General features: G+C 43.7%; 1 protein-coding gene and 1 non-coding gene across 6 annotated transcripts; both read left to right on the top strand.

Moving 5' to 3' along the window:
• Positions 1 to 3112: 3112 nt before the first annotated feature.
• FXR1 (FMR1 autosomal homolog 1) lies at positions 3113 to 141392 on the top strand. Of its 5 annotated transcripts, none has more exons than XM_033959389.1 (17): positions 3113 to 3310; positions 15121 to 15173; positions 23057 to 23150; positions 30884 to 30955; positions 36689 to 36837; positions 40656 to 40749; positions 59003 to 59119; positions 60438 to 60608; positions 63713 to 63791; positions 65181 to 65290; positions 65816 to 65902; positions 90489 to 90696; positions 92198 to 92380; positions 100809 to 101009; positions 101681 to 101761; positions 129336 to 129427; positions 140904 to 141392. In XM_033959389.1, the coding sequence occupies exons 1-17, from the start codon at positions 3260 to 3262 to the stop codon at positions 141075 to 141077; spliced, it is 2016 nt and encodes a 671-aa protein (XP_033815280.1). In that variant the 5' UTR covers positions 3113 to 3259; the 3' UTR covers positions 141078 to 141392. The 5 variants fall into 5 exon arrangements, with proteins under 5 accessions (XP_033815280.1, XP_033815281.1, XP_033815282.1 ...); XM_033959390.1 differs by having other exon boundaries at positions 92198 to 92365; XM_033959391.1 differs by having other exon boundaries at positions 40656 to 40695; positions 92198 to 92401.
• Positions 141393 to 142192: 800 nt separating this feature from the next.
• On the top strand, positions 142193 to 142299 carry LOC117367339. The gene has a single exon (XR_004540750.1). It is a non-coding gene; the product is annotated as a U6 spliceosomal RNA (small nuclear RNA).
• Positions 142300 to 288358: the final 146059 nt, after the last annotated feature.

Genomic DNA, 288358 nt, shown 5'->3' on the forward strand with positions numbered 1-288358 from the left:
AGGTCAAAGGCAGAGCTCATGTCGAATTGCATGATCAGGGCACTGAGGCCTTTGCTTAAAAGTAGATGCAAGTAATCTAAGATGGCCGCAATTACCGTTTCTGTGCTGAAAAGCGGTCTAAAGCCGGATTGAGTCTCATGAAGGAGTGAGAACTGGTCTAGATATTCCATTAATTGGGAGTGTACCAGCCCCTCCATGATCTTTACAAAGAGTGGTATGGAAGCAATTGGTCTGTAGTTGGAAACTAGGGCTGACGATTCTTTGCTATTTTTTTAGGATAGGGGTTAAGTAGTGCAGTAGAGATAGTTTAAATTCAAGTGGTGCCACTTTCATGATTTCCGGGGGACATGAGTCCAGGAAGCAGTATGATTTGGAGTATTTGTTGTATAATTTGGTATAGTTAATCCAATCTATGTCTTGAAATGAATCCCAGAACATGTCTGCAGGGGTTTCATTTCCTTGTGTGTTAGCTATATGGTGTTCATTAGGTTCTTCTGTTGGGCAATTGTTTCTTAGTTTTTTAATTTTTGAGTCAAAGTGCAGAGCTAGGTCGTTCGCCGAGGGTAATTTAAAGTTGTGTGTGGGTAGAGTGTAACGGGTGGTGTCAAATAGGTTAGTAACCAGATTGAACAGCTCTTTTGAATTAACTCCTCGTGAGCTGTTGCAGGATGAATTGATTTTGTTTGAGTAAAATGCTTTGCGTTTATCTTTTATTACTTGTTTGTAGGTTTTTATATTGGCTCTCCAATTGTTACGGTCTGATAATTCTCCTGTTTTTTTCCATTTTCTTTTTCATAAGTGCTCAGAAGTTAAAAGAAGGCATTTTTATGGGGCCACAAATAAGAGAATTGTTGAGAGACAGGCACTTTGATAAAGTCTTGCAAGGACGTGAGAAAAGTGCATGGCTAGCACTGAAGAATGTAATCGAGAATTTTCTGGGGAATTAAGAAGGCACCAGACAATGTCCAAATGGTGGAGACGATGCTTAAAGCATTCTGTGATCTCAAATACAACAGGTCACTACAAATTCATTTCCTCCACTCGCACCTGGATTCCCCCCCCCCCCCCCGTTAATCTTGGTAGTGTTAGTGATGAGCATGGGGAAAGGTTTCACCAGGACATTGCTACAATGGAAAAATGATATCAGGACAGATGGAATTCATCAACGCTGGCTGACTATTGTTGGACATTAGAGATGCTCCTAATCTCGTTTATAAACGCACTTCAACAGCAAAACGATTCCAGAAAATAATATTGATAGGAACTCTTAAATCGGCACAATGCGTTACATTATGACGTCTCATGCCATATTTGCGATTTGCTCAAAAACTATACTCGAGAGGAGAAAAACTGAGGCTATTTTTGATACACAGGAGGTCAAATTCTGTAACGTAAACCTCATTAAAATTAAAGTTAAAATTTGTTGCGCATTTCTATAGCGCTGCCAGACCTATGCAGTACTGCGCATTAAACATGTAAGAGACAATCCATGTTTGATAAGGCTGTACAATCTAATACAGGGGTCTCAAAGTCCCTCCCTGAGAGCCGCAATCCAGTCGGGTTTTCAGGATTTCCCTAATGAATATGCATGAGATCTATTTGCATGCACTGCTTTCAATGCATATTCATTGGGGAAATCCTGAAAACCCGACTGGATTGCGGCCCTCAAGGAGGGACTTTCAGATCCCTTACAGACAAATAGGGGTTAGGTCATTTCTCGCAGAGGGAATGATACATACATTAGTAAGTGTGAGGAGTTAAAGACCGCTCCTAGGAGTTGCAGCAGCCTTATTCCTATTCTACAAGCTACCTAAATCCTTGGGTAGGGCTTGAGAATTTGTGGAGGCCACGACCAGCCCAAACCCTCTAATAGCTTCTGAAGCTTCATAATATGCCACACACCAGGGATGTCAAAGTTCCTCCTGGAGGGCCGCAATCCAGTCGGGTTTTCAGGATTTCCCCAATGAATATGCATGAGATCTATTTGCATGCACTGCTTTCATTGTATGTCAATATATCTCATGTATATTCATTGGAGAAATCCTGAAAACCTGACTGGATTGCGGCCCTCAAGGAGGGACTTTGACACCCCTGACCTAGAGGCTCTAGAGCAACTCCGGTTCTAGGGCTGGAATCCAGTCGGGTTTCAGGATTCCCTCAATGCATATGCACGAGATCTAATTGCATGCACTGCTTTCATTGTATGCTAATAGATCTCATGTATATTCATTGGAGAAATCCTGAAAACCTGACTGGTTGCAGCTTTCAAGGAGGGACTTTGACACCCCTGACCTAGAGCAACTCTGGTTCTAGGGCTGGAATCCAGTCGGGTTTCAGGATTTCCCCAATGAATATGCATGAGATCTATTTGCATGCACTGTTTTCATTGTATGTCAATAGATCTCATGTATATTCATTGGAGAAATCCTGAAAACCTGACTGGATTGCGGCCCTCAAGGAGGGACTTTGACACCCCTGACCTAGAGGCTCTAGAGCAACTCCGGTTCTAGGGCTGGAATCCAGTCGGGTTTCAGGATTCCCCCAATGCATATGCACGAGATCTAATTGCATGCACTGCTTTCATTGTATGTTAATAGATCTCATGCATATTCATTGGGGAAATCTTGAAAACCCGACTGGATTGCGGCCCTCAAGGAGGGACTTTGACACCCCTGACCTAGAGCAACTCTGGTTCTAGGGCTGGAATCCAGTCGGGTTTCAGGATTCCCCCAATGCATATGCACGAGATCTAATTGCATGCACTGCTTTCATTATATGTTAATAGATCTCATGCATATTCATTGGGGAAATCCTGAAAACCCGACTGGTCTGGTGGTGGGGTTTTTGTGTCCCCCCCCCCTTTTCAGTTTATGGAATGCGCCTCAGCGGAACGCTCCAACGGCCCTGCCCAGCGCCGCTCCGCCATGGGCGTCCTCGGGGCGTGACGCCTCGTGGCTCTTCCCCACCCACCCGTCCGCGTGGGCGCTGGGCTGCGTCTGCCCTCGTGCCCGGCCCCTCGTTGCGGCGCGCTGTGCGTCGCCCTCTGGTGCGTCGGTGCGAATTTGGCGGCGTGGGGGAGGGAGGGGGGGCCGGGTGACGGGAGGGGGGTGGGTGGGGGGAATTCCTGCGCTCGCGGTGCTGGCGGCGGCGGCGGCGACAGCAGCAGCAGCAGCAGGCGAGCGAGCAACAGCTTCCTCCCCCCCCTCCTCACGCTGAAACTTTCTAGAAAGCGTTCCCGTCGGCCTTTGCGCTCCCCAACATGGAGGAAATGACTGTGGAAGTGCGCGGCTCCAACGGAGCCTTCTACAAGGTAACCAAACAATGGCGGCGCGGCGGTGACGGGGCGCGGGGGTTGGGAGGGGAGGTGGCTACGGGAAGCCGGCGCGGCCCTGCCGAAGCTTGGAAACATCTGCGGGGAGGGAAGATTTCATCAGCCTCTGCCTCGTTCTATTGGGCTTTTTATTAAGGGGGGGGGGGTCACGGCCCCGATGGGAATAATAACTGGAATGTCAGGAGCCAACGGTTGCTCCTCTCCTCCCCCCCCCCACCCCCGGGGGCTGCCCTCTCTCTGTATGGACCGACGGCGGGCCGGAGGAGAGGGAGTCGCCCTTTCGGCTATTTGGCGCCGCGGCCTGGTGCATTTCCTTGACGCCTGCCCGCGCGGATAGACCGTGTCTGCTATAGGGCGTTCGTTTGAACGGGCGGCCGGAGCTGGAAGGCGCCGGGGGCTCGGTGTTACGTGACGGTTGCTATGCGGCTTGCAGGGAGAAGAAGGAGTAGGCCTTGGCGCCTAGGGAAGAAGGGAGGGAGGGGGGGGGGGGGCGCCGGATGGACGGAGTTTCTTTTAATTTTGCAAAACAAAACAAGTGCCGGGAGGGCCGGCCAAATGGTTCAGGAGCCGGGGCTTTCTTTTCCCGGGCCTTTGCTCTTTCAGTAGGGCAGGATGAGGTGCTTTTTAGAAAAGGTGACTTGCTGCAAAGCTAGCTTAAGCATGCTGCCAGGATCTTACAGTATCGGTGCACGGTAGGGGCCAGCTGTTCCCTGTCACTCTGCCCTGACTAGGAGTGTTGTCAGCTGTGTGACATAGTTTAGAGGCCTGGCTATTTTTAAACAGCCTCCCTCCCCCCCCCCCCCCCACACACACTTGTCAGTATACTTTAGGACAGCTTATTGATAGGAGACGTACAGTATATTTTGGTAATGTAAAAGGACATGTTCTACCCAGGCAAAACCTAAGCTTGCAAATCTTACCCAAGAAAGTAGAAGTATCTGTTTCGTTTCTTTCTATGCGCTGGACATGCGGATCACCTATCACTAGATAACTGAATGTAACAAAGTACATGACAAACTGATATTACAAGTTCTCTTTTAATAGAAAGCAAGTGAATGATAAACTAAAATGGAAACTTTGTAGCCAACACAAGTTCTATGTAGAAATAATTAATCTAATACTTGCCTATAGTAAGCTTAATATTTTACAGATAGTAGTGGTTCTCAAATAATTCCTATTTGTAATTTTGAAAAATAATATCAAAGGCTTCTCACAAAAATATTAACTTGATTTTTCATGTGTTTAGCTTTAATTCTAAATAATATTTAAATTTTACAGTAGACAGTAATAGAACTAGACATACCTAATTTTAACTGGCAGAAGCTAGAAGCACTGTTTGTTTTTATTTTCTTGGTCAAGTGTCAACGGCTTATTTTATAATGTAGTTTGAGAACTTTATACATGAATCTATGATATACATAGTTAACTGGAATTTTGTGACAATCATAAACCATAAATAAAGCATTAAAACCCTTGAACAGTATACACTCTGTAAGAAAAAATATTGTATGAGTTTCAGATTCTGAGTGTAGGATTGAGATGCAGGTGGGAGTCAACATAAGAATATAATATCCTTATTGGGTCAGACCAGTCCATCTAGCCCAGTAGTCCATCTTCACGGTGGCCAATCCAGGTCACTAGAACCTGATAACCCACCCCCCAAAGTAGCAACATTCCATGCTGATAAGGATTTAGATATAAAGCAACTCTTAAGAAATAAAAAGAATGATTACCCTATTACAAAAAGTCATTCTGAGTTTTTCTTGTGTAGAGAATTAATGTTTTGTTAAAAAATCTGTGGATTGAAACAGATTTGGATGTTTATCATCTGAGCCTCCAGTGCTCCTAGCATCATAAAAATGATTTTTCAAGATGTTGAAACTGGATACAACAGTGAGCATACAGACTGAGTCTGGTTTAGGAGTGAGCTTCATTAGTGTCATGGATGTGCAGAACTAACCTATTTAGCATGGACACACAGAGAGGTGATATATTTGGCTACAATAACATTTTTCCAATCCACATCTCAACTTCCACCCAACATGGCTATATAGATAAGTTTTTGTTTTTTTAATAGTAAGCTGTAACAATAATGTACTATTAAAATAAATCTGATTGGCTATCTTGTCAGTTTGCAACAGGCTTGTTTGTACAAGCATACTTGACACTAGTTTGGAATTGTCTTTGGTACCCATTCACCAAGGGGTCTTTTACTAAGATGTGGTAAAATGACCAAATTTATACTTTTTGTATTACTACTAATGTGCCTTTAACGCATGGCACCCATTTCGAAGGCAGTAAGGGCCCATATCCTATAAACGGCACCTAGTTAACTGTAAACACTGCTTAAAAGTTGTCTTAAAATATGGCACTGGAATCATGCCTATGGAGGTGCTTTACGAAGTCTAAATCCACTGGGTGTGGCTAAGACTGAAAGTGGCATTTGGTGTCGTAAAGCGCCTCCGTAGACACGATTCACGTAAAAGGTAGGCGCCGCAAATGTAGGCCTTGAAAACCCTGGCCTACTTTTCTGGCACATATCTTTTCTGAAACTACAATTTTATAAATGGCACCGTCGTGGGATTGACTTGCGATTGGCGGCCGTTTATAGAATCTGAGCCTAAGGGCTTATGTAGTATTCTGTACTAACTGGTTAGTACATGCTAAGGTAGATGCACTGTTTAGTGGGGTAACACCTGCTTTCCACCCCCTGACATGCTCCCTCAAAATACATTTGTAGTACATGTGTGTTTAGACATCTGAGCACATCCGGTGGTACACCTTTTTAAGTTGTGTTAGATGCATTAATGCAGCTTAGTAAAAAGTAGGGCTGCGGAGTTTGGAATCGGTAAAAATGTATCAACTCTAACTTCAAAATAATGTAATATGGTAAATTTATCATGTTATACATGTCTTTGTCCTGGATTGAAAGTTAAATTTACCAGTACTTTAGATCCAGAGCAAACAATGTAAAGCCTAATACAGTATTAGGAGTTGGAGTCGGAGTTGATGGTTTGATGTACCAATTCCTGCTAAAAAGACCCCTGAGCATTTTTCCCCTAAGGCAGTGTTTCTCAACTTGGTCCTGGAGAACCCCATTGCCAGTTAGGTTTTCAGGATATCAACAATGAATATGCATAAACTTGATTTGCATACACAGCTTCCATTATATGCAAATTTTTTTCATGCATTTTCATTGTGGATATCCTGAAAACTACTACTATTATTTCTATAGCGCTACCAGACGCATGCAGTGCTATACAGAGTCACAAAGAGTAAGAAAACAGTCCCTGCTCGAAAGAGCTTACAATCTAAACAGGCAAGACAGACAAACAAGATGTCATGGATACAGTTAAGGGGAACGGTTAATCAGCTGGCTGGGTTGTAGGGCAGAGGAGTAGGGTTAAAGATTGAAAGCTATATCAAAAAGGAGGATTTTCAGTCTGCTTTTTAACAAGGGATAGATAGGACTTGACGGACAAACTTGGGTAATTTATTCCAGGCATAGGGGGCAACTAGATGAAAGGAACGAAGTCTGGAATTGGCAGAGGAGAAGGGTAACGTTAAGAGTGACTTATCTGCATATACAGCTTCCATAATATGCAAATTTCTTTTTGATATCTTGACAACCTGACTGGCAAGGGGGTACTTACTCCAGGACCAAGTTTAGAAACACTGCCCTAAGGCATGCACAGAAGAGGAGAAAAGCATAATGAACCAAATCTAGTTTTTGTGAAAATTTGGAAGTATTCTTGGTTAAGGTTGTACCCCCAAATTCTATTTAAAAAAGGCTACAAATTGCATGCACCCATATTGTGCATGCAATTTAATTGAATAACAAGCTAATTAGTATCAGAAATTGGCTTAACAAGCAATTATTGATGCTAATTAAAGTTGTTACAAGTTGTGTATATAAATATAGGTGTATGAATCAAAGGGGGCGTGGAAATGGGCGGATTGGGGGTGTTACTTTCAGTTACACAAACAACTATAGAACGGGGGCATCCACACCTAAATTTAGGCACAGGCATTTGCACCTCGCTTTCCCTGGTCCAAATGGCTTCACCTAAATTTAGCAATAACCATTTAAAAATGAGTTTACTATTATTTTTAATTCAGCGACCTCACATAAAATCATATTCACTTATCAAAACAGGCCTCAAAACTCCATGTGGATCCACATACTCAGAATAGGATCTATCTCTTCTAGAAATTCCAGTTATTCTCATTGGCCCCTAACAAATCAGAAAAAAGGCTGGGAATGAAAATCTGTGGAGGGCAAAAATCCACTACAGAGAAAAAGTTTATAGACCAATAAACCGGTAAATAATGTGAAATAAACAGGTCACTAACCCTCCCCCCCCAAAAAAAAAAATACACAAAAATCCACAAGTGAGCAAAATACAAAACAGAAAAAAAGAACTTATCTGTATCTTCTGTCACATGTTCAACTCATATTTCTCTACATCGCGCACGTTTCAAATGATGGTTGTAATCCATAATGGTGTTCGAACTTCAGCATTTCAAATACACCATTCCTCACATAAACATGCAAAACATCTCTCCTCTTTTCTACTCACTAAGAATTCAAATTCTTCTCCTGAATAAACCCATTTCTACTTGAATTCTGCCATAAATAAATTGGCTAGAGAGGGAGCAAATGAAGCACAAATCGCACTACCCCTGAAATTTGACCATAGATGACATCAAACAAAAAATGGTTAACTGATCCAAACCAAGCAGAAATTCAGTAGGCACCTGTCAAGCAAGGTCTTGGTCTAGAATTAAGCACCTTCTCCAAAACTTCTGTTGGCTTCCTCCTGAGGGATAGATGTATATTAACATGTTGGAGCCTGGTAACAATGGATGTATGCAACTTCTATACATCTATCCCTTAGGAGGAAGCGATTGAAGTTTTGCAGAAACATAGAAACATGATGGCAGATAAAGGCCAAATGGCCCATCCAGTCTGCCCATCCACAGTAACCATTATGGTGTATCTGAAATAATGAAGTCCAAATGCCGTTATGGATTACAACCATCATTTGAAATGCGTCATATACAGAAATATGAGATGAGCATGTGATTGGAGTTCTCTTTTTCTGTTTTGTTTTGTTGCTCACTTTTGAATTTTTTATATATTTTGGGTTTAGTGACCTATGTCGATCCCCATGGAGTTTGAGGCCCGTTTTGATAACTGAATGTGTTTTTTATGTGGGGTTGCTGACTTCAAAATAATAGTAAACTCATTGTTAAATGGTTATTGCTGAAAAGTACGGAGTTTACTCCTCAGTTATTAGTTTATTTTACACCTAAATTTAGTCAGTTTCCTGGGTTTAAGCACTATTCTGTAAACCATGCCTAACTTTGGGGTCCTTTTACTAAGATGTGCTAGCCGATTTAGTGTGCGCTAAATCGGCTAGCACACCTTAGTAAAAGAGGGGGTTTGGTTTATAGAATAGTGCTTTTTGGGGCTCCATATATAGAATTTAGCTCATTGTGGTTGTGACATTGAATGCTAGGTAGGTAATTGTAAATGCTATTTATGAAATATCTTGAAAATAGTGACAAGATACTTAAATGGCTATTCATGCAGTAAAATGTTGTATCCTTTGTATAACAAATTAGATTGTGTTACTAGCATTCAAAATTCAATACAAATTACTATTACTACTACTATTAGTTATTTCTATAGTGCTACCAGACGTACGCAGCGCCATAGAGTCACAAAGAAGAAAAAAGTCCTTGCTCGAAAGAGCTTACAATGTAAACAGCCAAGACAGACACTATGTCATGAATACAGTTAAGGGAACAATTAATCTGCTGGCTGTGTTGGTGGGGAGTAGGGTTAAGGATTGAAGGCTACTATATATCAAAAAGGTGGGTTTTCAGTCTGCTTTTAAACTAGGTAAGGGAAGGGGCTTGGCGGTCAAACTCAGGTAATTTATTCCAGGCATGGGGGCAGCTAGATGAAAGGAACTAAGTCTGGAATTGGCAGTGGAGGAGAAGGGTACAGTTAAATTATTAGAGATTTCCAAATATGCTTGACATTGAATGCTTGTTGTGTGTTGTTTTTTTTCTGTTTGTCAGCAGTTTCCTTGGAAGTAATGTCTCCAAATGGGTTAGTTTGGCCATAGTGCATGGATATAGGTATTTTTTACTCCTTACATTTCAGGTGGATGAGGGAATCTGTCTGCCCAAACTTGTGAGAAGTATGCTTGGTTCTGAATTGGCGTTTCCACCAGTCTGTGCTATATATCAATGAGGAATCTCTTTAATAAGCTGTTAAATGGAGTCCATTCAGCATGCTACTCTTTTTTTTTTCTTCTTTTTTTCAGCTAAATGTCTGGTTCTTAGGTGGCCCCTGCTGGTCAGAGTAGTGTGTGTGTTTATTTTTTAAAAATCTTCCAATATGTGTAAAAGCGTTTAGGGCACTGGTTTAATCAGGCTATCAATCCAGAGGCATGACATTGTCCCACTAACACACACTGATCGGATCTAAGATTAAAGAGGGGAGGAGGGTCTACTATGTGCTTACATGATATACTTTTTGAAACAGCTGGACTCTGAGGTTCTAGTCCAAGGCTTCCAAAATCTGTCTTGGGACTTCCATACCCAGTCAAGATTTCAAGATACACACAATGAATATGAGGGAAATTAAATTTGCTTATTCTAAGTCTTCGGACCATGCAGTTATCTCATACATGTTTATTGTAGTTATCTCAAAAACCCAAATGATTTGAGGAGTTCCGAGGACAGGTTTGGGAAGCCCTGATCTAGCCATTTGTAAGAGAATCTGGGAAAACTCTAGATAATCCATGCAAGTGCACAGATTTCACTTTTTGTTAATGATAATGAGCTAAGTCACTAAGCTGGGTACATTTAGTGGTATGCTCAACATTGCAATTTGACTTGACTCTTAAGAATATATGTTATGCCAAGTCAAAGGTTTGTTGAGCCCAGTATTCTGTCTCCAATGAAGGCTGATCCACATCCCAGATAGATTACCTGGCAGATCCAAGAAACTAGGTTGTTCTTATAGCTCATTTCCAGGAATAAATTATGGCTTTTTAAAGTATCTGGTTAATTAGTTTTATGGGTTTTTGCTCCAGGAACTTATCTAGACATCTTATGAACCCTACTGTGTTAGTTGCCTTAATCGCAACTTCTAGTAATGGCTTCTGTAGCTTGGTTATGTGATTAAATATACAGTGTTTTTAAGTCTGCTAGTTGTTAAATGGATTGTTTTGTTTTAGGGTAGTTTAAAACGTTGAACAGCCATAACTAATTATTCCACCTTTACTTCTGTTAAGGTGACTACTTATCATATTTCTTACTTGTCATCTGTCTTCTAAACCGAACCCTTACCTGTTCATCTTTTATCGCAGGTGTTTGCCCCCTTCTCTGAACCTTTTGAAGTTCTACTATCTCCTTTTTTGAGCAACTAGAACTGCACATAATACTTGGGTGTGATTGCACCTTGGACCTATTCATGGGCATAATGATATTGTCAATTTTCTTCTCCTGTTTTCTCCTACTTTGCACTGGACTCTCAACCATGGCATGCTGTTTCTAGCCACTTACCTGGCAAAGAAAGACAACAGTCTGGCAAACAAGCTAGGCAGGGTGATGCATTTGCTTGAGTGGTCTCTCTCAGCATGAGCATTGCTCATGAGATCTTATGAAGGGCACCACCTTGGTGTATATCTCTTTGCCGCTTCTCAACAACATCCATGTAAGTCTGCCCCAGACTTACATGGCAGGCTAGTGTTGGATTCTTTTCTCCTGGATTGGGGGAAGGATTTTCTGTATGTGCATCCTCCCATCCCTCTCAGCAACACTTCACTGAAACTTCAGCAGAATTGAGGAACCTTGATTTTAATTGTGCCCATCTGGCCATGTCAGGTGTGATTCCCTTTTCTGTAGTTGTCTTCTCAAAGAACAATGGAGACTGGACTGCTTTCCAATTCTCATCATGCAGTACGAGGGGGCTCTTCTGCACCCTAACTTGCAGTCCATGGTCTGGATGTTAGAGGTATAACATTTGAATCCTTGCAATTGCCTGAGAATGTCTCCAGGATCCCGCAAGCTTCCAGAAAAAATTCCACTGAGAGGTGTTGTATTTTTAAGTGGAGGAGATTTGCCATTTTATTTATGAGGGCAAGCCCCTTGACTCCCTTTTCATGTCCTACAGAAAACCTGCTTTAATACATGTTTACCTCTTTAAATCTGGTTTGAAGACCAACTCTGTAAGGTGTCATCTCGGTGCAATCAGAGCTTATTATGTGGGAGATAAGCCCATCTTGTACAGCCTCAAGGTTTCATTATAAGTTTGTTGTTGACTAAGTTCCCCCCCCCCCTTTAATCAAATCTATTGTGTCATGGGGTCTCAGTGTCATCTTTACCCAGCTGATGAAAACTCCTTTTGAGCCACTCACTGTCTTCTTAAGTACCTGACCTGGAACGTCTTGGTTTTTGGTGGTCGTCACTTCAACTTACAGAGTCGGTGAGCTTCAGGCCCCAGTAGATGATCCATCTTTACAAGATTTCATCATAAGAGTAGTACTCTTGGTGTGCACCTGAAGTTCTTTCCTAAGGTTGTTTTGGAGTTTCATCTTAGCCAGTCAATCATCTTGCCAACATTGCTTTTGAGCCAGGTCTAATTTTTGCCACCATTATGACCTGGTGCTGTAATGTAATGTACAAGTAACAACATAAAACAGTTGATAAGCTTCTTCCCTGAAATAGGGTCCAATACGAGGTCTGACAATTAAGTTCATGAACTTGCCACCATGTGCTTACATTGGCAGCACTGTACAAAGGGCTCGGTAAGGTTTCATAACCTTGATATATCAGTGTCTCACAGCTGTGTTTGTGTCGAAGTGTGGTGGTGTCTTGCTATACGGCGTACATTATTGTTGAATATTTTTGTGTGCCATTGCGAAAATGTCAGAGCTTGAATTAGAGCAACAAACAAACATTAAATATCTTGTTAAATTTGGCAAGAGTGGAAGTGAAATCGGGGACATGTTAGTCCAAGTTTATAGGGATAATGCCATGAAGATAACGACAGTGTACAAATGGATTAAACGTTTTTCTGAGGGGAGAGAAAGTGTCGCTGATAGAGAGGTCAGGGTGACCAGAATTGTCGAAAACATTGCAAAATTTTATCGAATTGTGCATCAAAATCATCAGCTGATTGTGAGAAGCATAGCAGGCCAAGTAAACATTGATAGAGAAACAGGAAAATCTTAACTGAAAATCATGGCATGAGAAAGGTGTGTGCAAAAATGGTCCCTCATGGCTCTTCCATCATGACAATGTATCAGTCATATGGCACTGTCTGTGAGGGAGTTTTTAGCCAGTAAACAAATAACTGTATTGGAACACCCTCCCTACTCACCTGATCTGGTCCCTAATGACTTTTCTTTACCCAACGATAAACGAAATATTGAAAGGAAGACATTTTGATGTCATTCAGGACATTAAGGGTAATTACAACGACAGCTCTGATGGCCTTTCCAGAAAAAGAGTTCCAAAATTGCTTTGAAGGGTGGACTAGACAGTGGCGTTGGTGCTTAGCTTTCTAAGGTGAGTACTTTGAAGGTGAGCTTAGTGGTATTCAGCTGGTATGTAGCACTTTTTCTAGGATGAGTTCAAGAACTTAATTGTCAGACCTCGTAGATTGCAGTATTCTAAAGGAGCTTTGTATTGAGAAATGTTACCTGAATTGAATTAAAAGATAAATGAGTGCATGCACGACCAAGCTGCTGTAGATGTTTTTACCACAGCCCGGACTGCTAAATGCTGCGATGCTGCTCTAATGATCATAGACTACACTTCTCCCTCCGTATTCGCTGTTGATAGGGGATTAACAGAACCGCAAATACAGAAAAACCGCAAATAACTTTTTCATATGTTGTTTGCTGTTTTTTTTAATTAAAAACTTTTGTGAATATGGTGAAACCGCGAATAACATGGTGGGAGACCTGGCCTGTTTCTGAAGGAGAGGCAAAACATGGTGAAGAAAGTGCTGGGAATCAGCAATATTTCTCTGTAAACGCTTGGAATCAGCAATTTCTCTATGCAAGCTGATGTAATTTGTGGGGGAGGAGCCAGCAAGCTAGAAACCGTGAATGCTGAAACCACGAATACGGAGGGAGAAGTGTATGAGTGTCAGAGCATTTAGCACTCTGGGCCATGTTAGAAACCTCTACTGCAACTTAGTAAAAGAAAGCATTGGTGTTCATTTTCTTGAGGAAATAATATCCAAGTATAATTTATACCTGATATAGGTATTCATTATTTTAATGAACTAGTTGAAATCAGTAACAGTGTATCTGCAGTAAGGACCAGTTTGGGGCAAATTTTAAAAAATTTAGTTTTCAGTTTGACAAAATGCTTACAGTGAATTTTTTTTCCCTCTTGTGATAAAATTACTGTTGTCATATACAGTGGAACCTTGGTTTACGAGCATAATTCGTTCCAGAAGTATGCTCGTAAACCAAATTGCTCATATATCAAAGCGCGTTTCCCCATAGAAATGAATGGAAACGCGCTTTGATTCATTCCACCAACCCCCCCCCCCCACCTGAGGCTACCGACGCTGCTCCAATCCCCCCCTCCTTGAGGCCACGGCCGCTGCTCCATACCCCCCTCCGGGATCCGGCATTCCCCCCCCCCCCCGCTCGAGTCGTCACCCCCGCGATCTTACATGCTCCCCCGAGCACCAAAACAATATCCCTTACCCCGATTGGGCACAGGACATGCCGGTGCCCAAAGATCCTCCCTCTTCTGTGCTGGGCTGGGTGGTACATCGGCAATCCTTCCTCTTGTTTGTGCTTGGCTGGACTGGGCCTTGAGCATTTGCGCATGCTCAAGGCCTTCTGGTCTCACTCTCTCCGAGATTCTGAATCTGAGAATCTCAGAGAGAGCGAGACCAGAAGGCTTTGAGCATGCGCAAATGCTCAAAGCCCAGTCCAGCCCAGCAGAAGCAAGAGGAAGGATCGCCGATGCACCGCCTAGCCCAGCATGGAAGAGGGAGGATCTTCAGGCACCGGCACGTCCTGTGCGTTGGTGCTGGTGCCGGTGCCCAATCGGGGTAAGGGATATCGTTTTGGCAGTCTTTTACAAACTGGTTGGTGTCTTAGTAAGGTCTCTGTTGCTGGGGGCAGGGGGCAGATCAGAACAATCCTGCTCTCATACTGGAGGCTGGAAGAAGAATCACTTGAGTGGTTTGTCTCTGTCCACCACCTTTCTTGCTCTTTGAGGGGCTCCATTTTGAAGGAAGGCATACAGGTTCAAGAAATGCATCTCCTGTCTAGGCTGACCCTAGATCACACCTGTCACACTGAAAATGGCAGCAAATGTTGCTAAAGCATGGCGGGACACTGCTTTATTTAATGCTTTCTGGTCCTGAGCAGTGGAGGGTGGGATGCTAAGCCAAATATCTTAAAATGTCATCATTTGGCAGGCATGCTGGGGATTGCTGACAGAGCCCATTACTAGTCATTTAAGCTCCTGGGGCAGGCAAGCATATTTGTGCACTCTGCTTACAAACAGCCTTACTTGTCCTCCCCCTGTGACTCATAGGCCTCTTTCCTTTCTGCCTGAGTGGTAGTAGGAAAGAAGATTTTTGGCTTTTCATTTGTTGTTGACCCGTGCTTACATGTCTTTCATTCCTGGAAGCCCCTCCCCCAACTACTAGGTTTGGCCCTGATTGCTGATCCTTATCTTTTGCTCTTTCTGTTACGTATGAAAATTATTTTGGAAATTTTTTGTTGTTATAGGGATTTATCAAAGATGTCCATGAGGATTCACTTACAGTTGTATTTGAGAACAAGTAAGTATGCTTCATTTTTTTGGTATCTACATTATTTATTAAACTACTCATAGTACAGCTTCAAAAACTGACATAGTTTCCTATGTTTCCTTTATATATTGGTCAATTAGAAGTTCTATAAGAAGAAACCAAGAGGCAATTTTACAAGGCAGCTCTATTCTTTTCCCTCCTAATATCCCTCTCCTTATCTCCCACACACAGTCCAACTTAATATCCTCCATTTAATTCCCATGATATACAGGCCCACTTCTTTGAGATGCATAACCTTGATCTTTTAATCCACATGTAAATGGTTATATAGTTGTATTAATCAGGGCCAGATTCTTCTATATTATGTCACCTAAAAAAAATTGGCACTGATGAGTTTGTTGCTGAGTCCAATTCTATAAAAGTTATGCGCACTGTATACAATTGCGCTTAGCGCAGCAGACATCCTAACATAATAATAATAACTTTATTCTTCTATACCGCCAAGTCAGATGACTTCTAGGCGGTTCACACCAAAGAGGGCTGGACAATCAGCGAATTACAGAATGCAAATAGTGAAGGTACAACATTTTACACAAGAAATAGACAGAAGGAAAATATAAATTTAGTGTGGCTTCTGTTTAGGAGATGAATCTGTCAAACAGGACAGTTTTAATTACTCTCCGAAAGGCGCCATAGATCAGCCTTGCTCCATTGATGTAGTTTAGGTGTATACCTTATTTATGCTGGGTTTTTTTTGGTCTAAATGCCTGTGCTTAATTTGTGCACAAAATGGCTTCTTAAGTCAAAAACATGTGCCTAATTTAAAAAAAAAATGCCTATGATCTGCCCCCTAACCACACCCACTTTTAACTACATACTTTGCACAAGGCACATAACACTTTTAATTAACTCCAGTTACTGTGAATTAATAGGTATTAATGGCCAATTATTGGTTCTGATTAAGCCTATTATTTAAGTTATGTGCATACCTCAGTTAAGCACACTGATGTATATGCATAACTTTAAACACCATATTTAGAATTTGGGGTAAGTGAATGAGAGACCTTTTCAGGTATTTTCATTTTCTGGCCACCAAGCATAATGATTGCACCAATTCCTTTTCTTTCATCTATTCCCCTTCCTGAACTACAGTTCTCAGGAGACCATCTTTAAAGTTAATTCTCCAATCCATTTCACCTCCACCCAGAATTCTGAACCATCTGATATTCCCACCATATGTGCTTATAGGCTCCCCCCCACACACACTTGATACTGGAGTCCAGTATCGTCAAGCAACCGATGTATATTGTATTTTTTAAAAAATTTAAAGGAGGTCTTTATTCAGCTCAACCCATTCAATATTCAGCTCAACCCATTCAAATATGGCAACAGTAGCAATTGTTACACTAAGAAACACCTCTCGATACAGAAAAAGGAATCATAAAAAAGGGGGATAAATTGCTAACTTTATAAATGTGCTTCTTCTGTTACTCAAACTTTATTGCATTTTCCCGGTCCCCAAAAAGGAATATTACTAGCTGCTTACATGAACTTACCACAGTTGTTGAGCTAAGTTAAACAAAATGAATGTCCCGCAGGTACCCCTAGATGTTATCCCATTTTCTAGTGCAACGCTAGTGTTATGCAACTGAACCTGCAAGTTGCTTGTAGAATATCACTCATCTTGCAATTTCGCCTCCTTCCCAGTAGGCTTGCTCCTGACACCCCCACCCCCAGTTTTTTTTCTCCAAGTAAGTTGTTCAGATGTGTTTCTGATCTGCGGCTTTATTATTTTGAGGTATTTTTTCTCAGTGTTCTTTGGAGACTCGGTGCCCGGAGGTTCCCACTTGGTAGAACTTCTGCTTGGGAGAAGATGCAGACTTGCATAGTGGAAGTCTGCTGCTAGCAGGATCAGACCTCAGGGACACCTGTCTAGCCAGCCTGTTGTAATATTTTTGGAGTCCGGGGACCAACACCTGAGTAGCTACTTGGTATCCCTGATTTATCAGGAGCTTGAGCACAGGCTGTTTGGTTACTTCTCAGCTTGGCCGGGATTAATAGCGGGCCAGCGGCAAGGTCCTTCCCCATCGCAGCGAGAGTTTCCGGTGGTTGAAGCTCAGTCTGACATCGGTTTAGCTGGCAGCCTGAAGACCAAGCTTGTAGAGCAAGCCTGCGAGGCAGAGTTCTTCTCCATTTGTTCCAGCAACACTTCTGAGCTGAGGCAGGCAGGCACCATATGGCAGAGTGAGTAATGTTTTTATAGTCAATGGGGAAAATCTGGGAGGGGAAGTCTGGAAAACTAAAATTGGGGGGTTTCTGGACCAGAGCTAGGGTCCCCCCTCCTCCAAACACCTTTCCCTGTAGTTTTTAAAAACTTCAAAGGAGTTCTCGGCTGTTTTTGATACAAATTTGCTGGTGGTAGCCATCTTGGATTTTAAACAATCTTTTTTTCTAGAGCCACCATCTGCCTCAAACCCCTCAATTTTGCTTAAAATTGATAGGGATGGACCCCTCAGGCCTTTCTCCAAAATGACTTGTGCCAGAGAAATAGGCAGAGAAATGGCAGATGAAGTTTAATGTGGAAAAGTGCAAAGTAATGCATTTAGGTGGAAAAAACAAGGAACACAAATATAGAATGTCAGGTGTGACTCTGGGTAAAAGCAAACAGGAAAAGGACCTGGGTGTACTGATAGCACAATGTGCGGTGGCGGCAATGAAAGCGAATAGAATGTTAGGCATGATAAAGAAGGGAATCACGAGTAGAGCGGAGAAAGTTATAATGCCGCTATATAGAGCAATGGTCAGACCACACTTGGAATACTGTGTCCAACATTGGTCTCCCAACCTAAGGAAGGATCTAAAACTGCTGGAGAGGGTGCAGAGTCGAGCAACAAAGCTAGTAAAAGGTATGGAGAACTTGGAATGCGAGGAACGACTTAGGAGACTGGGATTGTTCTCCCTTGAGAAAAGGAGACTGCGAGGGGATATGATCGAGACCTTCAAAATAATAAGAGGAATCGACAAAATAGAGCAGGAAAAACAATTATTTACAATGTCCAATGTGACACGGACAAGAAGACATGGACTGAAGCTAAGGGGGGACAAGTCCAGGACAAATATCAGGAAGTTCTGCTTCACGCAGCGAGTGGTGGACACCTGGAATGCTCTCCCAGAAGAGGTTATTGCAGAATCCACCATTCTAGGATTTAAAAGCAAACTAGATGCACATCTCCTTATGAGAGGCCTAGAGGGGTATGGGTGACTTAATTTACGCCAGGTGTACACCTGGCAGGGCCTCTGCATGTGCGGATCGCCGGACTTGATGGACCAAGGTCTGATACGGTGATGGCAGTTCTTATGTTCTTAGGTATCATTCCAGATTTGTGCTGGATGGTCGGCCGAGGAGCGGGCATGTTGGGGAGGGGCAAGAGCCTTGGGCTTAGTCTCCTTTGAGTCCTCCAGGGCTGGGGAACTGCAAGAGGCTCGATTCCAGGGGGAGTGGTCCTTGCCAGAGCCCTCTGAAGGAGATTTGATGAAGCACAGATGTGCGAGTGCTGCAGAGCCCAGGAGGACCTTTAGGGAGTCCCTACCGGAGTCAAGACTTCACCCTGGATTTTGTGAGTCTGATGTGGCATGCTTATTTAAAACTTCCAGGGGCCCCAAGCATCTGTTGAATGCGTGACAGTAGTAGCAGCACCTGGAATTAGTCCTTGGCTCACAGCACATGAGGTTCCAAAACTGGTCCAGGAGGTCCAGTCTGACATGATTGGGAGGATGGAAGGTCCTATTTCTTACCCTTATTGTCTTAGGGACACGGTTTCCCTGGCAGAGTCCGGTTCTCTGCATGAGACCAGCGGATAAGAATCTGTGGTGACCCTGGACCAGGTGGAAGATCCCACAGTTTGGTGGCTGTTCAAGGCATAAGTGCTCCATGGCATAATAATTTATTTGTTGCATGAATTGCAGCTAGAATTTCCACCAGCCTCCACATCATAGTGCTCAGTTATGAGAGGCTCTGACTCCACCCATGTTCTTTCCGTCGCATCCTGACATCACAAAGCTGATCACTGAGAATCTTCAGAGGGGTCCCTGTGTGTGACCAAGACTATGGCCAAGCTTTACCCCATGGCTCTGGATTTTCAACAGCTGTTTGTTCAGACCAAGGTGGATTCACTAGTAGCACAGGTCACCAAGCAGACTTCCTTACCCAGTGGAGGAGGTGTGATGTTGAAGGATACTCAGCACCACAAGGTAGATGTGGTTCTCAAGTCAATTTGAAGCTTTAGCCTTAGGAATTAAAGCGGCAGCTGTGGCTTCCTTTGTGGCACGTGCTTGCCACACTTGGCTAACTCGGGTCCCGGCCTCGGAGGAAGACAAGGAACCTCATTTAATCCTTTCTGAGGTGAATTATGTAGCAGATGCTTTGAATTCATCGTTGCTTTTGTAGACTTTATTGGTATAAGAGTCGGTGAAAACATCCACAACTTGAAATTGTGAAGAGGACCCAACACAGTCCATGTTTCAACCTAATAGTCTTCCTCAGGGGTCCCAGTGTGGTCTTTTCAAAAGTATGTGGATATGAAAACCTACACCCAAGCGTACGCTTTGGCAATTCCCACTCCCCAAGCCACGTGGAGTCTGCTGTCTGGCAAGACCTTAGGGTAACGGTCTAAAACAGTCGTCATCGGGTCATTCAGATGCTTGAAGGAAAGCTGAGTCTCCTGCCCGTTGTCTGATCCAGAGCATCTGTCACGTGAAGATAGAATAGGCTAACACTTTGCTCATTACTCTTATGATGTCATACAGAGCATCTGCAGAATCAATCAGAGTTGACCCGTAAAATCCACAGAAGACATGAAAATCCAAAACAAAAGGCTATGGAAACCAAAGTTGCTGATGTAGACTTTATTGGTATAAAAGAGTCGGTGAAAATATCCACAACTTGAAATTGTGAAGAGGACCCAACACAGTCCGTGTTTTGACCTAATAGTCTTCCTCAAGGGTCCCAGTGTGGTCTCTTCAAAAGTATGTGGATATGAAAACCTACGCCCACATACTTTTGAAGAGCTGTGTTTGGTTGTCTTCACAATTCCAAGTTGTGTCTGTCGGCCTATGCCAAAGCCTGGTTAATATGGTGTTCTTGGTTGTGATTACATCGGCAAGACAAGTCTCTGAATTGCACGCTCTCTCTTGCAGGGAGCTGTTTCTTAAGCATAGCATAGTAAATGATGTCAGATAAAGACCTGAATGGTCTATCCAGTATGCCCAAACATACACTCTCTATAATTTAATGATTTAATTTAAATTGTTCTTTTTCTTAGATATTTCTGGGCCAGAAACTCAGAGCTCTGTCCGGTATTGTGATCTACTGGAGTCTCCGTCGAAGCTCACTCCAGCTCATCTAAACCATCCCAGAAGCAGGGCTGTCATTGCGCATGGTTCCGTCCTTTCTACTGAAAGTAGTGTCTGCCTTCCGTGTCTGTCAGGAAGTCTGTTTGCCTGCCTTTCAGCCTTTTGGGTCAAAGGAAAAGGACAAAATATTGCATTTGCTAGATGTCAGGAGCATTCTTCTTCGCTACCTTGAAGTTACCAGTGAGTTTCGAGTTTCTGATTACCTTTTTGTTCTATCATGCTAGGAAAGGCAGGTCTGTGTCCAAGGCCTCGATCTGTAGATGGATAAAAATGGCAATTTCCTCCGCGTATGTGGGCTGTGGTAAGGCACATTCTATCAGAGGGCTAATTATCTCGTGGGCAGAGGCTCGGGCGGTCTCTCTCCTGTGGAGATTTCTAGAGCAGCGACATGGTCTACTCTTCATACCTTTACCGGGTTCTATAGAGTAGATGTGGCAGCCATGAAGGATGCTGCTTTTGGGTCCTCAAAGGCAGACTCTGTAGTCCTGCCTTAGACTCTGGACTGCTTTTATACATCCTTAGCATTCAGGACTTCTAGACACATAGCACTAGAAAGAATAATTTTCTTTCTTGTAGATGTCTAGTAGTTTTGAAGCCCCGCTCTGTGAGTGTGCTTCACCGGCTTTCTTCTTCTTTGTCTGTCTGACTGTGAAGAATTTCTCTTTCAACTAAGGGATAGCATGTCTGAGTTTCTGCTTCTTAGGATATGTGAGTAGCTTACAAGCTCTATAAATGTTGGTGCTGGTTGCACACAGTTTTGTGCAATTTTGATAATGTTATACTTATTTCAGAGCAGAACAGAAATAGTGTTGGGGAGCTCTCCCTGTTGCCCTCCTTCCAGTGATCTTCTATTACGGTGGTTCTTTGTTGCTTTTGTACAAACTGAAGGGGCAGGAGCAAACCTACTGGAAAGGAGGTGGAGTTAAAAGTTGAGTGATATCATTCTGCAAGCAACTTCAGATGCATAACCCTAGCATTCAGGACTACTAACTTCAGATGCATAACCCTAGCATTCAGGACTACTAGACACATCTACAAGAAATATTATTAAGGTAAGAACCTAATCTTTCTTTCCCAATGCATGTCTGCGGATTGCTGTCAGTTTATCCATTTTGCAGATATAACCCAACTTAAGCAGTTATTTCTGCAATTATGTCACCCCCCAGTTCTTTCTAGCTGGCAGCCAATGTCAATTTTGCTTCATGTTTATATTGCATCTTCTGAAAGTTAGTAATAAATGAATAAGAATGGGAATAATTGTGAATTTACTTCATTCTTTGTCTTCTCACATCTTCTGAAAATTACTACTACACTGGAACCTTGGTTTACGAGCATAATTCGTTCCAGAAACATGCTCGTAAACCAAAGTGCTTGTATATCAAAGCGAGTTTCATCATAGGATGTAAGGGAAAGTCACTTGATTCGTTCCCCCCCCCCCCCCGAGGTCACCGGCGCTGCTCCACCTCACCCCCCCACTCCCGTGAACCGGGGTTTTCCTCTCAGCCATTCTTGTCTTCACAAAGTCATGCCGCGGGTTCCTACACGTGGCTCACTGCTGACCTGGAAGTCTTCTCTTTGATATCAGAGGGGAGGCGTCCAGGTCAGCTGCAGGCCGCATGTAGGAACCGCTGCATGTGGCTGAAAGGAGGGAGCTGGCCAGATGAGGTAAACACCCACAGGAGGGAGGGAGGCATGAATTTGGGACACAACACAGAGGGGAGAGAAGGATGATGAGGGGCGAATTGGGACACGGAAGGGAGGAAGAGGGGCATGTTGGCACAGGAAGGGAGAAGGAGACCCTGGTTTGTAAGTATGAGTGCGACGTAAGTCAGATGTACTTAACCCAGGGACTGCCTGTAGATGTATAAGAATGGGAATATATTTTCTTCCAGTCCTTGTCTTTCCTCTAGCCAGATTTTTAAATAGAATTCCTTTCAATAGATTCACAGCCTTGTGAAGGTTTTCTACTGTTTCTTTGTCCGTTAAAGTCCCTCAGTTGAAAATATTGGTAATAGGATACTGTCATACCCACCAGCACTTACACAATCTCTACCCAGTTCTCTCAACAGTATAAAATATGCCATGGAGGGGAATAATATGCCCAAAATATATTTATTTTTATTTTTTGTCTCCTGTCAACATTGTAAGAAGAACAAGATATATCTTGGAATAAATATAACTAAGGAGAGGGGTGGAGAGAGGAAATGAAGGGAAAGCATCTTGCAAAGAGCATTTTTTAAAAACACTATACCCCAAACAAATCACCTGTTCCCAAATCAAGTATTTTTTTGCTTGCTCCAATTGTACTCGTATTACATAGCCCACTTTTTTATTCCCTTGCACATCTTAGCAAAAACTCGTGGAATCGCATCCAGCTTTTATTTTCTCCAGCAGAGAATTAACCATGTCCAGCTGGTTGTTGAGTTTTAGGATTAATGGTACCATAGAAATAAATTTGTTTTTGGAATAAAAAATAATTATCAAAATGCTTTAATTTTTAGCTGGCAGCCAGAGCGCCAGGTTCCATTTGATGAAGTAAGGTTACCTCCCCCGCCCGATATCAAGAAAGATATTGTTGAGGGAGATGAAGTGGAGGTAAGTAACTTTAATTTTATGCAAGAATAATTTAAAATGTTTGACTGCTTGCTCATAATATTTAAATATGATTTGATGAAAAGAGAAAACCTTTTTATGACTTTGACACCCTTTCAAATGTGCAGACATTGTTGGGAGGCAATGATAACATTGCTTTTGGAGTTTTTAGAAGTTTTGTGCAGCTGGATGCTAACAACTGCAACGATAAAATATATGAAAATCAGGGTTTTAAAAGACTTTCTTAGCATCAGCTTCACTGACCTGAACCATTGGGTTCTCAATCTCACCCCTTCCTGCCAGCAGATGGAGGTAGCGAAAACCAAAGTCTACCTGTTCAAGCTGTGGTGCTCCCTAGCACAATATAGTATTTACCTTACAGCACGTGATAGGTTGTCTGTGGTGCTCAGTCCTTGGCTCAGTTCCCCTTTCTGCTGGCTGCAACCTCATGGTATAATTGAGCCTAATGACTGCTCCCAAGTTCATAATCGCTGAACATACCTAGTTGAGCGCAGTTTGGCTCCACAGCCCCTAGTCACTGCTTAGTGTCACTAGGTGAGGCTCCAGCTTATTCTAATGGGATCTCACCTGTGGGGAATGGGTTCCCATCCCCCTACCTCTCTTGCCCATTAACTGTTTATTTGGGTGTGTTCTCATGGACTCCCTCTGCATCTCCTAGGTGCTAAATTTGACCCAAATTGTCCTGGTCAGCCTTATTCCCTGCTTCTGCAACTTTAAGGCTGTGTTAATAAAAATAAAAAAGAGCAGCCCAGCGCAGGGAAAGCCCATATGCGCGGTTAATGGATTCCCTTGTCTGAGCCCCCACATTTTCCTCTACTAATGGCTTTTGTCTGCATGATGTTGAGAGAGTGGGAGAGACCTACTGGTCCCGTTTGTGATGCCAGAACTCTGGAGTGCTTTATACCTTTGCTTCATGGGATATCAATAGATACTGGTTGTAAGGTAGATGCCCCAGTTACAGCGGCCAACGTTGTGTCTGCTGTAGCGGTCAAAAGGGTGTCAGGCCTTTAAAAGAGCTCCATGACAAGGCGGCGGAGCAGCAACTCTGCCTGCCTTTTCCATGGGGGTGGCCTGAATGCCAGGAGTCCCCAGAGGTGGCTCACCTGGAATCTGGGACAGCCTTTTTGGCTGATGTAGTTCGCCTGACTTTCCCTTTCAGTGATTGCTTTGGTAGTTAGTTGCTGATAGTTTTGTCTCCGCCACTGGGTGACAGATGCAAGAAGCTGTTGTAAGCTGCTCTTTAGTGGGTGCCTGCTCTTTGGAGAGGACCTGGAAAAGCTGATGAAAGACATGAGAGAGGTTATTGGAGATGAGGTAGAAGGGTGCACAGGGCACTCTAGGGGAGGCAGTCTGTGTTTGGTCTTCTTGATGCTCAGTGGCTCAGGGGAATAGCTAAGACAGATATTTCAAGCAGGGTTTCTTTTGCAGCCCAAGCGAGCTGGTGCAGTGAATTCCTCAGGAGGAACATCGGCTGCCTAATGAGGATGTGCCAGGCCCCTCATCCATCCAGGTGGGAGGCAGGCTGTCTCTTCCTGGACGAGTGGACCCTTATCACCGCAGATCTGTGGGTCCTCAAGATGGTTGGGAAAGAAGTACAATCTAGAGTTCACTTGGCTGGTGCTTGACATTCTGGGCTGAGCCGCATGGAGAGGCCATGAAGATAGCAGGCTGTTGCTTCCACTCTGCAACACTTGTGTTTTTTTAGAGCCGTGGAACCCATAGTACTCAATATTTCATGGTCCCAAAGAAAGATGGCTCCTTTTGACCCTTCTAGGACCTCACCAGGATCAGTGCTTGCCTCAGAGTCCAGCACTTGATGGAGACTATGCTCAGTCATCGTTTTTGAATTCCCTAGACCTCACGTAGGCTTATCTGCAATTTCCAAGTGTGGTTCAATACAGGAGGTATACAGTCATGTGAAAAAATTAGGACACCCCATGAAATTTTCACATATTGATGTCAAATCTTTTTATTTATTAATCTCTGGAAAAGAAAGTGATGTAATTGCAGGTAAACAACACAAACTTTCCTTGATTTACTCATGAAACAAAAGATATCCATAAAAATGTGTATTCTAACTGAGGAATAAATTAGGACACCCCCACATATCCTCTCACTTAAAGTGGCTGAAATCACACACAGGTGTATCACAGGTGCACATGATTAGAACATTGTTACTCAGCATTTTGAAGGAGGTTTTGCTCTATTTAAACCTCAGACATGTAGTTTGGTGTTCTCATGACTGCTGCGGTGAGAGTGATCACCATAAGAACATAAGAATTGCCAGTGGTCCATCGTGCCCAGCAAGTCCGCTCCCGCAGCGGCCCTTGGGTCAAAGACCAGTGCCTTAACTGAGTCTAATCTTACCTGCGTACGTTCTGGTTCAGCAGGAACTTGTCCAACTTTGTCTTGAATCCCTGGAGGGTGTTTTCCCCTATAACCGCCTCCGGAAGAACATTTCATTTTTCCACCAATCTCTGGGTGAAGAAGAACTTCCTTACGTTTGTACGGAATCTATCCCCTTTTAACTTTAGAGAGTGCCCTCTCATTCTCTCTACCTGAACAACCTGTCTTTATCTACTAAGTCTATTCCCTTTATTATCTTGAACGTTTTGATCATGTCCCCTCTCAGTCTCCTCTTTTCAGGGGAGAAGAGGCCCAGTTTCTCTAATCTCTCACTGTATGGCATCTCCTCCAGCCCCTTAACCATTTTAGTCGCTCTTCTCTGGACCCTTTCGAGTAGTACTGTGTCCTTCTTCATGTACGACGACCAGTGCTGGACGCAGTATTCCAGGTGGGGGCGTACCATGGCCTGGTACAGCGACATGATGACCACCTCCGATCTGTTAGTGATCCCCTTCCTAATTATTCCTAGCTTTCTGTTTTCCCTTTTAGTTGGCGCCGTGCATTGTGCGGACGGCTTCATCGACTTGTCAACCAGTACTCCAAGTCTTTTTCCTGGAGGGGGGGTTTCTCCGAGTACTGCACCGGACATCCTGTATTCGTGTATAAGATTTTTGTTACCGACATGCATCACCTTACACTTATCCACATTAAACCTCATTTGCCATGTCGCGGCCCTTTTTCTCCAGCGTGTTTATGTCACACTGCAGATCTTCGCAATCCTCCTGCGTTTTCACTACTCTGAATAACTTCGTATCATCCGCAAATTTAATCACCTTGTTCGTCGTATCAATTTCCAGGTTGTTTATAAATATGTTTAGCACGGGCCCAAGCACCGAACCCTGCGGCACTCCACTCGTGATGCTTTTCCAGTCAGAGTATTGTCCATTTACCCCCACTCTCTGTTTCCTACCCACCAACAGTTTTTAATCCACGTGAATATTTCACCCTCGATGCCATGGCTCGCAATTTTTCGAAGTAGTCGTTCATGCGGGACCTTGTCGAACGCCTTCTGAAAATCTAGATATACAATTTCGACTGGGTCACCCTTGTCTGTCTGCCTGTTTACTCCCTCGAAGAAGTGCAGCAAGTTCGTCAGCAAGATCTTCCTTTACTGAAGCCTTGCTGGCTGGTCCTCATCAGATCGTGTCCGTCAAGGTGTTCAATGATGCGTTCCTTTATCAGCGCCTCTACCATCTTTCCCGGTACTGAGGTCAGACTCACCGGTCTGTAGTTTCCCGGATCTCCCCTCAAACCTTTTTTGAAGGTCGGCATAACATTCGCCACTTTCCAGTCTTCTGGAATCCTTCCTGATTTAATCGACAGATTGGCTATTAGTTGAAGCAGTTCAACTATAATCCCTTTCAGTTCCTTGATTACCCTCAGATGGATGCCATCCGGTCCCGGGGATTTATCGTTTTTAAGCCTATCAATCTGCATGCATACCTCTTCTAGACTGACCGTCATCTCTGTCAGTTTCCCGTCTTCGTTTCCTGCGTATAGCCTGTTGGTTTCCGGTATGTTGTGTGTATCCTCGGTAAATACAGACGCAAAAAATGTGCTCAGTTTGTTGGTGATGGCTTTGTCCTCCTTTAGCATTCCCTTTATTCCCTGGTCATCCAGCGGCCCCACCACTTCCTTCGCGTGTTGTTTCCCCTTAATATATCAAAAGAACGGCTTGAAGTTTTTTGCCTCCTTGGCTATTTTTTCCTCATAGTCTCTCTTGGCCCCTCTTACCGCCTTATGGCACCTGCTTTGATGTTGTTTGTGAGGCCTTCAGAAAGAAAATTGTAGCAGCTTTTAAGTCTAGTAATGGATTTAAAAAGATCTCGAAAGAATTTGCCATTAGCCAAATTAAGGGTAGATGGGGGGGGGGAGGAGGAGATGGTGGAGAGGGGTTGGAGGAGAGGGAGAGATGGAATCCATATTCTTAATATACTCCCTTGTTTTGAGCAAACTTGATTATTGCAATTCTGTTCTCATTGGACTCCGAAATACCAATTACATCGTCTACAATTACTCCAGAACACTGCAGTGAGATTAGTCCATCACTGCTGTAAGTTCGATCATATGTCACTGCTCCTAAAATCAGAACACATGTATCCGGTGTCATATCGCATCCCCTTTAAATATAATATCCTTTCTCACCAGATTCTATCGAGTGGTCTTCCCTTGTTTTTATATAGTCTTCTGGTCCCATACTCAACTCATATAACCTTACGCTCCTCACAACAGCAATTAGTCATTCCCTCATTTAGACAACTTTTCCTGGATTTCCATAAGATTTCTTCATTTGGTGTTATGGCTCCTACTCTCTGGAATTCTTTGTCTTTTTACTTTCATTCAGAGAAATCATTTGTAACCTTCAAGGTACAATTAAAGACATATACTTATCTTTGGCCTTTAGCTCTTTACTTCCTCCTGATGGCTGCTTTTCTTTTGTGTGGGCAGAATTAAATACTTTGTTTTCTCTCTTACCATATTGTTCATCTCTTTCCCCATGTTCTCAATTGTTTTTTCTTTACGTTTTTTCTTTCCTTTTGTTCTTATCCTATTTAATTTTTTTTATTTTAACCTTTTATTGTAAACTGCTTAATTTGCCTTCTGGTTTATATTTGCGGTATATTAAATAAATTGATAAATAAATTATTATATAACAAAAAAAAAAAATATTGAACTTGAACTTGGAGAGATGGATATGCTGGGTAGCGAGTGCCAATCTGTGGTGATTTGCTTGTTTGCCTATCCTTGCAACTGTAGTGGTTGATGAGGCGGGGTGTGTTATGTAAAGAGGCCTTTGGCTGCTTGGACAGATGCATACTGGATTGTTCCAGAGTGCACCATAGATTATACAGTGATGTCACTGGTAGAATTTAGTTTTCTCTACTTTTCATCTGCTGATGGGAAGGATAACCATTGGTTCAGAACAGTGTTGCTGACTAAAGTAAAGATAATTATCAGGTATGACATGATTTCTCCTTGTACACAGCTGCCAAAAGCTGCATGAGATGCTCTTGTCCATCACAACCCTGCAGGTTTTTTTGGCTTTAAGCATTACTCATCAGTTTCCTACTTCTTTTTGGCACGGTTAGGCACCAGGCTACAGAGTAATAACTTAAGAGCTTTTCAACAGCTGCATTTTTTGAATGGGGCACTTCAACACATTGTCCCTTTTTAGAGTCTATTATGCCTGCTATTTAAACTATATGCAATTCTCACTGTGGTATCCATAAAATCACAGTTGGTCCATTATGCTGTACATTATAGATTTATTTAAAAATGCAAGATTTATTTAAAAATGCAAGATGATAATACTTGCTAGACTTTTTTTTATTGTGGAGACAGATTATCTTCAAACTTTATATCTAGACCAATTGCATTTAGCTGTTAAAGTGCAAATCATTTGTCTTGTTAGACTGCTCCCATTAGATTTTTTCTTATATTGCAGTGAATTAATTTCCCATGATAAGGATTTGGAAAAGTTTTATTGAGGTGTTACATATTTTGTTTTTCTTCAGTGAAAATATTTGCCTTACCCCTGAATATTTAGCCATAGCGGCCCTTATCCACACACTCATCACCTCTCGATTAAATTACTGTAACTTGCTACTCTCGGGTCTTCCGCTCAACCATCTCTTTCCCCTTCAATCCATGTAAAATTCTGCTGCATGATGTATATTCTGTGAGAGCTGCCATGTTTACATTATTCCTCTCCTCAAGTCACGTCATTGGCTCCCCATTCATTTCCGAATACAATTCAAACTCATTCACTCTCCAGCCCCTCAATATCTCTTCTCACTTATCTCCCCTTTGCTTCCATCCCATGAACTCTGTTCATTGGGCAAGTCCCTCTTAAACGTACATTTCTCCTCCATTGCCAACTCCAGACTCCATTCCTTCTATCTTGCTGTGCCATGTTCATGGAAAAGACTGCCTGAGTCATTACATCAGGATCTGTCTCTAGCAGTATTCAAATCCAAGTTAAAAGCCCAGTTTTTTGAGGGCTGTTTTCAACTCCTAACTCCACCATAAAATTACCTATGTCCATCTTATCATTATCTCTGCAAGAAACTCCCCAATCCCTATATATCCTATTTGTCTGTCCAAATTAGATTGTAAACTCTTCAGAGCAGGAACCATCTATTACATATAAAATGTACAGCACTGCGCATGCCTGTCAGCACTATAGAAATGATAAAATAGTAATAACCTGGAGGCACTGAATATATGCAATATAGCTTGTAAAAAGTGTAGTAATTCCTTGCCAGCAGTTATAAATCTGAATTGTCATTCTCTGAAAGCAGCAATATTATGAAAAGCTAACAGCAAAAAATTTTGTTCTTATGATGACCCTATTGAGGCACAATAACTTGTTTTCATAAGGAGGACCATTAGTCTACAGATACTATTGGTATGATAACCACTGCACCAAAATAAGTGCAAGAGGCATTATCTAGTGCTCCAATTTCCTAATTACAAAAATATTTAACTTTATGTAAGTGCTCAGTGTTTCCAAAACCCAAATATGTGATCATAAAAAAATACACTTAGAATCCAATGGGAGGCCCTTAAGCTACATCATAGAAGCACAGTATTAAATCTGACAACAATCTTCATAAATCATTGATGTGCCAGAACTTTGATGCTTTACTAAAGTATAATAATCAGCATCCCGACAAGGTCCATATTTAGATTACAATTTACTTCAGGAGGAGTACTTAATGTTTCTAAGTGGTGTTCTGCATCCCCAACTATCTGAAGAGCCTTTCTGGAAAGGCTTAACACTTCTGCGTATGCAACTCCATTGAAATTTCTCTGCAAGAGACTTTGGACATTTTGTTTTCCCTTAGAGGTTCCACTGTGTCCATGGTTCTAAACCCCATCTATTTTAGCTTATTGATTCATAGTTAGGTTTTAGTTAATACAATTTAGTGTGCTTGTAACATCTGACTTAAGAAAGGAAGGGACCATTTTGAGGCAAACCAGTATTGAATAAATATAGCACTGTGACCAAATTGTTCTTATATTTTGCCATATTGTGTTGAGCTCTGGTTATGTTAGGACCTTTAGACTAAGTAATATGCCTCATATTACTTTCTTTTCCTGTTATCAGATTATATAGAGGATAATTTTTAGTGTTGCATGGAAGTTGCTGATTTGACCTAGGTCTTTTTGATTCCATAGCTTGTTTTTGTTTTGGTTTTCTGTGTACTGTAATTTTCATAAAAGCACATTTCACATATCTGAATACAATTTGTCAAATATAAGATTATTAACCAACTTCTAATTATATATATATATTCTTTTTACAGGTTTATTCCAGAGCAAATGAGCAAGAACCTTGTGGATGGTGGCTGGCTAAAGTTCGAATGATGAAGGGAGAGGTAGTTTATTTTATTTTAAAAACTTCTATCTCGCTTATTAGCTAAATGGGTAACAGTCGGTACATACACTAAAGTAACAAACATTACATATCCATTAATACATTATCAAATAAAACACTTATTAAAACCACCATCTTATCTTCAAATCTGTTAGCTACTAGTATCAAAACGATCAAATAAGGAAAAAATCTCACAAACAAGGAGGTCTTTAACAATTTATTGAAAGATTTAATATCTCTTAATGACCCTTTCATTGAGTTCCAAAGTCTTGGGTCCGCCACCAATACAGCAACTATACTGTTTTTTAAATAATGTACACTACTTCCTGATTCTTTTCCTCAATCTCATAGTTGAATCTGACTGTAAATTTTGATTTGGGATATATCTTCTCAAAATTTGAATCAGGTACCATTGTGCCACACCATAAAGCACATGGTGTATTATAGTTAAAAGTTTGTACTCAATTTGCACTTCAATTGGCAACCAATTTAAGTTTAGCACCGGAGTATGATTCATTTATTAGTAAACACTGCTTCAAACTGCTTGTTGAAGTCCTGGGCTCAGGAGAGAATATGTAATGTTTGGGGAGAAGTTTGTTTTCAGAGTTGACAAGAATTCATCTTGAATATTTAAAAATAGGCACTTTGGTTTGTCGCTAAAGGGAGGTGTACAGGCCCTTTTTCAAAGGAATGGTTTTGCTGTAATACTGACTAGCTATGTTAATTTTTCCCATGTGTATAAACACAGTACTTCTGCATGTAGGTCAGATACCTTGGAGGGGGGAACTAGTTTGTAGTAAATCTATAAAGTCAAGCTACAAACTATATATAGTTTAGAGGTGGGCTGTTGTCACTCTGTTGCTCTAAGTTGAGCTGTTAAAACTTTGTAAAATATAATTGAGACAGTTTTCTACTGCAGTGTGTCTAGTAACCCTGAATAGTAAGGTTATCTCCCTGAACCTATAAGTTGATTGCAGAAGGATGTCATACATCTTTCAACTCTGTCTACTTTCCAGTGGGCTGTCCTATGCCTCCTCAGTTTTCCCTTCTGTAAGCAAGTTGAGAAAGAGTCTTTCTGATCTGCTCTGACATTTTGTTATTTTTGGGTTTTGTTTGTGGATCTGAATTTCGAGGCTTGGTGCTCAGAGGTTCCCACTAGCCTGGGACCTCTGCTTAGGAGAAGATACAGACTCGCTGCGCTGAAGTCTGCAGCTAGGATGGATCAACCTTTGATGATATCAGTCTAGCTAGCCTACTTTTAATATTTTTGGAGCTCAGGGTCCATTCCCCTAGTTGCTTGCTTGCATCTCTAATTTATCAGGAGTTTGAGGGCAAACTGTTTGGCCCCGTATCCATCCATTTAGATTTCTCAGGAGCTGACTGCATTTCCTCCCCTCATTGTGGCACAAGGATTAGAAGGAGTAGAGGTTCATTCTGACTGGTCCGAATAGAAGCCCGAAGACCACAGATTGTGGATTTAATTGGTGGCAGCTCTCTTCTCCAGTATCCCAGCTGCAGTTCCGAACTGAAGCAGGCAGGCACCTCATTGAACAGTGAGTAAGGCTATGTAGCCTTTGGGGAAAATGGAGGAGGGTGGGGTCTGAATTTTGCAATTTGGGGAGTTTCTGGGGCTAGATATAAAGTCCCATCCCTCAGAATGCTTTAAAAAAATTTTTTTTGAGTTAGTTTGGCTTTCCCAGGCCGTTTTTTGTGCCAAAGTCATTGCCACAGTGGCCATCTTGGATTTCCCAATTTTTTAAATAAAGTTTTTTTACAAGACTACCTCAAAACCCCTCAATTTTGTTTACAATCAATAGGGATGGACTCCTTGGGTCTTTCTAATCCTATTTCATGCAAGGACTGTGCTGGATGGTTGGCTGAGGAGTGTCTGTTCTGCATGCTGCAGGGCATGCTAGAGGGGGATGGGAGCCATGTGCTCAGCTACCTCTGATCCCTCTAGGGCTGGGAATCTGCAGGTAGCTCGATTCCAGAGAAGAAATCCCTGCCAGAGCCCGCAGACATGTAATTGCTGTGGAGCCCAAGAAAAGACAGATTGAGTCCCTACAGTGGTCCTTTGGACTGTTAGGCCAGAGCTTTACTCTGGATTTTGGTGGCACATATAGCAGGAGTGGACAAAGTGCAAGCGGATTTCCTGAGTCGTCAGGCACCTGGATCCAGAGAGTGGTCTCTGTCTCAGGAGGCCTTTGACAATATTGTACAATGCTGGGGGCAACCGATGTTCAATCTCATGGCATCAGCCAGCAACAAGAAGGCCGCTTGGTTCTTCAGTGGAAGATACGAGCTTGAAAGCGACAGCCTGTACGCTGTGATCCAGCCCTGGTCTCCAGCAGAGCTTCTATATATGTTTTTGTCATGGCTGCTGATAGGAAGAGTTCTCTGAAGGATAAAGACCTACAAGAGGCGAATAATTCTGGTTGCTTTGGACTTGCTGAGGCAGCTGTTGTACGCAGAGAGAAGCAAGGAGAACAGGCTTTCATGTCATCTGACTCCTTTCGCAAGGTCCAATTGCTCTGGAGGATCCAGACTGCTTTGGCTCTTGAGCGTGAAGCCTTAGTGTGCAAAGACTATTTGGACTTGGTGATAACCACCTTGCTAAAATCTAAGAAGCAGTCCACATTGACAACCTATATGAAGGCTTGGAAGTGTTTCCACAGCTAGTGCAGTCAGAGATGCATAGATCTGAATAAGGCTCCAATTGCCATGGTCTTAGCCTTTCTTCAAGAGGGGCTCAATAAAGGCTTAGCAGTGGGTTCCCTCAAAGTACAGTTTGCGGGTCTTTACTGCTTTAGAGGGCAGACCAAGTAGCGAACTTTGGCTTCTTATTTAGATGTGTCCACATTTTTAAAGGGAGCATTACATGTTTGTGCCTCTTTGCACCAGCCCTTTCCATCCTGGAATCTTAGCTCATGCTCCGTATGAGCCCTTGGAGGAGGCCTCGCTTATGGACTTAACAGTCAAGACTGTTTTTAATGGCTGTAACTTTGGCCAGAAGGGTATCAGAATTGCAAGCGGTATCCTTCAGGGAGCCCTTCAAGAGTTTGGCGTCTTGCTTTGAATGGTACTTTAGTTTCCAGTTTTCACGTAAACCAAGAAGTATGTCTCCTGGCCTTTTTAACTTCCAGGGCAGAGAAGGAAGACAAGATCTTGTAATGCCTGGATGTCTGAATAGGAGTTTGTTATTTAGAGATGACTTAACTAGTATCACCTGTGAGATCACCTCTTTGTGCTCCTGAGTGCTGCACGACGGGCAGTTGGCATCAAAGGTGACCATTACAAGATCGATTTGACTGGCAATTTCTTTGGCCTATATCGGGAGTGGAAAACAATCTCCCATGGGAGTAAAGGCACACTCCACCAGAGGGGTGGTGTCGTCTTGGGCAGAGACTAGAAGAAATTTGTAGGGCAGCCACATGGTCTCGCCTCTACACTTTTGCCAGATATTACAGGTTGGATGTAGCAGCTATAAGGGATACAGAGTTTGTTTGGTTCTGCAATACTGGTAGCAGGCTCACCTGTCCCTCCCTAGGCACTAGGGACTGCTTTAATCCATCTCGTTGGTCAAAACTGATACTCCTGTTACACTAGAATGGAAGATTAGGTTCTTACCTTTGCTAAGCTTCATTCTTGTAAACAGGAATATCAGTCTTAATGGCCCTCCCTGTCAGTTCATCAGCCTGCCTTCTGCCTCAGACATGTCTGGAAGGTCATACGTCTTATTTACTTCCACTGTCTTTTATGGCGAGGGAGGAGAAGAATTTATTACAATAGTGTAAAATCTGCAAATTTAGTCTCTTTCAAATTGTTGATGCAGGTTGCACACAAGTTTCATTTCACTTTGTTGTGCATTGCAAAATGTTTTAATTAATGCTGTTTTTGTTGAGCAGAACAAACTTGTGTTTAGGAAATTAAATTATTTTGGAATTCAATTTGGACGCAGGTTAACCGTTTACTTGAAAATCATGTTGCTTTGTCAATGATACTATTCTGTTTGGCATGGCTATGAGGAAAAAAAAGTCAAATTTCATCTTATAATAACAAACTTCTATTAATAATGACAGGGGTGGCAATTCAGCACATTACGGCTAATTGGAAAAATTATACAAATCTTAATTATTCTTTTTGGTGGAATTCACTTTGTCACATTTTTAAAATGGAAAGAGCAATTGCTGTACAGAAAGGTAATTATAACAATTTTTTAAAGATCTGGGGGCCATTAGAGAATTATTGTAATAAATGAACATCGTTTTCCTTTTTGATGGATACATGTATTTTATTGGGGGAAGGGGGGGAAATTGGATGATTAATATTTTTATTTAATGATTGGATTTCTGTATGTATTATGAAAATTTTCATTGAAGAATTGTTGGGTGGGGGAAAGGGTTATAATTTCTACTTTAATGGATTATATGTATAAGAATGTCAACTGATGTATATTTTATTAGTAATGTAATGTTTTAATGTTAATCACTTGTTTGTCAGTTTTAAAATGAATAAAGAATTAAAAAAAAAAGAACAAACTTGTGTTATCTCAGGGAGAATCACCGCATCCTCTCTCTCTCTTTTCATACCCACTCACTGCTTTGATACATACTGAGAAAATCTAGCACAGCCCAGAGTAAGAGGAGGAGGAGTTGAAGAATATGTAAATTAGGCTTTGTACCGACTTCACAGTAAAGCTGGGTAAATATCCATTGGTCAAGACTGATATTCCTGTTTACAAGAAAGATTAGTAAAGATAAGAACCTAATCTTCCATTAGTTACCTGTGGTGGGTGTTCTGTGTGACGGCAAGAGTCAAATCCTCTTAACTCCTTTTGAAGTTCTCTTTAAGAATGGAGGATGCCTCATGTGACTCAGCTCTGGAAGCAAAGCATGTGCAGCAAGTTGCAAAATGTATCTATAGTTTTCTAAAATGTAGACTTTTTTGTTTTCGCTGGTGTCCATCAAATAATGGTATCTATTTTGTGAGAACTTGAATTTTGCTATCCAGGGAGAACACCTACTACAGGTTAACCCTTTCAGGACCAAGGGACATATTTGTCCCATAACTTTAAAATCCTATAAATTTTGATTGGGATAGTCTACAGTTCTAAATTTGATATGTACGGATTCCATATGATACTACCTTTATGTAAACAAACTGGTTCCGACATTCATTCATTAGCGTCGTTGCTAGATTGACGAGAAGATTCACTTGCCACACTGTCCATAAGCCAGAAGTGTGATTTTTTTAAATAAAAATAATGATATTTCACAAAAAAAATCAATTTTTTGGCATCTGCAAGCCCTTTTTACCATAAAAATGTCGTCAAAACCACAAAAATTGGCCTACGATCCTTATGGTCCTGAAAGGGTTAATTTGGTTTTATGTGCATCTGTAACTTGGTCTCAAAAATAACTAGCTAAGTTTTAAATGGCTTTTATCTTAGTGTGTTCAAGATTAAGCAACAAATTGAAACGTTTTCTTAATGGTATAAATGGTCAGGAGATAAGGGCTTTTTTTTGTGAGTAAGCATTGAAATAGCTGGTTGATATTTTTTGTTGACTTAATAACAGGTTGTTATCTGAAATCATCATGATAGTTTTTGTGTTACAATAACTTGCTAAGAAATAACACATTAAAAAAACCAAGTAAAGACAGAGTTCTGTTGGCTGACTTTAATCTATAAATAGAGATGAAAAGATTTTGTAGTAATTTGACTTTCTTTCTCTAGTTTTATGTCATCGAGTATGCAGCTTGTGATGCTACTTACAATGAAATCGTCACGTTTGAACGACTTCGACCTGTGAATCAAAATAAAACTGTAACAAAGAATTCCTTTTTTAAATGCACAGTGGATGTTCCAGAAGATTTGAGAGAAGCGTGAGTTATTTCAAGTATAATTTTTGCTAGAACAGTGTTAATGTTCCTTTATTGTACTATACATACTTTTCTCCTTGTTGTTTTTCTTTGGAAACTCATATTTGCTTAAAGAAAGAACTCTTATATATGTTAGGTGGGGTTATTTTATAATAGGATATCAAAGTCCCTAAAAAGTGCCTATTTTATGCATGTGTATTAAAAGCAATATAGGTACTTGCCTTTTTGAAGTAGGCGTTAGGACTGTCCTCAATAGCACACAAATTTACACCTGCTCAGAAGATATAAATATGTACATATTTTACAAAAATGGTCAGTCACCTTTGCTCCTTTTGTTCCTGTTCATCTCTACGGTATTTTCTTCTCCTTTTTTTGGTTTATATACGCAGGGCTTAATTTCTGGGGGAATGGCCTGCAATGGAGTTCCTCTACTTCTTTTCAGACTTCAGTGCCAGAGCAGTAGAGATGTTGTTTTTCTGGCAGTTTTCAGGGAAGGAAGAAGGTAGGATGGGAACCTGAAGCAGAACAGAGAACAGCCACACTTCCTACTTCATCCCCTCTTCTGCTGCTGTACTTGCCCCCGGCCCACCTCTGCCCCTGGCTTCAAAATTCTACTTCCTTTTTGTCTGCAAAGTAAACCCTGCTTTTTATGTATTTTACATCTTGTGAAAAATATACTCTCCTAAAGTAGTTAGAAAACTTAAAGCTTAACTGCTAGTTATCTTAATTTTCTAATCAATAATATGCTAAGAAACCAGGAGAGTGTACCCAAATTCCATATACAACCTCTCCATCCAATCATAGCATATTGAAAATAATTACGATCTTCCCGTTACATTAACGGGTGCTAGAATAGATCTGTCTGTATTTCTTTATCTCTCTCTCCTTGGCCGCAGTCTGTATCCTTCTGTCTCCCACCCCCTCCGAGCAAAGCTGTCTGCCCCCAGGACACACCTCCCCCCCAAAGCAGCCCCCTTTCCCTCTCCCTAACTGTCTCTCCATGGTCCTCTTCTGTCGTTCCCCCAGAGCAAAGCTGTCTGTCCCCAGCACACCTCCCCATAAAGCAGCCCCCTTTCCCTCTCCCTATCTCTCCATGGCCCCTTCTGTCTCCCCCCAGCACACCCCTCCTCCCAAAGCAGCCCCCTTTTCCTCTCCCTATCTCTCCATGGCCCCTTCTGTCTCCCCCCAGCACACCCCTCCCCCCCCAAAGCAGCCCCCTTTCCCTCTCCCTGTCTCTCCATGGCCCCTTCTGTCTTCCCCCCCAGAGCAAAGCTGTCTGTCCCCAGCACACCTCCCCACAAAGCAGCCCCCTTTCCCTCTCCTTGTCTCTCCATGGCCCCTTCTGTCTTCTCCCTGCCCCCCCGAGCACAGCTGTATGTCCCAAGTACACCCCTCTCCTCCAAAGCAGCACCATTTCCCTCTTCCTGTCTCTCCATGGCCCCTTCTGTCTTCCCCCTCCCCCCCTCCGAGCACACCTGTCCGTCCCAAGCACACCCCTCCCCCCAAAGCAGCCCCCTTTCCCTTTCCCCCTGGCCCCCCCTGTATTGGCCCCATTCTTACCCTCCCTCCATCCTGGCATCTTCTGGCCTGCTCCTCTTCAAACCAGCCTGTGATCGTGGTGGACAGCTTTAGCAAACCTAGCAGGCCGCTCTCCAACTCGGTAGCATGTTCCCTCTGATGCGATCCCATGCGTCAGAGGGAGCGTGCTACTGAGGTTGGAGAGCGGCCTGCGAGGTTCTTTAAAGCCGGCCCCGATCGCAGGCTGCTCTGAAGAAGAGGATCAGCGGCGGTGGAGAGTGAGGGCGGGAGGTGACACGCGAGGACACAGGCAGAGAGAGAGGGCAGGCGGCGAGTGAGAGGCTGCGGTGAGTGAGGGCGGACGGTGACGCGCCGAGGACAGGTTCTCCTGCTTCATGGCGGTGTGCGGGGCTGCAGGAAGACGTGTGAATGTGCGGCAGCGGCATCCCCGACTCCTTCTTCTGCACGGAGGTGGAGAGTGGCTTGCGAGGTTCGCTACAGCGGCTGGCGAACCTCAGCAGGCCGCTTTGAAGAGGAGCGGGAGGGAGGAGAGTCGCTGGTGTCTTCTGCACAGTCACACGCAGGTGCCGTGAGGACTGGCACAGAAGCACACCTCATGCCACCAGGAATCACGATTTTTGAAAAGCGCATGTGCGCTTAGCCTTTTATTATTATTGATGTACTGTATGTTTTCAGACTCCTGATACAGGTAACATGCTGAAACTTGTCCAAGTTGGGTCTGTTCTCAGTAAACATTGATGGTGACAGCTTTGGCAACTCTTATTTCCTTTGACCACCTTTGCTATTTTTGTTCTCATGTACTTTATGACAAAGACTACTAACCATACTTGTAGCCGTCACCTGCAATAACTCCATCCTGTTTGGAACTTTTTGAAGTTGCGGTCTGCAGAATGAAACATCGCAAATTTTAGATGGGATCATGATGCAGGTTTGGACTCGCTGGCAATTATGAAAAGGGTCTGTAAAACAAACTGCCATCCCCAGCATACAATAACATTGATAAGACATATGTCAAACCATCAGGAATGTCCCAAGAGGAATAAACCAAAACTAAATGAAAGAGGCAAAATGTCCAGTCTCCAAAGTCCATCCAAAGGAACACTCTTAAGGAGCTCCGTTGCATCAAAGAGCCATGCCCTTCTTCATGCATGATGCCTCCAGTGTTGTTTCCCTGCAGTAAATGCCTTTGTACCCCAATGATGTCTCAGGTGGGGAGCGAGCCTAGTAACAGAGAAACATAGGCCATTTGGTCTTTTATCTTCATTTTTCTGCCTAACCATGTCATCTACTGTCGCTTTGTCTGCCTTAGAGAAACAACATACTTGTCCCAAGCTTTCTGGATTTCATAGAAATATAGAAACAAGATGGCAGATAAAGGTCAAATGGCCTATTCAGTCTGCCCTTCCACAGCATGCATTATCTCCTGTCTCTACAAGATCCCACATCTGCCCCAAGCTTTCTTAAATTCAATCACAATTTTTGTTTCTACCATTTCTACAGGGAGACTATTCTACCATCCCTTCTGTAAAAAAAAAAAAAAAAAAGTATTTCCTTAGATTACTCCCGAGCCTATCACCTCTTAACTTCATCCTATGCCCTCTCATGCTGGAGTTTTCCTTCATTTCAAAAAGGCTCACCTTCTGCACATTAATGCCACAGAGATATTTAAATGTCTCTATCATATCCCTTCTCTCCCGCCTTTCTTCCAAAGTATACATATTGAGGTCTCTAAGTTTGTCCCTATACACTTCATGACAAAGACTACTAACCAATTCAGATACTTTTTGTCTCCTTTACGGGGAGGCAGTTTCTCGCATTCACCACCCTTTCCGGAAGCTGGAGTTGGAACAAGAAGAGCAGAGTCCAGATGTTAGCATCTAGGATGGCCCTGACAGGTAGAAATAGACTCACACAAGACTAAGGACACAATAGACAGGCTCACACAAGATTACTTTTGGTCCTAAAAAGTAAAGTAACTGCTGAAAACAACCACCTAGAATTATAGATATGAGAATTAATTTTACATGAAAAGTGGCATTTAGCAGATTGTAGTTGTCCCAAGTAACAATTTGCTGCTTGCTTCTAAAACTATTCATATTAATCTGTGATAGAAAAGGAGACCAGATGTGGAAATCCTTCAGAATTCACTGTAGATGCATCCATAAGAACAGCACATGCATATACCTTGTTTATAGAGTCTCCTTGGAAATGTTATTTACAGTTACTTAATAGAAAAAGATGTTTTGATGTAATACCTTGAAATACAAATTGCTTTCTTTCAGATGTTCGAGTGAAAGTGCACATAAAGAATTCAAGAAAGCGGTAGGAGCATGTCGTATTTTTTTCCATGCTGAATTGAACCAACTAGTTGTACTGGTGAGAAAAAATTGTTTTCAATGTCTTTTTTTTTGCATTTATTTTAAGCATTTTGTTACTTGGGAGCATTGGAAGAAAAGGTGATGCAAAAAATTATTGTAACTGATTTGGTGTATGTTTTGAATTTTTTGCATGTTTGTATTTATAAAATGTATATTACACTGTGGGCTATCCTAGTAGCTCAGACCCTGCAATTGAATTGATCAGTTTGGAAATCAGGATGGGAGAGGGGCTTTACTTAGGCAAGGCTTGTTCAAGAGCCAGTTGAGTGTGTGTGTTGCCTGAGAGCCATGAAGAGTCAGGTGTTCACTCATGGTTGACCAGGGATTATTTAGAGATGGTCTTCACAGCTCCAAGGAAGAGGAAATCCCAGTCATTGTACAATAGTAACAAGTGATTTGGGTATAGGACCTGGTTTGTAGAGTTGGTTTATTCATTAGGTTTAATATATTGCAATTTCTGCAACAATTGAAGCACACAGTGGTTTCCAGCAGTATAAGAGAACACCTTGCATCAGTTGTAGGAAACTGCTTGAACCAAATTTTTGAATCCCTCCATAACTTATTTTAAAGCATTGTACAAACAATCTGCTGGCATAATTGATTAAAAAAATCAACTAAATTCATTTTAGACTTAAATTTTAATCTTAAGTTCTCTTCCTGGAACTTCTGGACTAACACCTTAAAGCAAAGAGAATGAGAGGGAATCACTTGGAAGCTATTTCTCCTAATGTTTTTTTTCTCCATCTTAAATTTTGAGAGAAGTTCACTTATCCCAGGACAAGCAGGCAGCATATTCTTAACTGATGGGTGACGGCACCGAAGGAGCCCTGGTACGGACAATTTTAGAGTGATTGCACTCTAAAAACTTAGAAAGTTCTAGTCTGTCCGCAGAGCGCATGAGCAAGTGCCTTCTCGCCCAATGGAGGCCCGCAGTCCCCAGTTTCTTAGTTTCCGCGGAGCTAAGAAGACACATTCTTTTCAACGACCGTTGAAAATCTTTTTTCTCGCCTTCCCGCTCGCGCGTTTTTCATGGAAGTTTACTTCCTTTCTTATTTCTTTCTTCTTTAAAAACTTAAAAAAAATAAAAATAAAATAAAATAACAATTTTTCTTTCTTTTCTCGGTTGGCCCCGGCGGGGCCTGTTGACATCATCGAAGTCTTGGCCTTCGATTTTGCTACCGCCGTTTTTCCCTTCATGCCCCCTCAGTCGGGTTTTAAGAAGTGTCAGCAGTGTGCTCGCCCTATTTCCCTGACCGACCCTCACAATTGGTGCCTCCAGTGTTTGGGTCCGGACCATAGGGCTTCCTCGTGCACCCGTTGCGCTTCTCTCCAAAAACGCACCTTGAAGAATCGACAACTTCAACAGAAACTCCTCTTCGGTGCCGGGATGGAGGGTCCCTCGACATCAACCCCGACGTCAGTTCCTTCGACTAAATTGGTACCGACTCTTTCGACACCGCAAGAAGTTTCTTTGGTGTCGCATCCTCTAGGTAAGCCAGCTAAGAAGCCTTCCCCTACCCTGGTGTGCCCGCCTGTCGACTCCGCAGTGAGCCAAGTCCTGCAGACCGCGTGGCGTGTCTCATAAACGCTCCACTCCTATTGTGGTGAGTGCCTCGTCATCGGCCTCCTCATCTCCAGGGAGTCGAGTGGCACCACAGGTACCGAAGAAAAAGAAAGCGGTACTAGTGCCTTCCTTGGACGACCGCATCGCGGCTATCCTCCAAGTCCAACTTAAGGAGCAGTTACAACAACTCCTCCCTGCTCTTTTGCAACCAAACCTTCTAGTGCCTGTTCGGTCTGAGCCACCGGTGCCGATTGTTGCTCAGCCTATATTATCGGCGTCAACGTAATCGCCACCGGTACATTCCGCTTCCTCGGTGTCCATGCCAGTACTGTCGGCGGAACCGAAAGCTTGCACCGTACCGTTCAGTTGGTCTCCGAGCCGGTACCGCTTTCGGAGCACCCTTCACACCACGCTTCTCATACTTCCCCGGGCACCATATCGATGCAGTCAGGCAAGTTGGTGCGCAAATCCCTACATGGTGACACCTCCACTCCTGTTTCCCGAGGTCGACTACCACCGGTGCGCGACTCTGACCTGTGGAATGATTCGGAAGAACCTCTCGATACCAATGCTGAGGTTTCTTCTGATGAGGATGACCCCTCTGTTCAGGAATCTGGCAATAAGCCTGATCAGACTTCCTTTACAAAATTATTACGGGAGATGTCAGAGACACTATCTATTCCTTTGGAGTCAGACTCTAAAAAGTCCAAGGCATTCTTGATGCCCTGGATTTTGACCAGCTTCCAAAAGAATTTCGTAAATTGCCCCTCCATGACATACTGAGGGAGACTTTTTACAAAAACCTGGAGACTCCTTTAACCATTCCTGGAGCTCCCCGTAAGCTTGACACTCTTTATAAAGTTATTCCCATTCCAGGGCTTGACAAGCCTCAGCTCCTGCACGAGTACCTAAAGAATCTACCCTAAAGAAAGCTGCAGGTTCCAGTGTATACACCTCTGTCCCTCCTGGCAGAGAGGGTAAGACCATGGATCGATTTGGCAAGCGGTTGTATCAGAATGCTATGCTGGCCAATCATTCAGGTAACTATGCTTTTCACTTTTCTTTCTACCTGAAGCATTTACTCCAGCAGCTTTCTACTCTTCAACGATATTTACCTGAACGTAAAATCCCTTTATTTCAACAGTATACTTCCAATCTGTTACAACTTCGGAAGTTCCTGGTCCGTTCGATCTATGAAACTTTCGAGCTGACCTCCAGGGCTACTGCAATGGCTGTTGCCATGCGGCATTTAGCTTGGCTTAGGGTCTCAGAGCTAGATGCTAACCACCAAGACCGCCTCACTAGTGCTCCTTGCCTGGGTGATGAGTTGTTTGGAGAATCTCTCGATACCACCACTCAAAAATTATCCGCTCATGAGATCAGGTAGGATACTTTATTGAAAAACAAAAAGAAACCTCCACCTACTCGCCCTTTTCGACAGCAGTCTTCTTATCAGAGACGCTATTCTGCTCGTCCTCTCCAGCAGCCTCATTACCAACCTCGTAAGCCACATCAGCAGCAGCAGCAACAGGTTCGCCAACAGCAACAGCAGACAGTGAAACCTATTCTGCCTAAAACTGCTCAGCCCTTTTGATTACTTCTCCAGGACATAGCCAGTCTTCTCCCTTCATCCACTCTGCCTCAGCCTATCGAGGGACGTCTTCAGTTTTTTCTCAATCGTTGGCAACTCATCACTTCAGACCAGTGGGTTCTCTCCATCATTCGTCATGGTTACTCTCTCAATTTTCAGACTCTTCCACCCGACAGTCCTCCAAAAGAGTCTGCTTTGAACACATCTCAGTCCTCCCTACTGCTTCAGGAGGTACAATCCCTTCTTCTTCTGAACGCGATAGAGGGGGCAGGAATTTTACTCCCGGTATTTTTTGGTTTCCAAAAAAACCGGAGATCTCAGACCCATCTTAGATGTCAGGGACCTCAACAAGTGTTTAGTCAAGGAGAAATTCAGAATGCTCTCCCTTGCCACACTTTACCCTCTTCTCACTCAGGGCGACTGGCTATGCTCCCTAGATCTCAAAGAGGCCTACACTCATCCCTATCCATCTGACTTCCAGGCGGTATCTCAGATTTCAGATCCATCACCGTCATTATCAATACAAGGTGCTACCCTTTGGCCTAGCCTCGTCTCCCAGGGTATTCACAAAGTGTCTCATAGTGGTGGCTGCCTTTCTGAGATCTCACAGTCTCCAGGTTTTTCCTTACCTGGATGACTGGTTAATCAAGGCTCCTTCATCTCTGCAAGTGGTTCAAGCCATAAACCAGACCATCTCGTTCCTTCACATTCTGGGTTTCGAGATCAATTACCCGAAGTCGCATCTCATTCCCACTCAACGACTTCAATTCATTGGAGCAGTCCTGGACACCAGTCTCATGAGGGCATTTCCTCCCTCCGACCGTCTTCAGACCCTGCTCCACATCTGTCATCATGTGTTCCTTCAACACACCATTTCTGCCAGACAGCTGATGATTCTTTTGGGGCACATGGCCTCGACAGTTCATGTTACTCCCCTCGCCCGTCTCCATCTACATACCCCTCAGTGGACCCTGGCCACTCAATGGTCACAGGCGACGAATCCAATTTCATGACACATATCTGTGACATCGTCTCTTCGGCAGTTTCTGCATTGGTGGTTGAACTCCTCCAATCTTTCCAGAGGTCTTCTTTTCCATCTGCCTCCTCATCACATGATCATCACCACGGATGCTTCCCTGTACGCCTGGGGTGCACACATGGACCATCTCCGCACTCAGGGTCTTTGGACGGTCCAGGAGCATCAGCATCACATCAATTTCCTGGAACTCAGGGCGATGTTTATGCTCTCAAAGCGTTTCAGCATCTTCTCTGTCCCCAGGTTCTTCTTCTGTGCACAGACAATCAGGTGGCCATGTACTACATCAACAAGCAAGGAGGGACGGGCTCTCTTCTGTTGTGTCAGGAGGCTCAGAAGATTTGGTCTTGGGTGAAAGCTCGCAATCTGTTCCTAAAGGCTGTCTATATTCAAGGTGAGCAGAATTCATTAGCAGACAACCTCAGCAGAATTCTTCAGACTCACGAATGGACCCTCGATCCTGCCATTCTCCAGTCCATCTTTGCTCAGTGGGGCACTCCTCAGGTGGACCTCTTTGCGGCTCCTCACAACCATCAACTGCCCCAGTTTTGTTCCAGACTCTACTCCCCACATCGTCTGGCAGCAGATGCGTTTCTCCTCAATTGGATGGATTGGTTTCTTTATGCCTTTCCTCCTCTGCCTCTCATGTTACGACTCTATTCAAACTCCAGAGGGAGCAAGCCACCATGATTCTCATAGCTCCTCGGTGGCCCAGGCAACATTGGTTCTCCCTTCTTCTTCAACTCAGTTCCAGAGAGCCCATACTTCTACCAGTGTTTCCTACTCTGCTTACTCAGCATCAACAATCCCTTCTACATCCCACCCTGCAGTCTCTCCTCCTGACAGCTTGGTTTCTCTCGGGCTGAACTCGGCTCAAAACACTTCTTTCTCAGCTTGTTCGCCAGATTCTTGATGCCTCCAGGAAGCCCGCCACTTTCCAGTGTTATCAGCAGAAGTGGGCTCGGTTTTCTTCCTGGTGTCTGCTTCATCATCATAATCCAACTTCGTTAGCAGTAGAACTAGTTTTGGATTATCTACTCTTTGTCTGACTCTGGTCTCAAGTCTACCTCCATCAGAGTCCACCTCAGTGCAATTACTGCTTTTCATGAACCAGTTCACGGAAAACCTCTCACTGCTCATCCTTTGGTTTCCAGATTTATGCGAGGCCTTTTCAATGTGAAACCACCTCTTAAACCTCCTCCTGTTATCTGGGACCTTAATGTGGTCCTCTCTTCTCTTATGAAGCCTCCATTTGAACCATTGGCCAAAGCTCATCTCAAATTTCTCACTTGGAAAGTGGTCTTCCTTATAGCTCTCACCTCTGCCAGGAGGGTCGGTGAGTTACATGCACTAGTGGCTGACCCACCTTTTACTGTTTTTCACCATGACAAGGTGGTTCTTCATACTCATCCTAAGTTCCTACCTAAAGTGGTCTCTGACTTTCACCTTAATCAGTCCATTATTTTGCCTGTGTTCTTCCCTAAACCTCATTCTCATCCTGGCGCGTGCTTTGACTTACTATCTAGAGCGCACAAAACCTCACAGATCGTCTCCCCAGATTTTTCTCTCGTTAGATCCTAATAAGCTGGGTCGTCCTGTTTCTAAACAAACAATTTCCAACTGGCTTGCGGCCTGCATTTCGTTCTGTTACGCTCAGGCCAGACTTGCACTGGAAGGTTCTGTCACGGCCCATAAGGTTAGAGCTATGGCAGCATCTGTTGCTTTCCTCAGATCTACGCCTATTGAGGAAATCTGCAAGGCTGCTACTTGGTCCTCAGTCCATACCTTCACTTCTCATTACTGTCTGGATGCATTCTCCAGACGGGATGGACATTTCGGCCAATCTGTTTTACAAAATTTATTTTCCTAATGGCCAACCTTCCCTCCATCCCTTTTTTGTTAGCTTGGAGGTCACCCATCAGTTAAGAATATGCTGCCTGCTTGTCCTGGGATAAAGCACAGTTACTAACAGGTGTTATCCAGGGACAGCAGGCAGATATTCTTACGACCCTCCCACCTCCCCGGGTTGGCTTCTTAGCTGGCTTATCTTAACTGGGGACCGCGCGCCTCCGTCGGGCAGGAAGGCACTCGCGCATGCGCGGTGCGGACAGACTAGAACTTTCTAAGTTCTTAATAAAATTGTCCGTACGGGGGCTCTGTAGGTGCCGTCACCCATCAGTTAAGAATATCTGCCTGCTGTCCCTGGTAAGTAACTGTTACGGTAAGTAACTGTGCTTTATGGGAGGCTTATAAATGGCTAAAACTCCTCCTGAAACCAAGTACATAGGGCTTCAGACACATGTTTCTTATGGACTGTTAACATTTTGGAAGACTAATTTTGTATTTCAGAATTAGACTAGGTGACTAATACACAACATAATTTTTGCCCTGTCAAATGTACATCATCTTTACTGACCTTTGTTTTATGTAAAAATAATTTATTTATTTTGAGTGTAATATTTCTTTTTGTACAATACCTCTGTAGGCTGAATAGTAGGGTAATCAATCCCTTCCAGCCCTGAACTGTAGGGAACTCCATACCAAAGCCTGACCCCCCTCCTGTGGTCATCTCCTGTGACACTCCCCTGGAGCCTCAGTTTTGTTTCCTACAGCCTTGCTGTAAGGGCTCTTCTCTTCTGCTCATGTTTTATTTCTAAATTCTTAGTAAATTAATTTGATATTTGACGCGGGTCTTGCCCTGGTGCTGCGGATTCAATCTGCGGGGACATCCTTCGGCTAGAGATCACAGACTTTTTTATAACTAATTGTCTGCATCCGGGGGGGAGGGGGGTTACCTGCCGCTGCAGTAAGCCCCCTAGAAAGCCTGCAGGTCAGATCAGGGCTCCAGGATCATCAGGAGCTAACTCTCCCTGGGTTCGTCCACTTAGGGGTATGGCTGTATGATTCTGTGGAGGTATATCCAGGATTGGGACCGGACTGCGTACCTTCCCTGCTTGTACTGAGAGGCCTTAGTAGTCACTGACTGAGATGACTGGGAAGGTGAGGAGGTCAGAAGACCTGAAATCCAGTTTTCTCAGTTCCTGAGGTACTGATCTCCTTGCATGCTCTGTGTTAAGCTTGTCTGTCATTACTTTCTATGCAGCAAATGCCACTGTGAGTATCTGTGTGCTGGATTGGTGATTTTGGGGGTCATAAAAAGGGGATTTTCGGTGGTTTCCCTGCATGCCCTAGCTCCCCCCTCCCCAACCTGTAAAATTGCAATATCGCAGTTTTCCCAGGTTCCCTGTGTTTTTCCCGGGCCGTTTTAGAACAAAATTGGCACCCGCTGTGGCCATCTTGGATTTTCTTTAAAACTTTCAAAAGTATATTTTATCCCAGGACAAGCAGGCAGCATATTCTTGACTGATGGGTGACGGCACCGACGGAGCCCCGGTACGGACAATTTTAGAGTGATTGCACTCTAAGAACTTTAGAAAGTTCTAGCTAGGCCGCACCGCGCGTGCGCGAGTGCCTTCCCGCCCGACAGAGGCGCGCGGTCCCCAGTTTCTTAGTTTCCGCGGAGCTAAGAAGATGCGTGTTTCCAACGGCTGTTGGACTCTCTTTTTCGCCTTCCCGCTCGCGTAATTTTTTCTCGTGAATTTATTCACTTTTTCTTCTTTTGTTATTTTCTTAAAAAAAAAAAACCACAAAAACAAAAGTCTATTTTTTGACTTTTTTCAGTCGGCCCCAGCGGGGCCTGTTGGCACCTTTTGCTACTACCGTTTTTCCCTTCATGCCCCCTTCTCCGGGTTTTAATGTAATGTCAGCGGTGTGCACGCCCTATTTCTTTATCCGACCCGCACAAGTTTGGGTCCGGACCATAGGGCAGAAACGTGCACCCGCTGTGGTTCTCTTCAAAAGAGAACTTTGAAGAACCGCCAAATTCAACAGCAGATTCTTTTCGGTACCGCTATGGAAGTTCCGCTGGCGTCGACTCCAGCGACTTCCTCCAAATCGGCATCGGTGGTTTCGACACCGCAAGAGGTCTCTTCGGTGTCACACCCTTCAGGTAAGCCGGCTAAGAAGCCATCCCCTTCTGTTCTCGGCCTGCCAGTCGAACAAGCAGTGAGCCAAGTCCTGCAGACTGCGCGCCGGCCCCGCAAACGCTCCGCTCCCATAGAAGTCACTGCCTCTTCATCGGCATCGACTTCGCCTGAGCGTCGAGCGGCACCGCAGGTACCGAGCAAGAAAATAGCGGTACCGGTGCCATCGGGACCGTCTCTGGATGAGCGTATAGCATCCATCCTTCAGGTCCAGCTTAAGGAGCAATTACAACACCTGCTCCCGGCTCTGCTAACTCATCACCTGCCGGTGTCGGTATCCACTGAGCCTGCGGTACCGATAGTTGACCAGCCTATGTTATCGGCATCGACGTTATCGGCACCGCTTAAATCTGCCTCTTCTATTTCTATGCCTATCTTATCGGCGGAGCCAAAGTCTCTTCGACGTACGGCTCACTCGGCCTCTGATCCGGTACCGCTTACCGACGCCCGTCCCGTTTTACAGTCACCGGGTACGGTGTCGATGCGTTCAAGCAAATCGGTACGCAAAACCAGGCGTACCGAATCCTCTACCCCTTTGTCTGAGGGCCGTCTCCCATCGATACGGGACCCTGATTTATGGGATGACTCTGATGATCCCCTCGGTACCGAGGAGGATTTTTCATCGGATGAGGCTGACCCATCGGTGCAGGATCCTGCTAGTAAGCCAGAGCACTCTTCCTTCACCAAATTTCTTAGGGAAATGTCAGACACCCTTTCTCTTCCCTTGGAATCTGATTCTAAGAAGTCAAAATCATTCTTGGAGGCTTTGGACTTTGAACAACCTCCCAAAGAATTTTTAAAGTTACCCCTTCATGATATATTAAGGGAAACTTTTTATAAAAATTTGGAAACTCCTCTCACAATTCCAGGAGCTCCAAGGAAGTTAGAATCACTTTATAAAGTTATTCCTATCCCAGGGTTTGACAAACCTCAGCTTCCACATGAATCTTTGCTGGTGGAGTCAACCCTCAAAAAATCTGCAGGCTCTAGTGTATATGCCTCTGTCCCTCCTGGCAGAGAAGGCAAGGCCATGGATAAATTTGGTAAACGACTTTACCAAAATACTTTGTTGGCCAACCGTTCAGGTAACTATGCGTTTCACTTTTCCTTTTACCTGAAACATCTTACCCAGCAGATGGCCACTTTTCAGAAATATATTCCTGACCGCAAGCTTTCTGCTTTTCAACAATGCACTGCCAGTCTCTTGCAACTCAGGAAGTTTATGGTCCGTTCCATCTGTGACACTTTTGAACTGACCTCTCGAGCTACTGCTATGGCTGTAGCGATGAGACGATTGGCGTGGCTTCGCGTCTCAGACCTTGATGTGAACCACCAGGACCGCCTTGCCAATGCTCCCTGCCTGGGTGATGAGCTGTTTGGTGAATCTCTGGATACCACCACTCAGAAGCTTTCTGCTCATGAGACGAGGTGGGATACTTTATTGAAAAACAAAAAGAAACCTCCTCCTCCTCGTCCTTTCAGGCAGCAGATGTCCTATCAGAGGCGTTTTTCTGCTCGGCCGATTCAGCCTCATCCTCCTCAGCCTCGGAGGCAAAGGCAGCAACAACAACAGGCTCGTCAACAACAGCCGCCTGCCATGAAGCCTGTTGCTCAGCCTAAACCGACTCAGTCCTTTTGACTCGCTTCTCCAGGGCATTGCCAGTCTTCCTCCCTCATGTCCTCTTCCGCAACCTATAGGAGGTCGACTAAACATCTTTCTAACTCGATGGGAAGTGATCACCACCGACCAGTGGGTGCTCTCTATCATAGCCCACGGCTACTCCCTCAATTTTCAGACTCCTCCGCCGTTAGGCCTGCCAAAAGAGTCTGCTTCCAACAAGTCTCAGTCCCTCCTTCTAGCTCAAGAGGTTCAATCCCTCCTTCTTCTCAATGCCATCGAAGAAGTTCCTCAAGATCAGAGAGGTCAGGGATTTTACTCCCGGTACTTTCTAGTTCCCAAAAAGACCGGAGACCTCAGACCTATATTAGATCTCAGAGATCTCAACAAATGCTTGGTCAAGGAGAAGTTCAAAATGCTCTCTCTTGCCACCCTCTACCCTCTCATCTCTCAGGGCGACTGGCTATGCTCCCTCGATCTGAAAGAGGCTTACACACATATTCCTATCCATCTGGCGTCCAGGCAATATCTACGCTTTCTCATCAATCAAAACCATTATCAGTACAAGGTGCTACCCTTCGGTCTGGCCTCCTCTCCCAGGGTATTCACCAAGTGCCTGATTGTAGTAGCGGCCTATCTCCGCTCTCACAATTTTCAGGTTTTCCCTTACTTGGACGACTGGTTGATCAATGCTCATTCTCCTCAGGCGGTTCTGCTGGCCACCAACCAGACCATTCACTTCCTTCAACTGTTGGGTTTTGAAATCAATCTACCCAAGTCGCACCTCATTCCAACCCAGCGACTTCAATTCATTGGAGCCATTCTGGACACTGTTCTAATGTGGGCATTTCTTCCATCCAACCGCCTTCAGACCATCCTTCATCTCTGTCAACAGGTGTTTCAACAGATTACCATTTCTGCGAATCACATGATGGTGCTATTGGGGCACATGGCTTCGACAGTACATGTCACCCCCTTCGCACGTCTCCACCTGCGTACTCCTCAATGGACCTTAGCGAACCAATGGTCCCAGGCGATGGATCCTTGTTCACAACACATATCTGTGACCTCGTCTCTTCGACAGTCACTTCTTTGGTGGTTGACATCTTCAAATCTATCCAGAGGTCTGCTGTTCCATCTACCTCCGCATCAACTAGTCATCACCACAGATTCCTCCCCCTACGCCTGGGGAGCTCACTTGAACGAGTTCCGAACTCAGGGGTTTTGGACTGCCCAGGAAAAGAAACACCACATCAATTTCCTGGAACTCCGAGCGATGTTTTATGCCCTCAAGGCGTTTCAACATCTTCTCTTTCCTCAAGTACTACTCATTTGCACAGACAATCAAGTTGCAATGTACTACATCAACAAACAGGGAGGAACGGGCTCTCGCCTGTTGTGTCAGGAAGCCCAACGGATTTGGTCTTGGGTGACAGCTCGTCACTTATTCCTGAAGGCTGTCTACATTCAAGGGGAACAGAATTCCTTAGCTGACAATCTCAGCAGAATTCTCCAACCTCACGAATGGACTCTCGATCCCTCGACTCTTCAGTCCATTTTCGCTCAATGGGGCACTCCTCAAGTGGACCTTTTTGCAGCTCCCCACAACCATCAGCTGCCCCTGTTTTGCTCCAGACTCTACTCTCCTCACTGTCTGGCGCCCGATGCATTTCTCCTGGATTGGACCAGTCTCTTCCTATATGCATTTCCCCCTCTACCGCTCATGCTGCGGACATTGTTCAAGCTCAAGAGGGAACGAGCCACCATGATTCTCATCGCTCCACGGTGGCCCAGGCAACATTGGTTCTCCCTTCTACTTCAACTCAGTTCCAGGGAACCCATACCTCTTCCACTGTTTCCTTCTCTGCTTACTCAGCATCAACAGTCCCTTCTGCATCCCAACCTGCAGTCTCTGCACCTGACAGCTTGGTTTCTCTCGGGCTGACTTCGGCTCATTCTCTCCTTTCTCAGCCTGTCCGTTCTATCATTGATGCTTCCAGGAAACCGGCCACTCTTCAGTGTTATCAACAGAAGTGGTCTCGGTTTTCTTCCTGGTGCCTCTTACATCACCATAATCCCATGTCTCTAGCAGTGGGACTGGTGTTGGATTATCTTCTTTCCTTGTCTGACTCTGGCCTTAAATCTACTTCTATCAGAGTTCATCTTAGTGCCATTGCTGCTTTTCATGAGCCGGTTCATGGAAAACCCCTCTCGGCTCATCCTTTAGTTTCTAGATTTATGAGGGGCCTTTTCAATGTGAAACCACCTCTCAAGCCCCCTCCTGTGGTTTGGGATCTCAATGTGGTTCTTTCCGCTTTAATGAAGCCTCCTTTTGAACCTTTGGCCTAGCACATTTCAAATTTCTCACTTGGAAAGTGGTCTTCCTCATAGCTCTCACTTCTGCCAGGAGGGTCAGTGAGTTGCATGCACTAGTGGCTGATCCACCTTTCACTGTTTTTCACCATGATAAGGTGGTTCTACGTACACATCCAAAGTTTCTCCCTAAGGATGTGTCTGACTTTCATCTTAATCAGTCCATCGTCCTACCTGTTTTTTTTTTCCAAAGCCTCATTCTCATCCAGGTGAACAGGCTTTGCATACCTTGGACTGTAAACATGCTCTGGCTTACTATCTTGAACGCACCAAACCTCACAGATCATATCCTCAACTGTTTTTATCCTTTGACCCTAACAAGTTGGGTCATCCTGTATCTAAACGCACCCTATCCAATTGGCTTGCTGCTTGCATTTCATTTTGTTATGCTCAGTCGGGCCTGACACTGGAAGGTTCTGTCACGGGCCACAAGGTTAGAGCTATGGCAGCGTCTGTAGCTTTCCTCCGTTCAACTTCCATTGAGGAAATCTGCAAGGCTGCTACTTGGTCCTCAATTCATACTTTCACATCGCATTATTGTCTGGATGCATTCTCCAGACGGGATGGACACTTCGGCCAATCTGTTTTACAAAATTTGTTTTCTTAATGGCCAACCTTCCCTCCATCCCTCTTTTTGTTAGCTTGGAGGTCACCCATCAGTCAAGAATATGCTGCCTGCTTGTCCTGGGATAAAGCACAGTTACTTACCGTAACAGGTGTTATCCAGGGACAGCAGGCAGATATTCTTGCGTCCCACCCTCCTCCCCGGGTTGGCTTCTTAGCTGGCTTATCTTAACTGGGGACCGCGCGCCTCTGTCGGGCGGGAAGGCACTCGCGCACGTGCAGTGCGGCCTAGCTAGAACTTTCTAAAGTTCTTAGAGTGCAATCACTCTAAAATTGTCCGTACCGGGACTCCGTCGGTGCCGTCACCCATCAGTCAAGAATATCTGCCTGCTGTCCCTGGATAACACCTGTTACGGTAAGTAACTGTGCTTTTTGGACTTAGGAGCTTCGTTTTCGCTCCAAACTTCTCAGATGGCCTCCTCAGGACAGCATGGCATAGATTCATGCCTTAAATGCTTTGGATGGATGGCGGATTCGCAGCCATGAATCACTTGTGCTGTGAATCATGTGCGCTGCAGCCCGTGAAGGGGGCGAGCTCCTCCAGAGAGGGTCCCTCTTACATCTTCTACCGGAGATGCGAATGGCGCATCCGGTGTCCCTAAGAAGGGTGCGGATGGCACTTCGGCAAGCACAGCTCTGGGGAAAAGTCTCATAAATCATCTAAGCACTCTAAATTAGATGTGTGCAGAGCGGCCCTTGTCGCAGGTGACACTTCCCCCCCGAATTTGTGAACATGATGTATCAGGCTTTTCTGGTAAAACAGTCTATGCCTGTCTCTTCTACTCAGAATCCAGCTCAGCAGATGGGGGTCTCCCCATCCTTTGGATTCCAGCATGTCTTTATGTTCTCTCAGGGATCCTGGAGAACAGGTGGGCGGTGCCCACCATCACTTCTGCTTTGGTCTCTGTTCCTTTACTGTCGCAGGTCTCCTCGGCAGCATCAGCCAATGTGGCTGATCTCTCGGATCTTTCTGATCCTCATGAGAGAGGGTCCCAGGACCTTGGAGATAACCCAGCAGTTCGCAGGCTCTTTAAAATTAGTCACCTGGCGGATATTATTTCTGAGACCCTGAGAGAGTTAACCTGAATTCTGACCAACCAGAATGGGCGGAATACACCATAATGAGTGATCAACGTCCACTGTCCGCCTCCTTTCTGGACAATCCGGACTTGGCTAGGATCCTGTCGGAAGTCTGGGAGTCCCTGGAGGGCCCCCTCAAATGCGCAAGTGCCATGGCACGATTGTATCCCATGGCCTGAGTTCACCAAAAGAAGACCCCGCCAAAAGTGGATTGGGCTGTGGCACAAGTCACTAAGCATACTTCTTTACCCTCTGATAGAGGGGTAGTTATGAAAGATGTTCAGGACAGGCAAGTCCTATTTGATTCTGTGGCGGCTGGGGTCACAGCGGCCACCTCTTTTGACATTCTAAGTTCCGCCGTGATCCTGAAGATGTAGTACTCTGGGACCTAGATTTCCTGGTCTCCTGGGTCAACTATTTGGTTGACGTCCTTTATGACATGATGAAGGTCTTTGTAAAGCTAGGAGCTTATTCAGTGTCAGCCAGAAGAACGCTTTGGATTCATCAGTGGTCTGGTGATTCTTCTTCCAAGGCCACGCTGAGCAGGTTGCCTTTTAAAGGCATGCTCTTATTTGGCCAGGATCTGGATGACCTCATGACCAGTGTTCAGGACCGTAAGCTTAAGGTCCTGCTGGGCTCTAAGCCTGCCCGGGTTTTGGGACTGCCAAATTTTCATCCCTACAGGCGCCCTCATCAGTACACTGGGCCTCCAACTTCAGACCAAAGATTCGGAGCCTCCTCCAGACCTCGCTTTGGAGGTTCAGCACATCAGCAATCTGCCAACAAATGTCCTCTTGCCCCCTCTGAAAAGCAGTTCTGGCGCCACACCTCTGGCACCAGACCTCTGGCACTTCTCCCTCGGGTCAGGGGGCAGCTTTCAACCTTCCTGACAGTGGCAGCAGGTGACTTCGAACTGGTGGGTCCTAGAAGTTCTCTAAGATGGCCTCAGACTGGACTTTTACTAACTTCCGTTGGATTTCTTCCTGGCTTCGCCACAGGACAGCCAGAGAGAGCCCTGCGTGTGCGGGCCATGGTTTGTAGGCTGCTAGATCTGGCAGCAATCGAACCAGTTCCAGAAGAAGACTTGGGCTCACGGAGATACTCAATCTACTTCATCATTCCAAAGAAAGGCTCAGAAGATTGGAGACCTATTCTGGAATTCCACGTTTCCAGATGGAAACGGTGCGCTCAGTCGTCATGGCAGTAATTCCAGGGGAATTCTTGGCTTCCTTGGATTGTATGGAAGCGTACCTCCACATTCCTATTTTCCGGGATCACAGGAAGTTTCTGCAGTTCATATGCTGGGACGGCACTTCCAGTTTGCGGCTCTACCTTTCGGTTTGGCCTCTGTGCCCAGAACCTTCACCAAGGTCATGGTGGTAATGGCTGCGCATCTATGCTCACAGGGTGTCCTAGTCCATCCGTATCTGGACTCCTGGCTGATCAGAGCCCCCTCGCTGACAGAGGAGCACAGGGCAGTTCATCAGATGGTGCAACTACTGGAGTGTCTTGGCTGGGTGATCAACCTGAAGAGTCACCTGAAGCCGATGCAGGAATTGGAGCCTGGGAATCCGGTTTCACATGGCCCAGAATCAAGTGTTTCTCCCAGAACCCAGAAAAATCAAGCTCCATTCGGGCCCTCTTAGCGATTCAGGCTCCTACAGCCTGGCAGTATTTGCAGGTCCTGGGTCTCATGGCTGCATCCATAGATGTGATTCCATGGGCCTGAGTGAGACTTTGGCCTCTTCAGCAGTCCCTTTTGTCTCGGTGGAGGGCCAATGGGATTCTTTGAGTGTGCTGCTCATTTGGACAGCAGCAGCCCACAGCAGCATGCTATGGTGATTGAATCCGGTGAATCTGGACAGAAGCCTCCTTCTGCAGGTCTTGAATTGAGTGACCCTGACTACGGACGCAAGTCTTTCTGGCTGGGGGGCAGTGTGCAAATCTGTCCTGTTTCAGGGCCGGTGGTCTGCCCTGGAGAGCAGGTGGTCGATCAATTGCCTGGAGCTGTGGGAAGTTTGGCTGGCTTTGTGCTTCCAGAGGTGTCTCCATCGTCAAGCTGTCTGAGTGTTCTCAGACAATGCGACAGCAGTAGCCTTTGTCAACTGACAGGGGGGCACGAAGAATCCTCTACTGAGCCTGGAAACTCAGATGCTCTTTTCCTTGGCAGAAAAGCATCTGGTGGCATTGTACGCTGCCCACGTGGCGGGCATTGTCGACATTCAGGCAGACTTTCTAATTCGGCAGTTCCTGGACCGGGGAGAATGGTCTCTGTCACCGAGAGCATTTGGGTCCATCGTCTGGCAGTGGGGCTGCCCAATTTTCGATCTGATGGTGTCCGCCGGGAACCGGAAGGCGGACAGGTTCTTCAGTCACCACAGAGAGGTCAGCAGCAAAGGGTTGGACAGCCTTGGCCTCCGGAGGAGCTCATCTATCTTTCCTCCATGGTCCATGATAGGGCGTGTTCTGCATCGAGTGGCTTCTCACATGGGCCAGGTGATCCTGGTGGCCCCAGACAGGCCAAGAAGGCCGTGGTACGCAGACCTGGTGTGGTTGAGCACAGAACTGGGTCTTCGCCTTCCCTGCCATCCGCAACTACTCACACAGGGTCCCATAGTGCTCCAAGATCCGGACCTCTTTGGTCTTACGGCTTGGCTCTTGAGCGCGCGGCACTGACAGCCAGAGGCTATTCATCTGCTGTCATTGCTACGCTCCTCAAGAGTAAGTGAAAATCCACTGTGATGGCATATAAGAAAAGCCTGGAGTTGTTTTCAGGCTTGGTGTGAAAGGGTTCAGGTGGATCCCTCAGCCCCTTCTGTGGCACAGGTCCTGGATTTCTTGCAAGCAGGCCTTATCAAGGGGCTTGCGATTTCTTCACTACGTGTTCAGATTGTGGGACTCATGTGTTTAGGTCCCGCTACTCTCAGGGGTTCCCTGGCATCTCCGCCGGACGTTGCCCACTTCATGAGAGGGGCAGGAAGGTTGCTGCCTCCTTTTCGGCTACCTTGTCTGCTGTGGAATTTGAACCTGGTTTTCCACTATCTAGCTTGTCCGCCATATGAACCCCTGGATCAGATCTCTCTGAAAAATCTCACCATCAAGACTGTTTTCCTTGTAGCGGTCACTTCTGCACATAGGGTATCAGAGCTTCAAGCTCTTTTGTGCAGAGATCCCTTTCTATGCATCAAGGATTCTGCGGTCCTCTTGAGGACTGTACCTTCCTCTTTTCCGAAAGTGGTTTCAGCGTTCCATGTAAATCAGAAAGTCCATAAATTTTGTGGTCAGTGGACATGAGGTGTCTCCTTCTGAGATACCTGGAGGCCACAAATGACTTCCTGCTTTTGGACCATCTTTTTGTGCTGGCGGGGCCTGCCTGGAGGGGTAGGCCTGCTACAAAGGCTACCATCTCTAGATGGATCCATGTGGCAATTGCTGCTGCTTATGTGTCAGCGGGGGAGAAGCCTCCCCTTAGGGTGAAGGCTCATTCTACCAGAGGCATGGCTTCCTCTTGGTCCGAATCAACAGCTGTTTCTCCTGAGGAGATCTGCAGGGCAGTCACTTGCGCCTCTCTTCATACGTTCACAAAATTCTACCGGCTTGATGTGGTGGCCAAGAAAGATGTGGCTTCAGTCCTGGTGATGGGCTCATCGGGCCCCCCTGATGTTCTGGAACTGCTCTGATACGTCCCTACTGTTCAGCCTACAGAGTTATTGTAATCTTCTTTCTTGTAAATATCCTCTGAAGGCTGAACACCCGCCCAGAGTTTTTTTGTCCGATTCGCAGGTCGCCTGCCCAGTAACTGGTAAGCTGGATTTCTGTCTTTGACCAGCCTCAATGAGAATTACATTCTTGTCCCTTAACGTGGAGTCTGTGGGGTTCCCGGGTGGTTGCCCCCTTCTGAACCCTCAGGCTGGGTCTTTTTTATACAAATTTGTATGGTTTCAAATTGTTTATTGTTAAAGTTTGCTGTTTATGCTATGTTTTGCCTAAGGCATTAATGATTTTGAAATTGTTTCTCATGAGCAGAATTGAATTATGCAGCGGGGAGACCCCGCACGCCTCTTTCTCTTTCCATTTGTTTCCTGTTTTGCTGTAGTTCTTCCTGGTTTGGGCACTAACTGAGACTCCAGGGTAGTGTCACAGGAGATGACCACAGGAGGAGGGGTCAGACTTTGGTTTGGCGTTCCCTATAGTTCAGGGCTGGAAGGGATTGATTACCCTACTGTTCAGCCTACAGAGGATATTTACAAGAAAGATTAGCAGAGGTAAGAAACCTAATCTTTTGTTCTTCTGACTTCATAAATAGCTGTTTTATTTTGTAGTCCACCAGTGAAGCAACTGTGAAGAGAGTAAGCATATTAAGTGAGATGCACTTGCGCAGTATTCGAACAAAAATTATGCTTATGTCAAGAAATGAAGAAGCCACTAAACATTTAGAAGTAAGTATGAGTCCCTAAAACCATTTAATAAGGATAGTAATTTTCATAAGTTAAATATTAAAGGCCATAAATTACTGCAAGAATGTACAGTTACTTACCAATAATAATTAATTGGTGGTATATTGTTACTTGGCTATAAATGCAGCTTTGTGTACATCGAGCTGTATCACATGAAAATGTATGCAAAGCAGCTTGTTATTATGGAAGTTAAATAAAATCTCTGTATATTGTGAATCACACTGAAAATAAATGCAGCAAAGTAGTTTGCAATATATAAAAATCCCAAATAGGCATAATGATTGAGGAAGAGAAAGGGATGAGATAATAAGAAACTTGAATTCATTTTCTGTTATGTCCCTTCCGGATTCAGTATGCTAGGTGTTCAGTCCCTTCCCGCAATCCGGGAGTTGCAGAAATCCTAACACTTTTCTGAGCACATACTCCTCCCAGCTTTATTCCTGGCGGATCATATATTGGCATATGCACATGATAGAGAGGTAGTTGGTTGCCTGGTAGTCCGTTGATCGTGGCAGAGTGTATAAGGTTCTGCCTTTCCTGGGTCTGGAATGTGTGGTTTTGTTTCTCTGGTTGTGTATAGTTTGGATTGGTTTTGCAGTGGCTTCATGGCAGTCTATGATGGTTCTGAATGTTTGTGTTGGTCCAATATATATTAAGGACATTGAGAGTTAATTTGTTGTCTTTGAACCAAGAGGAAACTTGCTGGAGGCAACAATTAAGAGTTGACATATCAGTTCAATCAGAACTGAAACAACAAACAATTTGAATGTCATCAGAATAACAATAAGGGCCACAGCCACAACATTGAATTAAAGGGATTAATGGGGACATAACTATGACTCCTGCACAGACATTATTTAATGTTTTTAACTTTGCTCTGGGGGTGTCGATGCACTAAAACACATGCAATGCTTCTGTCAGAGTTGTATGAATAGCACTGTCCCTGACAATTTCCCCTCCATTCCACTTTGTCACAATCCATGGTGGACTAGTGGTCCTTCTTTGGCTCCACCTCTAGTAGAAAAAAAAGTCCTCTCAGACTCCTCACCTTCAATAGACTTACTGTGAAATCTATGGTGGGCCTACAAGGGGCAGGAGCAATCTCCCCACCAATACCATTTTGCAAAATAGCACCAGATGGACCCAGGTGCTGTATTGTGCGCCTCACCCTTTTTGTATTTTTAGTTTTTTCCATATCATCTCTCTTCATATTCTAGAAGTTAACTAGTTTTTTTTTTAATCAGTTATTGTTTTTGGATATTTTGTGGCTTCATTTGACAAATATTTTACTTTTAATTAGTGTACAAAACAGCTTGCGGCAGCATTTCATGAGGAATTCATTGTCAGAGAAGATTTGATGGGCTTAGCTATTGGAACACATGGTACTAACATACAACAAGCCAGAAAAGTTCCTGGTGTTACAGCAATTGAACTGGATGAAGTTACTGGCACTTTCCGAATCTATGGCGAGGTGAGAGTAACTATATGTGTAAATAAAATGCCAACTTTTTAATAAAAGCTGAATTATATTTTCTCTGTAGTGTGTTGTGCAGCTTCGGTTTGCATAATATACATTGTGATCCGAAAAAACCCACACCAGAATGTTTTTTTTGTCATATAGTCCACAGAACTCTGCCGATGGAAAACATTTTGGTGTTTGTTTTTTCTTTTGTTTCACAATGTGGTATTATACTACATTGCAAAGTAGTTGCATCCAGTGTCTGACACTCATTTTTCTTTCTGATCCTTTCTCTGAGAAAGGAAAGGATTGCAGAAACTGGTAGTCAGAATGGATAGGCAGACTAGATTAGGTCGTATGGTCTTTTATCTTCTGCCATTTCCTTCCTCTCTCTTAGCGATCTCCTGTACTTATTCTCCATGCTTTCTTGAATTCAGATACAGGCCTAGTCTCCACTAGAAGGCTATTCCACTCATCTACTACCCTCTGTGTAAAGAAGTATTTTCTTAGGTTATTCCTGAATAGTGTCCCCTTTCACCTTCATCCTGTACCCCTTTGTTCCAGAGGTTCCTTTCAATGCATTTCTGTGCATTTTTCCACCAATGTATTTAAATGATTTTATCATCTTATCTGTCCTACAGTATTGCTGGAATTCTGCAGTAGCATCTCTAGTCCTTACTTGGCTAGAACAGCAAAATCTGACTAGATTCAGACCCAAATCTCTTGCATGGTAGTATTAAACTCTATCACTGAGTATTCAAACCAACCTTCATTTGTTCAAAGTTCTAAAATATAAAGGAGTCCAAAAACGTTGCATTTTTAAATACAACTCTCAGAGTCAACTTTAAGATGTATCTGTTCAAAAAACGTGTTAAGCTTGGGTCATCCTATATTAAATGTAACAGCCACCTATATCCCAAGACAATAGTATAGTTCAATTCTTCTTATAGTATACAGCAGGGGTGTCCAACCTTTTGGCTTCCCTGGGCCTCATTGGCTGAAAATAATGGTTTCTGGGGCCACACAAATGCGCAAACACTGCAGCAAGACAGAGGAGGGAGCCGGCAAGACAGTAAACACCCGGGGGCAGCAGAGGAAAACACTGCATCACCCTTGACCGTGGCCACACAAAATACTTCACGGGGCCACATGCGGCTCTTGGGCCGCAGGTTGGACACCCCTGGTATACAGTATACTATTGTCTTGAGATAGTTGGCTGTTGCATTTTTAAATACAACATAATTGTGTGGCATGTCAACATGAGATGTTAGAAATTGGAATGTTAATGTGGCCAGTAACTGTTGAAGAGCTTAATGATAAGAGTTGGTTGAATAAGGCAACAGAAAAAATATATGATGTGGGTATGTTTTCATATTGCTAGTTAGGTAAAAATCTTTTCATAGCTGAAAAAAATCTATTATATTTGCAGGTATTCATAAAATGAAATTTGTAGCTGGCAACTATAGAAATAGTTTTGACATTAAGGGATTTTGGTTTGCAGTATATACTTTTTCTTTGAGACGCTTTACTGTTGTTGGCGATCTTCGGCGTACTTGACATACAGGCATTTCGTTGTTATCCTCCATTTTTTGTGGCATATTTTAGCCCCCCCTTTTTTACCCATGGACCCCTGACGAAGGTTTGTCCGAAACATGGACCGTGTCGGGTCCCTTGTTTGGTAAAAGGGTTTTATATATATTTTAAATCTTGTCACAATAAATTTTGCCTGCATCTTCTACACAGTCTGCAGTTTTGTTTGGTTTGTTCCTGTATACAGTTAATAGCACATTAAGGACTTGGTGCTATATATGGCACAAAAAAATTAGCACCAATCAAAATTAGCGCTAAGCACTATTCTATAAATGGCATTCACTAGTGCTACTTATCATTTCAGAGTTGGGCACCGTTTATAGAATCTGTGTCCAGTTTTGGGCATGAGGATTTCCAGAATTGAAACTAAACTCTCTTGCCTAAATTAGGCATGGATCTCCCTTGTTCAGTAAAACTGCGCGTAATTTCCAGGAACACCCTGATCCACCCTTACCCTCAGATCCATGTGTCAAATTTACGCAGAGAGCCTGGTGCCTAAAGGTGTATGCAAATTTAAATTCCAATTAGTACTGATAATTAATTAGTGCCCAATTATCAGTGCTAATTGGCTTGTTTATCAATTAAATTGCATGCCTAGATTGTGTGTGCCCATGTTTGTGTACACAATTGAGTGCCATATATAGAATTAGGGATAGTCATGTGTCAGTATGAGTACCAAACAACAAGAATATTGTTTTCTGTTAATATGGGTAGTTTTTATCATTAACAAAGAACACACTATTTGTCTAAATTTTTCATCTGAAGCGTGTAGGTCCTAAAAATTGATTTTTTTTAATGAGACATTCAGTGGTTTCACATCCAGAGATTAAATTTTTTTTAAAAATAATTAATCAGTGTTCCCAAATGAAGAAGGGTTTGTGCCTTCCCCAAGATTTTGGTTTATATCACTATATATGCTCCCTCTTTTAAAATGTAAATTACCCAGCATGTCTTTATTAATAAATTATCAGATTATGATCTTTTGTTAATTATTTCTAGTGGTGCTTTAAATGAAACATTAGATGTGTTTAGCAGATTGTCCCTTCTCCAAGAACTGAAGTTAGAATGTTGACCCACATTTATATAGTCTTTGTCTTTAGGTCTCCAGTGCAAATCTGATTTAGCTCAGTAGTAATCAAAAATCACTGCTCTCTGAAAGCCTTGGTGGCTTATGTGAATTAAGTTGGTGGTTTCCCCTGAGATTTCAGTAGACCAGGAATCACATTGATTACAAATTTTTATGCCCCAGTGTTTTTGATACTAGTTGTTAATCTCCAGAGACTCTCAAAAGGTTGTTAATTCACGGGGACTTAATTAACTTTCCAGCCTTTGAGTTGGCCTCACCAGAGCACGGTAGTCATACTTTAGGGGAGGACATTGTGAGAAAGCTTATATATCACTGTTGCCAAATTTTCCCTGTTATGTGGCTAAATGGAGGTCTTTGGTTCTAGTGCTGTAACAGTGCTAATTCCTAGAATAAATAAACAATGCATTTACAAAATGGTTTACTTTGCTAATATTTCCAGAGTGCGGAAGCGGTGAAAAAAGCTAGGAGTTACCTGGAATTTGTGGAAGATTTTATTCAGGTTCCAAGAAACCTTGTAGGTATGTATAGTTGATTAAAACAAAGATAATTCTTTTTCAAGAAAGCATGCATCATAGGAAATCTGTGATTTGTTATTCTCATGCCGTTATAAAACTACAGGATATAGAAATGAAAACTTCATTTTTGCTAATGAAGAAGAATTTTGAACACTAGAAAAGTTCTCAGTTAGTATTAATTTCATTGGTCAATGAAAGCTTTACTAATGCTTGTTTTTAAACAAATGAAAGTTAATCCAGTATGAAGGTAATTTTTCTGATAGATTGCATAAAATAATGTAAAGCAGATAGCATATATCTTATATCTATTTTATAAATATAGTATGTTCGCCATGTGCTTTTATATAGTTGTCTTCCTGAAAGTTTCTGCAGAAAGCTACATCTGCTCCAGGGTAGGTGTAACTTTTCCTCTTGAGTTTATGTGAATATGTTGGTATTTTATAATATAAACTCAAATATATATAGTATATAATCTATATATAATCACACCTCATTCAAATCTTCATTTTAAACATATTTTCCACCCGATCATCAGCAAGGCCACCAGCCCACTCAATGTTCACTCATAGTGGGTGGCTTTATGCCTCAAATCGTCACAGGATCATTCTAATCTTTTTTGGTTTTATACTTTTAAAAAAATTTTTCTTTCCGTTTTCAATTCAGCTTATCTGTTGTATTTCAACTTCTAAATATTAACTCAAAGCAATTTACTTAGCTTTAGTTAATCAGACTTCTGGTCTCAGTTCACAAAAAGAAGGGGGGAATGTGAACTGAGACCAGAAGCCTGATTAACTTAAGCTAAGTAAATTGCTTTGAGTTAATGTCTGCATGTATGCAGTGTAAACGTGTATGCTCCGCATTGGTAGTACATGCTTTCAGATGTGTATAGGCCCAGACAATTTTATTAATACTTACAGCCTCTTTTACAGAGTGTGCTAGCGGCTGCCGCACAGCAACAGCCCCAAAGCCCTTTAAATCTCTCTGGGCTTCGGGGCCATTAGCGCAGGGCAGCCACTAGCACGGCTTTGTAAAAGAGGCCCCTAGTTCTACATGTAAAATGCTGTTTCATAAGAAAAAATGCTTATAAATTTGGACAGTTAACCTTAGCACTTCATTTGGTGTTTCAATTTTATAAAAGGTTTAAAACAGCATAGGTCCATTGCTACCACTAAACTGTCTCGAGGTCAAACTGAGAGCATTTTGTAAACTGTTTGCTTTTCCACTGTATTACAAATTAGAAATATCTAACAAATGTTATTTGTGTAATATTGATTTAAACTAATAGATGCCAATTGTTTTCATTGAAACTTGATGCTTCGATAAAATACCTTATTGATAAACAAGTCCTTAGTTTTTACATGAAGAAATTACTTAGTTATTCTTTTGTTAAAGGAAAAGTAATTGGAAAGAATGGAAAAGTAATCCAAGAGATTGTTGATAAATCTGGAGTAGTTAGAGTGCGAATTGAAGGAGACAATGAAAACAAACTACCCAGAGAAGATGTAAGTTTTATTTTAAATGTTTGGCATTCTTTTTTTGAATTTGTCACTATAACAAGTGTGCTAAATAGGTAGCAGACATCCAAATTATTTTGCACAGATCATTAAAAAAATGCAAATATACTGTAGTTTATTTTGTTTCAAAAATAGTTGAAAGTGCATTCATATGTAAAGCAACTGACTTTATATGATGAGGTGCTGAAAAGGACTCAGCCCAACCAACCACCTTCCTAAATTCTGAGCGTTATTTTGTCACTGTAGCTGAAAAGAGTGATATCTTATTTCATTAAGTGCCAATTTGCAGAAACAAAATTCTATATTTTGACATTGTTTCAGATCATTGATTGAACCATATCCATGTCTTTCTCTTCTTGGTTAGGCTGAGAACTTTTCAGCACCCCTTCATACTTCTCTTGAGAATATCACATAATAAATATTGATCCAAAGTATGTGTGTCATATAATTTTATTGTGAAACTTCAACCTTTTAGTGACTTCACTCTGAATAAAGCTTTTCTTTTTCATGCAGGGAATGGTCCCATTTGTATTTGTTGGGACTAAAGAAAGCATTGGAAATGTGCAGGTCCTCTTAGACTATCATATCGCATACCTAAAGGTAAGATATCCAGCATATTTTTTAAATATTTAAAATGGACTAAGGTTGTTTTTTGTTGTTGTTGTTTGTTTGCTTTTTTGGGGGGAAGGTGATGATCTACATTACTCTTCAATCTGAGCATTTTCTGGTGCTCTCCACCTACTTTGGATCACAATCCGATTGGTTTATTTATTAGTGCTTAGCTTGAAATAATATTCATATACAATCCCACTCTATTCCTGGACAATATTCCATCTTGCAAAATCTCTTGTAGGAAGCCTTATTTACATACTTTTGATCTTCGGTGAAATGTAGCTGCAGTTCAGCGCCAAAAGCTCCAAGAGCTCTAAGCAGGGTTCAAAGGGGGCATAGAAACATAGAAGATGATGGCAGAAAAGGGCTACAGCCCATCAAGTCTGCCCACTCTTCTTACCCACCCCCTGTCTATGCCCTAATGACCCAATTTCCTTATCTTGACCCTCGTAGGGATCCCACATGGGTATCCCATTTATTCTTAAAGTCTGGCACGCTGTCTGCCTTGATCACCTGCACTGGAAGCTTGTTCTAATGATCAACCACTCTCTCTGTGAAGAAATACTTTCTAGTGTCGCCATGAAATTTTCCGCCCCTGAGTTTGAGCGGGTGCCCTCTTGTGGCTGAGGGTCTCTTGAGAAAGAAAATATCATCTTCCACTTTGACACGTCCTGTGAGATACTTAAATGTTTCGATCATGTCTCCCCTCTCCCTACGTTCCTCGAGAGTATAGAGCTGCAATTTGTTCAGTCTCTCTTCGTACGAGAGACCCTTGAGCCCCAAGATCATCCTGGTGGCCTCCAGAATTGCACACAGTACTCCAGATGAGGTCTCACCATGGCCCTGTACAACGGCATTATGACTTCAGGCTTTCGGCTGATACAACCCAATATCTGCCTTGCCTTAGATGAAGCCTTCTCCACTTGATTGGCAGTTTTCATGTCTGCACTAATGATTACTCCTAAATCTCGTTCTGCTGAAGTCCTAGTTAAAGTTTCTCCGTTCAAGAAGTACGTCTTGCATGGATTTCCACTTCCAAGGTGCATGACCTTACATTTCTTAGCATTGAAGCCTAGCTGCCAGGTTGAGGACCAACTTTCCAATGTAAGCAGGTCCTGCGCCATATAATTCTGCAAACTGCATTCACTTACTATATTACATACTTTGGTGTCATTGGCGAATAGTGTTATTTTACCTTGAAGCCCTTGAGTCAGATCCCCTATGAATATGTTGAAAAGGAGTGGACCCAGGACTGTGGCACTCCACTGGTCACCTCCGATGTTTTAGAGAGGGTACCATTAACCACCACCCTCTGAAGTCTGCCACTCAGCCAATCATTGACTCATGCAGTTAGTGCCTCTCCTAACCCCATCGATTCCCCCCCTCAGGGGCAAGGTTTCCCTCTGGATTTTCTTAATAGGCTGTTTCAAACACTAAAAAAAAAAATCTGCCTTCCATGGTGTTCCTGTTTGCATTGGGGGTCCCTTCCCCCAAGGACACTGGTCCCCAACAATAGAGCCATGTGCAGTCGTGGGACAGTGCCGGCAGGCGATTTGGATGATACCGATGATGATTCTTGTGCCTTTCTCAGAAAGGTACTTCCATAGTGGGAGATTTATCTGCTGTTGCAGAGATTACAGACCCGGATCTGGGAGATGCCCCAGACCTTGGAAAAGTCCCTGCTGTGTGGAGACTTTTCAAACTATCTGCGCTTATAGAGATAATTTTGCGTACCCTTTAGTAGTTAAAATTGGACATTAGTCAGTCCTCCTCGGCGCAGTTCTCTTTTTTATGAGTAGCATGTAACTGCAGTCTTCCTCTTTTTCCTGACCATCCAGACATTGCGAAAATGCTCACAGATTACTGGGGGATATGGAGGGTCCTCTGAGAGTGGCCCAAGCCATGTCCAAGCTTTCTCCGATAGAGGAGACTTTCAATCTGTGATATTTCTGCAAAGGTGGATTCCTTGGTGGCTTCAGTCACCATGCACACTTCTCTCCCCAGCAAAGGCAGTGTGGTGTTGGAAGATTTTGTGCTATGAAGATTGTTTGATTCTGCAGCTGTGGGATTGAAAAATGGCCACAGTGGTGTCTTTTGTTGCCAGGGCCTGTCAGGTATCTTCCTTTTCTGATGTCTGGAGTGGACTACTTGGCTGATGCTCTGTATGATTTATTCAGGGTGGTGGTGATTCCTTACTCTGTGCGCCGGTGTTGTGGATCAGACAGTGGTCTGGTGATTCTGCGTCCAAGGCGACCCTTAGTAAACTTCCCTTTATGGGGAAATTATTGTTTTGGATAGGTCTGGATGACCTTATGGCTAGTGTGCAGGACCGCAAACCTAAGTCCTTATCTTACAGCAGGCCTTGGTCCTCTAGGGGACCAGGGTGTTCTATTTTTCCATTCCTCCAGGAGATATTGTCAGTACTCTGGTGCACACTTAGGTTAGAGATCCTATCAAAGCTCCAAGCCAAGATTTGAGGGAATTGGGCACAATCTCGAGTACCCGCTCTGCCCCCAAGAAACAGTTATGCCAACCTTCTGCAGATCGGAAGGAAGCTCTCGGCGTCCCTGGAAGAGTGGCCGGACATCACCACATATCTCTAGGTGCTAGATATTCTGCGGTACGTGTACAAGCTCGAGTTTTATTGGCCCCTTTCAGAAGTTTTTCTGAACTCTCCAGCAAGGAGATCAGTCAGAAGAGGCCAAAATCAGAGCAACTGTCCAGAGATTGCTGGATATAGCGGTCACAGTGCTAGTTACAGAGCCCATCTTGGGCTCAGGCGGATATGCAATATACCTCTTAGTGCCAAAGAGAGGCTCTGATGATTGGAGACCAATTCTGGATCTCAAAGCAGTCAGTGCAGCCCTCAAAATTCCTCATTTCAGAATGGAAATGGTGAGGTTGGTGATAGGTCTCCATCAGATCCAGAGAAGCCAGAATTCCCCTGGTGCTACCAAGACAATCTTCATATTACCATTTTTTCGGAGCACAGAAAGTACTTGAGGTCCCACGTTTTGAAACAGCACTTCCGGTTTGCAGCCTTGCCCTTCTGGCTGGCAGGAGCACCTCAAACTTTTCCCAAGGTGATGGTGATTGTGGCAGCCCACTTAAGAAAACTCGGGATATGAGTCCACCCGTTTCTGGCCGATTGGCTAATCAGGGCTCAGTCAGAATCCAAAGGGTGCCAAGCAGTGCAACAGGGAGTCAAGCTACTGCAAAGACTAGGCTGGGTTGTCAACTTTCGGAAGAGTCATCTTGTTCCGACACAAGACCTGGAATACCTGGGGGTCCGTTTCATTACAGGAGTGAACAAGGTGTTTCTTTCCGAGTCGCACCAGGAGAAGCTTCGCCAGTTGATACCTGTATGTTTTGGAGTTGAAGGTCGTGACTATAGATGTAGTTCCTTGGGTGTGGGCTCACTTGTGCCCACCACAGGATGTGCTTATTTCCAGTTGGAGTCTGCAGAGGGACCCGCTGCATGTGTGGCTCCCTTGGACGACAAAGGCTCTGCACAGTCTAGCCTGGTGGTTGAATTCTCTCTCTCTATCCAGAGGTGTTCCCACTGAATTTCTACACCTGGATGATCTTAGTGACAGACATCAGTTTTTATGTCTGGGGATGGGGGGCTTTATGCAGACACTCCGGTCAGAGGACATTGGTTCCCCTTCTGAATGAATGCGGTTGCTCATTCGCCTGACAATCTGACTGGCTCTCCTACATTTCGAGACTGTGCTCCTGAACAAGACAGTTCGAGTCTTCTCGGACAGTGCCACAGTGGTAACCTATGGCAATCGTCATGGGGACACCAGAAGTGCACTCCTGTGGCAGGAGACCCGAGTCCTCTTTTGCTGGGCAGAATAGTCTTTTCTGGCATTTTCAGTGGCACACTTAGCAGGAGTATACAACATGCAAGCAGATTCAGCCCTCAAACTCTGGATCTAGGGGAATGGTCTCGATTCCAGAGAGCCTTTCAATGTTTAATAGAGTGATGGAGACCCCAGATGTTCAACCTGATGGTGTCAGCATCCATCACGAAGGTGGCTCGTTTCTCTCGCAGCCATCGTGAACCAGTAAGAAAAGGATTGAACCCATGCTGCAGCCATAGTCACAGGAGGGCGTTCTTTGTGTCTTTCCTCTGTGAACCATGATAGGCAGTCTTATGAGAATCAGGACACATCAGGGTCAGGTGATTCTCATGGCACCCGATTGGTTGAGGTGCCCTGTAGCATGCCGACTTGGTTCGTTTGTAGCTGAATCAGATTCTCAAACTTCCCTGTTATTCATGCTGTCTCACGCAGGATCCCATAGCACAGCAGGATCTAGACAGCTTTGATCTTTCGGCATAGCTCCTGAGCGCGCCCTGGAAGTTGCTGATTTGCTGTTTGTTTGCCTACATAAGTACTGATAAGTTGGACTCCTGTTTTCTAAGACCAGTTTTTCCAAGAGTGACATCTGCATGTTGCTTAACTTCACTGATGTGCCCCACACTGTTTGTGCAGGCTGTGTCTCCTTGTTTATGGTTTATAATGTTTGCTTAACCTGTTTTGATTGATCATGATTGCTTCTACATTTTCAGGATATGTGCAGATTAGACTTGTTTCTCGGGGAGTATCCCCGTACCCCTCCCTTTCCTGTGTCCTATACAGGTAAAAACATAAGAATGACCTTAGTGGGTCAGGCCAGTGGTCCATCTAGCCCAGTATCCCATCTTCATGGAGACCAATCTAAGTCACAAAGCAAAGACTCAAATAGTAGCGGCATTCTATGCCACCGATCCAGGGCAATCGGTGGCTTCACCCATGTCTGTCTCAAGTGATTTGTACGAATTATCTGATTGAATATTGTACACTTTTGTTGCAAGAGTTAAAACTGAATAAAGAATTAAAAAAAAAAAAAAAAAAAGCAGATTATGGACTTTTCCTCTAGGAACTTGTCCAAATCTTTTTTAAAAACCAGCTACATTAACTGCTCTCACCATATTCTCTGGCAGCGCATTCCGAGCTTACCTATTTTCGAGTGAAAAAATATTTCCTCCTATTGGTTTTAAAAGTATTATTACTCTGTAACTTCGAATTTCCCCTAGACTTTGTAAATCTTGACTGTCTGCTTTTGTACCAACTGGAAGTCAGAGGGCAGTCCAGAGGTAAGAGGGGAGGATCAAAAGTTTGTAAATGAGGCTTCTTACAAGAGAACTAGTGAGATGGGATACATAACCTATTTGTACAGGAATAGAGTGTGGATTTACAAGAAAGAAGATAGCAAAGGTAAGTACCCAATCTTTCGTTACCTGCTTCAAAGCTCATTAAATAAAATAAGCTGTGTGGCAGATAACACTGTTGTTTTATTCTAAACATTAGTAAGCAGAGTCTACTGCATTCTTTTTTTTAGGTAAATATATTTTACTAGTGTTTAAGCCCGTTACATTAATGGGCTAGAATAGATGTGTAAACTTTTAGCACAATGGGGAGCGGAAGCCTTTCTTTATATCTTTCATTCTTTCTCTCTCTTTCTTTGCTTCCTGCTCCCCCTGTCCAGCAGCACCCCTTCCCTGCTCCCCTCTGTCCAACAGTAGCCCTTCTCCCTTCCTTTTACCTCCCCCCGTCCTGCAGCACCCCTTCCCTGCTCTTATCCGATAAGTCTCCCTTGTTTTCTGAAGCAGCTCTGCCAGGACCCACTGCAGGCTCCTTGTAGTGATAGGGAAACCGCCGCAGGCTCCTTTTTCAGCTGGGGAAACCACCGCACACACCGCCGCCGCTGGGGAAACTGCTGCATGTGTCGCAAATCGCCATAGGCTCCTTCTACTGTGCATGCGGCGGCACGGAGCTACGAATCACGGATGCACAGAGTTTGAAGTGCGCATGCTGGCTAAGGGTTTTATTATAGCAGATTTATTTTGCAAAAATAAGCATAACAAAACTCAGAATAGCATAGTGTACAATGATAAGAAATGGTTCCAAAAATTCTTCCATACTTCACTATGATACTCATCCCCCCTTCCCCCGACCCACCCTCCCAAATACGCAGAAACAGTAACTAGCAAAATATGTACCCCATTCCAGTGTGTCAGTGACCAGAAAGAAATCATACATTCAACAAATGGCTGCGAGCTCTGGGTGTCGGAGTGAGCCAAAAGGGTTCTCAGGGAGAGCAAACTGCTCACCCTAGGAATGTGTCCAGAGAAGGAAATTGTAAGCGTTCCATGGAGGCCTGCTGCAACATCAGTGTATGCCAATGGGCAAGGGCAGGAGAATTAGAAGAAATCGAACAATGAAGTATCACTTTCCTTCCTAATAGGATAGTGCGATCCAAGAAGCTCCAGAAACCCCTCGGGGAAGATCTAGGAAGGGACTCCAGGTGAACAGCATTACCGGGCCAAACACATAGTTGTAGTGCCACATAGCCATGATATGTTGATGGACTTGTTGCCAAAACGTTTGCACATGCACACAAGACCAAAACTGATGTCCAAGAGTGGCTGGAGAGGACTGGCACTTAAATCATTGATCAGAGGCACACATTTTAGACCTATACACTTAGGATGGGGACCTATATAAGCATAACAGAAACTTATAGTTCATTTCAATCAGTATCACCCATGACGTCAAGCAGGCAGCTCGATGAAATCCTCTCTTAATAATTTGATCAGTGATCACACAGGGTAAATCCAAAGTCCATTTGTCCGCATAATATGCATATTGTAGTTCACCTAAGCACTCCTGAAGGTGACGATGATGAAATCTCAAAGGAATCTGCACTTGTGCTGACAAACATAATGCCTCAGAGAGATTCCAAGCGCCTGTCAGTTAGACAGTCCTGTGGCAATGAACGTATTTAGTAAGAGAGCTGAGTGTATGAGAGCCAGTTTTGAGCTGTCCAACAATGCTTCTGTATAAGTTCCTCCAAGAAGTGTAGGCATCCGTCAGCATCTCGGCCGTGAAGATTGGGCTGGCTGCACGAGGCGCGTCCACCACTTTTTCCTCTCCAGGTTTTCCCTTCTCTTGGTCTTTTTAGGTAGTCTTAGAGGGCATGGCTGGATGAGATTTTGCCAGGAATTTGTCCATGTAATGTTAAACTGCAACGATGAAAAAGGCGGTCAAAAAGCGCATGGATTCCCTCTTAAATATGCAAGATGAAGAGTAGGGCTCTGGAGCCAGCACTAAGTGCTGCTAACCAGCTCACAGCATCACGTGATCCTCCTATATTCTTTTTTTAGTGCAGTTTTCAGGAATATTAGTTTAAATCATTTTTTTTTTATTGTTGAACATAGTGAAAAAGGAACATCATATGTTTTAACCAGTTGAACAGATCAACAAATACTGCATTTTCCCTTTTCTCCCCCAACCCACCCTATACCTGCCATCTCCCCACCACTCCTTCCCCCTCCCAAAAAAGAGAAGAAAAAAGCATTCACGAACGTCAGAGAGCTGTATTCTTATACTCTCTAACAAACCCCTTCCAATATTCCCCTCCCCCCACAGCTAGAAAAACAAACTCCAATCAGAACAAAACAACTCCCCCCTCAAACTGCCCCCCCCACACACACTTGCCATTTCAGGAATATATATATATATATATATATATATATATATATATATATATATATATATATATATATATATATATATATTTCTAAAATCTTTATTCATTTTTCATCTTATAACAAGTGCACAATATTACATCATAATAAATTTTTACACATCACTTGAATTTCTTTCTATTATTATCTTAAATACATAAATTTATTCCCTCCCCACCTACCCTTCCCACAAATATTATAATCATAAATTTCATATAAATATTATTACATTCTTATCTAATGATTAAACCTTAAATAGAACTTTATACCACCCCCCTCCCCGATATTATAAATGTACTTTTAATGGAAAATGGCGTCTATTCATTGCAATAAGTTGTTAATGGCCCCCAGATCTTTTTAAAATTATTATAATTTCCTTTTTGTATGGCAATTATTCTTTCCATTTTGTAAATGTGGCACAATGAATTCCACCAAAAAGTATAGTTGTCTACTATAATTCCTGGTGATATGTTGTATGGCGACTCCTGTCATAATCAATAAAAGTTTATAATTATTTGATGAAATTTGACTTTTTATTCTCATTGATGTACCGAATAGAATTGTATCATATGATAATGCTACATGATTTTCTAATAAACAATTAATTTGAGACCAAATTGATTTCCAAAAGGCCATGATACAGGGACAATAGAATATTAAATGATCCAGAGTCCCTGCTTCCAGATTATAAGGCCAGCATCTATTAGACTTAGAGCTATCCAATTTTTGTAATCGAATTGGGGTCCAAAATGCTCTTTGTAACAAAAAGAACCAAGTTTATCTCATAGATGCAGACACTGTACATCTCATTATCCCAGGACAAGCAGGCAGCATATTCTTGACTGATGGGTGACGGCACCGACGGAGCCCCGGTACGGACACTTTTAGAGTGATTGCACTCTAAGAACTTGGAAAGTTCTAGAGACCGCACCGCGCATGCGCGAGTGCCTTCCCTCCAGACCCCGACGCGCGGTCCCTCAGTTTCTTAGTTTCCGCGGAGCTAAGAAGTCGCATTTTCAACGGCTGTTGAAATATTTTTTCATTCGCCTTCCCGCTCGCGTAAACTTTTTCGGGTTCTTTTTGCCCTTCCGTTTTTCTTTCTTTTAAAAAAAAAAAAAAAAAAATTTATCTTGTTTTTGTCAAGTTTCTTTATTTGACCCGGCGGGGCCTACTGCCATCATCGAGGCCTCGGCCTTCGATTTGGCAGAAGCCGTTTTTACGTTCATGCCCCCCCAGCCCGGGTTCAAGAAGTGCCAGCGGTGTGCACGGCCTATTTCCCTTACAGACCCGCACAACTGGTGCCTTCAGTGTCTGGGTCCGGAACATCAGGCCTCTACCTGCACCCGCTGTGCCACTTTGAAAAAGCGGACTCTCAAAAATCGAGAGATACAGCAGAGACTGCTTTTCGGCACCGACATGTCCGACCCCGCGTCTTCGGCGCCGGTCTCGGTACCTGTTTCGTCGGCACCCACCTCATCGACGCCACGCGATACCGCGTCGGCGTCGCAGCATGCAGGTAAGCCGGCTAAGAAGCCTTCCCCGCTGGAACGTCCTCCGGTCTCCATTGCAGAGAGTCCAATCCTGCCGACCGTGAGGCGCCAGCGGAAGCGCTCCGCCCCTATTGAGGTGAGTCCCTCGACATCGGGCTCCTCATCTCCGGGGCGTCGAGCGGCACCGCAGGTACCGCAGAAGAAAAAAGCGGTACCGGTGCCCTCCCTTGATGATCGCATTGCGGCCATCTTGCAGGTACAGCTGAAGGAACAGCTCAAACAACTCCTTCCAGCTCTCCTGACACCGAGCCCTCCGGTATCGGTCCCCACTGAGCATCCGGTACCGATCGTGGAACAGCCAGTATTGTCACCATCCACTCCTTCGGTACCGGTACACTTGACCTCATCGGCATCGATGCCTGTCCTCGCACCGGAGCCTAGGTCTCATCACCAATCGGTACAGACATCGGCTCCGGTGCGACCGATAACATCGCCCGGTACCGCGTCGGTGAGGTCGGGTAAGTCGGTACAGAAATCCCGACACCGAGAACCATCCACCCCTGAGTCTCGGGACCGTGGTCCCCATGTTCGAGACCCTGATCTGTGGGGCGACTCTGAAGAACCTCTTCAGTCAGAAGGGGAGTGTTCATCAGAGGAGGACGAGCCTGTTCTGCAGGATATTTCCTCCAAACCTGATTCCACCTCTTTCTCTTCTTTTTTAAGAGATATGTGTGAATCTCTTTCCATTCCATTGGAGGCTGAGTCTAAAAAGTCCAAAGCTTTCTTGGACGCTCTTGATTTTGACCAGCCTCCAAAGGAATTCTTGAAACTCCCTTTACATGACATCCTGAGGGAGACCTTTTACAAGAATCTGGAGACTCCTCTTACCATCCCGGGAGCCCCTCGCAAATTGGATTCCCTTTATAAAGTAATCCCTATTCCTGGTTTTGATAAACCACAGCTCTCTCATGAGTCTCTTCTTGTAGAATCCACCCTCAAGAAGTCCTTAGGAGCTAGTGTCTATGCTTCTGTCCCTCCTGGCAGAGAGGGTAAAGCCATGGACAAATTTGGTAAGCGACTTTACCAGAATGCGATGCTTGCTAATCGTTCTGGTAACTATGCTTTTCATTTTTCATTTTATTTAAAGCATCTCCTTACCACCATGGCTTCCTTTGAGCAGTACCTTCCTGTGGGGAATCGTGAGGCTTTCCATCAGTGCTCTTCAGCTCTTTTCCAGCTTCGGAAATTCATGGTAAGGTCTATATACGACACCTTTGAGCTTACCTCCAGAGCAACAGCCATTTCTGTGGCCATGCGCCGCTTGGCTTGGCTCAGAGTCTCTGAGCTTGATGTTAATCATCAAGACCGGTTGGCTAATGCCCCATGTTTAGGGGATGAGCTGTTCGGAGATTCTATGGACTCAACGACCCAGAAGCTCTCGGCTCATGAAACCCGCTGGGATACCCTTCTTAAGACCAAGAAGAAACCTCCACCTTCACGGCCATTCAGACAGCAAACGGCCTATCAGCGGCGTTTTGTGGCTCGCCCCTTGCAGCCTTCCACTCAGCAACCTAGGAGGCAGCGTCAACAGCAGCGGCAAACACCTAGACCTCAGCAGCAACAACCAGCTAAGCAGCCTCCTCCACAAAAATCGACTCAGCCCTTTTGACTTGATCCTAGAGGGCATAGCCAGCGTTCAACCATCTCCTCTCCTCCCTCAACCGATAGGAGGACGACTGTCTTTCTTTCTCAGCCGGTGGGAAGTTATCACTTCGGACCAGTGGGTCCTCAACATCATCCGCCACGGCTACTCTCTCAACTTTCACACCCTTCCGGGCCAAAGTCTACCAAAAGAGTCTGCTTTGCACACTCCTCAATCTGCCCTCCTTTGTCAGGAGGTTCAGTCCCTCCTACTTCTAAACGCTATAGAGGAAGTTCCTCTGGACCAAAGAGGGCAAGGATTCTACTCCCGGTATTTTCTAGTCCCCAAGAAAACAGGAGACCTCAGACCAATTCTAGATCTGCGAGATCTCAACAAATGTTTGGTCAAAGAAAAATTCAAAATGCTATCTCTAGCTACGCTTTATCCTCTCCTCGATCACAACGACTGGCTATGCTCTCTCGATCTCAAAGAGGCCTACACTCACATTCCAATTCATCCGGCCTCCAGACAGTACCTTCGCTTCATGATAAATCACTGTCATTACCAATACAGAGTGCTCCCCTTCGGTCTTGCCTCCTCTCCAAGAGTGTTCACAAAATGTCTAGTAGTGGTGGCAGCATTTCTACGCTCCCACCACCTTCAGGTTTTTCCCTACCTGGACGATTGGTTAATCAAGGCCATTTCATCTCAGACTGTTCTTCTGGCCACCAACCAGACCATCTTTTTTCTACAACTCCTGGGGTTCGAAATCAATCTACCCAAGTCTCACCTTCTTCCTACGCGGAGACTTCAATTCATTGGAGCGGTACTGGACACGGTCCAGATGAGAGCCTTCTTGCCGGACAACCGTCTTCACAACCTCCAATCGCTCTGTCAGCAGGTGCTGTCCCAGCACTCCATTTCTGCAAAGCAGATGATGATTCTCTTGGGTCACATGGCCTGCACAGTTCATGTCACACCCCTGGCACGGCTTCACCTGCGCACTCCTCAATGGACCCTGGCTCTCCAGTGGTCTCAAGCGACAGACTCTTGCTCACGACACATATCTGTGACATCGTCTCTTCGTCAGTCTCTGCAATGGTGGTTGATATCCTCAAATCTCTCCAGGGGCCTTCTGTTCCATCTGCCTCCTCATCATCTGGTCATCACCACCGACGCCTCCCCTTATGCATGGGGAGCCCATCTGAACGAGTTCCAAACTCAGGGCCTTTGGACTCCTCAGGAAAAGAAGCATCACATCAATTTCCTGGAACTCAGGGCAATGTTCTATGCCCTCAAGGCCTTCCAACACCTTCTATTTCCTCAAGTCCTTCTAATTTGCACAGACAACCAGGTGGCTATGTACTACATCAACAAGCAAGGGGGAACGGGCTCTCGCCTCTTATGCCAGGAAGCCCAGAGAATCTGGTCTTGGGCATCCTCGCGCCGCTTATTCCTGAAAGCAATTTATATTCAAGGGGAACAGAACTACTTAGCGGACAAGCTCAGCAGAGTTCTCCAACCCCACGAATGGACTCTCGACCCATCGACTCTACAGTCCATATTTGCACAATGGGGCACTCCTCAGGTGGACCTTTTTGCAGCTCCTCACAATCATCAGTTGCCCCAATTCTGCTCCAGACTTTACTCTCCTCACCGTCTGGCAGCGGATGCATTTCTTCTGGATTGGTCCAATCTGTTCCTTTATGCTTTCCCTCCTCTGCCTCTCATGCTTCGGACCTTGTTCAAACTGAAGAGGGAACGAGCCACCATGATCCTGATTGCACCACGGTGGCCCAGACAGCATTGGTTCTCCCTTCTACTTCAACTCAGTTCCAGGGATCCATTTCTACTTCCACTGTTTCCATCTCTGCTTACACAAGATCAGGAAACCCTCCTCCATCCCAACCTGCAATCTCTGCACCTGACAGCTTGGTATCTCTCGGGCTGACTTCAGCTGATTCTTTGTTATCTCAGCCTGTTCGCTCCATCCTGGACGCCTCCAGGAAACCAGCCACTCTACAATGTTACCATCAAAAGTGGACGAGGTTTTCTTCTTGGTGTCTCCTACATCATCATGACCCCAGGTCTCTTGCTGTGGAACCTCTATTGGATTATCTGCTTTCTCTGTCTACTTCTGGTCTCAAGTCTACTTCCATCAGAGTTCATCTCAGTGCCATTACGGCTTTTCATGAGCCAGTCCAGGGGAAACTCCTTTCAGCTCATCCCCTGGTCTCCAGATTCATGCGAGGTCTTTTCAATCTGAAACCACCTCTCAAAGCACCTCCGGTGATCTGGGATCTGAACGTGGTTCTCTCCGCCTTGATGAAGCCTCCATTTGAACCCTTGGCTACTGCCTCTTTCAAGTTTCTCACTTGGAAGGTACTTTTTCTTATTGCTCTCACCTCTGCCAGGAGGGTCAGTGAGCTACATGCACTAGTTTCTGATCCACCTTTCACTGTCTTTCATCACGACAAGGTGGTTCTACGTACACATCCAAAGTTTCTCCCTAAGGTTGTTTCTGAGTTCCATCTCAACCAATCTATTGTACTACCTGTTTTTTTCCCTAAACCTCACTCTCATTCCGGGGAACAGGCTCTTCATACTTTGGACTGTAAGCGGGCTTTAGCTTACTATTTAGACCGTACTAAGCCCCACAGATCATCTCCCCAACTTTTTCTGTCCTTTGACCCGAATAAATTGGGATGTCCTGTTTCTAAGCGCACACTATCTAATTGGCTTGCTGCGTGCATTTCATTCTGCTATGCTCAGTCCGGACTGACACTGGAAGGTTCTGTCACGGCACATAGAATTAGAGCTATGGCAGCATCTGTAGCTTTCCTCCGTTCCACGCCCATTGAGGAAATCTGCAAAGCTGCTACGTGGTCCTCAGTCCATACGTTTACATCTCATTATTGTCTGGATGCTTTCTCCAGACGGGATGGACATTTCGGCCAATCTGTTTTACAAAATTTGTTTTCCTAATGGCCAACCTTCCCTCCATCCCTCTTTTTGTTAGCTTGGAGGTCACCCATCAGTCAAGAATATGCTGCCTGCTTGTCCTGGGATAAAGCACAGTTACTTACCGTAACAGGTGTTATCCAGGGACAGCAGGCAGATATTCTTGCGTCCCACCCACCTCCCCGGGTTGGCTTCTTAGCTGGCTTATCTTAACTGAGGGACCGCGCGTCGGGGTCGGGCGGGAAGGCACTCGCGCATGCGCGGTGCGGTCTCTAGAACTTTCCAAGTTCTTAGAGTGCAATCACTCTAAAAGTGTCCGTACCGGGGCTCCGTCGGTGCCGTCACCCATCAGTCAAGAATATCTGCCTGCTGTCCCTGGATAACACCTGTTACGGTAAGTAACTGTGCTTTCTCTAAGACCAAATTCGTGGCCATTGAGATGCAGAAACTTGATGCTTAATCTCAATGCTCCAAATGTCTCTAAGACCAGTCTTTGTTTTTTTATTCATAAATCCAGATATTAATTTATACCATTGTGCGGCCTGGTGTCCCAAGAAATCCGCTTGAAAACATAAGAACTCCAGACTATATTGATTATTAAGATTTTTCCATTCAGGGAACCCTTCCTGAATAGCTTGCTTCAGTTGCAACCATTTAAAGCTTTGTGGTTTATTAAGACCATATTTATGTTGCAACTGTGAAAAATCAAGCAGTTTACCATTTGAAATACATCATTTAAAGCCCTTGTATCTGCAATAATCCAATGCTTCCATACGATTTTAAATCCGCCAATTTGAATCTTGGAGTTTAGCCATATAGATTGATTTGTTGATTTGTATATTGGATTAGGTGTTAAATTACTGACATAATGCAATGTTTTCCAAGTATCCATCAGTATTCTGTTTTCTTTATATATTCTAGGCATCTTTACACTGAGAACATGAGATAAATGTAAAGGAAACATGAGTCGCCATTCCAAATATAACCAATCTGGGGTATTCTCCATGAGCTCTGGGAGGACCCAATACATACCCTGGCGTAAAATATAGGCTTGATGATATCTATAAAAGTTTGGAAAATTTACCCCACTCTCCGCAATTGGTTTTTGTAGAGATACTAAAGCAATTCTAGGCATTTTACCCAGACAAACAAATTTTGTAAGAATACCATTTAACTTTTTATAAAAGGACCCTTGAAAAAAAATTGGTATCATACTCATTTGATAACAAACCATAGGCAATATCATCATTTTAATAGTTTGGATTCTCCCCCACCAAGAAAGATGTAGAGGATTCCATTGCTCACACATTTCTGTTACTTTTTTTAATAAAAAATTTTCATTCTCTTTCATTGTGTCTTCCAGTGTATTTTTTATCCTAATACCTAAATACTTTAATCCATCTTCCTTCCATACAAATGAGAATGAATCAAATAAGCCTTTAGTACAATGCACATTAAGTGGAAGAATTTCTGACTTGCTCCAATTTATCTTATACCCTGAAATTTTTCCAAATTTCTCTATCAACTCTGTCAAACATGAAATGGTAGTTTCTGGATTTCTCAAATAAAGCAGTATATCATCTGCATATGCAGAGACTTTATATTCCCAATCTGTACGAGGAATACCCTGTATCCCCTTTGCTTGCTGAATAGCTAATAACAAGGGTTCTAATACAATATCAAAAAGCAAAGGAGATAATGGGCAGCCTTTTCTAACCCCCCTCTGCAAATCAAAACGCTCTGATAAATTATTATTAATATACAATCTTGCAGCAGGGGAGCTATACAACGTCTGAATCTTTTTATAAATCCTGAACCTATACCAAACCAATCTAATGCTTGATACATGAAAGTCCACTCAACCCGATCAAAAGCTTTCTCCGCGTCTAAAGAGACAGAGAAAGCCGGATCATTTATGCCTTTTGTTAAATTTAACATGAAAAGCTAGTCAGGTATTATTAGAGGAGTATCTCTTAGCAACAAATCCTGTTTGGTGCATATCAGTAATAAAAGGAAGAGCCTTAGCTAAGCGTAAAGCCAATGTCTTAGCTAAAAGTTTTCCATCAACATTGATTAGCGAGATAGGCCTGTAGTTTGAAACCAAAGTGGGATTTTTGTTTGGCTTTGGCAGAATGATTGTTAATGATTCTGCCATAGTAACTGTGATGCAACCCTTAGTTAGTTGGGACTGATATAAATTTAATAAATGAGGTAATAGGGTAATTTGAAATGATTTATAAAACTCTACTGTGAAACCATCACCACCTGGAGCGGATCCAACTCTAAGAGATTTCAACGCTGTTTCTAATTCTTTTAATGATATAGGCTCTTCCAAACTTCTTCTTATATGTTCAGGAACCTTCGGTCCAATAATTAGATTCAAAAATTCTAAACCATCTTTTTTCATATCTTTATAAGGCTCAGAAGAATATAGGTTTTTATAAAAATTTAAAAATTGACTTAAAATATTTCCAATTTGAGTATGTGTAACTCATCCTTTATTGCAATAATTTTCATTCTTCTTTTTTTTGCTTTAAGATAATTTGCCAATAATCTTCCTGCCTTATTTGAGTTTCCATAATACAGAGTGTGTTGGGAAAACAAATCTTTCCTTACCAATTTTGAAGATATCTCATTATATTTACCCTTTGTTTTTAATAAAGCCTGTAGGGTACATTGTTCCCATTTATCAACCAATTTAGCTTCCAATTGTTTAATTTCCTTTTCCAAATCAAAAAAATTGCTTTTTAAGTTGTTTTCTAATATATGCCGAGTATGATATAATATTATCTCTCATGGTAGCCTTAAATGCATCCCATAATGTTTCCATGGAAATTTCTTCTGACGTGTTAATTTGAAAAAATTCAGTCATTTTTATTTTAAATTCATCAAGGAAGTTTGAATCCGCAATTAATGTATTATCGAATTTCCAAAACGATCTGCTATACTCTTGTTCCTCAAACTTAAACTCAATCCATACACCTCCATGATCAGACAAAATGATAGGGTCTATGGATGCTTTTGTCACTTGTTGTACTAAATGATTTGAGACAAAAATATAATCTATTCTTGAAAAAGATTTATGAACTTGTGAACAAAAAGAAAATTCCCGCTCATCAAAATGAAGTATCCGCCATATATCTTTCAAATCACAAGATTGTATCAAATTATCTAACCCTAAGGACTTCATAATTTTACTTGGTTTTTTATCCATTAATGGATCTATAACAGCATTGAAATCTCCAGCCACTACTAAATTAGAAGCAGCCAGTGAGAGTAATAATTGTTGTAAATTCTTAAAAAATTCACTTTGATTCGTATTTGGGGCATACACATTAAACAGTTCCAGGGTATTATTTCCCATGCTCATTCTTACATGTACCCACCTACCCAAGGGATTAGAATCAACCAATTGAAAATTAGCTGTACTCTTTATTTATTAATATGGCAACCCCAGCTTTTTTGCCAAGAACAGGGGCAATAAAACTCTGTTTTACCCAACCCCCTTCCAACTTTTTGACTCCGCCATTGATAGGTGTGTCTCCTGTAAAAAAATATAAATTCGCATTTTGTTGTTTCAGAAAGGCAAGCATTTTTTTCTTCTTTATTTGATGGTTAAGGCCATTAATGTTTAAAGAAAAAATTTTAATCTCCATTATAAATTATTTCCAAATATGTACTCCAGTGAAAATAATTAGACTTAATAAAAGTATTATGAACAGACACCATTCCCCATATTTTAAAACTTTGCACATTAAATTTTTCCCTCCCTAATCCTCCCTTCCTAACCCTTTTCCCCACCCTCCCTCCCCAATTCATTATTAAAAGTGAAAACTTGATGACACACATATTAGACCTGGCAACAAGAGTTCCCCAACAGACTAACTTTGAATCATCTTTTTTAAAAATAAGTCACTTAAAACATTTATAATAATTCATCAAATAACTTATTCTATTTCATAAAATATATTTCATTATCTATTTAATGAGTCAATATGTATCTCACTTAAAACATTTATAATAATTCATCACATAACTTATTCTATTTCATAAAATATATTTCATTATCTATTTAATGAGTCAATATGTATCATTGGAATAATTTTAACTAATATCATAAATTAAAATATTTGAGAAAAACAAATTATATTTTAATTCTTTAATCTATTAAATAATCTATTTTTAATATTATACTTATTATAACTTAATACCATCTTATACCATTACCATGAACCCATTTATAACCCCCAAAATAAAATAATCATATTAGTTCCAATTTCTCACTATTTTGAATATATATGATATTTATTGAAGGATTTCAAAATGGATTTATGTTTTATTTAAGGGACCTCATGAGATTCTGTATTACTAAAATAATAGTTAAGTGGAAATTATTTATTCAATTAACTAAATTATAAGAAGATGACAAAATATTGAATTAGTTATTACATTTCAGGAATATTAAAATCCATTTATGACTGAAAGAAGCAAAGCAGTACTGGAAAAGATCTTCTCATATTACTGGTATATTGAAAATATTTTTATGACAGGATTGAAAGAGAAGAGAGACTCAAACAATTTCACAACTGACTGTCCATTTTTTGTCTTTTTTGAGTTGTGATTAATTTAGTTCAACAAGGCAAGAGTCATTTATTATAGGTTACGAGGGGATGCTGAAAAGTTCTCAGCCCAACCAAGAGGGGAATGAGGTAAAGCCATGAAACTTACAAGTTATTCCACATATTCACCCCTAAGTTCAACACATTTAGCACATTGTGTTTGAAGGTTTTGTAACTCTTCCCGAAATTACTCTGGTTACTGAAATACATCTCCACTGCTGCAATTACCTCCGAATCACTCAAAAATTGTCACCCTTTCAAATGTTTTAAGGTTTGAAAACAAAATTGTCAGATGGAGCCAGATCTGGTGAGTAGGGTGGATGGATCTATGCACTGAAACCTCAACTATGTCAAAACATCCATTGTTTTGCCAGTCTTGTGAACAGGTGCATTGTTTTTCAAAAAGAAAACTCCTTTTTTCTTTCAGCACCTCCTTTAATCTACACAGCAAGTTACAGTAGTATTCTGTATAAACTGTTGGCCCCTTGTAAGATATAGCACTTTCGTGATCCCAAAACACTGCTCATGACCATTCCTGCTGACTTGGTTCTTGAATTTCCTTGGCCTTGGAGAACCTGAGTGCTGCCATTGCATGGACTACTGTTTTGTCTCAGGATCATAGTGGTGTAACCATGTTCCATCAACAGTAACTAGTCATTCCAAAAATTTGGCATCAGCTTGCTGAAAATGCTGTAAAATCAATTTGGAAGAGTCCACTTGCCATCATTTCTTGTCAGCATTCAAACATTAGGGCACCCACTTAGATAATAGCTTCTCTGCATACCCAGCTTCTCATGGATTATACATCCAACAAATTCCCTGGATGTCTGTAGTGTCAGCAATTGTTTTTAGCCGATATTCATTGATCTGCAATTTCAGGAGTTGACATTTTTTTGAGGCCTCCCAGACCTTGCTGCATCTTCAGTCTCAAAATCTCCACACTGAAAGTTTTCACACCACTTCTTCACTGTAGAGTATGATGGGCATTTGTCACTGTGTTTCCACGTACATTCATGGATTTCCTTTGGCGCTTTCTTACAGGAATAGGAACTTCATGGTGCCTCGGAGTTCCACACTTGAAAATTCCACACTTTTCGTTGACATGGCAATGTCCAAATAAAATAACACTCTTTTCAGCTACAGTGGCAAAATTATGCTCATAATTTAGGAAGTTGATTGGGCTGAGAACTTTTCAATAACCCTTCATATTCCTGTGTCAAAACTCAGTAAGTCCATGGTATTTTAATGACTTGTTGAATACCTATTTTTCTCAAAACTGCTGCTGATGGACTGAGTTTTGGAAAAGTGCTCTTCAATTAGATTGGGGGAAAAAAGATTGTGCTACAGAAAAAAATGTGGTTTATAGACATTGCAGTTTCTATAAACAGTGGCCATCTATAAACATCTTATGGAAAACTAACTTAAAGATGCAGCTGCCTTCACAGTTCCAGCTCCCATCCTTCACATACAGAAAAAGTCCTTTAAACATATCCAGGCTACATTCGACCATTGTATATGCTCTGACCCAAAAGGTGGGCATGAACCTTTCAAAGTTCTGATTGAATTCTTCAGACTGGCTACAAACCCAAAATTGTTTCAAAGAAGTTTGCTTCTTCACTTAACACAACTAGAGCAAACTCACTGTGATATAAAGAAAAGAAAACCATATAGAGAGTGCCAAATGTAATGACTTACAATCCTGAACTGGGAAAACTGATGAAAATCATAAGACCTACAGATACTACTCCTGGAGGATGAGTCACATAGATTTTTTGTTCAGTGCTGGTCTTCAAACAGTCCAGCTAATGTAAAACAAAGATTTGTAATATGTCATCTATATGGGAAAAGATACTCAAAGATATGCTCATGTAAGTGATCGTGAATAACAATCTCTCACACTTTAGGCCAAAAGACTATTGGAAACAAAAAATGTCTTCTTCCTTGACGGGAAATAAGGACTTTTTCGCTCTCAATAGTAAAGTAACCAATGTGAATTCAGTAAACTAAATATTTCTGTTCAGGTTTTTGCCAATGCCTTTTCTCAAAGTTCTTAACATTAAGGCATTTGAACTATTACTCTTTTGTATTCCTGAAACAAATTATCTCAGTGATGTTGAGGAATGGGGAAACCTTTCTTCCAGTCTCTTAACTAGATGTCTGTTTTCAAATAGCACATATTGTATATTAGGCCTTTGTTCTGTTTCTGTATTTATGGCTCTGCATGATGCCATAGTCAAAACTGTCAATGATCCTGTGAATAGATTAATTGAGGGTGTAATTCCACAACATTTAAGGGTAGCCTCTGTCACTTCTCTTTGAAGAGTGAGAAACTTGATCCTAGTTTACCAAATAATGGTCAGTCTCCAATTCTGTTTCTGGAAAAACTTCTCAAATCTGGTCTTTCAACAGTTTCAAGACTTTATAGACCAAAACAATTTATTTGGCTTTAGGCCTAAGCCTAATATGGAGAGACTACCTATTTCAGTTCTGGACATGATCAAATTAGGTTTTGATTGGGGATTACAATAGTTTACTGTCACTTAAGTAAATATATTTAATTTGTTATTCCTTGTAGTTTTACTTAAGTATTTAAAATACATTTATTTTTACTTAAGTACTTTGACCAACTCTGCCCATTTTCATGTCCTCGTTCATGTCTTGCAGCATAGAACTATTTTAGTCTCTTGGGTGCATAAGGAGAGGAATGACCAGTAGGAAAAGGGAGGTGATAATGCCATTGTATAAGTCTCTGGTGAGGCCCCAATTGGAAAACTGTGTGCAATTTTGGAGACCACACCTTCAAAAAGATATAAATAGGATGGAGTTGGTCCAGAGTTGCTACAAAACTGGTTAGTGGCCTTTGTCATAAATCGTATGGGGACAGACTTGGAGAACTTAATATGTATACTCTAGAAGAAAGACAGGAGAGAGGGGATACGATAGAGATGTTTAAATATCTCCGTAGCATTAATGTACAAGAGAAGAGTCTTTTTCAAATGAAAGAAAACTCCGGAAGGAGAGGGCAAAGGATGAAGTTAAGAGGTGATAGGCTCAGGAGTAGTGTAAAGAAAATACTTATTTACAGAAAGGGTGGTAGGTGCGTGGAATAGTCTCCCAGTTGAAGTGGAGGAGATGAAAGACTGCTTTCTGAATTTGATAGTGTGGTATAGGCATGTGGAATCTCTTAGGAAGGAGATAGTGGATGATGGTGAAGGGCAGACTGGATGGACCATCATGTTTCTTTCCTCTGGACTGCTTCAAGATTCTTTGGGGGTGATTTACTAATGGTTAGTAATCCTCCTATACTTTTACAAAACAGCAATAATGGAAAGTTAAGCACAGGAAAAGGCTATAACTCCCCAGCTTTATACAGTGCTGTAACTTTGCTTTTTTGGAATGTTAGCACAAATCAAGATACAAGAGAATTAATTCCATTGCTATTCCCATTATATACGAGGGTGGCTTGAAAGGTTTGGTAAATTCCAACGGGTTGAAAAAACTGGAAATTTGCCCTCAATGTAGGCTATGTTAAGAAACTTGTTAGAGAACCGACTAAAGGGAATGCCACTCTAGACCTAATCCTAAATGGATTAGGGGGACCTGCGAAAGAAGTGGAAGTAGTGGGACCGTTGGGAAACAGCGTTCACAATATGATCAAGTTCAAAGTTGAAGTAGGAATACCAAAGGGAAAAAAAACCATAGCGACAACTTTTAAGTTCAAGAAAGGAGACTACAGAGTGATGAGAGAAATGGTAAGGAAGAAACTTAGGAACAACTCAAAGAAATGGCAGACTGTAGAGCAAGCCTGGTCTTTATTCAAGGACATGGTGATCGAGGTGCAAAATCTGCATATCCCAAGATTCAGAAAAGGATGCAAAAAGAATCAAACAAAAGACCTGGCGTGGATAACCAAAGAAGTGAAGAAAGCGATAGGTGATAAGAAGAATTCATTCAGGAAATGGAAATTAAGCAAAACTGAGGAGAACTGGAAAGAGCACAGGAAGTATCAAAAAGAATGTCACCTTGTGGTCAGAAAAGCCAAAAAGGAATACGAAGAAAGGCTAGCCAAAGAAGCGCAAAATTTCAAACCGTTCTTCAGATATGTTAAAGGGAAGCAGCTGGCTAGGGAGGAGGTGGGACTGCTGGATGACGGAGACAGGAAGGGAGTGGTAAAGGAGGAGAGAGAAGTGGCGGAAAGACTAAATATGTTCTTTTCGTCTGTATTTACAAAAGAGGACACATCTAACATACTGGAACTTGAGCAAATCTTCAAAGGAGACCAAACAAATAAATTAACATCCATGGAAGTAAGCCTTGAAGACGTAGGTAGGCAGTTAGAAAAATTAAAAAATGACAAATCGCCATGCCCGGACGGAATCCACCCTAGGGTACTGAAAAAACTAAAGGAGGAAATAGCGGAACTACTACAGAAAGTTTGCAATCTATCCCTGAAAACAGGAGTGATCCCAGAGGATTGGAAGATAGCCAATGTTACGCCCATCTTTAAAAAGGGATCAAGAGGTGACCTGGGAAATTACAGACCGGTGATCTGACCTCTGTTCCGGGGAAAATGGCGGAAGCACTGATAAAAGACAGTATCGATGAGCATTTTGAAAGAAATAAACTTCTATTCACAAGCCAACATGGCTTCTGCAAGGGAAGATCGTGCCTAACGAACTTACTACATTTCTTCGAAGGAATTAACAATTGGATGGACATAGGGGACCCCGTAGACATCGTATATTTAGATTTCCAAAAAGCCTTTGACAAGGTACACCATGAACGCCTACTTCGGAAGCTGAAGAACCTTGGGGTGGAAGGAGACATACATAAATGGATCAGGAATTGGTTGGCAGGTAGGAAGCAGAGGGTAGGAGTGAAGGGCCATTACTCGGACTGGAGGAGGGTAACGAGAGGTGTCCCTCAGGGGTCGGTACTCAGACCGCTGCTTTTCAATATATTTATCAATGACATAGAAAGAGGGACGAAGTGCGAAATAATAAAATTTGCAGATGACACCAAACTATTTAGTGGTGCTCGGAATAAAGAGGACTGCAAAGAATTACAAAGGGACCTGAACAAGCTAGGGGAGTGGGCGACGAGATGGCAGATGAAGTTCAATGTAGAGAAATGTAAAGTATTGCATGTAGGAAGCAAAAACTTGAGGTACAGCTATACGATGGGAGGGATGTTATTGAGTGAAAGTACCCAGGAAAGGGACTTGGGGGTAATAGTGGCTAAGACGATGAAGCCGTCAGCACAGTGTGCAGTGGCCACTAAGAGAACGAATACAATGCTAGGTATAATCAAGAAGGGTATTACAACCAGATCGAAAGAAGTTATCCTGCCTTTGTATCGGGCGATGCTGCGTCCGCATCTGGAGTACTGCATCCAATATTGGTCGCCGTACCTTAAGAAGGATATGGCGATACTCGAGGGGGTTCAGAGGAGAGCGACATGTTTGATAAAGGGTATGGAAAACCTTTCATACACTGAGAGACTGGAGAAACTGGGGCTCTTTTCCCTGGAGAAGAGGAGAATTAGAGGGGATATGATAGAGACTTACAAGATCATGAAGGGCATAGAGAAAGTAGAGAGGGACAGATTCTTCAAACTTTTGAAAACCACAAGAACGAGAGGGCATTCGGAAAAGTTGGAAGTGGACAGATTCAAAACCAATGCTAGGAAGTTTTTCTTCACCCAACGGGTGGTGGACACCTGGAATGCACTTCCAGAGGGCGTAATAGGACAGAGTACGGTATTAGGGTTCAAGAAGGGATTGGACAATTTTCTGATGGAAAAGGGGATAGAGGGGTACAGATAGAGGACTACTACACAGGTCCTGGACCTTTTGGGCCGCCGCGCGAGCGGACTACTGGGCACGATGGACCTCTGGTCTGACCCAGCAGAGGCACTTCTTATGTAAATATAACTGTGTTTTGTTCGGGTTTTTAAAAAATATTTGTTTCATTTGTTTTTTTACCAAACTTTTCAAAACACCCTCATAAATCTTTATATAAATAACTGAAATTTGGATAAAATTTTTAAATGGCAAATGCAGTGTAGAAGTAAAATTTAGTTTGAATAGGTTTATAAATCCATAACATGTGGCTTTTCCACTTACAATAGACATATTCTATGTAACTATACAAATATGTAACCCAATATGCCCATAGTTGTGAAATGGGGAAAGCCTCCTTAGTATATTTGAGTCATAGTTATGCATAGTGTTTATTAGCATTAATACAGTTTAGCTTATTTCCCAGTTTTTCTCTTAATTACCCAGGAAGTGGAGCAACTAAGGTTGGAAAGGCTTCAAATTGATGAGCAGCTTCGTCAGATTGGCATGGGTTTCAGACCTTCGTCTACCAGAACAAATGAAAAAGAAAAAGGATACACTACTGATGAAAGTACTGTTTCCTCTGTTCGGGGTAGCAGATCATATACTGGAAGAGGCCGAGGTCGCAGGGGCCCTAATTATACTTCTGGTTATGGTAATTTTTGTGTTTATTTAAAATTATATATTAATAGAATTGTTATTTGTGTAAAAAGTACCTAAGAGGGAGTGCTGAAAAGTTCTCAGCCCAACCAACCAACTTCCTAAATTTTGAGCATTATTTGCCACTGTAGCTGGAAAGAGTGTTTTGACGTTGTTTCAGATCATTGATTGAACCATATCCACATCATTCTCTTTTTGGTTGGGCTGAGAACTTTTCAGCACCCCCTTGTACAAACTGCTTGGGCTTATGTAGCTGCTTATAAAATTACTTCATGTTTAGAAAGCACTTAAATCGTTATGGTTTCTCTTTCTATTCCTTCCCTCCCTCCATCCCATTGTCCACCATCTCTCTCCCTCTCCTCTGTTTTTAGACCCATTATTCCCTCCCTCTCCCACCCTCAGTCCGGTATATGCATGTCTCTTTGAACCCCTCTTCCCTCCCTCCGTGTACTTCTACACCTGGTCCCCCTTCCAAAGGCCTGGTCCCCCTTCCAAAGGCCTGCATGTTCCCCCGAAAGCCTGGTCTCCCCGGTCTCCCGCTCTTACCTCCCGCTGTTACCTGCTCAGATACTGGTAATTAAGTCAGTCTGCAGAGAGGATCGCCGGTGCTGTAGTGATCATTGCAGGCTGCCGCCGTCCTCAGGAGTACGTTCAATCTGCCGCGATCCTGCCTCTGACACCAGAGGAGGGACGGGACTGCGGCAGATTGAATGTGCTCCTGCGGATGATGGCAGCCTGCAAGGATCGCTACATCACCGGCGATTCTCTCTGCAGACATACAGGATCAGTTTAGGACTTCACCATCAAGTGTGACCTCATCTCCCCTGCTTGTCTCCAGAGAACATTCTCTACCCTTAATATAAAGGGCTTTAAATAGTTCTCTTCTGGTCTACAAGGATAAATTCATTGCCCAGTGATACAGGCAGGCCCATGTTCTATTACATCACATCATTTACAGGTTACATTATGGGAAAGGACTCATTTTAAAACCGGACAAACTGAGGTCCTGCTGCAGTTACCTTTTCATTATCTTTGGCTGGATAGTAGTAATGAATACTAGGTTAAATCTCTGCCTGTGTTGAAGTAATGACTTAATTGAAGGTGGCCCAGTTGGGAGAAGGTGGACCATGACACTAGGATCTGCTGTATTGAAAACTAAATTGCTCCAATTACAGCATGATCATTTTTAATAAGGACAATGTTGAAGTGTGTGTGTCCATATGTCTCTTTATTTATTTATTTTTAACTGAAGCTACCACAGTTAACCCTCCCTCTTTACAAAATTGTAGTGGTAACAACTCCAATGCTCATAGAATTCCTATGAGTGTCAGAGCTGTTATCACCATAGCCGGCGCTCAAAACCACACTACGGTTTTGTTAAAGAGGTGGGGGGGGGGGGTGTTAATGAGGCATAGGAAATTCTTGAACTCGTATCCTGGGACTTGACTTGTTCTATCTAACTTTCTGATTCCAGTTTTAATTTTCTTTTTCAAAAGGTACAAACTCTGAGCTATCTAATCCCTCTGAAACTGAATCTGAAAGAAAAGATGAACTGAGTGATTGGTCACTGGCAGGAGAGGATGACAGGGAAAGCAGACATCAGCGTGACAGCAGACGACGTCCAGGAGGAAGAGGACGAAGTGGTTCTGGGGGTCGAGGGCGTGGTGGGTCCCGTGGTGGCAAGTCTTCTATCAGCTCTGGTAGAATTTATTGATCTGTATTGGGATTCATTTTTGCTACAGAAACCAGTGTTTACATGTTAATAAATTAAAAGTATAAGAAGAAAGTAAATTGGAAACATTACCATAGGGCATTTACAGTGGGCTGGCAAAATGTTTACTTTTTTTCATATCAAAATATAAACTTTTTTTTTTTTAAATCTGGCAGTACCTTCTTTAGAAATTATAATGCCATAATTCATCCATAGAAGTTAGTAATTAATGAAAGGGTTTAAATTAGCTTTTCTGTTTTTCGATAACGGGCCAACTACATTTGAAAAAGACCAGCAGACTTTCCTGACTACATTACATTACATTTTATTTCATTAATATCATTTATCTACCATCAATCTACAACTAAGTTCTTAATAATTTATAAAAATATATACATTATATTACAAAAGAACAGAAAACTGATAAACACCAACATGTATAGTACATTAAAGAAGCAAATCTAGTTTAAGAAAAGGTCTTGGCACTTTTCAGTTGAAGCCTCAATGGCTTCATAAAACATAAGTTTTTCATAAGTAGCAAATTACTAGTAATTCTCAAGATGTAAGCTTTGTAGAGCATTCCATAATAATGGAACCACAACTTTGTCTAAAAGAGGAACCACTAAAATACAGATCTGCAAAATATAATGAACAAGTAGGAATACAAGTCTGCAAAATATGTATCAAAAGGATATAAATCACCTCACTTTACTATTCCTGAATACCAGATTCAAGATATTAAATCTGATCCTCCAGGCTATTGACAACCAGTTAAGATGAAGCAGAACAATGATACTGTCATATTGCTGTTGCATTTCTACAACATATGAGATAACTTCACCCACCTTATACACAATACAGTAATGAAGAGCGCAGAGTTCTAGAGCCTGTGAAATTGTTCTGAACTTTTTAGATGAAAGGAATAGCTTAAGCCAATATAGCAGTCTTTTTTTTTTAATCAAAAACCACACTCTTAAACCCCTTAACATGATTCAAGTTTATTTAAAATTTCTTATACCGCCTAATCAAACCTAAGTGGTGTACAATAATGTTAAAACCATCAATTAACTAAAATACAGTTTAAAAACACACAACACTAGGGCAAGTACTAACTTTAAAATTGGATAATCTATTAAATTAAATTTTCAGCTGGTATAGCAACAAAGGGGCATTGGCATGAGAAATTATCGTTGCCATACTTCTACCCCTCCTCAAAGTTCAGAGTTCAATACTAATCAATGTATAGTCATCCTGTTTTATATTACCAAAATATAATTTGCACAAAATTCCTTTGCTTTATCCTATGAATCTCTAATAGTAAAGAAAAACTGAATGTCAGCATAGATTCTGTAAACTACACAAAATAATTAACACACTGCATATTGGCTCAAATAGATATTAAATAGGGAAGTAGTCAATATGGAACCCAGAGGAAAAACATGTTGTGAAAGGAACTCATTCAGAGTTAGTATCCCCAATTATAACTTGTTGATAACATCCAGAAAAATATGATCAAAACCATAGTAGGCCAGGGGAGAGGGTTTCTTGGCAATTCCAAGAGATACTGGGCAAAATGATAAAATTTTGTGACTACTGGTATGAAATACTGCTGACTAAATTCATGCTGGAAAATATCCAGAAAATTATTTTCAGTTAAAAAAAAGAAGTCTGGTATCTAAAGTAAAGCAACTTTCTTTACTCTCTGCAAACATATGAGGAGATGCTGAAAAGTTCTCAGCCCAACCAAGAAGGGAATGACGTGGAGCTATAAAACTTAAGTTATTCACCCCCTAAGTTCAACACGCTTGACACACTGTGTCTGAAGTTTCTGTAACCCTTCCATAAAATACTCAGTATGGTCACTAAAATGCCACTCCACTGCTGCAATCATCTCCGATTCACTCATAAATTGTTGCTCCTTCAAACTCTTTTTAAGAGTTGGAAACGGAAAATAGTTAGATGGAGCAAGATCTAGTGAGTAGGGTGGATGGGCTATACCAGGGGTGTCCAATCCGCGGGCCGCATGCGGCCCCATGAAGAATTTTGTGTGGCCCCACTCGTGCTCGAGGACAATGCAGTGTTTTCCTTCTGCCGCTCCCAGCTGTTTAACGTCTTGCCGGCTCCCTCCTCCGTCTTGCAGCGTTCACTCAAAGCCGCTGGCCCAGAAGGGAGAAAGGGAGAAGGGCGTGTTGAGGGAACGCTTCCAGATCAGCCACGGGAGGCGCATGGGAGCCGCTGCCCGCGGCTTTGAGTGAACGCTGCAAGACTGAAGAGGGAGCAGGAAAAAGGTAAACACCCATGGCCCAAAAGGGAGAAGGGTGTGAGACTTGAGAGGGAGGGAGCATAAACTTAGGAAAAATGATGGAAGGAAGGAGGGAGAGGCATGAACTTAGGACACAGAATGAAGGGAAAGATAGAGGAGAGCATGAGCCATAAGATGGAAGAATGGAGGGAATGAGGGAAAGAGATGCAGAGGTGAGGGAGATAATAGAAAGGGAGAATTGGGTGTCAGAGAAGGAAAGAGATGGTGCAATTGGGGAGATAAAGAAAGAGAACTGTTGGGCAGAGAGAGGAGGGACGGAGACAGAGAATTATTGGACATGGTGGTGGGAGAGGAGTGAGGTAGAGATGCATATGCGCAAAGAGAAGGGGGGAGAACATGCTGGGCCGAGGAAGCCTGGATGTTGGGGGATTTTTTTTTTGGGGGGGAGGGTATTAAAAGAAATGCCAGATTGGGCCTGGGGGGGAGAGCTTATGGGGCTAGAAACAGAGGACAGAGAGAGATGGTGGGCAATGGTCTGAAGGGACAGAAGTTGGACCTGGGGTGGTGTGGAGGAAGAGGGAAAGAGATACTTGAAGGGAGAACTGTTGGCAAGAGAAAAGAAGAAATGGTGGACCTGGGAAAGAGATGGGATGGGGGCAGTTGGGAAGAGAAAGGGAGAGAAGTTGGATCTAGGGATGGGAGGGAGAAATAGAAGGCAGAGAGAAGCAGCATCTCTCTTTTTTTTCTCCATTTCATTGTTCAGCATCAAGGGGGGAGAGAAGAAGAAAAATAGAAAAGAGAGAGAGCAAAATTTTGGACCATGGAGATAGAGGAGGAGAGATGGAACCATGGAAGGGCAGGAGGGAAGAGAGCTAGGATAAGACGATGTTAGGGATAGAAAGAAAGGGACAGGGAATTATAGCCTGACCAGTGGAGAGAGGGACAGGGAGTTATAGCCTGACCAGTGGAGAGAGGGAGGGGGATTCTGAAAGTGGTAAACCATGTGGATGAGGTCAAAAGGGAGATGACGAGTGAGAGAGCAGTGAGTACAGTGGTAGAAATGTGGTAATGGGGAGTAGATAGAAGGGAATAGGAGGCTGGGAAAGGAGTGAGATGGGAAATGGGAGAGCTATGGACTGAGAGAAGATGGAGAATTGAGAGGTAGCTGAACATTTAAAAAGAAGAAGGGTGAGAAAGAAAGCAGGATTTGAGTGGACAGAGGCAGAAAATAAAAAGTTAAGAAAGCTGAAAGGGAAAAATCAATACATTGGAGATAGGCATTAGAAGGAAATGGAATGACAGAAGAGGAGAAAAAAATGGACAGCAGACACTGGAAAGAGAATTAGCTGAAGATAGAGAAAAAGCAGAAAGAGAAACTGGGAAAACAAAACATCCAGACAATAAGGTAGGAAAAAATTGTTTTAATTTGAATTTATTAATTGGAATATGTTAGCTTTGGGATATGTGCATCACAATTATTTTTGTATTCAGTGGTGTAGTCATATACAGCTGATTTGGGGGAGGGACTGGAGCCCAAAATTAGTGGATGAGCACCAAAGTTTCTACCCCGCCTGAGTGCAATTTATAAATACTTGACATCTTCCTCCAGTCTGGCAACTCAAACTCTCCAAGCTTTGCAGCCAGTGGCAGTATCCTCAAGCTGCCACTGCTTTCATGCATGCATGAAAGCCAAGGGGGGGGAAGGGAGGAGGGAAGGCAGCAGCTCTGCAATATTTCTGCCAGCTGCAGAACTTGGGAATTTGGAGGGGGAGGAGGTGGCTGTCAGTTGGTGAGGCTTGGGGATCCCTACTAGCTACAGCAGGGGAAATATTCATTTTGAGGGAGCCTAAGCTCAAAGTGGGAGGCCCAAAAAAGCAGTAATATTTACCCTGATTAAACTATCCTCCACGTGCGCTGCTGACAGCTGATTCAGCATCTCCGCTCTGATGAAGCTCACCTCTGAAGACGCTCACCGTAGCTGTAATAGAAGTGAATGGGAGAACCAGGAGCGCGCATCCCTGCTCATCAGAGTGGGGATGCGGAAGCCTGTGGCTGCTCCCACTGTCAACGGTGCACATGGAGGGATCACTCAGTCAGGGTAAGTATTACTGCTTTTTGGGGTTCCTCTCCACAGTGTCCCTTTAATGAAAGTTTATTATTAGATATATACATCTTCTATATTAGTGATTGCAGTTTTGGGACCTGCTCAACCTTTTTTTTGTTCATCGGCTAGTGTTAGTGTTTGTGCGGTCCCAGAAAACGTTTTTTCGGCCAATGCGGCCCAGGGAAGCCAAAAGGTTGGACACCCCTGGGCTATACGCTGAAACTCCTATTGCGTCAAGATATCCATCGTTTTGCCACCCGTGTGAGTAGGTGTGTTGTCTTGCAAAAACAGAACTCCTTTCCAGAGCTTCCCTCTTTTTTTTTTTTTTTTATTTCATTGCCTTCTTTAATTGGCACAGCAAGTTACAGTAGTATTCTGCATTAACTGTTTGAGTCCTTGGAAGATAGTCATTACAATACCTTCCTTATCCCAAAACACCTGTGGCCATGACCTTTCCTGCTGACTTTTGCTTCTTGAATTTCCTTGGCCTTGGAGAACCTGAGTGCCGCCATTGCACGGACTGTTGTTTTGTCTCAGGATCATAGAGTTGTAGCCATTTCATCAATAGTAACTAGTTGTTCCAAAGGTTTGGCACCAGTTCACTGAAAATGCTACAAAATCAACTTTGAAGTGTCCACTCGACATTTGGGCACCCACTTGGCTGACAGCTTCTGCATACCCAGCTGCTTCTCAATTATACACCCAACATGTTCCCTGGATATCTGGAGTCTCAGCAATTGTTTAGCCAATATTCGCTGATCTGCTAAAATCAGATCATGGACATGGTTAACAATTTCAGGAGATGACACCGTTTGAGGCCTCCCAGACCTTGCTGCATCTTCAGTCTCAAAATCTCCACTTGAAAGTTTGCACACCACTTCTTCACTGTGGAGTATGATGGGCTTTTGTCACTCAATGTTTCCATCATACATTCATGGATTTCCTTTAGCAGGAATAGAATTAGGAATTTGACACTTGAAAATTACACACTTTTATTGACGTGGTTCAATCATTGATCTGAAACCGTCAAAACATAACATTACGATTCTACAAATTGGCATGTTGCAAAATAAAATAATGCTCTTTTCAGCTACAGTGGCAAAATATAACTTAGAATTAGAAAATTGGTTGAGCTGAGAACTTTTCTGCAACTCCTTGTAGGTAAATTTGAGAGAGGTCAAAAAAATAATGCTCATTTGATCTATTTTCAATATGCAGATGATATAAATTGTGACATGATTGATCATCAAGATCAATCAGACATTACAGCATTAAATTCTAAACTCTTTGACAACATATGAATGAAACTTACCATAACCCTGAAAAAACTAAAGCTTTGATGATGGTTACAGATTCTTCTGTCATGATAGTAGTAATTTAGTAGTTTTATGTGGAAGAGGAACTGTCCTATATATCTTAAACAATGCTTTTATAAGCTACGATTGATCAAATCAATGAAACCCCTTTTTCTCACTGAGAGTATTAGTTCTTTCATTGGTCATAAGCAGTATTGACTGTTGCAACTCATTGCATTCTGATGTTCATCAAACTTACATACATCAACTTCTATTAATCCAAAACATGTCATTCAAGTTTATACATAGAGCTAAAATAAATGGGATAATTTATCTCTTTTGTTGAAAAGCAAACACTGGTTACCAGTTACAGATAAGGTTACGTTTAAGATACATCAAACAAGACTACCACACTTCTTCATTCCTCCTCGGGGCAGTTGGATCTATGCAATTTAACCTTTTGGTAGTTTCATCTTTTAGACAAATACTTTGATAACATCTGGAACTCCATTTTTAGTGTAATAGGTCCCACAAACTGGAGCAAGTTCCTCAGCTATCTTCACTTTGAATCCTATTGAACATTTAGAAGGAACCTGAAGACATCTTTTTAGGGATGTGCTTGGTTTATTCTTGTTCATGAAGAGAGCCAAGGTGGCTACACAGAGCGGAACGTGTGACAATTTGGCAGCTAAGTTTTTGTTTACTCTGATCTATTAATATTGTATTTCTTTTTGTGTCTCTTAAGTTTTGTTTATAAACCACTATGACCACATTCCTGTAATGGTATATGAAGTTTTAAGTAAACTTAAATTAATTACAAACATTAGACAGAAAAGTGGTAAATGAATAAGAGAATAGCAGTGAAGGAGCAAGGATAGGTAAGAGGGGGTTACAGACATTGTGCCATCCCAGCCGCTCATGGAAAGCTCTGGATCTTTGGGGATGACCTGAATTTTGCTTAGGTAGGTGCAGAAGTATAGATTTAAAGGGGGAAGCCAAAAGGGTTATGTAATCTATTCTTCTAATATCAGACAAGATCCACTACAGGTATGTTTATCATTGATGCTGAAACATTTAAAATAGCAGAGGATCCACCAATTCCCTATGTAGTTTTTTTTTCCAGTGTATCACTACCTGTACAGTTAGAAATTCTCATGATTTAAGCCACTCTTCATTAAGACTCCAGGCAATCTAAATTATACAAAAGCAGAAACACTTTAAAAATAATCATAATATGCAATAAATTAATGAATTTTCACTTAACAGCACAAAGAAAAAAATACTAAAAGTCAAATAGTACATTACTTAAACAAACATTATTTTGCTAGAACTTGCTTTATACAGTCATTTTAGAATCATTGTTCTGTATATGGACCTGCAGTGATGTTACTACAGGAACTGCTTACATGCTGTTTTTCCTGATATATACCGTAATGCAAATGTTTTCCCATTCACAATCCCTTATGGTAATGTTCATTTATAGCCATATATGATTGTTTTTTCCTAATTTAGTTTTTTAATCTTTCTTGCTCTCGGTTAATAGGAAAGCACTGCTATACAGAATCCAGAGGTCTCAATTGTTTTATACTGAGAATATATACTGTGGTTGCCTAATTTTAGAGCTGCTTCTATATGGAATATTTTCTTCTATGTACCAAGACTCAGTGGGATATTCTGCCCACAGGCATTAACTTAAAAAACAAACTGTCATATCAAGGAGTTCCTATTGATGGGTTTTTTGAATAATGATTGCTTGACCGTCAATAGTACTTCTAAAATTCTGGGTTTTATATTAGATTCAATGCTAACCTTTGAGCCCCAAATTATAAGAAGATTTCTTTTTCAAACTCAAGCAGTTGGGGTCTCTTCGTCCCTGTTTTTATGAAGACAATTCTCTGTGCGTTCAAGCCATAGTGCCATCCCAAATAGATTATTATAACTCCTTTTATTCTGGGATTCTAGATTATTTTATGAAAAACTTCAATTATTGCAAAATACTGCAGCAAGATTGATTTTTAGGAAGTAAAAATTTGATAATGTTTCACCTTTTGTTGATTGCTCTTCCCTGGCTCCCTGTTTCAAGCATGGGTTATCTTTTTTTAATAGCTTAATTAGTATTTTTAAAAAATTGATGGGGAGGGCACCATACCATTTTAAAAATTAATAAGTTAGTGGCATTTCCTCCTGTTAGAAATTCCTTTAGGTATAGAAACAATATTATTTGTCATTTAAATCTACCCTCTCTATAAGAAAAAATTGGAATTATAATTTTCTTATAAAGTGGTTCAGACTTGAAAGTTTTCCTATACTACTTTTCACAATGTTTAAAGATGTATTTGTTTCAAAAGTTTCTTCTTTCACACTAATCTTACTATTTGTAATAATTTTATTCTAAACCACCCTGGACCCTTGTAGTGGGATAAAGCATTTTGCAAATGTTGGATTACATACATTACATGATAAGAAATGTAATTTTTTAATTAGGCTACTATTCCTTTTATAGTACAGAAATTAAATATGAGAATTTTGTGAATGCTCTACCCAGTAGCCCTAACTACATTTTTCATTTTCTCTTTGTAGATTTTTGGCAGCAATCCAAATTAATTTTTCAAGGGTCTCATAATTTTAACTAGCACTTCTATTTAGACTAATGTTACTGGAAAAAAAATATATAGCTGATTTGTTTTTGTTTAAGAATATTTTGTCTAAAATAAACTTTTATTGTACCTTTTAGTGCTTAAGGACCCAGACAGTAACCCTTACAGTCTACTTGATAATACGGAATCAGACCAGACTGCAGACACTGATGCAAGTGAATCTCACCACAGCACTAATCGTCGTAGGCGCTCTCGCAGGCGAAGGACTGATGAAGATGTAGCCCTGATGGATGGCATGACAGAGTCTGATAATGCTTCAGTAAATGAGAATGGCTTAGGTATGTCAGTATTTCCAGGGTGACATGGTCTTTCTACAAACAGTATAGCAAAATTCTGTTTTTATCACTGGTAAATATATTATCATGTAATTATGCAATAATGTAAAAACATATATAAGGCATAAGCACTGTTCAGACGCTTGCATTTTTCATCTTTATACTAATAATAGCTGACTTTGAAATAGGAGGCCATGAAAATTAGAGCACAAGTGGTGAGGTGGTTGCTTCTAAAATCAAATGTATGATTTGGTCTTTATGGTACTGTTAGGATTGACCTTGAATACTACTGGACACACTTCTGAAATCATGGTTTCATGTTAACCCTGATATCTGTTACTTTGTAAATGCCAATTTTTACTCATGCATTTTTAACATTTGACCAATTTTATTAATCATTAATAAAATACAGGAGTCATTTGAAAATTAAGTACTGCTCTAAACAGTAGCTAGATTTAATGGTAAATCAGTTAAGTTTTTAAGAATTTGGCTGAGTTTTAAGTAATATTTTAATTGACATAGATAAATCAAAATTGTTAAATTTATTGTATTCCCTTTTACTTAGTATGTACAATTTTTTATCATCTCTACTGTTTAAACTGCAGTACTTAAAACATGAAAATTATTATGATATCAGAATATTAAAAAATGTGTGATAAACTTTGCAATTTCAGATGATAGTGACAAAAAACCCCAGCGACGCAATCGTAGCCGCAGGCGTCGCTTCAGGGGTCAGGCAGAAGATAGACAGCCAGGTAAATGTGGTGATGGGACTTTTGGCACCTAAGAATCACAAGCATGAAAAGTGCAGTGTGTGGTTGTTTTTTATTTTTTATTTTTAGATTTATCTGTACAGTGCACAAAGTTATATTTATCACAGCCCTTTGTAAAGAAGGAAGAGGTGTGTTACTTGTGACCCACCTAATGAACTAATATTTGAAATGCACCTTTTTGCTGTATTGAAATAGTTTGTGTCTTTCTAATAAGATCACTCATATTTTATCATCTACTTATGCATACTAACATTTCAGATCAAATAGCAGCATTATTAGCTGGTTCACTCAAAATAACTCACGTGGGTTTTGGCCCTATTGCTTGCCCTTTCTTTGGTTTGTTTACTGCTGCTGTTTGGTCTGGTTCTCTTAACTTCTGATTGATTGTTTTTGATTTTCACACTTTTTAGAATAAAAGTAAAGGCCATATTACATGTGTTAAAATATCCACCCTTAGCTATTGGCTACTAGCAGGATGCCTGTTTAATAGTGTTCTTTTAAGAGTCAATAGAACAGCATCCTTTTTCATTTAATTAGGAAAGATACAAGTGGCAAATCTGGAGAAGTTTCCTAAGCAATAATATTACTTCAGAAGTTATATAAAAATCAAAAGTGTACAAGCTATATATTGTCTTGGTGATTTAATTGCTAACTGAATTGTCTGAAAACAGTATTTTGCTGCTAGTATTGCTGTGTGATTGGTGATTACTCCTAAGTGAATCCTGTGCAAAAAAACTGAAAATTCTGCACATACTATGTTAAAACTCTGCATATTGTATTTGTAATTTTCTTGTTCAGAATTCCCCCATTATAAGGCTTCCCAGGCATGAAATCATTCCCCAGCAGCCGTTTACCTCATGTTCCATCTTCTCCAGCTCTTAGCTTATATCCCTTTCCCTCCTCGCCCGATGTTTAGCCCCCTTATTTCTCTGCCCCTCTTTCAAGGTGAGTTTCTCCTTTTTCCTCCTGTACCACTCCCTCAATTCAACTGCTTTGTACTCTTTAGCAACTTTAACAGTTCCCCCGTTTTCTTTCCCTAATGCCCTGCAAGGCCCCAGTTCTGTCTATCCCCAAGATTTCTCCCATCTTACTTTTCTCTAGTCCCCATGACATACACATCTCACCCACATTTCTTCATCCTCCCTCTCCTAATCAGTGCACACGAACTGCATCCATCTTTCTCTTATCAACAGCAGAAGAATTGTAGCTACACGTTTAGGTAATGTCATCTTGTTGACTCTCACCCTTGCCCAAGAAAGCAAGATGAAAATGGCTTCTACAGGGATCTCCTCAGGACCACTAAATCAGGTACTTGTTGTTCCCCTCCCCCCCCCCCAACAGCAGGACCTTAAACTGGGACAGACCCAGGTCCCAAGTAGTAAAACAGATTTTATACTGCTTATGCTAGGAATAAGTAGTGGATTTCCCCAAGCCATCTCAATATGGGCTTTTCTTTTAGGAAATTATCCAAACCTTTTTTAAACCCTGCTAAGCTAACTGATTTCACCATATTCTCTGGCAATGAATTCCAGAGTTTAATTACACACTGTGTGAAGAAATATTTTTTTCCAGTTTGTTTAAATCTACTAATTAGTAGCTTCATCGTAGCTCCCCCTAGTCCTAGTATTTTTGGAAACAGTAAACAAGCGATTCACATCTAACCTTTCCACTCTACAGGGTATTTTATAGACTTCTGTCTTATCTCTCCTGAGCCATCTCTTCTCCAAGCTGAAGAGCTCTAGCTGCTTTTCCTTATAGGGAATTTGTCCCATCCCTTTTATCATTTTTGTTGCCCTTCTCTGTACCTTTTCTAATTCCGCTATATCTTTTTTGAGATACAGCAACAAGAATTGCACACAGTATTTAAGTTGTATCATAGAGTAATACAAGGGCATTATTACATAATCATCTTTGATTTCCATTCCTTTCCTGATAATTCCTAAAATTCTATTTGCTTTCATAGCCGCCACCGCACATTGAGCTGAGGGTTTCAACATATCCTCAACAGTGACACCTAGATCCTTTTCCTGAGCACGAGTCCTAAAGTGGAACCCTGCATCATGTAGCTATAGTTCAGGTTCCTCTTTCCCACATGCATCATTTTGCACTTGCTCACATTAAACGTCTTCTGCCATTTTGATTCCCAATCTTCCAATCTCACAAGGTCCTCTTAAAACTTTTCACAATCCTCTTGTGATTTAACAGCTTTGAACAGCTTTACGTCATCAGCAAATTTAATTATCTCACTAGTTATTCCTATCTCTAGATCATTGACAAATATTTTAAAAAGCAGCGGTACCAGCACAGATCCCTGGGGAACCCCACTATTTACCCTTTTAAACCTACTTTCTGTTTTCTGTCTTTCAAGCAGTTCTTAATTCATAATAGGACATTACGTCCTATCCCATGGCTCTCTAATTTCCTCAGAAGTCTTTCATGATGTACTTTGTCAAATGCCTTTTGAAAATCCAAATACACAATATCAACTGGCTCTCCTTTATCTACCCTTCAAAGAAATGCAGTAGTTTGTTAAGGCAAGATTTCCCTCGACTAAATCCATGTTGGCTTTCTGTCATTAATCCATGCTTATGTATATGTTCTGTCATTTTGTTCTTTATAATAGTCTCTACCATTTTGCCTGGCACCAACATCAGACTTGCCGATCTATAATTTCCCGGATCATCTCTGGGACCCTTTTTAAAAATCAGCATCACATTGGCCACCCTCAGTCTTCGATACTAAACTGAATTTTAATGAAAAGTTACAAATTACTAACGATAGCTCTGCAAGTTCTTTTTTACAATTCTATCAGCACTCTGGAATGTATACCTTCTAGGCCATGTGATTTGCCACTGTTCAGTTTGTCAGATTGACCCATTACATCTTACAATGTTACAGAGAGTTGTTTGTTTCTCTGGTTTATCAGAATTGAATACCATTTCTGACACCGTTAACTCCCCTATATCTTCCACTAGCATCTGCAATAGTGTCTCCAGGGTAGCCTTAGTGTATGCCAACATATGTTGAATCCTGGTGCACATGAACAATGTGACAACATAGCTGTTGCTCCTCCACACTGTTACCGCCTCATCCTTCCAATCTCTATGCCAGGAGCACCAGAAACTGTGGTGTCCACATGCCAAGAGCAATCAGGAGACATCAACTGCAGCTTCTCCTGTTGCTACAGTGGCTAAGAAATTCAGAGTGGCACTCTTATGAAGGGGAAAAACAATGCCAAGTCTGACATTCTTAAAAGCACAGATTTCCCTTACTCTTAACAGGACACTTCAGTAGACAAAGGACTAACATAACATTTGTTTTCAAGATGTGATGTAGCTTGGCACAAGAACAAAACCCTAAAGAGACTAACCTGCTCTGTCGTTCCTTCTACCTCAGAGGCTAAAAGACATAAGGCACTTCAGGGATCCTTGGTTGCCCCTATTAACTGCACAAAGCCTTTTCTTTACCTGAAGACTTCTCTAGTTTCAATCTACTCCCACTATTAAGTTTAACTGTCTGAATATTAGCCTGATTCCATAAGACCTGCAGAATGTGTATGGGACCTGACTTCCTAAGGTAATCATGCCTACCAGTCATCAGGGGGGGTTCTGTCCGGAATCAGTTGAAATCCCTGCTATCTCAGAAGAGCCATTATCCTTGGAACTCACAGAGATTCCAGATTACTCCTTCCCTAAATTTCTTCAAAAACGTACCAAAGCGGCATTAGAAAAGGTTCAAAGAACGACCAAGACAATAAAGGGGATGAAACTCCTCTCGAATGAGGAAAGACTAAAGAGGTTAGGGATCTTCAGCTTGGAAAAGAGACAGCTGAGAGGATATATGTTTGAAGTCTACAAAAACCTTAATGGTGTAGAATAGGTACAAGTGGATATATATTTATATATTTTGACTGCATCAAGATTTACAAAGACTAGGGGACACTCTATGAAGTTACAGAGTAATACTTTTAAAACCAATAGGAGGAAATATTTTTTCACTCATAATAGTTAAACTCTGGAACACATTGCCAGAGGACGTGGTAAGAGCGGTTAATGTAGCTGGTTTTAAAAAAGGTTTGAACAAGTTCCTGGAGGAAAAGTCCATAAACTGCTGTTGAGACAGACGTGTGAGAAGCCACTGCTTGTCCTGGATTGTTGGCATGGAATGCTGCTACTATTTGTGTTTTTGCCAGGTACTTGTGACCTGGATTGGCCTTTGTGAAGATGGAATACCAGGCTAGATGGACCATTGGTCTGATCCAGTAACAATATTCTTATGTTCTTATCCCTTCATACCTCTGCCACAGAGCAGGCTAAGTGAGATTTCAACACCACTAGTCTACCAGTCTTCCAAGATCTCCAACTCAAGATTTTGCAGACACCACTCACCACTTCAAGATGTCTGAATGACACAGAGTTCATATTTCACCAAGTCATGTGCACTCCCAGCCACGAACACTCAAACTCAGGCAAACATGCCACTTAGAAAAGAACCAAAAGCTATCAGTTATAATTCACAAGATATACTGGGCATCTATGCTCAATCTGAGGATTGCCACATATCAGCTTCACTTCCTTCACTACTACCATTCTTTACTCAAGAAATTTCCTGACCTTATACACTCCTCTGTAGAAGATTGACAGGTGCAGTTGTCCATTTTAACCCCAGATCTGCAAGAGTGTAGGTTCCGTCTCATCAATTCACTTTGATGCTTATGATACAGCACTTTATACCTTGCAATCACCACATTCCCTGATAGAAAATAGTCCAGCCAGGCACACAAGAATGAATTAAAGATGCAAGGTATGGTGTGCTGTGTTTATACAGTGCCTTATGTGCTAGTGAGGAGTTTATAGGTAACCCTGTAACAAATTGGAAGCCAGTGATTATGAACAAATTGGGGTGTCACATAATTATATTTAAATATACCTTCCAGTAGGCGAATTGCTGCATTTTTAAGCATCTGAAGACTGACAGATCCTAGTTTTGGCTATTGCCATAGTCCAATTGGACACCAATAATCCATGAAGAAAGGTATGTAATGCAGCCACATCAATATATTCCCAAATAGCACAGAGCCGTCAAAAGTACACAAACCTTTTCTGCACCATTTCAAAAATCTGAAATGTAAATGACAGATTAAATATCTGGGAGGTTTTATTGATTTTCAAGTACTCCAAAACTGGCATAGAGCAGCCAAATAGAAATCATTGCAAGTAGGATAGATGAACATAAATCCAGAAGACTTTTTCCACATTCTAAACCAAACGGTGGTCTGTGAGTCATCACAAAATTATGAAAAGACGATTTGAAGAAAAGACAATCAGGCTTATCCACTAGGGTGTAATTTTTTCAAAGAGATGTGGCAATCCATTGGTGCAAACAAATGGGCTCTGAAAATCATCAGCTAGTGGTACTGAGCAAACTTCTACAACCTTCCTTTCCCAAAACCTCTCATCCAAACCCTTAACATTCTTTTCTATCACATTACTATCCTTTGCTTTTGAAGTAGAATTTCTCAAAAGTGCTCACACGGCGGAGCTAATGTTTCAAACTCAGCAGGGCCTGGGTATCTATTCTTATTTCTTCATTTCAAAGTTGGGAGGACTTTGACTGATATTATAGTGCAAAAAGGCATACAAGTCTTGAACAAGTGGGTTATTCATCTCTAATCACGAGTTGTGTAGAAGGCATCTTGTAAATTTTTTCTGGTTCTGTCTCCTGCATCACTGGGCTGGGCTGTAGCTCCTCAGTTTTTACCGTCTATGCGCGAGTAGAAGGTATCTGTCTGATCTGCTCCAATTTCAGTTTGTTGTTTTTGGAGGTTTTTATATTGAATTTGAGGCTTCTTGGTGCTTCAGAGGTCCCCAGTTTACTGGGGTAGCTCGGCCTGGGAGAAGACACAGATTCTGTAGCTATGAGAGCAATCCTTTTACAGGGCTCCTACTTAGCCAGCCTGCCTTAACACCTTTGGAAGGATCAGGGACCATTCCCCTGAAACCAAGGCTTGCTTCTGGGTTGTACCAGAGTTTGAGTGCAGAGAGTGTAGCCCCATGTTGGTCCTGAGAGGACTTTATTGGGTGCTGACTGTGTTCTTCCCACTCCTCTCTCCTACCCTCCCCCATCGACACGTGTGGAGCTATGGAGTTCTGAGATCTTGGTCCTTTTTATGGTCTGACTGGCAGCCTGAAGAAACAAGCATTTGGAGCTTCTTTACAGGCTTCTGGAGGCAGTAATCTTCTCTATCTTCAAGGTGCTGTTTAAGCTGAAGCAGGCACAGCACCATCTTAAACTGTGAATACAGTCCATTGAAGTCTATGGGAGACATGGGGGGGATGCCTTTAATTGCATTTGTGGAGGTTTCTGGGGCTAGGATTTAGATCCCCTACTTCCAAAAACCCTTTTCCTGAATTTTTTTTTAGGTCTCCTAGGCAGTTTTTGGCACAAAAACAGTGCTCCTTGGAGCTGTAGGCTCTGTCATGCAGCGAGCCTTTCCTCAAGTTTATAGAGGCTGAAGTCTCGCACATGGTACCTTCTTTTCTGTCAAAGGTGGTTTTGGCCATCCTCTTAAAGCAGGAACTCTGGCTGTTTGTGTTCCATTTGATGGGTTAGAAGAGAATGTTCAAAGTTTTGGCAGTGCTGGATATTAGGAGAGGAGTTCTCCATTACCTCGAGATGACTAATGATTTTCTCCTCTCAAATCATCTACATTACATTACATTAGTGACTTCTATTCCGCCTGTATCTTGCAGTTCTAGGCGGATTACAAAATAAGCTAACTGGACATTTCCAGGAAAATTACAATTTAGGATTTAGGATTGCAAAAAAGATAACTGGACATTTTCAGGAAATTTACAATTTGGGAGCTGTATACATTGTTGATACTTTGGAGAGAAAAAATTGCAAGAGAGAGTGAGACATTGAGGGAGAATTTACAAGGGAGGGGAAGGACAAGGGGAAGAGTTAAGATATCTGGATAAATTTTTTGAATAGAAGGGTTTTGATTTCTTTTCGAAATGATTTGAAGTCATTTGTTGTCAGCAAGTTGGAGATGGAGTGGTCAAGTTTCACTGCTTGCGTTGCTAGTAGGTTGTCAAACATCTTCTTGCGCTGAGTACCTTTGAATTGGGTGTAGGGAAATGGGGTCTGGGTTCTTCTTTGTCTAGTAGTAAGGTTCCGGTTTAGACGGTTGTTTAGGTAAGTGGGGGCAGTGCCATTTAATGCTTTGAATAGTAGACAGTATAATTCAAATTGAATACGTGCTTGTATTGGTAACCAGTGTGAGTCTAGGAAGGCTGTGGTGATGTGGTCATATTTTCTTAGTGAGTAGATCAATCTGAGAGCTGTGTTTTGTACAGTCTATAGTTGTTTTATCATGTTTGCAGGGCAAGGTAGATAGAGGATGTTGCAATAGTTCATTAGACCTAGGACTAGGGATTGGACTATAAGCCTATATTTCTCTATGTCGAAGAATTTTCTTATTTTTTGTAGATTTCTCATGGTTAAGAATGCTTTCTGGGTAGTCTGGTTGATTTGGACCTGCATTGTGCAGCATCTATCTATCATCACTCCTAGGAGTTTAAGATCGGACTGTATAGGGTATTTGGTGGCATTAATTTCTAATTTTGTAATGGAAGGGATTTTGGCCTTTTCGAGCAGAAGAAATTTAGTTTAGTTAGGAGGCTTCTTGGTGGTGGATGGGGTTGTGAGCTATTGTCCTTGGCTTAGGAGATGGGCTTTTTCCCCAACTGGGAGGGATGCTTTTATGGGTGAACGTTGAGCAGTCTATAAGATTTCTGGGTGAGTGGAGTTTCCTGGATGGTTGAAGATGTCTGTAGGATTCTGTCATAACTGGGATAGGGGATATATAGTACCCTGCTGTTTTCCAATTTGTTAAGAACAGGAAGAGTAGTATGAGGACGTGCATAAGTTTTGTTGTGCGAGGAGTTGTTATGTTATTGTGTGATGGGGTAGTTTTGCCTCTGCCTGAGAGCTGGACGCGAGGTGTAGGCTCCTGAAAGGTCTAGAGCTATATTGGAGAGGAATGGAGGTGCTATGGCAAAGGAAGAGGAGAAATATAGTAGAGAGGTGATTGGCTGTTAGGGTTGGTAGAGTTAAGGCCTGAAGTGGCTTCTGATGTAGAGACTGTGGAGAGGGGGGAAGAAGGCGGCTCCCTTCCTCTCTACCCTACTGGGTTGGTAATGCAGCTGTGCTCTCTTGTGGGCTCTTTGCAAGGTTGGTAGAGTTGGGCCTGAGTGGCTTTTGGCGTTCAAGTCTAGGGGGTGAGAAGAGAAGAAGTCGGTTCCTTACCTCTCACCTCTTCTAGGCTGGGATAGCAGCAGTTCTCTTGAGAGGTTCAATGCAGGGCTGGTGAGTCATCTGTTGGAGTAATTCGCGTTTTCTAGATCAGCGTCCTCCGTCTCTTCGTGCTGTCGCTTCGCAAAGGCACGTGCTAAGGCTAACGAGTCCTAGCTGCCTGGGCTTTCATTTCCAGATGGGTTTACATGGCTATTTCTTCAGTGTATATCACCTATTTCTTTGAGGGCCTACTCTGTTAGGAATGTGGCTTCTTCAAGGGTGGAGTTCTGGGCAATTTCACCCAAAGAGATTTATAGGGCAGTTACGTAGTTCACCCTCCATATGTTCACAGAATTTTACAGGGTGAACATAGTGACACAACTGGGTGCTGCTTTTGGATCCTCGGTATTAGCAGCAAGTTCATCTGCCCCATCCTAGGCTCAAGGGACTGCTTTGGTATCGTATGCCTTTTGCACTAAAAGGGAAGATTACCTCGATAGTCTTCTTTTTCGTAGAAAGGCATGAGTCTTGAAGGCCTTGTCTCAGACATGTATGTATTTCCAGATGCTTGACTTTTTCCTGTCAGCCAGTCTGAAGAGTAATGAGATTTCTCTCTATTGTAAACAGACAAATGAGAGACTGTGAGATCTACATAAGTGTTAGCGCTGGTTGCACTCAGATAGGTGGCTTGTTCAGTTTCACCTTGTTTTATCCTATGCTCCGGTTGGCAATTGGTTTCTTTAATTGTACTCATTTGAGTAGAGCAGATATGACTTTTTTGGGGAGTTCCTCGTGCTCCTCTTATAGTTCTTTGGTATGAACTGAGGAGCAGAGCTGGAAAAAACTGTACATTTCACGATTAGAGGTGAATAACCCACTAGTTCAGGACTCATATGCTTTTCTACTAGAAAGAAGATTATCAAGAGAAGAGCCTAATCTTCCCTTAGACCTCCAAGAACTCACACATTTGTTTTCAAGGAGAAATTCAAGTTGAACTTGCCGGCCGTTATTACTCAAAACCAATGCTAATGGTTGACTTGTCTCTCTGGACCTCAAGGATGCTTTTTTGCACATACCTGTCCACCCTCATCTTTGGCTCTTGTTTATCATTTGTTGCTACCAATACAAAGTCCTTCTCTTTGGTCTGTCCCCCTCCACCCCAAGTATTCACCAGGTTTCTAGCAGTGGCAATTACACATTTACATCCAAATGTGATCAGATATATACAGCGGAACCCAACTTTTTCCCTATCTGAGAAACTAGTTATCAGGGCAGTCTTGTCTTTGTCTTGACAACACTCTCCAAGCCACCATCTTCATGTTTCAGAAGCTCAAATTTCTCATAAGTGACTCCAAAATAACTCTAGCATGAATGCTAAATGATCCACTACATCAGCACCATACTGATGTCCAAAAAGCCAAGTTGAACCTTCCTGAAGACAGGAAAGCAACCCTACAGTTGGTGTGCTTGTACCTCCAAGACTCTACCTTTCCAATCACTTATATCGTTATGTAAGTTCTAGGGCACATGACGTCAATGGCCCACATCGTTCTTTTAGCAAGAATATACATGGAACCCTTCCAGTGGCACTAAAACTTCAGTGGGATCATATCATCCACATGGTCCATAGAAATTACACTCTCAAAGTCTGTAAAATAATCATTAAACTGGTGGTAAGATAAGCCCATGCCAAGTAGCTGCCATTGCCTTCTTGTATCATCACTTTGATAGACATCTTAAACACAGGATGGGAAGTGCATCTCTTACATGCATACCCAGGGCATTTGGAGGAATTAAACTTCCTTTACACATCAGCTAGTTGGACCATCAGGTAGTATATCCGGACCAGCAAACCATCCAAAACTGGGTAAGCAAACAAAACATTCTGGTATGAACGGACAACACAATTTTCATGTTCTACATCAACGAGCAGGGTGGCTCAGGAGTGTTGCACCTTTGCTGCAAAGCCACTGAGTTAGGGAACCTGGCCTTTTCCTTGGGAGGTGCACTCTACCCACACAAGTGGTCTCTCAATAACAACTCAACTGCCTAATGAATATTGACAGTAGGGGTTGCTGAATAGCAACCTTTTCATCACTCCCCATAATACAAAAAAACCCCCACCTTTTTGTTTCCTCTACCTGGCAGGCAACACACAATGCTTTTGCTGTTCTCTAGGAAAGGAGCCTGCTTTATGTACCTTCCCCCATTCCTAAAGTACTGTAGAAAAGTCACCTGGACAGACGTACAATAAGTCCAATACCCCTGAAATCTTGCCATAAATTCAGTCTAATGCATTGGGGTAGGATCCAGAATTACTGATCCAGCAAGAGGGTTTTCTCCTACATCCCATCTTCAAGCCGCTCTTTGATTTTCTGGTTGTTGAACAACAAGATTTAACCATCTTCTCAATTCACAAGGACTTTCAGCATATTATCCTACCCTCCAGGAAGCCATCCACTAAAAGATCTTATCAATTTAAATGGAAAAGATTTTCATAATGGCGCATGGTGTTGTAAACCTCATTGAATCCTTGTCGAAACTTGCAGTATAGAAGAAAATGTATGATATGGTGTGATATATCTATTAAGTAGAGAACAAACAGCGAAGGAGACTTCTGGTGTTCATTGCCTTTTAATATATATCAAGACTTGACATGATTGTGTTTCGGCCCAAAAGGGCCTGCCTCAGGAGTCTGGAGTCTGAATGTTGGTTAAGTGTGCGCTATCCTTTTAAGTCAGTCATGAAAGCAACTTTATAAAACATAGAAAGAAGCTCTGAGATCCAGAGTCATGGTCCTAACAAAAAGCTGTCTGCAGATACTTGTACTCAATTTTCCTCTTTCCTTCACGTCTTGGAGTTCTCGTAGGATGGCCTGGACAAGGGCTTGGCCTGGTCTTCTCTCCGGGTTAGCTGTAGAGAAAAGAAAAGGCAGCTTCATCGGGGGCCAAGAATGAAGAAATTGAATCTTAAGGGAGGTTTGGTATCTTTCTGAGGAAAGGCAATTAATCAAGTTTTAATAAATCTAAATAAAATGTTGGAAACTGTAGGAGACTTAGTTCCTACATCTGTGGTGGAACTATCCAATAATTACAGATGGTATGGGGAAGATATGATAGAAAATTTTAATACTTCTAAGTCATAAATGCACAGGAAATGATCCTCTTTTCAATTGAAAGCTGATTTTGGATCAAGGGTCATAAGATGAGCATGAAAAAGAGTAGATTAGGGATTCTGGTCTGAAAACCAGTCTCTTCATGATATCCCTAGTTCTTTAGCACTCTCCAGACCAGTAGAGGTTAACTTTACGATTGGGTATATATCTAATCATGACCAGCAGGTGGAGACTGAAAACAAAACTTTGGGACAGTATATCCTAGCCCCTCCTCTCTATTTCCCTCAGTCTTCTTTCAGTCTCCAGCAGGTGTTGAGTGATCTGTACCCATCTCTCTTGGTAGGGCTGTTGGAATTTGTTTAGGGGTTTATTGTCCCTGTTTTTAGCCGGACGGAGCTTGGACGGACTCTGTTTGGGGGTTCGTCCGACCTCGGGGGTGTCAAACCCGGCGGGTCACGAGCGGGGTCCCTCCCCCCACTTCCTCCACCTCCCCATATTTTTTTAGAGGAGCCTCAGCAGTAAGCCTTGCCCCCTAAGTCAAGCAAGGCATATTGCTTCGAGAGCCTGTGGAGTCTGTTCTGTAAAAAAAAAAAAAAAAAAAAAAAAAATCCTGAGGTAGTGCTGGTCTGAAGGGTTGTTTCCCTTTAAGAAAACTGTATTTTACTGTATTTTTTCATGTAACCAGCACTTTTTTATAGCTAGGTCGCGTATGGAGCAATTGTGCCCTTCTCCGGGGGAGTAGGCCACAATTTTAGTCCAGCCGCGAGGCACTCGCGGCCGGCCTGAACTCGGCGGTTTGGGTCGGTGAGGTGGTGGAGCTCCGTCGGCAGCGGCTGCAGGCGCCCAGAGCTCCCCGCCGATGGTGCCTCGCGAGTCGGCTTGGAGCAGTGGGGAAGCCCGGTCTTCCACAACCGCCCACGGAGGGATTCCCCGAAGGATTCCCTCTCAGCTGATTTTTTGACAGCTGATGCCGGCTTGCCTGCTTTAGCGGCTGAGACTATTCAGGTTTCTCAGCCGCTTCAGGCTATGGAGGGAGCTTTTTTGGCGGGAAAACCGCCATCTTCTCTGTCTGGCCCCTCCATTTTGTCTTCCACCTCAGGTGACCTTCCCCCTGTTTTGACTATGCAGGGGCAGGTTTCTGCTGGGTCCCCTGCTGTGGCAGGGAGTCCCTTGGGACCCTCGGGGGGGTTTTCCCCTGATTTTTTCTTTTCATTATGCAAAGCCTATTTTCAGGCGGCTGGGGGTCCCGGTTGCGCCCAGGGGGTCTCGGGGGGTGGGGTTTCCTCCGCGCTCCCTGCGGCTTTGCCTCTCTCGTCTGACGTGACGTCCCCTCCGCCGCCTCTCTTGTCCAAGCGTCCGCGGGTGTCGTGGGACGAGGATTTGTGGTCGGAGGAACGTGTCGGTCTGGAGGAGGACCTGGACCCTTCTGAGGATTTCCAGGACCCTCTGGAGGGGACGGAAGCTGGCGGCGGGTTGTCGGGTTTCCCGTTCTCCAGTGACGAGGCGTCCGTGGTGCGCCTTTTTCAGAGAGATGAGCTGCCTGACCTTATTCAACAGGTTTCTTCGGCTTTGCGTTTTGAGGACGCGCCGCCGGAGACTCCGCGTGTGGGGGACCCTCTGTTACGAGGGATCCGGTCCGTTTCCCGCTCTTTTCCTATGCATCAGGATATTCGGGATATTATTCTTGAGCAGTGGAAAACGCCGGAGACGCCGTTTCGGCTGGCGCGCAGCATGGCTCGCCTGTATCCCATTCCTGAAGGGGATCGGGCTACGTTAGCTTCGCCAGTCGTGGATGCGGTGGTCTCGGCTATTTCCAAGCGGCATACCGTGCCTGTTGAGGGCGGTTCTGCCTTGCGGGACTCTGAGGAGCGCAAATTGGAGACCATCCTTAAGCAAAATTTTCAAGTCTCTGCCTTTGGGGTCCAGGCGGCTATTTGTGGGGGACTGGTCGCTCGCGCCGTGTTTCGGTGGGCGGAGCGGGTCTTGGATCGAGAGTCTGACGACTGGTCTCTGGTGGATCAGGAGGTAGCGAAGATTGAGATGGCTGCCTCATTCCTCTCGGATGCTCTGTATGACTTGGTGCGGATCTCGGCTAAGTCCATGGCTTTTGGCGTGGCCGCAAGGCGTGTGTTGTGGCTGCGCGCTTGGGCGGCGGATGCTGCGTCCAAAGCTAAGCTTACTAAATTTCCCTTTCGGGGGTCGTTTTTATTTGGAGAGGACTTGGATAAGTTGATTCAGACTCTGTCGGACTCGAAAGTTCCCCGTTTGCCGGAGGACCGTGCCCGCCCGGCGTCTCGGGGTGGTGCGGCCCGGGGGCGTTTGCGGGAATTTCGCAAGTATCGCCCTGGGCGTGGGGCTGCTTCTTTCCAGTCTCCGGGGTTTTCCCGGGGTCGGTTCTTCCAGCGCATGCAGCCCTTTCGGGGGGCCCGTCGGGGGGCAGGGAATCCCTCCGCCGGTTCCCCCGCTTCCCGTCCTGCACAATGACGCCTTGCCGGCGCCCCCCTTGGTTCCGGTGGGGGCCCGGCTGCGCGACTTTTTTCCCAAATGGGCCGAGATCACGTCCGATCAGTGGGTCCTGGAGGTGGTGCGGGACGGTTATGCCCTGGAGTTCGCCCGCTCTCTGCCGGATTTTTTCCTCGCTTCTCCATGTCAGACTCCTGGGAAGACGCTGGCGTTTCGCCAGACCCTTCAGCGCTTGCTAGATCTCAGGGCAGTAGTTCCGGTGCCCCCCCCCGGAGTGGGGCACGGGCAGGTACTCCATTTACTTTGTGGTGCCCAAGTAGGAAGGGACTTTTCGGCCCATCCTCGATTTGAAAGGGGTCAACAGGGCTCTCAAGGTTCCCTCTTTCCGTATGGAAACGCTGCGGTCGGTCATTCTGGCGGTTCAGCCGGGGGAGTTTCTCACTTCTCTCGATCTGACGGAGGCCTACTTGCATGTTCCTATTCGGGCCTCTCATCAGCGTTTCCTGCGCTTTGCGATCTTGGGTCGGCACTATCAGTTCTGTGCGCTTCCCTTTGGGCTGGCCACGGCTCCCCGGACGTTCACCAAGGTGATGGTGGTCGTCGCGGCAGCCTTGCGGTCGGAGGGCATCCTGGTACACCCCTACCTGGACGACTGGTTAATTCGGGCCAAGTCGTTGCAGGAAAGCTCCCGGGTTACGGCTCGGGTGGTGGAGTTTTCTCCGGTCGCTGGGCTGGGTGGTCAACCTTTCCAAGAGTCGGTTGGTTCCGGCTCAGCGTCTGGAGTACCTCGGGGTGCTGTTCGACACCTCCTTGGGGAAGGTCTTCCTCCCAGAGGCCCGGGTGAGCAAATTGCAGTCTCAGATTCGCCTGCTTTTGGCGTCCCGGTGTCCTCGGGCGCGAGATTTCCTCCAGGTCCTGGGGTCGATGGGGGCGTCCCTGGACGTGGTGAGGTGGGCGCGGGCCCACATGCGTCCTCTCCAGTATGCTCTGCTCCGGAGGTGGTCTCCCCAGAGGCACGGGATGGATGTTCCGGTTCCCCTGCGAGGCTTGGCGCGCTGCAGTCTGCGTTGGTGGCTCCGGACCCCTCACCTAGTTCAGGGGGTGGGTCTGGATCTTCCGCAGTGGACGGTGCTCCTTACGGATGCGAGTCTCCTGGGTTGGGGGGCCCAGTGCCTGGGTCACTCAGCTCAGGGAACCTGGTCCACGGAGGAGGCCTCCTGGTCGATCAACGTGTTGGAGACCAGGGCGGTCCGGCTGGCGCTGTTGGCTTTCCACTCCCTTTTGTTGGGCAAGTCGGTCAGAGTCCTGTCGGACAATGCCACGGCGGTGGCTTATGTCAATCGTCAGGGGGGCACCAAGAGCACTCTGGTGGCGCAGGAGGCGGCTCGGCTCATGGTTTGGGCGGAGTCGCATCTTCTGGACCTCTCGGCCTCTCACATTGCCGGGGTAGAAAACGTTCAGGCGGACTTCCTCAGTCGTCACTTCTTGGATCCGGGAGAGTGGTGTCTCGGCGCCGAGGCGTTTCAGTTGCTAGTGCGTGCTTGGGGGCAGCCCCTGATGGATCTGTTGGCTACAAGTGGCAACGCCAAAGTACCCCGCTTCTTCAGTCGTCGCAGGGACGGTCTGGCCGAGGGTCTGGATGCTCTGGTCCAACCGTGGCCAACGGAGGGGCTGTTGTATGTGTTCCCTCCTTGGCCATTAGTGGGCAGAGTACTGCTTCGCGTTGTTCGCCATCCGGGGCTGGTGGTTTTGGTGGCTCCGGATTGGCCTCGTCGTCCGTGGTATGCGGATCTGGTGAGGCATCTGGTGGCGGATCCTCTTCCTCTGCCTCTCGGGTGCGATCTTCTGACGCAGGGTCCCATTCCCATGTTCGACCCGTCTCCCTTTTGTCTTACGGCTTGGCTCTTGAAAGGGGCCGCCTGAGTAAGAAGGGATATTCCGACAAGGTGATCTCTACACTTTTGGGGTCCCGGAGGCTTTCTACCTCTCGGGCTTATGTACGGGTTTGGCGTCTTTTTGAGGAATGGTGCCGAGCGCGGGGAGTGGTCTCCTTTCGCGCTTCTCTACCTAACATTCTAGAGTTTTTGCAGGATGGCCTGGATAGGGGCCTGGCCTGGTCTTCTCTTCGGGTTCATCTGGCGGCCCTGTCGGCTTTTCGGGGGCTGGTGACAGGTCAGCGTTTGTCAGCCATTCCTGATGTGATTCGCTTTCTTAGGGCGGCCAAGTTGCTCAGGCCTCCCATAAGGCCCTCGGTTCCCTCTTGGGATCTCAATCTGGTTCTCTCTGTTCTAGTGCGCCCTCCTTTCGAGCCGTTGGATGGCTGTTCGTTGAAGGACCTTACGCTGAAGTCGGTCTTTTTGGTGGCCATTACTTCCGCTAGACGGGTGTCGGAGCTACAGGCTTTTTCTTGTAGGGCTCCCTTCCTGGAGTTTTCGAAGGAGCGGGTTGTTTTGCGGCCTGTTCCTTCCTTTCTGCCGAAGGTAGTTTCTCCTTTTCATGTCAATCAATCGGTGGTCCTCCCGGTCTTGGGTAGTCGGGAGGGTTCTTCTGAGCAACGACAGCTGCGCAAGTTGGATGTCGGTCGGGTCCTCCATGCTTATGTGCAGCGGACCCGGGAGTTTCGGAGCTCCGATCATCTCTTTGTGCTTCTGGCGGGTCCTCGGCGGGGGGTTGGCGCTTCTAAGGCTACTATTGCGCGCTGGATCAAGGAGATGATTGCTTCCGCTTATCTTCTGAGTCAGAAGCCGGTTCCGGAGTTTCTCAAGGCTCATTCCACTAGGGGTCAGGCGGCTTCTTGGGCTGAGTCGTCGCTTGTGCCTCCGGTGGATATTTGTAAGGCTGCGGTTTGGGCCTCCTTGCATTCTTTTGTTCGGCATTATCGGGTAGATGTTCAGGCGCGTCGGGACGCGGTGTTCGGTGAACGTGTTCTGGTATCGGCCCTTCGGGGGTCCCGCCCGTGAGGGGACTGCTTTGGTACGTCCCAATCGTAAAGTTAACCTCTACTGGTCTGGAGAGTGCTAAAGAAGGAGAAATTAGGTTCTTACCTGCTAATTTACTTTCTTTTAGCTTCTCCAGACCAGTAGAGGTCCCCACCCTGTCTGTTGTTGTTGTTGTTGGGGCTGTTGCGCGGGCAGTTTTTGGTTTTTGCTGCGGGTTCTAGTATTTTTCTAGGGCCGGGGAGTATTGAAGAACAGCGGCTGTGGCTCGGCTGGCTTAGCTGGCGAGCTGTGGGGACCTTCTTCCTTCGGGAATTTCTCCTCTGCATTTTCCAACAGCATTTTTGGGTATGTTATTTGTTACTCCTTTCGGAGTATTGTTTTTTCTCTCTGTTGTTTTCCAGTTCTTGGTTCTGCTTGGCTATTCGGCAGACTGAGGGAAATAGAGAGGAGGGGCTAGGATATACTGTCCCAAAGTTTTGTTTTCAGTCTCCACCTGCTGGTCATGATTAGATATATACCCAATCGTAAAGTTAACCTCTACTGGTCTGGAGAAGCTAAAAGAAAGTAAATTAGCAGGTAAGAACCTAATTTCTCCTTAATATACATGAGATTTTTGCATTCCTTGCATCCATTGTGTGCAAATATATAATGAATATTCATTAGGGATAGCCTGAAAACTAGACTATTACTGCTTTTCAGGATTGCAGTTTGACACCCTTGGGGTAGACTTGGCAATTAATTACTGTTTTGTGATTACCTGTTATAAACAGCTTAAATATGTAGATTGAGTGGTATATATATATATATATATATATATATATATATATATATATATATATATATATATATATATATAAAGGAAATATTCCTATATGAAAAGGGAGGTTAATGCATAGAAAGTGTTGGGGACAAGGTGGTAGCTTAATTTGATTAAGTTTGGACCAAGCACAGAGGATCTCTGAGGGAGAAGAGCTTTTAATAAGTTCTGTTAATAGATTGTATTTGCTTTGCTGTCATTTTTATGCTCTAACTTGCCAGTTATTCAGACTCCTGTTTTCTTCATTTGAATTCACTTTCCATTGTTTGAATGTTCTTTTGGTGCTAGTAGCCTCTTACATCTCACTATTTAACCATTTGGGCAATCAAATGGGAGCCTTTTGATCTTTTCTAATATTTGGAATGCAGTTTGTCTGGGCTTATAAATATGGTACTTTTAAATTGTCCATGCTGCACTTAAACTTTTTACATCCTCCACTTGTAGTTTTTGTTTTAGTTTACTCATTTTATTACAGGCTTCCTAACAGTTAAGTGCTGCTGCAGTAGTTACTTTGAATTTTCTTCTCTCCAGTGACCATCAGTTGATTGTTGTGATCTCTGTAGTCAAGCGGCCCCAACATTGTTGTACCTTGTACAAGGTCCTGCATGACAGTTAGGTCTAGATCTAAAAAAGGTCCCTCTCTCTCATTTCTTCCAGAACTGGCAGCTCCATGAAGCAATTGTTTATGGCCTCTAGTAACTTTCATCACTTTCCTGATGAGATATTTACCTGGTCAGTACTGGAATAATTAAAATATCCCATTATTATTTTGGCAATTCTATTAGCTTTCCTAATTTCTGCTAACATTGCACTGTCTGTTTTTATCCTGTCCTGGACAATAGAGGTGTATATATCCCATCACATGGAATTTCTATCCTAAATATTCTAAATTTTTATTGATTTATTCATTCATTCATTTTTATTAGCCCGACCTCCCCAGGAGCCCAGAACAGGTTATAAGGATATATACACAAAGTTTTCAGGAACAGAGATACGCACGCTAGAGTCAGTAACATTCTACAGGGTATTAAAATCACAATGAAAGAAAAAAAAATGGAATTGGAAGGAAAGCAAAATGTAATAAAAATTAAAATGAAGCTAAAAAAAAACCAAAACAGTTCAGCTCAATTCAACCTCGTCGTCAATCCACCATAAACCACCATTATCATTTCCTGCAGTTTTATCCTGCCATCTTCTTTGCTATCCTTAACATACAGTGCTGCTACTCAGTTTAATCTGTATTCAGTTTAATCTGCACTATCATTTTGATATAATTTGTGTCCTGATATCAGTACCTTCAGTTCTTGATCTGCTTTCACAAGGTCTCTGAGATACCTCTTATCTTTGATTCGAATGTGTAGCATTAAATAAACATATAGTATTACTTTTTAAACATCTGACATTTGAATACAGACAATTCAAAGTAAATCTGTTTGTATTCACAGCTTGCCTAGGGGGATAATTTGACTAGGATGATTTGGAATCACATATCGGTCAGATGCACCTTTGGTATGAGCTTTTACCATAGTCTGTGTATTGGGCTTTTAGCCTTAGCTGTATTCAACATTAATTATCAAAATGCCCATGTTAAAAAAAAAAAGGGGCTTATGTTGTGTTGCCTTATGTGATGGTAATTTTTCATTGTTACCGTATGTTTCTGTATTTTTGTGGAGTACCCTTAATAAAGAGTAAATTTAAGAAAAAGGGAACTGCGGTACTGACAGCAAGCTTACTTGTCCCTCCCTAGGCACTGGGGATTGCTTTGGTACGTCCCGTTAGTCAAGACTGATATTCCTGTTGCACTAGAATGGAAAATTAGGTTCTTACCTTTGCTAATTTTCTTTTTTTTAAACAGCAGTATCAGTCTTAATGCCCGCCCTTTCAGTTCATTAGCTGCTTTCTGTCTCAGACATGTCTGGAGGGTCATACATCTTGTTTACTTCCACTGTCCCTTATGTTCAGAGAGGAGAAGAATTTATTACAGTAGTGTAAATTTTACAAATTGAGGAACTTTTGAATTGCTTCTGCAGGTTGAACACAAGTTTCATGTCACCTCATGCGCTATAAAATGTTTTAATTAATGCTTTTTTTGTTGAGCAGAACAGACTTGTGTTATCTTGGGGAGAATTGCCGCATCCCCTCTCTTTTTGTCTCCATTCTAGGGATGACTCATTGCTTTGATACAGACTGAGAGGAGGAGGAGGAGCAGCTGAAGAATATGTAAATTAGACTCTCTACAGACTTTACAGTAAAGGAGGGTAAATGCCCATTGGTCAAGATTGATATTCCTGTTTACAAGATTAGCAAAGGTAAGAATCTAATTTTCTACTGTGAGTGGCAATTTTGTTAATTCACACGAGGTTGTTTGAGTGACAGATTTCGTAAAACCACACATATGAGCAAAACCACTGAAGGAGCAGAGCTCCAAAACTTGAACTTTTGGTATCTTGAGATGATTGTAAACTCCTAGAAGGTAAGAACTCTGTTCTCTCCAAGCACCCTTTCAAACCTCAGGTCCACACGAGTGGTCAGCCAGGGGTTATGTGTCATGCTTGCATAAAATGTTTATTCCAGGACAAGCAGGCAGCATATTCTCAACATGTGGGTGACATCACCAACGGAGCCCCCTAGCGGACGTTTTCGCAAGCAAACTTGCTTGAAGACCTTCAAGCTTGTGATTGGCCCGCGCATGCGCACGTGCCCCTCCCGCACGACCTAGGGCATGCATCTCCTCAGCGTGGCCTCAGTTCTTTGTTTTCTGCGGAGCCAGAAGCACTGCTCCCTTGCTTCGCGCGATATTGTTGTTCCTCTTGCACCGTGGCTTGTTTGGTTAGTTTCAGTTGAGTCGCTGTGCCAGCGTCTTTGTTTTCCTTTCTTTTTTTTTTCAGTTCGTATATTTTTGACCGGGTTCCCAGTCTTACTCTGGCCGCCTGGCCTCGCGGGGCTGCGGCCATATTTTCTTCTTATGTCCTGGCCTCGTTCCGGGTTTAAAAACTGTACTAACTGCAACCGGGTTATCTCCATCACCGACCCTCATCGTTAGTGTGTGGAGTGCCTGAGTGCAGAGCACCGCGCTGAGTTGTGTCCCCATTGTGTGACTTTGCAACCGCGGGCTCTTCGTCGGAGGGTGGCCAAGATTCTCCAACTCTTTGGCCCCATGGATCCTGCGGGACAGGCCTCGAGCTCGGTCTCTGCGCCCTCGTTGGGTGCCTCGGTCTTGGAGTCCCCGTCGGCCTCGAAGGCTTCGGCCTCGGCACCTCCTGCTACTCCGGCCTCGGGTAAGTCTCCTCTTTCTTCCTCAGGTGTGCCGGCAAAGAAGCCTACCTAGGAGTCTCATGTCAGTGCCGCCTCGTCGGCGTCTTCGAGACATCACTCTAAGTGTGCCTCCTCACATAGGGAATACTCTTCCCCGAGGTCGCCTCCGAAGGAGCGCACTGCTACACCTAAGACCCAACCACCTTTGGTCTCGGTGCCTGTGTTCGAGGACATGCTTAAGGCTATACTTACCACGCAGCTTTCCTCGGTGGTGATCCCGACTTTGATGCCTCTGACCTTGGTCTCGACCCAGTCTCGATGTGACCAGCCTGAGCGTCCCCTCGTATCTTGAGGCCATGCCCGCAAGACTCGCCGGGTTCCCTCGAGTGATTCTTCATCTCCCAAGTCACCTGTGACTTTTTGGGGGTTTAGGCCAGGGGGCCGTTTTTCCCCCGCTACTATGTTGCGGCTTGCCCCTCCTAAAAAGCCCCAGTCTTCTCCGCCCCTTCGGGGCAGGTCTCCAACCGCGAAGCCTTCCAGGCACACGCTTGTCCTCGAGTTGGACTCTAGTGTATGTTCCCCATCGAGGCAGCTGCCAGCCTCTAAGGGATCTTCTTCGAAACTGGTGGAGGAATTGTCCTTTGCTCCGTCTTCTCCGAGGCTTCGCCAGCTATTTCCTCGGACCCTGGGGTCTTCCCTGGTCCATCTTGCATGGGGTCGTTCCTCGAAGCCCCCCAAATACTTTAGTCGAGCCTCTTCGGTCTCCCATTCGCGGGATTCTGAGGCCCCGGCTTACTATTCAAGGGAAATTTCTTCCTCTTTCTCGGCTGCCCCAGATCTCGCTCGGGATCTCAGGAGGATGAGTCTTCTCGAAACTCCTCATTTACTCGTTTCATCTCTGACATGGGTAAGGCCTTGAACCTGGACCTCCAGTCTGAGTCCCGTTATACACAGGAATTCCTGGTGGAAATGGGTGTTGATCATCAGCCCCGTGAGGCGCTGCACTTGCCTTTGCACCAGGTTCTCCGGCAAACATTTCTTCGGAACCTGGAGACCCCCTATGCGTTTATGGCCATTCCCTCCAAGTTGGAGTCCCGCTACCGGATGATCCCAGTTAAGGGGTTTGAGAGTTCTCAGCTTTCTCACCAGTCCTTGGTGGTTGAGTCTTCCTTGAAAAGTCCAACCCCTCGAGGGTTTACGCTGCCGTCCCTCCGGGTAGGGAGGGCCATATGATGGACAAATTTGGTCGCCATCTTTATCAAAATTCGATGATGGTGAACCGTGTCCTCAACTATAGCTTTATCTTCACGTCCTGCCTCTGGTTCTGTGTGGACGCCCTCCGCTCGTTCCAGGAGGATGTACCGGATTCTCGGTGTCAGGAGTTTCGTCTCCTCGAGGAGACCCTCTCCCGACTCCACCTCTATATGTTTCAGGCGGCCTATGATGCCTTCGAGTTGTCCTCGAGGGTCACGGCATTTGCGATCGCCATGCGTTACCTCGCTCGGCTCAGGATTGTGGACATGGATCCGAACCTCCAGGATCGTCTAGCCAATCTCCCTTGCATGGGAAAGGAGGTGTTTGATGATTCCATTGAGGCAGCCACTAAGTGCCTCTCGGAACACGAATGGTCCTTCGCGTCTCTGGTGAGACTTAAGCCGAAGACCCCTCTGGCTCGGCAATACAAGATTCCTCTCCGGAGATATCTGCAAAAATCTGCTCCTATGTTCTCTCGGCCTCCTTTGAAGCGGCCGCAACAGCGGCAGCAGCGACAAGCTAAGGCCCAGCCGCCAGCTCCGACGAAATCTGGGCCGTCTTTTTGACAATTCCAGTGTGAGCCTTTGGGCTCCCTTCCTCCTGGAGCCTTCCCCCCTCCCCATCGGGGGTCGTCTCCATCATTTCTATACCCAGTGGGAAAGTCTTACCACCAACAGTTGGGTGCTTTCCATCATCCGGGAAGGGTACTCCCTTCACTTCAGTCACGTGCCCCCGGACCTTCCTCCAAGAGAATTTCCTTCTGCCCGGTCTCAGCTACCTCTCCTTCTGCAGGAGGCTCAGGCCCTTCTTCACCTTCAGGCAGTCAAGGAGGTTCCTCCGGACCAGTGGAATACCGGATTTTATTCCCGGTACTTTCTGGTACCCAAGAAGATGGAGGATCTGCGTCCGATCCTGGACCTCCGTGCTCTGAACAAAATTCTGGTCAGGGAACGGTTCAGAATGCTCACCCTTCCTACCTTGTACCCCCTCTTAGACGAGGGGGACTGGCTGTGTTCACTGGACCTCAAGGAGGCGTACACGCACATTCCGATACACCCGGCCTCTCGCCGGTATCAGATTCCGGGTGGGGGATCTTTACCTCCAATATCGTGTCTTTCCCTTCGGCCTGGAGGCCTCTCCGAGGGTTTTCACAAAATGTCTAGTTGTGGTAGCTGTGGCCCTATGTCTCCGCGTCCTGCAGGTGTTTCTCTAACTCGACAACTGGTTGATCAAGGCGTTCTTGCGCCATGAAGTTCTGCGAGCGACGAATCAGACCATCTTGCTCCTGCAGAGTCTCGGCTTCGAGGTGAACTTCCCCAAGTCCCACCTCTGTCCGTCGCAGTCTCTGGAATTCATCTGAGCGGTCCTGGACACAGTTAGTCTCCGCTCCTTCCTGCCTCAGCCTCGTCAGGAAGCCCTTGTTCGTTTATGCCGGAGGGTGGCCCATCTGTCCTCGGTCCCGGCTCGGCTCCTGATGGTCCTCCTTGGTCACATGGCCTCTACGGTTCACGTGACTCCTTTTGCCAGACTTCACCTCCGTATTCCCCAATAGACTCTTACGTCCCAATGGAACCAAGATTGAGACCCTATCTCTTGACTCATTGTCGTGACTCCTTTGTTGAAGAAGTCTCTCTTGGTGGATGCTCTCTTCCAATCTTTCCAGAGGTTTTCTGTTTCATGCCCCCCCTCCGCAGAAGGTCCTCACGACGGACTCGTCGACCTATGCTTGGGAGACTCATCTGGACGGTCTTCGCTCTCAGGGTCTTTGGTCCAGTGCCGACCGTCTTTGTCACATCAATCTACTGGAGCTTCGAGCAATTTTCCTCGCCCTGAAGGCTTTTTGTCACCTGCTTCACGACCGAGTGGTGCTGATCCGCACGGACAACCAGGTCGCCATGTATTATATCAACAAACAGGGGGGAACGGGGTCCCGGTCCCTGTGCCAGGAGGCAATGCGGCTCTGGGATTGGGCCATCCGCCGCAACATATTCCTTCGAACGGTCTACATTCAGGGCCAGCACAATTGTCTGGCGGACAAGTTGAGTCGTCTTCTGCAGCCTCACGAGTGGTCCATCCATTCCTTGCCCTGCGTCAGGTGTTTGCTCGTTGGGGGACTACGGATGTCGATCTGTTCGCGTTCCCCCTCAATCATAAGTTGCCCCGCTTCTGCTCCAGGGTTTACACCCCTTTCGGGCTCGAGGCGGATGCTTTTCTGCTGGACTGGACAAACCTGTTTCTGTATGCTTTCCCTCCATTCCCTCTGATTCTGAAGACTCTCGTCAGGCTCAAGTCCATGAGTGCCACCATGATTATGATATCTCCTTGGTGGCCCCGACAACCGTGGTTCTCCCTTCTGTTGCAACTCAGTTCCAGGGAGCCTCTTCTTCTGCCTGTTTTTCCTTCTCTGCTTACGCAGGGTCGAGGTTCTCTACTTTATCCCAACCTTCAGTCTCTGCACTTGACGGCTTGGTTCCTTGAGACTTAATGCCCTCGTTCCAGTTCTCACAGCCTGTGCTGGACTTCCTGGAGACGTCTTGGAAGGAGTCCACTCGCCAATGTTACCATCAGAAATGGACCCGCTTTTCTTCCTGGTGTGCTACTCGATAGCAGGAGCCGCTGTCCGCCTCCTTATCTGCTGTCCTGGACTACCTGTTACATTTGTCTGGTGCTGGACTTAAGTCCTCTTCAGTTCGAGTCCACCTTAGTGCCATTGCTGCTTTTCATCAGCCGATTGACGGGAAGCCTATCTCTGTTCATCCTGTGGTTTCCCGCTTCATGAAAGGCCTTTTCTACGTTCATCTACCCCTTAAACCTCCTCCTATGGTTTGGGATCTTAATGTGGTCCTTACTCGCTTGATGAAACCCCCGTTCAAGCCGCTAGCACAGGCTCACTTGAAGTTTCTTACTTGGAAGGTTGTGTTTCTTATTGCTCTCACTTCTGCCCATCGGGTCAGTGAGCTTCAAGCCTTGGTAGCGAACCCACCTTTCACTGTCTTCCATCATGATAAGGTGGTTCTCCATACCCATCCTAAGTTCTTGCCTAAGGTTGTTTCTGAGCTTCACATCAACCAATCCTTTGTTCTTCCTGTGTTTTTTCCGAAGCCCCATTCTCACCCTAGAAAAGTGGCTCTGCATTCTCTTGACTGTAAGCGTGCGCTGGCCTTCTACTTGAAGCACACCGCTCCTCATTGTTCTGCTCCCCAGCTGTTTCTTTCTTTCGATCCTAATTGCTTGGGTCGCTCTGTTTCTAAGCGGACCATTTCTAACTGGTTGGCCACTTGTATCTCTTTCTGTTATGCTCAGGCTGATCTCTCCTTGCCAGGTTGAGTCACGGGCCACAAGGTCAGAGCAATGGCGGTGTCTGTTGCTTTCCTTCGCTGTACTCCTCTTGAGGAAATCTGTAAAGCTTGGTCCTCGGCTTATACGTTTACCTCGCATTACTGTCTGGATACTTTCCCCAGGTGTGACGGCCATTTTGGCCAGTCCGTTTTGCAAAATCTGTTCTCCTAAATTGCCAACTCTCCCTCCATCCCATTCTGGTTAGCTTGGAGGTCTCCCACCTGTTGAGAATATGCTGCCTGCTTGTCCTGGGATAAAGCACAGTTACTTACCGTAACAGGTGTTATCTAGGGATAGCAGGAAGATATTCTCGCAACCCACCCACCTCCCCGTGGTTGGCTTTTTTGCTAGCTATCTGAACTGAGGCCACGCTGAGGAGACGCATGCCCTAGGTCGGGCGGTAGGAGCACGCGCGCATGCGCGGGCCAATTGCAAGCTTGAAGGTCTTCAAGCAAGTTTGCTTGCGAAAACGTCCGCTAGGGGGCTCCGTCGGTGACGTCACCCACATGTTGAGAATATCTGCCTGCTGTCCCTGGATAACACCTGTTACGGTAAGTAACTGTGCTTTTTGGGCTAGTGCTTCCATTCCATGCATCAATAGCATTCATATTTCTGCTTAAAAATATGTACTGATTTACATGCACAATTGCACCAGATTCTCCTAAAATTAACCATTGGATAACAGCAGATTTAGGTACAATATAGTTTTTGTTTTCTGATCTTGTCTTCATTTCTTTGCATTGTTTCATAAAGTATCACCTTTAATGAGAAACTTTAGCATTGGGGGAGATAAATGTTTAAGGATTTTTTGTTGCACTCCCAATGCCTAAATTCCATAGAAATGTATTTCTTCTTGCCTATCAGAGTTTGCCTGTTTAGTGTTTTTTTTGTTCTTGGATTTTAAGGGCGCTTCAATGCATACTCTTACAGAAGAAGTCTTCACAAAGAGAATCCACAAAAACCGATCAATGATAGCTTTTTAATGTTCAGTACACGCCTCTGTATTTTTAAATCAAAATGTGATATTTGGGAGAATTTGATTTTTAATGGCCATTCATTGCTTTCTTAAAGCAATTGTGTGAAGCTTTCCTGGAGCAGGAATTCCATGTAGTATCTTTCAGACCCTTTTATTTTCCCCTAAAAATCAGAATGGAAAGAGTTGCTAGATAGGTGCTTTCCCAGCTTTTTTTTCGGTGGCATAAAAATGGGCCTTTTTAGTGTTTTTACTAGGAGTTAGGGGACCAGCAGATTTTTTTTTGTTGTTGAGATTAACTGTGGATGACACTAAATCACTATAGGTGGTTTGTAATTTTATTTTAGTCATTGTGATAGTGTGAGCTTAGCTTCTGATGTCACAGTATGCAGTTCATTATGTGGAGTTACTCACTGTCTTTCCCTCACACTTTTTCCGCTGCCAACTTGCAAAGTTAGTTGTATCAGGAAATCACCATGCTCAATTATATTAGATTACAAAACTGTAAAACATGTATTCCATTTATAACAAAATTGGTTCAATATCTTAGATCTTTTCTTGATTATTGCAGCTCAGTTTGTTTGGGTTTGCTGAAGAAAGCAATAAAAAGATTACAGTGAGTTCAAAGTTCAGCTATGAGGGTAAGATAGTTACTCCATTGCTCTATGCCTTGCATTGCCTTTAGAATATTGGATTAGATTTTATCATTAAGACAATTCACAGCATGGAACCTAAGTATTTGAGTGAAAAACTAGTTATAGCCCCTTTGATGCAAAAAAATATGCATTCCAATCTGCCAGTAAATTTGGTGCTGTCTTCTGCAAAGGTATACGGGTTAGTGAAGTTGCCTTTCTTTTTCTGCAGCTGCTTCAACTACACTGAATACAATTCCAGCTGAATTTCAAGGAATTTGCCTTTTAGGAAATAGTTAAAAACAGGACTTTACTATGTTATGCTTTAAGAGGGTGGGTATTCTTCCTGGAGTGGGGAATGTATGATTTTATTGTGATTTTAAACTTATTTGATCCATACTGTACAGTTTTATTGTTTGAAAACTTCAGAATATAAGCTGTAAAAATTTTTTTCTCTCTTTTCTTTAACAGTAACAGTGGCAGATTATATATCTCGAGCTGAATCTCAGAGCCGACAAAGGAACTTACCTAGAGAAACTATGGCCAAAAATAAGAAAGAAATGGTAAGAGGAATAAAAGTCCTATAGGAACACTGGGCACTAATGAGAAAAGTAGGTAATTCAAAACATCTTGTGGATACCCCAGGTTCTAAACAACAAGTTCCAGTGGAAAATTCATCCTTATTCAAGCCAAGAACCCCCTAAGCCTAACAAATACCAACCAAATACCCTTGCCCAAGCTCCACCCCTGACCCCACCCCCATAATAATAGTACTTATTGTAATGCAATTTCTTCCATCCATTTTTCATATATAAACAATATAATCTTAATACATAATGGTAACCACAAAATTAAAAAAACACAAAGCACACTGTACGCATAGAAAATGTTAATTATCATTTATATTTGGGGGGGTTCAAAGAGGTCAAGGCAGATGACTTTAAAATATGCAATCAGTAACAACTATAGAAAAATAGACAAATATAGAGCAAAATATAGACAGCAGATATAAATTCACAAAACTGACACATTTTGATCACTAAATTGGAAATAAAATTATTTTTCCTACCTTTTGTTGTCTGGTGAGTTTATGAGTCTCTGGTTGCATATCCAATATTTCTTTTTCTGCCTCCTGCACGCTTCCTCTCCTCCGGACCCCATTCCCTTCACCAACCAACATCTCTCTCTCTATCCCTCCACGAGTCCAACTTTTCTTCCCCTCTCCTCCACCCCATTAGCAATATGTCTCCTCTCTCTCTCACTGTCCATCTGTTTTTCAAAGATCCAGGCATCTCTCCCACCCCCTCTACTGCCACATCCAACATTTCTCCCTCTCTCATTCCCCGGATCATGTGCAGCATTTTTCACCACTGCCCACCAGCCCCCATGCCCATTTCTCCTTCTATCATCCCTCTCCAGCACAATGCCACATTTCTTCCTCCATCACTATGTCCAGCATTCCTCCCCCTTGCATCCCATTCAATCTGCCCTCTCCCCCACCATATCCAACATTTCTCCCTCTCATCCTTCTATTCCCCATGCATCTCTACCTCACTCCTCTCAATGCCCAATTTTCCTTTCTTCCTTTCCCCATGTATACCATCTCTCACTCACACACTTATGCCTCTACTATCGACCCCCAGCACAAACGGAAGAAGCAGACACAGCTATGATGGAGGAATTCAACCATGAATGTAGAACAGGAAATGTAATGATCATTGGAGACTTCAACTTTCCGGGGATAAACTGGAACCTAGGAACCTCAAATTGCGGCAGGGAAACAAAGTTCCAGGAAACAATAGGAGACTGCTTCCTGGATCAATTGGTGGGAGAACCGACAAGAGGAACCGCAACCTTGGACTTAGTCCTAAATGGCATAACTGGAAGGACAACAGATGTGGAAGTCTCGGTCCCGCTGGGGACGAGTGATCACAACATGATCAAATTTAAAATTGGCATCGAGAAGGGGAAGCGAACCAGGACCCAAACCACAACTTTTAACTTCAAAAAAGGGAACTATGATAGCATGAGAGCCATGGTAAAAAAACGACTCAAGAAAACGACAGCCAAAATCAAAATGGTCGACCAAGTATGGTCCCTACTAAAGAATACCATCACTGAAGCGCAGATTCTCTACATTCCGCAGATATCCAAAGGAAGAAAAAAGAAGAACAAAGGAGAACCAGCTTGGCTAAATAAAGGGGTGAAGGAAGCGGTAAGGGAAAAGAGGAACTTGTTTAAAAAATGGAAACGAGAAGGAACAACGGAGGCCTGGAACAGTCACAAGGTCGATCAGAAGAAGTGTCATAAGGTGGTAAGAGACGCAAAAAAGGCCTATGAGGAAAAAATAGCGCAAGATGCCAAAAACTTCAAGCCCTTTTTTAGATACATAAAAGGGTAAGAAACCAGCAAAGGAGTCAATGGGCCCTCTCGATGACCAAGGAATAAAAGGGTGCATCAAGGAAGACAAACAAATTGCGGATAGGTTAAATTCATTCTTCGCATCTGTCTTTACCGAGGAGGACACTACAACAATGCCCGAACCAGGGAAAGCATTCAGGGGAGAAATTGAGGATAGCCTCATTACAGTGGATGTGGACTTGGACATGATATACTATCAAATCGATAGACTAAAAAGTGACAAGTCCCCTGGACCGGATGGAATTCACCAGAGAGTACTAAAGGAACTTAAGATGGAAATCGGAGAGCTTTTACAAACCCTAGCCAACTTGTCAATTAGAACCGGAAAAATACCAGACGACTGGAAGATAGCAAAAGTCATTCCAATCTTCAAAAAAGGATCGAGAGGGGAACCGGGCAACTATAGACCTGTGAGTCTTACGTCGGTTCCTGGGAAGATGGTTGAAGCAATAATCAAGGATAGCATAGTGCAACACCTGGAGAATCACGACCTGATGAGAGCTAGTCAACACGGCTTCAGGAAGGGGAAGTCATGCCTGACGAATTTACTTCAATTTTTTGAAAAGGTGAACAAACAAATTGATAGCGGAGACCCGGTGGATATAATATATTTGGATTTCCAGAAGGCGTTCGACAAGGTTCCACACGCTAGGCTTCTGAAGAAACTACAAAGCCATGGGATTGAAGGGGATATACTACGATGGATAGCAAATTGGCTGGAGGACAGATTACAGAGGGTGGGCATAAATGGGAAGTTCTCAGACTGGGAAAATGTGACAAGCGGTGTGCCCCAAGGCTCAGTTCTTGGACCCATATTATTCAATATATTCATAAATGACCTGGAAGAGGGAACCACGAGTAATATAATCAAGTTCGCAGATGACACGAAACTATGTCGACCAGTTGGATCATATAAGGACATTGAAGAACTCCAGAGAGATCTGAACCAGCTTGAAAAATGGGCAGAAAAGTGGCAGATGAAGTTTAATGTAGACAAATGCAAAGTGATGCATCTGGGTACAAAAAACAAGGAACATGATTATATAATGTTAGGTGTGACATTGGGCAAAAGCGAACAAGAAAAGGACCTGGGGGTACTGATAGACAGGACCCTGAAGCCAACGACACAATGCGCAGCGGCGGCAAAGAAAGCAAACAGGATGTTGGGCATGATAAAGAAGGGTATTACAAGTAGATCGGCGGAAGTCATCATGCCTCTTTACAGAGCAATGGTCAGACCACACCTGGAGTACTGTGTCCAACACTGGTCTCCTTACCTAAGGAAGGATATAACTCTGCTGGAGAGGGTGCAGAGGCAAGCAACAAAGCTAGTAAAAGGTATTGAGAACTTGAGCTACAAAGAACGCCTCGTAAAACTAGGATTGTTCACCCTCGAGAAGAGAAGGCTACGAGGGGATATGATAGAGACTTTCAAAATACTAAAAGGTTTTGACATAATAGAGCAAGAAGCATCATTATTGACGTCAAATGTGACTCAGACGAGAGGCCATAGACTAAAATTGAGGGGCGACAAGCCCAGGACTAATGTCAGAAAGTTCTATTTTACACAGCGAGTGGTGGACGCTTGGAATGCTCTCCCGGAGGAGGTGGTGACGGAAATCTCCATTATGAGATTCAAGTGCAAGTTGGACGCACACCTTCTTGCAAATCACATTGAGGGATACGGGAAAACAGGGTCTTCATCAGGGAACACCTAGGACGTAAACAGGGAACACCTGGATTGGCCTCCGCGTGTGCAGGCCACCGAACTAGATGGACCAATGGTCTGATTCGGTGGAGGCATTTCTTATGTTCTTATCAATTCTCCCTTTCTATTCCCTCCCTTCTATGTCCCAAGTTAGTGCCCCCATGTTCATGCCCCTTCCCTTCTGTGTCGAGTTTGTGCCGCCTCCCACTGGAGTCCCCTGCCTGCCCCCTGCTGAAGCAGCTGCCGCTGGGGATCCCTCCCTGTCTGCCAGCCCGCAGTCGTACCCCCGAAGTTGACCCTGCCACTTGCCGGAGCTGGACATGCTTCATCCCCCCCACCCAGCAGCAACTCTATGCAGGGACGGTCCATGGTGCATGCAGTGACTCACACGCTGCACATGGCCGTCTCACAAGCCTTCCCCCCCAACATCAATTCTAACTTTGGAGAGAAGGTTCTGGGCCATCTGATTGGCTGTAGAGGATGTGGCAACCGATTGGTTGGCCTGGAACCTTCTTGCCGACGCCAGAATTGACATCAGGGGGAAGTCTTGTGGGCCGGCAGTGTGTGAGTTGCACGCTCTGTGGCCCATCCCTGCGTGGAGTTGCTGCTGGGGGGGAGGGATGGAGCATGTCCGGCTCCAGCGAGGTGGCAGGGTCGGCTTTGGGGGTGGTAAGGTGGGCAGGCAGGCAGGGAGGGATCCCTGGCAGTGGGAGGCAGGATGGGATCCCCGGCAGCAGCCTGGCCTCATACCCCCAACAGGCAGCCCGCATACCCCTAAAGGTACGTGTACCATGTGTTTAGAAACACTGCTATAGACCTTATATTTTAAATAAAATATTATGAATTTGATACCAAGGAATTTACAAAGCCCCTCCCCAAGTGAATATACAATTTAAAAGAGATTCTGAGCCAGGAGCACCTCCAAGATCACCAGGAGTTTCAGAAAGAAAATTCAAATGTGAGCTTGTATCACTGATTTTCTGGCTTTTACTCTCATCACAAGGCCACTACTCCCCAGTATTTAGAACTAGTTTCTCACCGCCACACACAGGAATGTACCAGAAGTAGGAGTGAAAGCAGTATCAATATATTTTTATTCTCCTGTCAAGTGGAGTCTGGGAGTGCTATAGAAGTAACCTGTTCAAACTCAAAACTGCATCAGAATAGGAAGACAGATTCCCACTACTCTGACTCTGCAGTTTTGTAAGAGTGGTGATGAGGGTTAGTCTCAAATGAGACTGTTCTTGGTAAGTGTCCACTTTTTAACATGTCACCTGACTAGAGACAGATATTGTCAAGGGAGCTCTAATATTAGATGTAAACAGTTTGGGGGTATCTGGAATTTGTGTATATACAATGCAAGTAAGAGATAATGCATTTAGTTAATTAACCTATAAAGTTTGCTTCTATGTATAGTGGTATCTTTTGCCCTTCAAAGGGAAAAAGAAGATTGAAGAGTCGATGCATAAAGGAACATCTTATTTTCCTTAAATTATAAGAATTCCATATTTATGCTGTATCATGCTTAGTTTTTAAGAACCAAAGCTTAGAATAGTTTGCAGTGAAATTTCCTGGATTTTTTTGTACAGGACAGTGGGGCATCCTTTCTCACCAAATTATTCTAAAAAGATCTGTTGGCAAGAATGTGAGGCAGAGTTCCCCTTTGTTAGGCATGTATTGTTAAAAAAAAAAAAAAGCAGCTTTGGATGTTGGGAGAAGGAGCACAGTAGAGCAAGACTGAAATATTCACTGGGAATCGTCTTATTAGCTATTGATGTCTTGAGGCAGTGGACCAGGTCCATGAGACTGATTGCTGTTGATATAAGAGGAAAGCGACAGCAGTAGCAGCATTGTGGCGGGGCAGGAGAGTTTCTGTTTGGGTGATACTGGGGTCCAGGATGAACTTCTTTTTTTCCCCCCTTGATGTTAATAGCTTTTTGGAAGAGGGGAAGCTATTGCGTAGTCTTCCTGTTGTGATTAGCTGAGCTAGGGGGAGAATGGGGGATGGAAAGTACCTATTGTCAGCTGAGGGACTTGCATGACTGTGGTCTGATCTTAGTTTTAGGGGAGAACATAACTTAAGTGGCATATGATACATTTAAAATTACCAGCTTTTGCAGCTGTGCTGAATTTTTAAAATATCTGAAGAATCTGAAAGTAGAAAATCGACACTATGTATTAAGTGCACATTTTGCACTAGATATTTGATGAAGAAATTAACAATTGGAGGTATAGATATGTGTGTGTTTTTCATGGCAGTGATGCAGGCTCAGGAAGTCTCGGGCACGCTAAGCAGCTGAGTAAGAATTATTTAAGAAACCATTTAAACCCGGATTCTATAAACAGCGCTGTTGTCAGCTGCTGATCATGTGTCAATCACGTGATGGCGCCATATATAGAATTACACCTTCGGGAAAGGTGGGCGCCAGAAATGCTAGGGTTTTCAAGGTCTACATTTCCGGCGCCTATTTTTGATGTGAATCGCACTGACAGTAGTGCTTTATGGCATCTAACACCACTTCTAGCGGACGCCATGCCTATGTGACAATAGGTGTTGTAAAGCACATCTGTAGGTGCGATTCTGCTGTTTTTTAAAGGCGCCTTGACATTTGTTTTAAAAGTTCTTATAAACGGCATTATCCCAGGACAAGCAGGCAGCATATTCTCTACATGTGGGTGACATCATCCACGGAGCCCCGTCGCGGACAGCTTTTCAAGCAAACTTGATTGAAGAGCTCAAGTTTGCTAGCATTGTCCACGCATGCATGCCTTCCTGCTCCACTAGAGGGCGCATCCCCTCCTCGTGGTCTTCAGTTCTTAGTTTTCCGCGGAGCCAGAAAGCCCTATCTCCTCTGCGATTTCTAAGTGCCTTTCTAGCACCGCGGCTTTCTTGTTTTAATACGGGAGTCGCTGTGCACGTTGTTACTAGTTTCCTTTCTTTATTTTTCTCATTTTGTATTTTCGGTTCGGCAACTGGGGGCTCCCGGTTCGCCATGGCCACTTGGCCTCGAGTGGCTGCAGCTGTCTAGGCTTATGTCCTGGCCTCTCACCAGGTTTAAAAAGTGCTCTCAGTGCGGGCGGGTTATCTCAATCACTGACCCGCACCGCTGGTGTATCCTGTGCCTGGGTGCGGATCACCCGACGGATTCCTGTCCTCGCTGCGCCACGCTTCAACCTTGGGCTCTTCGGTGGCATAGGGCCAGAATTGCGGAGCTTTTCGCTACGGAAGCCACTCCTGCTTCGACTCTGGCCTTGACCTCGGCTTCGGCCTCGGTCTCGACGTCAGCCTCGAAGACCTCGGCCCCGGGCAAGTCTCCCTCGACCTCGAAGGCCTCGGCTCCGGGTAAGTCCCCTCTTCCTCCTTCAGGTTTAGCTCAGCTACCGAAGAAGCCTTCCTCGGAGTCTCTGGCCATCCAGGCGGTGAGTTTAGTCCTGCCGGCCTTGACGAGACCATCCTCCAAACCCTCCAAGCGTGCTTCCACCACACGGGAATACTCATCCTCGAGGTCACCCTCGGTGGAACGCACTGTTGCACCTGCCCGGCTGAATATGGTCATGGTGCCGGGGACATCGAGGCGCAAGCTCTCGTCGATGCCTCCTTGTTCTTTCAGTGGGGCTTCTTTGGTGTCCATGCAGGTGGATACTGATGTACCCCCGCACTATTCTCGGGAGGCTTCCCCCTCCTTTTCGGCAGCCCTGTGGTTTCATTCCACCACTCCGCCTGGGGAGCATTCGGAGAGCAGGCCCTCTTCCTTCACTCGCTTTGTGCAGGATATGGACAGGGCCTTGCCCCTGGACCTTCAGTCGGATTCCAGGTATACCAAGGAGTACTTGGAGGAGATGGAGCTTCCCCATCCTCCTCGGGAATCCCTGTGGCTGCCTCTGATTCCGGTGTTGCAGCAGACTTTTTTTCATAACCCGGAGGCGCCTTACACTATCCCGGCTATTCCCTCCAAAATGGAGTCTCGGTACCGGACGGTGCTTTGCAAGGGGTTTGAGAAGGCGCAGCTCTCTCACCAGTCTCTGGTTGTGGAGTCTACCCTTAAGAAGTCTCACCCGTCAAAGGTCTATGCCACTGTCCCGCCAGGCCGGGAGGGCAGGACAATGGATAAGTTCGGGAGGCGCCTCTATCAGAACTCCATGATGGCGAACCGAGTCCTGAGCTATAATTTTACGTTTACTTCTTATCTTAAGTGGTGCATAAAGTCCTTGCCATCCTTCGAGGACGATTTGCCATCTTCGCGCTGTGCGGAGTTTCGCCGGCTTCTAGATAAACTGTTGCAGCTGAAGCTGTACATGTGTTCCAGGCCTCTTATGATGCCTTTGAACTGTCGTCTCGGGTCTTGGCCTTCGCGGTGGCCCTGCGTCGTTTGGCGTGGCTCCGCATTGTCGATATGGACCCGAACCTGCAGGACAGGTTGGCCAATCTTCCCTGTCTGGGAAATGAGTTGTTCGATGATTCCATCGAGGCTGCCACGAAGCGCCTCTCCAAACACGAATGCTCCTTCACCTCTCTGATCCAGACCAAGGCGAAACCTCCCCGGCGGTATCCGCAGAAGTCTACGCCGGTGTTTTCTCGCCCTCTGCCTCGTCGGCCGCAGCAGCAGAGGGCTCCCCCTAAGCCACAGACCCCCGCTGCGCCTAAGCAGCAGCCGTCCTTTTGACTGGCCTGGCGGGAGGGGGAAAAATACCCAAAGCCCCACTCGCATCCTGGCGAGGTGGCGCTTCACACACTTGACTGTAAGAGGGCATTGGCATTTTACCTGCGACGCACCGAGTCTCATCGGACAGCGCCTCAACTTTTCATCTCTTTTGATCCTAATCGATTAGGCCGTCCTGTTTACAAGCGCACCTTATCCAACTGGTTGGCTGCTTGTATTTCCTTCTGCTACGCTCAGGCTGGTCTCTCACTGTCAGGTCGGGTCACGAGGCATAAAGTCCGAGCAATGGCGGCGTCTGTCGCTTTCCTCAGATCCATGCCTATTGAGGAGATCTGCAAGGCTGCCACTTGGTCTTCGGTTCATACCTTCACCTCTCACTACTGTTTGGATGCCTTTTCCAGATGCGACGGCCAGTTTGGCCAGTCGGACTTGAGTAATCTGTTTTCATAAATTGCCAACTGTCCCTCCATCCCCTGTTAGTTAGCTTGGAGGTCACCCACATGTAGTGAATATGCTGCCTGCTTGTCCTGGGATAAAGCACAGTTACTTACCATAACAGGTGTTATCCAGGGACAGCAGGCAGATATTCTCGTAACCCTCCCACCTCCCCGAGGTTGGCTTCTTTGCTAGCTATCTGAACTGAAGACCATGAGGAGGGGATGCGCCCTCTAGTGGAGTAGGAAGGCACGCATTCTTGGGCAGTGCTAGCAAATTTGAGATCTTCAATCAAGTTTGCTTGAAAAGCTGTCCGCGACGGGGCTCCGTGGATAATGTCACCCACATGTAGAGAATCTGCCTGCTGTCCCTGGATAACACCTGTTACGGTAAGTAACTGTGCTTTTTGCACTTAGGCGCCTAAGTTAACATGCTGTTTATAGAATATGAGTCTTATTGTAGAAACATGATGACAGATAAAGGCCAAATGATCCATCCAGTCTGCCCATCCTCAGTACCCATTATCTCTTCCTTTCTCTAAGAAATCCCTTGTGTTTATCCCATGCTTTCTTGAATTCAGACACAGTCTCTGTCTCCACCACATCTACCACCCTTTCTGTAAAAAAAGTATTTCCTTAGATCAGTGGTTCCCAACCCTGTCCTGGAGGACCATCAGGCCAAGTGGGTTTTCAGGCTAGCCCTAATGAATATGCATGGAGCAGATTTGCAAGCCTGTCACTTCCATTATATGAAAATCTCTCTCATGCATATTCATTAGGGCTAGCCTGAAACCCCGATTGGCCTGGTGGTCCTCCAGGACAGGGTTGGAAACCACTGCCTTAGATTACTCCTGAGCCTATCACCTCTTAACTTCATCTTATGACCTCTTATTCCAGAACTTCCTTTCAAATGAAAGAGACTAGACTCATGTGCATTTACACCACGTAGCTATTTAAACATATCTATCATATCTCCCCTCTCCTGCCTTTCCTCCAAAGTATACATATTGAGATCTTTTAAGTGTGTCCCCATACGCCTTATGATAAAGACCACACACCATTTTAGTAGCCTTCCTCTAGACCAACTCCATCCTTTTTATATCTTTTTGAAGGTGCGGCCTCCAGAATTGTACACAATATTCTAAATGAGATCTCACCAGTCTTATACAGGAACATAAATAACTCCTTTTTCCTACTGGGCATATCTCTTTCTATGCAACCTAACATCCTTCTAGTTTTCTCGGTCACCTTTTCAACCTGTTTGGCCACCTTAAGATCATTACATACAGTCACACCCAAGTCCTGCTCTTCTGTTGTGCACATAAGTTCTTCGCCTTCTAAATTGTACCGTTCCTTCAGGACCATTCAAGTTCAAGTTTCAAGTTTATTGGTTTTTAATATACCGACCATCAAAGAATATCTGGACGGTTTACAATAAAATTTAAAAAGAGATAAAAGTAAGATAAAATGTTAAGCATTTAAAAATGATTAGGTGAACATAAATAACATCGACTGGACAAACTTGAAAGTGAGGGTAAAAAGGAAGGGAGGGAAAAGTTACATATTGGAAAAGAAATGGAGAAAGTGGGAAAGGGGAAAAAACATATAGGGTGGGTCGCTTTATTAAAGCAGTTGGTTGTTTTGGAAAAGGAAAAGAGAAAGAGAATAGGGAGAGAAAAGAAGGAAAAAAAAAAGGGGGAGAGTTAAAAGTAAGTCTAAACGTAGCCAAAAGCGTCACAAAATAAAAAAAGTCTTTAGGCTTATCTTAAATTTGTCTAATTCTCCAAGCTTCGTTAGGTCTTTCTTCATGTTATTCACACCATCCAGAATGTTTACTCTATTGCAGATTTTGGTATCATCCGCAAAGAGGCAAATCTTACCTGACAGCCCTTGAGCAATATCACTTGTAAAAATGTCAAAAAGAACAGGCCCAAGAACAGAACCTTGAGGCACCCCACTGGTAACATCCCTTTTTTCAGAGCGATCGCCATTGACCACTACCCTCTGGTCATCTTCCACTCAACCATTTCCTGACCCAGCCCATCACTTTGGGGCCTATCCCGAGGTCACTCAGTTTATTTATTTAGACATCTCTGTGGAACACTGTTGAAGGCATTGCTAAAATCTAAATACACCACATCTAGCACACTCCCTCTATCCAATTCTCTGGTCACCCAGTCAAAGAATTGATCAGATTTGCCTGACAAGACCTACTTCTAGTGAATCCATGTTGCCTTTGGTCCTGTAATCCACCGGATTCCAGAAACTTCACCATTTTAAGTACTTCCACTTTTGTGTAACAGGACCACATCTAGTCCTCCAGTACTACTCCTGACTAGAGAAGCATTGAAAAGGTCAGTCAGCGGAGCCACCAGCACCCTCGGATGTACACTATCTGGCCCCATCAATTTAGTTAGCTCCTCACGAACACAATCCTCTAAAAATTGATTTGGATCTACCACTAACTCCATCCCTATTTGTGTTTGTCTTCTGTGGTTACTGTGGATGGACAGACTAGATGGGCCATTTGGCCTTTATCTGCCATCATGTTTCTATGTTTCTAACTCTTGCCACTGTACCTAACATTGTTACATCTTGTAACAAGAGGTATATTAAGTCCCAACCTTTAACAGTTTATAGGGATAATTAGCAGGGGCACCTGACTGACGTTTGCCTTTTCTGCAACCTCTGTTGGGATGCCCTTATTTCCCTGTATTGATAGTATACTTCATTTTGTGGTGACTTATTTCCTAAAATGTAGTTGAACACTAGATGAAATTCTCAATAACTAGCATATTTATTTTCTGTTGTGAAGGCAAAAGATGTAATTGAAGAACACGGCCCTTCAGAAAAGGCCAGTAATGGTCCCATCAGTGGTTCTGGTGATGAAGCATCCAAACCCCAGCCTGGTCCTCAAGAACAAAGTGTGGCTACTACCTTTAAAGATGATGGAAACAACCAAGAAGCCATAATAAATGGTGTTTCATAAACTGATGTTCCTAGTTTACAGTTCTTTTACATTACATTTTACAATAGTGCTTGTCCAAGCTTGCCAAAGATAGTGAGGATCGCCAGTCTTTACACCGCACTTTCAGTTCCTCCATTTCGGGAAACAGAAACAGGAGGGATCCTGAAGAAATCATATGTTAAACATAAGTTGACACCTACTGTGTTTTCAATACATCATCAGATGTGCCTTGAGATAGTATATGTAACATAAAAAAAAAAGAAGAAGAAGAAACTGCTGGCTATAGGAATTGCTATTTTGTTTTCAAAATACAGCAAATGAGGGGAATCCCTACATAATATTCTTTATTGAAAGCATTCGCTGCTTTTTGTTACATTTTTAATAATATGCAACCACTTCTTCACATGAGGGAAGAAAACCAGAAAGAAATGCAGTCTAAAATATTTTGCACTGAATTGTAGTTTCTCCATTTAGTTTGGTCTGGAAACTGGTCTGTTTTAATACATGTCTTTTTAAATGCTGTGTGTAGATGAAAAGCTGCAGACCACTGGAATACATTTGTTAAATTCTCATCTGCAGGGATATTGGAAGATTTTGGCAGTGACTGTTCTATATTGAGGCTTTGTTTGGTTTATTTATTAAACTGTACAGTATTTAAAAATCAAACATAGCTTTAGTTAAAACACTAAGCAGAACTTAAGTCATGTCCATCAAGACATAATTCAAACTACTGAAAAGATCAATTTCCAGAAAGTTTATTCTGTATAAACTACATATGTTAGAGTCCTTAGTAAAGTAATTTTTATTTTTGTTTTGGTTGTTTGATGTGCAATATGTTTTTGTATGCAGGTAGTAAAAAAAAAAAAAAAAAAAAAAAAATAATAAAAATTGATCTTCCATTTTCGATTTTATATTTTTGCCTTTTGTTAAAAAATTGCATTTTATTCTCAACTTTTTCATCATACACACGATGTATCTAGTAAGCTCAGCAAGCAATTTCTTGATACAGAAGCCAAAATATTTTTATTTTAGATGCAGTTAACAAATGGCATGCAAATTACAATGTTGTTAAAATGCATTTTGATTGTAGAAATTATCAAAAGTAGCACACAGTCATTGGCATGAATATCTCAGAAGTGCTCGCTTCGGCAGCACATATGCTAAAATTGGAACGATACAGAGAAGATTAGCATGCCCCCTGCGCAAGGATGGCACGCAAATTCATGAAGCGTCCATTAAAAAAAAAAAAAAAAGAATATCTCAGAAAATGAAAATACACAAAGCACAGATGGGCTGATATTCAAAATAAGTTATATGTTAACTTGTAGGCAGTAAATTTTGCCTATCTGTAGATTTTTGAAACTTAAATGGTTTGTATTGGATAGGAATTCTATGAGCGTCGGAGCATATAGCGCTCCGGGCTACGGTAGAAACCTCTAGCAAAGCTTAGTAAAAAGGGGTGGGGGCTAAATTTGCTAAATGGTCCAACACTATCCACATAAGAAAAGGGTGGTGCAGGACAGGTAAAATAAATTTTTTTGGCAATTATCTTCTATCTGTGTTAAGTTATATTTTAGCTTATGCCTTAAAAAATAATGGTAAATGCATAGAATGGTCTCCCAGTGGAGTTGGAAGAGAAAAAAATATTAATTCAAGGAAGCCTAGGATGTGCAGGTAGCATGTGCTTCAGTCAGTACTCTCCCCCCCAAATATGAGGGCGGATTGAAAAATTCAGTTAAAAAAAAAGTTAATTATTTTTTAAAAATTTGACAAAACCTATTTTTCTGACTGGATGGAAAAACTGGGCACTCGCTGGACTAAGTGTACAGTCCTCATTGGAGATTGTGTTGAGAAATATAACTATTCCTTTTTTTTTTTTAACCGAACTTTTCAAACCACCCTTTTTTATGTGTGTGTATATAATATATATATATATATACACACACACAGACTAACACAATTTCAAAGTAATTGACACTAAGGGGTCCTTTTACTAAGGCGTGCTAGCCTTTAGCACGTGCTAATGCGTCCATTATAGTCTATGGATGCGTTAGCATTTAGCACACAGTAAAACGGTTAGCGCACCTTAGTAAAAGGACCCCTTAGTGTCAATTACTTTGACTTACCCCCTCTTCTATGAAACCGCACTAGCGTTTTTTAGTACAGAGAGCCGTGCTGAATGATCCGCGCTGCTCCCAATACTCATTGAGTTCCTATTAGCGTCGGAATCAGCGCGGGCCATTCAGCATTGCTCCCCAAACTAGAAACTGTTAACGCAGTTTCTTAGAAGAGGGGGTTAATAGCTTTAGAGCTCAGCCTCTGAATAGATTCCTTGGGCAAAAACCTCCCTTTAATCTAGAGAAGAAAAAAATCATAAATCTTATGCCGCTCAAAAACTTATCTGTGTTTCTTCTATGGCTTAACATGCATTCTTCAAAGAAAACCACAGTGAGGGAGATGAAGAAATAAAGATGTCTCTGGCATTCAACAAAATTTATTGCAAATTAAAAGTCAACTCATTCCGCTGCTAGCTCTGTATCAGGAGTCTAAATATAAAAACATAACAATTAAAACCCAGGAAAATGTACAAAAGATATATATACAATAGAAAATCAAAAACATATATAGTAAAAATGTTTACAATAAAATTTATTTCCTAATCAAATTAAAATAAATCAATAAATGCCAATAAAAAATAAAGTATTTAGAAATGCTATATCATTGTTCACATCTGATATAAGCGAAAAGACTAAACCTATAAGGTGAGTAGTAAAACAGTCATATTCAAAATCATATTCAAAATGCATATAGACTAATGTAAATATTGAAAATAATAAATCTATTGATTAGAATGAAACACAATTCCATTTACATAAAATGGCAGAGAATAAGTTAAAAAAATAACTAAAAATTATATACAGTGGTGCCTCATACAACGAACTTAATCCGTTCCAGGAGCAAGTTTGTTATGTGAAACGTTCGTTGTGTGAAACGCGTTTTCCCATAAGAATACATGTAAAACAAAATAATTCGTTCTGCAGCCCTGTTTTCCCATAAGAATACATGTAAAACAAAATAATTCGTTCTGCAGCCCTACATTTCCCTCCCTCCACCTCACCTTATATGCAGAGTTTGCCAGCTTTCTTTTTCACCCAGCCGCACGCTTTCAAAAAGCTGTGCACGCGCAGCTGCTGAAGTTGATCAATGTTCTCTCCTGCAACTTCCGGTTTCCGGTTGCGTCAGAGGAGAAGATTGAACAACAGAGCATGCGCGCATGTGCTGCTCTTTGAAAGTGTGTGGCTGGCCGAAAAAGAAAGCCGGAAAACTCGGCATCTAAGGTAAGGTGGAGGGAGATGATGGAACACTGCATTCAGACAGGAGGGTGCTGCTGTTCCCGGCTCACATTAGGAAGCGGCGAGAGTAGTTCCGCCCCCCCCCGGGCCCCTCGGGCGACTTCGTTGTGTGAAACGAAGTTCGTTATAGGGAGCAAGACAAAAAGTTCGTTATGCGCAGCGTTCGCTGTGCGAGGCGTCCGTTATGCGAGGCACCACTGTATAAATATATATGTAAATAAAAATATAATGAACTTAATATATAATTAATGCTGAACATATGTTTGATGCAAAGATTAGATAGCAGTATACTCATTAAAAAAAATAATAAATTAAACTTTCTAAACATAACATTTTGTCATACAGGGAAGAGCAACTCCAAAAGGTATCAAGCTTAAAAAATGTATAAAAGTGATGCCTGTGAATTTTCAGATGAATCGTCTATGCTGACAATTCTAATACTTATTGAATACTGAAAGGTAGGATATGAAAAATAGCTAATGTTTAACCACAGGATATTATGTATGTCACTATATAAATACACAATATACAAGAAGAAAAACAATTAAAAATGAAAAGATTAATATGTAGAAAACTAATGTGAAGCACAAATAAAAAGAAATAAAACATAAAAACCCAAGAAAAGAACATGTGGGGTCACTGAAAAGTTCTCAACCCTGCCAACAAAGTTGGAGCAGTCTCCATCAAGGGCTATTCACTTAGGGCTCCTTGTACTAAGCTGCGATAACAGTTTTAGCGCACACAGAATTGCGCACGCTAGATGCTAATGCCATCATTGAGCTAGCATTAGTTCTAGCCGCATAGCGCAGGTTTAGCGCACACAACAATTCGGGCGCTAAAATCGCTATCGCAGCTTAGTAAAAGGCGCTCTTAATCCAACGATTTTATACTTTTTTTGTTCCATATTTTTCGGACGGAATGAAAAAAGTAAAAAATTACTGGACTAACCCCCTCTTTTACTAAGGCGTGCTAGCCGTTTTAGTGCTCGCAAAACGCTAACTCATCCATAGAATATAATGGATGCGTTAGCATTTGGCGTGCGCTAAAATGGCTTGCGCGCCTTAGTAAAAGGACCCTTAAGTGTATGGCCCTTTGTGGTTGGGCTGAGAACTTTTCAATGGCTCCTCGTACAAATGAAAAATAGTGCAATGATTTTTATATTTTCTTTCTTTTTTTTTTTTTTATTTGTCCTTTACATTAATTTTCCACAAATTAGTCTTTTCATTTTTTATTGTTAATGTGTATTTATATAGTCATGTATAATAATATTCTGTGGTTAAATTAAAACATTAGCTTTTTTCATACCCTACCTTTCAGTATCAAATAAGTATTGTAATCGTCAGCAAATTCACAGGTACCACTTTTATACATTTTTAAAGTCTGGGTATTTTTTGGAGTTACTCCTTCCTGTATGACATAAAATGTCATGTTTAGAAAGTTTAGTTTATTATTTTTTAATGATATCGTTATATAATCTTTGTATCATATATATGTTCAGCATTAATTATATAGATGTTCATAATTATATTTTTATTTACATATAAGGTATATCTATAACAATATGTTTTTTGCACATTCTCTAGCTTTTTATGTAAATAGAATTGTATATCATTCCAATTAATAGATTTATTCTTTTCAATATTTGTCATTAATCTGCATACTTTTCAATTTGACTGTTTTACTGCTCACCTTATGGGTTTATGGTTCCTTTTATCAAGCCGCGCTAGCGGTTTAATGTGCATAATAGTGCGCATTAAACTGCCGGCCGCGCTAGCCGCTACTGCCTCCTCTTGAGCAGGTGGTAGTTTGTGGCCAGCGCGGGAGTTAGCGCGTGATGAAACATCGCGCGCGTTAACCCCACTAGCGCGGCTTGATAAAAGGAGCCCTTAGTCTCTTCGCTTATATCAGATGTGAATGATGATATAGCATTTCTAAATACTTTATTTTTTTATTGGCATTTATTGATTGATTTCCATTTGATTAGGACATATATTTTATTGTAAACATCATTATCCCAGGACAAGCAGGCAGCATATTCTTGACTGATGGGTGACGGCACCGACGGAGCCCCGGTACGGACAATTTTAGAGTGATTGCACTCTAAGAACTTGGAAAGTTCTAGTAGGCCGCACCGCGCACGCGCGAGTGCCCCCGCCCGACAGAGGTGCGCGGTCCCCAGTTTCTTAGTTTCCGCGGAGCTAAGAAGTCGCTGTTCCTGATCCATTCTCCAAACATGATTCTACGTCTTTCACTTCCTTTCTGAAGGACATGTGTGAATCTCTTTCCATTCCTTTGGAGGCTGAGTCTAAAAAATCCAAAGCCTTTCTGGATGCCCTTGATTTCGACCAGCCTCCAAAGGAATTTTTGAAACTCCCTCTTCATGACATCTTGAGGGAAACTTTCTATAAGAACTTAGAGACTCCTTTGACCATCCCAGGAGCTCCCCGTAAATTGGATTCATTATATAAAGTAATCCCTATTCCTGGATTCGATAAGCCACAGCTTCCACATGAATCTCTGCTTGTGGAATCTACACTTAAGAAGTCCGCCGGAGCTAGTGTATATGCTTCTGTCCCTCCTGGCAGAGAGGGCAAAGCCATGGACAAATTCGGTAAGAGGTTATACCAGAATGCAATGTTAGCTAATAGATCTGGTAATTATGCTTTTCACTTTTCTTTTTATCTTAAGCATCTCCTTACCACCATGGCTTCCTTTGAAAAGTACCTTCCTGAGCGGAAACGACAGGCTTTCCACCACTGCTCGTCTTCTCTTTTCCAACTCCGTAAATTTATGGTAAGATCAATTTATGACACATTTGAACTTACCACTAGAGCCATGGCCATGTCTGTGGCCATGCGCCGCCTTGCCTGGCTTAGAGTATCCGAGCTTGATGTCAACCATCAAGATCGGTTGGCTAATGCCCCATGCCTGGGGGATGAGCTCTTTGGGGAATCCATGACTCGACCACCCAAAAGCTCTCCGCCCATGAGACTCGCTGGGATACTCTGCTCAAAACAAAAAAGAAGGCTCCACCGGCACGGCCTTTCAGACAGCAGTCGGCCTATCAACGCCGTTATGTGGCTCGTCCATTGCCATCAGCTCCCCAGCAACCTAGGCGTCAACGTCAGCAACAACGACAAACGCCTAGGCCACTGCAACAGCAACCTGTGAAGCCACCTCCACAACAAAAATCTACGCAGTCCTTTTGACTTGATTCTCCAGGGCATAGCCAGCGTCCAAACATCTACCCACCTACCTCAACCTATAGGTGGCCGTCTCACTTTTTTTCTCAGCCGGTGGGAAGTTATCACTTCAGACCAATGGGTCCTCAACATCATCCGCCACGGCTACTCTCTCAACTTTCAGACCCTTCCTGCCCAAAGTCTGCCAAGAGAGTCTGCTTTGAACACTCCTCAGTCTTCCCTCCTCCAGGAGGTTCAATCCCTCCTCCTTTTGAACGCCATAGAGGAAGTTCCTCTAGATCAAAAGGGACAGGGATTCTACTCCTGTTACTTTCTAGTTCCCAAAAAAACAGGAGATCTCAGGCCAATTCTAGATCTTCGCGATCTCAACAAATGCTTAGTCAAAGAAAAATTCAAGATGCTTTCTTTAGCCACTCTTTACCCTCTTCTCAATCAAGACGACTGGCTATGCTCCCTCGATCTCAAAGAGGCATACACTCACATACCGGTCAATCTGACCTCCAGACAGTACCTCTGTTTCATAATCAATCACTGTCATTACCAATACAAGGTGCTGCCCTTCGGCCTTGCCTCCTCTCCAAGAGTGTTCACCAAATGTCTGATTGTGGTGGCTGCCTTTCTACGCTCTCACCACCTTCAGGTCTTTCCTTACCTGGACGATTGGTTGATAAAGGCCAATTCATCTCAGACAGTACTCCTGGCCACCAACCAAACCATCCTGTTTCTCCAACTTCTGGGGTTCGAGATCAATCTACCCAAATCTCATCTCATCCCCACTCAGAGACTTCAATTCATTGGAGCGGTGCTGGACACAGTCCTCATGAGAGCGTTCCTGCCGTCCAACCGTCTTCACACTCTTCAATCTCTACGTCAGCAGGTACTTCCACAACGTTCCATCTCTGCCAAACACATGATGATACTCTTGGGTCACATGGCCTCCACAGTTCATGTCACACCCTTCGCACATCTTCACCTGCGCACTCCTCAATGGACCCTAGCTACCCAGTGGTCCCAAGCGACGGATCCTTGCTCACGACACATATTTGTGACATCATCTCTTCGTCAGTCTCTACAATGGTGGTTGATATCCTCAAATCTCTCCAGAGGTCTTCTGTTCCATCTACCTCCTCATCAACTTGTCATCACCACCGACACCTCCCCTTATGCCTGGGGAGCTCATTTGAACGAGTTCCAAACTCAAGGACTTTGGACAGCCCAGGAAATGAAGCATCATATCAATTTCCTGGAACTCAGAGCGATGTTTTATGCCCTCAAGGCCTTCCAACATCTTCTCTTTCCTCAGGTCCTCCTGCTGTGCACAGACAATCAAGTTGCGATGTACTACATCAAAAAACAGGGTGGGACAGGCTTTCGCCTCTTGTGCCAGGAAGCCTAGAAGATTTGGGCTTGGGCCACAGATCACCAACTATTCCTGAAAGCTATCTACATTCAGGGAGAACAGAACTCTTTAGCGGACAAGCTCAGCAGAATTCTCCAGCCTCACGAGTGGACACTCGATCCTTTAACTCTACAGTCCATCTTCGCTCAGTGGGGCACTCCTCAGATAGACCTCTTTGCAGCTCCTCACAATCACCAGCTGCCCCTATTCTGCTCCAGACTCTACTCTCCTCATCGTCTGGCAGCGGATGCATTTCTCCTCGATTGGTCCAATCTGTTCCTGTACGCTTTCCCTCCTCTGCCTCTCATGTTACGAACCTTGTTCAAGCTCAAGAGGGAAGGAGCCACCATGATTCTAATTGCTCCACGGTGGCCCAGGCAACATTGGTTCTCCCTTCTACTTCAACTCAGTGCCAGGGAGCCTTTTCTTCTTCTGCTGTTTCCTTCTCTGCTTACGCAACATCAGGAGACCCTTCTGCATCCCAACCTTCCGTCTCTGCACCTGACAGCTTGGTTTCTCTCAGGCTGACTTCTCATGATACTTCTTTATCTCAGCCCGTTCGTTCCATTCTGGATGCCTTCAGGAATCCGGCCACTCTGCAATGTTACCATCAGAAGTGGACACGGTTTTCTTCCTGGTGTCTTCTTCATCAACATGATCCCACTTCCCTTGCAGTGGAAACTTTGTTGGATTATCTACTTTCTTTGTCTGACTCTGGCCTCAAGTCTACTTCCATCAGAGTCCACCTCAGTGCTATTGCTGCTTTTCATGAGCCAGTTCATGGAAAACTTCTCTCGGCTCATCCCTTGGTGTCCAGATTCATGCGGGGTCTTTTCAATGTGAAACCACCTCTCAAAGCCCCTCCTGTAATCTGGGATCTCAATGTGGTTCTTTCCGCCTTAATGAAGCCTCCATTTGAACCTTTGGCTACCGCTCCTTTCAAGTTTCTCACTTGGAAGGTACTTTTCCTTATTGCTCTTACCTCTGCCAGGAGGGTCAGTGAGCTCCATGCACTAGTTGCTGATCCACCTTTTACAGTCTTTCATCACGACAAGGTGGTTCTGCGTACACATCCAAAGTTTCTCCCTAAGGTTGTCTCTGAATTCCATCTCAACCAATCCATTGTTCTGCCTGTCTTCTTTCCGAAACCTCACTCATTCTGGAGAACAGGCTCTGCACACTTTGGACTGTAAGCGGGCTCTAGCTTACTATTTAGAGCGTACTAAGCCCCACAGATCATCTCCCCAACTCTTTCTGTCCTTTGATCCGAATAAATTGGGACGTCCTGTTTCTAAACGTACGTTGTCAAATTGGCTTGCAGCGTGCATTTCATTCTGTTATGCTCAGTCCGGACTGACACTGGAAGGTTCTGTCACGGCCCATAGAGTTCGAGCTATAGCAGCATCTGTAGCTTTCCTCCGTTCCACTCCTATTGAGGAAATCTGCAAAGCTGCTACTTGGTCCTCAGTTCATACTTTTACATCTCATTATTGTCTGGATACATTCTCCAGACGGGATGGACACTTCGGCCAATCTGTTTTGCAAAATTTGTTTTCCTAATGGCCAACCTTCCCTCCATCCCTCTTTTTGTTAGCTTGGAGGTCACCCATCAGTCAAGAATATGCTGCCTGCTTGTCCTGGGATAAAGCACAGTTACTTACCGTAACAGGTGTTATCCAGGGACAGCAGGCAGATATTCTTGCGTCCCACCCACCTCCCCAGGTTGGCTTCTTAGCTGGCTTATCCTAACTGGGGACCGCGCGCCTCTGTCGGGCGGGAAGGCACTCGTGCGTGCGCGGTGCGGCCTACTAGAACTTTCCAAGTTCTTAGAGTGCAATCACTCTAAAATTGTCCGTACCGGGGCTCCGTCGGTGCCGTCACCCATCAGTCAAGAATATCTGCCTGCTGTCCCTGGATAACACCTGTTGCGGTAAGTAACTGTGCTTTTTTACTGTATATTTTTTAATTGTATATATCTTTTATACATTTTCCTGGATGTTTGATTGTTATGTTTTTATATTTTGGCTCTTGATGCACAAAACACGATTCGTGTTGAGTGGGCTTTTAATTTGCAATTAATCATCTTGTTGAACACCAGAAACTTCTTTGTTTCTTTGTCTCCCCTGCTGTGGTTTTGTTTGCTTTTGGACTTGCGGCAGATTTGTCTTCTGTTTGTGTGGTACTTAACATGTATTCTGAAGCATAAGTAGAGAAGGTGGTACCCTGCTATACCTGTCACCTGTCTCTGTAGGATGGAGGTTGGGATCTGAGGAATTTTCCTCATTTTTCATTTTATTGATTGCTCTGCGTCTCTCGGCACTTGTAGTATAGCCAAAAGTATTAGTGTTTGTGATACACACATATTCCTGTTTTGTTTTTGTGACAAGTAGAAGTGTATTTAGTTATTACAGTAATATTCTGCTTTCTTTTGTGTTGGTTTCTGTTAGACCAGAGGTCTCAAAGTCCGCAATCCAGTTGGGTTTTCAGGATTTCCCCAATGAATATGCATGAGATCTATGTGCATGCACTGCTTTCAATGCATATTCATTGGGGAAATCCTGAAAATCCGATTGTATTGCAGCCCTCAAGGAGGGACTTTGAGATCCCTGTGTTAGACTGATTTACTCATTCAGATGACACTTCAGCTTTGGTGCTCAGTGGATCACAAACTTGGCTGTAAGATGCCACCACAATTTTCAACTTTATCGCATGATGTCATTTCCTTTGAGGCTTTTTGCTTCCATTAGATATGTTGAAATACTTAACAATTAAGTCTTGGTGTTAACTACTTTGAAAGCCTTTTTCCAGTTGGATAGGGTTACCAGACATCCGGGAAAAACCTGGACATGTCCTCTTTTTAGAGGACTGTCTGGGTTATCGGACAGACTTTCCAAAACCCGGCAGTTTGTCCGGGTTTTGGAAAGCCCCAAGCTCTGGCCGGAGTTGGAGGGCCTTCAACCTGCATGAAAGAATGCCACACGCATTTGCGCTTGCAGGAGGCCCTCCGGATGGAGAGAGAAGGCTTTTTGGGGGTGGGGCTGGAGGCAGAATGGGGTGGGGTGGAATAGAGCGGGGCCATGCATCCAGGTTTGTCCGTCGTTAAATCTGGCTACTAGAGAATGACACAGGGACAAATTTTTCCCCGTCTCTGCGGAAACTAATTTTCCCATCCCGGCAAGTTCTTTTCCTCTATCTGCCCCATTCCTGCCAACTCTGTCCTCACCTGCACAAGCCTCAAATACTTTAAAATCAGTGTTCGAGGCTTGTGCAGTTAAGGCAGAGCTTACAGGAATGGGACAGGGACAGCGACAAAACTCAAGGGGAAATTGAGTTCCTGTGGAGTCAGGGAAAAATTTGTCCCCATGTCATTCTCTACTGGCTACCTTTTGGCTTTTATGAATGTGGCATTTTTTATTGACGTGCAAGATTGAGTCATGCACAGAAATGGGCAGAGTCACTGTTACCAGGAGAAAACATCTTTCCCAATTTCAGAACTTAGTGTAAAGTTCTGAATACATGCAGCAGCCCCCCCCCCCTCCCAATGTTCAGCTGTCTGCTTACCTCTTTAGGAATATATATATATTTTTTTAAAATTTCTTTGGAACAAATGTGAAAACTGTCTGAACTTTCTGAGATGTGTTTTTTCAGTGGTGTTTATTTATTGTTGATTCCTATTGTGTTTCTGAGGGGATAAAATTAATCAGTGGATTGTGTAGTTCATTCCTACACATGGTGAAGACACTTCCAGGACGCAGAAACTCATTCTTGATGTCTTCTCTACATTAAATGTTGATTATGACCTGGACGATTGTGTGCTCTGTTCCTCCATGCCATTTTGCTTTCATAGGGACGTTTGCTCAGCTCTGACGATATTGAGACAAACTCGAACTCAAAGATTACTGCATTAGAGAAATACTTCCATGCAAAGATCAGCTGACAGTGCTGTTCTGAAAATATCCCTGCAGTAGCTCAGGAATTCCAGCTGCCCAAAGCCAAATTCACTGCCATTTTGTCAAACCATATCAGGGGACAGGCCAAGAGCCAGCAAAATAAGCCACACTAACTCAATCAAAACATCTTTATTTCTCAACCCTAATCCCCTGTCACTGCCAGTGTTCGAAGCCTGCATTTGTCCCTACCTTTAGGAGGTTGGATTCACCTTTTCCTTGTGACTAGCAGCAAATCACTATGGATTCCTGAGTCCTCAGCACTGATCAGACAGGCCAGCAGTTGAAGTTTTTTCTTATGCACATACTCAATTGACCCTTATCTTGGTCTCATCTATCCCAGGCCCACATGAGTGTTGTGGGAAGAAGTCATCATTTCCTAAACTTCATTGCTGTAGAACCATTGTCTTCTCACAAAAAATACCAAGCCTACTCCAGGTACTTCCTGATTAACAGGAAAACGAGGCCTAAATCCTGTCCTGGCAAAAAGGATTGCAACCTCTTTCTCTGCAAAAATAAATTCAAAGCACTTTTTTCTTCATTCTACCTTTCCTTTTGTTCCAGATTGACTGTTTAATAAGGATGCTTTTATTTAAGATCTGTGTTTGAATCTTTTTCTTATTAAATTGAAAGAGATTTAATTTCATTTGGCTCCCACTGTACCTGGTGCCTAGTAGAGTCACTGACTTTGAGGGGCTGCTTCCTAGAGAGATGGAAATTCCTGAGAAGCAGGCACTTTGTGATTCATAATAACCAACCAGATTTCCAAAATAATATTCTAATTCCATATACCCCATCCAGAATACTTACATCTCGGTCAAAAACCTTCTTACCATCCCCTCGCTCTGTCTCTTGAGCATCACACATACATTGAATTTTGCAGTCACTGCCCTGTTTCTCTGGAATTCATTACCCCCTGAATTACGGAATGAAAATTCTCTAGAAAAATTAAAAGGTAAACTTAACATTTCTCTCCAAAGAAGCCTTTAATCTCTTAAATCTCTTCACTTAATCATTGAGTCCTTCTCACTCTGGCTCTCAGATGAGATTACCCATCCATTTGTACTTCCCCTTCTTGGCTTGCTTTACTATTTTAAAGATGGATTTCCTACCTTTAACCCCTTGTTCCAGTTAGTCTTGTCAGTCTTTATGTTTGTCACCCTCTTTAATTATTTTATTATGTAAAACTGTTTAGAAGTACGATAGGTGGTATATGAAATTTTTAATAAAACTTTAAACACTTCTGAATTTATTTTTTTTCAGATTTTTGTGTTTGGTTTGATATAGAGAATGACGGGGACAGATTTGTCTCTATCTCCGCAGGAACTCAATTTCCCCATCCCGTCCCTGTTCGCTGTCGTTGCCCCTGCCCCATTTCTGTAAGCTCTGCCTTAACCGCAAAAGCTTCGAAAACTTATGATTTTAAAGTGTTTGAGGCTTGTACAGATGAAGATGGAGCTTGCAGGAATGGGACAGGGGCAGGAAAAGAACTCGGGGATGGATTGGGAAAATGAATTCCTGCAGGGACGGGGAAAAATTTGTACCTGTGTCATTTTCTAGTTTGATACTTAGATTTCTAAACTGCTCTTTTACCTGTGTCTTCTCTCTCTTTCTAGAAAGTTAGATGACTTTGCCTCCATCTATTTATTCAATTTTCTATACCGTTCTCCCAAGTTAGCTCAGAACTGTTCATACTTTTCCCTCTGAATCTGCGGTTTTAGCATCCATGGATTTGGTTATTCGTGATTTTTTTTTTTGGGGGTGGGGTCAATTTTAATTTTTTTGCCTAGTTTTTCACCTTACCTGGTGGTCTAGCAAGTTTTCGGGGCAGGAGCGATATTCCTATGCTCCTGCCCCGTGCAGATCACTCATAGAAAATGGCTACCATGAGCTCCCTTAGGCTCTCGAGACACTACGGGAGCTCATGGCATCCATTTCCTATGAGTGATCTGCACGGGGCAGGAGCGTAGGAAGATCTCTCCTGCCCTGAAAACCCGCTAGACCACCAGGTAAGGTCCGGGTTGCTGGGGGAAGGCGGGAGGGAGGTGGGGGTGGGTCAGAGCTGGCCGAGAAGTTACTTGCGGTTTTTCACACTTCACGGTCCGGCTCGGCACCTAACACCGGTGGATATGGAGGAAGAATTGTACATGAATTTATTCAGATACTCAAGCTTTTTTTCCTGTCCTGGTGGGCTCGCAATCTAATGTACCTGTGGCAATGGGGGATTAAGTGACTTGTCCAGGGTCACAAGGAGCAGTGTGGGTTTGAACCCACAACCTCAGGGTGCTAAGACTGTAGCTTTAAACACTGCTCCATGCTCTCCCCCTGTACAGGAGAAAAAGAAAAAAAAGCCTCATTTCCTCTCACTTGCAACCCATCTGTCTAGAATGTGTCACCAGTCTACTGGAAAAATAATCATCTTTCTTTTAACTACTAGCTTCCACAGAGATATCAAGTAATTGTGAATAAAAATTAAAATCTGACCAGCAATGCTGATTTTTGTACAATCCCTTTGGAGGCTGAACTTGTGGGATCTTGCATCCTTTGTAGCCTCGGCTGCAGGACTTGTTCACTCCCCTTCAGGCTACCTGCCTGGGAGCTTCCTGTCATGCTCAGTTTGTTCCTGCAGCCTCACTGCATGGTTGAAATCAATCTCTTCTGCTCATGATTTGTTTTCAGTCCCTAGTCTTTGATTTATTTTGTGGGTTTGCCCACAACTTTTTGTGGTTATCTTTTGTTTCATGAGTAAGTCGAGGAAAATGTTTGTTGTTTACCTGCAATTACATCTCTTTCTTTTCCAGAGATAAATTTTTTTAAAAAGATTTGACATCGATATGTAAATATTTCTTAAAAAAGAACTGAATATTTCATAGGGTGTCCTAAATTTTTCACATGACTGTAATTCCACCATTCAATAGAGCTAAGATGTGAATTGTCTTTCCAATTACAGGTGATTAGGTGGATTGCCAAGGCAATCATAATGTTGTAAAGCTTGACAGATGATGGATGAATTACAATATCTGGATGTGAGAGACTCAATTTGATGACATTGTAAGAAAAAGGCAAGGAAGTGTCTATTTTCAGTATAGTTGAGATTTAACAATTCTGAAACATAATCTTAGGAATTTAGTTGCACGAGAAATAAGAGTGTAACATTGAAACTTTATGCCCAAACAGTTGAGCACTCTAATAGGTCCCATATAGATATTAAAAAGAAATGTCTAAAGAATTGAAGCTTGAACCTGGTTCACAAAGTGGATCAATTTTTCACTCTGTCAAAAATTACAAAGACTAGGGGACACTCAAAGTTACAGGGAAATACTTTTAAAACCAATAGGAGGAAATATTTTTTCACTCGGAGAACAGTTAACCCTCAACAGGGCACATTAAGAAAGTTACGTTAAAGGGTACCTGGGGTCCACGTAGACCCCAGCACCATAAAGTCATATTACAGCTTAAATAAATTGAATGTAAATAATTATTGAGGTTAAATGCCATAAGATCTTGAAACAGACAAGGAATAAGCCGTTTATAAATTTGAAAAATTATTAAATCATACTTTTTGACTGAATTTAACTTTAATAAATAACTTTAATAATTAACTTTAAAACGTCAACATAATATTCAGCTTAAATGTTTATATTTCAGTTTCAGATGCAATTGTCACACAATACTGACGGTGTGCTGTGCTCATTGCAAACATTGTGATTGCATGCTATGCATATCTGTTTCACTTTTCTGTCCTGCATTCTACTGCAGATTAGTGCTGCCCGATTCAGGAAAAAAAATTCGATTCGATTCAGCCTATTGAATTGGTTTTTTGATTCGATTCAATTTTCCTGCCCAATTGGGTGATTTTTTTTCAAACATCCTGGTGGGTTTATTTTACAGCCTCTTCACCCCCTTTTCCTTCTCCTAACCACACTGGCACTGTGGTGTAAACAACATAAACAAAAAAGACTTTTCCTCTCTCTGTTAAATCCTAGCTCACGTTTGCGGTCTAACATCAGCTCTGGCAGGATACACATTTCAAATCTGACATATTGTAATTACAAAACAGAAAATAAAATTAGTTTTTCTACCTGTTGTCTGGTTATTATTCAAATTTTGTTGGTGTCAGGCTCTGGTTGTCTTCTGATAACTTGCTTGCCAGGGTCTCCTTCTTTCTTCTTTCTCCCTGCTAACCATCCATCTTCTATCTCTGTCCTCCCCTTCCGTTTCTCTTCCCTCCCCAGGAGGTCTGGCATCTTTCCTTTTTTTGTCTCCCTCCACAGATCCACCTTTTCTTAACTACCCTTTCATCCAGCATCTCTCCTTCCTTCCCCACCACCCCAGGGTCCACTATCTCTCCTTTTCTTTTCCCAACTACCCTCCTATCCAGTATCTATATCCCCCCTCCACACCATCCCTTGCGTCCAACTCTCTCTCTTTCTGTTCCTTTCCTCCCTAAATCCCATTGTCCATCATCTCTCATCCTCTATTTTCAGACCCATTTCTTCCTCCCCGAAGTCCAGCATATGCACATCTCTTTGAACCCCTCCCTTCCCTCCCTCTGTGTACTTCTATATCAGGGCCCCCCTCCCCTGAAGGTCTGTCCCACCTTGAAGGTCTGTCCCCCCTTTGAAGGCTGGCCTACCCCCTTGTAGACCTATCCCACCTCTGAAGGTCTGCCTGTCCCCCTTTGAAGGCCTGTCCCCCTTTGAAGGCCTGTCCCCCCCTTGAAGGCCTGTCCCCCCCTTGAAGACCTGTCCCCCCTTGAAGACCTGTCCCCCCCTTGAAGACCTGTCCCCCCTTGAAGATCTGTCCCCCCCTTTGAAGGCCTGCCTCCCCCCCTTGAATGCTTGTCCCCCCTTGAAAGCTTATCCCATCCCTGAAGGCTTGCCTCCCCCCACTTGAAGGCTTGCCCCCCTTGAAAGCCTATCCCACCACTGAAGGTCTGTCCACCCCCCTTTGAAGGCCTGCCTGCCTTTCCCACCCTGAAGGACTGCTCACTCCCCTCCCCCCCAGCGTCCGGATTCCGGCTTCCATCCCCCTGGCCTTCCGCTTCCCCCTCTGGCCTCCCCGCACTGTTTACCTTCCGGCCGGAACAGCCTGCAAACGAAATTGCGGTGTTGACGATCTTAGTACTGCTTCGGAGATGGTTCCTCCGTCGTGGTCCTGCCCCTTCTCTGATGTCAGAGAAGGGGCGGGACCACAATGGAGGAACCAGCTCCAAAGCGGTACTAAGATTGCTAACACCGCGATCTTGCTTGCAGACTATTCCGGCTGGAAGGTAAACAGTGTGGAAGGCCGAGGGTGGGAGCCGGAAGCCAGACGCCGGGGGGGGGGGGAAGCCAACAGTAGCACTTCCTGATACCCTCCCCCCACGCCTTCTAAAGCAGGTGCGGCAGCTGCCGCTCCTGTTTTAGGGGGTGAAGGGGGAGGGTCAGGCGAATCGGGAAGCTGTTTTTTTGTTTGTTTTGAACCGATTCGAATCAATTCACCCGAAGTGAATCGGTGAACCGATTCGAATCGTGAATCGGTCAGCACTATTGCAGATATAACATCGCTTTTTCTTTGGCAGCTCCAACGGGCATTTTTCAGCAGGATTTGACTGACCGTAACCAAGCCTCATTAGAGATTGCTTTGCTCCCATATGATCAGCAGTTAACTGGCATCCTAATTGCACCAGAAATGACCTTCTTATTCGGGTCTCGTAGCCTCATTTTGTGGTTGACAGAATATCCAGGTTATGAAGGCTGCAATGGCACCGACATCTAGCATATTGGAGAACAATGCCATTGGCCAAGGATTGTTTTTACGTCGACAAGTATATATAGTTGCCATATTGTCAACACCACTTTTGCAAGAGTTTTAGTGTAGGATTACTTGTGGTTTTGATCTTCCCCTTCAATTGCTTTGTCGTGATGCATTGATGACGGCACTGTAACAACCTTTCCCTTCTTTGGGACATACGACACAAGGGTTCTTTACAGAAGCCAAAAGTGGATGACTTTTCTTCTTTTCCTCTTGTTTCAGTCATCTCCTTTGGAATATCAGGCTTATTTCTCCAAATAGTTCCAACTAGTGTTGTGTCCATTTGCAGCAAATCTTCTGCCAATGGAACTGATGTGAAGAAGTTGTCTGTCACAATATTACGACCACTTTTCACCCAGCACCTTGTCAATCGCTTAACAACTGCTGCTCCTTGGCCCTTATCTCTATCATGACCAGGTTGGCGTCTAAGGTAGACTTCACCTATCAGGAAAACATGTAGCCGAATTGTAAGCCCACCAAATTTTGATTCCATATTTTGCTGGCTTGCTTGGGATGTATTGTCTGAATGGGCATTTGCCACGATAAGCCACAAGTTGCTCATCTACTGAGATATCTGTACCAGGAATGTAATACTTTTGCAGCTGTGTTATGAACATTTCCCAGAATCAATTGAAAGTTTAGCAATAACTAATATGGCCTTTGAAACATTATTAGTTTGCAGCTATTGTTACAATCATTTGCTGCCACTGATACATGGTTTCGGTTTCTATAGTATTGATACAGCAGCTATTGTGATAGATGATAAATTATCCCAAAATATCTGCACAATTGCTCAATTGTCACAGCTCTCATTATTCATGTGACATTATACTGTTTGAATTCGCATAAAGTAATGCTGTTACCAATCTAATGAAGATATTTGTAAAATATAAGTTGTCCAAAGGTAAACATAAATATAAGCCATAGAATATTTATACATAGAAGAAATTGACAAAAAAGCAATAGGTAAGCAATGCCACTTACCCAACAGTTCAATCTGGGGGTTTCCTTCATATTGTACATTGATCCTGACTGCCAACAGTATTAGTTTTTAGCATTCAGTTATCAAAAAATTGTTGGGGTCCCTCTGGACCCCCAAACGAAAAAAAAAACATGTTTCTTAAAGAAATGACTGTCATATGTCAAATTGGTTTACATCAATCTATGCAGGAATGCCAGCGTGACAAAATACATAAGATATTTCCGTTCAATCTTGAACGGTGTTTATGCAAATGACATGCATACATGGCTGGGGTCTGCATAGACCCAGGTGCCCTGTTGAGGGTTAAGCTCTGGAACGCATTACCAGAGGTTGTAAGAGCGGATAGTGTAGCTGGTTTTAAGAAAGGTTTAGACAATTTCCTGGTGGAAAAGTCCATAGTCTCTTATTGAGAGATGTAGGGAAAGCCACTGCTTGCCCTGGATTGGTATCATGGAATGTTGCTACTCTTTGGGATTCTAGAATCTTGCTAATCTTTGGGGTTCTGGAATGTTTCTACTCCTTGGGTTTTGGCCAGGTACTAGGGACCTGGATTGGTCACCGTGAGAAAGGGCTACTGGGTTTGATGGGCCATTGGTCTGACCCAGTTAAGGCTATTCTTATCTGCACCTAAACTAACCTGGTAAGAGTGGTTTTGCAAAAACAAAGCAACCCATTTCCAAACCATTCCTGAAATACAAACAGATAACAAGAAATAATGGTTATTGAGAACCTCTATCGTGCCCACAACATATAGAATCAAACATAAATAGTGTTGTCTCCGTTATGTCAAAAACTAAATTGAAATTGATTTAACAGTACCCATTCACAAAATTTCCAAACCTTGCTGTGACACATTTTCTGCTACCTTCACTTAAAGGTCTGTTCTGTAGTCATCAGGAACTGTTGAAATCAATTTAGGATTATGGTCTTACAACAGCTTGTTTCAAACAGAGCTTCTGTTTTGACATAAGCTGAAGGAACAATGACTTCATTCATCACTATTGTGACAGATGTTGAGCATATAGTCAGTGCTTAAAAGACACAATCAATAAAGGTAGGACATGCCCAAGAGCATAGCATGCCATGAGAGAACCCTGGCTTCCAGAATTTCAAAGTAATTCAGTATAATAAAATGTAATATAAATAGTGAAGAAGCACCCTCAGTGTGAAGTTGAGAGCTGTAAAGCAGGGGTGTCCAACCTTTTGGCCTCCCTGGGCTGCATTGGCCGAAAAAAGTTTTCTGGTTCCGCTTAAACGCTGCAGCAAGACAGAGGAGGGAGCCGGCAAGACGGTAAACACCCGGGGGCAGCAGAGGCAAACACCTCATTGCCCTCGCACAAAATACTTCACGGGGCCGCATGTGGCCCTCGGACTGCAGGTTGGACACCCCTGTTCTAAAGAGTAACTCAAATGAGTAACTGGCGCTTATAGGAAGCAGAGCTGGCAACGCTATGCAGGCCAGCTGCACACCATCATCTGGGTGTTCCCGTATGCAAATTGGTACTCGATAATTAATTAGTGAAAACTTTGTTCACATAAATATGTGAGGAATGCCAGAAGAAAACTTAAAACTCACATGGCATGCAATGCCCCAAGTGCCAAGCCCACAGACCCGAGGCAAAAAACTGAATAGCAAGCAACAATCAAAAGATGCTCTGGGTACTTAGCTGAATTGAAGTCCACTTAGTCTGTGTATGCTGAAGGTGTATGTATCCACGCGGTTCAATCCAATGGGGTTTCAGAGCAAAAGCCCCTTCCTCAGGAACTGGATAAGGGTCGAGCGAGATAGCAACAATGTTCTCTTGTGGCATGCAATGCTTTTGGGCATGCCCTACCTTTATTGATTGTGTCTTTTAAGCATTGAGATTTTTTTTCCTCGGGGCTTACTTTTGAGCATATATTCAGGGCATTGGATGAATTACTCAAAGATTGAATTATCATAATAATTTGTGTTTGAGGAGAAAAATGTCCTATTTATTAACATTTTTAAATCTATGTCAACCTTAGGCAATGGTCTGGATTTAAATGAGGCTGTGATATCTCCAACTTTCTTCTGAATTGTATCAGCAAATTGCTGACAAGCAGTTTTCTGAGCATGACATGCAGTCCCATGGTTAATTTTGATACAATATTAAATCTAGAACCAAACAGAATAGACTAAGGACTCCTTTTACTTAACCATGGAAGAGCTTCATAACGCGGGCCAGCGAGGTAAACGTTCCAACGCTCATTCAATTCCTATGAGCGTTGGAAGATTTACCTTGCCAACCTGCAGTAAGAAGCTCTTCCGTGGTTTAGTAAAACCCCAGATTAAATGAGTAGTATGTGATTTTGTTCCTCACTTAGATTTGTGGATGGATAAGCGGGTTATAAATAATTTTAAATAAATCTTGATTACTGGACAGTGTAGTTTGACATGATAGCTTAGTCTCCTGATCAAGATACTTGTGTCAACTCTCTCAAGCTTGTCTTTTGCTTTAATTGGCCATTGTAAATCTTTATACCAGAACTTCCTTTAATGGAGAAATTTTAATCAATAGCAGATTTTACGGAACATGCCATAACTCAGAAGGATCCAGATGCTGAGTGTAATTCACTCTTGTAGGGTTAAGCCAAGTTTATTAAAATTTTATATACCGCCTTAAAAATTGTCAAAGCGATGTACATTAAAAAATGACAAAATCAAGGAAACTACGCTACATGTGAATGGGATGGACTACTGTATTGAGCAATCCTTAAAAACACTAGGCGTCACTTTAGATAAGCATCTCACTTTGGAGAAACACTCCGACCTAGTATTTAAGAAAAGTATCTCGGTGCTCTGGAAACTTCGCAACATAAAAAAATACTTTGATGATGCCTCCTTTCGTCTGCTGGTACAATCTTCTATTCTGAGTGTCCTGGACTACTGTAATATCATATACTTAGGCGCCTTCAAGAAAATCACCAGGAAGTTGAGGTTGGTCCAAAATACTGTCATCCGTCTCATCTTTGGCTTGAAGAAATGGGAACACATAACCCCTTTCTACCACAAGCTGCACTGGCTGCCGTTCGAATCCAGAGTCCTATTTAAGTTCTCATGCATATGCTACAAAACAGTATTTGGTATGTCGCCGGACTATCTTTACCCTCACTTCAACCTGAGCCACAACAATAAGAGCTCCCGTAGAATAAACCTGTTCGCTTTTCCCTCACTAAAATCGTGCCACCTGATTAGATTCTTCGAAAGAACCTTCTCCTTTCAAGCGGCTAAACTAAATTCATGGCTCGCCCAAATTATTCTAGATGCCCCTTCATATCTCAGTTTTAGAAAGCAGATTAAAACTCAGCTATTCAACAGACCGAATCTTAATCTTTCCCATGACCTCCCTCTCACCCTTCTGAGATTGAGGCTCTCTCCTTACGACTTGTTTACCTTCTTCATATAGGCTCCTTCCTTATGGCGTGTATGCAGTTCTCCTTCTCTTAAACTGTATGCACGTACTTATTATATCCATTGCATGCATTTTGTCGCATGTACTTTCTGGTGCATGTATTACTGCATGTACTTATGCATGTCCTTATTCCTTGTACTTATTGCATGCATTCTCTGCTCCCTTCACTTAAATTGTAGACGTATAACCAGCATGTTACTTTTAAAATTGCTTTGCTCATTTGTTGTCAATTTCAACTGCACTGTTTGTACTGAATCTATCTGTTGTGAACCGACTAGAACTCCCTGGGTATGGCGGTATACAAAATAAAAATTATTATTATTATTATTACTATTAATACTTTGGGTAAGATACGTGACAGACCGAGACATAAGGGAGGAAGGGTAGAACCGCAATCACTTATCGGAGAAAAGGATGATGCAATAGGGGCGGGAAGCTATGCTCTTCCGTAGTTATTATTTTAGGCCGTAGTCAATGCGCTTGGGCGGGAAGTCATAGATTATATTACATTACATTAGTGATTTCTATTTCGCCATTAACTTGCAGTTCAAGGCGGATTACATAAGAATTGTCATGAAATTAGATAATACATGGGTAATTTGAACATTTTTGATTTGATAAGGAGTAGATAGTATAGTTAGGTGGATCTTGGGATGGATCTGGTTGTGTTAAATAGGTTTTATGTATTTTTAGAAGAGTAGAGTTTTTGTTTCTTTTTTGAAGGTTTTGTAATCTGTGGTCGAAGACAGCAGGTTGGTGAGTTGTCTGTCTAGTTTAGCTGCTCTGGTGGCCATTAGGTTGTCATATAGTTTTCTTTGTTTGACATTTTTGGTTGGTGGGTGTGTGACTAGTGAGTGGGTTCTCCTATGTCTGGTTGAGGTGGTTCTATGCGTCCTTAAACATGAAGGTTTTTATCGCTATTTTCTTCATCTCTTAGCAGCGTTCAGAGCAGTGCATAACAGGTTTTCGTGATAATTGCTTTTGTCTTGAGCAAGCATCATCCTTACTTTGAATCCACCTTGAGCTTCATTTTTGTACAGAACTCCTCCCTGAGGAAGATATTCTTATCGAAACACGGACCCTTTTGGATCCCTACTCTTTTTTTAAAAAAAGACTGATGTGGATCATTTATGGATGTGCACCATCACATTGCATCTGATTTACTGAATGAAAGTCTGATCACGTAATCTCTGCCATTTTCCTCTTCTATTGTGTTGGGTTTCACCCCTTTCGACTGTGCACCGTCTGGGTTTTAGAACTATTCACCTGTATGTGAGCAACCTCACTTCCATCAAATCTCTTGCTGTACAGAAGGGAGTGTATGAAACAAGGGATTCTAGATCGGTGCTGGGGGTGCTGCTGTATCACAGGAAGGGAGGAGGGGACTCTAAATAGGAGAGAAATTACCCGAGTTTATCCATCAAGCCCCTTCCCTTGTTTAAAAGCAGACTGAAAACCCACCTTTTTGATATAGCTTTCAATCCTTAACCCTACTTCTCTGCCCTCCAACCCAGCCAGCTGATTAACCATTCCCCTTAACTGTATCCATGACATCCTGTTTCAGTCTTTGGGAAGCTGAGCTTGTGATGTCACAATGCCTCATTCCACCAATAAGAGCCAACCTTATCAGTGATGTCACAATGGCTTGACTGTCCTGTACTCCCCTCTGCCCACCAACCCAGCCAGCTGATTAACCATTCCCCTTAACTGTATCCATGACATCCTGTTTCAGTCTTTGGGAAGCTGAGCTTGTGATGTCACAATGCCTCATTCCACCAATAAGAGCCAACCTCAACAGTGATGTCACAATGGCTTGACTGTCCTGTACTCCCCTCTGCCCACCAACCCAGCCAGCTGATTACCATTCCCATTAACTGTATCCATGACATCCTGTTTGTCTGTCTTGCCTGTTTAGATTGTAAGCTCTTTAGAGCAGGGACTGTTTTCTTACTCTTTGTGACTCTGTACAGCGCTGCGTGTGTCTGATAGCGCTATAGAAATAATTAATAGCAGTAATAGAGTAGTAGTAGTAATTGTAGCCCAGTATTTCTCAACCAACAGCACCTCCAGTCAGGTTTTCTGGCTATCCACCATGAATATGCATGAGATAGATTTGCAAGCATTGCTTCTTTGGTATGTAAATCTATCTCATGCATATTCATGGTGCCCAAGGACATGGTTAAGAGCCACTGCCATAGTCGTCACCATGGCCTGCCCCTCATTTTGGCATCAACAGCTAGAGACTTGAGAAGTGGGGGGGGGGGGCCAGAGTTTGGTTTATTTGGTCCTTCCAGCCCAAAAGGTATTCGACTGCCCTTCAGCAGCATAAAAACAGGAAACCTGATTCTGAAGGCTGAGCCAGAAGGCGAGGAAGGCACCGCCATGGCTTTTGAATGTGCAATTTTCGACAGTGGTCCTTTAATAATAAACCTGGACAACAATGGCTGCAAAAATTGGTGGGGGTATTTAATTATTGGGTGTCAAAGGAAAACCAGCTCTTGTAATATATAGGCAGGGGGGAGGGAGGGATTTTAGAGGAGGCCGTGTGAGAATTGAGATGTAAAGGTTAGGGAAAGGGTACAGGAGAATCCTGTTTCTAGACAGATTGCATTTCTCTCTGTAAACACTCAATTTTATTTTTTTTTTTTTAATTAGCAGTCTGTTTCCCGCAGAACAGGAAGACGAATGCGGAAAATGTTGTTAATGAAACAATATTCTAGTGCTGCATAATAAGACATTTAGAACACACGCAGATATACTGTATATTCTTTTCCACATTAAGGCAGGGTGTATTTACTGTTGTTGTTTTTTTTGTTTTTTTTTTGCAGCAGTGAGAATTTATAAGTGGCTTGTAAGTGGAAGGTAATGAATCCATTTTCACGGTGGGGGGGGGGACAGCTTGGCGAGTCAGCGTAATTAGGGAGGTGCGCTAGGTTTTGACATGTTAATAGTAAACAGAATGATTGACATATTTGCTGTTTTGCCTGACGCAGAACCTTATTATATCGCTCAAATCACAGCAGACTGGATTTAGGTGCAGATATCTGTCAATTACTACTGAATAGGCTTCATTTCTATCTCCATCGGTTTATAGCAACTAAAAAACAACGAAAAACAAATCTGCCAGCGACTACTTTAACTGGGAGCGGGGAAGGTCTGATCATTTAACACATTAACGTTCCAGGCATGTAATAACGTACCAGCCATGTAATATACAACTTCCCACTCAATCATATCAATCGTGTTGTGCCCTCGACTTGTTGGACACGGTTGGGGAGGCTAACTGTGGAAAACTGACGGATTCTTTACGTCATATGAGTCATTTTAAGCATTAGGCTATGTTACAGTGAAAATATGATTTAGCAAATGTTGTAATAAGCAAAGTCCCAGGGGGGAAAAAATGGTTCCTCGCTGCTGCACCCAGGCAAAAGTCAAGTTGAACGAGAAATCTGTCCACTGGAGAACCAGCCAGAAGGGCTGGAGTTTGAATAGGATTTAAAAACCCAACTGTGTGGAGAAATTAGAGTTTTACCCCTGAATCATATGGAATTACAGTGCTGGATGCATATGCCATTCCGACACAATAAAGCTCAGAGGAAGCAGCTATTTCTGTTGGTTTTTATTAAACCAACCAAGCAATTTAATTCTTTTGTTCGGGAGAGTTCTACTTCATTGATTAACAAAAGCCGGGATATAATTTTTTCAGCCTTTTTGAAAAGCCTGAAATGTCAAGCCTTTTAAAGCAGATTATTCTGCCTCTGTGCAGTGAATGCAGCCAGAGTAACCTTTTGTCTACAATTAAATATTCTAGCATAAATATAAAAGAAAATCAGAGATGGGAAAGATTGAGTCACGAGAGATTGGAGGTAGATTCAGCCCAGTGATAGCACAAGCGAGCTAGCTTCTCATTAAATATGCGCCTGAATCTCCAAGCAGTTGCTTTCAGCAGGCAGAGAGAAGAAGGCTGCCCAAGAAACGAAAGGGAGAGACCCAGCACATCAGCCTTTCCTATGGGCTTCTGAAGGTATTTTAGCTGGGCTTCTATTTTTTTTCCCAGGAAAGATAAAGACGAGCTCTCAAGGGCAGTCGAGCAGCTGCCTTTGAAGTTTGGGTTCCCAGTCTGTAAACTGAACTGCCAGGGACTGGGAGCTCAGTTGGTACTGGGGGGGGGGGGGGGGGGACGTCTTTCAGCATGCTTCGTCTGCTCTGGTTCCATTTCAAAGCATGCACTGGTCTGGGGGTGACTTGGCTTTCAAATAGGAGTGCGTTGCCAGAGGGCTTATTGACAATTCTGTAACTTTAGTTTTCCTGTCAACTCTTGGATGCTTTGGGGTATTTATAAGTCAACTCAAGGGATGACATTCAGGATGCAACATTCAGTCCTAATAAAATGCATTTCATCTTGATGCCCGGTCTGATTTTGTCGGTCAGCTGCTTACGTTTGACCCTTAAAAACTGCTGACCACATAAAATGTAGTTGAGCCTCTACTTCTCTGGAGAACGAGTGCAAAGAAAATTAGTTGAAGTCTTAGCTTCTAACGTGTATTTATTATTGTTTCATTCACCTCAAGAGTTCCCTGACATTCGTCTAAGTTTGGTCCATGAGGTATCAGCCACTCACCCAACTTTTCTGATGCTGGTGGGATTTATTTCCTGATGCTCATGGCACTGAAACCTTTTTGCTTGCAGTTGGCTTTTGAATCTGGTCTCTGAATATTTATTTACAGGTTTTCATAGTATCTGTATTGTTCCACCTCTTGGTGTCATGCAAGTGTTACTTTTATTCCTAATCTGGCTCCACACCTCTGCTCTGTTAATGTACTCTGATTTGTCAACAGATTGATTTTTATCTCAGCAAATTGTGGCTCTGGGAGACATTTGGAAGTGCATTTATGGTGAGGCGGAAAATAGTCATCTTTTAACATGCCTCAAAGCCTCTAAATACAGCATGGGCTTCAGTAAAGAAGCTTTGTCATAGGTACAATCTTAAAATATTCACCTCTCCTCCTCCCAGCTGTTGGCAATAGCTTTTGGGAAACCTCAGGCACATTTTGCTATCTTTCCATAACAGGGTTTAGGGATATTAGTTGTATTTTCTGAATTCAAAATAAGTAATAGAAAATATTGAATTAGCTTAATGGAATAATATTTTATTCTTAGAAGTAAGTTGCAAAAATCCTTATCAGAAAGCACTTTATGGATATGCATGTATGGAAATATAAGTGACAGTCCATGGTGGCAGTTTCAGACTTTCTAGTGGCCTGAAATGTTAAGCCAGTCAAAACTGTAATGATTTCTAAGCAGGTCATTGAGAAACAGTGCCTCATTATGAAATCTATATGGACTGGCAGCTTAAAATATGAATCATCTGTTAAGCTGATTTTTGATGGAAGAGACTTTTGCATTTTCAAGAACCCTGGCTTGTGCAAATGAGAACTTTTTTTAAAATTTTGTTGTCGGAAGTAAACCTTTCCCGGCGTGTTTCCCTGCTTAAAAACTATGATTGTTCACCATGCATTCATCATATGTGTACGTATGGACATGGGGGTGGGGTGGATATTTGCTAAACTGGATGAAAAAGATCCCCTGTCTGGACACAGTCAAGGGGTTTCCCAATATTAGGGGTGCTCAAGCAACCATAGCAAGCGCAGGGCTGGCTCCTCTGTGTATGGAGAAGTGAAATCCTCGATTCCTGGTATTCTGCAAACTCGACACTGCTGTCTCATTCAAGTTTTAATATACAACTGAAAAGAAAACATACAGGGTTCCTTTTACTAAGGTGCGCTAGGGTGTTAGCGCGTGCTTAGTGCGGACTAAACGCTAACGCCGCCATAGTATTTTTCAGTTAGCGCATGCTAATCTTTAGCGCACATTAAAAATGCTATCGCACCTTAGTAAAAGGAGGCCAAAGTTTTCCTATGCTTGGAAAAAAAGAAAAAAATCTTTTTTGTTTTTTTACCATTTTAGTGGAAGCAGAATTTGAATGGATCATGGGGCTTAGATATGGTAACTTGGAAAACACAAATGTAGCTATTTCACATTGTGGATCCAACTTTTTCATAATAAACAGATTATAGGGTTTGCATATGGTAATGTCCCAAAATGTCATCCATTGAAGTATCGCATCACTTCTGCAATATTTGTTTTTGGCGGGGAAAGGTGGCGACTCAAGTGTATAAATTATTCTAGTCATTTTTGTGCTTACAGTAAAAAGAACTGCGCTTGCCCGATAATTTAAAAATCATCATTTTGAAAGGACATTTTGAAATGCAGCATTTTTTCATTGATTGTTTAAAAGCTATTCTTTATTTTTAAATTGGTTTCTATTCAGTATTTTGTACTGGCAGAAAAAAAAAAAAAAAATGTAAACAATTTAGAAAAAAGTTTATATTTTCTTTAGGCTTCTGAATCTCTTTTGTTTAGGGTACTGATCTCTCCAGGCACATTTCTGATTTTAGCAGTATATATATATATATATACTTCATTTTCTTAATTTTATTTAATGCAAACATGTAAACATGGCAGCTTAGGTGAGCGCTGTGGATGTACATGAACTAGCGTAATATGACAAATATTGCATGATATCGGGTACTGATCTCTCCAGGCACATTTCTGATTTTAGCATTTTATATATATATATATATACTTCCTTTTCTTAATTTTATTTAATGCAAACATGTAAACATGGCAGCTTAGGTGAGCACTGTGGATGTACATGAACTAGCGTAATATGGCAAATATTGCATGATATCGGAATGCTCTTGACAACCAGATTTTATCAGTTGACTAGACAAAAAGAAATTTACTATGAAGACTAGACGCAGTGTAGTGTGGAAAGTTTTTAAAAAAAATAAATCTGCTAAGTATTCAACAGAGCAATAGGGCTCCTTTTACAAAGGTGCGCTAGCGTTTATAGCGCATGCACCGGATTAGCACGCGCTATAGCGCATGCTAACTAAAAAACTACCGCCTGCTCAAGAGGAGGAGCTTATTCCATTAAGCTAATTCAATATTTTCTTACTTATTTTGAATTTAGAAAATACAACTAATATCCCTAAACCCTGTTAAGGAAAGATAGCAAAATGTGCCTGAGGTTTTCCAAAAGCATTTTAGCGCACGCTATTCCGCACGTTAAGGCCCTAACGCACCGTTGTAAAAGGAGCCCTTAGTGTATTTTGCTCTTGGTCTTTGACATCTGTCATTCATATTGTCGTAGAGGACTTCTGCTTCTTTTTAATTTGTCGTAGAGACGCGATGCGCCGTCATATCATTAGAGGAGGCATGTACTAAGCTCCTTGTGACCAAGTCACTTAACTCTCCATCGCCCCAGGTACAAAAGAAGGACCTGTATATAATACATAAACTGCTTTGATTGTAACCACAGAAAGGCAGTGGATCAAATCCTTTCCACTTTCCGGGACTGATAAGTGTTGGTCTTGTCATTTGGAGGTGGGAACTTTTAAAGCAATGTCATATACTCGCAACAATGTACAACAGTTTTGGATAAGTGTGTGGAGAAGAACTGAAAATAATTTTCATTTTAGGTACTTGCTTATAAACTTATACCCCCCCCCCTCTTTTACGAAACTGCGATAGCCGTTTCGAGCGTGGGGAGCCGTGCTGAATGGCCCGCGCGGCTCCTGATGCTCATAGGAACTCTATGAGCGTGGGGAGCTGCGCGGCCATTCAGCGCGGCTCCCCCGCGCTCGAAACGGCTATCGCAGTTTTGTATAAGGAGGCCATAGTCTTGCGATCTTCGGCTTTGCCCAAAATTTTGCATAAATCTGAAGCAACGCTGTTTGATATATTAATGGGATATTTTAATGGGATCAGCAATACAGCATATTTTATCTGAATGGAAGAAATAGTTCTGTATTAACTGAGATTGCATGGTGGAATGTTGTTTAGTACGAAAGTACGAAGAAATAGCTGCTGTAAAAAACAGTAACTTAATTCATTTTAGAAGGGTTTGGAGATTTGTATGAATTTGTATTGTCAGTCAGCAATGAGTAAACTGGGGACCTGGCTTTCAAGATGTCATATTGGGTACAATGATATTATATCTTCATGTTGTTTATAATTGTTAAATGCAATTAAAAAAAAAAAATTTGAACAAGAGAAGCACTGGGAACATTGATACACAATACGATTCAGGCTGTTCCTGGTACATTTTCTGATGCTCTAAGCCAGGGGTAGGGAACTCCGGTCCTCGAGAGGCGTATTCCAGTCGGGTTTTCAGGATTTCCCCAATGAATATGCATTGAAAGCAGTGCATGCAAACAGAACTCATGCATATTCACTGGGGAAATCCTGACTGGAATACGGCTCTCGAGGACCGGAGCTCCCTACCCCTGGCTTATAGCATCAGAAAATGTACCAATCAGAGACATCAAACGAAAAAAACTGTACGATGGCCTTCTAGTTACACAAGCAGCAAAACTAGACTACCAACTCTCCAATTTACTGATCACGACCTCAGACTACAAAAGTTTTAGAAAAGAAATAAAAACCATGCTATTCAAGAAATCCTTACAGACAAACTAACACCGCAAGAATCATCTCAATCCCCTGTAGCAACCTGCTCCACTCTGTAATACCACCGGAAATGTCTAGATAACTTCTTATGTAATCCGCCTTGAACCGCAAGGTAATGGCGGAATAGAAATCACTAATGTAATAAGATTCCAACAATAGTCTGCCTTCGTGTGTGCATCCCATCTTCCTTGGTATCTGGCTTCCATTGTTTTTATGTCGTGGTGAAATCTTTCACCTTGCTCTTCGCTTAAGTCGCCAAGGTTCTCTGGAAAGCGATCTAAGTGACTGTGCAGATAATGGACTTTAACACTCATGTTACAGCCAAGCCTTTTGAAATGAAAGAGCATATCCTCTACTAATTGTGTGTAGTTGTCTGCCTTCTTGTTTCAAGTTTCAAGTTTATTAGGTTTTTCTATACCACCTAACAAGGTTATCTAAGCGGTTTTTACAATCAGGTACTCAAGCATTTTCCCTCTCTGTCCTGGTGGGCTCAAAATCTATCTAATGTACCTGGGGCTATGGAGGACTGAGTGACTTGCCCGGGGTCACAAGGAGCAGCACGGGGTTTGAACCCACAACCCCAGGTGCTGAGGCTGTAGCTCCATCCACTGCGCCACACACCGCCAAGAAAGTTTTTCACAACCAGAACAAATGAAGACCAGGCACATAATTAAATTTCATTCACTGATGCCATAAAATATGGGTCATTTATAAGTTGTCTGATCTGTGGACTATCGAAAATTCCTGCCTTCAGTTTTACCATGGTAAGTCCAGGTAACATATGCGCTATGCACTAACCGTCTTTATTCAAAGCCTTTACAAATTGTTATACGTAGCGTGGAGGTATGATTCTCTCTCGTGCTACCAAAGGTTCATTGATTACATTTTGTCCTCCAACCGCCAAATATTCCCTCGGAGGCCAATCTTTTTTTTGCCCAATGTTCATGTTTAGCTCTACTGTCCCAAAGGCATAAATTCAACCATATCTAAGAAACTAGAGCTGATGCTGTTTATCCAATGCAATTTTCTGAATCAGCGCCCCAAATAATCCCAGGACCAGGTCAAAAAGCAAAAGGCACCAAGAATTTTGTGTAATCCAGTCCCCATACCATATTCCATCATAATCCTCAGATCCTTGGCACCAGAAGTATCTATATTCAAAAGTTTTGTCAAAGTATTCAACTTTTTTTTTTTTTTTTAATAATTCTTTATTCATTTTCACAAATTACATTAAGTGTTAATATTTTCATTCACAGTAACAATAAATACATCACTTTTAAATAATCATTGGTATATTACATATATTCTTATCCCTATCCCTTGCCCATCCCCCTCCAACCATATACTCCATTATTGTATGATATATGATATATGTAATAATAAAATACCCCCTCCCTACCTCATAAACTAATAAACATAAGGGAAATAATTTTACTTAATCCTGACAATATTTTGTTAATGGTTTCCATACATCCTGAAATTTCTTAAAATATCCCTTTTGTAACGCAGTAAATCTTTCCATTTTATAGATATGGCATAAAGAATTCCACCAAAAGTTATAATTTAATCTCCTCCAGTCTTTCCAATTATATGTGATTTGTTGAATGGCAACCTTATACTGGCCATAACCATTCATTTGATACAGCTGAACAATACAAACTTAACATTTGACAACTGGTGGACTCTGCTTTGTACGATTCGCAAATATGAAGTTGCTGCAGCATTACGAATGTATAACATTTCTCATACCAAGAAAATCTGGCCACCTCTGGACAACTATTGGAACAAGCAATAACTTTTCTATATAGGTCTGTATGACGTAAATTTAACTTCGCTCTCCTTGAGAATGATCAGTGATAAGTTAATTGCTTATTGTTATTACACTTCTCCCTCTCTATTCGCGGAGGTTAGGGGCAGAGCAGCCCGCGAATAGGGAAGATTCGTGAATAACTTTTGGGCTGACTCTGGCCCACCCCTGGACCTTACCTGGTGGTCTAGCGGTGACGCGGGGCGGGAGCGATCTTCCTACACTCCTGCCCCAAGCAGAGCCGTGCTGTGAGCTCCCGTGGTCTCACGCGACTACAACAGGAACTCCCATTGTAGTCTCATGAGACCACGGGAACTCACAGCACGGCTTTGCACGAGGCAGGAGTGTAGGAAGATCGCTCCTGCCCCGTGTCACCGCTAGACTACCAGGTAAGGTCTGTGCTCCTGTGGCGGCTGCTCGGCTCCTCCGCCTCCGATCGCCCCTCCTCCTCCTCCGATCGCCTCCCTCCTTGCCCCAATCGAAGTGCCGGGGCTGTTTTTTTTTCAATGCAGGCTCCTAATGAGCGATTCTCGGGGCGGGGGCTGGGAAAAAAAAATCACGAATAATCAAAACCGCGAACGTCGAAACCGCAAATAGGGAGGGGGAAGTGTATTCTATTTAACCTACTTGTGATTATTTCATGTACATGATTCAGGTAATGTTTCAAGGATGCATTTGTTTGTTATTATACACACTGTACAAAGATTTAATTTAACAAATCTGAAAACATTGTTTAGCTGGGGTTAGCTGGGGATTTTGGGAGGAGAGGAGGTAGAGGAGGATGGGGGGTGGGTGATTTTTTTGTGGGTGTTTTTCTATGTATCTTGGGAGCATTTGTATTGAGATGTATACAGTATATACATATTGTGTTAAAATTTTTGAATAAACAGATTTATTAATTTTTTTAATCTGAAAACAAATGGTTCAAACTCCCTCTAGTGCAGATCTTTTCTGCATGCATTTCTATTTTGTCAATAATAGCCACGCCCCAATTTTTCCATTAGCATGTGAGAACTTAGAAGGAAATTCTATAAAAGTTGCCTAAAGATAGGTACCTATGTTGGGCACTTAATTTACCACCCCCGTCCCCCCTTTTTACAAAATTGCAAAAGCACCAATGATTTTTTTTAGAATGTAGGTAGTATGTGCACGTGCAAAAACTACTGTGGGATGCCTGAATGCGCCCTGCAAGAACGCAATGTAACCTGCATTAAGCATGCATTAGTGCTTATTGCAACTTGGCAAAAGGACCCCAAAATATATCATTAATTGTGACAATCCATAGAAGACTCTACAGGAGAAACTAGAAAGAATAAGAGCCAAGAGGGTGGATGGAATGACAAGTCCTTTACCACTGCTGTTTGGGTCATTTCTTGCGACAGAAAATCTAGACAAGAATACAGATGTATTTATAGGCAGTCAGCTGGCATTTTAGACCTTTAATAGAACCTAGGACCTTCTTTTTATTCTCTCGCCTAAAGTCTATTCTATAGCTTGTAATGCAAATAATATACTAATCTGTAGAATATCAGTATATTATAATGATTTGATGTTATCTCTTTATTTCCACTTTGTTCATTCATATTGCAAACTATCAAGATGGTATGCCAATTAGTGCTATAGCAAATCTATATATATAAAATCAGATGTATCTGTGTGTGTGTGTATGTGTGTATGTATGTATGTATGTTCCACCATAACTCTGAAACGCATGGACAGATTTCAACCAAACTTGGTATACATATCACTTACTATCTGGGAAAAAATACTGTGGGGGTGGGAAGGGGGTGACATGTGTTGTATGTAGATGTTATATATTGACCAATTGTGTGAAACTTGGGGAATGATGTCACAAGGAAGTGCAGCTGTGCTGTCATTGATGTAACAATGCCTCCAAGGAAACATAAGGCAATTGGCCAAGTGCAATCAAAAGCTAAAAAAATGAAACACCAGCATACACAAGAAAACCCGAGGAGAAGAATACAAGACTTTTGACGCTAGAGGTTCAGAGACAGTCCAGTAGTGTGAAGCCCGACTACAGGATATGAAAGAGAGAGCTGCTACATCTAGAGCTTCAGAGACAGTACAGCAGTGTGAGGCCAATTTTATTCCTTTTCCTGTCTAATAGAAGATTAGAATAAATAAATACCTGGGTAACACCGGGAAGTCAGCTAATAGCTAATACATGTCAAACTCAGAAATCTAGATCTGGCCTAAAATCTCCATCTCCACCTTACCTCTAGCGCATTGCCAGCGCAAGCAGCAACTCCAATCTGCTGCTCACACCAGCGTCGGCTCTCCTTCTGATGTCACTTCCTAGGCATGGGACCCAGAAGTGATATCAGAAGGAGAGTCGATGCTGGCGCAAGCAGCAGGTTGGAGTAGATGATTGCGCTGGTGTAGGGTTGCCAGATTTTCCTTTTGGAAAATCTGGACCTCTAGCCCCGCCCCCAGGCCCATCTAGTTACACCCAAGCCCAGCCCCCCACTGCCTGCCTTGGGCAGGGAGGAAGTCCATGCATGCGCGTGACATCATCACGTAGCATCCAAACATGCACGGACTTCCTCCCTGCCCAACACAGCTTTTTAAGTATTGGGTTTTAAAAAGCCGTCTGGACCCCTGCACATGTCCTCAAAAGGAAGACATGGTCCGGGGAAATCCGCACATCTGGTAACCCTACGCTGGTGAAAAGCTAGAGGTACGGTGGGGGAAGTGAAGGCAGGTGCGTGGCGGGGGAAGAGTGGGAAGGAGCAGGGGCAGAGAGAAGGAGGGGTGTCGGTGCCCCCTACCAAGACGACACCCGGCGTGAAACGTGTTACTATGCCACTGACTGCTGCCCCACTCACAGGTTGGCACTGTATGTTTCTCTGCTACTTCTGGAGAGGTGAAAAAATGCGTAGGGGTAGAGGAACAGGTCATGAAACAAAACTGGAAGGGGGAGGGTAGGGAAAGTGATTCTAGGGGGGATGATAAAAGAAGCAAATGAGGGCCATGGTGGGCTAGTTCTCTAAGGCCCAATACAGTGTTAAGTGCCCCTGAGAGCTGGTTACTTTTGCGAGGTCAGGGCTGGGACCGACCAAGCTGGCAGATTGAGAAGTACCACTAGTTCACTCCCTTCAGAGAACTCCTTTTACCCAATGTCAGGAAGTTCTGTTTCACACAACGAGTGGTGGGCGCTTGGAATGCTCTCCCGGAGGAGGTTGTGGCGGAGACTACTGTTCTGGGTTTCATACGCAAGTTGGATGCACACCTTCTTGCAAATCATATTGAGGGATACGGGAAATCCGGGTCTCCAACAAGGAGCACCTAAATGGGCCTCCGTGTGTGCGGATCGCCGGACTAGATGGACCTTGGTCTGATCCGGTGAAGGCGTTTCTTATGTTTTTATGTTCAATGTAATCCAGGCCAGAAGGTGCAATTCCAAACAAAGCTTTACCTAACTTGGCTGAGGCGGGAAAAACATGGAACAACTTCTCAACCCTCCCTATCCGTCTACCACATACATGTGATGAATATCTTGAACATTTGATTAGCTCTGGGGACCCCAGGATGGGAAGCCCTACCATATACTAACCCATAGAGGAGTGCCTGCACAGTGTTTAGAGCAACAAAAAAGGAAGGAGGGGTCCAACCTTGTCTGCAGAAAAAACATCAACCAGGAACAAACAAAAACAAACTGCAGATGTGTACAAGATGCAGGCAAAATTTATTGTGACAAATATATATATATAAAAACCTTTTTACCAAACAAGGGACCCGACACGGTCCGTGTTTCGGACAAACCTTCGTCGGGGGTCCAAGATGAAAAAAGGTTTAAAAAATATGCCACAAAAATTGTAGAATAGACTATCATAAACCAAAATGTCCGATGCGCTGAGAATCGCCAACAACTTTTTGAGACGCTTTACAGTAGTTGGCGATTCTTGGCGCATCGGACATTTTGGTTTATGATAGTCTATTCTACAATTTATTCTACAATTTTTGTGGCATATTTTTTAAACCTTTTTTCATCTTGGACCCCCGACGAAGGTTTGTCCGAAACACAGACCGTGTCGGGTCCCTTGTTTGGTAAAAAGGTTTATATATATATATATATATATATTTGTCACAGTGTTTAGAGCTACAGCCTCAGCACCTTGAGGTTGTAGATTCAAATCTCACACTGCTCCCATGTCACCTGACCCCTAATGCCCCAGGTATATTATATAGAGTGTGAGCCCACCAGGACAGATAGGGAAAAATGCTTGAGTACCTGAATGGAGCAGGGACTGTCTTTTTTGTGACTCTGTACAGCGCTGCGTGCGTCTGGTAATGCTATAGAAATAATTCATAGTAGTAGTGGGAAGAGTTTCAGTCTTGGGAAGCAGAGCTGAGATTGTGATGAGGAGTGTGTGGCGCAGTGGTTGGAGCTACAGCCTCAGCACCCTGGGGTTGTGGGTTCAAACCCCGCGCTGCTCCCTGTGCTCCTGGGCAAGTCACATAGCCCCAGGTACGTTAGATAGATTGTGAGCCCACCGGGACAGAGAGGGAAAATGCTTGAGTACCTGATTGTAAAACCGCTTAGATCAGTGTTTTTCAACCTTTTTACACCTATGGACCAGCAGAAATAAAAGAATTATTCTGTGGACTGGCATCGGTCCGTGGACCGGCGGTTGAAGAACATTGGGCTAAGTTGTGGGCAGACCCCGCCCATATCTACCCAAGCTCCACCCCAGACCCCACCCCCATAATAGTACTAATTGCACCTTGCACGTCCCGTGCCTCATCTGGAAGCCTTCCCTCTGACGTTGCAACGTCAGAGAGAAGGCTTCCGGTTCAGGCGCAGGATGGCCGTAGGAGCCACTGCCCGTGACTTTGTGCACTGAATCAGTTAGGAAGAGGGAGCTGGCTCGAAGATAACGCCGCATCAATCGTGGACCGGCGGTTGAAGAACACTGTTTTGGGCCTGATGCACGTACTGGCCCTGTGGACTGGCATCAATCCGTGGACTGACGGTTGAAGAACATTGGGCTAAGTCGTGGGCCAGACCCCGCCCATCTCCACCCCAGACCCCACCCCCATAATAGTACTAATTGCACCTTGCACGTCCCGTGCCTCATCTGGAAGCCTTCCCTCTGACGTTGCAACGTCAGAGAGAAGGCTTCCGGTTCAGGCGCAGGATGCCCGTGGCTTTGTGCACTGAATCAGTGAGGAAGAGGGAGCTGGCTCGAAGATAACGCCGCATCGATCGCACCGTGGACCGGCGGTTGAAGAACACTGTTTTGGGCCTGATGCACGTGCTGGTCCTGTGGACCGGCAGGGAATTTCTGTGGACCGGCACTGGTCCATGGACCAGTGATTGAAGAACACTGGCTTAGATAACCTTGATAGGTGGTATATAAAAACCTAATAAACTTGAAACTTGAATGTAACCCACATAGGCTATAAGTGGTATAGAAACACTAAAATGATTTTAAAAAAAAATTCTTTATTAAGATAAGCTGTAATTTCTTTGAGTCCCACCAACCTGTGGAGACCGTTGTTGCTTTATTTTATCTTAGCCTTGAGCATAACAGTGGCCTCTTGCTGATTGTTTTTCTCTCCAATGATTAACAACAATTTGTCGAGGCACAAATTTACTGTTCACTGGGTACTGGAGGCTTAGGGCTCCTTTTACAAAGATGCGTTAGGGCCTAAGGCGCAGAATAGCGTGCACGTTAGCCGCTACCGCCTCCTCTTGAGCAGGCGGTAGTTTTTCGGGTAGCGCACGCTATAGCCCGTGCTAATTCAGTGTGTGCGCTAAAAACACTAGCCCTTAATGTTTTTAGCAGCAGAACCACACATCTGCCAGTGCTATGTACATTATTGCAAATGCTAATCTGGCTTAACTGGCCCTTTTCTGCAATTCTAAAACATCTGTGCAATTCAAATCAAAATGAGCACGATATTCATGGGAATACTGGCTCTCTTCCCAAATGTACCATTGCTGGGGGAAATATTTTTTCTTACGGGTCCCAGGGCAACAAGAGGGCATCCGCTAAAACTTAAGGGGGGGGGGGGGGGGAAGATTTAATGGTGACACCAGGAAATACTTCTTCGCCGAACGGGTGATTGATCGATGGAATAAACTTCCACGCCAGGTGGTCGAGGCCAGTAGCGTGCTCGAATTCAAAAGTCGATGGGACAAACAGGTGGGGGTGCTACAGAGTTATGCATAAAATATGGATACTCCAGGGAGGGAGGGTTCTTGAGTGGGCATACTTGTTGGGCCGCCGGCCCTCTTCTGCCATCGTACTCTAGATTTACAGCTGTTTAGAGGCATGGTTGAAGTAGCAAGACTTTATAATCCTCGCAGTGAGAGGAATCTGCTCTCTCCATTTGTTACACAAAAAGGAAGAACCAACAGGGTCGAAGACAAAAGAAGGAAAACTGCAGTCACACGTTCAATGATACAGGCAAAGTTTATTAAATTGATTTCGACATCTAGCAGCCTACGCATAGATTGTCCTTTGGCGTTCGTCTTCACACAGGTTTTAGTTTGTTTTGAGGTTTTATTTGATCCCTTTTCAACCTGGGACCCCTGATGAAGGCGTGTACCGAAACACGGACCGTGTTGGGTCCCATGGTTTAGCTTTAAGGTGTTGTTTTTAACCGCAATCAATTTAATAAACTTTGCCTGTATCATTGTACGTGTGACTGCTGTTTTCCATGTTTTGTCTTCTCTCCATTTATTACACATCTGGCCATATTTTATGAAACCTAATTAGAAAAGGTGTCCAGAGTGCTGTCATTGCAGAGAGCTGTCTTGGTTCTCTGACAACCCCCCCGTGCAATATCAGCCTCTGGGGCTCATTTTCAAAAAATGAAGACGTCCCCCCCCCAAAAAAAAATGGCATACACCGGCGCTTGGACATCCTAATTGCCAGGATGTCCAAGTGCTGATTTTCAAAACCAATTTCAAGTTTCAAGTTTCAAGTTTATTAGGTTGTTTGTTGAATCGCTTAATCAGATTTCTAAGCGATGTACAATAAAATATACACATAAGAAGACGAAAACATTACATACAATTTATCAATTATAACAAAAACAAAGGGAAAGAGGAAGAGAAATACATTTTTTATAGTAAAGAAAGAACATACAGGGAAAACACATAAGGAAATTAAAAAATGATTAAAAAAATAATTAACTAGAGTAACACTGTATAATAAAATTTAATTAATTTGCAAATGCGTCTTTAAACAAGAAGGTTTTTAATTCGCTTTTAAATTTCCCAAACACTTTCTCCTCCCGTAAAAACATAGGAAGCGCATTCCAGATCTGGGGAGCTGTACATGAGAAGACGTCTTGCGAGGCGTCTCAGCCGCTGTGCATCCAAAATTCAAGGTGTGTGGGGGGGGAGGCATGTTGGAGGTAGGCTTTGGGCACGCTTAGACTTGAACATCTTGTGGCGATAATCGAACCATTCTCAAGACGTCCAGAACGGAACATAGACGTCTGGAGCTAGACCTGTTTTAGAAGCATTTAAGTACCAAAAAGGTACCCAAACGGACCAAATGATCACTGGAGGGATTAAATAATGCCCACTACATTTCCCCAGTGGTCACTAACCCCCTGTCATCCCCCCCCCCAATTGAATGAAATAGTACATAGCTGTCTCTAAAACAACAGCATTTAGTATGGGAAATCCTAGTAGACATTTTCAACTTGGCCGATTTTGTGGTTGAAAATTGCCAAAAAGATAGGATGTCCTGATGGCCAAAAGACATCTAAGTAGGCAATTTTCAAAAAAATGAAAAATTGGATGTCCAGCGGTTTCAAAAATGGATGTCTCTTCATCCCAACCTTTGGACATTTTGCAGGAAACATCCAAAGTTGGACTTAGACGCGCTATCGAAAATGGCCTTTCATGTTCCTCGTTAAGCACAGTAACATTAAGATAGAAATCAAAAATTGTAAATAAAAAAATAAAGATCTCTCTCTCTCTCTCTTTAAATGATATATGTGCAGTCCTATCTTAGACAGAAGATAAAAAGCAGACTTTGATATGTCCATAAGAACATAAGAATAGCCTTACTGGGTCAGACCAATGGTCAGTATCCCGTCTTCACGGAGGCCAATCCAAGTCACAAGTACCTGACCAAAACCCAAATAGTAGCAACATTCCAGCATCTCAGAGAATAGCAAGATTCTGGAACCCCAATGAGAGCAACATTCCAGAGCTGAGATTGTGATGTCATAATGTTACAATGGCTTAATTGTCCTATACTTGGCTCAAATAAGAACATAAGAATAGCCTTACTGGGTCAGACCAATGGTCCATCTAGTCCAGTATCCTATCTTCACGGAGGCCAGTCCAAGTCACAAGTACCTGGCAAAAACCCAAATAGTAGCAGCAGTCCATGCTACCGTCCCATGTCTGTCTCCATAGAAGACTATGGACTTTTCCTCCAGGAATTTGGCCAAACCTTTTAGAAAACCAGCTACATTAACTGCTCTTATCACATTCTCTGGCAACACATTTCAGAGTTTAACTATTCTCTGAGTGAAAAAATATTTCTTCCTATCGGTTTTAAAAGTATTACTCTGTAACTTCATTGAGTGTCCCCTAGTCTTTGTAAATCTTGATGCTGTAAAAAATCGATCCAGTCAGGATTTTGTACACTATTGCTAGGGGCACCATTCTGAGTGATAGTTCTGGTACGAGAAGAAGCTACCACGGGCCACTCCTACCCAAGAAACCATTAGACCACCAGGTAAGGGCCAGTTTGGGAGAACGAGAGGACACTCTCTAAAGTTGAAAGGGGATAGATTTCGTACAAACGAAAGGAAGTTCTTCTTCACCCAGAGAGTGGTGGAAAACTGGAACGCTCTTCCAGAGTCTGTGACAGGGAAAAACATCCTCCAGGGATTCAAGACAAAGTTAGACAAGTTCCTGCTGAACACGGACGTACACTGATAGGGCTAGTCTCAATTAGGGAACTGGTCTTTGACCAGAAGGCCGCCACGTGAGCAGACTGCTAGGCATGATGGACACAGCAGCAGCAATTCTTATATTCTTAATATTCAGCATTTAAGTGGCCAGGATTAGCACATAAATGGGATCACATAAATGTCTGTCCTATCTTAATGCGGTAACCTATTGCCGCTTAAGTGATGAACATTGACTTAAGTGGCTAAAAAAAAAAAAATACCTGAATATTCAAGGCTTAAGCCTGCATAGGTTCTTGCTTTGAATATCCAGGAATAATCCTGTTGGCAGTGAGCATAACACTCACCACCCATGGCTAAGTATTGATCTCTTTATTTTCATTGTGCTCTCTTGTATTAATCGGCCATCTGTTGACTTGTGAAATGAAACACAAAGAATCATATTATGATATAAGAAATAAAACACAAAAAGCAGAGCCAACAACCCCACGGTAAAAACCAACAAACGAAAGAAAGTCAGGAGGGAAGTGTACACATCAACCGATGACAACGTTGAGTTTCAAATCATTTATTCAGTGGAAACACATATATAAATACTGAAATGATCAAAACGGAACCTAACCACTCCATATTCCGGAAGAAACTGAAAACTCATCTATTTGACACTTAGGGCTCCTTTTACGAAGCTGCATTAGTGGCTTTATCGCATGCAACTTTTTAGCGCATGCTAACCCCCGCGCTAGCTGAAAAACTACTGCCTGCTCAAGAGGAAGCAGTTGTGGATAGCGTGACCGGCAAATTAGCACGCGCTATTACGCATGTGGCTTCGTATAAGGAGCCCTTAATCACATTTATTCTCTCCTCCCCCCTCCACTCCTCTCCCTCCCCCTCCTACCCACCTCTTCTCCTCTCCCATCCCTCCTCCCCTTCTCCTTCCTCGCCCCCCCCTCTATAAGTCACCTTGAGCCTACCTAGGTATGAGCGACGCAGAAATAGAAGATTAGATTAGATTAGATATATCCTTCTGTGGATCCTTTCAAACTCTCTTGTACCTGACAAGGTCTGTGTTTCGGCTATAACATTGAAGCTTGTGTCAGGGGTGTGGTTAAACAATCTCTGCTGATCCGCTGCCTCTCACCAGAGAGGATCCCTGGGGTATCAATGATGCCGGTGCTCTCCAGAACTGGATTAGGTAGCTGGGCACACATAAATCTTTATTGAGGTCTTGAGTTCTGTGACAGAGACCCTGCCAACCCTGAGCCTGAACCTCAGGAATATGAGCCTTGTCCTACCAGCCACTTAGAAAGGGAAGGTTTAGAACCCCTGAGAGAAAGACAGAACCTATTTAGAAGTCCCAGTTGTAAAACTGCCACTTTAAAGGCTGCAAAAGCTGAGTCCCAGTTTAAGTGTGCAAGTCCCTTTAAATCTTCTCCTGTCCCAGCCAGAGGGAGGGGGTGGGGACCTGGAGCATGGAACTTTAGGAAGCAGCCCTGCTTGCTAGAGAGGGGAGCAGCCCCTGGCCAAAGAGGAAGGAACCAGCCCAGGAAGCCATACGTGGAGTTGCTAAGAAAATTGCTTGAGAGAAAACAGGAGCAGGTAGAAGTTTCTGATACTGAAATGCAGGACTTGGATTCAGAGAAGGCTGCTTGTGACCCACAAGGGGAAGGTATGGATTGGCAGGCTGCTTTTGAACTGCCGGATAATGCTGAGGAAAGCATGGACTTTTGAACAGTGTCACAAGATGGAGGAACTGTGAGTAACTTTTTTTGTGTGTGTGTAAGGACTGAAGCTGATATGATTTTTCCTAATTGCTTTATTGTGTGAAAGGACTGTTTAAAGCTAATTACCTGATAAGGATAAAGCTCAGAGAAGGAAAACTTGTGCTCCCTGTGAACTTTTTTGCCAAATGTTTTTTTTTCTCTGAAGAAAACTTTGCTTTGTTTAAAAGCTACCAGTAAGGACTTTGTAGGGCTGGAAGCTGACATGGCAAAAAGCCTGCCTTGCTAAGGTCAGAGCTGGGAAAGACAGAGAAGCATTTTTGTGAAACGTAGTTTTTTCTTTTGTCTAAACCTGTCTGCCATAACAGAGGCAATTGAACTGAGAAGTGTTAGCTCTGCTCAAGTTGCTGAGAACTGTAGATTTGCTAAAGCAGAGTGGGTCTCTGTGAATTTCTTTTGCAAAGTGTTTTGCTGGACTTTGTTTTCCTGTTGGCTTGTATGAGTGAAAATCCTGAAAACCTGATATCCTGACAAACAGGAATTGTTAGTGTTTTTTTTTTCTGAATGCTAATAAACCAGTCTTGTTTTCCTTCCCAAGTGTCCTGGTATGTCTGGGGAGATACCGGGGGGAAGGGAAATTGGGAATAAGACCACATAGCCATCCTGACTTTTGTGATTGGGGGACTGAGCATGGGTCTCCGCTCGGCCAGCCGCAGGTCCCTGTCGCAGCTCAGAACTCGGGCGCTAAAGTGAACAGAGCAAAAACTTAGATGCCCAATGTATTGAATAAATGATTTGGAACTCAATACTGTCCTAGGTTGATGTGTACAATTCCCTCCCCACTTTCTTTCTTTTGATAATAACTAAAACCCCATGTGCATGACTGTATGGCACCCTTGCCTTGCAATCTTGCAAATATTTTAAAAGGGTACCGGTCTTGATGTTCTAGGAGTATTGCGTTTAGTGTAGTTGCTGGTGGCTTTTGAACCAAGATAAGAACCTTCAGTTTCCGCATTTAACATAATAAAGCAACAAACTAATAATTCATTTTACTTGCTAAATTTCAGTATAAGATGTATTTTCCTCCCCCCCCCCTTCCCTGCGATAGGTGAGACCTGTACTCAGATGAATTGAATCTAGTATAAAATGCATATAATTACTGTTGATTCTTCTTGCTGGTACGGAGACCGTAGAAGTTTGCCGGCATAGGCTACTCTGCCTCACACTGCCCCACTGCTGGAGTCACCATCACAGCTAACTCCAGCCCCTCCTGATCTATATTGCCATATACTGTACACAGACTGCAAAAGTCCATCTGGCATTATCTTTGCTTCCTCGCTACAGCCCTCCTTATATTCTTGAAGGGGAGGGAGGATCAGAAAGGGGGAGCCTAGAGGAGCACATGTGCTGCTATCTGGAAATTAACTGAGCACTGGCTGATTTTTAGGCTGGTGCCTGGTTTACCTCATTGCAGAAAGCTAGGACAGTATTTTTGCTGTTCTATTTGAAACTTTATGCTGCTACCTAGTCAATTAGTGGACTGAATACTGCTGCTTACCGGCTAGGTTGCCACTCCACCCCTGGCCTACCCTTAACCTATTCAGTTAGGGAAAGGCTGTTTAGAGGGGATAAGTACCACTGAGTATTCCCATTGCAGTGGTGTGTGGTGAGGACTTTCAGGAGATTCAGTGAATCCCCAGCTCTACAGCCTTGCTTGATGCAGTTTGATTTGCTGAGTAGGCAGACTGCTCAACCAGTCTAACTGCATCAAACAAAAAGTAAACACACAAAAAAAGCAGTGCTCCTGGGCTGGGGATTCTCCGAACCCCCAGAAGGCCCTTGACAGTACTGATCTGAATTTGATTGGCTGAGCAGCATCCGCCTGTTGCCTGCTCAACCAATCAAATTCAGAGCAGTGCCCTCAGGGCCTTTAGGAGGTGGGGTGAATCCCTTGAAGGCCCTGACCGCACGACACTCTCATATAGCCCTGGACAAGTAGGATGACCAACTCTCCCTTATTTCCCGGGTACTCTATTATTAGAGAGCTAATGAGCTAATTTTTTTTTTTCCTCCCAGCTTAGTTCTGCAACATCAGCAGACAAATACATATAGGTTAGGACTAAGACACATTTTTATTCTATGCTGTGACCTATATATTATATACAATGCAAATTCATTGTTTTGTTTAATATTATCCATTCCATGAACATCTGCTGGGGTGACGCTGCACCGCTAAAACTTTGTCGCAATTAAATCTCCCTTAAATTCATAGCCGACAGGTTGCTCTCCCTATGGACAAGTGATTTATATGGTTAGGAGCCTCTTCTGGCTGTTTAAATCTCTTTGAATAATGACTGGAATATAATTAAAAAGGTGTGAAAAAGCTGTGTGCTTTGAAGAAAAAGTTTCTAGTTGAAAAACGTACTTGTTTTGTGTAGAGCTTCATTGGAGGGATAAGAAGTTGCTCCCTTAATCCTGTATTTCTTGTCCTCGTTACCCAAAAGTGATACCCACCACAGATATTGAACTCTGAAAAAGAGACTCAAATGTTTCTAAAATGGCTGACATATACATTTATGTGCTGGTACTTATATATGTATGTTTTAAAATACCACTATATCACAAATATAGGAGGGAATGGCAGTAAATCAATCCAAAATTGTGTCTATCAGTAATTTGTGGTCAGAAACTATACTGAACTATCAGCACATTTAATAAGTAGGCCTCAAAATCCAACAGGATCTGAACCCCTAAAAGAAGAAAGCTCTCACCACAGGGTTACCAGTATTCTCATTCGCCGCTGTAAAAAAACTTGAGAAGTGGTACAAATTAATATCTGGATTTATGAATAAAAAAACAAAAACTGGTCTTAGAGACATTTGGAGCATTGAGATTAAGAATCAAATTACTGAGTCTCAATGGCCACAAATTTGGTCTTGGAGAATGAGATGCACAATGTCTGCATCTAGGAGACAAACATGTTTTTTTCTGTTGCATAGAGCATTCTGGACCCCTGTTCGTCTACAAAAATTAGATTGCTCTAAGTCTGATAGATGTTGGCTTTGTCATCTTGAAGCAGGGACTTTAGACCATTTATTGTTCTATTGTCCATTTATTATGGATTTTTGGAAATCAATTTGGGACCAAATTAATAGTTTATTAGAAAATCGTGTGGCATTATCGTATGATACAGTATTATTTGGCATGTGTATGAAGGCTAAGAGCCAAATATCTTCCAAAAATAATAAACTCTTACTTATTTTTACAGGAGTCACCATACAACAAATTACTTGTAATTGGAAAAATTGGAATAGATTAAACTAGTTTTTGGTGGAATTCAGTGTGTCATATTTATAAAATGCACTAAAATCTTATATTGGTAGGCTGTCACACAAAATATATAATCTTCAAGGTAAGTATTACAGAGAGAAACCAGGGGTCTCAAAGCCCGATATATGTTACAGAGCTAATGGCCAATGCGGTGAGCTATCATCGTTCCCGTTTATTTTCTCTGTAAAATTTTTTAGCTATTTTTTTGCAGAGAAAATAAACGGGAACGATGATAGCTCACCGCATTGGCCATTAGCTCTGTAACATATATCGGGCTTCTGGCTGGGAGCACTTGAGACCCCTGGTTTCTCTCTGTAATACTTACCTTGAAGATTATATATTTTGTGTGACAGCCTACCAATATAAGATTTTAGTGTGTTTCACAAGGTTTGGAAAGAGGATATTTATAAAATGGAAAGAACATTAGCTATTCAGAAAGGAAATTTTAATAAATTTCAAGATGTGTGGGGGCCATTAACAAATGAATAAGTATTTTCCCTGATTTGTACAAATGAAAGAATGGGGTGGGGGGAGGGGGGACTTTATGATATGGTATAAGCATTATGAGATGTTGAAGGGATGGGAGGGAAAGGGATAATTCTATTTAACATGAAGAATTGTAGAATTTCAAGTGATGTATTTAAGTCAAAATGGTTGATACTTTTTGATGCACTTGATGTAAGTTATAAAAATGAATAAATAATTTTTTTTTAAAAAGAAAAAAAGTTTGAGAAGAAAACTCCACACGGGAGAAAAAGTTGTCAGTCCAAAATAAAAAACAATGGTCATAGATTCTCTTAAAATTTGTGAAAGTTACTGAGCACAAATTATTAATAATCTCAAAAGGCGAAAAGCAGAGAAACAAAACTTATCTAAATAGCGTGTGTTTCATTACATTTCCTTTCAAGCAGTGTTATGTCACTACTTGTTGTGGGAAAACAGATTGAAAGACTACATCTCCCAGCAGTCATAGGGCCAGGGGGAAGGAAAGAGCAGGAATGGAATACTAGCCACACCCAAACAAGCTCAAACTGGTTTAGGCCAGGTGAGAAGTTCTCTGAGGGCAGGCTACCCTAACACACCTGCAGGGAGGACTACTCAGTTCCCTGCAATGAAAGAAAAGGGTTTAGCTTTCACACAGAGATAGTGCCAGGGCCAGCTTCAGAGTGCCCACCTGCTCCATACCCAGCAAGCCAGAGCCACATGACAAAAAAAAAAAAAGCAACAGACCCCAGCCCCAGAGAACCAGAAGGCAAGAGTCCAACTCATGGCAACAAACTCGGGCAGAGGTTTGTGGTGAAGAGGCTAATGATAAGGTTGATTCTGGGTTTGTGCAGGATAGTGAAATGGTGGATAATGACATTACCTATGATATGGAGATAGAATGTTCTGATTTGCCCAGCTCTGACGGTATGGACATAGGCTGAGAGCCATTGCTAATAAGGGAGCTGGAAGGAAAAGTAAAGTCTGCTCAAGTTTATTGGAAATGTTGAAGTTTTTGTTTTGAACTTTAAATACAAGCCACAGGCAGCCATTTTGTTGGGATCTGGGGAGGGGATCTTTCCAAGCTGATCCATTGATGGACAATTATTTGGAGAGGATCCCACCCTTGGGGCATTAAGCCTAACCCCAAGGGAGTTTTGCCTGGCAGAGGAAAAGCTTTTATTTTGTTGGAATAAGGCTTTTATATTCTGGCATATTTTTTGGGACAGCAATTGTTTGGCTTGGTTTGTGAATGCTGGACTTAAGCACAAGGTGATACAAACCTGAGAATTTATTTGACCCTTGTTTATGCTGGTGAAACAATAAACAGTACTCAAGATAATTGCACCCAAAGTTTTGAACTCTTTTATTTTGAGCCTTACTAAGCTACCATAACGTAATGTAATGTAATGTAATTTATTTCTTATATACCGCTACATCCGTTAGGTTCTAAGCGGTTTACAGAAAATATACATTAAGATTAAAAATAAGAAAGGTACTTGAAAAATTCCCTTACTGTCCCGAAGGCTCACAATCTTACTAAAGTACCTTGAGGGTAATAGAGAAGTGAGAAGTAGAGATAGAGGAAAAATAAAATAAAAATAAACATTTTAACAAGACAGCATTGATCTAGATACTTTGGAAGGTAGAAGAAAGGAGGGAAAGGAATAGATGTAGAAGAGGGAACCGTTGAACAGTAGAATTCTGGAGTAATTTAAATGATAGAAATAGAACAAAACAAAGACAAAAGGCAAAACAATAGATAAGATTACAGATAAATCATAAGCTGGAAATAAAAATAAAAATAAAACTTTGTCTTCAATCCACGGTTTCAGCGTCATTGATGAAGTGGAGCAAGTAAGTTTAAGTTTTCTCCTCTGAGGGAAAGCCGCCCGGATCTTATAGTCATAACAACCTCGCAAATCGCTTGGCTGAGGTTTGTGTGCACTGGGTTAGGCCACTTGCTGAGTCCAGTTTGGCCACAACTGGTCACAGTTTCTTCTCGCAATTTTCTCACTAGTCAATCGATGATTATAATCCAAACAGTAAATATAGCCAAGGCATCCAATGTTCATTCCATCACTGGCCATAAACAGAATCTTTAAAGACAAAATGGCGCCCATTGAAGTTTTTTTGAGATGTTTATAAATTGAAAATGGATGCTCCTGCCGCACTTAACCAGCACATAAATGTCCATTCTTTGATGTACTTTAGAACAGTATCTAAGTCAACATATTCTGTTCTAAACGTTCCGACCTGGATATCTCTATTCCGATTGGGCTGTCCTTTCTAAAATGCCACTCTAGCTTCAATTGTTAACCCTTTGGTGTCTGGCATCGAGAATTTGGGGCCTAGTGTAAGATAATGTAGAATAAGCTGACTTCAGAAAGGTGAATGGTGTAAATCTAGAAATTTTTGTCGTACTGCTTACAGTTCTAGAACTCAGTTTTGGCTTAGTTTATTGGAACTAACAATTAAGAAAAAAAATCTTGTCATAACAGAAGAATGTTATTTTCCTGTATTGTTGAATTACCCAGACATCAGCGTTTCAGTTTCCAGCTAGTGATTGCTGAGTTCTGAAAGCTATAGGCCTAAATCACCATGACAACATGAACATATAATTATATATATGAGCTAGACACAAAATTAAGGCAAAGTAACAAAAGCATCTGAAAAGGATTTGGTTTTAATTCTCCTTTGTAGAGCAAGTGAAAAGGAGGATTAGAATAAAAAGCACCGAAAGAGATTCATTCCAAATGCCTGGTGAAAACTGGTTTATGCTTTCATATACAGAACAGGAGCTGATGCGCATTAAGAATCACTGAGAAATTTAACAAGAGTACAGTAACCCCAGGTAGGTTGCTCAACAGTAACATAACATAGTAGATGACGTTAGATAAAGATCCGAATGGTCCATCTAGTCTGCCCAACCTGATTTAATCTAAAAATTTGTTGTTGTTGGTTTTTTGTTGTTTTTTTTTTCCTTCTTCTTAGCTATTTCTGGGCAAGAATCCAAAGCTCTGCCCGGTACTGTTCTTAGATTCCAACTACTGAAGTCTCCGTCAAAGCTCACTCCAGCCCATCTAAACCCTCCCAGCCAATTGAAGCCCTCCCCAGCCCATCCTCCACCAAATGGCCATATACAGACACAGACTGTGCAAGTCTGCCCTGTCCTGGTCTTAGTTCTTCAATATTTGCTATTCTTTTCTGATTCTAGATCCTCTGTGTTCATCCCATGTTTTTTTGAAGTCTGTCACCGTTTTCCTCTCCACCACCTCTTTCGGGAGCACATTCCAGGCATCCACTACCCTCTTCGTAAAGAAGAATTTCTTTACATTGCTTTTGAGTCTCCTACACCTCTACCTCAAATTATGTCCTCTGGTTTTACCATTTTCCTTTCTCTGGAAAAGATTTTGTTCTATGTTAATACCCTTCAAGTATTTGAACGTCTGAATCATATCTCCCCTGTCCCTCCTTTCCTCTAGGGTATACATATTCAGGGCTTCCAGTCTCTCCTCATACTTCTTCTGGTGCAAGCCTCCCATCATCTTCGTCACCCTCCTCTGGACCGATTCAAGTCTTCTTACGTCCTTCACCAGATACGGTCTCCAAAACTGAACACAATGCTCCAAGTGGGGCCTTACCAATGACCTATACAGGGGCATCAACACCTTCTTCCTTCTACTGACTACGCTTCTCTTTATACAGCCCAGCATCCTTCTGGCAGCAGCCACTGCCTTGTCACACTGTTTTTTTTGCCTTTAGGTCTTCGGACATTATCACCCCAAGGTCCCTCTCCCCGTCCGTGCATATCAGCTTCTCTCCTCCCAGCATATATGGTTCCTTCCGATTATTAATCCCCAAATGCATCACTCTGCATTTCTTTGCATTGAATTTTAGTTGCCAGGCATTAGACCATTCCTCTAACTTTTGCAGATCCTTTTTCATATTTTCCACTCCCTCTTCGGTGTCTACTCTGTTACAAATCTTGGTATCATCTGCAAAAAGGCAAACTTTTCCTTCTAACCCTTCAGCAATGTCACTCATAAACATATTGAACAGGATCGACCCCCAACACCAAACTCTGAGGGTGCCTAGAGCAGATGTGCATCTTAGTAATGAGCCAACTAGGTGTCAACAAGTGACCATTGGTATCAATTGGATTTGCTCGTGCATCTTCCCTAGGTGCTATTATATAACATTTTAGTTATTTACTTGTTTATCCCATCCTTGCAAAAGAGCCCAGAACTGGTTACAGGAGCACAGTACGCACACAGCAAAGTCGGAACAAATATGGCCAAGACGCATTTGGGAAGCGAGTGGTACAAAAGACTGGGTTATGATAAATAGAGAACATCTGCGTGCAGCTCAAAAGGAGCCTGGCCATGGGAGGGGTCTGGGTTAGGGTTGCCAGATTTTCCATTTTGGAAAATCCGGACCTCCTAGCCCCGTCTCCAGGTCCACCTAGTTCTGCCCAACCCCGCCCTAATCCCGTCCCCTAAGCCCCGCCCCCCGCTGCCTGCTCTTGTCGGGCAGGGAGGAAGGCCCCGCATGAGTGACCATCGTGCGATGACGCCACGTGCACGTCCGGACGTCTGATTCAGTGTTCCCGCTAAGCTGCGCTGGGGTGCGCTGACGCACAAAATATTACCTCGCAGCGCACAAGTTTCTCGTCACAGCGCACACAGTGTAGAGCACAGTTCTTCAACCGCCGGTCCGCAAACAAAATCTTGCCGGTCCGCGAAGGATTCGGTCCCCGCCGCAACGAAAGGCCGGCGTCAGCTGACTTGCAACTTCCTGTTGCAGTCGCTGTGCCGGGACTCCTGCCTTCCACCGCGTTTGCCTCCTGCCTTGTCTCCGCACCTCCAGACCAGCAGCGGCAGCTGTGTATGCTTTTAACTTCGGCACAGAGCTGCCCCTAATCAATAGTTTAGCGCGGTTTCATAAGGCAGCCTCGGGGCCTTTGCTAGGCCGGCCCACATCGCATCATCGAAGCGGGCCGGCTATCAAAGGCCCCGAGGCTGCCTCATGAAACCGCGCTAAACTATTGATTAGGGGCAGCTCTGTGCCGAAGTTAAAAGCATACAGAGCTGCCGCTGCTGGTCTGAACTCTTGGGCCGCTGAAGGAGGGCAAAAAGCAGCTGTCCTGGAGGTTTCCCTTCCTCTCGCCTTTACAGGTTCCTTTTTTCCACCTTTTTTTTTTTCCTTCAAACGGCAACGGGCCCCAGCATCGACATCAATCAAGTAAGTTCCACTGTCAATCAAGCGGTTCTGCTCGGCCAAAGCTTCCCCTGTGACATGAGCCACCCTCAGGGGAAAGAAAGTGACCCACAAAGGTGAGGGGAAGGGGGGCAGATGATGGAAGTTGGGGGGGGGGGGAGAGAGAGAGAGAAGGGGCAGATGATGGAATGGAGGAGATGAGAGAGAGAGAGAAGGGGACAGATGATGGAAGTGAGAAGAAGGGAGAGAGAGCAGAAGGCAGATGGATGTCAGTTGAGAAGGGAGAGCAGATGCTGAATGGAAGTGGGGAAAGAACACATACTGGATGGAAGGAGGAGATAAATAAAGGGGGAAGAAAATAGTAAGATAATGGAGGGGTGAGGGAAAGGGGTGACAAGCTGTGTGTAGACACAGTGAAAAGAGGGAAACGGGACTAAATAGTAAGAAAGAATTTAATTTAGATGGAGGCAGAAAATAGAGAAGGAAGACCAGAGAAGAAAAGGGAAGAGAGAGCAGAGAATGATCAGATCTGAGTGGAGGAAATGAGAAGAGAGATATGCTAAAAACCACAGGGGGGAGGGAAGGATAGAGATGCCAGACCATGAGGGGAACAGAAGGAAGATGATGGATGCTAGACCAAATTGGGGGGTGGGGGGGGGCAGGAGGAGAGATGGCAGGGAAAGACAGACAGTGAATGGAAGGGGCAGATGCTGGACTGAAGAGACAGAGAAGGTTATCATGCTGCTGTACCGGGCCATCGTACGCCCTCACCTGGAGTACTGCGTCCAGCACTGGTACTTTAAGAAGGACACGGTACTACTCGAAAGGATCCAGAGAAGAGCAACTAAAATGGTTAAGGGGCTGGAGGAGTTGCCGTACAGCGAAAGATTAGAGAAACTGGGCCTCTTCTCCCTTGAGCAGAGGAGATTGAGAGGGGACATGATAGAAACATTCAAGGTACTGAAGGGAATAGACTTAGTAGCTAAGGCAGGGAGAACGAGAGGGCACTCTCTAAAGTTGAAAGGGGATAGATTCCATACAAACGTAAGGAAGTTCTGTGGTAGAAAGCAACATATTTATTTGGCTCATAACTTGCTGGCGCCCGATATTTTTAGCTCACAGTGAAAAAAGTTTGCTCACAACACCCGCCCGCTTAGAGGGAACACTGCTGCTAACCCTATCGATACTGATTTGTTAGAAATGGACTTGGCACATGGGAAAGTCTTGCATTAAAACACTTTAAGCACACATTCTAATAGGGAGGACCCCATAGACAAGACATTGGGCCGATAAGATAAAGGAGGGGTTTCAACTGCATGGATTGAGGCCTAGTGGCAACCCTTCTGGAGAAGCAGTTCATATGCCTGGGAAAAAAGAGGCTATATGCAGATTCAGTAAGTTTCAGCTTTAAAATCTGGCAAGGAGATGCCGCACTTGATCTTAACATAACTACCTCAAATGGCAGACAGAGAGCGAAATATGAAAGCTGTTTAGTCTTTGCATTTACACTGATGGATTGGAGTGGATAATATTCCTCTTTACACTCAAGTGACCTGAGAACTGGAGCAACCACACAGCCTAAGGAAGCTTATTAACCTGTGCGTGGCACAGTGGTTAAAGCTACAGCCTCAGCACCCTGAGGTTGTGGGTTCAAACTCACGCTGCTCTTTGTAACCCTGGGCAAGTCGCTTAATCCCCAGGTACATTAGATAGATTGTGAGCCCGATGGGACAGACAGGGGAAAATGTTTGAGTACCTGAATAAATTCATGTAAATCTTTCTGAGCTCCCCTGGGAGAACAGTATGAAAAGTTTCTGGTAACCAGAGCTGATACTGTGATGTCACAATGCCTCATTCCTCCAATAAGAGCCAACCTCATCAGTGATGTCACAATGGCATGATTGTCCTTTACTTGGCTCACTTCTAATAGATTTTGATTTCTAGAGTGGGGCAGTGGTTAAAGCTACAGCCTCAGCACCCTTGAGGTTGTGGGTTCAAACCCACGCTGCTCCTTGTGACCCTGGGCAAGTCACTTAATCCCCCCATTGCCCCAGGTACATTACATAGATTGTGAGCCCACCGGGATAGACAGGGAAAATGCTTGAGGACCTTCATCTAAACCATTCTGAGTTCCCTTGGGAGAATGGCATAGAAAATAAATAAATGGTATAGTTTAGAGATAATCCGCCTCCTTCATCAGTAGGGTGAATGAATGAAAAATAGAAAGAGGTGTTTCTATGTTGAAATTTTTCAATTGTAGGAATGCTAAGAACGTAAAACTAGGGAATGAAATGGATGGGGACTGCGCCGTGTGGAAAAGGCAGGTGGTGCTAGTGCACATGGAGGTGAATTTTAGAAAGAATATGCAAATCGAAATCGAGCTGTCCAGGTTGGGACGTGCCAAGTTCCGCTAGTATTTGGAACAGGATCTGCCACCGTTGAGCTTCTAGGAATACACACGTATGTTTAGTCAGTGCTTGATATACTGTTGTTTATGTGTAACAGGTCACAGCAGTTAACACAACATGGCCTAACAGGAACAGTACTCCCCCGATATTCGCGGGGATAACGTTCTAGGAACCCCCATGAATCTTGAAAAACCGCGAATACGGTTTTTCGTGGGGGAGACTGTAGAGGGCAACGGGAGAGGCAGGAGAGAGCAGCCGGAGCGCCGGTGAGTGAAGGAAATCGCTCGCTGTACGCTCCGACCGCCTCTTCCTGTACTGAGTGAAGGAAATCGCTCGCTGTACGCTCCGACCGCCTCTTCCTGTACTGAGTGAAGGAAATCGCTCGCTGTACGCTCCGACCGCCTCTTCCTGTACTGAGTGAAGGAAATCGCTCGCTGTACGCTCCGACCGCCTCTTCCTGTACTGAGTGAAGGAAATCGCTCGCTGTACGCTCCGACCGCCTCTTCCTGTACTGAGTGAAGGAAATCGCTCGCTGTACGCTTCGACCGCCTCTTCCTGTACTGAGTGAAGGAAATCACTCGGTTTGCTCCGACCGCCTCTTCCTGTACTGAGTGAAGGAAATCGCTCGCTGTACGCTCCGACCGCCTCTTCCTGTACTGAGTGAAGGAAATCGCTCGCTGTACGCTTCGACCGCCTCTTCCTGTACTGAGTGAAGGAAATCACTCGGTTTGCTCTGACCGCCTCTTCCTGTACTGAGTGAAGGAAATCGCTCGCTGTACGCTCCGACCGCCTCTTCCTGTACTGAGTGAAGGAAATCGCTCGCTGTACGCTCCGACCGCCTCTTCCTGTACTGAGTGAAGGAAATCACTCGGTTTGCTCCGACCGCCTCTTCCTGTACTGAGTGAAGGAAATCGCTCGCTGTACGCTCCGACCGCCTCTTCCTGTACTGAGTGAAGGAAATCACTCGCTGTACGCTCCGACCGCCTCTTCCTGTACTGAGTGAAGGAAATCGCTCGCTGTACACTCCGACCGCCTCTTCCTGTACTGAGTGAAGGAAATCGCTCGCTGTACGCTCCGACCGCCTCTTCCTGTACTGAGTGAAGGAAATCGCTCGCTGTACGCTCCGACCGCCTCTTCCTGTACTGAGTGAAGGAAATCGCTCGCTGTACGCTCCGACCGCCTCTTCCTGTACTGAGTGAAGGAAATCACTCGGTTTGCTCCGACTGCCTCTTCCTGTACTGAGTGAAGGAAATCGCTCGCTGTACGCTCCGACCGCCTCTTCCTGTACTGAGTGAAAGAAATCGCTCGCTGTACGCTCCGACCGCCTCTTCCTGTACTGAGTGAAGGAAATCGCTCGCTGTACGCTCCGACCGCCTCTTCCTGTACTGAGTGAAGGAAATCGCTCGCTGTACACTCCGACCGCCTCTTCCTGTACTGAGTGAAGGAAATCGCTCGCTGTACACTCCGACCGCCTCTTCCTGTACTGAGTGAAGGAAATCGCTCGCTGTACGCTCCAACCGCCTCTTCCTGTACTGAGTGAAGGAAATCGCTCGCTGTACGCTCCGACCGCCTCTTCCTGTACTGAGTGAAGGAAATCACTCGGTTTGCTCCGACTGCCTCTTCCTGTACTGAGTGAAGGAAATCGCTCGCTGTACGCTCCGACCGCCTCTTCCTGTACTGAGTGAAGGAAATCGCTCGCTGTACGCTCCGACCGCCTCTTCCTGTACTGAGTGAAGGAAATCACTCGGTTTGCTCCGACTGCCTCTTCCTGTACTGAGTGAAGGAAATCGCTCGCTGTACGCTCCGACCGCCTCTTCCTGTACTGAGTGAAGGAAATCGCTCGCTGTACGCTCCGACCGCCTCTTCCTGTACTGAGTGAAGGAAATCGCTCGCTGTACGCTCCGACCGCCTCTTCCTGTACTGAGTGAAGGAAATCGCTCGCTGTACGCTCCGACCGCCTCTTCCTGTACTGAGTGAAGGAAATCGCTCGCTGTACGCTTCGACCGCCTCTTCCTGTACTGAGTGAAGGAAATCGCTCGCTGTACGCTTCGACCGCCTCTTCCTGTACTGAGTGAAGGAAATCGCTCGCTGTACGCTCCGACCGCCTCTTCCTGTACTGAGTGAAGGAAATCGCTCGCTGTACGCTTCGACCGCCTCTTCCTGTACTGAGTGAAGGAAATCGCTCGCTGTACGCTTCGACCGCCTCTTCCTGTACTGAGTGAAGGAAATCGCTCGCTGTACGCTCCGACTGCCTCTTCCTGTACTGAGTGAAGGAAATCGCTCGCTGTACGCTCCGACCGCCTCTTCCTGTACTGAGTGAAGGAAATCGCTCGCTGTACGCTCCGACCGCCTCTTCCTGTACTGAGTGAAGGAAATCGCTCGCTGTACGCTTCGACCGCCTCTTCCTGTACTGAGTGAAGGAAATCACTCGGTTTGCTCCGACTGCCTCTTCCTGTACTGAGTGAAGGAAATCACTCGGTTTGCTCCGACTGCCTCTTCCTGTACTGAGTGAAGGAAATCACTCGCTGTACGCTCCGACCGCCTCTTCCTGTACTGAGTGAAGGAAATCGCTCGCTGTACGCTCCGACCGCCTCTTCCTGTACTGAGTGAAGGAAATCGCTCGCTGTACGCTCCGACCGCCTCTTCCTGTACTGAGTGAAGGAAATCGCTCGCTGTACGCTCCGACCGCCTCTTCCTGTACTGAGTGAAGGAAATCGCTCGCTGTACGCTCCGACCGCCTCTTCCTGTACTGAGTGAAGGAAAGCGCTCGCTGTACGCTCCGACCGCCTCTTCCTGTACTGAGTGAAGGAAAGCGCTCGCTGTACGCTCCGACCGCCTCTTCCTGTACTGAGTGAAGGAAATCGCTCGCTGTACGCTCCGACCGCCTCTTCCTGTACTGAGTGAAGGAAATCACTCGGTTTGCTCCGACCGCCTCTTCCTGTACTGAGTGAAGGAAATCGCTCGCTGTACGCTCCGACCGCCTCTTCCTGTACTGAGTGAAGGAAATCGCTCGCTGTACGCTCCGACCGCCTCTTCCTGTACTGAGTGAAGGAAATCGCTCGCTGTACGCTCCGACCGCCTCTTCCTGTACTGAGTGAAGGAAATCGCTCGCTGTACGCTCCGACCGCCTCTTCCTGTACTGAGTGAAGGAAATCGCTCGCTGTACGCTCCGACCGCCTTTTCCTGTACTGAGTGAAGGAAATCGCTCGCTGTACGCTTCGACCGCCTCTTCCTGTACTGAGTGAAGGAAATCGCTCGCTGTACGCTCCGACCGCCTCTTCCTGTACTGAGTGAAGGAAATCGCTCGCTGTACGCTCCGACCGCCTCTTCCTGTACTGAGTGAAGGAAATCGCTCGCTGTACGCTCCCACCGCCTCTTCCTGTACTGAGTGAAGGAAATCGCTCGCTGTACGCTCCCACCGCCTCTTCCTGTACTGAGTGAAGGAAATCGCTCGCTGTACGCTCCCACCGCCTCTTCCTGTACTGAGTGAAGGAAATCGCTCGCTGTACGCTCCCACCGCCTCTTCCTGTACTGAGTGAAGGAAATCGCTCGCTGTACGCTCCCACCGCCTCTTCCTGTACTGAGTGAAGGAAATCGCTCGCTGTACGCTCCCACCGCCTCTTCCTGTACTGAGTGAAGGAAATCGCTCGCTGTACGCTCCCACCGCCTCTTCCTGTACTGAGTGAAGGAAATCGCTCGCTGTACGCTCCCACCGCCTCTTCCTGTACTGAGTGAAGGAAATCGCTCGCTGTACGCTCCCACCGCCTCTTCCTGTACTGAGTGAAGGAAATCGCTCGCTGTACGCTCCCACCGCCTCTTCCTGTACTGAGTGAAGGAAATCGCTCGCTGTACGCTCCCACCGCCTCTTCCTGTACTGAGTGAAGGAAATCGCTCGCTGTACGCTCCCACCGCCTCTTCCTGTACTGAGTGAAGGAAATCGCTCGCTGTACGCTCCCACCGCCTCTTCCTGTACTGAGTGAAGGAAATCGCTCGCTGTACGCTCCCACCGCCTCTTCCTGTACTGAGTGAAGGAAATCGCTCGCTGTACGCTCCCACCGCCTCTTCCTGTACTGAGTGAAGGAAATCGCTCGCTGTACGCTCCCACCGCCTCTTCCTGTACTGAGTGAAGGAAATCGCTCGCTGTACGCTCCCACCGCCTCTTCCTGTACTGAGTGAAGGAAATCGCTCGCTGTACGCTCCCACCGCCTCTTCCTGTACTGAGTGAAGGAAATCGCTCGCTGTACGCTCCCACCGCCTCTTCCTGTACTAAAGTCGGGCCTTACCAATCGGGAAGTGCATGTCAAAGCAGCTCCTGATTGGTGAGGCCCGGCTTTAGTACAGGAAGAGGCAGTCGGAGCATAGAGCGAGTGATTTCCTTCACGCTCCGGCTGCCCTCTCCTGCCTCTCCAGCTGTCCTTTACTGGTCGGTGGTTTGTGGTCGGAAAATACTGTGAATGACTGGGGCCGCGAACCGGGAGCACTGTGCTCTTAAGTGGGGTTACCAGACGTCCGGGGAAACCCAGACATGTCCTATTTTTAGAGGAATGTCCGGGTACCCGGAGGGGCTTCTAAAACCCGGCAGTTTGTCTGGGTTTTGAAAGTCCCTGAACTCAGAGCTTTAGCAGCAGGACACTCGTCACCTGATGTCAAGCACTCGGTTTCAAAGCATTTCTGTATGACCTCTCTTATTGATTTTTGTTTGAAGTATATAGGGGTACTTGAAATGTACTGCGGATTTTGAATATTCAAAATATTAAATAAACTGGTTTAAAATCAGTTGCTTACTGTCTCTTCCCCCCCTCCCCCCCCATCTTTACAGAAATGGTAGAGCTTGCTGGTTCCTTCATTTGCCAATTCATTTGCCAAGTTACAACAGACTGTGCTACAGACATTTTGCTTAAAACGTTGACATTGAGTCAGTGAATGCTTTCATTGTTTTCCACCATATCGGTGGAATTGCTTTCCTTGTTTTGTTTAGGTAAGGTTGTGTATCTAGGACGCATGCAAAGTTAAATTTTTGTAGCATTAAAAGAGGAGACTCTTATTGCATGATGTGTGGTCTCCCGTACTTGGCAGTGATCGGTTTTTGGGAAGCTGGGCGAGGACTGGCCTACAGAGTATCCAAGAGTTGGACACAACTGAATGGATAGTAGCGGTGGTCTCCATGCCCTACCCCCCCTCCCACCTGCTGCCAATAATTAGAAGAGCAGGGTTCTTACATGCTGTACTTACCTAGGTCCAGGAAGGGCTCTTTTAAGAAATAGGCATTGACCTAGAACAGACACGGGCAACTCTGGTCCTCGAGGGCCGGAATTCAACTGGGTTTTCAGGATATCCCCAATGACTATGCATTGAAAGCATTGCATGCAAATAGATCTCATGCATAGTCATTGGGGAAATCCTGAAAAACTAATTGGATTCAGGTCCTCGAGTGCCGGAATCCAATCGGGTTTTCAGGGTTTCCCCAATGACTATGCATTGAAAGCAGTGCATGCAAATAGATCTCATGCATAGTCATTAGGGAAATCCTGAAAAACCAATTGGATTCATGTCCTCGAGGGCCGGAATCCAATCGGGTTTTCAGGGTTTCCCCAATGACTATGCATTGAAAGCAGTACATGCAAATAGATCTCATGCATAGTCATTGGGGAAATCCTGAAAACCCGACTGGATTCTGGCCCTCAAGGAGAGGAGTTGCCCATGTCTGACCTAGAACAGCGACTCCTGCTCGTACCTTGTGTGTTATGTCTTTTTTGGATGACAAATGTCTCTCACACAGTGGCATAGCGAGGATGAGAGGCACCCGGGACGGTAGCGCTCCCTCCCCTCTTGCATGCCCCCTTTCCTTCCCCCATACCTATAGTTGTTCACCGCTGCGAGCAACAAGAACATCAACGTGTTCCTCGCGACCCTGTTGGCTCACCCTCTGATGTCACTTCCTATGAGTGGCACCAGGAAGTGACATCTGTGGGAGAGATGATGTGGTTGCGAGGAGCATGGTGAACTTGTTGCTCGTAGCGGTGAACAACTAGAGGTGTGGGGAAGGAAAGGGGGTGGTGGCGTGGGAAGAGGCGGGGGTCAGAGAGGAGGAGGGGTGCCGCGTCCTCATCAACATGGCACCCGGGGTGGACCCCTTACTACGCCACTGCTCACACACTCACCTAGGAAGTAGATACAATAGATATCTTTAATATGGTACCAAAGTGAACTGCTACACATGGCAGTGAGGGGACATTAAAGGTCTAGACTGCAGAGACTTGTGGCTATATCTCTATAGTAGCATAGAAAATGACGGCAGATAAAGACCTGAACGGTCCATCCAGTCTGCCCATTAGTTATACCTTTTACAAATACATGATTAATTTAATTTGTCTCTTCTTTGGTATTTCTGGGTCTTAAACTGTAAAGTCCACCTGGGATTATCTTGGGTTCCAAATGCTGAAGTTGCCATCCAATCAAGCCTTTGTGACATCACTGCTGAGGTTGGCTCTTAGGCATTGGTGGAATGAGGCATTATGACATCACAATCTGAGCTCTAGAATGTGGTTACTCTTTGGGTTTCTGCCAAGTACTTGGGACCTGAGTTGGCCACTGTTGGAAACAGGATGCTGGGCTTGATGGAACTTTGGTCTATCTCAGTACAGCAATTCTTATGTTTTTATGTGAGCCAAGTATAGGACAATTGAACCATTGTGACATCACAATGGTTGGCTCTTAGGCATTGGTGGAATGAGGCATTATGACATCACAATCTCAGCTCTGGAATGTTGCTACTCTTTGGGGTTTCTGCCAGGTAACATAGTAAATGACAGCAGATAAAGACCTGTACGGTGCATCCAGCCATTAAAAATTAATGATTAAATTATCTTGTCTCTTCTTTGGTATTTCTGGGCTGTAGACTGTAAAGTCCACCTGGTATTGTCCTAGGTTCCAAATGCTGAAGTTGCCATCTAAGCTCACGCCAGTCTATCCAACCATCCCGTTATTTGCAAGATATCTACCATAAAGTCTGGCCAGTAACGTCCTCATGTTCCAAATTAGTGGAGTTTCCATCGATGCCCTTGCCAGCCCAATCCTACGTCAAATCCTACACCACATATAGTGCACAGAGATGGGATATCGGCGAAAAGAAGAAAGCTCTAAAGAAGTTCCCCTAAAAAAAGTATCATAGTGCAGTTATACTCTTGCTTTGCCAAGACCAAAGCAGGGCACAGCCTGGACAGGGTATTCAATCAAATATGCGCACATGCACAGAGCCTGGCCATGGTAACATGCACACATATAGAAAAAGGAATATTTTTCTCACTGATAAGTGTGTATGGATTCAATTACAAAGCAATGCAAATATGGGCATGTTGAATAAGAAAAACAGATGTGAGGCCCTGGATACCTAGGGAAAGGCCTCTGAAAAAGCACAGTTCATAGACTATGTGTGCCCATTTCCATTGACAAAAGGAGGTTTGTTCCATTTTGCATCAGGCATCTAGGACCTGAAGTTTATCATATGCTACTTTTGGAGATCTGAAGTGTGGGAAGCAGGCCATGAATGCAAATCTGGCGGAGGGTGGGGGGGGAGAGAGAGAGAGAAGGATAAGGAATGAGTATACACTTCCCCTTCCGTATTCGCGAATTCCTTATCTACGGATTCGCTTATTCGCGGTTTTAAACCATAAATGCATTTTCATTTTTCAGGCTATTTTAAACCCTGTAAACCCCCCCCCCCCTTAAGCCTTACCTGGTGGTCTAGTGGGTTTTCGGGGCAGGAGCGATCTTCCCACGCTCCTGCCCCCGTGCAGATCGCTCACAGGAAATGGCTCGAGAGGCTACGGGAGCTCAAGGCAGCCATTTCTTGTGAGCGATCTGCACGGGGCAGGAGCGTGGGAAGGTCGCTTCTGCCCTGAAAACCCACTAGACCACTAGGTAAGGCTTAAGGGGGGGGCTTACAGGGCTTAAAATAGCTGGGGGGAAGCGGGGGTTGGGGGCAAAACTGGCCCAAATATTATTTGCATTTTTTTAATATTCGCGGGCCGGCTCTGCCCCAAACCCCTGCAAATACAGAGGGAGAAGTGTATGGGGGTATGGGCAGGGAATAAAAGGATTCAATGTGGATCTTTGGTAAGGGACATCAACCAGTGGCTAAATATTGGAGATCTGAGTCTAATATCACAGAAAACAACAATAACGTATTCAAATATAAAAACGGGTATAGAACCAATTCCACTCAATATCCAGTCTCTAAAAGCGGAGATAAAGGACCTCGGTCAAAGATATCACAGTTTTGGCTATTTGGCTCTACTAGTTTCTAATCATCAGTCAAAAACCCCCTCTGCTTATTATAATAGAAAACAAAATTTTGCGCCGGGGTTAGGAAGGCACAGGGGAAGGGAGGGGGTGTGCCCACAGCAGGGGGAGGCGTAGGAAGGGGGGCGGAGGGGAGGAGGGGCGCCGATGCCCCCGAGCAACATGGCGACCCTGAAGGACCGCCCCCTTCGTCCTCCCCTTTATATGCCACTGGGGTAGCCTAATGGTTAGAGCAATAGGCTGAGAACTGTGGGACTCGAGTTCAAATTCTGCTTCATTTCTTTGCGTTTATTTTATAAATTGTGAACTTTCCAGGGATACAAAAATACCTCGTGGACCTTCAGGCTTACATGGAACATAACATACATAACATAACTTTATTCTTCTATACCGCCATAATCAAACAATTTCTAGGCGGTTTACACAGAAGAAGGCTGAACAATCGGCGAAATACAAAATAGTTACAAGTACAACACGTTACTTACAATGTTCACTATAAAATTTTTGTTAACCCTAATATCCACATTTAGGAAATAAATTTGTCAAACAGCGCTGATTTTAATTACTTTTCAGAATTCACCATAAGACATCATGACTCCACCGATATAAAGTTACCCCACCAGGACTGCTGCTTACTTGCTTGAAATGCAAGAGTCTTATCCAAAAAAAGTCTTGTATCTGCAGCTAATAATTTTTGGATAAGCTGCTACTGCTGCTACTATTTGGGTTTTTGCCAGGTACTTTGTGACCTGGATTGGCCTCCGCGATGACGGGATACTGGGCTTGATGGACCATTGCTCTGACCCAGTAAAGGCTATTCTTATGCAACGGGCGACTTCAAAACTTTTCGAAAAGAAATCAAAACTCTACTTTTCAAAAAATTTATCCAGATATTTTAACCCAACCCTTCCCCCTCCTCCTAGATAAATTCTCCCCCAAAACCTCCACTCAAATAATCTCTTCCTCCCCAAAACACCAACCAAGTATTCCGATCCCTGAAATGTAACGTAATCTTATTTGTACTCTAACTGTGATCTATTTGTTATATCACACAGTAACGTACAGTCAATTTAATATCCAATTTGCAAGTTCTTCCGGAATTAATCCAGCTACCTCTCCTCCCTTGTAACCAAAAAACCCACAAAACTGTTGTAACTTCACTGGAAATGTCCAGTTAGCTCTTTTGTAATCCGCCTTGAACTGCGAGGTATAGGCGGAATAGAAGTCCCTAATATAATGTTTATGTTATTACATAAGAAAAATGTCAAATTTAGCTACCAAGACCATTTCACTTATAGCTTTAACTCACTTCCACAATAATTCTATTAACACATTTTTAATTAACACATCTTGCTGTCATTTTCATGTCACTTTTAACAAATTTAGTGTAAGCGAATCTCCCAGGATTTTATAGACGCATTCATCTGTGGTATGGACCCACAAATGCAAGTTTGCTTTGAGAGCAATATAATATTTATCTGGCCCTAGCGCCAAGTAAAACCAGTACCCAAATGGTGTATAATCATCGGTTTTCTTATATAGTGCTTCTTAACTACGGTTACCAGATTTTACATATGTATAATTCGGACCCCCCCCCTAGATCTGCCCCAGGCCTGCCCAGTTCCATCCATCCCACGCCCCATTACGCCCACGCCATGCCCCAGCCTGCTCATCTCGGTTGGGAGGGCATCCGTGCATGCACACACAAAATGCCGGGTTTTGAAAAGTCGCCCGGACATGCCCTCTAAAAAGAGGAGATGTCCGGGTAAATCCAGACTTCTGGTTACCCTATTCTTAACGGTCTCCTTTTGAAACACCTAGCCACTGAGGGATGGCTTATGCAGTAGATGTAAGCACCGGTAAAAAAAATAAATAGCTATGAGTGAAATGATCACCTAAAAAAACACAACTAATTAAAAAGTCAGACAGTCAAACACGAAGGCATAAACAGAGCAGGCTTGCAAAACACACCAGCAAAAGTCCACTCACAACATGTTTCCTCTCCTGGGTCAAAATGTTCAGACAAGCTTGTCGTGACAACCAAACTTGTGTTCCACTGTTGCATCTCATGCATCTGCAGTGCAATAAGAAGCCAAAGAGTGACCAAAAAAATACACATTACCCTCCTCTTTTACTAAGGTGCGCTAACCAATTAGCGCTCATTAAACGCTAACGCGTCCATAGACTAACATGTACGCATTAGCGTTTAGCGGGCGCTTATTGGCTAGCGCACTTTAGTAAAAGAGGGCCTAAGTGAAACATCTACTCAAAATCCAGAGCTAATTCAAAATTTATATCCAGTGGTGTAGTAAGGATAGGAGGCGCTCAGGGCGGTGGTGCCCCCTGGCACCCCTCCACCCCATATCTCCATATTATCTTTGCTAGCGCGAGCAACTTCTGCCTGGTTCCCCTCTGGAATCACTTCCAGGTCACAGGGCCAGGAAGTGACGTCAGAGGGAAATCCAACGCATGCCGCGGAAGCCACTCGCACTGGCAAAGATTATGAGGTACGGGAGAGAGCGCGCAAGTGAGGAAAGGGGGCAGGAAGGAGTGGGGGTACAGAGAGGAGGGTGCAAGGGCATAGGGAGATGCCACCACCGCGGGAGTTTCCTACCCTTACCGCGTCACTGAAGATAAGGTAAGTTACCTTGGTGTTACAACAAAATTATCTATTACAGATTCAAAAAATCATCAAATTTAAAAAGCTATCCTTTCTTTGATACATTAATGAGGAATAAGATTGTTTTTAACTACTTCCTGAAGAAATAATAATTTGATTCGGAATTAACTTTTGTAGGCAATGAATTCCTAGTCTTTGCTGCCAAATATGCAAACGTTTTTCATAACTTAATATTCCTTGGACTTGGAAAGATTAACCTTAACTAACTTCTAGAAGATTGTTGACATGTGATACAAGTCAGATCATTCATATAAAAAGGGGGGGATTTGAACCTAGGTTCCTTGGTCTACAGTCCCCTGCACTAACCAGTAGCTACTCGTCACATTGACATGCTGCTCTGTTCAGAAAGCCTAGAATGGTTGAAGCTGTCCCAGAGCCTTGTATACCTTCCCAGTTTCACTTTCAGGGGAGAGGAGGGAAGACAGCAATAGTGACCACTGGGAGATTGATTATTTTTATTTATTGACTGGGATTTATTAACCACCTTTTCATGAAGAGATTCACCTAAAGCGGTTTACAATACACTGAATAGTAATCAGGTATACGGAAGTATTTTCCCTATCTGTCCCAGCAGGCTCACGAACTAACTTTAAAGGTAAAGAGGATGGGGCTCATATACCACTTTTCCTGAGTGGTTACTTAATTAAAACGGTTTACGTATTTTAGACAGGTTCTTATTGTGTACCTGGGGCAAATGAAGTATTAAGTGACTTGCCCAGAGTCGCGAAGAGCTGCAGTGGGAATCGAACTCACAACCTCGGGGTGCTGAGGGAACAGCTCTAAACTCTAGGCCACTCCTCCACTAAGGAGGTATCATACCTTAATCCAGGCCTGCACAACGCAAAAATGATCCGGGGCTGAAATGAAGTCGGAAAATGTAGCCAGGGCTGCAGGTAGTGGCCCCGGAAGTGTGCGGACATTGCCATGATGACACCAGGCGCATGTATGACATCCGTGCATGCGCAGAGGCCTTTCAGAGGGGCCCTGAGATGCCAGTAGGTGGTGCCAGCAGAGAAGAGGGCAGGAGAGGAGAGGCACTGGTGGCGGCTGATTGCCTACAGCAGTATTTCTCAACTACTTTAAGCTAAGTACCCCCAACCACAGACCTCCCAAGCTCCGCCCTAAACCCACCCAAGCTCTGCCCTTGATCCTGCCCCCTTTAATAATTGTAATGCAATTTTTTCCTTTCATTTTTCGTATACACACACACATATAAATTCTCAAAACTGACACTGACACATTTGATCACTAAATTGAAACTAAAATCATTTTTCCTACCTTTGTTGTCTAATGATTTAATTAATTTCTGGTTGGACTTCCTTCTGACTGTGCATCCAATATTTCTTCCCTTCTTTCTGCCTCCTGCATGCTTCCTCTCCTCTAGACCTCATTTCCTTCCCCTACCAACATTGTTATATTATATTATACATTATTTATTTCATGTATATATATATATATATATATATATATATATATATATATATATATATATATATATATATATATATATATATATATATAATTAAATAAATGGGCCATGAAGTTGTTAACTAGAACCAGAAGATTATATAGATCAGTGGTTCTCAACCCTGTCCTGGAGGACCACCAGGCCAATAGGGTTTTCAGGCTAGCCCTAATGAATATGTATGAGAGAGATTTTCATATAATAGAAGTGACAGGCATGCAAATCTGCTCCATGCATATTCATTAGGGCTATCCTGAAAACCCGATTGGCCTAATGGTCCTCCAGGACAGGGTTGGGAACCACTGATGTAGATTATTTGTTTGCACTTTACAGTGGTGATTTAACAATCATAGTAGACATTTGTGCATGCAAGAAAAATATGCTTAATACAGTAGTGAAGTTGGGAGGCAACCACAGTTCCCAAAAAGCTTCAAGACTGCACACAGAATAATTTGCATGGATAAGAAACTCCTGGTGCTTTTTGTGGAACAAGATGGTAGAGCAGACAACCTCTTTCCTGAATAACCCATTTGCCCAGGCCATGAGCAGTTCACAGAGGGCGAATCATGACGCCTTTGTGTGGTTCTTTGGTTTGCAGTTCTGCACATAGTCTAGAACAGTGGTTCCCAACCCTGGAGGACCACCAGCCAGTCAGGTTTTCGGGATTGCCCTAATGAATATATGCATGAGAGAGATTTGCATATAATGGAGATGACAGGCATGCAAATCTGTCCCTTGCATATTCATTAGGGCCATCCTGAAACCCTGACGGGCTGGTGGTCCTCCACGATAGGGTTGGGAACCACTGGTCTAGAACCTTCTTTGAAACTGTTGCAGAACTGTTAACAGGCGCATCTTGCCTTATGCACAGTGGCTGTTGCTCCCAGTGAATGAGACGACTTGAACCATACCAGAGCAGTGCAAGCCAAAACAGGGCAATTATCTGCTGGCCGAGAGCAAGCTGCTTCTAATGTGTGCACGGGGTCAGGAAGAGAACGGACAGTTATAGGCCATTGACCACCTTTCTCTTTCTTTCTTCCACCTTTATCTATAATTTGAGAATATATATTGGCTTTTCTAAATTGTTTTATCAGTCACTTGCAGTGGTCAGTGGTGTCTGAATTCCTTTGTTAACCATCTTACTTTTTTTTTTTTTTTATGCCTATATGATAGAAAATTGATCAAGCCTGTAGCACAAGTTGAATAGATAACCTCCCTGGTCCTTTGTCTAGCAGAATACCAGCTATTGAAGGCCACGAGCAGGTTGCTATTAATATGACAGCCTCCTCTATATCCCACTGTAATTTATAATGAAATACCTAATCTCCATTATTTTGATCCAAGCAGGCGATCCCATGGAAAAAAAAAAAAAAAAGTCTTTTCATCCAGTTTCCAATGGCAGTTCCATGAGAAATAGCAAACCAATAATTTTTGTCAAGTTTTATAAGCTAACAGAAATGCTTTTCCTTTGCTACAGTTTCAAAAGGCACAGATAAAGCTCATTCACCGAGATGAATGGGAAAGCCATCTGGGGTTTTTCTTTTTAACTTCCTCTCCTTTGCTCCCTCCTTGTAATCAAATTTGAGCAAAATCAAATGGGGCTTTCTATGAAAGTACCTTTTGTTGATCTGAACGAGCTGGTAATTTACAAAATACCCTTCTTTTGTGAGCCAGGCTAAAGGGAAAAAAAAAAAAAAGAATCCATAAGCTTTTTAAAGATGGGCCTTGGTGGGATTGTAAATGTCATGAAAGCAGTCTGTGTTGAGAGGCTGGAACTCATTTTAAAGCAGGGCCTGACAGGACAAGGAAGAAGGAACCTATGGATATTTTCGAGGAAGCCACTATGTGAATGAAATGAAAAGAGAGAAAGAGGGGGAAAAAAAAACCCCCAAACCCAACCCCCAGTAATTGTGGATTACACTTTAAAGCAATCTCTATTATGGAGATCCAGTCATCTGTAGTGACAACTTTAATTGGTGTGGTACTGCACATGGATTTTTGCTCATTTGCTGCTAAAGTTTCAGACCCAGGGATGTTTTGGACAGATCTGTTTCTTTCGGTTTGTTCTGGCAACTTTTACTGCTGGAAGAGCTAAAGGGCAAGATTTAAACCCAGTTCTAGGATAGTAATATGTATTTTCTTTGGGGTTTTTCTTTTTTTTGCATATCAGATTTCTTAAAGCTTATACATAATTGTGATTCTTTTGAAAACGATGAGCAGCAAAAAATATCCAATTCCTGGTAAGTCCAGTTGTTCTGATTCTGATTTTAATTTTCTTCTGTCTTATGTGAAATGGTATTTGAATAAGTCTGGCAAGATGGACCTGGAGAATGAGTTATAAGCGTGCCAAAACCGTTGCTTTGAAGCATTGCTCTAACTTTGTCTTTTTATGTCACAAATCAAGTCTATCATTGTATTGAGTTGAATTTTGTTTCCATCAGTGTCATTGTGGTTTTAGTTGAGCCCCAGAGGATTTTTTTTTTCTGTAGCATTTATGAGCTAAAAAGTGCTAAAGAGGAATTATTTGGAATAAGGATGTATTGAAAGCTGTAGATTTGATTTATGGCCCTTTCTAAGGTTTACTACTTTTTTGTTCGATTGAGTATATAAGCATACATCTTGGCATCCAGAATTTTAATAGTGTTTCAGTGATAGCGTTCTCTAAACATGTGCCTTTTGTATTTAGTTATAACAAGTTTTAAAGAGGGTATTTTGCATATTTTGCTCTATTGTGGTAGCCAGTTTAAATGTTAAATCTTAGAACACAGGGGCCACTATGTTGGGGGAAAAAGTGAAGTTAGTCACGATAGATCACTAACCCTTTAATAAAAGCATTTCTGAGTTTCTGGTGCTCCCTACCTAGGAAAGGATCTGCACTTATTTTGAAACCTGGACTAATTCCAATATCTCGGAATCCTGTTCCATTTTCACCAAGGCAATATGTGTGACCTGCCATGCTGGGTGGGTTATTTTCTGGATTTTAGCAATTACAGGGTTTGAATCGCTTGGGATTATATGCTGACTCAGCAGGAAAGCAATCATTCCAAGTCTAATTCTATTATTTATTTATTAAAAAAAACGTATATTCCGCTTATAGCAAAGCGGATTACACAAAAACCCAAACATAATCATAAGAGAAAAACACCAAAAAGCGGTATAAAACACAACGGACCAATATATAGATAACATTTCCGTTAATCCCTTCATCCCTTCGGTCACTGCTTCTTAACATAGAAACATGACGGCAGATAAAAGCCAAATGGCCCATCCAGTCTGCCCATCCGCAGTAACCATTATCTCTCCCTCTCTCCGAGAGATCCCACGTGCCTTTCACAGGCCCTCTTGAATTCAGACACAGTCTCTGTCTCCACCACCTCTTCTGGGAGACTGTTCCACCCATCTACCACCCTTTCTGTATAAAAGTATTTCCTCAGATTATTCCTGAGCCTATCACCTCTTAACTTCATCCTATGGCCTCTCATTGCATTGTTTCCTTTCAAATGAAAGAGACTTGACTCATGCGCATTTACACCACGTAGGTATTTAAACATCTCTATCATATCTCCCCTCTCCCGCCTTTCCTCCAAAGTATACAGATTGAGATCTTTAAGTCTGTTCCCATATGCCTTAACCACTTATAAATTATAAGTCTAAGTCTAATGGCTGTCACCTACGTATTTTAAGCCTATTTTGTAACGAAAAGTAGGCGCCTCCTTTTCTTTATGGAATACCATCACAAGCGGCAGAGAACATGTGAGCATCTAGAATACGACTGCTGGCCCCAGCTCTCAAACGTCTAGATCAGGGGCTCCCAATCCAGTCTTTAGGACATATCTAGCAAGTCAGGTCTTCAGGGTATGCACAAAGAATATGCACGAGATAAAATTGCAACCACTACCGCCAATGCGTGCAAATCTATTTCATGCCCGTTTCACTGTGGGCATCCTAAAAAAAATTGAACTGGCTGGGTATGTCTTGAGGACTGGATTGCAGTGGCGTAGTAAGGGGGGGAGGGAGGAGGGATGCAGTCCACCCCGGGTGCCATGTTGGTGGGGGCGCTGGCACCCCTCCGCCTCTTCCCATTCCTCCCCTCCCTTCCCCACACCTCTAGCTGAGGCTGTTGTTCGTGGAGGTCAACGACATGCTCTTCGTGACCCCGTCGGCTCTCCCACTGACTTCACTTCCGGGTGCCGCGCATGGGAAGTGATGTCGGAGGGAGAGCTGGTGGGGTCACGAGGAGCAGGTTGTTGACCGTCGCGAGTAACAACTTCAACTAGAGGTATGATGGGGGGGGGGCCTATGTGGCAGGCAGGATCAGGGAAGGAATGAGGGGGGCGTGTGTGGCAGGCGGGAGTGGGAGGGGGCAGAGATGAGGGTGGGGGAGGAGAGCCACTGCCCCAGCCACTTTTCACCCTGGCCACGCCACTGATGGGTTGAGAACTCCTGACCTAGATGCATTCATGAATACACATAAATTAGAGTGCTCCTCCCCGCCCTCTTCTCTGATGCCCCCCTTCCCTGCACCTTACCTCTTTTAACTTTCCCAGCACGAGCAGTGTTGCCAAGTTGCTGCCGGCATCGTCATCGGCTTTCCCTCTGATGTCACTTCCTAGGTGCAAGACCCGGAAGTGATGTCGGAGGGAGAGCCGACGCTGGTATGAGGAGCAGGTGGAAGTCACTGCTCGTGCTGGTGATGCAGTGGGGGGAAGTGAAGGCCCACATGCAGTGGGGGGGGGGAGGAGTTTGAAGGTGGCACCCCCACCGAGATGGTGCCTGGGGCAAACCGCCCCACCCCTCTCCTTTACTATGCCACTAATTCTACCTATATTCCACCCAGTGCTTTTTTTTCAGAGGTGGGGTAGTCACTGAGGGACCCGCCCCATAATAGGCCTCCTGCAACCAGCCACAGTATCTATGAAAAGGCTGAATTGGGGTGTATAGCCTGAGAGCTTTATTAATATGTGGAGACCATGGATCATTTTTGAGAAGGCAATGGAAAAGTTGCTTTGAGAACCCCCCTGAAAAAAAGCCCTGGTTCCACATGAACGCCTCCTATTCGCGCACCCACCAGCAAAGAACACGCCATCAAAACATGGCATGGACTCTTCCATGGTTGCACATAGATGACTAGAATAGTGTCACTTTTACACATCTTCAACATAAACGGTGCATCTCAAACTGTGTGCCTCCTGAGATTTCAGGTGCGTTGCGACACACTGGGGAGGAGGCGAGGTGCTGGTGAGAGGCGTGTCCTATAGGCAATCAGCCGGTGTGCGGCGCCTTCTCCCCCCCCCACTGGCAACTCAGAGCCCATCTGGAGGGCCTTCGCGCATGCGTGGGTGTCGACATGATGACATCATGCATGCATGTGATGTCATCACAGTGACGTCCACACACTTACGGATGCCTCGAGCCGCCGCCACTATGTTTAGTGTGCTGTGGCTTGACAAAGTTTGCGGGATACTGACATAAAACAAGGTAGTTCCTTGCTTAGGTGGACTAGATAGGCCATAAGGTCATTTATCTGCTTTCATGTTTCTCTGCTTCTAGAATTACCTCTATGTGCAGTAATTTATGTATTCCTTATAGTAACTAAAAGCAGTAGAGATTTGCAAAATAAAATAATGTCTTGGGTAATGATGACCTAAAAACCCCCCCAAAAAGCTCCAGTCAAAATTGTAGGAACTGAAATCTTCCATGTTTATGTTGTCAAGCTCGAGGGTTTTAAGACATTTTTCCTCTCAGCTAGGTGTGATGTTTTTGAAGACGTAGGTTTCGGAGCCATTTGCTGCCTCCTAACGTCTGACTTATCCAACAGCACATATGGCAAATTGCCAAGGCTATCTTTATATTTAAAATAAAGGCTGAGGTTGCAGTGGAAAACGCGGCGGCCTTCAAATTATATCCGCTGACTTAAAATGAGCAATCTGAACAAACAATTTGAAGTGGATGGTATTAGTAATCGCTTTGACATTTGCTAGTTCAGCTGCTATTTCTGCCTGAGATGATAATACAAATATATCTTGCACGGGGAGATAAGTAAAGCTTTGCTTTGGCTACAGAGTAGGAACAAATCCGTCAGTTTCAGCAATTTAATGGCAGATCTATGAAAACAGAGCGACTCTAACTGGCATGGGCGGTTCTTTTTTAAATTTAGTGCAAGTAACCAGGGCTGGCCTTAGCCGGTGTGGGGCCCTGTGTGGACCAGTTTGGTGCTCTCCCCCCCCCCCCCCCTCCCCAATCACTCGGTATGTAAGATTTGAAATGAGGTATCAGGAATTCATTTATTTAAGGGAGTGTGTGGTGCAGTGGTTAGAGCTACAGCCTTGGCACCCTGAGGTTGTGGGTTCAAATCTTGCACTACTCCTTGTGACACTGGGCAAGTCACTTGATCCCTATTGCCCCAGGTATGTTGGATAGAGTGGGAGCCTGCCGGGACAGTTAGGGAATAATGCTCAAGTACCTGAATAATCTGTAATCTGCATAGAATTGTGGAATATAAATTAATCTGCGCTGTCACACAAATCTCTATGCACTATCATAGGATTATAAGAGACTAACAGGGGTCTCAAGTGCTCACAGCCAGAGGCCTGAGATAATTATCAAAGCCACTGGCCAATATCGTGAGCTATCATCGGTCCCGTTTATAATCTCTATACCTATGATTCGTGCATTTATATTTTTTTCTTTATAACTTAATCATAAAATGTATTATTTAATAATTCGCCATTCCATATAATTCAGGATTGCTTAGCTTTTTCTCTTTTCCTGCTATTTTAAAATAGCAGGAAAAGAAAAAAAGCTAAGTAATCCTGAATTATATGGAATGGGAATAAAATAGCAGGAGAAAGCGAAAAAAGCTAAGCAATCCTGAATTATATGGAATGGCGAATTATTAAATAATACATTTTATGATTAAGTTATAAAGAAAAAAATATAAATGCACGAATCATAGGTATAGAGATTATAAATGGGACCGATGATAGCTCACGATATTGGCCAGTGGCTTTGATAATTATCTCAGGCCTCTGGCTGTGAGCACTTGAGACCCCTGTTAGTCTCTTATAATCCTATGATAGTGCATAGAGATTTGTGTGACAGCGCATTTACATAAGTGGATAGTGTGATTCACAAAATTTAATTTAGTGGGAATATAAATTAATAACATAAATAATTTATTTAAAATAAATTCTCTGGTCTCTGACCACTATTGTAATCTTAATGATTTACGAGCTTGGGATACGCAAGGGCTGGCTGGTGGTGGAGGGAGAACAGTGCAGTGTTGGTGCTGAGGAGCACAGTCATCAGTCAGGAGAAGGAGGACTAGTGCTTATCCTGGAACCAGCGCCTAACTTTCGGTGCAAGCATTTATACTAGGTAAAACCTGGGATAAATCCTCATGCCCAGATTAGGTATAGATCCTTGTATTCTGTAGCTACAGGAATAACTTGGAGGAACATCCCTGATCTGCTTATGACCTGGCCATGGGCCATGCCCACTTTTTGGCATTCACCATAAGATTTAGGTGTGGAACCCGACACCTGAATTTGCAAGTGTTATATTAATTGAAGGAAGGAGTGACATAGTGGTTAGAAGAACAGCTTCAGTACCCTGAGGTTGTGGGTTCAAATCCAGCGCTGCTTCTAGTGACCCTGGGCAAGTCCCTCAGTCCTCCATTGCCCCAGGCAAATTAGATACCCACCAAGACAGATAGGGAAAAATTCTTGAGTACCCGATTGTAAACACCTGCGAATCTTGAAAAACCGTGAATACGCTTTTTAGTGGGGGGGAGACAGGAGAGGGCAGCCGGAGTGCCGTTGAGTGAAGGAAATCGCTCGCGGTAAGCTCCGACCACCTCTTCCTTCACTAAAGTCGGGCCTCACCAATCAGGAGCTGCTTTGACATGCTAATTATTTTAAAACAAAGATTAGATCCATACAAGACCAGCTACCCCCCCCCCACCAATCCAGATGAAACCACCACCGCCAAACCTTCTATGGAAATACCAGCAGACAGATCTTGGAATGGTTTTGAAGAGATTAAATTCAAAGACCGAAAATGGCTTCTCCTAAAATACTCGAGTGGAAAGGTGGGGGGGGCCTTGTTAGTCCCCTTCCTCAAGGTAATATGTAGAAATAAAACAAAAAAATATAAAGAACTAACTTCATGTAATTTATGATTAGCTTCTGAAGGTAATTCCTCCTTCCTCAGATCAGAAAGAAGGTCTGAAGAAGAAGGTGACACCTGATCAAAGCAGCAACCCCAACAACTGTAGGAAAAATAACCCAATGGCTCAACTATCGCCTAAAAACTTGCCTTTTCCCCCATATCAGGAGGAGGAATTGTCTTACTGCCCATTCCCAAGAATCCAAAATTCAGCCCTTCTTTTCTTTTTTTTTTTAAATCTTTATTAATTTTTCAAAGTTAATACAAAGTGCCAGGAATTATACAGACATTAATAATCAAAACAAGCACTTATATTCAATCAATAACAATGCAGAAGAAAAATATCCCTCCCCTCCCAATACATTTAATCAAAGAATAAATCAACAAAAGTTATCTCTCCCCCACACCTACCCTGTCCTGGATGTGTATGGAAATAAACAAATATGAAAAACAAAAGACACCTATAATGAAGTTACTAAGGATGTCAACGGGCCCCAAACCAGTTTGAATAAATTGCTCTGCCCCGACATATCAGCATTCATCTGCTCATATCTGTAGCATAAACATAAACTCGCCCACCATTTGTCATTTGCATGGCCCTTCTGATATGACCAATTATCAGCTAGTAGCTTCCATCCCCTTATTTATCAAAATGATGGAAGGATATGCCAAGGAACAACTCAAATGCTACTTACAACGCTTCAATATCCTCCATCCTTCACAATCAAGATGCAAGAAGAATCACAACGCCAAGACAGTGGTCGCAACATATTTCAAAGGTTACAGCGCAATCGTAATCCAATTTGACCTAATCACCACATTTCATCTAGTAGACTTTAATCAAAAGATCTTCAATGATTTAGCAGCTCAGATCTCTCCTGGTTCCAAGGCTTCCTAACTACTTGGCACTATACTGTATGCAAGGATGGCAAACTTTCTGATAGCTGGCACCCTCCCAGCAGGGTCCCCCAAGGATCCCCACTTTCACCATCAGTGTTCAACCTTCTAATGCAATCCTTGGGAGCCAAACTGTATTTCACATGAATAAAACATTTTTACCTATGCAGACGGCATAACGATCATGCTACCTGTAATGGCTGCATAAGCTAACTTCCTCATCACTGCCAAAAAAGGTATCCACATCATAGAAAACTGGACCTCAGCCCACCACTTCAAACTAAATAAGAACAAAACTAAATTCCTTTGGCTAGGACTTTCAAATGACTCGCGCTACACTCCAAGGATTACAGTAGACGACACAGACATTCCACTCGAACTACAATCCCAAATCTTAAGAGTAGAAATTGATAACCACCGATCTGTGAACAGCCACGTACAATCAATAGAAAAACAATATTTCCTGTGATGAGAAAGCTAAGATCCATCAGAAAATACTTCAAAACAGAGGCTTTCTGAATCTCAGTGCAATCCTTAATCCTATCTTGACTAGACTACTGTAATGTAACACTAGTTCTTTGCTCTAAAATGTTGCTATTGCATCTAGAACTAGTTCAAAATGCAGCAGTAAGACTCGCATATGGACTATGGAAATTGGAACACTTTCAGCTCTGCTATATGAAGCTATATTGGCTGCCTATAACCGCAAAGATCAAATTTAAATTAGGCATAACTGCCTTTAAGATCCTGACAGACAATGCCCCCAACTACCTAACAAAGTTGGCCATCCTACTATAGAGAGCCTCCAACAGATATTCCACCAGCAATTTTTTCCACTTAAAATTCCCAGCGTGCAACAATATAAAGTCTACCAGGAAAATTACCTTAACCATCCAAAATCAATTAGCAAAATGTTAGAACCAACTACCATAGTGACCACTGTCTCAGGTTCAGAAAACTTTTAAAAGCATTTCTGTACCTAGACAGGGAGCCAACCCTGTAGTAACTGAAATGGTAATTGTAAAAGCCCATTTCTAAACTGTCTAATGCAACTCCTGGGACATAACGATGAGCCAATGATGACCTACTTGAACTTGTAACTATGCATTTGTAACAATGACGTAACTATTAATAACTGTACTGATCTATGTGTACTGGCAACCCTATTGAATGTCCGTGTCAAACTGTCCATTGTAACTTCCTGGGTAACTGACCCAACCTCTGGTAATGTAATCTGACCTTGAACTGAATAGGTAAAGGCGGACTATAAAACCTGATTAACATAACATAACATTTAGTATAAAGGCTCTTGAAACAGAAACATGATGGCAGATAAAGGTCAAATGGTCCATCTAGTCTGCCCATCCGCAGTAACCATCTCTCTGAGAGATCCCATGTGCCTATCCTAGGATTTCTTGAATTCAGACACAGTCTCTGTCTCCACCACTTCTTCTGGGAGACTGTTCCACACATCTACCATCCTTTCTGTAAAAAAGTATTTCCTCAGATTACTCCGGAGCCTATCACCTCTTAGCTTCATTCTCTGTCCTCTTATTGCAGAGTTTCCTTTCAATTGAAAGAGACTTGACTCATGCGCATCTACATTATGTAGGTATTTAAACATCTCTATCAAATCTCTCCTCTTCCACCTTTCCTCCAAAGTATACAGATTGAGATCTTTAAGTCTGTCCCCATAAGCCTTATGATGAAAACCACATACCATTTTAGTAGCCTTCCTTTGGACTGACTCCATCCTGTTTATATCTTTTTGAAGGTGCGGCCTCCAGAATTGTACACAATATTCTAAATGAGGTCTCACCAGAGTCTTATACAGGGGCATCAATACCTCCTTTTTCCTACTGGCCATACCTCCCTATGCACCCTAGCATCCATCACCTTTTCAACCTGTTTGGCCACCTTAAGATCATCACATACAATCACACCCAAGTCCCGCTCTACTGTCGTGTACTTAAGTTCTTCACCCCCTAAACTGTACTGTTCCCTTGGGTTTTTGCAGCCCAAATGCATGACCTTGCATTTCTTAGCATTAAATTTTAGCTGCCAAATTTCAGACCGTTCTTCAAGCTTCGCCAGCTCTTTCTTCATGTTATTCACACCATACTGGGTGTCTACTCTATTGCAGATTTTGGCATCATCAGCAAAGAGGCAAATCTTACCCGACAACCCTTCAGCAATATCATTTATTGTCAAATAATTTTTGTTGAGCTCAGTACATGAAAAATACAGAAATTTCAATCTGGTACAGACAAGCTCAAATTTCAAGAAAATGTAACAACAGAAACCCAAACTAACACAACCCTCCAAACTCCTCCTCCCCATTCCTAGTCCCCCTTCCAGCCAGCAAGCAAAGAAAATAAACATCATGGGACAGCCAACAATATCGGAACCAAACAGCAATGGGATGACAAAAACTCAAACCAAATATGGAAGAAGTCAACAATTCAAAAGGTGACTTCTTGCCCAGGGAAGTCATGGTGTTCCAGAAGGGCTCTCAAATACATTGAAAGGAACACCCAGGCAATGAAGAAAAACCCACAATGTCTCACTGCTCCCACATCAAGAGAGTAATCAGAAGACTAAACTAAACTAAACTAAACCTTAGGTTTGTATACCGCACCATCTCCACAAGCATAGAGCTCGGCATTGTATACAGGGTTAGGTTGAAAAGGAGCTACAATGAAGGGTTATAGGAAAGGAGCTAGGAAGATAAAGAGGGACAGGGTACCAAAGAGCGGGAGGTGTTAGATTTTTGAAAAGAGCCAAGTTTTCAGGTGTTTGCGGAAGGATTGGAGGGAGCTTGAAATTCTGAGCGGGGATGTGAGGTTGTTCCAGAGTTCTGTGGTTCTAAAGGGGAGGGATGTTCCTAGTTTTCCTACGCGGGATATACCTTTTGCAGAGGGGAATGATAGTTTCAGTTTTTGAGAGGATCTAGTGGAATTAGGGTTAGACATCTCTAGAGTGAAAAATCTGGAGCCTCCTCCAGCAATATCGTTTCTAAAAATGTTAGAAAGAACAGGCCCAAGAATAAAACCTTGAGTTAAGTGACTTGCCCAATACCATCAGGTGCCACAGTGGGTTGTCAGCTGGGCTTCTCTGGGTCTCGGCCCACTGCTCTAACCAATACACAACTCCTCCACTCTACAAGGAGTGTCAGTGGAAAAAGCAGGATTTGAAACCTGGTTTCCCTAGTTCTCAGCTCAGTACTCCAGACACTGGGCTACACCACTGAATTAGCAGCAGGACTGTGCACTGCCATGCAGAAAAACCTGATTTTCAGCTCAGGTCTTCTAATGCCCAAGTTAGCCACTGCTGGGGATTCTGCGGAGGTGGTGCTCATTGCCTTTGGAGCAGATGGAGTCTTACTGACTTTTTTAACACTGACACCTAGTGGTTGTTTTTTAACACCCATAATTTCAGGGTTCCAGAGTGCAAACCCTAGACTGAGGACTGTTAGTGTAATGACTGGAAATGAAGGCTTATGGTCCAAATTAGAGAATGACACAGGGACAAATTTTTCCCCGTCCCCATGGGGATTCATTTTCCTGTCCCATCCCCACGAGTTCTTTTCTTGTCCTTGCCCCATTCCTGCAAGCTTCGTCATCATCTGCACAAGCCTCAAACACTTTAAAATCATGCGTGTTCGAGGCTTGTGTGGTGAAGGCTGAGCTTACAGGAATGGGACAGGGGCAACGACAAAACTTGCGGGAACGGACAGGGAAATCGAGTTCCTGTGGGGACCTGGAAAAATTTGTCCCCCGTGTCATTCTCTAGTCCAAATTCCTATCCAGTTTCAGTTCAATCCAATCCAATCTTTAGTTATATATACCGATTCATCCCTACAAACAGGGCTCGACTCGTTTAACAAAATATTAGCAAAATATATAAGAAATTGGAAAGACCTTAGCTTCTAATAGTCGTTAGTTTGAAACAGGGGAGTCGGTCAGAAATTTCTGAAATAAATAAGTTTTCAGCACTTTCCGGAAAATTAGTAAATAAGAGAGAACCCTGACTGCAGATTTCTTACCAATAAGAAGGAAAAAGATCATAGTTTCATAAAATTTTGATTAAACGCTAAACTTAGAATTCAAAACGTTGTACATTAAAATAAATGGGGGAATTAATATTAAAACAAACATGACTTAGTACTGAAATACTAACAAAGTTAGCCATAGTTTTAATTCCCTTAACAGTGGGGAAACCAAAGAGCAGAGGAAATGGTGGAATACAAAACATTAGGTGTTCTGCCAATGCCTGCTTCTAATAAACAGAATCCTGCCGTCACCTCACTGATGACATCAGTGTTTGAATATATTACAAGGAATGCCGCATAGCAAACAAGAATACTTCCCATTTATTCCTAAATTCCAGGAATGTTCAGATGTAATCCTAAGAATTGTTAAGGGATTTAGAAATCCTTTTTTCTATTATTATTATTATTATTTTTTTTTTTTTGTAAATCTCTATTAGTTTTCAATTATTAACAGTGCAATTTAAACATAAACGAATCAAACAAAAGCACTTTAAATATATAAATATTTCACCAACAAACATTTTCACTCCCCTCCTCCCCTTAACTAATGAAAATAAAACCACATGTATAATTTCAATAAAATAAATATCATGAATAATAATTTTTAATGTTTTCCCATCTCCCTCCCTCCCACCCTGGGTGTGTAAGGAGGACAGATAAAAAGAAAAGGTACATGACAACTATTGTGACTCAATAAATGATATCAATGGGCTCCACACCCGTTCAAATGCACTCCTAAATCTGTCAAACCCACCCACGACATTGGGATTTAAAAATCCTAATGTCATGGGTGGGTGTGACAGATTCACAGGGTTTTCCCTCTTTAAGACCGCAGTTGTGCTCCTGGGCAGCAGAGGGCGTTAGGCAGTTAAGAGAAGACTACGTGTCCCAGAATGCCCTGAGTTTTGGGGGCTCAGTGCTGAGTCAGAGGGGCGGAACTCAGGGAAGAGTATTTTTGCTCAGACTTTAATCAATCAAAGAGAGGTCCCTGGGAGAGAGACTTTCCTGAGCTGAGGTCTATGGTAAACCAACTCTAATACTTGAATATTGTGAGAGCTGAACTGAATGTATGATATAAGAGTTAAAGGTATATCTTTGCCTTCATTGAGCCTATGAGGGAATGGGCTCAGGTAAATATCTCAACAAAAGCTTCTAAAGTGGTTTATGTGTGCTGTTTGGGGTGAATGTGCAGGATTCCTGGAAAACCCAGCCAGGAATCTCCTACAGCGGGTACCCACTTTTCTAGAAATGTCATCAGTACTTTCCAACCCAAGTCAGAGTTGGGGCAAGTTTCTGCAGCGCTGGGTTTGCCTTCCAAGCCTTCAGCTGTGCTTGAGTTCCTTTAGCTCAGTGTCTGAGGGGGAGGCGGACTCATTCGGAATGGACTTGTCTCTTTGGGCCAGTGCGTGCTTCGTTCTGTAGCTGCTCTTTGAAAACTGGTGCTTTACTTGGGATTTATGGCAGAGCTCCTGCATTCTTAGAAAGATTTCTAATTCCTTATACTCCCACAAAATCTTTAAGATCCAAAGAAAAATCTGTACTAGTAGTCCCTTCGCTAAAATTCGTTTATTCAAGGAGGGATACGATTTTTTTCGGTTACAGCTCCTCAGATTTGGAACTCGCTCCCGATCAATAGTCGCTGATTGTCCAGCCTTCTTCGATGTGAACCGCCTAGAAGTCATTTGACTATGGCGGTTTAGAAGAATAAAGTTATTTATTATAAGAGAAGAAAAATTACTTAAGTTTAAAAGTCTTCTAAAAAGCTGGCTTTTTAAGGACGCTTTTAACTGAATCATTTAAATTCTATTATATTAGGGATACTTTACAGTCGACTAGTAATGCTGGTAAGCGAAAATTAAGTGGGTAACCTTCCCCAACCTCTTTTTTTATTACCTACCCCATTTTACACTTCCTCCCTTCCCATTCGCGGTTTTAGTAATCGCGATTTCACATATTTGCGATTTTTTGGGTAGGGGGAAAAAAGAAGAAAAAAAACCATTGTTAAGTCTTCCCCCCGGCATCCCAGCCTTACCTGGTGGTCTAGCAGGCTTTCGGGGCAGGAGCGATCTTCCTACGCTCCTGCCCCGTGCAGATCGCCATTAGGAAATAGCTGTAGGGAGTTCCCGTCGTAGTCTCGAGAGCAAATGAGCAAATCAGAGCAGTAGAAGGACCCGAAGCAGCGTGTGAAGACTGCTGCACATGCCGCTTAAATCGCCAGTCAGACCCACGGGAAGGAAAGGGGGGGGGGGGCGGCAAAGGACTCGGGTCCCGGGCAGTGGAAAGTTGCTGGGCTCTTTGGTGGGGGCGCTGAGCGGCCGTGATCCCTCTCCTCCCAGACCCCCCCCCCCCCCACTGGAGGAAAGGAGATCGGTGGCTAGCTGCGGTCCTGGCTTGTGGAGGCGATCGGCGGCTGGTGGCGTATAAGCGTGCATGCGCACTCCTGCGACCACAGACCTACTGATCACGGAAGCACGCAAATAGGAGTGCGCATGTGCGGCTAGCCTTTTATTATATAGGATGACAAATACATATATCATCTCCCCCCTTTCTACATATCCAACAATTGCACCCTGGACGTGTATGATCAAAGGGCAGAATCAACAATCACTCCTTACAGAATTTTGTCAATGGCTCCCAAACATCCATAAATTTCCTATAGTGGCCCTGTTGTATGGCCATCAAACGCTCCATTTTAAAAGTGTGGCATAGAGATTCCCACCCAAAGGTGTAATTTAACCGATCCCAGTTTTTCCAGTTCCTCAAAATAAGTTGTATGGCAACCCCTGTCATTATAAAGAGAAGTTTGTTATTGTGAGAAGATATTTGGCTTTTAGCCCTCATTAATGTGCAAAATAGCACGGTATCGTACGTTAATGCTACTGGATTTTCCAATATTTTATTCACTTGATCCCAGATGGATCTCCAAAATTTAAGTATCTAGGGACAATAGTACAGTAAATAATCCAATGTCCCTACATCAAGATGACAGTGCCAGCAATTATTAGGCTTGGAACTATCTAATTTCTGTAATCGAACAGGGGTCCAAAATGCTCTATATAATAAGAAAAACCATGTTTGTCTCATAGATGCAAACGTATAATTCCACACATTTCATTGACATGGTTCAATCAATGATCTGAAACAATGTCGAAACATGGCATTATGATTCTGCAAATTGGCACTTTGCAAAATAAAATAACACTCCTATCAGCTAAGTAGCAAATAACACTCAGAATTTAGGAAGTTGGTTGGCTGAGAACTTTACCGCACCCCCTTCATATCTGTATCTACATGGGTCAATATTCAAAGCAATACAAGTATAACCAGTCAGGTTAAATTACCTGTTTGGAGCGAACCACTAATTTTCAGCAGCACTTAACTGGTTAGTACTAGTGCTGTCCGATTCACCGATTTGAATCGATTCACTTAAAAAAAAAAAAAAAATTAGACTCACCGATTCAGCGAGTCCTGACTCCAGGCATATCTCCGGGCCTCTTATGTAGCAGCAGCGGTGGCAGTGACTGGCTTGGCAGACGCAGTGTGGTGAACAGTCTTCTCTTAGCCTGCCCCACCTGGGCCTTCCCTCTGCCACGTCACTGATGATGTCACTGATGATGCAGCAGAGGGAAGCCCTGGCAGGCAGGCTCTAATGGCAAAATTAGTAGGTGGCCATTAATTTGAAAACTAGAAAATCAGCCGTTTTTAGGGTTACCAGACATCCGAATTTCCACAGGCATCTCCTCCTTTTCGAGGACAAGTCCGGGGGTCGGGACGGCTTTTCAAAACCCGGCACTTTGTTCGGGTTATGAAAAGCTTCCTGTCAAAAATTGCATTGGGAAGAGGCATGTGTAGATGCAACGCGATGGCGTCGTGTACATGTGTGTGTGTGTGCGCACGTGATGTCATTCCATTGCATCTGCACATGTGCGGATGCCATCTGGGGGTGTGGTTGGGGCAGAATGGGGTGTGACACAGATGGAATGGGGCGGGCCTCGGGGTGTTTCAAGTTTATTAGGTTTTTATATACCGCCTATCAAGATTATCTAAGAGCGGTTTTACAATCAGGTACAATCAGGTACTCCCTATCTGACCCGGTGGGCTCACAACTTATCTGATGTACCTGGGGCTATGGAGGACTGAGTGACTTGCCCAGGGTCACAAGGAGCAGCGTGGGATTTGAACCCACAACCTCAGGGTGCTGAGGCCGTAGCTCCCAACCACTGCGCCATGGGTCCGGATTTTCCTTTGGGGAAAATCTGATAACCCTCGCCATTTTACTGCTGCTGTAAAAGTGGCCTTATTGTGTGGGAAAGACCTATATAAGGGTCTGCAGTTTGGTAAAAGGATCCCTTACACTGTTTTTTTTTTTTTTTTACGAAAACCATGGTAGAGCTTCTTAACGCAGGCCGGTGCTCATAGGAATTGAATGAGCGTCGGAGCTTTTTACCCCGCTGGCCCGCGGTAAGAAGCTCTACTGCAGTTTAGTAAAAGGAGTCCTTAATGAGTTTCTTAAACATGAGGACATATACATATACCAAGTGCAAGTAAATCTGTAAAACAGAGAAGATAATTAAAGAAAACAAGCATGGCATTTATCTTCTAATAAACATATCAAATATGAGCATTATTTTGTGAATTTTTGTTAACAGTGAGGCAGAAATTTTTGGCTGTCTAGGAATTTTTCATGATCATTTGTTAAGGAGAATAACTGGGATGAGCACCTCATTGTATCTTTATTGTAACCCACCTGCACCCCATGTACTGACTAAATGTATCTTTATTGTAACCCACCTGCACCCCATGTACTGACTAAATGTATCTTTATTGTAACCCACCTGCACCCCATGTACTGACTAAATGTATCTTTATTGTAACCCACCTGCACCCCATGTACTGACTAAATGTATCTTTATTGTAACCCATGTACTGACTAAATGTATCTTTATTGTAACCCACCTGTATCCCTTACACTGACAAAATGCACCTTGATAGTAAACCACTTGTATTATAACCCACTTGCATCCCATGTACTGACTAAACGTATCTTTATTGTAAACCGTTTCTATCCCATGTACTGTCATAAGAACATAAGAACATAAGAAGCGCCATCTCCGGATCAGACCTTCGGTCCATCAAGTCCGGCGATCCGCACACGCGGAGGCCCTGCCAGGTATACACCTGGTTTATTTTATAGCCAACCATACTTTATATGCCTCTCTCAAGGAGATATGCATCTAGTTTGCTTTTGAAGCCTAGGACTGTCGATTCTGCAATAATCTCCCCTGGGAGAGTATTCCAGATGCCAACCACTCTCTGTGTGAAGCAGAACTTCCTGACATTAGTCCTGAACTTGTCCCCCCTTAGCTTCATTTCATGTCCTCTTGTCCGTATCCAATTGGACAATGTAAATAATCTTCTCTGCTCTATTTTGTCGATTCCTTTCAGTATTTTGAAGGTTTCGATCATATCCCCACGCATTCTCCTTTTCTCAAGGGAGAACAATCCCAGTGTTTTAAGTCGATCCTCATATACCAGTTTCTCCATACCCTTCACTAGTTTGGTTGCTCGTCTCTGCACCCTCTCCAGCAGTTTTATATCCTTCTTTAGGTAGGGAGACCAATGTTGGACGCAGTATTCCAAGTGGGGTCTGACCATTGCCCTATAAAGCGGCATTATAACTTTCTCCGATCTACTCGAGATTCCTTTCTTTATCATGCCCAACATTCTATTTGCCTTCTTTGCCGCTGCCGCGCATTGTGCTGACGGATTCAGGGTCCTATCTATCAGTACACCCAGATCCCTTTCTTGTACACTTTTTCCCAGACTTGCACCTGACATTCTGTACTCGTATTCCTTATTCTTACTGCCTAAATGCATTACCTTGCATTTCTCCACGTTCAACTTCATCTGCCATTTCTCCGCCCATTTTTCAAATGTATCTTTATTGTAAACCGCTTCGAACTTCACGGTATAGCGGTATATAAGAAATAAATTATTATTATTATTGATAAGAAGGAATTTTATTTTGTTAATTTGTTAAGGAGTATGGCTGGGAAAAAGCTGCGTGTTCTAGACCTGGCAAAGGAGGCGGCGTGTCAGTGCTGCGCTTTCTTGCATTTTCACCCCACGTTGCAAGAAAGACTCGGTTTTCAGTTCTGAAAAGAGATTTTTTTTCCCTTTCAAAACCATGCTGTGGGCATTTTCATCCATTATATTTAAAAGCAGAGGAAACGACGGCGTCTTCCAGCAGGTGTCACTATAGCCAAATGTAAAATTAAAAGCAGCTCTACGTATTTACGAGTGGCAACTTGCTCACATCTTACACTTGAGGTTTTTTTTTTTAAATGCATGAACGTTTGCTTTCAAACAGTCACTTTTACTGGAATGTATAAGTTTTGCCTTTTTGATGCAAAATAATGGGGAGAAGTGTTTTTATTTCTCAGTGCTTAAAACGTGCAGGACTATCGCCAAATGCAACTTCTGAAATAGTGTGTTGCTCTCGGGGAGGGAAATAAATTGCTTGGCATGGTGGTGGGGTTTTTTTTTTAAAAAAGCATTAAACAAATTAGCACTTTTTATTCTAAATAAATTCAGGAATGTTTGGATGAAAATAAGCCAGTTGCTTAAACTCTGTATCAGTCCAACCTTTATTTATATTTAATTCATTGTAAATGTAACTATATATATAGGAATGCTATAAGACAATATTAAAAATCATTGAGTCTTGGGTTCTTCAAATCTAACAACTTATAAAGCAGGAAGTGCCTCTAATCAACTCAATGATTTTTAATATTGTCTTATAGCATTCCTCGACCCTGAGGAAAGGTTTCTTTCTGAAACATGCATGTTGGGAGAGGAGAATACAGGAGTACTTCACTATAAGTTAAGTGAGGTTCTTTGCATTTTATATAAAACAATAAGAAATAGTTACATTTACAATGAATTAAATATAAATAAAGGTTGGACTGATACAGAGTTCAAGCAACTGGCTTGGTTTGCCTGATTGCTACCCAAAGGTCCATACAAAAATACTTGGAAATAAGAAAAAAAAGTTTGTGTATTTGCAAAAACTTTAATGACAAATGACACAGTAAGAAGTAAATGAGACTTCACGCACCAGCTTTTGATATGTTGGCATATATGTCTAAACAACTGATTTATGATATATGATTTGATTGATGATACAGCAGGGATATTTGTTTGTTTGCATACAGTTTTGGATGAAAATAAGACACTGTCTTATATTAATTTAGGGCCCCCCCAAACGCACTAGATCTTATTTTCGAGGAAGGTCTTATTTTTTTCATGTACGATGATCATCTCTCTCTTCCTCTCCTCCACCCCAATTCTTCCTCTTTCCTTTTTCTCCCCCTCATGTGCATCATCATTCTTCCCCTCTAATTCATCCCCCTTGTGCCTTCCCTCTGCAGCATCTTTCTATCCTTCCCTCCCTCCCTCCCTCCAATCCCCCCACGCCCCGGAGCCAAACTCCCGCTGACCCTTCCATCTCTCCCTCCCCGCCGACTGCGAGCCCGACATACCTTCTTCCAAGCAGCAGCGTCGGCAGCAATCTAAATAGGCTGCTTCACGAGTTTGCAGCCTTCTCCTGCCGGGGCATTCCGTGTGCTGCGTTGCTGATGACATCATCAGTGATGCAACAGAGGAAGGGTCAGCATGGGTTTGGCTGCGCGGCGGGGGGAAGCGCTGCTGCTGGCAAATCCAGCGCTTCAATTAGGGCTTATTTTTGGGGAAACGTGGTAGGGATGGACTGTCATGTTCAAAAATATAAAACAACATTAACAAATTATAATAAACCCCCAACCAATTCACCATTTATGTGGGGTTTTGCTGCCAATGGGGCTCGATTCTACTTATGGCCAGTTATATAGTAAGGTTGGGGGAGGAGGCGGTCCACCCTCGGCACCAGTGCCCATCCGCTTCTCTGCCCCCGCTCCTTCCTTTCCCCCACACTACCGCATGTGTGCGCCCCATCCCCCGTACTAACATTCCTGGTGTGAGCAGCAACCCCAAGCTGCCGCTTGTGCCAGCGTCGGCTCTTCCTCCGACGCCAATTCCTAGACCCGTGCCTAGGAATTGAGGTCGGGGTTGCTGCTCGCACCGGAAATGTTAAAGAGGTCCGGGGGAAGGGAATTGGCGCACGTGGCGGGAGGGGCCGGGGAAGGAGTGGATGTAGGCGGGGAGGGGAGCAGAGAAGAGAGAGTGGAGGGGCGTGACCACCATAGGCGTCTGTCGCCCTCGCTACACCACTCTATATGGCCCCTAAAAAAAAAAGCGCCGATCAGAATTGCGCTTAGCACAATTCTATAACAGGTATGTGAGCCTTATAGAGTGCCAGTGTGTGTCATTAACCTTTAGGTACAGCTGTTTAGGCCAAGTGAAACCAGGTCTAAATTCCTGCTCCTAAATTGTATGCAAATTGGCTGTGTGTACTGATTTTTGCGCACACCTCATGGCGCTATACACAGAATTGGGGGAGGGGGGGATTACGTGAACTGCTTTGTGATAGACTAGAATATTGCCTAAGTGATTCTGTATGGATCTGCAATGGGCGATCAACGCGGGCCATCCAGCTCAGTGTTAATTGCGTCCATCCAGACTCACTCTCTGGCTTACTCATAGAAGCCCAGGGAGTTCAAGTTCAAGTTTATTAATTTTAATATACCGACCATCGGCGAGCACCTGGCCGGTTTAAATGTCAGGAAGTTTTGTTTCACACAACGAATGGTGGACGCTTGGAATTCTCTTCCGGAGGATGTTGTGGCGGAGACTACTCTACTGGGTTTCAAGCGCAAGTTGGATATACACCTTCTTGCAAATCATATTGGGGGATACGGTAATTTCAGGTCTCCAAAATGGAGAACCTAAGTGGGCCGCCGCGTGAGCGGATCGCCGGACTTGAAGGACCTCGGTCTGATCTGGTGAAGGCATTTCTTATGTTCTTATGTTTACACTGCGCGACCTTAGAATTACAGGGTTCTAACTGTACCAAAAGTTGGCTCGCAGTTAGAACCTTGTAATCCCATGCATAGACTAATTTCTGTACATAGAACCATGTAATTTCTTATGAAATGAAGGAACGGTTAAGTTGCAATAAATCCTCCTGAGCGTTGTAACATCTACATGTCAGATAGAACCCGGAAGTTAAAAATACTGAAAATTGTAATTTTAAGGTCACGAATGTTAAAAATGAAAGGTTAAAATAAATTAATAATAATAATAACTTTATTTTTCTATACCGCCACAATCTTGCGACTTCTAGGCGGTTTACATTCAAGAGAGCTGGACATTCAGCGAGTTACAATATGCAGATAGTCAGAGGAAATACAGAGTAGTACATCAACTTTAAGAATGAGAAAGTATAAAGTGTACAGCACGCTAAGATATTTTCGAGAGGACCTGTTAGGAAAAGGTCGCGAATTACAAACATACATCGAAAAATTACAATATACAGTTTAGGAGTTATTATAAGGGGAGGGGAAATGTGAACATTAAATGGACAAATTACAATTACAAATACGAACATGAGCTTGAGGGTGAAGGAAGAAGGGAAAGTTTAATAATTACATCATTAAAAAGAGAGGAAGAGAGGGGGAGGATAGAACAATTTTCAGCAGATTATAGCCTGCATAAATGGCTGCCAACTGCTCTCTAAATATCGAACGCAAGAAGAGTTCATTGGGACGACCTGAGATTCACGTACTACAGTCAAAAGTTGTATTACAACTGAGAAGAACTGCGTTTTGTACACTCTCGGGAGTAAAATATATCTTACAAGCAAATTACATGTTTTCTTATCAGCGAGGGCTTTCTTCTTGCTGCGACTATCCAGGAATACGCATCCTGACAGGCTCAGCAGGGGTTGCAGCTTAGCCAGGAGAAAAGAAACATCCTTCTGGCATGTTCTGAGTCGTACACAAAGAGTGTAATTTCATAAAAGTGAGGCTGAGTGTCAAAAGAAGGACTCCTAAGATTCTGTTTTAGAAAATGGTTCAGCCAATGCAGAGCCTCTATAAAATATGGAGCGTGCTGGAAAGACATGCATGCGTTCCTTTACGCTTTTCTCAGCGTCTATGTTGATGGTGAATTGGAAGATTTTTGTTGCGTTGCTCGTTCCCATCCTCTTGCTCCCAATTACTTAAGGGGCTCCTTTACCAAAGAGGGTTAAGCACCTAGGGCCAGATCCTATAAACGGCACCATCATCATCTGTGTACAAAATGGCCGCCGATAGCGACGATAAGTCGCTCTTAGTGTTACTCTTCTCCTCCTCTGCCAATTCCAGACTTTGTTCCTTTCATCCAGCCTGGAATAAATTACCCAAGTTTGTCCGCCAAACCCCTTCCCTTCCCTTGTTTAAAACCAGACTGAAAACCCACCTTTTTGATATAGCCTTCAGTCCATAACCCTACTCCTCTGCCCACCAACCCAGCCAGCAGATCAACCGTTCCCATTAACTGTATCCATGATATCCTGTTTGTCTGTTTAGATTGTAAGCTCTTTGGATCAGGGACTGTCTTCTTTGTGACTCTGTACAGCGCTGCGTGCGTCTGGTAGCGCTATAGAAATCATTAATGGTAGTTTCAGTCTTTGGGAAGCAGAGTTGAGCTTGTGATGTCATAATGCCTCATTCCACCAATAAGAGCCAACCTCATTAGTGATGTCACAATGGCTTGATTGTCCTGGACTCCCCTCTGCCCTCCAACCCAGCCAGCAGATTAACCCTTCCCCTTAAATGTATCCATGATATCCTGTTTGTCTGTTTAGACTGTAAGCTCTTTCGAGCAGGGACCATCTTCTTTTTGACTCTGTACAGCACTGCGTGCGTCTGGTAGCGCTATAGAAATAATTAATAGTAGTAGCGTCAGTCGCGCGTTGGCGCCATTTGTAGAATCACCTTTGTGAAAGGTAGGTGCCGGAAATGTAGGCCGGGGTTGGTTAAAAAAAAAAAAAAAATTATTTATAATTATTCATTTATTACATAAACATAATTAAATTACAGAAATAAAGAAAAAATTGAATACAGGAAATATATTCTAAACAATATAGCCTTGAATCAAGCCCACATTATTGGGGCTGCTTTGATAAGTAACAGATAAATCCATTAGGAAATCAAAATGAGCTCTTCAACAAATCTTAAAAGCAGGCCAAAAAAACCCCCCAACTTTTTCTGCACCTTTATCCTCCTAATTCTTGTTCAGAAACTGTTTTAGGTACCTTTTCATCTTGAAGAAACAACTCCAACTGAGGAGGATCCATGACAATGTATTTACTCTTTCCCAGGCCAGAGTTTTAAAGGCCTACATTTCCAGTGCGTGCCTTTCACGTGAATCGGTGCTGTGGAGACGCTTTATGACGCCTAGCGCCACTTCCAGGGTTAACCATGCCTTCAGTAGCATTAGGTGTCGTAAACCAGTGTTCTTCAATCTTTTGACACCTATGGACGGCAGTTGAAGAACACTGGGCTAAGTCGTGGGCCAGACTCCGCCCATCTCCACCCCAGACCCCGCCCCCATAATAGTACTAATTGTAACTCCATTTTTGCCATTCATTTTCATATATACACACATACAATATAATCGTATTAACAACACATAATGGTTAACCACAAAATTAAAATACACAAAGCACACTGTATGCTTCTCAATATTCATTCCTACCAGAACACAGATAACCCCATGCAAATACGGGACCAAAAACTAAAAGTACTAATATATATATACAAACAAACCCTAAGATACAAGACTCTGCAAGCAGTACAACCCCAGAGGAAAAGAAACCAACCCATTTCTCCCTGAACAGACAGCAGATGCAAATCAATCACTAAATTAAAAAGAAAACAATTCCCCCTACCGTTATTGTCTCCCTCCCTCCATGCTGTGCCGTGCTTTCTGCCCCCGGTGTTATCTTTGGGCCGGCTCCCTCTTCCTCATTGCTGCAGTGCCCAAAGCCGTGGGCGGCGGCTCCTCTGACGTTACGACATCAGCGAGAAGGCTTCCGGTTCAGGCGCAGGACGCACGTAGGAGCCTCTGCCCACGGCTTTGTGCACTGCAGCAGTGAGGAAGAAGGAGCCGGCCCGAAGACAACGCCGCATCGATCGCAGCGTGGAACGGCGGCTGGGACCCGATGCATGTGCCGGCCCTGTGGACCGGCAGGAAATTTCTGTGAACCGGCCCCGGCCCACGGAGCGGCGGTTGAAGAACACTGTCGTAAACCACCTTCGTAGCCGTGATGCAAGTACCTACATATTTTTAAACACCTATTTTATCCTGTTTAAGTGGGTGTTTTCACTTAGGTTAGATGCTGGTAGGGCTCCTACTGGCATCTAACTTGAAGCGCCGCTTATAGAATCGGGGCTTTAGGTACCAAACAAATTGATGCCGATAAAATATCATGGCAGGCGCTGTTCTATAAACGATTCTCGGACTTAGATGCCATTTATAGACTTGCGCTTAGCCTGGGATCTGTGCCCGATTTTAAATAGGTGTGAAAATTTACACCTAAGTAAAATCTGCTCAAATTCTCACTCTTAAATGGCGACACATTTTTAGGTTTCGGGATTCACAGGTAAATTTTACTTGCAGAGCTGAGAAGGGTAGGGTTACCAGGTTTTTGCTGAGCAAAAATAGGAAGAGCGGCCCCGCCCCAGCCCGCCTGGCCCTGCCCCCTCCTGCCCCATTCTACCTAGAGCCCTGCCTCATTCCGACCCCCAGCTCTGATTCCACACAAACCTCATCTCTTTGGGCCACGGCCCACCCATGCCTCTCCGATGTCTGTGTCCCCTTTTCTAGGGTTACCAGATATCCGGATTTATGTTTATGTTCATCTTTTCACTCGGAGAATAGTTAAGCTCTGGAACGCGTTGCCAGAGATTGTGGTAAAAGCGGATAGCGTAGCTGGTTTTAAGAAAGGTTTGGACAAGTTCCTGGAGGAAAAGTCCATAGTCTGTTTTTGAGACAGACATGGGGGAAGCCACTGCTTGCCCTGAATCGGTAGCATGGAATGTTGCTAGTATTTGGGATTCTAGAATCTTGTTACTCTCTGGGATTCCGGAATCTTGCTAGTCTTTGAGATTCTGTATGGAATGTTGCTACTCTTTGAGGTTCCGGAATCTTGCTTACTCTGAGATAATGGAATGTTGCTACTCCTTGGAGATTCCGCATGGAATGTTTCTACTCTTTGGTGGTTCCACATGGAATGTTGCTCTCATGCGGTTCCGGAATCTTGATATTCTTTGAGATTTTGTATGGAATATTGCTACTCTTGGGTTTTGGACAGGTATTAGGGACCTGGATTGGCCACTGTGAGAATGGGCTACTGGGCTTGATGGACCAGTGGTCTGACCCAGTAAGGCTAGTCTTATCTTCTTAAAACCAAAGGAAATAAGTTGATACCATATGGGGGCTTGGCCATTAGAGAGGCTAGGGCGGGCTAGGGCGCTCCCTTAAAATGCATATGGTTTCGGTGCAAATTTGAAAAGGGGGCGTGGCCATAGGAGGGACATATGCGGGTCGGGTAAAGAATGACACAGGGACAAATTTTCCCCGTCCCCGTGGGATCTCTGTATCCCCCCGTCCCTGTGAACTCTGCCCTGTCTCTGTCTCTGTCCTCATCTGCGCATGCCTCAAACACTTGAAAATAGTTTATTTAAAATTTGTTATACCGCTTATCGTACTTCTAAGCAGTGTGCAGTGTACAAAATAGTTTAAAAGAAAGAGAGATGAGGATTTACAAATTAATAATACAAATCTACGCTGATAGGACATTACAAACATATTGAAGACAGGCGGCTAAGGTGGGGAAATCCATAAAATATATAGGATAGTAGAACATTTAAGGGAGGTACCGTGCTTCCCCCAAAATAAGACAAGGTCTTATATTAATTTGTGCTAAAAAAACGTACTAGGGCTTATTTTCAGGGAACCCTTGCCACTTGCCACATCCATTTCTGCACATGAAAACCACCGACCCTCCCACCTTGTTATACCTATCCCTCCCTCTCATCCCTTTGTGCACCGGAACCCCACCAACATCACTGATGACATCATTACTGATGCGGCAGAGGGTATGCCCCGGCGGGGAAGGCTGCAAAGCAGCCTATTCAGAGCGCTGCCGCCGGTTTTGAGGCTTCAGAGGTGGTGTTCCGGTGCCCAAAGGGATGGGCGGGAGGGATCTTAACTAGGGCTTATTGTCGGGCTATTTTATTAGGACCTACCCCGAAAATTGTGCTAGGGCTTATTTTCGGGGAATGGCTTATTTTCGAGGAAACAGGGTGCACAGGGGAGGGGAGATCTTGTCATAAGCGTTTTGAGAAGTTTGCAGTTAAGGCAGAGCTTACAGGAATTGGGCAGGGGCAGATCTCGCGGGGACCGGGATATTGAGATCCCGCGGGGACAATTTGTCCCCGTGGCATTCTCTTAAAATGCATGCAGTGTCATAGAGTAGAGCAGATCAGCACCCAGCTTAAGCACCTGCATTTGTACTTGGTGCAATTCCTCGTGCCCAGAGTCGAGCAGGGATCCTGGCACTATGCCCTTACTCGATAAATGGCACCAATCTCAGAATGCAGGCAGTGACATAGTAAGAGGAGTGCGGGGGTGCGATCTGCCCCGGGCATGGCCTTCCTATGGGCATGGCACGGATGTGATTGATATTTCTCATGCCATTGCAAATCCCCTATTAGATTCTACAGGATCACTTTGTGAATCTGAAGATTCTTGTGGAATGCTTGTGAAATATGTATTTTTATTTTTCACATATTTGTAATTCTACTCTCAATCCCTTAACCACACTGCATAAACCCGATCTGACAAATCTAGAAAGACCAAGGATATGTCCAGGGCCGGATTTAGATGAAAAGAGACCCTAGGCTATTCCATTTATGAGGCCCTTTCACCTCCCATTTTTAAGTTTGTAAATTACATGAGAGATAATAAAATACATCATTACTGTGATATATATCAATATGTTAAATGAAACATGTTGTTATTGGTACTAACCTTTATAAAAAATGTGACACGGATAATAAATAAAAAAAAGTCGAGAACACTTATTTGGACATTTATTCTCAGCACCATATATAGTACTTGTAACAATAACTAATCAAACATAACACACAACATTGCCCCTTCCTATGTCCATAGTGCCCCCAGTGCGTCCTTCCTCACCTCAGCCCCCCCTCCGATGCCCGCCTGCCTCCCATCCCCCTTCTACTGAAACCCCCCATCCACCCCCCCCCATGCCAGTCTGGGCTGCCCTGTCCTGACGGATCCACGTTTTGCCTCTCTCCCCGCGGGGGCTGGGCTTTGCCCAGCTGTTTCTGGACTGACGTCTTTCCCTCCCCAATCCTCCTCCCAGGGCGAGAAAAAGAAAGGGAGAAGCTGAGTCGGCGCCCCGTTGCGGCCGGAGCCGATCCCGAAGCGTAGAATTTCTCCTTATTTTCGGTTCAGTGTTTTAGTGTTCACTGTTTTTAGAATAGTGTAATTTTAATTTTGCTAACAATTTGAATGTATGCCTCTCTTGATCTTGAGGCCCTAGGCTGAAGCCTAGTTAGCCTATAGGAAAATCTGGCCCTGGATATGTCTTTTACTCTGCATTTCTGCTTCACTTTCCAGAAAGTTCTAAACTTTTGATTTCTTGTTTTTTTATTTTTTTTTTTTAAACGTAAAAACATTCTTAATAAATTAAGTAGTAAATTTTGTTTTAAAGGGTATGTTATACCCACCCCCCTGCATGTTACATGACAATTTCATCTCTGCCGTAATTCTGAGTTGTTAATTAGCGAAACTCTCCAAATACAGATTGTGCTAAAAATGGCTCTGAGTGGGAGGGGGATAATGAGGTGCTGCCTGCTTATACAGCGCACATCAGTTTCATGGCTAAAAAATGTTTATCATAATGAGGAAAAAGGAATGAATGGTTGAAATTTGCACGAGAGTGGTTTGCCTTGTTAGTTTGTTTTCTACATGGTTATAGGACAAAGGCTTTAGGCCCCTACTGTATTATAAAAGTCCAATTCACTATTTCCACATGTAACTATCAGCATGTATATGTTTATATCAAATTGTAGGGTCATGAAATAGTTAACTGTTGTTTAAAATATTGCTCTGGCCTATATAGCTGAAAACAGTGTACAATCTATTGACTTAATCTGCCTGAAATGTATGTCCCTGCCTTACCACATTGTAAGCTAAATAGATAAAGAGTTTGAGCCATGATGTACCCTGCCCTCCTGTACATGTAACATTTAGAACTGTAAGATTTAGATAAGCAGAGAAATGAGCTAGTTTCCTATAGGACTATAAGTTGTAGCCCTGAACCTATCATAAGTGCTGGCTTAGGACCAATAATAATTGTAGAAAAGTTATAGAAGTAACAAAGGAAAATTGTAGTTTTTGCATATATTAGTTAGTGAAAAGGGCATAAAAGTCCGTGCATTTCCTGATTCTAACACTAGTAGGCAGGCTGTTCACTGCACTAGAGTCCAGCATGCTGTAATAAACCTCTTGTACTTTCTTAACGCCTCTGACTTTGTGTGTCCAAGTGACCTTTCAAAATAAGTGTTAAAACACCCAGTTTTAGAAATCTGAGCTACGTGCATATGGCAAGGGAACGTGGGTTGAGTAGGACCAAAAATAGACCGTTCCAAAGCAGCTGACTCTGCCACCGGAATTATGGCCCACGTGTGTTTGCTCCTGTGTTTTGAATTATGCCACAAAGTCTCCGATTCATCCCTCCCCTTTTCCGATTGGCCCTAGCTCCTTACCCTGGTCCCAGCACCCCCCTTGTTTTCTTTCCTTATTTAACTCTCTTCATCTTCCCGTCCATGCGTCACCGTCCCGTTTGTGGTGGGCGGGCTATCCCTATGAGCTGTTTCTGAAGGGAAATGTGTGCCTATGATCAGCAGATTTATCTTGGGATTTGCTGCTGCTCCCTGTTACCTATGAGATCTGGCGACCAGAATTGCAAGCAGTATTCGAGGTGCAGTCATAACGTGGAGCAATACAAAGGCATTATAATAGTCGCACGTTTGTTTTCGTTTTCTTTCCTGATCATTTCTAACGTTCTGTTTGCTTTCTCGGCCACCGCTACACACTGAGCGGGGGTTTTCAGCCTATCATCAACAACAGATGGGCGTGTGAGATCTTGTATCACGTAGCTATAGTTCGGGTTCCTCTTTCCCGCTTGCTCACATTAAACGTCGTCTGCCGTTTTGACGCCCTGCAGGAACTCAAATGTCCCAATGCCATCCTCGCTGTCCTTGTCTTTGCCCCATTCCTGCAAGCTCTGCCTTAACTGTACAAGCCTCAAACACTTATGATTTTAAAGCGTTTGAGGCTTGGGCAGATGAGGACGGAGCTCAGGCATTGGTGGAATGAGGCATTATGACATCACAATCTGAGCTCTAGAATGTTGCATCTTATGATTTTAAAGCGTTTGAGGCTTGGGCAGATGAGGACGGAGCTCAGGCATTGGTGGAATGAGGCATTATGACATCACAATCTGAGCTCTAGAATGTTGCTTCTTAGGATTTTAAAGCGTTTGAGGCTTGTGCAGATGAGGACGGAGCTTAGGCATTGGTGGAATGAGGCATTATGACATCACAATCTGAGATCTAGAATGTTGCTACTTAGGATTTTGAAGCGTTTGAGGCTTGTGCAGATGAGGACAGAGCTTAGGCATTGGTGGAATGAGGCATTATGACATCACAATCTGAGCTTTAGAATGTTGCTTCTTAGGATTTTAAAGCGTTTGAGGCTTGGGCAGATGAGGGCGGAGCTCGCAGGAATGGGACAGGGACAGGAAAAGAACTCTCCAGGACAGGACGGGAAAATGAGTTTCCGCGGGGACGGGGAAAAATTTGTCCGTGTTTCATTCTCTAACTGCAGTCATTGGTGCTGATACTCAGTGTTAGCGGCTGGTTAAATGTCTCTGAATATCAGCAATCACAGAAAGTAGGGATGAGCCAATGGACCTGAAAAAAGGTGAAGCTGAGTCCCAGAGGTAAATGGCAATCTCTGTTGTGACTCTTGAAGTCTCTTTGAAAGCAGGTTCCTGTATGTAAGATTTTATATGATACCCCAATGTGGCTGCACTTTGTTGTTTTCCTATAGGAAGGCTCGGTTATACCCTAAAGCTGGGGTTACCAGATGTCCGGATTTCCAAGGACATGTCCTACTTTTGAGGACATGTCCAGGGGTCTGGATGGCTTTTCAAAACCCGGAACTTTGTCCAGGTTTTGAAAAGCCTCCTCTCGATCGCATCGGGCAGGAGAGGGAGAAAGAGAGAGAGATGGAGGGAGAAAGAGAGAGATGGAGAGAGAAAGGGAGAGGGAGGGAGAAAGAGAGAGAGATAGATGGAGAGAGAGAGAAAGAGAGAAAGAAGGAGAAAGATGGAGAGAGAGAAAGAAAGAGGGAGAAAGAGAGAGAGAGAGAGATAAAGGGAGAAAGAGAGAGGAGAGAGAAAGGGAGAAAGAGAGAGATGGAGAGGGAGGGAGAGAGAGAGAGAGAGAGATGGGGAGAGAGAGATGGAGAGAGAGAGATGGGGAGAGGGGGAAAGAGAGAGAAAGAAGGAGAAAGATGGAGAGAGAGAAAGAAAGAGGGAGAAAGAGAGATGGAGAGGGAGAAAGAGAGATGGAGAGGGAGAGAGAAAGGGAGAAAGAGAGAGATGGGGAGAGAAAGAGAGAGAGATAGATGGAGAGAGAGAGAAAGAGAGAAAGAAGGAGAAAGATGGAGAGAGAGAAAGAAAGAGGGAGAAAGAGAGAGAGAGAGAGATAAAGGGAGAAAGAGAGAGGAGAGAGAAAGGGAGAAAGAGAGAGATGGAGAGGGAGGGAGAGAGAGAGAGAGAGAGATGGGGAGAGAGAGATGGAGAGAGAGAGATGGGGAGAGGGGGAAAGAGAGAGAAAGAAGGAGAAAGATGGAGAGAGAGAAAGAAAGAGGGAGAAAGAGAGATGGAGAGGGAGAAAGAGAGATGGAGAGGGAGAGAGAAAGGGAGAAAGAGAGAGATGGGGAGAGAAAGAGAGAGAGAGAGATGGGGAGAGAGAGAAAGAGAGATGGAGAGTTCGTTCTCTGATTGTTTGTACAGCACGGACAAGTATGTAAAGATCAGCAACAGCCATTAGATTACGTATGATGCTGAATTTAATGTTCTATAATAAATGATGGCAAATGGCCTCTTTTTTTGTGTTTGTACATAATTTATTAAATCACTTAAAAAGCATGTAAGTGGGGGAAAAAAAAGATTCTCAATTTGAATTTAAATTGATTAAATTGACTGTTAAAGTAGGGGTGGGGATATTGGCTTCTGGCTGCTTGACCAGCAATTACTCTTTAATTAATGGGCGCTTGTCAGCCTGCGATCATGATGTCTTCCGCATGAATCCCTCTGGTAGCGATTGTTCATAGGCCAGAAAGAAGTCAAGTGCTTGCTGTTATCAGCTAATCGTTTTATCCTCTTGAAATAAAAGAGAGGTGACAACTATTTGTTTGGAACATTGGTTTGAAGCGAACAGAAATGCCAGTTGCAAATTGTCAGATACCAAAATCCACAGAGAGAACCAAAAAGAAAATAAAGAAAGAAAAGAAAACGAGTGATCAAGAGGACCGGAAGGGGTATCAGACAACCCGGCACACACAGATTGAGTGCTGGGGGCAATTCCTCATTTAACCCCACGGAACCTCCACCACCTAATTATATATTATTATATTAATATATTATTATATTATATATTATATATATATATATTATATATATATATTATATATTATATTATATATAATTATTATATTATGTTGTTGTCTCCATATAGTGGCACAATTTGCAACTATAATATAATATAATAATATATAATATATATATATATAATATATAATATATATAATATATATATATAATATATATAATATAATATATATAATTATATATATATATTATATATATATATATATATATATATATTATATATATATATTATATATTATATTATATATAATTATTATATTATATTATATTATATATATTATATATATATATATATATATATAATATATATATATAATTATATATATTATATTATATATATTATATATTATATATTATATATATATATTATATATATTATATATTATATATATATATATTATATATTATTATATTATATTATAGTTGCAAATTGTGCCACTATATGGAGACAACAACAAAGTCATATTGCCACAGACTGTTACAGAAAGATGTGTAGAAATACAGGTATTAGAACAGAATTGATTTTAACATTAGCACCTGAATGTCAGGAGCTGCAATAAGAAGTGAAATATCGACCCATTTTTCGAGTATTGAAGGCTGCAAATGGTTGCCCACATGGGCTCTGGAAAAAAGTCTTGTCATATTGATTTGACTGATTTGTCTTAAAGGTATTTTTGCACATGATAGGAATTTAAGGTTCATAGACAACAGCGCGAAAGACAAAGGCGCGCGCCGACAACTGAGCGCAAGATGGAGGTGTGCGCCAAAGAAAATTACAGTTTTTAGGGGCTCCGACGGGGGGGTTTTGTTGGGGAACCCCCCCACTTTACTAAATAGACATCGCGCCGGCGTTATGGGGGGTTTGGGGGGTTGTAACCCTCCACATTTTACTGTAAACTTTAACTTTTTCCCTAAAAACAGGGAAAAAGTGAAGTTTTCATTAAAATGTGGGGGGTTACAACCCCCCAAGCCCCCCACAACGCGGTGCGATGTCTATTAAGTAAAGTGTGGGGTTCCCCCCCACACCCCCTGTCGGAGCCCTAAAAACAGTAATTTTGAGCGGTGCGCGCCTCCGCGCTGCGCTCAATTGTCTGGGCGCTTTTGATCTGACACCGAATTTAAAGCCTCCTTTTACAAAACTGCGAAAGCAGTTTCTAGCGTGGAGAGCCGCGCTGAATGGCCCGCGCTGCTCCCGATGCTCATAGGAACTCTCTCAGCGTCAGGAGCAGCGCGGGCCATTCAGCGCGGCTCCCCACGCTAGAAACTGCTAGTGCAATTTCGTAAAAGAGGGGATAAGTAAATGGGATGTATGTAATATGATTGGAAAAGTTTGGTAAAAAAATGCAAGTTAATGTAGTATCCAGTTTTGTTTTTCGGGAGGTTTTTTTTTTTTGTAAGCTATTTTTCCCACGATACAAAAATACTGAAAACTCGCTGGCCTAAGCCCTCGCTGGAGACTAGGCTGTTTAACTTGCACGATTCTTTAAGAACATAACATAAGAACATAAGAAGCGCCATCTCCGGATCAGACCTTCGGTCCATCAAGTCCGGCGATCCGCACACGCGGAGGCCCCGCCAGGTATACACCTGGTTTATTTATAGCCACCATATCTTTATATGCCTTTCTCAAGGAGATATGCATCTAGTTTGCTTTTGAAGCCTGGGACTGTCGATTCCGCAATAATCTCCCCTGGGAGAGTATTCCAGATGTCCACCACTCTCTGTGTGAAGCAGAACTTCCTGACATTAGTCCTGAACTTGTCCCCCCTTAGCTTCATTTCATGTCCTCTTGTCCGTGTCAAATTGGACAATGTAAATAATCTTCTCTGCTCTATTTTGTCGATTCCTTTCAGTATTTTGAAGGTCTCGATCATATCCCCCCGCAGTCTCCTTTTCTCAAGGGAGAACAATCCCAGTGTTTTAAGTCGATCCTCATATACCAGTTTCTCCATACCCTTCACTAGTTTGGTTGCTTGTCTCTGCACCCTCTCCAGCAGTTTTATATCCTTCTTTAGGTAGGGAGACCAATGTTGGACGCAGTATTCCAAGTGAGGTCTGACCATTGCCCTATAAAGCGGCATTATTACTTTCTCCGATCTACTCGAGATTCCTTTCTTTATCATGCCCAACATTCTATTTGCCTTCTTTGCCGCTGCCGCGCATTGTGCCGACGGCTTCAGGGTCCTATCTATCAGTACACCCAGGTCTCTTTCTTGTTCACTTTTTCCCAGAGTTGCACCTGTCATTTTGTACTCGTATTCCTTATTCTTACTGCCTAAATGCATTACCTTGCATTTCTCCACGTTGAACCTCATTTGCCATTTCTCCGCCCATTTTTCTAACCGACACAAATCGCTCTGGAGTTCCTCACTATCCTCCTGCGATCTGATTGCCCGGCAGAGTTTTGTGTCGTCTGCAAACTTGATGATCTCACTGGATATTCCGTTTTCCAAGTCATTGATATAAATATTAAAAAGGATCGGCCCAAGTACCGAGCCCTGGGGTACACCACTAGTCACTTTCTCCCAGTCAGAGAACTTCCCATTTATGCCCACTCTCTGCTTTCGGTTTTCCAGCCATTTGCCTATCCATCTTTGTATATCTCCCTCTATGCCATGGCTTTGTAGTTTCCTGAGAAGTCTTTCGTGTGGAACTTTGTCGAACGCTTTCTGGAAATCCAAGTATATTATGTCCACCGGCTTTCCACTATCAATTTGCTCGTTCACGGTCTCAAAGAATTGGAGTAAATTCGTCAAACACGATTTCCCTTTCCTGAATCCATGTTGACTGGGTTTCATCAAGTCGTGATTGACATGGGACTGGCGTCATTTTTCTTTGCATATAACAGTATTCTAAAGCAAATATGAGTCCACATCAATGGAGAGAGAGGAGACATGATCAATCCAATTAGCCAAGAGGAAAATTCAAAGAGAAAATAATTTGCCTGTATTACAACATTATTTAAGTTTTAAATTTGAACAACCTGCTCTTTATCTAACATAAGAACATAAGAAGTGCCGCTGCTGGGTCAGACCAGTGGTCCATCGTGCCCAGCAGTCCGCTCACGCGGTGTCCCTCTGGTCAAAGATCAGTGCCCTAACTGAGACTAGCCCAGGGATCTCAAAGTTCCTCCTTGAGTGACACAATCCAGTCGGGTTTTCAGGATTTCCCCAATGAATATGCATTGAAAGCAGTGCATACATATAGATCTCATGCATATTCATTGGGGAAATCCTGAAAACCCGACTGGATTGTGTCACTCAAGGAGGAACTTTGAGATCCCTGTACTATGGCTAGTCCAGGGGTGGGCAACTCCGGACCTTGAGGGCCGCAATCCAGTTGGGTTTTCAGGATTTCCCCAATGAATATGCATTGAAAGCAGTGCATACACATAGATCTCATGCATATTCATTGGGGAAATCCTGAAAACCCGACTGGATTGCGTCACTCAAGGAGGAACTTTGAGATCCCTGTGCTATGGCTAGTCCAGGGGTGGGCAACTCCGGTCCTTGAGGGCCGCAATCCAGTTGGGTTTTCAGGATTTCCCCAATGAATATGCATTGAAAGCAGTGCATACATATAGATCTCATGCATATTCATTGGGGAAATCCTGAAAACCCGACTGGATTGTGTCACTCAAGGAAGAACTTTGAGATCCCTGTACTATGGCTAGTCCAGGGGTGGGCAACTCCGGTCCTTGAGGGCCGCAATCCAGTTGGGTTTTCAGGATTTCCCCAATGAATATGCATTGAAAGCAGTGCATACACATAGATCTCATGCATATTCATTGGGGAAATCCTGAAAACCCGACTGGATTGCATCACTCAAGGAGGAACTTTGAGATCCCTGTGCTATGGCTAGTCCAGGGGTGGGCAACTCCGGTCCTTGAGGGCTGCAATCCAGTTGGGTTTTCAGGATTTCCCCAATGAATATGCATTGAAAGCAGTGCATACACATAGATCTCATGCATATTCATTGGGGAAATCCTGAAAACCCGACTGGATTGCGTCACTCAAGGAGGAACTTTGAGATCCCTGTGCTATGGCTAGTCCAGGGGTGGGCAACTCCGGTCCTTGAGGGCTGCAATCCAGTTGGGTTTTCAGGATTTCCCCAATGAATATGCATTGAAAGCAGTGTATACACATAGATCTCATGCATATTCATTGGGGAAATCCTGAAAACCCGACTGGATTGCGTCACTCAAGGAGGAACTTTGAGATCCCTGTGCTATGGCTAGTCCAGGGGTGGGCAACTCCGGTCCTTGAGGGCTGCAATCCAGTTGGGTTTTCAGGATTTCCCCAATGAATATGCATTGAAAGCAGTGCATACATATAGATCTCATGCATATTCATTGGGGAAATCCTGAAAACCCGACTGGATTGCGTCACTCAAGGAGGAACTTTGAGATCCCTGTGCTATGGCTAGTCCAGGGGTGGGCAACTCCGGTCCTTGAGGGCCGCAATCCAGTTGGGTTTTCAGGATTTCCCCAATGAATATGCATTGAAAGCAGTGCATACATATAGATCTCATGCATATTCATTGGGGAAATCCTGAAAACCCGACTGGATTGTGTCACTCAAGGAGGAACTTTGAGATCCCTGTACTATGGCTAGTCCAGGGGTGGGCAACTCCGGACCTTGAGGGCCGCAATCCAGTTGGGTTTTCAGGATTTCCCCAATGAATATGCATTGAAAGCAGTGCATACACATAGATCTCATGCATATTCATTGGGGAAATCCTGAAAACCCGACTGGATTGCGTCACTCAAGGAGGAACTTTGAGATCCCTGTGCTATGGCTAGTCCAGGGGTGGGCAACTCCGGTCCTTGAGGGCCGCAATCCAGTTGGGTTTTCAGGATTTCCCCAATGAATATGCATTGAAAGCAGTGCATACATATAGATCTCATGCATATTCATTGGGGAAATCCTGAAAACCCGACTGGATTGTGTCACTCAAGGAGGAACTTTGTGATCCTGTACTATGGCTAGTCCAGGGGTGGGCGACTCCGGACCTTGAGGGCCGCAATCCAGTTGGGTTTTCAGGATTTCCCCAATGAATATGCATTGAAAGCAGTGCATACACATAGATCTCATGCATATTCATTGGGGAAATCCTGAAAACCCGACTGGATTGCGTCACTCAAGGAGGAACTTTGAGATCCCTGTGCTATGGCTAGTCCAGGGGTGGGCAACTCCGGTCCTTGAGGGCTGCAATCCAGTTGGGTTTTCAGGATTTCCCCAATGAATATGCATTGAAAGCAGTGCATACACATAGATCTCATGCATATTCATTGGGGAAATCCTGAAAACCCGACTGGATTGCGTCACTCAAGGAGGAACTTTGAGATCCCTGTGCTATGGCTAGTCCAGGGGTGGGCAACTCCGGTCCTTGAGGGCTGCAATCCAGTTGGGTTTTCAGGATTTCCCCAATGAATATGCATTGAAAGCAGTGCATACACATAGATCTCATGCATATTCATTGGGGAAATCCTGAAAACCCGACTGGATTGCATCACTCAAGGAGGAACTTTGAGATCCCTGTGCTATGGCTAGTCCAGGGGTGGGCAACTCCGGTCCTTGAGGGCCGCAATCCAGTTGGGTTTTCAGGATTTCCCCAATGAATATGCATTGAAAGCAGTGCATATACATAGATCTCATGCATATTCATTGGGGAAATCCTGAAACCCCGACTGGATTGCGGCCCTCGAGGAGGGACTTTGAGACCCCTGGACTAGCCCTACCAGTGCACGTTCTTGTTCAGCAGGAAGTTGTCTTGAATCCCTGGAATCTTTCTAACTAATCGGGTTCAAAAAAAGGGTAGGATATATTAAGATAGGCTGGAAATTTTAAGATAAAGTTTGCACCCAATGATAATACTCGAAATTTATATTGAGGAAACTGTTTTCGTCTATATTGGGTGGTTCTGCAAACGTCTGGAAACATTTGTAATTTCTGACCCCCAAGACAAGCAGTCGTTTTTCAGGAAATAGTTGTTCGAAACAATATTTGTACTATTCTCCGAGGAGAAAGGAACCAGGAGAGTGGCCCGTTCAGAAATGTCATCTTGAGTAGTTTCAAGAAATGACGTCAACTGAAGGGATCTCTGAAGAGATCGCATGAGCAAGCAGCACAAGTAGTGTGAAGAAGTGGGGTGTCAGGAAGCCCTGAAGAAGTGGTAGTGGACCCGGAAATGTTGGCTTTTAAGAGACGCCACGTTCATACTTCAACACTTTTGGCAACATTGCTATTCAAGCGATTTTTTGTCCCACATTGAAAACCAGATACAACAAAAAGGCAGAAATAGTCAAAAGGGTTCAAAAAAGGGGGCACTCAGGATCAGAACTGTGCACACCACGCAAGCCGCGTAAGAACTAGCATGGATAATACCATAATTAAAGGGCGCTCTCAGTGTGAGCGAGCAGCGACGGGAGTCAAGCTCCAACGCTTCACAGATCAGGTAGAGATAATATGCCCCCACCCGCACACCATCACTGAGCACCCAAAGTGTGCAGTAAATCAAGGTGAAAAAATTCACAATTCAAAAGGAATAAATCAACTAAGGTGAATAACAGGTGAGACCTGAGCGGCCCCTAAATGAACCCTGCCAGCCAACACCCCCAGCAAAAAGTCAAAAAATGGTAAACTTAGCTGAAAAGTGAGAAAGAAAGAACATCTCTGAGGCACAAGATTACAGACGCCTCAGGATCCCAGGAAACCGGCAAGTGTAGAGTCTTTACGGAAGTTTTTTTTCCAGCCAATGATGTGGGTGGAGGAGGCTTGAGCATTTATGCCCTGCCTAGACAAACCGGTTCATAGACAACGGCGCGAAAGACAAAAGCGCACGCCGACAATTGAGCGCAGCGCATGCCGCTGCGCCGTTCTAAATTACAGTTTTTAGGGGCTCCGACGGGGGTTTTTGTTGGGGAACCCCCCCAGTTTACTTAATAGACATCGCGCCGGCGTTATGGGGGGTTTGGGGGCTTGTAACCCCCCACATTTTACTGTAAACTGAACTTTTTCCCTAAAAACAGGGAAAAAGTGAAGTTTTCAGTAAAATGTGGGGGGTTACAACCCCCCCACACCCCCACAACGCCCCCACAAGGCGGCGCGATGTCTATTAAGTAAAGTGGGGGGGTTCCCCTCCACGCCCCCCGTCGGAGCGCTAAAAACAGTAATTTAGAGCGGCGCAGCGGCGTGCGCTGCGCTCAATTGTCTGTGCGCGCCTTTGTCCCGGCGCACTTTTGACCTGACACCAGACAAACCTGAGGCTTTTTCTTCCGTTAAAGGTATTACTCAGCTAATAGAGGGGAGCAATTTGTTTTTCTGTGTGGTCAACTTTTCTAATGAATCTTTTTAAAAAATTCAGATCCAGTAGAAGCGCCTCCCTTAACTGGAAGATAGAAACATCTATTTAAGACAATGGTTTCAGCATTACTCAGTTCATGAACCTCTTTGAAATACTTCCTAAGTAGTATCTCTGCCAAAAGTAATGGACATATTTGGAAATTCAGTCCTACTATTTATTATTTCTATAGCGCTTATGCATTTTAACATACAATAGACAGTCCCTGCTCAGAAGAGCTTACAATCTACACCTCCCTCAACCGGTAAAGTAGTCTTTTTGGTAACCGCGGCTACTAAAGCATTTGCGCTCGTGAGCTTAAACTTCTCCAGCTCCTCCTATGCCAGCGTATACAAGTGCCGCATGTCCTTTGCCACTCTGAGACCTGCCTCTGGCGTGTCCCATTGAGCAGAAATAGGTTCCTGCATGGCCTCACGTGGCAGAAATGTCTTAGGTGGTTTTCTGGTGCCCGCCATAAGAGGGTTAGCTGACCCGGTTACCTGTGGATTCACCTGAGATATATTTAAACCTTGCAATGCTTTAGAAATAAAATAGAATAATTCTTCCCTATGGAAAAGACGGAGCGCTGTGGGATCAAATTGCTCCGCGCAATAGACCTTAACGCCATCATAGCACGGGTTTAGCGCGTGCTAAAATGCGTGCGCTAAAAACGCTAACGCAGCTCAGTAATAGGAGCCCCATATCTTGCCAACAGGTTCCTTATAGTGTCGCACAAAGATTACGGGCGTAGAAAATCACGTGCCCTCTTCACATTTCCAGCAGTTAAGGGCTGCAGAAGTCGGAAATATCACGAGCAGACTCTTTCATACCAAGCAGCTTACGACGATCGAGATTTCCGCCCACTGCTATTTAGATCCAGCTCTTATGAACAGTTTAGAAAAATTGTTAAAAACTTTTTTCTGTTCTCAAAATTTCTGACTAACATAATCTTTTGTTCACCGCATTGAACTCGTGGCTCTGCGTTCTAGAAATCTGTTGTTATGTTATGTATCCTGCCAGAGCTGGTGTTAGAAAAGATCAAGAGGACACTCGGAAAAGTTGAAAGGGGACAGATTCAAAACGAATGCTAGGAAGTTCTTCTTTACCCAACGTGTGGTGGACACCTGGAATGCGCTTCCAGAGGACGTAATAGGGCAGAGTACGGTACTGGGGTTTAAGAAAGGATTGGACAATTTCCTGCTGGAAAAAGGGATAGAGGGGTATAGAGAGAGGATTACTGCACAGGTCCTGGACCTGTTGGGCCGCCGCATGAGCGGACTGCTGGGCACGATGGACCTCAGGTCTGACCCAGCGGAGGCATTGCTTATGTTATTATGGGAGAGGAGGAGATAGTGGATGCTGCGGATGGACCATTTGGCCTTTATCTGCCATCATGTTTCTAGGTTTCTATAACCATAAAGCTCTATGACATCACAATGCAGGTGCGAAGAGCCTTAGCCTATAGGAAGAGGAGATGCAAATGTTAAGAGCCTTAGCCAATAGGGAGAGGAGGAGATAGTGGATGCTGTGGATGGGCCATTTGGCCTTTATCTGCCATCATGTTTCTAGGTTTCTATATAACAAATTGATATATATATATGACAAGCTGAATATCTTCAAATATATAACCACACCAAATTGATATTCAAAATAGTTATACTGTCAAAAAACAAGTATAGTACTCTTTTCACTTTATATAAACGGTGAAAGACCTCAGTGTTTCTCAGAACTGAGAAACTAACTATGACAGTAAAGATACTATCATAGAGAAATACATCCTTGGTCTAAACCCGGAAGTCACTCTGATTGGTCTTGTCTCTATGCGTCCGGGTCGTTGATTGGTATGGTGCTATCCGGTGTCCTCTTTATAACTCCCAGTAGTACGCCGAGCCGCCATTTCGCTGACAGAAAATCATTGAAGCAGTGGCTCACAATTAAAAGTAAGGATTGCTTGCACTTTAGGTTTGCATGTTATGTTTCTGTAAACCAATGGATATTTTTTTGTCCTTTTTTAGATAATCCCCTGATGCAGCCGTAGGGCGAAACAGGGCCTGTTGGGATTTCTATGTGAATTGAACCAGCGTGAAGCGGAATTACTCATGATACCGCATTAGAACCTTTGAAAGACTCCTGCGGTGATTTTGCACTGTTAAAATTAAGATAAGTGCTCACTTTTCTAAGAAACTTATAAAATCCTTTTATAAAAAAACACATGATAATAACTAGGTGAAAAAAAAAGTTTAAGTAAAAATTAAAAAATAAACGGTAAAATATAAGACCAAGGATGTATTTCTCTATGATAGTATCTTTACTGTCATAGTTAGTTTCTCAGTTCTGAGAAACACTGAGGTCTTTCACCGTTTATATAAAGTGAAAAGAGTACTATACTTGTTTTTTGACAGTATAACTATTTTGAATATCAATTTGGTGTGGTTCTAGGTTTCTATAACCATAAAGCTCTATGACATCACAATGCAGGTGCAAAGAGCCTTAGCCTATAGGAAGAGGAGATGCAAATGTTAAGAGCCTTAGCCAATGCGCTTCCAGAGGGCGTAATAGGGCAGAGTACGGTACAGGGGTATAATAAAGGATTGGACAATTTCCTGCTGGAAAAGGGGATAGAGGGGTATAGATAGAGGATTACTGCACAGGTCCTGGACCTGTTGGGCCGCCGCGTGAGCGGACTGCTGGGCACGATGGACCTCAGGTCTGACCCAGCGGAGGCATTGCTTATGTTCTTATGACCTAAAAGAGTGGAAAGGCCTTTTAGTTATTAATTTTGTTAATGTATAAAACTTCCTTACGAACCCACCCTGAATCCTCTCCCCACCCCCACCCCCCCCGCTTACCAGTCCCTGGAAAAATTAGCTTCTATAAAAACAGTGCTCGGTGTCAAAAAAGGTTGGGGCCCAGTGCTCTCGAAAACGGCACCACGGAACTCATTAGCCATGCGCAACAGCTGGTGTTATTGTATGCAAATTTTGCACCTGCAGCAGAATTGCCCCGTGCCTTGTTATTTTAATACTGAACGATGAACTCATCCACACGACGGGCCGGCACCGTGCAGTGCAAATTAGGGTTACATTACAAATGAGCCTCGTGCCGGGGGAAAAGAAGCCTTAAAATACCGTACACGTGGCTTACCTAAACACATCGACTGAGGGGGAAAAAAACTGCAACTCCCGCGTGTAGGTCCAAACCGACGGGCCATTTTCCGACTTAAATTGACAGAATGCAAACGCATTTTTCAGCAGTTGTTTGTCGTAGCCGTACCTAGATGGCAAATGAACGAAGAAGTGCTGACGAAATCCCGAGCCGTCACTTGAAAATAGAGGAGGTTTCAATTTTGAAAAAATTCGTAACAAAAGCCTGAATGAGCTGCAGAAGTTCCATGGAGACCCCTGAATGCTTTGTTGATTAGAAACGAATGCAACTTCTTATCGGAGATAAAACCCCCCAAACAGGCAGCAGGTGTTGGTAATTTGGTGCAAGTAATTGAAGAGTCAATAAGGTGAAGAAGTGCTTATTAAAAGAATCTGCTCTCCTATCTCCTTGCAAGTTCAGTTGAGTAACGCGCTCTACATGGGGTCTGACGCTGGGCAAATTATACACCTGATTTAAAAACACTCCATCCAGAAGAGCTCCTATTTTGCTCATCCATAAAATTTTGACTTTTCTTCATTACTAGCTACTTGCAACGGCTTATGGCACAATACCTATCAAATTAGGCATTGAGAACATTTGGGAATGGCACCCTGCTGGCTTGAAGCATGCACTTAATGTATAATGCCATCCGCTCTTCCGGAGTCTGTCATAGGGGAAAACACCCTCCAGGGATTCAAGCCAAAGTTAGACAAGTTCCTGCTGAACCAGAATGTACGCAGGTAGGGCTAGTCTCAGTTTTAGGGCGCTGGTCTTTGACCAGAGGACCATCGCGTGAGCGGACTGCTGGACACGATGGACCACCGGTCTGACCCAGCAGCGTCAATTCTTATGTCTAACCTCAAAGTTCTTGGAGAAGAAGCACAGCCTTCTTGATGCAAAGGGACACTTGAATGCCATGTTTGATGTATCTTGTGCACCAAACCTTCTCCACTGGCATCATATGGGCAGGAAGGCTCCTGTCTTATTTATTTATTTATTTAGATTTTTATCCCGTCCTCCCAGTAGCTCAGAACGGTTTACATTAAACATTCACAATGGAGTGAACTGGACATACAAGCTTGTACAGTAGATTTAAATTCCTGGACATACGAGACTGTGCAGCAGTGTAAATATAGGGACTATACAGCAAATTAAGAACAGTAGTTTAAATATAAGTAGTTTAGTTTAGATACAAGTTATTTGAGTATAGGCTGAGAGTGGGCTATACAGAAATTTAGGCAGAAGATTAGAATGGAGAAAGAAGGGTAAAGGTGGGGTTTAAGGGGTTGGGTGTAGACTGAGGGTGACCTTTAGTTGAAGAGGAGGGTCTTTACCATTTTCCGGAATGTCATTAGTGAGTTCTGGAGTCTGAGTTGAGGGGGGAGTTGGTTCCAGAGTTGGGGAACGAAGTGGCTGTAGGAGCGTTTGCGGGCGGTTTCCGAGAGGAGGGACCTTCCGGGGGGGAATGCATAGGCGCATCTCCGTTTCTGAGCGGAGGGTGCGGGTGGGGATGTAGATGGGTAGCTTGGATTTTATGTAGGAGGGGGGGGGGTGGTGGCATAAATTCTTTTGTGTGCTATTGCCAGGGCTTTGAATGCACAGCGTTGGCTAATTGGGAGCCAGTGTTCAGCGCGGGGTGCTGGGGAGCAAATCACAGAACTAGACTCTGTCTTAGCAAAGACTGCAATGTTTTTGGTGGGGTTTTTTTTTTTTTTTTTTAAAGATGTTTTGATAGTTGGAAATAATTGATTTAGAAGTTAATAACTGAGCATTGAGACTTGACAGAATATGTTTTTACAGGTCTGTTAAAGCATTCAGTGGGTGCGTGAAAGGCCAGCGATGAAATGTTTTAATGCACTATCAAAACACACTGTAGTTAAAAATAACTAGAACATTCTCTGCGTTCAAAATAATTTCAGAAATGAGAGAGAACATGCCATATGTACATAATGGAATAAATATAGAAAATGTGATTTGAATATAAAGACCATGGGACTGATATTCAAAAGCAATATATATATATATTTTGACTGTATGACCAAAAATTATACCGCTAATGGTGGGCGGGATCTGAGGTAGACCGGTGTCAGGTCAAAAGCGCGCCGGGACAAAGGCACGCGCAGACAATTGAGCGCAGTGTGGAGGCACGCGCCGCAGAAAATTACTCTTTTTACGGCTCCCACGGGGGGGGGAACCCCCCCACTTTACTAAATAGAGATCGCGCCGCGTTGTGGGGGCATTGTGGGGGGTTGTAACCTGTTTTTAGAGAAAAAGTTAAGTTTACAGTAAAATGTGGAGGGTTACAACCCCCCAAACCCCCCACAACGCCGGCGCGATCTCTATTAAGTAAACTGGGGGGGGCTCCCCAACAAAACCCCCCCGTTGGAGCCCCTAAAAACTGTAATTTTCTTCGGCGCGCGCCTCCATCTTGCGCTCAGTTGTCGGCGCGCGCCTTTGTCTTTCGCCGAGTTGTCTATGAACCGGATAGACCATATACAGTAAATAATGATGACAGCGATGGGGATGTTAACTTCTGGTGAGGCTAAGCACTAAAGGGTGAAACGCATGCGGATTGTGAAAAATTGCAGGCGGACCTTAGGAAATTGGAAGACTGGGCGTCCAAATGGCAGATGAAATTTAATGTGGACAAATGCAAAGTGATGCACATTGGGAAGAATAACCTGAATCACAGTTACCGGATGCTAAGGTCCACCTTGGGGGTTAGTGCCCAAGAAAAGGATCTTTGTGGACAATTCGATGAAACCTTCCGCCCAATGTGTGGCGGCGGCCAAAAAAGCAAACAGGATGCTAGGAATTAATTAAAAAAGGGATGGTTAACAAGACTAAGGGGTCCTTTTATCAAGCTGCGGTAGGGGTTTAACACGTGTAATACCGTGCATTAAACCGCCTGCCGTGCTAGCTGCTCAATGCAGGCATTAGTTTATTAGCCGGCTGCGGGGGTTAGCGCCTGATGAAATGTTCGCGCTAGCGCGGTTTGCTAAAAGGACCCCTAAAAATATTATAATGCCCCTGTATTGCTCCATGGTGCGACCTCATCTGGAGTATTGCGTTCAATTCTGGTCTCCTTATCTCAAGAAAGATATAGTGGCGCTAGAAAAGGTTCAAAGAAGAGCGACCAAGATGATAAACAGGATGGAACTCCTCTCGTATGAGGAAAGACTAAAAAGGTTAGGGCTCTTCAGGTTGGAAAAGAGATGACTGAGAGGAGATATGATTGAAGTCTACAAAATCCTGAGTGGTGCAAGTGGATTGATTTTTCACTCCGTCAAAAATTACAAAGACTAGGGGTCATTTGAAGTTACAGGGAAATACTTTTAAAACCAATAGGAGGAAATATTTTTTCACTCAGAGAATAGTTAAGCTCTGGAACGCGTTGCCAGAGGATGTGGTAAGAGCGGAGAGTGTAGCTGGTTTTAAGAAAGATTTGGACAAGTTCCTGGAGGAAAAGTCCATAGTCTGTTATTGACAAAGACAGGGGGGAAGCCACTGCTTGCCCTGGATTGGTAGTATGGAATATTGCTATTGCATGGGTATTTGGCCAGGTACTAGTGTCCTGGATTGGCCACCATGAGAACGGGCTACTGGGCTTCATGGATCATTGGTCTGACCCAATAAAGCTATTCTTATGTTCTTAGAGTAGCAATAGACTTATCTTCAAAGCTATATCCTGGGAACTCTTGAAATAATCAAATCCAGACTGGTTTCAAATTGATACTGCCTGACATAGTTTCAAACACAACAGGTGAGCAAAGCCCTAAGCCTGACAGCAACCCTGTTTCACAGAAGCTGTTTGAAGGGCAAGGCACAGTCCTCCATCCGGTCAAAAATTATGAAATCAAGCAGAAAGCCCAGTAAAGACGACTCACCGACACAACCACCCAGAATGGTAGATGGTGCAAGCTAAAAGTATTTACCGTCCCTTTCTTGGATAAAATAGTGTGTTTTGACGTCACTTCCACTGTTGATGATTTTATTCATTTCTGAATGCATCAATACCATCCCAGCCGAGATTCAAAGCATTTGCTGTTGCTGAAAACAGAGATAATTAACTTTATTGATCCTTGCATAGACTAGCAGGAACCGATTTGAAATCTGAAAGATTAAGTGCCCGATTATGCAGAATAATAAGAAGCTACGCCCCAGCCAACGAGATGCTAAGCGAAACCTAGACTGGAAGGCATCTCCTTGCAACCAGATGCTCGCTGGCATCAACGATAGCCAAAGAATCGGGAAAGGAAGACGCAAAACAAGTTTGAGGTCTCAATGTTTAATTTGGCAAAAAGGAAATATTGTAGCAGGAAAATGGACTATACACCAAATACTGGCCGCGTTAGGCTTTTATATCGCCGGCCACGGCAGCAAAAGCGCCTGAACTCATAGAATTCCTATGCGCATCAGAGCTAATACCACCGCGGCTGGCGATGAAAAAGCCTAACGCGGCTTTTATGTTTTTTTAATGTTATGTTAGGGCATCTTTTGTATTTGGTTTATTATTTTTTGGCACATTTCTTTGCTATCTTTTTTTTTCTTTTCTTTTCAGAATGCTTCTTTGATGTAAATAGAAAAAGGGTAATAAAAATGTGGTTTGAGGAAGAGAGAGGGTATCGAAGAATTTTCGTAACTACAGCAGTTTACAAAACAACAATGAAATTCAAATATATCGGTTAATAAAAAAAGTTATCGAAAAGATATGAAGGACTGTGTGAGGGGAGGGAGTGTAAGGGGACGTATGAAAAGAGAAGCATTCTACAGCGTAGGATTCTCGATCCTGGCCTTGGGCCACATCCAGCCAGTTGGGCTTTTAGAGGCCCAGAGGCACTAAAGCCAGCAATCGTTGCCAAACCCGCCCTGACAGCTCCAATGACGATTGCACTTGCTAACTCTGATAGGTATACAGTTCTCCCTCGTTATTCGTGGGGGATATGGGCAGAGCCGGACCGCAAATGGCGAAAAACCGTGAATATATGGCTCTGACCCACCCCCACTTCCCTGCCGCCTTCCCGGCCTTACCTGGTGGTCTAGAGGGCTTTCGGGGCAGGAGTGATCTTCCTACGCTCCTGCCCTGTGCAGATCGCCATGAAGAAATGGCTGCTGTGAGTTCCCGTAGTCTCTCGAGGCTACGACGGGAAGTCCCTACAGCCATTTCCTCATGGCAATCTGCACGGGGCAGGAGCGTAGGAAGATTGCTCCTGCTCCGAAAGCCCGCTAGACCACCAGGTAAGAGGGTGGCAGGGAGGTCAAAAATATGTTTTTTAAATTTTCCCCCTCCCCAGAAAAAAATCTCGATTATGTGAAATCGCGAGTGCAGAAACCGCGAATGGGGAGGGGAAGTGTATATGTTTTTGGGAAGTGGAGTTTTTTTTTTTTTTTTCCTGAGACCTGCGATTTACTGTATCCCCTATATAGGACTGTCGGACTGAGATGTTGGGATTACCGGCCTTCCGGAGATCCCCGGACACGTCCTACTTTTGAGGGGGACCGGATGACTTTTTCAAAACTCGGCACTTTGTCTGGGTTTTGAAAAGCTGTGTCGGGCAGGGAGGGAGTCCGCGCATGCGCGGCCGTCACGTGATAACATCGCGTGAAAGGGCGTGTGTGCGTGGCGTCATCCCGTAGCGTCCGCACAAGCCGGGACTTCCTCCTGCCCTACAAGAGCAGGCACTGGGGGTGGGGCTAGGGCAGGGATGGGCGGGCCTGGGGGCGTGGCTAAAGGGTCCCTTCAATCAAAGATTTACACTCTACCAGAAACACTGTTTCTCAGTCGTCGCGCCCTCTCTCTGGAATGCAATGCCATCGAATCTTCGTTCTGAAAACTCTTTAAACAAGTTCAAAACATTTCTCTCAAGACATTTCTCTTTAAAGATGCTTATCAAAATCCCAGCTGAAGTCTCAAATAAAAATGGGACAACAAAAATGCTTCCATTTTTTCCTCTCGTCTTATCCTCTCCTCCTTCCCTCATTTTATTTTTATTTATTCAATATCATTTAAAATCCTTCCCTTCCCTTTTCTTTCATACCCTTCGTAATCAAGTCTTTGTATTGACAATTCTCCCCTATTTTTATTTTGTTTTCATTATATACAATTTTTTTTTTTTTTAATAATTTTTATCTCTTAATATTGTAAACTGATCAGATACTTGTGATGATCGGTATATCAAAATATTAATAAACTTGAACTTGGAAACTTCTGGATTTTCCAAAAGGAAAATTTGGCAACCTTAGACTAAGGGCTTCTTTTACGAAGCCGCGTTAGCGGTTTAACGCGCGTAATAGCGTGCGCTAGCCACTACCGCCTCCTCTTGAGCAGGCGGTAGTTTTTCGGCTAGCGCGCGCTAAAATGGTGCGTGCAATAAAGCCACTAACGCGGCTTCGTAAAAGGAGCCCTAAGTGTTCTGAGGTCTCGTTCTCCACTTTTTTGAGAACTTTTGATATCTAGAGTGGCTGTTACATGACATTACATTAGTGATTTCTATTCCGCCAATACCTTGCGGTTCAAGGCGGATTACATAAAAGTTTACAGGAATAGTATAAGAGATGTCGTAAGAGTTACATAAGAATTACCAGAGAGTTGTCGAGATCTAAGGTGGTAAGTGTTGGGTAAATAGAGGCATTTAGCATTAGTTGGGTAGTTGGGGGCATATTGGAGTATATTAAGGGCATAGAGTGGGTAGATGGGGCTGTTCTTTCTCTATAGCTGCTTGATGGTGTTCTCTATATTTGTTGGTTATGTAAGAAACGTCTTTTAAAAAAAGTTATTGAAAACTGACTTGCTAACCATTGCCTTGGGTTCTTCCATTACGTGATGGGTTCCCCCCCCCCCCCCAGGGTTTGAGGCGGCCTGCATGTTTTTAATGTGATAGGTCTTGTTTTGAGTGGTGCCAATCCTATTGATTTTACGGACTTCCTTCCATTACTTTTTAAAAATATTTTGTTCTATTGCACATTGCCTTGACCTCTTCCCTCTGATATGGCGATATATAAAGTTTTTAATAAACCTAATCCCCCTCTTTTTATGAAGCCACATTAGGCCTTTTTATCGCCGGCCGGTGAGGAATTCTATGAGCGTCGGAGCTCTGGCTACTGTGGCTGGCGCAAAAAAAAAAAAAAAAGGTCTAACGCGGCTTCGTATAAAGGAGCCATAAACACATAGGCCCTCTTTTACAAAGGCGTGCTAAGCGTTATGGCGTGGATTTAGCGTGCACTATATCAATGCGTGCGCTAACGCGTCGATAGGATAACACCCATGCATTCGCGTTTAGCGCATGCTAATATTTATTGCGCGCTAAAAAGCAGAGCGCTCCTTAGTAAAAGAGGGGGATTCTCATTTATGCGATGGTTTTAGTCATGTTTTTACCCCTCCTTTGACAAAAGCGCGGAAGAGGATTTTAGCGCTAGCTGAATGCTCTGCGCTGGTCCAACGGGAACATAAGAATTGCCGCTGCTGGGTCAGACCAGTGGTCCATCGTGCCAAGCAGTCCACTCCCGCGGCGGCCCCTAGGTCAAAGACCATCACCCTAACTGAGATTAGCCTTACCTGCGTACGTTCTGGTTCAGCAGGAACTTGTCTAATTTTGTCTTGAATCCCTGGAGGGTGTTTTCCCCTATGACAGCCTCCGGAAGAGCGTTCCAGCTCTCCACCACTCTCTGGGTGAAGAACTTCCTTACGTTTGTACGGAATCTGTCCCCTTTTAACTTTAGAGAGTGCCCTCTCGTTCTCCCTACCTTGGAGAGGGTGAACAACCTGTCCTTATCTACTAAGTCTATTCCCTTCAGTACCTTGAATGTTTCGATCATGTCCCCTCTCAGTCTCCTCTTTTCAAGGGAGAAGAGGCCCAGTTTCTCTAATCTTTCGCTGTACGGCAGTTCCTCCAACCCCTTAACCATCTTAGTCGCTCTTCTCTGGACCCTTTCGAGTAGTACCGTGTCCTTCTTCATGTACGGCAAGTTCTGATGAGCATCGGGAGCAGCGCGGAGCATTCAGCGCACCAACTCCCCCCCCCCCCCCCGGGGGTGAGACCTTACATACCTCTGAGGCCTCCTAAAGCAGTGGCGGCGGCGGTGGTGGACGCTCAGCTGTGACATCATTATAAACAAGCTGCTCTTTTTTTTAAAAAAAATACTGCCAGCGCCGTTCACATCCCGACCTGGGTATATCAATCCACATAGAAAATCTGCTATGCCGAATGCTTTTATTTTAATGATATCAAATCATCCTGTATTATGTTAAGATATAGCTTTTCCTTTAAATGCGAAAATTAAAAAAAAAAACATGCCGAAACTGAACAGCGAGTTTGTTCATTTGAGCTGATTTAATAAAATGTACAATGATGATGTTCTTTTCGAAGAATGGTTCTGAAAGTATGCGAAATGAATGATAAAATCACATCCTGGGGAGGGCACTTTCCAACCGTGTGGGGTAAACAGCTGGCTTTAAAATTGGCCGTGGCGGAGCATCTAAAACGGTGTGCCTACTTCCACAGCGCGCAATACTCTTATCCGAGATTAAAAGAGGTGTTCCTGAGGGCAGATTTAGTTTAAAGGATAGAGCAGAAGGGGAGGGGGTGGGGAGCAGCACAGAGACGAGTCATTTGATAGCTATTCATGCTGTTTAATCGCTCGACCGCCAGCGGAAGCAGTCGGTGCAAATTATGTGCCCGTTTTGAGCATGTATGACTTGTGGCTGCTGATTTTCGAAGGGAAAGAACTCTTTAAAAATGAAGGCTCACGCTTATCAACACCCGAACAAGAGATGTCGCTTCCCTGGTTTTTTTTTTTGCCAAGAATTTTCATTGCAAGAAATAGTAAAGGATAACGAGAGAAGCAGCGCCATGCTAGGTTTGACAGGGGTCCGTCAAGTGTGTGGCGCAGTGGTTGGAGCTGTAACCTCTGCACCTTGGGGATGTGGGTTCAAACCCCGTGCTGCGCCTTGTGACCCTGGACAAGTCGCACATGTCCTCCATAGTCTCGGGTACGTTAGATAGATTGTGAGCCCACCAGGACAGATTGTAAAACCACTTAGATAATCTTGATAGGCGATTATATAAAAGCCTAATAAACTTGAAACTTAAAACAATCCAGGTCATTTGGAAGTGCCCATCAAATGCTAAAGAGGAAATCCATTTTCTGTTGATCAACTCTAGAAGTATGAAGAACTCCTCTGTCCTCCCTAGTAGAGAATGGCACAGGGACAAATTGTACCCCGTCTCTGCGGGAACTTATTTTCCCGTCCCATCGAGTTCTTTTCCTGTCCTTTCTCCATTCCTGCAAGCTCCGTTCCCATCTGCACAAGCCTTAAACACTTTAAAATCATAAGTTTTCGAGGCTTGTATTGTGACATCACTGATGAGGTTGGCTTGTAGGCATTGGTGGAATGAGGCATTATGAGGTCACAATACCAGCTCTGGTTATCAGAGGCTGAAGCTTTTCATACTGTTTATTTATTCATTTTTCTTTACTGTTCTCCCAAATAGAGAATGACACGGGGACAAACTTTTCCCCATCCCTGTGAGAACTCATTTTCCTGCCCCATCCTGGTGAGTTCTTTTCCTGTCCCTGCAAGCTCTGCACAAGCCTCAAACACTTTAAAATCCTAAGTAGCAACATTCTAGAGCTCAGATTGTGATGTCATAATGCCTCATTCCACCAATGCCTAAGCTCCATCCTCATCTGCACAAGATTCAAACACTTTAGAATCATAAGTAGCAAGAGATTGTGATGTCATAATGCCTCATTTCACCAATGCCTAAGCTCCGTCCTTATCAGCACAAGCCTCAAACACTTTAGAACATAAGTAGCAAGAGATTGTGATGTCATAATGCCTCATTCCACCAATGCCTAAGCTCCGTCCTCATCTGCACAAGCCTCAAACACTTTTAAAATCATAAATGTTTGAGGCTTATGCGATTAAGGCAGAGCTTACAAGAATGGGGCAGGGGCAGGAACAATGGCAAAAATCATGGGGACGGGATGGGGAAATTAAGTTTCTGTGGGGACAGGGACAAATTTGTTCCCGTGTCATTCTCTACTATGTAGCTTCTGATCCATTTGTTTCTACAAGTTAAATCTATATCCTATACAAAGACAAGGAAAACACATTCCACTAATGGTGTGTGTGTGTGTGTTCATGGCAGCTGTATTTGCGTGCGAATTTGTGAAGCAGGCTGCTTTTTCACAAAGAGTTAAAAGACAAAAATTGAAGTGACTACCTCTCATGTTCTGCTTCAGAAACATGACCAGGAAATAACAACTTTTAAACAATCGCACGAGAACTTGATGAAGGACAATAGCAACCTTAGAAGGAAAGTAGAATTGCTTGAAACCAATTCACATTATAATAATTTGAGATTAACTTCCATAGGCTTACGTCAGTAACCCCTAGGGAAATGCTTAAGAGATATGTAGTAGAAATATGGGGAATTTTGGAGGAAATGTTACCCCCATTCTCTCCTGTATATTATCTTCCTGATTAAAAAAAAATCAACCTTTAAAAACTTTACCAGATCAAGAGCCTTTGAATGTATCAGAAATGTTGGAGATAATCAGATAAGAGGCAATAATGCCATCCACTTTGATTATATATCAGTAGCTCTCTCGATTTGATAAAACATGGTGGTTGAAACTTTTCTTTAAAAATAGGCAAAAAGAATTTATAGGTCTTAAAATACAAATGTTCCCTGATTTGACACGAGAAACACATCTTTTGGTGCCACTTTGTATCTACGGCATCCTTGTAAATATAGTGTCTCTTATCGTGCTGTTCAATATGTCTTCTTTGAGCCATGCCAGTTGACAACTTTTTTGGGTTCATAGACAACGGCACGAAAGACAAAAGCGCGCGCCGACAATTGAGCGCAGCGCGCGCCGCTGCGCTGCTCTAAATTACAGTTTTTAGGGGCTCCGTCGGGGGGTTTTGTTGGGGAACCCCCCCAGTTTACTTAATAGACATCGCGCCGGTGTTATGGGGGATTGTAACCCTCCACATTTTACTGTAAACTGAACTTTTTCCCTAAAAACAGGGAAAAAGTTAAGTTTTCAGTAAAATGTGGGGGGTTACAACCCCCCACCCCCCACAACGCCCCCACAACGCGGCGCGATGTCTATTAAGTAAAGTGGGGGGGAACCCCCACGCCCCCCCTGTCGGACTGCTAAAAACAGTAATTTAGAGCAGCACGGCGGCGCGCACTGCGCTCAATTGTCTGGGCACGCCTTTGTCCCGGCGCGCTTTAGACCCGACACCCTTTTTTGTCGCCCCGCTTGGAAAGGGGAAAAACTTGAGCCCTGATTAAATGGAATATACACCTTCACTCAACGCTATAGCCAGCTTTAATTCTTAATTAATTTTCTTTTGTGCTCGCTGGACTTTAACATTTTGGATCCTACTTGAGGACTTGAGCATAATTCGCCCAAAGTTAATTTTTTTCTTTATTGTTAACAATGGTTGCTTTAATATAATGAAATATGTAAATGTCTAATATTAGCTTTCTGTACAAGTTATGCTTGGCAATGAAGGTCTCCTTGTACTAAGGTGCGTAAGCGTTTTTGGCGCACGCACGAAATTACCGTGCGGTACGCTTCTAGAACTAATGCCAGCTCAATGCTGGTGTTAAGGTCTAGAGCACGCTATTCCACGCGTTAAAGCCCTAGTGCACCTTAGTGAAAGGAGCCCTAAGTTTGAAAATTAATAAATATATAATAATAAAAAAATACAGTAATAAAAGAACTCCATTAAAAACAGTAAAGATCATTCAAACACATCAGATAAAATATAAATTTGCATGCAGATCATACAAAGGAATTCAGTCAGCTGGGCTCAGACAGGAAAGCTTATTGAAAATGATTCATAGTTAGTCTGCGCGCGAGACACCAGTGCGCTGACAATTCGTCGTAAGAAAGAAGCGCGCCGTGGGAAAACTTAGTTTTAAAGAGCTCCGACGGGGAGTGAGTGGGGAACCCCCCACTTTACTGCATGGTGTTTGCGCTGCTGTTGGGGGGGGGGGGGGGGTTGGGGGTTGGAACCCTCCATTATAGAGAAAACTGAACTTTTTCCGATTTTTTTTCAGGAAAAGTTCAGTTTTCTCTATAATGTTGGGGGTTGCACCCCCTCCTCACACCCCCCCAATGGCAGTGCGAACACTATGCAGTAAAGTGGGGGGTTCCCCACTCACTCCTCGTCAGAGCTCTTTTTTTCCCGTGGCGCGCTTCTTTCTTGCGCCGAATTGTCAGCGCGCTGGTGTCTGGCACGCGATTATCCTGTCACCTTGAAAATAATGCACCTTTAGATTCTTTTAAAATCTTAATAAAGATTCTTCGTAAACTATTCCATAAAACTGGGACTAGGTAAAAGAATGCACAGTTTCTAGTAGATGCCAAATGAGCCCTATTATAACCTTTTTTAAAATTAGGGGGTCTTTTTATTAAGGTGCGCTAAAGATTAGCACATGCTAAATGCTAAGATACCCATAGGAATATAATGGATGTCTTAGCATTTAGCGTGCACTAAATCGATTAGCGCACCTTAATAAAAGGCGCCTATATTACTCACCTAGCACTGTGATATTCCTATGTGGTCTATTTAAACTCATAAAGACAGGTTGTTCACCCTCTCCAAGGTAGAGAGAACGAGAGGGCACTCTCTAAAGTTGAAAGGAGATAGATTCCGTACAAACGTAAGAAAGTTCTTCATCACCCAGAGAGTGGTAGAAAGCTGGAACGCTCTTCCGGAGGCTGTTATAGGGGAAAACACCCTCCAGGGATTCAAGACAAAGTAGATAAGACAGGTTGTTCACCCTCTCCAAGGTAGAGAGAACGAGAGGGCACTCTCTAAAGTTGAAAGGAGATAGATTCCGTACAAACGTAAGGAAGTTCTTCTTCACCCAGAGAGTGGTAGAAAGCTGGAACGCTCTTCCGGAGGCTGTTATAGGGGAAAACACCCTCCAGGGATTCAAGACAAAGTAGATAAGACAGGTTGTTCACCCTCTCCAAGGTAGAGAGAACGAGAGGGCACTCTCTAAAGTTGAAAGGAGATAGATTCCGTACAAACGTAAGGAAGTTCTTCTTCACCCAGAGAGTGGTAGAAAGCTGGAACGCTCTTCCGGAGGCTGTTATAGGGGAAAACACCCTCCAGGGATTCAAGACAAAGTAGATAAGACAGGTTGTTCACCCTCTCCAAGGTAGAGAGAACGAGAGGGCACTCTCTAAAGTTGAAAGGAGATAGATTCCGTACAAACGTAAGGAAGTTCTTCTTCACCCAGAGAGTGGTAGAAAGCTGGAACGCTCTTCCGGAGGCTGTTATAGGAGAAAACACCCTCCAAGGATTCAAGACAAAGTTGGACAAGTTCCTGCTGAACCAGAACGTATGCAGGTAAGGCTAGACTCAGTTAGGGCTCAGGTCCTTGACCTAGGGGCCGCCGTGGGAGCGGATTGCTGGGCACGATGGTCTGACCCAGCAGCGGCAATTCTTATGTTCTTCTGGAACCACTTCTACTTTCATAATTTTGCAATTCCGCAAATCTGTTTGTCTACTGGTTTAGTCTCTATCACTTCAACTCAAATATATAAAGAAAAGCCAACCATTAAATAAGGTGATATTAAATCCATTCACAGTAACCGATCACTTTTAAATAATAAATTTCATACTAAATATATGTGTGCAGTACATGTGAAAAGCTCAGACCCACATGGAGCTGGTTGCTAACGAGACCAACACAGCTGATTACCATCTCACTCCACTGTATGCATTAGTTAGACTTACGGTAAATGCTGAAATGAAACATTGCACTTATCTGAAAGGGTGGAAATGCCGTGGCCCGTTGTATAACTGCTCCGGTCATATGAATGTGCAAATAAACTTCTAATCCTGTTGTCTCAAACTTCCCTCGACCCCCCCCCCTCCTCTCTCCGCCCCCAACTCGAGTTTCACTAATTGGAGCTTCTTCAGGAGGGGAACTCCACCAACCCGAACCTACAGCCGGCAGAAGCTACCGACAAGTCCTGTTTTGCACATCGCACACTCGCCCATTTATCATTAGACACAAAGGCCCTCATTCTCGTTTCAATCGCGCAACACTACTCATCGCTCTTTACACTCGTACCAACACTCCTACCCCGAGGAAGGCGTGTTTGTCGAAACACGGACCGTGCTGGGTCCTTTTCGTCTCATGCACATGCGGATTGTTATTGCAGCTTTCAGTTGACTGAATAAACACCTGCATCAAGAACATTTTATCCACGGTTTCTTTTCTTTTTGGTTTTTCCATTTACCGTGGCAACATTGGGTTGTCTTCTTTCGTTGTTGACTTTGATAACGAGTGGGCAGAAGTGTAGACGAGTGCGGGTGAGTGCCTTAAGTTATTTATCTGCTAATGGCTCGGCACATGCTAATACATGAGCTCCTAAAAGTACATACTATGGGCTAGATCAGGGGTGGGCAACTCCGGTCCTGGAGGGCCGGAATCCAGTTGGGTTTTCAGGATTCCCCCAATGAATCTGCATTGAAAGCAGTGCATGCAAATAGATCTCAATCATATTCATTGGGGAAATCCTGAAAACCCGACTGGATTCCGGCCCTCGAGGACTGGAGTTGCCCACCCCTGGGCTAGATTCACTAAACCCACCTGTCTGGATCGCTGTTGGGCGATTTGTGACTGATTCACTACTGAGTCCTCGTGCAAATTATCTGATCGGACGCACGCCCCTCACGGATCGCTGCGGAGCGATCGCAATGCACGCGCAGGCCATCCAGGTTGGCTGTAGATGCGATCCATGCATGCACTTGCCCTCCGCACATGCGAGGTCAAAACAAACGGGGAGCCTCACGAGTGGACATTGGAATCATTTCAAATCATTAGAATCATTTCAAATTGTGCAGCCAGAATGGAACAGAACATGTTAGACACCGAAGAGGGAGTGGAAAATATGAAAAAGGATCTGCAAAAGTTAGAGGAATGGTCTAATGCCTGGCAACTAAAATTCAATGCAAAGAAATGCAGAGTAATGCATTTGGGGATTAATAATAGGAAGGAACCGTATATGCTGGGAGGAGAGAAGCTGATATGCACGGACGGGGAGAGGGACCTTGGGGTGATAGTGTCCGAAGATCTAAAGGCGAAAAAACAGTGTGACAAGGCAGTGGCTGCTGCCAGAAGGATTCTGGGCTGTATAAAGAGAGGCGTAGTCAGTAGAAGAAAGAAGGTGTTGATGCCCCTGTACAGGTCATTGGTGAGGCCCCACTTGGAGTATTGTGTTCAGTTTTGGAGACCGTATCTGGCGAAAGACGTAAGAAGACTTGAGACGGTCCAGAGGAGGGCGACGAAAACGATAGGAGGCTTGCGCCAGAGGACGTATGAGGAGAGACTGGAAGCCCTGAATATGTATACCCTAGAGGAAAGGAGAGACAGGGGAGATATGATTCAGACGTTCAAATACTTGAAGGGTATTAATGTAGAACAAAATCTTTTCCAGAGAAAGGAAAATGGTAAAACCAGAGGACATAATTTGAGGTTGAGGGGTGGTAGATTCAGGGGCAATGTTAGGAAATTCTACTTTACGGAGAGGGTGGTGGATGCCTGGAATGCGCTCCCGAGAGAGGTGGTGGAGAGGAAAACTGTGACGGAGTTCAAAGAAGCGTGGGATGAACACAGAAGATTTAGAATCAGAAAATAATATTAAAGATTGAACTAGGCCAGTTACTGGGCAGACTTGTACGGTCTGTGTCTGTGTATGGCCGTTTGGAGGAGGATGGGCAGGGGAGGGCTTCAATGGCTGGGAGGGTGTAGATGGGCTGGAGTAAGTCTTAACAGAGATTTCGGCAGTTGGAATCCAAGCACAGTACCGGGTAAAGCTTTGGATTCTCGCCCAGAAATAGCTAAGAAGAAAAAAAAAAAAAATTTAAATTGAATCAGGTTGGGCAGACTGGATGGACCATTCGGGTCTTTATCTGCCGTCATCTACTATGTTACTATGTTACTATGCTTTTAACCCAACAGGCTTGCACTGCACTGCGCTTTTTGCAGAATATATGGGGAGTAATGGACAGTTTTATTTTTTATTTTGAGGGCTATTTTGAGAGTTGTTTACTGGGATTTCAGGGCAGCAGAGAGCAGGAGAGTCGGCAAGGACAGTAAGCGACTACTCCTCAGTAGAGAGTTGTGCGGGGACAGAAATCCCACCCGTCCCCGCCAGGATCCTCTCCATCCCCACCTGTCCCCGCAAGAAATTACCTCCATCCCCGCCCGTCCCAATAAAAAGCAGCAATTACTTTGACAGGATCATCAATTCCACAGTTTCTTTTGCTGCTTTCCTTGTGCAATCTCTTCGGTGGAACCCTTTTTTTGTTTTCTGTTCAGGTAATTAACTTATAAACCCCCTCTTTTACTAAGGCTGACGTGTCCATTATATGGATGAACCCTGCTTCCAAAGCCTTCCATCCCTGTGGGAGTCCCGTTGGCTAGAGGGGATCCCCGTGGGAGTCCTGTGGGTTAGGGGGGATTCCCGCGGGACCTGCGGGATTCCCGCGATCCCCGTTCCCGTGCAGACCTCTAGTCCTCAGCAGTCGCTTCATTTCGGATCGGCAACCCAATCGGTGTGTCTTTTTCTGCTTAGTGAATCGCTGCCTTCCTACTTATGCAGGCAAATTTCCCCTCATTTGCATGTGCGGATTGGATCGGAGATTGATCGCACAGCTGTTTAGTGAATTGGGTCGGAAAACAATCGCAAAACCATCGGTACACGAACGATAAGTTTCGTGAATCTATTTATTTAAAAAATTTCTAGTTCGCCTATTAACTAGGTGGATTACAAGTTCCCATACATAATGCAAAATGACATACTTAAAATATGTAAATTCAACTTCTATGCACAGTTGAAAATAATGTAAAATGTCAAAGCCTCGGTTTAGATTTGGGACTCCTTTTACTAAGGGCTCCTTTTACGAAGGCATGTTAGGGCCTTAACGCGCGGAATAGCGCGCGCTAGCCACTACCGCCTCTTGAGCAAGTGGTAGTTTTTTGGCTAGCGTGTGCTAATCCAGGGCGTACGCTGAAAACGCTAGCGCACCTTCGTAAAAGGAACCCTAAGGCGCGCTCTCGCACGCTAAATATTAGCGAGCGTTAACGACACGTTGAATGCTAACGCACGCGCGCGTGTTAGTCTATGGAAGTGTTAGCAGTTAGCGTGCGCGTAGGTTTAGCGTGTGCTAAAACGCTTAGCGCAGCTTAGCAGAACGGGCTAGGTCCTTCTGAAAGTAGCACCGACATCTCTTAGTTATAGAAATAGACGAGTCGGCTGGTCAATGCTGCTGAAAATTTTCCTTGGAAAAAAAAAAAAAAGCTGAACCTTTTGCAATTTTTTTTTTTTTTTCTTAAAAACAAATATAAATTTCCCAATACGAGACTTGAAATAATCCAGTATTGGTCCATATCATCCACGTTTCTTTTTAAATGAATTTGTTATAAAGACGACCAAAGAAAATGCTCTTATCAGCTGTGGTAAGGGCTGCTTATTTGTAGAGGGGTTTCTAGGTATTTGAACTGGTTGTGTTTTTTTGTGTTTTTTTTTCCTTTTTCTTCGTCTTATTTATTCTTGGCTGGCTGTAAAAAAAAAAAAAAAAAAAAAAAAAAGCAAAAAAGTCCATTGCGGAGGAGCATTTAAAAGCCAGTAGCCTGCACCATACTGTGATTTGGGGGAGCTGAAGCAAATGGCCAGAAGGACTGATATCTGATAAACAGTAACAGGCGTTCGTTTATTACACCGATCGTTAAATAATGGCGCTGATTATAAGGCTGCTAACTACAGATGCTGTAATTGACTGTCATAAATCTTACTCATTTGTGACAGGAGCACAAAAGAGAGACAGCAGATGCTTGAGGGCAGATGACTTCTGATAAATATCAGCTCTGCTGAAATGCACTTGGATGTGTCTCAATATTTTGGAGAGCCATTCAAGTTGCTTCCACAAATGTGAAGTTATTATTGGTTTGTATTGATTTTGTCACCTTTTTTTTTTTTTTTTTTTTAAAGAGACAGAGCGTGAATTCAAGGTTGAGTTGAATAGCGTCTCAGCTCTTTATCTGAGCTACTCATTCCTCTCAAATGCAATGTTTGAGTGAAGAACAAATAATTGCATTTTTTTTTATCCAGTGGATGGCTGAATGGGAGCTCGGCTAAAAAATTCCATATACACTGCCGATTTTATTATACATATAAATTTTAACTAACATCCTAGGAATTCAAAAATGAGATGTCTGCTTCAATTGCAGAATATTAGTTTTGCCATATAAAATGCTAATATGAATGCTGAATTATACAAGGGGGTGCTGAAAAGTTCTCAGCCCAACCAAGAAGAGAACGGCGTGGATATGGTTTAGTCAATGATCTGAAACAATGTCAAGAGAAAGAATTTTGTTTCTGCAAAATAAGATAACACTTTTTTCAGCTACAGTGGCAAAATAACGCTCAGAATTCAGGAAGTTGGTTGGTCGGGCTGAGAACTTTTCACCACCCCCTCGTATGTAATAAAAATGAGCCAAGTATAGGACAATCAAGCCATTGTGACATCACTGATGAGGTTGGCTCTTATTGGTGGGATGAGCCATTGTGACATCACTGATGAGGTTGGCTCTTATTGGTGGGATGAGCCATTGTGACATCACTGATGAGGTTGGCTCTTATTGGTGGGATGAGGCATTGTGACATCACAATCTCAGCTCTGGTTACCAGAGACTACCAGGGGGTGATGAAAGGTTCTCAGCCCAACCAAGAAGAAAATGACATGGGTATGGTTCAATCAGTGATCTGAGACATTGTCAAGATAAAGAATTTTGTTTCTGCAAATTAACGAAATAAGATAACCCTCTTTTCAGCTACAGTGGCAAAACAATGCTCAGAATTCAGGAAGTTGGTTGGTCGGGCTGAGAACATTTCAGCATCCCCTCATATAATATGGATATGATAATGCCAAAATAAAAATGCAAAAGCAGGTTTGTTTTCTAAGAAAAGAACATTTGGCAGAGTCGGACAGTAACATGACTGAAAAAGACCCAGCCATCCTGCCCTGTGATTCCTGTTCACATTGCCAAGGATCCATCCCAACTGCCATTCATAGGTGTATCCGTTTGATCGATATCTTCTCTTTCCTTATCCAGGACAATTTTGTGGCCTTTATAGCTTATTAAAAATGTTCTAAATTAGTACCTCTCGGTGGTTCTGATTTGACTGCTTAGAAACTTTCCAAAATGCAGTCAATGAGAAGCTACTCTACCAATTTCTTTCCTAAAAGAGCAAGACAAACTTTTGAAAACTTAAAAAAAACTTTCTTTGAAAAGTTTCTATCCCGACCTGCGCATCCCAAAATCTGAGCGAATTGCACACAAACATACACAATTCACCGTAAATACAATACACAACTCATGCAAAATAACATCATAGAAACATAGAAACATAGAAATAGACGGCAGATAAGGGCCACGGCCCATCCAGTCTGCCCACCCTAATGTCCCTCCCCTACCTTTGCCCTGTGAATAGATCCCATGTGCCGATCCCATTTGGCCTTAAAATCAGGCACGCTGCTGGCCTCAATCACCTGCAGTGGAAGACTATTCCAGCGATCAACCACCCTTTCAGTGAAAAAGAACTTCCTGGTGTCACCTCGTAGTTTCCCGCCCCTGATTTTCCACGGATGCCCTCTTGTTGTCATGGGGCCCCTGAAAAAGAAGATATCTTCCTCCGCCTCGATGCGGCCCGTAAGATACTTGAACGTCTCGATCATGTCCCCCCTCTCTGCACTCCTCGAGCGAGTATAGCTGTAATTTGTCAAGCCGTTCTTCGTATGGAAGATCCTTGAGTCCCGAGACCATCCGGGTGGCCATTCTCTGCACTGACTCCAGCCTTAGCACGACTCGTTAAAAAAAAAAATGCTTCCTCAAAATAATGTCTGCAGACATTTACTAAAAAATAAAAGTGCAGCTGCCTGACGAATTGAATCAGGAAAGGCATTCCACAGTTGAGGGCCTGTCACATAAAATACCTTTGAGCAAGTTGAAACCTTTCACATCTGCTGCAAGAAAGGAATTTCTACTAACTGCTGAGACTGAGATCGTAAAGAATGAGAAGGCACATATGAATTAAACAACATGAAAGGCATTTGACTCCATAGTTATTATTCTGTTTCCCCAAAAATAAGGTACACAGACGAAAGTGCTCAGGACATTGACACCAACAATCATGCGTCGACCTCTGCACGCCTTACCATTAGCGTTCGGGGGGGGGGGGAACACCCCCAGTACACTTAGAACTGGTTGGCGCTCTCGTTGGGGAGTTTTCAGTGTATTGGGGGGTTCCTCCCCCACACCCCTCAGCAGGAACGCGAACAGTTATAAGTGTAGTGGGGGGTTTCCCCCACCCCCACCCCTCAGAACGCTAACTGTAAGGCATAAAAGCAGTGGAACCGAAAATAAACCCTAATGTATTTTTTGGACCCAAAATTAATATGACACTGTCTTATTTTTGGAGAAACACGGTAGTAGCGGTATAGAAGCTTTCAATTAACAAATCTTGTAAACAAGGACCAAAATCTTCAACTTAATTCTCCGTGCGACTAGAAGCCCATACAACGCTGCATTCTTCAAAGCAAAGCTTGCGGGTCAGTAGTGGTGACCATTCATACTCTGATTCTTATGTGAGCCAAGGATAATGAAGCCATTGTGACATCACTGATGTGATTGGCTCTTAGGCACTGATGGAATGAGGCATTATGACATCACAATATCTGCTCTGGATACCAGAGACTGTCATTCTATAGTGTCTGTTTCAACCTCAGTCCTTCTACACCAGCATTCTTCAAAGCAAAGCTTGCGGGTCAGTGGTTGTGCCCAATTACACTCTGATTCTTCCCTCTCTCCTTAAAGAATGACATGAAGATGGTTTCCCGCGGTTATCCACGGGGACGGGACCGGTGATGAATTTTGTCACCGTGCCATTCTCTACTTTCTAGTTACCTATCTGTATATTGCCAGTCCCTGGATAGCCAGCGCTGGCCAGCCTAATCCCAGTTATTCAGCACAGATACTGTCGCTGAATATCTGGGTATAAAAAGAATGCAGTGGTTGGCATTTAAAAAAAACAAAAAATCACTGACTGCCGCGGGCTCAATAGTACCTCGTTATTTTTTTCAGGTTTTCCCAGGAAATTTGATTATACGTGTCAACTTGCTCTATTGATCCCCAACAATAAGGCATATATTAACCTCCACACCACTGTGACTTCCTGCGTCCAGCAAAGTGATACCCCTACTGGCAGCCGAGTTCCCACCGCCACTAATGCGTGACTTCACCGTACTTATTCATTACAGAAACAGACAGTGATATTGCAATAAGGCTGGGCTCTGCTCCTGCAACGTGTGAACTCCTGTGTAATTTCAGCAGCTTGAGGACATTCCTTATGTAGGAAACAACGTCGGCAAACCTGAGAACCCACTGATAACAGTAATAATAACAACTGAAACAGCCCCTCAGCACCGCATTTCAGGGCACGTCGAAGGGAACAATTGTGAACGACCTGAACATCTATTATGTACTGTATTATTTGCAGATACGGAACCAGCTCCTAAGGGGTGGTGCTCTGATAGTTTAAAAAAAAACAACAACTTCCAGAGGAGGGGGCGTGCTAAACTGAGGTAGAGAAAACGATACAGAGAATGGTAGCATCGTATGGACCAACTGATGGAACTGGGGCGTGAGCTTTCAAAATGATGTCTGGGGCGGTACTTGGAGAGACCTTCAAGGAAAATGACTTGGGAGTTCTGATCGACAAGTCGATGAAGTCTTCCGCGCAATGTGCGGTGGCGGCGGCGGTGAAAAGGGCAAACAGAAGGCTAGGAATAATAAAGAAGGGGATCACAAACAGATCGGAGAAGGTTATCATGCCGCTGTACCGGGCCATGGTATGCCCCCACCTGGAGTACTGCGTACAGCACTGGTCGCCATACATGAAGAAGGACACGGTATTACTCGAAAGAGTCCAGAGAAGAGCAACTAAGATGGTTAAGGGGCCGGAGGCCTTCAAAAACCCAGACAAACTGACGGGTTTTGGAAATCCGTCCGGGCACCCAGACAGTCCAGGTTTTTTACCAGATATCTGGTAACCCTAGCTCAGGCCCACCCATGGCTATGCCTCTGAGTCTAGTACATAGTATTGCAATCAAGTCTCTGAACTAATTTATCACGCAAGAAAATTTGACCATGTTACTCCTGTCCTCCGTACAGCCCACTGGCTGCCTATTACGCATCGCCTTATATACAAAATACTACTACTTACTTTCAAAACAAAACATTCCCACCAACCAGCCTTTATTGATAAGCTCCTAATTCCGTCTGCATCCTGCAGGACTCTTCGATCTAGTCATCAAAATCTCCTCACCCTTCCCTCGATAAGCGAACTCTTCTACGACACTACTTGCACATCCATTTTCTCTGTTACAGCCCCCACCTTGTGGAATGCCCTTCCTTCTGATTGTCGCGTAGAAAACTCTTTAGATAAATTCAAAATCAAACTCAAAACTTTCCTTTTTAAAGATGTCTATACCTTGTAAACCCTAATCTTGACAACTACTGCTCCTCTTTTGTATAACCTCTTTGACAACAAAACGTTTCTTTTGAAGCGACCCCCCCCCCTTACCAATTGTCCTTCCCTCCCCTTTTTAACTCCCTTTACTTTTTATTTTTTCATTTCAATGTATTTAATAATTTTCCTTTCCCTTTGCTTCCCTTCCGTATCATGTATGTACAGTGCTCTCCCGCAAATCTGTGGTCCCGGTCATTCACGGTATTTTCCAACCGCGAATGACCAGGCAGGAGAGGGCAGCCGGAGCGCCAGCGAGTGAAGGAAATCACTTGCGGTATGCTCCGATCGCCTCTTCCTGTACTAACTGGTCGCCCTCTCTGAGTCCACCTACCACTCCCTCGCTCCACTAAAACCGTCTCCTACTCCCGTAAGGCCCCTTGGTACCTCCCATATCACAGAGAACTGAAGCAGAAATGTCGAGCTCTGGAGCGCAAATGGAAAAAAAATCTAATTCCCCTATAGGGTCAATATTAAGTTTTACAATACAGTACTAAAAAAAGCAAGGAAGAACTTCTACGGTGATAAAATCTCCAGATCCAACAACCAGAGTAGTACATTGTTCAACATCTGGCGCTCCTTAACTTCCAAAAATGACTCCACCTTGCTCCCCTCCTCTCCTTCAGCCGAGGTTTTTCAACAATGTTCTTCAAAATTCTTAAACGAAAAGGTCACTTCCTTAAGATGCTCCTTCCCACCTGCAGTCTCCTACAACTCTCTGGTGCCCACCAACTCCAACCCTACCCTAACGGTCCCCTATCCCAGTCGACAGATCCTGGATTGCCTTTGAGCACGTATCCGAATCCCTGGTCTTTAAACTTTGCCTCAAACTGAAATCCTGTACCTTGGACCCATTCCCCTCCTACCTATACGAGAAAATTCCCGCACAGGCCATCTCATCTCTTACTAAATTTATAAATTCCGCCCTAGAATCGGGCCTATTTTCCCCAGAAATGGGACATATTGCCTTGACCCCACTACTAAAAAAAGCTGACCTAGACCTTTCCATACCATCCAGCTATCGCCCAATAGCAAATATCCCTCTCCTAACCAAGATGCTAGAATCTAACACATCTACCCAACTCTCATGCTATTTAGAGAGATTCTCTATTCTCCTATCTTACCAATATGGTTTTCAACCCAACTTCAGCACCGAATCCCTATTGACCTCTTTAATCTCAAAGGTTCAACAACTTCATTCTCGTAATAAGTTCGCTGTTTTTCTACAATTCGACCTTTCTGCAGCTTTTGACGTTGTCAATCATGATATTCTAGTTTACCAACTCTCCGAGATAGGCATTAACTCCATAGTCCTAGACTGGTTCTCGAAATTCCTACGTTCCCACTATTACACTGTCAACATGAATGGCACCTCATCCTCCCCCTGGAAACCGATATGTGGACACCTGGAATGCGCTTCCAGAGAGCGTAATAGGGCAGAGTACGGTACTGGGGTTCAAGAAAGAATTGGACAATTTCCTGCTGGAAAAGGGGATAGAGGGGTATAGATAGAGGGTTACTGCACAGGTCCTGGACCTATTGGTCCGCCGCATGAGCGGATTGCTAGGCACGATGGACCTCAGGTCTGACACAGCAGAGGCACTGCTTATGTTCTTATGTTCACCTCTATCTCCTTTTCAACATCTATATGTCCTCCCTGAAACTCCTCCATCTATCCCCCCTAGAAACACTTTACACTTATGCTGATGACATCCTTGACCTCCTCAAGACCGACTCGAACCTCACTAATCTCTCTGAGAACATATCCTCATGTATAACGAACCTCCAATCCTGGGCCCTCACCGTACAAATGAAACTGAACAAGTCCAAAACAAAACTACTTTGGCTCGGCCCAAAATTAGACCAACTTCCCACCTTCATCCCACTGTCCTCTGGCTCCACACTGCAGCTTGAGTTCTCAAGCAAAGTTCTGGGCATCATTGATTCTACATTGTCCATCAACGACCACCTCAATTCCTTGGTAAAAAAAATGCTTTTTCAGCCTTCACATGCTGAGGAAAGTGAGATTCTGCTTCCATCAAAAACACTTTGCTGTTCTTTTTCAATCCATCATCCTTTCCAGACTGGACTATTACAACTCTATCTACTTAAGCCTAACAATGAAAAGCCTTCAAAGACTTCAGCAGATTCAGAATGCCGCAGCTAAGCTTATCTTCGCAAAAAGTAAATTTGACCATGTCTCACCGCTCCTGTCCAAGCTTCACTGGCTTCCAGTAATCTCCAGGGTCCACTTTAAATGCGCCTGCCTAACTTTCAAGATCCTACATGGCATTCTTCCTCCCGTTATTCCACTTTCTTGGAATTCCTCAAATCCTAATACCACCAGATCCACCCCAAAATTAAAACTATCCTTCCCCTCATTAAAAGGCATTTCCCATGCAGGAAAACTAGGGACCTCCCTCCCCTTCAGAATCACTGAGCTCCCTCCAACTTTTCCGTTAACATCTGAAAACGTGGCTATTCTCAAAATGTAATACTTCCTCCCTCTCTGGTATACTAAGCCCCTCTAAACATTCTTTATACTAAGGCCTCTAACCCTTCATTGGAGTTCCTTTTCTATCTCAGCTCCTGTAAACCGTGCTGAGCTCTACGATTGTGGAGAGGATGCGGTATACAAACCTAAGGTTTAATTTAGTTTAGTTTAAAGTCGGGCCTCACCAATCAGGAGCTGCGTGTCAAAACAGCTCCTCACTGGTGAGGCCTGGCTTTAGAAACATAGAAACATAGAAATAGACGGCAGATAAGGGCCCACGGCCCATCTAGTCTGCCCACCCTAATGTCCCTCCCCTACCTTTGCCCTGTGAATAGATCCTATGTGCCGATCCCATTTGGCCTTAAAATCAGGCACGCTGCTGGCCTCAATCACCTGTAGTGGAAGACTATTCCAGCGATCAACCACTCTTTCAGTGAAAAAGAATTTCCTGGTGTCACCTCGTAGTTTCCCGCCCCTGATTTTCAACGGATGCCCTCTTGTTGTCGTGGGACCCTTGAAAAAGAAGATATCTTCCTCCGCCTCGATGCGGCCCGTAAGATACTTGAACGTCTCGATCATGTCTCCCCTCTCTCTGCACTCCTCGAGTGAGTATAGCTGTAATTTGTCAAGCCATTTTTCGTATGGAAGATCCTTGAGTCCCGAGACCATCCGGGTGGCCATTCTTTGCACCGACTCCAGTCTCAGCACATCCTTGCGATAATGCGGTCTCCAGAATTACACACAGTATTCCAGGTGGGGCCTCACCATGGATCTATACAATGGCATAATGACTTCCGCCTTACGAATGATGAAACCCCTTCGTATGCAGCCCATGATTTGTCTTGCCTTGGACGAAGCCTGCTCCACTTGATTGGCAGACTTCATGTCCTCACTGACGATTACCCCCAAGTCTCGTTCTGCTACCTTTTTTGCTAGGATCTCGCCATTAAGGGTATAAGACTTGCATGGATTCTGGCTGCCCAGGTGCATAACTTTGCATTTTTTGGCATTGAAGTTGAGTTGCCATGTCCTAGACCATCGCTCCAGTAGGAGTAGGTCGTGCATCATGTTGTCGGGCACTGAATCTTCGTCTGTTGTGCATTTGCCCACTACATTAATCAGTTTGGCGTCATCGGCGAATAATGTTATTTTACCTCGAAGCCCTTCTGCCAAGTCTCTTATAAAGATGTTGAATAGGATTGGGCCCAAGACTGAGCCCTGTGGTACTCCACTAATCACCTCCGTCATTTCGGAGGGGGTGCCGTTCACCACCACCCTTTGGAGCCTACCTCCAAGCCAGCTCCCAACCCATTTCGTCAATGTGTTACCTAATCCTATAGAACTCATCTTGCTCAGTAACCTGCGGTGTGGTACGCTATCGAATGCTTTGCTAAAGTCCAGGTACACGATGTCCAGGGACTCCCCAATATCCAGCTTCCCCGTTACCCAGTCAAAGAAGAGGCGGTCGGAGCATACCGCGAGTGATTTCCTTCACTTGCCGGCGCTCCAGCTGCCCTCTCCTGTCTCCCCCTGCTAAAAACCGTATTCGCGGTTTTTCAACATGCGCGGGGTTCCTGGAACGGAATCCCCGCGAATATTGGGGGAGTACTGTATATGCGTAAGTACTTCCCTCATTTTAGCTTAACCATGTTTTTAGTTTAAAATTTTTTAATTATTATATTCTATTTTATTGCTAACCATTTAGATACTTGTAAGATCAATGGTATATCAAAAATAAAGAAACTTGAAACTTATTTAGAGATCTAATAGGATTGCAAAAGTGTCAAGTAAACATTTATTGTTTTTAAGCTACTGTCGAGAATACTTGAGTAAGCAAAGGCATTTTAATTGAAAAAGTAATTGTATTATTCAACACTGTTCTACATCTATTATCTCACGTGGGCCAAATAATTATGTGCCAGTAACAAATATAAACGCTAGATCTGTTATTTATGATCTCTGCTTCAATTTTGTCCTTGGGGCTTCTTATGTCTGCTCTTGCATTCAGCAGGATCATCTCTATAATGGGTTGAACCCAACCTCCCTAGAACATCTTCAGTTGATTCAGAATTCCACCATACAATGTTTGCCTAACGTCTGTCACTTTGATCATTCACGTAACTCCTCTCTTGGTCTAATATTAATGGCCTTCTGTTCTTTGGAGAGCTAAATTTAATCTTTATGTGCATTGAGCCCTTACTTTATCAGTCCCACTCGTTCTTCACCTGTGCTCTCCTCCCATCTTCTCGGTTAATCTATTAGGAGTTAACCCACAGAACAACCTTTAGTTACTTTGGTCCCATCTGCTAGAACTCTCTTCCTATTGTCCTTTGCTCAAACAATTCGCCTAACCTTTCAGAAAGGCCTCAAAACTCATTTTTAACGACGCCCATAGATGTCTTGGCCGATTGGTCTGGGTGAACCCTCCCTCAGTAGTTACTCTGGTTGAACCTCATTGACTTCACAACCGATATTTGAACGGGAGTGACTGGGGCCTGCGCACGGCTCTGGCTACCTTGTTCGGAGGGCCAGATGAACTGTGAGGATCTTTTTCTGCCCTTCCTTACTGTGTCACCGAACCTCATACTTACCTTGAAAACATGGTTATAACATTGGGACTTGTACTTCAGCCACACTTCTCATATATCACATATTCCCCACTCTTTTCAAAGAATTCCAATACACTCTTTAAATGGCAAAAGTTGGCCGCAGCTTTATTTAACATCATTTTCAAAACTCAATTTGATTATAACATTTAACATAGAACCAATTCTCAACCAAATTTTCAAAATTCCTTGAATCAATTCCTGGTGCTAATCGGTATCGAACTAGCCCCAGTCTCCCCGTCTTCTCCTTTACATTCTCCGGTGACCCACGGTGTCGTCAAGTCACCTCAACTCGTGGCGGTGCCACCCACGAGGATATAATTCAACTCATCTCATTTATATTAACTTTCAAACCATTTGTAATCAAATGCTCTTCTCTAGGCCCTTCTTCCAGCTGCGACCCCCACCCCCCAAGAATCCCCCACATACCCGTCTCCACCCTGTACACCCATCCCATCTCCTAACCAACTTGGGTGGGAGGGAGGGGAACGCCGACTCCCCCGCACCACCCTCTTCTCACCAACGAACTTCTACCCGCCCAAATTCAACTACCAATCCCTTTCTTTCTTCCTTCCTCACCTCACTCTTAACCAATCCCCAATCTCCTACTCTCCCACCAATCAAATTCCTCTGCTCCTGTCTCTATCCTAACCTTGCTCTTTCCTCCCCCCCCCTCTTCCCAATTTTTTCTTCGTGGGCTTTGCCTTCGCCCAATGTTATTAGCCACCCAGTTTAAACTGGGTGGCCCCTTTTTCAACAAGTGTATGATACAGAAGTTTCACTTGAAAGAATTAAAGGACTTTTAGATAGGGTTATTTGGGGAACCAACAAGTAGACTTATTGCTTCTTTTCGGGGTCCTTTTACTAACCCCCCTCTTTTACTAAGGTGCACTGGCCGATTTAGCACATGCTAATGATTAGCGCGCTAAATGCTAACGCGCTCATTATATTCTATGGACGTGTTATTTAGCATGCGCTAAATCGGTTAGTGCGCCTTAGTAAAAGGACCCCTAAGGCCTTAGGGCTCCTTTTATCAAGGTACGCTACGGGGGTTAGCGCGTCGGACATTTCATCACGCGCTAACCCCCGCGGAAAGCCTAATTTAATTGTGATTGCAATCAAAACAATTCTATTTCATTGGAAAGACGTCTCTAAATTAGGTTATAACATATGGTGGAACGCGGTTTGTTTATACTGTAAATGTGAGAAAATATATGCAATTAAGGGGTCCTTTTACTAAGGCGTGGCAGCCAATTTAGCGTGCGTAGGATATAATGGACGCGTTCGCATGCGTTAGCATTTAGCGTACGCTAAAACGGCTAGCGCGCCTTAGTAAAAGGACCTCTTAGGGCTTCTCTTACAAAGGTGCGCTAAGCATTTTAGCGCACTCTGAATCAATGCGTGCGCTAACCGCTAACACGTCCATAGGATAACATGCACGTGTTAGCATTTGGTGCATGTTTTAGCGCGCGATAATATTTACCATGCGCTATAAAGCATAGTGCACCTTTGTAAAAGAGAGGGTAAAGGTGGCAATATAAAGAAATTTAAATTGATTTGGAAATGTGTATTGAATACAGTGCTCCCCCGCGAATCCGTGGCCCCGGTCATTCGCGGTGTTTTCCGACCGCGAAGGGGAGGCAGTAGAGGGCAGCAGGAGCGCCGGCGAGTAAAGGAAATCACTCGCTGTGTGCTCTGACCGCCTCTTCCTGTACTAAGGTCGGGCCTCACCAATCGGGAGCTGCGTGTCAAAGCAGCTCCTGATTGCTGAGGCCCGACTTTAGTACAGGAAGAGGCAGTTGGAGCATACAGCGAGTGATTTCCTTCACTCGCCGGCGCTCCGGCTGCTCTCTTCTGCCTCTCCAGATGCCCTCTTCTGTCTCCCCCGCCTAAAAACCGTATTCGCGGGTTTTCAACATTCACAGGGGTTCCTGGAATGGAACCCCCCGTGAATATTGGGGGAGTACTGTATGGAGTAAAGTTTGTAATTTTTATGTTTTCATTATGTTATGACAACCCTGATATTTAGCTTATTTATATAGCTACTAGTTTTTTAGCCCATTACATTAACGGGTGCTAGAATAGATGTGTAGATTTGGGCATTTCTTTCTTTCTTTCTTTCTGCCTCTGTCTGTCTGTCTTTCTTTCTTTCTCCCTGCCCCCTTTCTGTCTGTCTGTCTTTCTTTCTTTCTCCCTGCCCCCTTTCTGTCTGTCTGTCTTTCTTTCTGTCTCTCTGCCTGGCCGTCTTTCTTTCTTTCTGTCTCTATCTCTCTGCCCCCTGTCTGTCTGTCCGTCTTTCTTTCTGTCTCTCCCCCCTGTCCAGCATCAGCCCTTCCCTGCTCCCCCTGTCCAACAGTAGCCCTTCTCCCTTCCTTTTACCTCCCCCCTGTCCAGCAGCACCCCTTCCCTGCTAACCCTCTCCAGCAGTAGCCCTTCTCCCTTCCTTTTACGTTGTCCCTCTCCAGCAGCACCCTTCTTTCTGTCTCTCTCCCTACCGCTGTCTATCCTTCTTTCTGTCTCTCTCCCTGCCCTGTGTAATTCTAGGAGAGCAGATATGGCGGCTAACATGTAGCGAGTCGGAGGTATGTGGGTTTTTTTTGGTTGTTTTTTGTTTTTTTGGGGGGGATATGGTGGTGGTAAAAAGATGAATATGGAGTCTCAGCAGCCATGTAGGAAGCTGTCTAGCACCAGCATAGGAGCAGTGCGGTTAATGGTCTCAGACGGTGCGAAATGTGGATGCGAGGGAATGTTTTATTTTTCAGTCCGTTATTAGTATGGTGCGTTTATTCATTGCAGAAATAAGTGGAAAAGCACCATGCCAACCTGAGGGGAGCACATGCAGGGCCAAGAGAAGCGCCACCAGGCCTGATAGGTGGGGGGGGGGGGGGCAGATCCGTTGCCACTTCTCATGCCATTTATGCAGAAAGTTTGTTCCCAGATTGTTGGTTTTTTTTAACCTTTCCCTCTCCTCTCAGCGCTGTGAACTTTTTCTTCTGAACTGTCCATCTTCAGCGCTTCCAGGGCAGTCGGGCCACCCCCCCTCCTCTTCCTTGGTAGGCCCGGTTGTCACTGGATCCGGCCTTGCAGCGTCGCCGAGGGAGGGCAATGTTGAAACCGCCACAGGCAGAGTTCTACTCTACTGTGCATGCGGAGGCACGGAGGCACGAAGATTGAAGTGTGCATGCGCGCTATGGGTTTTATTATAGAGGATTTTCTTAATTAGTTAGTTTGTATTAGTATTTTTGTTATCATTTTATGATTCAATTTGTAATGATTAGATTAAACTCAATAAAATAATTTGGGAAAACCCCCCAAAACATACATAATAAACATATAACTAGCCCATACATATATAAACAAATAAATACTTCTAAAACACTTACAGTCAGAATCTCAATTCAATCAAGAGAAAATCTCCACAAACAGAAGCTGGCTTCAGTAGTTACCCAAGTTCTCGGGGAATTCTATAGTATTCTATACAGGAAAAGAGGTACGCCCACTCCCAGATATTGATGGCTATGTTCACAGAGGTGGAAGAAAGTAGAAACAGGAAGATATAGCACGAGAGTTATATTAAGTGCTTGAGAGGATGATAGACTGCAGGCCAATTTAGGTTATCAAAACCTCATTACTTAAAGTAAGAGCAATAGGCCTAATGCACTAAAGCATTTCTCTCTGTACAAGCTGTAGTTGGAAATCTTTTCATATATGCGAGGTTGAGATGGGGAGGGGTTTTAATCAAGACAATCCGAGGCGCTACAGGAATCAAAGGGAAGAACGAAGCCATTGAATGTAAACATTAAATAAAATTCCAGCTCTCTATAAGATTGTTTTATTTAGCCTTAGTATGATGGAGGTTCTTCACAGAAATAAAACACAAACTCATTTTCTTGAAGTGCAGCCATGAAAAGAAAGGGGGGGGAAAAAAAAATCAATAACATGCCATCAGCAGAGAAGAAAGGGCGAGATTATCCTCTATCTGTCAAGACCATCCAACAATGTTTAAGAGAATTTCATGAATTAATGTTGTGGTAGAGAGCGAGAATGAACAACTCCAACAAAAAGTCTCAAGAAACAATTTAACAGGTACCTTGAAGACACCAAAACACAAAGAATGCGTTTGCATGGGTCAAAGCTTTTCTAGTGAATGGATTTATTAAGCACAAATGATTTCAAAAGACAAAATTATCGAGCACAACGGAGCGCTGGACTTCTGTGAAAGAGAATGTTTAAAATGTTATAAGTATGTGCGGTTGGTAAGCTTCTCTCTCTCTCTCTCTCTCTCTCCTCTCTTTTCTCTCTCCTCTCTCTTTTCTCTCTCTCTCTCTCCTCTCTCTCTCTCTCCTCTCTCTCCCTCTCTCTCTTTCTCTCCTCTCTCTCTCTCTCTCCTCTCTCTTTCTCTCCTCTCTCTCTCTCTCTCCTCTCTCTCTCTCTCCTCTCTTTTCTCTTTTCTCTCTCTCTCTTTTTTCTCTCTCCTCTCTCTTTTCTCTCTCTCTCTTTTCTCTCTCTCTCTCTCTCCTCTCTCTCTCTCTCTCTCTTTCTCCTCTCTCTCTCTCTCTCTCCTCTCTTCTCTCTCTCTCTCTCTATATATAATATAATAAAACGGTAAGCCGTGCATGCGCACTTCCTATGCGTGCGCCGGTTTTCTGTGAGCTGTAGCAACCCATAGGAAGTGCGCATGTGCGGCTTACGGTCTGGCCTCATGCGAGGCAAGACAAGTGCGCATGCGGGCCCTTCCCTGCTCTCCACCTGCGGAGCAGCGGCTGCCGGCCACTAGCACCCCCGCTGCCCTCTCCGTTGCCTCCCGGCTCCAGCGGCGTAGGCAGCACTATAAACACGCTGCTTCGCGCCCTTCTCTACCGATTTCCTCTGCCGCGTCTCTGATGACATCATCGGAGACAGACGCGGCAGAGGAAATCGGCAGTAGAAGGCCGCGAAGCAGCGTGTTTAAAGTGCTGCCTACGCGGCTGGAGCCCCGAGGTTTGTCGGCGGTGGGAGGGTCAGGAGCAGGCCGGATCGACAACGGCAGTAAAAAAAGGGGGAGGGGCCGAACGGAGCACTAAAGATAAGGTAAGAGAAGGGAAAGGGGTGGGTAGGGGAAAATTCTGCTACTGCTTCTGCACAGGAAAGGGGGGGTGGATAGGAGGGAAATGCTGTTGCTGCTGCACAGGGAACTGGGGAAAAATGACAGAAAGAAAGAAAGACACAGGGGCAGGGAGAGGGACAGAAAGACAGACAGAGAAAGGGGGCCAAAGAGACAGTCAGCGGGAGAGGGAAAGGGGGATGCTTTGGGGGGGAGGGGTGTGCTGGGGGGAGACAGAAGGGGCCATGGAGAGATAGGGAAAGGGGGCTGCTTTGGGGGGAGGTGTGCTGGGGACAGACAGCTTTGCTCTGAGGGGGGGGAAGACAGAAGAGGGCCATGGAGAGACATTTGGGGGGGGAGGTGTGTGCTGAAGACAGACAGACATATATTCTAGCACCCGTTAATGTAACAGGCTTAAAAACTAATATATATATATATATATATATATATATATATATTACTAGTGTTTAAGCCCGTTACATTAACGGGTGCTAGAATATATGGCTGTCTGTCTTTATTTATGTCTCTCTCCCTGCTCCTGTCTCTTTCTTCCTTTCTTTCTGTGTCTCTCCCTCCTGCAATTTTTCTCTCTCTCTCCCTGGCACCCTTTGTCTGTCTGTCTTTCTTTCTGTCTCTCCCACCCCCCATTCTCTTCTCTCCCCTCCCCCCCACTTTCCTTTGCAGAAGCAGCAGTGATATTTCCCTTCCCCTCCAGATCCCTGTGAAGTAGTAGTAGCAGCATTTTCCCCCACCCACCCCCCATTCCCTTCTCTTCCCCCCCCACCACTTTCCTTTGCAGAAGCAGCAGCGGTATTTCCCTTCCCCTCCAGGTCCCTGCTGAAGCAGTAGCAGTATTTTCTCCCACCCCCCATTCCCTTCTCTCCCCCCCCACTTTTATTTGCAGAAGCAGCAGTGATATTTCCCTTCCCCTCCAGATCCCTGTGAAGTAGTAGCAGCATTTCCCCCCACCCCCATTCCCTTCTCTTCCCCCCCCCCACCACTTTCCTTTGCAGAAGCAGCAGTGATATTTCCCTTCCCCTCCAGGTCCCTGCTGAAGCAATAGAAGCATTTTCCCCCACCCCCATTCCCTTCTCTTACCGTGAGCTGCCCTGCTCCGTTCGGCCCCTCCCCTTCCCTTCTTGCGTGCTGAAGGTTCTCTGCTGCGGCTGAAGGTTTTTTTTCAGCGGCTCTTCTCACGATCCCCGTGGTGGCTGATCCTCCTGTTCAAAGCGGCCTGCTGAGGTTCGCGGCCGGCTGTAACGAACCTCGCAGGCCGCTCTCCAACTCGGTAGCATGTTCCCTCTGACGCGATCGCGTCAGAGGGAACGTGCTACCATGTGGAGAGCGGCCTGCGAGGTTCGTTACAGCCGGTCGCGAACTTCAGCAGGCCGCTTTGAACAGGAGCAGTAGCGGTTGTTGCGGGAAGGGGGGGGGGGGAGTCTGCGACGTGCAGGCCGCTGTGAACAGGAGCGGCAGTGGCGGCAGGACCATGAGCCCTCCTCCCGCCATCCGCCGCCAGCGCCGCTCCTGTCGCCCGATGCACCTAACTGGCACATACGCCTCAAGCCGCGGCCACGGACGGACACAGCACACATGAGGTCCCCACAGGAGATGAGGCGCCGCTGCTAACAGCCAAGGTAGGTGCTGGGAAGAAGGCTGGGGACTCACGCATGCGCACTCCTGCGACCACAGACCTACAGCGCACGGAACACGCAAATAGGAGTGCGCATGCGCGAGTTAGCCTTTTATTATATAGGATATAATATATATATATATATATATATATACAGAGAAGTTGTTACCCCACAATAACTGCACAGATGGCTACTCCTTTTGAGGGGGCATTAACTTCTCTGCCTTCTCTGCCATTTTCAGAGTTGACATACAATAAGGACCTTCAGGTTAATTGTAAGGAACAGGCCCTACTCACACCCTGCTTGCCCCATCATGGCATTTTGGGCATTGAAGGGCAAATCTATAATGTATAGAATACTGAAATTGGCTTGTGCTCACATATACAATGGGGGTGAACATAGAGGAAGGGTGGGACATGGACTGACTCCCAGCAATGCAAAAAAACTCACCGAATACTGCAAGTTACATGGACAGTTCTAGCTTTAGGAGCCTACACTCATACCAGTCAATGGCTGGTGTAACTGTGAATGCAGAATGTCAGGTGCACCATTATCGGGTTAAGTTAATATTATATAGAACTAGCAAACCCCAGCTGTTTAAATATGCAGGTTTTGCAAGATAGGATAAAATAGTCCAGATGAGTGTCCAGTGTAAGTAAGATCAATGAAATAGCACTCCAGCACTCCTTGAGGAATGTTTCACTAGTTCTGATTTGTTAATGTTCTATTCTAAGACAAGTGGTCTAATTAAATATTGACTTTATGCGGAAGAATGTACTCCTTTTCAGATTACAAAGACAAGTCATAGATCAGAAAACAGTTTTGCATATTTCATCCTAGAAAATAATGAATTCTGCATTTGCAAGAAGTGAATAAATGCCTCTGTTTAGTATTTTTTTCAGGTTTTTCTTTTTAAGTTCATTTTAGTCAACATTAAAATATTTCACATGACATTCTCGAAAAGTGTTGTAATTAATTGTATGATGTAAGGATTTAGCACCCTCTAGTGTATTAGAAACCAAAACACTCCTTGGAATTTAGGAATATATGAAGCGGAAATCTTTCAGGCTGCCTGAACAGGCAAAACAATATTGTAATGAGTCGGAATGCTAGGAAGAAACCACTCCAGATATCGGGCCATTTACAGCATCATTGCAAACTTACTTCATAGAAACGCGAGGCTGAAAAGTTCTCGGCCCAACCAGCAAAAGTTAGGGCTGTCTTTATCCAGGGCTATACACTTAGGGCTCCTTTTACTAAGCTGCGACAGCGTTTTTAACGCACGTAAGAGTTTAGCGCTCGCTAAACCCGCGCTATGCGGCTAGAACTAACACCAGCGCAATACTGGCGTTAAGGTCTGGCACGTGCTAAAACCGCTATCGCAGCTTAGTAAAAGGATCCCTTAGTCCAGCGATTTTTCCACCTTTTTTCATTCCACATTTTTCTGATGGAATGAAAAAAAGTGGGAAATCAAGGAACTAAGGGGTCCTTTTACTAAGCCGCGTTAACCGATTTAGACCACGCTAAATGCTAAGGCCGGTTAGCACGCCTTACTAAAAGGACCCCTAAGGGTATAGCTCTCGACGGAGACTGCCTTAACTTTGTTGGCTGGGCTGAGAACGTTTCAGCGGCACCTTGTAACATATCATGATAAATGTTGTCTATCATTTGTAGAATCCCCCCCCCCCACACACACAACAACCAGCATTTATTTGAAATACTAATCTTTAAGCCCGTTACATTAACGGGTGCTAGAAAGATGTGTCTGTCTGTCTGTGTTTCTTTATCTCTCTCTCCTTGGCTGCTGTCTGTATCCTTCTGTCTCCCCCTCCCCCCCGAGCAAAGCTGTCTGCCCCCAGCACCCACCTCCCCCCCCAAATGTCTCTCCATGGCCCTCTTCTGTCTTCCCCCCAGAGCAAAGCTGTCTGTCCCCAGCACACCTCCCCCCAAAGCAGCCCCCTTTCCCTGTCTCTCCATGGCCCCTTCTGTCTCCCCCCAGCACACCCCTCCCCCCAAAGCAACCCCCTTTCCCTCTCCCTGTCTCTCCATGGCCCCTTCTGTCTTCCCCCCTAGAGCAAAGCTGTTTGCCCCAAGCACACCCCTCCCCCCAAAGCAGCCCCCTTTATCCCAGGACAAGCAGGCAGCATATTCTTAACGTATGGGTGATGTCACCGACGGAGCCCCGGTACGGACCTTTTTAACTAGAAAGTTCTAGTTGGCCGCACCGCGCATGCGCGAGTGCCTTCCCGCCCGATGGAGGAGTGCGTGGTCTCCAGTTTCTTCGTTTCCGCGGAGCGAAGAAGACGCATGTGGTTTCAACGGCCGTTGAACACTCCTTTTTTGCCTTCCCGCTCGCGTAATTTTTCTGATTTTTCTCTTTTTCCCTTCGGGTTTTTCTGTTTTCTCTAATTGGTAAAAAAAAAAAAAAAACAACTTTGTTTTTTCCCTTCTTTTTCAACCGGCCCCGGCGGGGCCTGTTGCCACCATACAAGCCTCCGGTTTTGATTTCGCGGAGGCCGTATTTCCCTTC

The sequence above is a fragment of the Geotrypetes seraphini genome, chromosome 9 (assembly GCF_902459505.1).
Source record: "Geotrypetes seraphini chromosome 9, aGeoSer1.1, whole genome shotgun sequence".
Classification (NCBI taxonomy): Eukaryota; Metazoa; Chordata; class Amphibia; order Gymnophiona; family Dermophiidae; genus Geotrypetes; species Geotrypetes seraphini.

Bases quoted from the DNA above. Each gene is read 5' to 3' on its own strand.
- FXR1 (XM_033959387.1), top strand. From the start codon at position 3,260: ATGGAGGAAATGACTGTGGAAGTGCGCGGCTCCAACGGAGCCTTCTAC. The intron at 36,838-40,655 runs GTGAGTTATTTC...GCTTTCTTTCAG, and splicing joins CCAGAAGATTTGAGAGAAGC to ATGTTCGAGTGAAAGTGCAC. The intron at 90,697-92,197 runs GTAATTTTTGTG...CTTTTTCAAAAG, and splicing joins TAATTATACTTCTGGTTATG to GTACAAACTCTGAGCTATCT.